This window comes from Emydura macquarii, unplaced genomic scaffold (genome assembly GCF_026122565.2).
Source record: "Emydura macquarii macquarii isolate MOO-44397 ecotype Brisbane River unplaced genomic scaffold, CSIRO-AGI_Emac_v2 contig_1119, whole genome shotgun sequence".
NCBI lineage: Eukaryota > Metazoa > Chordata > Testudines > Chelidae > Emydura > Emydura macquarii.
In genome coordinates this window covers 2,123,391-2,367,183 of record NW_027131256.1, presented here as the reverse complement: position 1 = coordinate 2,367,183, position 243,793 = coordinate 2,123,391, and the positions used below count along the sequence as shown (strand labels likewise).

The following is a 243,793-nucleotide window of genomic DNA, read 5'->3' as shown; positions in this document are numbered from 1 at the left end:
ACTGATGTTCTTCGAGATGTGTTGCTCATGTCCATTCCACTCCCCACCCCGTCCCCGCTGCCGGAGTTGACAGAAAGAAGGAACTGAGGGGGCATAGGGCCAGCAGTGCCTCATATACCGCGGCATGCACTCGGGACTCCAGGGGGCACCAGAGCTGGTCCTACGGGGTCTGCGAAGGGGAAAAACGTTTCGGGAACCGTGCACGGTGGTGTGCACTCACCTATAGTGGAACGGACATGAGCAACGCATCTCGAAGAACATCAGTTACTGGTAAGTAACCTTGGGTTTTTTGGTTTTTTTTATCCCAACGGGGTAAAAAGGAAACACTCATTATTAAGGAGGATGAAAGAAACAAAAACAACTACTACTTATGATAATGACACAGATAAGGAAGGGACAACTGCTCACTCTGTTTGAGGCCAAAGGTGGTCGAGAAGGAACTGAGGGGGGTTCGCCTGCACAGTGCTAGACAGCCTTGAGGTAGACCATGAGGGAGGGAGAGCGCATGTGTGGGCTAAACGGACACTACTACCAAAAACTCTGATTAGAGGTGCAGGGGCGCAGATTCACCTAGCATGGTGCGCCCATAGGGACACTGCTCAAAGAGCACTGTTTCAGTGATCTGATCTCTTCATTATTTTCCACTCCTCTAGGTGAGGTATGAGAAAGCTGATCACGAATGTGATAGGGGCCAGACAATTAAGTTACAGGCATGAGACAAATGAACTTAAACTGAGGAAGGTGAGAGGAACCCAATCATTTAATAATCAGCTTGCTGTAAATTGATTTGGTCAGTACATTTACTGGGATAACATTTAAAGAACAATGTTGGACTGAAATCCAGGTATTTCCATGCTGCTGGTTTTGATGTCACCCCTCTTGGATTGATCTGTAATGAAAGAGCAAAGAAAGCAAACAAGTAAAGAGAAACAACAAGAAATCGGCCTTTGCTGTAGTTCTGTTGCAAAAGAAAGTAAGTGTGCTCCAAGCACTGCAGCTGCTACTGCCATGTAGATACATGTTGATCCATCTCTCCCCCTGAAAAGCCGGGCTCCTACTTACTGAGTTCAACTCTTACCGGCTTAGAGGGAGCCACAGAAATTGCTACAATGACAAAAATGTGTTTTTTGTGTGTTGTCATCTTATGGCCTTCCAGGGCCACGCACACATGCTGTGTGTCCTGGTGGAAAGCAGGCTGGAAAAGCTCCAGTTTCTAGTCCCACAGGTTTGTGAGATACTGGACCTTAAACTCACCATGCTTGCAACATGGGCTATTGCCTGTCCTGGGGACTTGGGGAGTAACATTCTGTAGTTTTGGAAGGGAGGGGAAGAGAAGGAAGCGTTTCTGGGGGTTGCTTGGGGAGTAGGGAAGGAGTCGGTTTGGAGTATTGTAGGTAGTCCTAGCAGAGATGAGGCATGGTCTCCCTGTGAGGGTCATTGGAGGGGGGGAGTGATGAGACTCCTTTTCCTGTCAGGCCTGAGAGGGCTGGGCGTCAGTGCTCTGCATGAGGTGAGACTTAGGATGGCTACAGCAAAGGGAGCCGCTGGAGTTGCCGGGCAAGGAGATGAGGCCAGCTGAGGATTTCTGCAGCGGGCAAAGTGCAGCCTCTCAGCTGCACGACAAGTTCATAGCCACAGATGGTGCCACGGTTAGACAGGAGATAAATGAGGAGCCTAAACTGAGCAGGCCATTAGCTGCCATTGCTGATTGCACCCCAGCACAGCCAAAGGACAGAGCAGAGTCCGGGCGAGGGCAGCCGCCTACCCGTTCTCGGCATGGTTCAGTGAACAGAACACTGGGGTCCCCCCGGAAGAGAGAGCAGCTGTGCTGCGTTTCTCTGTGTGCACTGGCCAGGGGCAGTGTGGCAGGAGCTGCAGGGTGCATAGGGGAGCTCTAGCGTTAATCTGTGGAAATACATGTGCCTCTTAGGAGGTTTCCCCTCAGTGTCAACAGTTGACCAGTTGGACCTGGTTTTAGAACGTGAAGAGTACTAGAAAGGGGTTGATTTATAAAGGCTAAACTGCAGTAAATCCAATCTTCTGCTGCCAAGCTGTTTATGTGGAGAAAATAAGCAGAGACTTTGGGAGCCTCTGCTGTGAGTGACTCCTTTAGGGAGTGAGTAATTGGGAAAAGCAGCACATTGTTAGCTGCCAAGTCCTGCCACTACCACCCTCCACTGCTTCTCTTCAACACATCAGAGCACTCATCAGGCTCTGGCTCTTGCTGTGGGTGGTGCAGGGCTTGATGCTGGTGTGGATAAATACCCAAGAGGCGGCTCAGCTAATACTCTTCAATTAGAAGTGGAAATGATTCACCCGCGGCACTTACGTTATCCAGGAAGTTTGCGGGGTAATATGATCCTGAACCTGAGGGTGGGAGTTGTAGAAACCAGCCGTACCATGGCTGCCTTCCCACCCTGGGGGTAGCCCTGCGCTCTGCACTCATAGATGTTGCCTGTTAACACTAGTGAGAGAGATTTGTTAAGGGTGTAAACTGTTTTTTAAAAACAATTGAACATGCTCTGGAGATAAGAGGCCTTCACAAGGACCTGAGCCCAAACCATTGATCCAGCTCAAACACTAAAAGCCATTTCACAACTTCCTGCCAAAGTGAGCTGTCAGGAGGAGGGCAAAACGTTTTGGGGAAAAAAGAAAATGTGGGAAGAGGAGAAAGCATTTCTGAGGCTTGAGGTAAAGGGGACTAAGGCTTCTTCAAACTGCTATTCCCTTTCCCCATACCTCTACCCCACGTTAGACAAATTAAAAAACCCAACCAACAAAGCATGTAACGAAGAAAACTGGGCCACTTCATCTGCCTGTGCGTTTATAGCCCTGCACCTGATTCTGGGTCTGTTTGTGCCTTCATGCTGTGAGCCTGCCGAGGTAGGGCTTGCCTCCCATCTGCGTTCAGCATCCTGCCGCTGGGGCTAGCTTGTGACTGGGGCTTTTGGATGCCACCATCATCTCAACGTTTAATAAGGATTTTTAAACCCCCACGGGGGGGAGGTGCCCTCTTGTCCCTCTTTCCAATCATTCCCCAAAAGCCACTTCTTGGGGCTGCCTTCCTGGTCTCATTCCTCCTCTCCAGTGTGTCCATGCTTCCCGTCCTGTCTGACTCTGACATCACGTGTAGCTGGGGTCAGACTTTAAGCTCGCTGAGTCTGTGTTCTGAACAGCACCATGTACATTAACACTCAGTGAAGTTTCCAAATCAAATGTCAGTGCTGTCCATCATCTCAGCAGCGTGAATCAGAAAGGAGGCCTGAATACAGGTTTGGATGGTCCCCGGGCCTGAGGCTACAGGGACTGTCTATACAACAAGGCAACAAAGGATATTTGCCTCCACAGGCAGGAAGAGAGTCTCCGTCTCTGTTAAAATTTCAATACGGTGGGCAATTTTTCCAGAGCCTTCGGTACCTTCCACTCCAATGGCCATGGCGTAAATCTCGATCTCCAGTTCAGCCTGCAACCCTGCTGCCACCTAGAAGTGACACAACCACCAGCGGCAGTAACGTTAGAGGTATAAAACTGGACATGCACCGTACAAGTGACATGACAGAAATATACAAGAAGCTAAGGAAATGAAGGGACTTATGTCCACCAATGGCGAAACCCTTCCCACTGCTTCCAAACTTCTTGTCCCATCCTCTCACTCATCTCTGTTTGTGCTTCCTATGTCACAGATCTTTTGCAGCAAGATGATTGCTGTCTGTTGGCTCTAGTTCAGCCATGCCCAGCTGTTTATTCCTGGTGTGAAGGGCAGTTTAGTATGTCACTTTTCAGACTGGCGAGGTCTGCACAAAATGGCGCTAGTTTGGCTTTATAGCTGTCAGAACTTGAAGTGGATTTATCCTTTGGAAAATACATACAGACCGTGCCCCACGGAGTAGGTGCAGCAGGCACAGTCCGAGTTACCAGAAGGGCTGTAATTGGGATGCTGAGTACCGTTTGGTTTTAGACTGTCGGCCAGTCTTTTCTAGACTTTGTTGCTCCATTCAAACATGGAATGGAGCAAAGTGAATTTACTTTTGCCCTCTGTTGTAGTGACATCCTGGGCTTAGTGCGGATGGAGAGGGAAGTGTCCATTTGCCCCAGTCTCAATCCCAACATTCTGTACTCTTTCCCTCTCCCTGCCAGCCCAGCCCCCGACTGATGCTGCAGGGGTTTGCTGGGAAATTTCCTGGGAGCCTTAAGGGCCAGTCTGAAGTTGCCTGAAAACAAAGTACATTCTGTCCAACAATACACCTGCTCCACATGACTTACAGGTCCCGGTGTGTAAATCACTCTCAGTCCTGTGCTGGGTGGTGGCTGCTTCACCCGAAACCTGGCAGTGAAAAGATACAATCAGTCTACCACCTTAATCTACTTGTGTGCTAAGAATCTGCTGCTACATACTCTGTGCTACTGCCCGCATTCTCTTGACCAGCATTAATCATGATTTTATTATTTCTGTGATTGTGTTTTCTGAAGCCAGATGTTTTAGAATATCATTCCAATAAGGAGGATTCCAAATACAAATGCCACTTTGAGGCTGATTAGCCTAATGACACTAACAAAGAATGAATAGCTGAGAGGGGATCCACCTTTGGATTCCAGATGGAGTTAGGTGACGGTTTTAAAACAGGTTTAAAGACAGTTTGATCTAACCTTATGAAGTCCACTCCAACATTCTTCAGGATGACTGTACTTGCATAAGTATAGCCCTCCTTCAGCACCCCAAATATCACTTTAGATGGGATGAGCTGGAATCCACGAAGATGCTGGGCTGCTGTTGCAACAGACGATGTGTTGACTTTTCCCCCAACAGGATCTTCAATCTGCCAAAAAGTTCAGTGTATTACATGGACAATAGGGGAGGGAGTTAAAAAATAAACCAACACAGAAGACTGTAGGTGGCACTGAAGAACTTATCTCACAAGCTAATGGGAAGGCGCTTATCACCAAAAGGACAGGAAGGACAGCTCACTTCCTAAAGCAGTGCTGACTGCCAGGTATGATGGCTTATCTGCTACTGTCCAATGCTGACATGAGACAGCCATTTGCTTTTCCTTTCTTTTTCTCCCCTTTAAAACTATGAGAAACTAAATGCAAATGATTGGGCAGCTAAGATTGTTGTTGACTAAGGCCAACGTTTTCAAACTTGGGATCCTAAAGTAAAGTAGGGCACCTGTATCCATATTTAGGAATCTAGATAAAAGTGGCCTTATTTTCAGAGGTGTTGAGTCATTCCAGTCAGTGGGAATTGGGGACGCTCAGCACCTCTGAAAATTAGGGTATGTTTACTTAGGTGCCTAAATATGGATCTAGGTGCTTAACATTAGGCACCCAAGTTTGACCATTTTGGCCTAATGATGCAAGGAGAAGTTGTTTCTGGGACAGTCAACCTTAGATAAATGGCAGGTGCTACTCCTTCAGTAAAGAGGGATTCCAAACAGTGACCAGTGCTGCTGCAGAGTGAATTAACAACTGTGTGCAAAAGAGATGTGCAAAGGGAAAATCAACATTAGCCAAGAAGACTTTATTTTACCTTTTTATTGGGTACAGATTCCGGCTTGCACCCCTGGATTGATAATGGTAATTTCACATTCTCTTTTCTTGGCTGCCCCGCAGCATCCACCAGCAGGCTGCGGGTGTAAGACCGAAAGGGTATCCCAGATGTGCCCACAGCCATCTCCACTTCTATCCGGAAGCCAACATTTCAAAGAGCGTGTTAGTGATGTAGCGTAGAATTTAGACTTGTGTAAGTATTTAGGCCTGTGTATTTGTTTGAGAGAATTTTGGGCCTGCTGGCCCACTTGAAAGCTAAGCTCTTTGAGATGTATATGTAAACAAAGACCAAAGACACTGTGTGTTGCTTCTGCCTACCTACAGCCAGATGGGTTTTCTTTATTACTATGAGATGAGATAAGGGATGTAGTTAAAGTGCTGTGAGGTATAGTGGGGGATTGATATATGTATGTATAATTGAAGAACAGTTTTGACTCCTCTCCCAAAACAAACGCTAGAACAAGGTCAAGCAACCAGGCGGGAGGGGCATAAGAAAGAAATACTGAAAGGTGACTATGGCTGAAACATAACCTCACCTCCTACCCCTCCCATGGGGTACAAAAGAGGAGGGACCGAAACCCCAGACTTAAGACCCTCTAAAATGTATCATGAACATAAATTGTAAGGGGTGATATTGATGGTGGGCACTACAGGTATAATTAAGCCTCCCAAGAAGGAGGGTGTAGGAAGCTCTACTGGTGTGAAGAACTGTGGTTTTATGCTTGCTTGTTAATAAACATCTCATTGCCTTCATTTTGGACTCTGGCCTGCTGCTTTCTGTCTGAGAAACAAGAACCAGGGAAAGGGCTGGGGCAGCCCTAAGAGAATGACATTGAATTTTGCAAAAAGGGAGCCCAATCCTGCAGTTCTCGTGCAAACAGAACTCCTACTAAGTGCCATCGGAGGTTGTAGGATCAGGCTCAGTATTTTTATTTGACAGGGCAATGTAAGAGTGGAAAGGCCCTTTAAAAAAAAATCTACTAACACGAAACAAATATCCTGGGGCCACTGGAGAGAAAAAGGATTTTTTTCTCTTAGCTCTACTGAATTTTCTTTTTAGAAATATCAAGGAGAAAAAATTAGATAGCACTCTGGCTAGCACAGCAACTTGTGTTTGCGTTTATGACTTGTATGCTTTAAGAGTACGTTACTGTGGGTAAGAATCCCCTGTGCAAAACTTCTGTTCCTTGCTTAACATGTCCTGCGGCCCTCAAGAGGCGGAACTCTGGGGGAGTGTGCATAAGCAACTGGCAAATCATGGGAGGTCCAGCACTGGTTTCAGGGCCTCTTCCACATCAGAGGAGAGTGCCTTAACCATTTGTCTACAGAGTCATTCTCTCACTCGCTCTCTGGCCCAGTGACTGACTATTTATCTATACACAGCTATAGAGCTGTATCAGTGTAGGAAAGGTTTCAGAGGCACAGAACAAAACTTACTGCCCAGGGATAATGGGATCAAGGTGGATTTAACTCACCTTTGCATCTGGCTGATTCTGGTCTGTTGTGGGAGTCCCCATGGCACCCAGAACAACTCAGACAGCTCTGCCTAGAATCCTTGCCATGCTATGCACTGAGGTCTCACCCCTTCTGCCCTCAACACACCATTCCCACTCTTGACTCTGCCCCCAGCAAGTCCCCTAAGCCGGGCCTTGTAGGGCGCAGTGTAAGTTGCCTTGCGCAAAGGATGTGCTGGGGGCAGTTTTCCTTGACCAAATCGAGGACTGTAATGGCTTTTTTTGTGTTGCTGCAGCTGTCTACAAGGACCATAGCAGAGGAGAGAATCCCTCCCATGGTTTTTCCTGAAGTGTTAATGTATTACTGTCACAGCAGACTATTACAGCCGGTCCCTACTCTTCTCTCCTCAGTCCTCAACCTATTCCTGTATCTAGGTGGCATGCCAGAATGCTCCTTTACCTGCTCTGCAGTAGCTGCTGGAAGCTTCAGTCTGTGCTGCAGAACTGTGTCCCCGAGGATTCAGGGAGTGGGTGGAATCACTAGCTGGGGCAAATGGACCTGTAGACGCTACAAAAAGAATGATGGGTATATTGACAAACTGCTAGTTATATCAACACACTATATTTCTATACCTGAGGTATTAAGCATCCTAATTAGGTAGATCATAAAATACCCTCTGAATTACTGCCAGGGCCTAGTGATGAGTGCTGTGTGTCGCCATGTGAATACAGCCGTCTTGCTCCAGGGGGCAGCAGGGAGTGGAAATGCTGCACAGGGAGCATGGTAAGTCATTGCCAGGAGTGCCTTGTAACCCTTCACAGCAGAATGGCTGATTCAGAAGAGCTGAGAAGCTCTCACAAGCAAGCCTGTGCAGTCCTCCAGATAGCTGCAATATAGGAGACTTGACGGGAGTGCAAAATGGGAACTAGGGGAATAATCAGGGCTCTGACAGGGACCCATGGAAGATTGTTTTGATGATGTGGTCTTTGCTGTGTTGTGAACAGTACAGTATTATGTTTTTCCGCCTGATGTGTCAGTTCAATGCTTGCCAGGGCTGGTCTCCAAACAAAGATCAAAATATTCCTGTCAGGGCTCTAAACCTCTTAGCTAAGCTGTGTAAGATGCTTCGTTCACTGCCCACCCCTCCCACACTGCTCAGTTCTCCCTGTGTGTGTCCTCCAAGCTGTCTCCACCCAACACCACTCAAATTTCTACACTACCTACACCTTCTTCCACCTACGGTCTCCAAACTGCCACTCCACCATACCCCTTCCTCCCACTTCACTTCAAGATCATCCCTGTCTCCCACCTCCATCTCAACACTCACCCTATCCTTTCCCTTTGCCTCCTCATTGCCTACTTATCCATCCCTGCTCATTCTTGGCTCCAATTAAGTTTGCCCTGGTTGCTGTTCCACCTTCTCCCAGCCTCTAATACCATCTGACAACCCACTCGTCACTTTTGCAGCCAGACCCCACAGGTTTTTCCAGTTCATTTAGATCCGCAAAGGCCCCTTAAATGTATCCCACAAAGTGGTCTTATAATGTTCCCAAGCAGTTCAAGTGTCAAGCAGATCTTGGAGATGTGGCATTGAATGATAGGATTCAGAACTGAAAATCCTTTCAAATATTATCTGTGGTGTTCACATTGGTAACAATTATTTCATACGCATTGTTCAACTCATTCAGCTAGTTGGTATCAGAAGCTAGTGGAGACTTTTTTCAGTCTTTTGCAGAAACTGTAACTGCTCCAAGGCAATCTCTTGAATTTCAGTGCAATCGGAGTATAAGGCAACTCAACAAACCAATGGGGAATTTTGCTCCATATTGAAATGTTACCTGCATTGAGCTGAGAAGTGCTGCTAAATAATTCTGTGACTGCCTCCAAAGATGGCTCCCCTCTCTCTTTCTTTGGAAATGGAGGAAGTTCTTTAGAAAGTGAATCCACATCAGGGAACTTTTAAAGAAAAATGATTAGAAGTGGTCATGCCTCCTAACCAGATATATATATTGCCACTATGAAAAAGGGCATAAAGGAAACAAATAAGCAAAACTAAACCGGTAACAAATGAAATTGACAGTGTAGAATAAATACAGCTGTGATTCTAGAATACACTTCCTTCTATGTACACTATAAGCAAGCATTTCAGCCTGCTTATCAAGCAAGACTATAAAGATATGTTCTGCACTTGACACATGTACATAACATCCATTAATGCTAACTGTCCACTCACTCAGAAGTGCTTTCTACAAGATGATAACAAAGATAATAAAAACCAGTCTAAGTGCTTTGTAGGACTGAGACAGAGATTCCTTGCACTAACACCATTTCATTCAGCTTCCCTGAGCTCCATTACCTCTTTCAGGAGAAATTCCTTGCCGAGTTCAGATTCGAAATAGGGTGGAATTATTCTGTTTCTTATTCCTATTAGACACTTCCTTCCTTCATCCAGTTCCTGCCTAGATAATGAGGAAAAGAAAAAAGGTATTACAAGTGAGTTCACATTGTTTTTCAATAACGTTTTCAGGATTTCTAGCAATGTTAAGTAATAAGAACAACTTGCCCCTGACTTTTTTCTTGCTAACCAAATCTACTTATGTCATTATAATCCACTGACATTTTCTCAATGTTACCAAATTGCCAAGAAGCAGAGGGCCCAGCTACCGAGCCCTATGCTACATATCTGGTATCTAGATAGCAATCTGAAATTTGTATGCAGAGTGGCTGATCTGTTGCCTTCACATATTTCCAAAATCTCCTATTTACACAACTTCTAATGACTAACAGAAGACAATATGAATTTACTGTAAATATATTTTTGAAACCAGAGGAATCCTCTAGACTGGAGATTGATGAGTTAACCACATCCAGAAAGCATCAGAAGCAGCTCAGACTTTCATCTCTCCCTAGATGAATCCTGGAGCTGCATCACAGCCCCAGCTGAGATACTGCCGAAGCTTTAAACTGTAGAAAACTATATACATACAAGGGTGAAACAAATTCCAGCATAGACGATCTCTCTACTATGAGAAGGCATACCTGCAGCAAATGCAAATTGTGTATTCACATACACCAAGGGAATCCTCAAGTCTGGAGCTTGACTGATCAAAGGAAGCAAGGTAGTCCAACCAGAAAAAGAGACAGGAAAGAACAGAATGAAAGGAGGAGACTAAAAGACCTGACATCCAAAGACAGCATCTTCATCAGAAGCTGATTTTACTTGAAGAGTCTGATAAAAATATGTAGAGGTTGCCAGGGGTGGCTGCTCTGTAGATCTCAAAACATGCTGTAATTCTTTCTGCCCTAGAGATAGAGGCAGTTCTTGGTTAATATGCGCTAAGGTTTGAAGGTGTCTTTCCAGCTTTCAAAATCAACAGCTGACTCATCTGAAGATGACAAGGTGGGTGAGGTAATATCCTTTTATAGGACCTCATCCAGTGCACTGAATGCCCTAATAACAACTATGTGGGTGAAATCAGACAATCACTACGCTCTCGAATGAACGCACACAGGAAAATGATCAAAGACAAAAACCAAATCACCTATGGATGAACACTTTTCACAAAGTGATCACTCCGCATCTGACCCTTCAGTTCTCTTCCTCAAAGGAAACCTGCCCAACAGCTCCAAAAGACAAGCCCAGAAGCTTAAATTCATAACTTTGCTATGTAGGCCGAAAGCAGTAGTTCGATATCTGAGAGAACAGCTATCTGAGGCCTAAGACACTGAGATCTAACAAATGAGAGCAAAAGTGATAGCTTAACATCCTGGGATGCTATTACTGTCACTTAAACATCTTAGTGTCCTGGATTCTAGGGCTGTAATTGTGTTCATGAATGCATGGGAAACATCCTGCTTTAACATTCTGAACACCTTGGAGCATTGTTTGTCAGGACTTGTGTGTGTTTGTTTGGGAACATCCTGAGGCACTTTTACTATAAAATATAAGTGTCTGATGCCTATCAAGAATGTATTTGTTGTGTAAATCAAGGAACATCCCTTGTAAATAGGTCTCTGTTAATGAATGTCAGTAGAATCCGTATTGATGGTTAATTCTATCCTGGCATCTGTTTTCTTTCTAAGATGGTAGTTCTTTTAATTACTAGAATGTAGTATTTGGTAGGTATGTGGCCCCAATTAGTGAATTTGAGAATGTTTTGTCAGAAGTAAAAAGTTAGTTTGTGTGATTGAGGAGTGACTGCAGTTTGAGTTTGTAAAAGATAAGAAGATGGCGAGGCGGCAGCCCTAAATCTCCATGGCAGCAGGAGGGAGAGAAAAAGCTTTGTTTAAAGTACTTTTTACAACCCAGATGGCTGAAGAACGGGGACCAAAATAACCCTGGAAAACAGAGGAGTTAACACCCAAGGACAGGAACAAGACAAAGTGTAAAACAGGAACGAAAGGATAACAGAAAGGTGTCATGTCTGCAACATGAAGAGTGATTAATAATCACATCAAATGCAGAGGCAGATGACATGGCAAAATCCATAAACTTACATGAGAACTGGCTCCTATAAAAATGGAGCCAAGAAATGGAAACTTTTGGTTCTTTCTGCAAACATCCAGGAGCATCGGACTCATGACCGACAGAGCCTGGCTCTTCTCTCATGTTCAGTCAACCTGGCCAGTGGATTAGCTTGAGCAACTCAAAGACTGGTAAATATATTCCACCTGCAGAACTGTGTGTGTGTGTGCGCGCGTGCGCGCGCGCAATTGCTTTCTGAAATCTCTGTATTCACAATAAACGTGGCGTAGTGCCTTGACCACCTGAATAAAATCCTGCTGTTTATTTCATTTGTAAGTATAACAGCTAGATACTAAATTATGGACTGCACAGAGACACTGGATTTCTGCCTTATTACAACAATCTATATAACCCACTTAACCCCAACCGCATCTCCCTAAGCTTTTTCCTTTCACTCAGGTCTGGAAAGGTGTTAACAGGCCACTTCACCTTCAGTGATCCCTTGAAATACGTGTTAACTACATACGCTAAACAATTTATTCCACCTTGTACTTAGCTGTGACACTCCGCGTATATCTATACTGCAGTGAGATACCCACACCTGGCCTGAGCCAGCTGATTCCGGCTTGCAGGGCTTGGGCTATGGGGCTGTTAAATTGTGGTTTAGATGTTTGGGCTCGGGCTGAACTGTGAAAATTTTACTTGATAAATAAAAAAAATTGCTTAAACCCCATAGTTTTGTGTAACTGAGAAAATTTAAATAAAAAATTGAAAAAAGTTCTTAAAAATAAACATTGATATTATTTGTTGAAATTATAAAATACAAAAATTGAATTCTACCAAGCCTAATGTTGTTACTATTTACATGGGATGTGAAGTGAAATAAAGTGTACCATCAGGTGGTGCTAGGGAAATCCAACTTCAGTTTGGAATTAAAGCATTTTATGATTTCAAACAAGTCAGTTACAAAGGCGAGAGCATTAGCGTAGCTCTGATACCAAGCAGGAGATCCTGGCTCAATTACTATTCAGTCTTTCACAAAAACAGGTTAGGAAAAGCAGAAGTTTCGCACCACAAGACTATTTCACCCACACTGCACATTCTTCTGTACATCAAGACAAACACTGAACAGCTTAAATAGTAATCCTTAGTGTTACTTAATGTTCATTGTGGGTGCCTGCTTGTTTCTGTGAGAGAACCTTCACTTTTGTGTTTCCCATTCATATTTGAAGTTTTCACCCTTGACATTAATTTAATGTAGATTTTTTTCAACTCTTGATTTGGACAATCGGTTTATACAACACCATAAAATACAGCACTTTTGTCATATAACAAACTTCCTCCTGGAACAATTTCTGGAATTTTTTTTTAGAAATTGAACAGCAAGTGAAATAAGGGGGTTAGACTACTAAAAGCTGAGTTTCCGCCTTAATTATAGTTCTCTCTGCTGTTTAGCCCAGTGGTTCCCAAACTTTTCTCTGCTGTAGCACACCATGAAACCTTTAATTATTTTGAGACACACCATCATATAGTCTCCAAATGAACTCATGAATATTCATGAGCCAGTTCAGAACTCTTCAAGTAGTTTTTCAAACTATTCCGTGGCACAGCTGCTCAGGTCTGACAGCACACCAGTGTACCACAGATCACCGGTTGGGAAACACTGGGTTAGCCTAGAATACTTTCCTCTTCCATAGCACCTTTATTCTGAAGTTCTTAATGTGCTGATCGACATTAATTAAAGAGTCCTTACAACCTCTGTGTGAGGGAGATAAATATTTTACAAATAGGGAAACAGAGGATAGGGAGATTTAGGGTCAGAATGTTCAACTTGGTACCAAAGTGACCTGATTTGCATGGGGACTGAGCAGGTGCTTATCACCTCTGAAAACCAGGTCACCTCTGTTAAGTGTCTAACATGGGGATTAGCCTTGCTTTAAGAACCAGAATTTGAAAATGCTGACCGAAATTACTTTCCCAAGTGTTGCTGGAGCCAGGAATAGAACTTAGGTTTTCTGTCTCCTAGCCCCTGTTCTAAGTTGTCTGTGATCGACACTGCGCCTCCATTCCTATGCTTTAAACTGTCATTTACAAAACTATCAGAAGTGCAGTCAAACTATTCATTCAGCATTTCTACTCAAGATAATGCTCCAACAGCATTGTTTTGCTACTGTATCAGCATTAAGGGCCTGATCCAGAGTCCAATGAAAGCAGTAAGAATCTTTCAACTGACTTCAGTGGATCTTGGATCAGGCCCTAACTTTCTGTCCTAATAACACCATTACCTGGACTGCTCTAATTTTGTCTGCCAGTGAGATACCTGCGTTAATCTGTCCTTGCTGCATGAGGGGGAAAGGAGAAAAATAATGAAAATGAGATAAGTAGCACAGTATTTTCATAAGCATGAATGGTTTACAAAATAACTAATGAAAGAAAGTATTTCTCTTATTAAAGCATGTTATGTTAATGTGTCTAATGACTTCCGACCTGGACTGATTACCAGCACAGCTTGCAACACTGTTAATAATTACATTTTGCACTTTTATAGCATTGTTCATCTAAAAATCTTCATAGTACCTTTGTGAGAGAGGCAAGCGTTATTAGCCCCATTTTACAGAAGGGGAAACTGAGACAGAGAGGCAAAGTGGTCATAGGGAAAGTTAGACAGTGCTGTGAACTCCTCCTTTCCACTCCCATGTGCTAACCACTAATACACACAGTCTCTCATTTCTGCTTCTCACCATCCTTTGTATGATTTATGTTAAAAGCAAGTCTTACTGGATTGTCCTACCTGAAACTGTGCCAGTAGTCTTCAGTGTGCTTTGATACTGTCTTCCCTGGTGGACTTTGGAACTGAGAATTCACAGCCTGCTCATATAACTCAGCTACCTGAGCTGCAAGATAAGGGGAGGTAATTTAACTACTAATGTAAATTCAGTACTATCCACTGCAAAATGTTCATTAGTTAAGAATAGTTAAAAGCAGCACATATTTCTTTAATGCATCATGTCACCCAATTAAAAGATGCTGTTTAAACATATTTGGTTCCTGTGAGTCAGATCGCCTTACTTTTACTCACACAAACACAGTTTCTTCTGCATAGCCAATATAAGATTGAGCTGGATTCTTTTCTGCCTCAGGCATCATCAGCAAAACTGTCAGCCAGGCCTGAATACAGGATCTTTATCACTGGTTATCATGTAAGAAGCAGAAAGAGCTCAGATGGATTTCCTCATTTCAGGTTCAAGTTTAGAGTATCAGCAGTTAGGAAATTCATCTTTCTGGAGGTGGAGATTACAGTTACAGAATAAATGTATATTTCTACTGTGTATCACTTTAAATGCTTTTATGTTCCTTAAAGAAACTGTAAAGAAATCAAATATCTGTGAACAGCAAAGTTGATGACGTTCAGCTAGGGTCTGATTGCTTAGCAATACTCCAACTCCCAAGGGATCTTTAGTTTCCAAGCAAATTATATTTAATTGTTGCTATAAAACTGCCATAATCAAAATTCTTATGGAAGGAACTATTGTTTCCGTATGTATTTTGGAGAAAAACTAATCTTTCCAAAGTTAAGACTGTGCTCAGATTTTTGTTTTTTAGTGAAGTGTTGTTCTATAAATATACTATCTAGTTTAAGTTTTACATTTGCACTTTGGATCCAAAGGAAACTTTTTAATGTAAAATTCAGAGGATTTTTGACCATCTGTTTTGGAGATTAGAATTTTAAAGAAGTCATTGACCTGTTTGTTTTCCAAAGTCTCCAAGGGCTAGATTGACAAAGGGACAGGCCTTACAACACTAACTGCTAGGCACCCTACTGCCCAGTGACCACAGGCACCCCTGCATTTTATGGGGAGAATTGGACAGCTAAACAAGGAATTCTCAGAAGCCGGGAAGCTGAGCAGGGAGCCACCTAATCAAGTGAGGAGTGAAATGCCAAGGACAGGAGCAACGTTTATGCCCAGATTCACAAAGGCACTGAACTCCCACTGATCTAGGCCTTAGGTGCTTGACTGACAGGCTGGAGACAGGCACCTGTCTCTGCCTGGGATTGTCAGCTGTGAACCCTCTCCTGGCATTAGGTGCCTAAGTCAGGTCAGCTTTCTCATGGGGGGAAGAGTCAGAGGCCCCAGAATAGCCATTAGCCTGGTGCTTAGGGCCCCACTCTTACCTGAGGTGTAGGAGACTAAGGTTCAAGCCCCCTTCAAAAGCCCCCCGGAAGGTGGGAATTCAAATATGGATCTCCCACATCTCAGGTGAGTGCTCTAACCACTGGGCTATTAGGCATAATGGAACATAAAGGAACAATACCTTCCCCTCCCAAATTCCTGATCTGCTGCCTCCAGTTGCCCTTTGGGCAGGTTAGGTGTGCTCTGAGCACAACTATAGATTGGGCCCCACAGGAAAGACAGGCATTTCCCTGCCTCGTTTGAGAATCCCACCAGTGTTTAGGTGTGGATGAGGGCACTGAGCAGCTTGTTATTTGTGGGGTGTTGCCAGGACTTAGGTGGGTTTGTGCATACCCACTGGTGCAAATGTAAGCACCTATGGGGATTAGGCAGCAGCTGAGTGGCGGCTCTGTGAATATCAGTGGCACCTAAAATACTGGATTTAGGTACTTAAAGAGGATGAAACATAGGTGCTTTACATCCTCTTTAGGTCCCTAAATCCAGTATTTAGTTGAATCCAGGATTCTTTGAAATGTACAATGAAATAATTCCTAAGTCACATAGGGCTAGATTCAAACAAAGTTTGGTGTTTTTAGTTTTTTTCCTACATTTTTAAGTTTAACTCACTTTTCTGCTTTGTCAATATTTTTGAACTCCAGTTCTCTGTTACGTTATTTTTGCCTTGTATTAGTGATGCTTTTTTTATAAACTTAGTTCCATTTTTTGCCTAGAAATCATGCCGAATGGAAACCATTACTTGCTGCAGTCCCAGATTAAGCTTCAAAAATATGAAAGATCATGAAACGTATTGTCCAGTTAACAAGACTAACCTCTGCCATCTTGAACTGGCTGAATAATTAGCACTCTAAAAGCTGGCATCATCAAAGGAATAGCAAATCTCTCAGAGTTCAGTGCCCAGGGAGGTGCTGCTCTTTCCTTGTGAAGATAGGAGAAGACAGGTGTTCGGCTGCTTAAATCATGTTCGGGCCTGATCTTGTAGGAATGCTCCAAGGCTGCCGAACGCCAAACAACTGCAGGGGAAGGATGTCCTCCCTTATAACTTTTAGTGCAGGGGTTAGGCTATTCACCCAGGATGTGGGAGACCCCAGGTTCAGGTCCTCTCCTCTCCTGATGAGAGAAAGGATTTGAACAGGGCTCTGCCACCTCTCAGGTGAGTGCTCTCACCACGAGGCTATGGAATAGTCTGATGTGGGTCGCCCTCAATCGCTCCTATTGAAGTTGTTCCACTTTCATTAAATAATTGCATAATTAAATATTAATTGGATCACAACCATGGTTAGGGCACTCGTCTGACAAGTGGCCTGTCCAAATCTTCTCTCTTCATCAGGTGGAGGGGGTACTTGAGCTGGGGGTCTCTCATATCTCAGGTGAGTACCCTCGCCAGTAGGTTAAAGGAGTTCCTCCTTCTCTGGATAGTTTGTGGAATTAGGCAGCTGCTGAGCATGCTTACCAGATTGGGCCCTGCGTGCAGTTTAGGAGCTGAACCTCTATCTTCTCATGCTTTGTGAATTGCTTTGGGGCTTAGGTGGGAGTTAGACACCAGCCCCCTAAAGTGAGGCAGCTGTGCACATGTCCAAAGGCAGAAACACAGACGCCTACAACCGAACAGGTGTTTTGTGGATCACAGTGGTGCCTAAAAATGGGATTAGGAACCTAAGTACCCACAGTAACTCCCACTAAAGTTAATGAAGTTGCACCTTTGAAAATCAGACTTTTCTTTTAGGTGCGTAAATATGGAAGTACAAGCCTAATTTAGGCACCTATCTTTAAAAATCTTGGCGGGAATGTTCATATTTTTATAATACTAATTAAATAAGTCGGGTTGTGTCAGTTGGCAAATGTGTCAGGACTCCATAAATGAAGGCCAAAAAAGTTTATAAATGTAGGTGCCTAAATTTAGGCAACTAAATAGCTCAACTGATTTTTAGAGGTATTGAATTACTGAAGTTACCGGGAGTTGTAAGGGCTCATCACCTGTGAAAATCAGGCCACTTATTTAGATGCCTATGTATGGACTTCAGTGCCTAAATTTAGACATCCTGACTTGATCATTTTGGTTTAAGGTCCATTTTTTATAGACCTGTGGTGATTATCACTAAAACTATTTAGTACAATTCTTGAGTATATACAGTAAATCACTTGAGTGACAGTACATAGGAATGCTACTTTTGTTGCCACAATGGTTGCCAATTGTAGATCTCTGTAAGTTTTGCAAAATTAATTCTATAAAGTAAAGAAATAAAAAAAGGGCTAAAAAAACAGAAGAGACAGACCACTAAAAAGGATCACTTCACCAATGGGTTCCCTGTTTAAAAATCACTGGAGCATTTAAAATATAGAGCTTTAATTGCTCCTACCTCTTGTGTTGAGATCTTCGGATGATTTCTCCACATTAGGGAAAGACTGCAATGAAGATAGAATAATTATGGTTTTATAACAAACAAGTCCTTGCACAACAGCACCTATGATTTGAGAGCGTTATCCCCAAACAAGTGTTCTGTTGTCACCTGTCAAACTGAAGCTGAACATGGGGTGGGGGCCTTCAGGATGCCTGGAAATGTGACCCAGGAAACAAAATATCTCTCAAGTACAGAGCAATGGGAGCCAAAAAATGGGGGATATGTAGTAGGCATGGCCACATGAAAACAAGTATGGGACCTCTAGGGCCCTTGGCAATATGAGCAAGAGAGTACCAGATGAAATGTGTACACACCAGAGAGTCACTAATGGAGAATGAATTCATCTGATTTCATGTGTGATGAGTTAATTCCTCAGAATACTTTGCTTCAGAATTTGTAAATGAACTTGCAGTGTACAGAGAATTAGAAGTGCTAAGACTGCACTTGCGCTACGGGCTGTCTCCACTAGACAGGGCGGCTTTGCAGGGACAAAGGGGCACGTATGTGTTGGTTGCCCCATTTGACCTTTCAACGGCACCGCACATTCATACTGAAAACCAGGCAGTGGCACTCCCTTCATTTGCCGTGTACTGTGGGACCTTCCGAGGCACCTCCGCACGTTTTCCAGCACGACTCTCCAGCGTAGATTATTTAAAAAATAGAAAAGCATTGTAGGACTCTAATCACATTCTGCCATTTATGCATTAAATTACAGCACAAGTCCCTCCCACCCCACCCACCCATTATTCTACATTTGTATGTTCAGGTTGGGGCCAGATAAGGCTATTTTTGCCTGAGACACTCCACTTACGTTGGATTCTACTGGAAGTCTCAATTGTTTATTTCAGTAATTGTTTCTAATAAGAGGGCCAGTTCTGCTTGAGTAGCTGTGCACACGCACGTGCATATTGCAGCGCTCTGCCTTTACGCGCCTTTCGGTGGCAAGAGCACTCCTCTGCCGCTCCTTGAGGATCTCTGCTCCTGGCGTCCTGGATGCAGAACGATGATCATTACCACATCTGGACGGAGGTACGTCACGTCTTTATTACACTGACTAGTTCCAGGTTTTATTCTTTCAGGCGATGAGGGCCTGCTTTCATTTAGTGAAGTCCCATTGGCTGCGGCAAAAATGTGACGCCTTGAGCCCTAGTTTTGATCGGAACTAACAGGTCTTTTCCATCTCTTGTGCCTTTCCCCAGGGGCAGCATTTTAGAAAAACTGGACAGTGGGGGCACAATTGTGTCAGCATCTATTATTATGTGTCAGCATCTATTATTATTATATGATATCTTCCAAAGTCTTGGGGGGGAGGGGCAAACCAAGCTTGGGGGAAGCAACTAGCTCCTTTGCCCCATAATAAATAACACCCCCGCCTTTCTCCCAGGATTCTGAGATAAGCAGGCTCAGAGCAGAGTCTGGAGGGAGCAGTTACTCTGGAGTAGTCCCTCTGCGTCAACCAATTCCCTGTGTGCCCCACTGCCACATCTGCACCAGTTGAAGCCACAGTGCCTGCATATAATGTAAGCTCCTCCAGGGCAATGGGGGGAGACACGTGACTGGAGCACCACACTATGATACTTTCTGGGAGTTGAGATGTATTTGGCAGTGTGAGGAGTTTTACCTAGTTGTAATTGTATTCTGTGGCAGTTTGGGGATATGTCTGTGTCAATTCCATTTTGGTTTTGTGAATGCCTGTTGTAACGTCTACCTCTTTTATGAATGTAATCTTTAGTGTGGCTATTTCTGTAGCAGGAACTTGGCACCGAAAGCAGAGACTATGTTTGGGAAGCTGTGACAGAGCAGTCAAACTGACCTTAGCATGTGACAGTCTTGTAGCCAGTTACAGCAACATGTAGAGACATAGACCAGGTATAATCGAGGAAGCTAATTATATACAATATTTATGCCATATTCACATATCTAAGATTTCAATACGAGTAAAATCAAGTGTAGTGCAGAGGTTACCTTCTATTATTTGTGTCACATTTATTTATTACAATGTTGCCGCATTTCTAAATCACTTTGTGGTGACAGCCAAGCGGGGACATTTCTGGGGACAGGTTATTGCTGGGGACAGAGCACCTAAATCAGGGACTGTCCCTGGAAATCAGGGATGTCTGGTCAGTCTACTGTTGGGTCCAGAAATATAACAGGCACCATTACACAAACAGCAGCTATGCTGCTGTTTTGTTAATCTAGATCCAAATTTTTGTGTTCTGGCCAAAAGTATTCGGCGAATTCATGTCGAATTCACAAATAGTTTTGGCTCATCCAACACTCCATTTTTCATCTGAAAATTTTTGCCCAGCTCTTCTCAGGAATCCCTTGCTCAAATGACATCAAATGCGGACAACTAACACTATCCAGTACCCCTGTAAAGTTCAGAAAATTTCAAGAGAATCTGAATAAGCATGTGGATTTTAAGAGCACTTAGAAGAGTCAGCCTTTAAACAGAAAGCTCTGCTTAGTAGAGATGGTGTTCTGCTATATTACATCCTAACATTTTGTTTGTTATTTTGTAAATGGACATTACGTATTGGAGAGGCATGGCAGGCATCTGGCACGGTTGCTGACAGAAGTGACAATGCCATATTGTACCTGGTGTAAATAGACCCTGAGTTTCAATCATTGGTATTGAAAAGGAACAATTCAAAATGAAGTTCTCTCACCATAACCAGTTTGAGGAGGTCAGCAGCATTACCCTTCTCTTCCTCTGTTCTTGGTTCTTTAATGATCATCTCTTGCATCTCATCTTCCTGTTTCAGGATGTAGTCTATGTATTCCTAGTGAAACAGTGAATAATGGATGTGGGAGATGCAACTGTGTGTTTTACAGAAGTTAACATAATAGACGCTTATATGGAGGAGAGTTTACTTACCAGTATATGGAGTGTATATTGCCTCTGAAGATTTACACTATCAGGGTCAAGAAACTATATTGAAACTCTGTATGTCAGAGGAGTCTTTATGCTTACAAGTTCAGTTAGACGGAAAAGTGGGGACCATACATAGGACTATGCTCACATCCCTATCCAGATGGCAAGCTACATACAAGGATACATGAACAGGTATGGCCTGCAACCATTCCATTTCCTTTCCATTCTTCTATACCTCTTTGAATTCCAAAGAAATGGGAAGGAGAAGGGAAAGCCTATGCCCTCTCCTCTAGCTCTTGGCTGGGTTCTGACCAAGTGAGTCTGTAGCTTAAAAATTCTTCTATATCAAAATAACTTTTCTTCGAACATAAGTAGTTTTAATTTACCTTCTCATGACTGATGGTGGGGATCTACTGAGACAAATGTCTAAAGAGAAATATTGTCTTTGCACTTGTACTTAGGATCATGTTCTCTGCTCTACTCCACAAATGCAGTTCTGTTCTATCTGTGACGTCTCGCAAAGAATTAGTGGTAAAAAGTGCTTCTCATGGGGAGGAGGGGACGTTGTCACTTGTCAGTGGGAGAATTGTGTGATTCCTCCCTGAGACAGGTGATGGCTAGAGACCTGAGATGGAGAGGAGGTGCACTTGGAGAACCTAGGAGGTGTCAGAGGTACAGTTAGCCCAGTAACTGTGACACAACCGATGGAGACTAAAGGTGCAGGGTGGACCTCTCAGGTACATCTATAGATGGGCCACCCCTCACTCATAAGAATGGCTGATAACTTGCATTTCAGAACTCCATAGTCACCTTTGACCCTTGGTCTGCATTTCAGATAACCTTCGATTAACTGTTAAGGGCACCTATTACGTAAACTGCATGTGTTTATGGGACTGCAAACTATATTAGCTCAGTTCATAGTATATAGAGGTGTGATGATTTGGGGAATCAGTCTATGTAAAACTTATAAATTCTGGCTGATGTTATGAAATTGTTGAATCATGGAATGGCTCTGTGTGTTTGTGGAATCCGCCATTTACTGATGTCTGTGCCAGACCATGGACAACAGTCGTTAAACCTTAAATGGATGCCTGTTTAGGTTGAAACACCTTGGGACAGTAGGTTGGCTGAGGCTAGGAGAAGCTAGTCCCTCCAAGTCCTCTGAAAGGAGTGGAAGTGGAAAATCCATAGCAGGAGCGGAACAAAGGAACCAAATGATGGTAGGGGGACATATAAACTCAAGTTCCAGAGGGGTAGCCGTGTTAGTCTGTACAAAGCAAAAACAACGAGAGTCCTGTAGCACTTCAAAGACTAACACATTTAATTTCTGCAGCTATAAGCTTTTGTGGGCTGACGAAGTGGGTTGCAGCCCATGAAAGCTTATGCCTGCAGAAATGAAATATGTTAGTCTTTAAAGTGCTACAGGACTCTTGTTGTTTTTGATATAAACTCAAGAGTCTCACTGAGACAGTTGCAGGAAGCTTTGAGAGAGTGGAAGAGATGGAGAGTCTTTCTTAGCAGGGGGGTGCAATTCAACTGCAGGACCAGCCAAGGCCAAGGAAAGTTAGCTGACCTACAGAAGTTGCCATGATTCTGAAGAGAAACCACGAGCTGCAGAAGAATCCCAGATACCTCAGAAGACTCTACCCCAAACCCAGAGTAGTGAGGAGTTCTATGTATTTCTTGAGCTACTAAGTAAAGAATATGGTGTTTTAGAATCCTGTGCAAAGTCCATCTGTATGTCTGCTGACTTTCACTACTGCATGCCCCTGAAGAGGTAAACTGTAAAGCTGAAGTTTACGCCTTCCGTTGGACTTCCGCAGAACATGCAAAAACTGCTGCAGAAGGTTGGGGGGAAATAGCACCTAAGCCCTGAAACAAATGCTATCGGGCCCCCACTGCCAAGAGGCATCAGACACTGGAAAGGCTCAGAGTCAGGGACAGTGCCTAAACTGTGCTCAGCACCAGCAAACTGAGACCACTTGGGATTCAGTATTTTTTAATCGCCTCAAAGCAGTCTGGTGAGTGACCAGGGGGAAGCTCAACCAGATCTGTGACAAAAGATACTGTTATTTCATGTCTGAAATAAAAATTGATCACATGAAATGTAAACTTCTCTAAAGTTATTCAATTTATTCTGTGGGGTCTATCTCCCCACCAACAGGCACTCAAGAGTCTCATTAACAAAGAGGGGAGGTCAGCCCGTACATCTGGGGTAAGAAGAGAGCTGGTGTAGGATTTGTTTTATTTGTTAAAGGGGCTGCACTGTGTACATATCCTTGGTCCGAAATTTAACATTTATAAATGGAAAACAAATTAAAGAATAAAAAAACCCCAAATATGAATAGAATTTTTAAAAATTCCAATTAAAAACATTTGTCTTGGCATTCACGCATTCCTCTTTGATATTGTGAATAAAAATGACAACACTCTGTGCAGCTAGAAAGTCAGTATAAATGAAAGTGAAACAGGCCAGTCTAGTTCTGCTGCTGAAGCTGAGTGAAATGTGAAAAGTTATGAAATAGTCTAAACAACTATTTGATTTTCAGCATTGTTTCAATGACAATATATGTTGTTATTAATAATAGAGGGAAGATTTTTTAAAAAAAGAATTTTATGTGGTTTCCGTTAAGTGATTTTTTTCTAGTAGAAAGTATTGTCTGAATGACAGCTAGAAAGACTGGGGTCTTATGTTTATTCCCAGAAAAAGTACAGCACAGGCACAAAACTTTTCCCATAAAACAATTTGTGTCCATGTGGCTCAGCCCTGACACAGCTTTCTCTTCACTGCTAAAAAATTTGTTTTTACATTGGAGTGACTAATGAGTGAGCTAAACTGAGGAAAAGAAATAGTGAAAATAAGGCACTTTAGTTTTACTGTGAAATAAACTAGGCAAGTCAGCACCATACCCTGTCTGGGGTTAATATCTTTTATATTTATATGTATGTAAATTTATATATTTGTGCAGGGATTATAGGATTCCAGGTAACTGACAGCTGTTGTCTCAGGGGTGTGTGAGAAATACACACTACTTGATTTGCCAGCAAATTTCTGTTTACTGAGAGAATGAACTATGACTGCATTACCTTGAGGGACAGCTGCAGCTTGTGTCTCAGCTCATCACTGACTGGCTCGTACTGGATCAGTTGACGGATTTGTAGCACATTAGGGCATTTTAGTACAGGTGCTGGAGAGCCAGTCAGCTCTTTGGATCCTATGCACAGACCCTTCCAAATATGTGTGCCAAATGGTGGACCTGGAATCTTCCTCTGAACACAATCAACAACAAGCAAACAGAGCATGACATTATTTATTAGACTGACATGGAAGTTCTCAATAAGTCAGAAAGCAAGGTTGTAGATATACTTACATGATAATGCATCCTGCTCAAAAAGCAAGGATTGCAACTTGGCTAAATAAAGTCAGAGACTGAATTTCAGGCTAGGGTGTTTCTTAGCCCAGGATTTATAGTTATGACCAAGTTCACATGGCAGGCTCTCAAGTTGTTATGATTATGCTGAAATGTAGAAACATGACCCAAACCCCAAAGTTCGGATCCAAATACTGACCTCCCTCAAGGTCAGCGGTGTTTGGATTTCAAAGTTTTGGTTTACAAAGATGGGAGCAGGTGCAAAGTTTGAATCCAAATCTGATTTACCCTAATCTAATTATAACTGTAACCAGTGAAGTCAGTGGACAGTGAACTTCTGTGTGTTGCATGCTTATTACATTAACCCATCCTAATCTTATCAAATGTTAGCCTAATTTAATCTAATCTAATCAGTATTTTCTGATGAGGATGCCTTCTGGATTGTTTTAAAGAGACAGGATGGATGGCTAAAACATGGGATTGATGAGATCAGAGTTCTGTTTCTGGCTCTGGGCTGGACTCACTGGGTGACCTATATCAACTCACTAACTCCTTTATGGGTCAGTTTTCCATCTATCAATTGGGAATAATATATTTACCTACTGCATATAAATGTGAGGTTTAATTAACTCAAGTACATGAAGTGCTTGGAAATTGTCAAATAGAAGTACATAAAGTGAGTTCCTGTGTTATGCAAGAGGTTAGATCACATGATCACAATGGTCTCTTATGGCCTTATAAATATATGAACCCAATCTACAAGTGATATGTGCAAATAATAAATATAATAGTTAATAATAGAGAAATATCAATGCCTAATAGCAAAACAGGAAGAAAAAAGAATTTTGAAAGATTTGTACCTCAAGTGGAGGAAATGTATCCCAGTTCCGGGACTGGAGGTTTGGAGGAACAATATTGGATGATTCTCTCTTCATTATCCAGGGACAAGTTTCCGTCAATGGACGGAGAACAGTAATACTTAGAACACCTGGGTCAAAAACATTTCAATAAAAGTAATTATGCATCCAAAATGGATGAAGAATTTGATGGAGGGTTTTGAAATCTTCATATGAAAAGACTTACATAAATATAAAGCATATTATTACAGGGCTGTGAAAATGAATGCAAGAATGTGATACTGATGGACAATATTGACAAAAGAGACAATACTGGATCACAATGCGACTGCAATCTAGATAGATAATATTGGATTAGGATCACTCAAACTTTGCCAAGTCTAAAACTGCATTTGCAGCTTGCCAGGAGTCTCAGGGCTACATCTGATTTGCATATTATGGAGTGTAGTGTAAATGATCTCATTTTGAGTAAGGAGATGCAGACCATAAAAAAACTACAGAATCAGCATTGCACCATCTTGAGCTGCATACGGAACTCTTACTTCCTCAAGCTGCACTTCCATATTCAACGTAAGGATTGTTGTGAGCTGCATTTTATCCTATTTTACATTTCACTTTCAGACACAGTTTGGCTACCGTTAGAGAAGTCATTAATTACTTGTAATTGTTACTCTCTGATGAATTCTAGCTTTACAAAAAAACCCAAAAAACTTACAGGTGTCTTAATTATCACATCTTCAACAGTGATGCAGTTTTCAGATCATTCTTAAAGTTTTCCTCTCCTACCAGACCAAAAATCCACTTAGCCCTACATTTGCTGCCTCATACACTACATTAGAAATTTACATCACTCAGAAGTTTTGACACAATGATACAATCTTTCATAAGCATATAAGAACAGCAAAGTCCCACTGCCAATATAGCAAAAATAGCAAAGCTAGTGGTGGGAAGGCCCTAAGAGTTTGAAGTCTGAAGAAGCCTCCTAAAATCTGGATTCTTATCTGAACCTATAGAGGCCAGCATCAGGCTCCCCATAGCTAATGGTAGCCATCATTCTAGGTGGACGCCCAGGGGCTTGCTAACCGCAGAGAGAATGCTGAGGGTGACCAGCAGGCCGACTTCCTCATCTGGCAATTTCATGGAACATATCTTGTCTCCCCTCCTGAACTTCCCACTTCTACCCATCTGGTTCTTTTGATGTGTTCCCCTTTCTCTTTCCCTCTTCCTCTTTCCCATGCCAGTGGCAGTTTTATTGATGTTATTCAATTTAGCTACTGAGGAACTACTTATTTTTGGTGGAAGCAACACTTCAAATTGTGTAAAACCTGATAGGGTGAGTAGTGGGATGGCTGTTCCTCCCTAGATTAGCCATTGGGAGAACTGTACCGTTATTTTACTGCTTAAAGCAGTCATTTTGTCATTTTATTCTCCACATCAAGGGGGTACTATATATATTTCCCTATCTGGCTTGTTTATATGTTATTTCTTTAGTGAAGGTCTGCCCCCTTCAGACATTTCCCATAGCTTGTTCACTAGGACTGGCACTGTGTCCTGGTTATTCATTTCACAAAAGCCACTCTATAGCCTTCAGAAAATAGGCACTTTCAGTGACTACCTTGGACCTACAGGTAGAAGGCCCCATATGCTATTAATAATCCCTGTCCCAGTCATGTCATTCAATGTCCTTAACACCAAATGTATACAGGGGGTTCCTCATATAGCAAAGAGCAAATTTGCAACGGTCATTTTTCTCCACGCATAGATACAGTTGGATGATTAAACTAACAAGAGACAAATCTGGAGGATGAGCACAGTGGGGAACAGCACTTTCCATTTTCCTACATAAAAAAGAATTTTGAGTGTTCTGCCCTAACTATTTTAATTATTTCTAAATTGGGTTGGCAAAAAGAAAATGAAATATCCTTACCTGGACATTCTTGTACGGGCTCCTGCAAGACTGCAGTAGCTGGATCGCCATATGCCAAAGCAAGGTATTCTTCTATGTCACTGTTCCGAAGGAGTTCAGTCCCTGAACCATCAGCATACACAATGAAGAACCTATGCAACAGCCGCACAAGTCTGATTAGTTCCAGATTACATTAGAATCACACGTGATTGTTAAGGAAAGAACATTGTAATGGCATAAGGAGAAAGTGGAAATTCAAGATGGTGGCATCAAATAACTAAACAAGGACCACTAAATACAGAACACAGGAGTCTATAGATTCATAGACTCTAAGGCCAGAAGAGACCATTGTGATCATCAAGTATCATCCTGTGTAGTACAGGCCATAGAATGTCCCCAAAATAATTCCTAGAGCATAACATTTAGAACAACATTCAATCTTGATTTAACAATTTTCAGTGATGGAGCATCCACTATGACCTTTGGTAAGTTCTTTTGATTAATCCCTCTCACCATTAAAAATGTAATCCTTATTTCCTAGCTTTAGAATTTGTTTAGCATCAATTTCTAGACTTTGGTTATACTTTTCTCTGCTAGATTGAAGAGCCCATTATTAAATATTTGTTTCCCATGTAGGTACTTACAGACTGTAATAAAGTCACCCCTTAACCTTCCCTTTGTTAATAGATTGGGCTCCTTCAGTCTATCACTATAAGGCATGGTTTCTAATCCTTTAATCATTCTCATGGCTCTTCTCTGAACCCTCTCCAATTTATCAATATTCTTCTTGAATTCTGGATACCAGAACTGGACACAGTATTCCAGCAGGAGTTGCACCAGTGCCAAATACAAAGGTAAAATAATCTCTTTACTCCTACTCGAGATTCCTGTTTATGCATCCCATGATTGCATTAGCTCTTTTGGCCACAGCATCATGCTAGGAACACATGTTCAGCTGATTATCTACCACGAGTCCCAAAACTTTTTCAGAGTCACGGCTTCCCAGGATAGACTTCCCAATCTTGTAAATATGGCTTACATTCTTTGTTCCTAGATATGTTCATTTGCATATAATTGTATTAAACACATATTGTTGGCGTGTGCCTAGTTTACCAAATGATTTAGATCGCTCTGAATCAGTGGCCTGTCCTCTTCATAATTTACCACTCTCCAATTTTATGTCATCTGTAAACTTTACCAGTAATTATTTTATGTTTTCTTGCAGGTCATGGATAAAGATGTTAAATAGTGTAAGGCCAAGTACCAATCCCTGTGTGGTATGTTCAGTTTACCTGGGGGCATGTTCACCATATGTGACAGGTGTATGAACTTCTGTAGGTATAGTTGCTAAGCTCCCATCTTCCTCACCAGCAGAATCAATGCTGGGAATGAACACAGATGTGCTGCCATCAGCCATGACCTATGATGGGAAATACATACAATCATTTGGGCTATGTAATCTTTTAAAAACAGGAATATGCTACTAAGTCCAGATGTGAGCTAGCACAATTGTTTCATGCTGGGCAGCTAAATGTTCATGGTAATGGGAGTATGAGTGTCAGAGATAGACAAAATAAATGTTTTCGGCTAAGTGCTCCATTTCAGGAATCCTAACCCTAAGTGCCAATGCATAACTAATACTCAGGGATTTTAACATAGACATTTATGGCCCTATTTACAAAGAAAGGTGTTTAAGTTCCACCTTTACTGTATGCAGTTGCATGTACAAATGTGTACCTACATACAAGGTATACATTTGTGAGTCAAACCAGCTAGCTGCATACTTACACAGGTACTGATATACTCATGCAATTATTTATTTTCACTTTCATGGAAATATATAGTGAGAATAATTTAGGCATCTACTTTGCAAAATGTAGTTCCCGATAAGCCCATGATAATAATGATTAGAATTTCTTATTAAATTATTAAATAATTAAAATATACACGAGTGTCAGGTAATTAAGTAAGAAATATTGTCCAACATTTTAATTTCTATGTGCATATCAATATGATGCCACATAATAGAATTTCTGTTTTTTCAGTTTGTTTTTTTAAAAACATAGGAAATCAAACACACAAAACTACATTAAAAGTACATTATTAAGGTTGTAAAGTCATGCATTCCGAAGTCAGGAAACGCCAGAATTAAGGTTGCTAATGCAATCTTGATTTGCCCTTCGCTCCCTTTTGCATATACATTATGACACAGTCTTTAATTATATGACCGTATATTATATTTTCCACATGACCTCTGTCTCATTCAGTGCACAGAATGGACCTACTCTGGGGTGAATCAGGATTGTGCAGAATGAAGGAGGTTGTCACCTGTAGAAACGCTACATCATTTGTCGTAGAAATTTGAAGATATGTTGTGAATGAGGCAGCAGATTGCAAGAAGAGAGAAGGTCTCCTGGTTAAGGCAGTTGATGATGCTCTCAGAACTGGATTCTATACCTGTCTCTGCCTGTGTGAAGCTGGAGTAATTTAAACCACACCTGGGCTCCACTACCAACCCCTAAAGAGGGACAATGATGGGGAGCCTAGTTGGAGGGAGATCCTGAAATTATGAGGTTTGGACCACAAGACCCAGACCCAAGGGGAAAGTCCTGAATCCCTTGCTGAATTCTAAAGACTTCCCCATTATCAGACTCTTTATATGTACTTGAAAGTGTGATCTGACTGGAGGGCTGCACCACGGAAAGGACAGACCACTGCAGGGCAGAGCTGTAGTAATGAAATAGAATACCTGGGAGGAAGACAACCCACCACATCCCTGCCTGAGCCCTATGTGGCACTGGCAGTGAGTGTTCCCTTTCACAGGGCTGTGTTAAGCTAGCACAGGAAACCGGAAAAATAAAAGCTGGTTGCAAACCTAACTATAGATAAGATATTGCAAGAAAGAGGTCACATGTGGACACACACCACCACTTAGCACCACACTGGGAGCACTAAACCAAGTCAGAAAAAAAATACCTCCTGCTTAGTAGCCAACATGACTTCCTACCCCTTAGATGCTGCTGCATGGACTTGCATCCATGTACTAACCTAGCTCAAATCCACCTAGTCTGGAAGATCAGAAAGGATCACAACACAAAGCAGTATGACTCTAGAGATTGAATTACACCGTTTACATCTAGTTTTGCTTTACTGAGTTTAAGTTAAAATATTTTGGTGGGGTTTTGTAAGAAAATGCTCAGTATCCTTTCCCCTCTTCAGACCCCAACTCTTGTAGCTACTTCCTTTGCCTAGAATAGTGCAACAAGTCGCATTAATCAATGTGACTTTACAGATCTGATGCAGCTGCAGACCAAGGGTTCATAGGTGCTGGAACCAGGGGTGCTGCTGCACCCCCTGGCTTGAAGTAATTTCCATTGTATACAGGGTTTGCAGTTTGGTTCAATGGCTCTCAGGACCCCTACTATATACATTGTTCCAGCACCACTAAACGGTCTTATTCTATGTGACACTTCTTGCCCCAAAAGTCACTTCCAGACGGTAGTCCACTCTATTCTGAGGTACCATATGCAGTGCCCACCTACTGTGACAATTGGTTGTCCAAGCTGCCCATAGTATTAATACTATAGGGCTACAAGGCTCTCCATTTACAAAGTGGGTAAAACTACTCAAACACAAAACACAAACTTTCACTTCATACTTTATATTTTACCTTAAAAAGGTTTCCTTCAGGATCCAGCACCTCACAGATAACATTGGAGGTGTGTTTCAAAACGTATCTCCCTGCTTGTTTCTCCTCACGGTTGCAGAGAAGCTGACTTTTATTGAAAATCTCATGGGAATAAACTGCTGAACAATCATCATCAATGAAAAGGCAGCCGTTACCGGAGGGTAGTACCTGCAGTAACAAGAGGAGAGGAGGTTCAGCTGTCAATGGTTGATTGGCTGAGTTTAGAAGTAGTATGAAAATTAACAACCTTTGAATTCAGGAAGAAAAATCCAATCCAGACCTTTAATATTTAAGTATCCTGTTTGGAGGGAGTGGAGAGGGAAACGGAAAAACTAAGCCTATGATGTAGGCTGACGTTAGTCTGTGCAATATTTTAAACATTAATATTTTGGATATGAGAACAATTTTGAAATGGCATCCGAAGTAAATGGGAATCTACGGAGTTGTGAAGTTTGACTAGAGGTAGAGTGGCCACATTCTCCACAGTTGGAATTTGGATAGAATGTGGAAAGGCCATAGAGAAGGGAGTTATGATAGCTAGGGTAAGAGGAGACAAAGGCAGGGATGAGGAGGGAGTTCAGAACACATAAACACATACATTACACTGTTATAATCTTAGACAAATGCTCACCTGATATGTTCCCTGTGGCTTTGCTATAACAGATGTTCCATCTCCAAAGATAGTACAACAGGTGCTGTCTTCACAGTTTGTTATAATGGTAGCAAAGTCAGGATTCTCCACTCGTATACATTTTACTTTCCTTCTGATGGTTTGTGGGGATTCACCTAGGAATGAACACAGGTTAGCCACACCAGACAGGAGGACATGAACTGTAGGAAAATCTATGTCTCAGTTTCCTTATCTCTCACAGGGCTGGACCTTTAGCTCTTTCACGAGGCACCTTGATGAACTCTTCTCTATAAAAATTCCTTTAATTAAAGGCAACTGCTCTTATGTTCTCAACGCGATCTTCAGGCTTAGGATTCTTTTAGATTCTGCACTGTATTGGACATCCAAGTAGCTACAATGGCAAAAAACCTCACTACCATTTACGGCTTGCCAGAAGATTATGCATAGTCCTATCAAATGAAGACCTAGCCACAGTAATTCATGCATTTGCAACATTTAAGCTATACTATTGAAGTTCTTTATATCTGGGAAGGAAGCCCCATGCTGTAAGGAATATCTAGTTTGTTCAGAATGCATCAGCCTACCTGCTCAACAACACAGGTCACAGGAAACACATCATCCTGACATGCTGTTCTCTGGACTGGTTCCCTTTGAATATAGAATCCAGTTCAAGATCACTGTCCTGATTTTCAAAGTCCTACATAGTCTCGTCTACCTGAGTAACCATGTCTCCCTTTGTGACCAGAACCTCCCACTACATTCCACTAGAACAATGTTACTGTCAGCCAGTGGGGGTTGGCACTTGACCCTGAGAGCAAATGGAGCAAAAGGACACACAGCCAGAAGGAATATGAATAACCATTAGCCTCACTGCATTCAGAGACAAATGTAAACCCCATCTCTTTGCACCTAGGCTTTCCCACAATAGTACCCTCATTCTCACAGATTCAGTAATTTAAAAATCAAACATATTCAGTCTGCTTTTTGGTAACAGTGAAGAAAGAGAGGGATTTTTAAAAAAATAATGGGAGGTATGCGGCTACTACCACAGTGACGGATGTGGTACCTGGATGGATGGATGGATGGATGGAGGAAAGACCTGTTTGTTACCTCTCTTTTGCCACAATGAAGTCCATTATGACAAGTACTGAAGAAAGAAGGTCCAAAGAAGCCCATTCTAGACCAACTGAGGTATCAGATTCATTGTGTAGGCCATACATAGAAACCTTTGGTCAGAAAATCTATTGTTTATGTTGAAAGATTCCTGTTTTACAAGGTAAAGGAGAGGGAAATGCTCCATTTTTGATTTTACCTATTTCTTCATTATCCTCAGATACAAAAGGTTCCTCATAATCTTGATAAAATGTGGTGATTCTAGTACCATCAGCATGATCCACTATCTTGGTATCATCCATCTTCTGAACCATTACCACCTTGTCTTCTCGCATCATCATAACCTGGAAGGGTAAAAGAATACTGGTTTCCACTGGCTCTCTGCTACCACTGTGACAGCTGTATCAATAATATATTAGATAGATAAGATAAGATACTAAGATATTTCACATTTGACAAAGCTAAGCCAACACAATTTTGTACAGCTCAGTAGTCTGAAAGTTCACAGTTTTTCTGAATCTAATACCTGTGTATTTTTAACAGTATAATATTAGAGATCTAAGGAAACATATCCAAAGAACAAATCCTATGCCATGTGTAACATTTATGCTATCAGTCAGATCTTTAAACTCAATAGCATAGAACCATGATATTAGAATAGCAGTACCATTCCATTAACTGGGTCGGTTGCCTGATAAGTTAACAGTGGCTTCAGATCCATTCTGTTTACTCCTTTAGTGCCCACTTGAATGCCTGATGGAGTGGTTGTTATCCAGGTGCCTGACTGGTTGTCAGGTTGTAGCACAGTAGGCAGGGAGTCCTGAACAGCAGATTCAGACAACTCAGACTTGGCTGGTACAGTGCTTCCCTTGTGTCCACCCTTTCCTGTAAGAACAGAAACAAACACCTATTGGTCTAGGTTGGTGTAATATGTAGCACAGGGGTTCAAATGATGTGTCAGTAAATTATAAACTTTCCTGGAGTATCAAAACAGGACATTACAAAATAAAAACCACAGCTTGCTGAAACGTGTAAAGTGTGGCTGGAAGCCCAACTGAGGTCAAGAAATCCTGAAATGTGGTCTCACTTGCTTTCTCTGTCTCTGCAGGATGAAAACAAAGTTGATTTTCTACAGGCTTTTACTGCTGGTGACCTCTGTCAACAATTTCTATTCATGTACTCTCAGATAAGACCCTAGTAAAGTATAAGTTAATGTTATGATTATGGGTAATTATTTTGAGCTGTATTCGGAGGTCCTTACTCAGTTGTTACTAAGCCCTTACTTAGACAAACACCCGTTGACTTCAATAGGAGTGTCCCTGAATAAGAACAGAGTAAAAACTGAGTAAAAGGCAAATAAGGGCTCCAGGATTTGGTATTACCAAAGGTATGAAGATTTACTTTAATATACTTTGTATTGGGTCACTCTGCTACTGGTGAACTCATATATATGTTTTTATTTGTGTGTTTTCTTCCACATTAGGAGAAAAAGAAATGACTGGAGAGAAAGAGGAGAAAATGTTTATGAAGGTGACAAACTTGAGAATTATTATAACACTTAAGTGCAGGTAAAATAGCATATTCTTGACAATGACAGAACTTTCAGGCTGCAGAAAAACTTTCTCTGCTGGGTGTGATCTTGCTAAAATGCCATAATTCCAGCTGAAACACTTAGAGATTAACACTGAAAATGCTACCTTTTTTAGTGCTGATCTCAGGAGAAGCCTCTGCTTTTGGCAATGATTGGATCTGTAGGCTGCTCTCGACAATGGATGATGGTGTACTAACTGCAGGTGATGCTGGTAGAACAGGGCCAGAATCGGGACTCCTGATCACTGTGCCATCAGGAAATAGAATCTAGAGGAAAAGCAAAGCAGTTTCTTTGTGTTAAAATAATTTCAAATAACAGAAAGAACATAAAGCAAATAAAATGTTCAAATGAAAATAGTAGATAGTGGAGAAAAAGATGAAAGAAGCCCTCAGAGCGAGTGTAGGAGATAAAGATCACTAATCACAAAAAGATGGGCTCGATAATTGTAACAGCACAAGCTTATAATAAACAGTGGTTCTATTTAGTTACATGGTGATATCAAAATAAAAATTGACCATTCTACTGAAATTGTTGATGTTTGCTGAGTTTTTTTGTAAGCCATTTTTTCCAAACCTGCTAGCTCATTTGTATCATTGTACTTGGTCTTTGTTCAAGAACGGGTCGTTTCCAGCACTGGAGTATCTAATTTTTGCCATGATAGAAGCTCTTGGAGAAAGAAACAATTATGTACTCACAGTAAATGTGGTTCTTCTTGAGAGACTGTCCACATATCTTCCACTCGTGGTACATGTCACAGTGTGCTGGCCTCTTTCCAAAGAGATGGGCCCAGTCCCACTTAACTTGCCTCCCCAGGTGGAGAAAATAAAGATTGTCATGTGATAGGTGGGTCATGTGACTATATCAGGCCTCTGCAGTATAGATAAGAGAGGCTTCAGGAGCAGAACAGAGTCACAAGGCAATCAGAGGTCTGCCCAGAAGTGGAGGTCTTGGATCATCTCCGGGGAGAAAAGAAGGACTTCAGATAGCAAGGCTTGCAAGTTGCTGTTTGAGACGGAGCAGGGAAAGACTCCAGGTGGAAAAGCCCCGGGAATGGCTGCTTGATAAACAGCAGGGGAAAACTCAAGGAAGGTTGCTCAAGAAGCATCCCAAGAAGAGGACAGAAGCGAATCAAGAGACTGGGACTGAATAAGAGCCTGAGGAGTGGCACACAATACCAAAGTTCAGGATATTAACTTTGTCTTGTGGTGCTGGACATTATTTGGGACCCTGAGGGGCTGCTCAAAGGGAGTTTTGTTTTCATTTTCAACTTTCTGTTAATAAACCAGCCCCACTAAGAGATGTTATTAGACAGAGAAAGCTTCTGTGGGGTTATTGAGGAGGCCAAAAGGGGAAACTGGCAGCAGTGAGCGTGAGCACAGACTAGGTTGGGGTTGGTGATATGCTGACAATGCACACATGTTCCATGAGCTCCAGATTGGAATATTCTGCCCAGCAGTTTCTGTTGGGTTATACTTACGTCCTGAGTGTCCTTGTGCCCTATGCTGAAAGCAAAAAGAGCAGGGGAACCCCAACTGCCACTCAATTACTTTGCCAATACAGAATCCAGATGTTATAGGGACTTCATGGGGCAGGTCACAACATATCTATGGACAACACATGTCAAAGAATCATAGTTACTGTAAAGTAAGTAACTGTTTCTTCTTCTTCAAGTGCTTTCCCATAAATAATCCACTCTTGGTGACTCACAGGCAGTGACATCATATAAGGAAGTGGGTGTTCAGAGTCCACTGAAACAAAGATTGCAGAACAGAAGAAGCGTCAGATCTAGATGCTCCATTAGGGAATGTATGGACTGAAACCCAAATAGTTGCTTTGCATATCTCTGAGATGGGTATGTTTCTCAAGGAAGCTGCAGAAGCTGTCTGAGCCCTTGTGGAGTGGTTCGAATCTACGCTAAGAGATCTAAGCTAGTTAGATGGTAATAAGTCTTGATGCAGTCAGACACCCATTTGGAAAGACTCTGGGTCAAAATAACTTGGCCCTTGTAAAATGAATGAAATCTTGGGAAGACTCTAAATGGCTTGGTCCTATGCAGATAGATTGATAATGCTGTAAGGACATTCAGAGTGTGTAGCCTAAATTGTTGTTTCAGGAGGAAAACTGGTAAATGGATCATTTGGTTCAAATGAAAATTGGTGATTACCTTAGGCAGGAATGTGGGATGGGACCTAAGAGTCACCTATCCCTAGGGAATATTGTACAGGGAGGGCTTTCCATAAGCGCTTGTATTTCCGCAGTTATTCGGGCTGATGTAATTGCCACTAAAACACTTTTTACTCTTGAGGGAACTCTGTACCAAAAAATTAAAAATACTGCTCACAACATTTTAAAATTCTGCAAAATTCTGCCTATTTTATTTGTCAAAATAACACATTATAATCACACCATTTTCAATTATTTTGGTAATTTATTTCAAAAATACCTGTCAGTAAGTATGTCTGTACCATTACAGACAACAAAAAAGATTCAAGAAATGTTTTTTGACAAATAGATTCCTCACTAGGCATATTAGCAGATCTATATGGCTCCATAGCAATCGAGAGGGACAGAGTCTTGCACACACGCCCAGCCTTGCCTCTTGGATTCAGGTGTGGGGCAAGTGGGTCAGCCTGGCAGGAGCCAAGTATGGAGGGGCTTAGTGTGAGGGGGGATCCAGGTGTTGGGTGAAAGGGCTCTGTGTGGGGCAATCTGGGTGCAGGCAGCTTGGTGGGGGGTCTGGGTATTGGGGGGATTGGGATACACAGGGGCTCGTTGGGAGATTCCCAGGTGGATGGAACTCAGACACAGTAGAAAAACCATGAGGAGAAAAGCAACATGGGGAACTCTGACTCAGGCTGCAGGTGGTAAGAAGGAACTGAGAAGGGTTGGGGAGGTGCCAGCCTTATATAGTCTCAGGTGGGGTTACAAGGAGGTATAGAGCATGAGCACCACTCTTCACAGATACTGATGCAGAAAAAAATCTCTGGCTCTTGGTGTGCTAGGTGCCAACATACCCGAGTGGAATACCCATCTGCAACCACTCAAAGAGAGATTGTAGGTAGGCAGAATATATCAATTTATCTCAGGTACTTATACTGTAGTATCTGAAAACCTTGTCATCTTTAATGTATTTATCCTCACAACGCCACTGTGAGGTAGGGAAATACTATTATCCTAATTTTACAGATGGGAAATGGAGCCACAGGAAAACTAAGTGACTTGCCCAAGGTCACATAGGAAGTCAATGATGGACTAGAGAATTCAACCCAGGTTTCCCACCACTTAGGCTAGCCCTCTTGCCACTGGACAATTCAACATATAATCTGGACAGGAAAGAAACACTGTACTATTACAGAAATATCAAAAGCAGTATTCTTGAAATGACATTGTAAAGAATCTCTCTGGGGCACCTCCATAGCTGGACTGGGGCCCCTCACCATGCCCAGTTTTCACCATGGGGTTGGCCTACTACAGGCCACAGCCTCTTAATCCTAGTCATGGCTCCACCCTGTGGGCCTGCTTACTTTCTTTCCAGTTGAGTGAAATGCAAAAGTTCAGGTCAACACAAAAGAAGCCACTCATGGGGTCGACAAAAAGGGGGGGAGGGAAAATTCCAAGGCACAGCCTTATTTCAGGGGTGCCTGAGTAGTAGCATTGTTGGAGTCCTTATGGCTGGGCAGCTGAGTCAGTAACTTCCTCTCAGGGTTGCCCCTGGAGACTGCTGGACTCCTTGCAGAACTGGGGGCAGTTCTGGCATGAGGGTTCCTGCTGTTTCAGGAGCTATTCTAGTCAACCGGATCTCAGGACTTCCCCCCTTGTGTACTGCGCTTCCTCCTTTCAAATGATGGCAGGGCTGGTGGGGCAGGGCTACTTCAGCGCACACAGCCTCCCAAGCCCCTTCCCTGTCAGTGCAGTGTTTAGACACCCCATCACAGACATCTAGCCTCAGACAACGTAGGCTGGGCCGCTCTGTGCTATCATTCCCAAAGGACTATTCTTCTGACAGTGGTCTTTCCAGGAATTATGTAAAAACGTATCTTTTCCCAATAGTGCAGACTGTGTGTCAGGACTACCTGTTTTGCCCAGAAGCCATGTTCAATGGCTCTTTCAATCAAACTCTTTACTGTACCTGAGTAGATCCATCCATCATGTACTTTACAACAGTTCCTTGGCTGGTAATGACCCTAGAAACCTCCTGTTCTATTGGTTTCTTCACAGCTTTGTACAGATGGGAATGCTTCACCCTTAGGGGATAACTCTGCCTAACTAGGATTTCCAGAGTAGGTTGCTTGGCTTTTTCTGCTTTGGTTTCATCTGCCTTGGTTTCACTTTCGATGGCTTCATCAGCCTTGGCCTCAACTTTCAAATCTGAAAGTAAAGTCTATATTAATTAACAGTACCGCAGTAGCAGTTGTCATCTGAGCAATTCTAAGGAGCCCATCATTATTGTGTCTTAGCAACAATATTGGTGAAAATTATTATTTAGTGAGTGCCATTGCATTGCTTGATGCTTTACACACATAAAGATAGACACAGTCTCTATAAATAAACTCTTCAGGTCAATCTTAGACACAAACAGTTGAGTCATTGTAGTAATGAGTGTAGTGGACAACTGTGTAGACAGACTGCACACGTATAGGAAATCAGTACTGCCAACTGAAACTCCTGTACTGAATGCTATTTGTTCTGACATCTAATATTGAGTCTATTCTCTTAACTGTATCTAATGCCAAACTAATCTGACTGCACATACCTTGAACAGAGATATTTTGACATGGGAATGGGATGAAGCCTGAAGATAAAAGTAAAAGATGATTATTCTGGTAATTCAGGGTTATGTGTCCAGTAATTTAGGTTCTCCCAGAGTTGTCGGGTGGGTGGCTGGCTGAGGCAGTAGCAGATATAGGCTGGAGCAGGGGCTGGATAGTGTGGAAACAGGCACAGGCTAGTGCAGGAACAGAAGCAAGGGCCAGCTGGAGCAGGAGCAGAAAAAGGAACAAAGGCTGAGTAGGTGCTGTAGCAATGTGAGGAGCAGACTGGAGCAGGAGCAGGAGCAGGAGCAGAAGCAAGGGCAGTCTGTTGAAACTACTGGGAATGCTCCCGGCCAGGTAGCGACTTTGAGTAGACTGAAGAGACTGCTTTCCTTAGGAGCCTATAAGCCTACCTTGGGATCACCTAAGTGGGTCCATGCCTGTGGATTGGCTAAACTCTACTTGAATGGCATGGGGCCTATCACAAGACCTGCAGACAATTGCCTCTGATGACTCGTCATATTCTCTTGCTTAGCGATGACTCATCGGGTTTAAGCAGGCTCAGGCTCAGAGGTAACTCAGGTTTAGGCAGGCTCAGAGGTATCAGACTCTCTCCCATAATGATAAATCTTTGTGTTGAGACTCTGTGAACCCCTAATATCCATCTTCTAGCCCTTTATATACACTGCAGCTCATAATGAAGATGCAACAGCTCCAAATCAAATCTTATGATTACCAACAATCCAAGTATCACTGCAGTCCACAATGTGCAGTTCAACAGTTGTGCCCATGTCCAAAAATGGTGGGAAGTTGAATCACTGCTGTAGCCTAATAGGCCAGACAAAGAAAGTGGGTCACAAACTGCCCTGAGTCTTGCTCAGCTACACAGACATTTTCATCTTCAGGAAGACAAGCATACAGTTGTTTTCTATAGTAATGTTTAGGGAACTGTTTTCAATATTAGATGTCAGAACGTTCCTCTAGTTATGTTTAAATCCATCTCTGCAGCAAAAAAAAATATATATATATATATATATATATATATATATATATATATATATATATATATATTTTGTGATTTTAACTTTATCCGGAACACTCATGTCTCCATAGTGATTCACAAAACTAACCTATAGAACTTTGACCAAGGAAAGTTAACACCAGCCCATTGGGGCAGGAGACATTCAAAGTCTGGAAAGCATGGACATCTGGCTTCTCTTGTGCCTGAGATGCTGGTGATTCTATTTCCACCTAGAGAACAGAACACAGATTAGTTTTATGACACACTTCAAAAAGCATTTTATAAATATAAATAGTTTTGTTATATTCTCTGGTAGAGCCAGTATCTAAAAATCTGATTCTGCTACCTACCTTATTAATGTTGAGCTATATCTTAATCTGTAATCAGTCCCACAGATTTTGCAGCTGATGCATGTCTGTTTATTTTATCTATATTAAATTATTTTTAATTTATTGTTATATATACTGCCCCTTAAGGAAAAGTAATGTAACTATTTTCTTTTGGTGAGTTATTCCACCAGTTTACACATGGTGTCAGAGGTTGTGGGATTTCAGACCCTCATAAAAACTGAGTAAACCAATAATATGAAGCAGAACATGATGAATTGGTTGGTGGAGCACCAGCAACAATTCTAGCTGCAGCACTCCATATAGTAGCAGCAACACCAACAGTAGAAGGCATTGGTGAAGTGGCTACAGTAACAACAAGACCAACAGACGGTCATGGTGAGTAGATCATGAAGGGGATAGGACAGATAGCTCTGGTAGTCAAAGGCTGAGCTACTTATTCTGTCAGAAGATGACTCTGAGGCCAGACTTTGAGACATTGGAATATCTGGCAGGAACACAAGAGTGGTCCCAAGACCAGCTGGCTTTTTAACATCCCCTTGCCTTACAGGGGAACGTCAAGAAGCTTACCAGGCAACAGACCATACCTTTGCCAGCAATAATGATCTTAAAGCAGCAATTCTAGATTGGCTGGGGCTCCATGAAGATGGCTACTGCTGGCAGTACAGGGCAGAAAGTTTTGTCCCAGGTTCTTGACATCAGGCAGTGGCAAGGTGACTTCTGAATTTCTGTAGTGATGGTTAAAGCAAGAGTCTCACTCCCCTGGGGAAGTACTGGAGCTGATAATGTTAGAACAATACTTCTTGATTCTGCTGACTGGCAACAGGATATGTTGTCACCATAATGTCAGCCTAATGGACACAGTATGCCTGGTAGAGAATTTCCCAGTTATCAAATTGAACTGTGAGTTTGTGCCACTGGCTAGGAAAGCAGGGGTCCAAAATCTGACAGGCCTGTTTGTAAAGGGACCTTTGTTATGGGAGAGGGGACCCACAGATACCACTTAGACTTTCAATGGGCCAGGGATTTTGTTACTTAGAGGCACCATGCATCCTTGGGTTGGATAGTTCCTGGGATTTTGTTGAGGCACAAATCAAGAAGTGATTTAAGTTCTGCAGGTGAATTATGGGATGCAGCTTGTGTTCCCAGGAAAACAGGACAAGGGCTAGTACTATATCTAGGACAGGAAGCCCCTGATTTGTTTTTTAATATGGATAGGAAAGCACATCTATCAATGTTGTCCCTCCATTGAGGGTGGCTGTGTGGTAGCCTGGACTACTGGGGGACAGGCTCACATGCTGTATCAGAGGAATTTATGATTCTAGTCATTCAATGGAGGTAAAGTTCAGCAATTGGTAGATTCGGTTCTGGCCAGACATTTGTGCAGGAGCTGATGTGAGGTGAATGCATACTAGACTGACAGGTGTCCACCCTATCCAAGAGTTTATCGTTACAGCTGGTCAAAATGTTTCAACTTTCAAAATTTTGAAATCTGAAAAAAAATTGTGAACATTCCCCCCCATTTTTAACCAATTATAGAGCTGGTTGAAGATTTTTGAAATTTGAAAAAAGGGAGAAAATTTAGAATAATCTTTACTATATTTTTCCATTCCTGTGTTTTTAACCAGCTCTAATTATGGTGTCAATAAATGGCCAACCCTCTGAGATAATTGCAGACATTACAAAAAGTTCTCTTTCCCTGTGGTCTAAGATCACGACTGGGCTGAGCTCACATTTCCGAACAAGTTAATTAATTTCAGGTTGTTTTAAACACTGATGCTTGAAGAAGCGACCTTGCTGACTATACCTATTTGTGGTTTATGACTATACTAGGAGGTAAATTTAGTACTTACTGGGGAATATTCTCTCACCTTTTTCTCTTCTTGCTTTGGAGACTCTTCTGGTGGTGGAGTGATTACCCTGACATGGCTCCCTTTGGCAGACTGCAGAGATTTTGCTGATTTTTGTTTCAGTGACTTGTTGCTTTTTCCTGAAGAAGTGGAAGCAGCAACAGGAGTGGGAGCAACAGTTGGAATATGTACGGAGGGGACATTCAGAATTGTTGCTAAGTTAGAGTCCGTATCATCTGGGGAGGAAAGCAACATTTTTATGCAATAGATTGAAGTCACATATATGCATGTATCAGGTGTGACAGGGCCAGACCTGTCGGCTACAAGAGGGTGCTATTATTTGAGTCCAGGGTGCGCCCGACCACCGCTAAAGGCCCCTCCCCCAGCCTAAGGGGAGGAGCCACTGGATCCAGGACTCGACTGATTTCATGGGACAACAAATGAGAAAACAGGAAGGGGCGTGAGGGTCAAAGGGCCAAACGGAAGGAAAGGCATATATATCAGCCCAAGCTTAACAAATCCCTGTTCCCTGGGTAATACAGCCAGGGTTACTCCAGGTCAATTAGGTCACCTGAAGCCTATTAAGGAGCTTGCCACAGCAGGTAAACACCTCCATTTCAGGCAGACAGGGGAGCTGAAAGGGAGTTGGATAAAGGAGCAGAGCAGAGTGGAACAGAGGTGCTACAAAGCTTGGAGCTAGTGCTGTTGCTGCCACAGCACCAAGCCACGGGATTTAGGGAGAAGCCTGTCCAGGCAGGGCCGAGAGGCGCATGAGGACACTAACATTAGTATTGCGATCCTCCCACTTTATGTTGAGGATCTTCCAGAGAAAGTACTGGTGCTGGCATTCTGGGTTTTTGAGGTGTTTTCTGTAGGTCACCCAAGTCTCACAGACATAGAGGAGAGCTGGGATTACCACAGCTTTATAAACTGGAAGTCTAGTGTGTGTTCTGATGTTGTGGTTTTTGAAAACCTGGCAAGACAGTCTGCCGAAGGCAAGGCTGGCACAGGGTATTCTGTGCTGAATCTCAATATTTGTGTTAGCTCTCTGTGAGAGATGGCTGCCAAGGTAGGCAAAATAATCTACATTTTCCAATTCTTCTCTGTCAATATAAATCTTCCTTGCTGGGTCTGATGATTGACCGGGAGCAGGTTGGTAGAGAATTTTTTTTTGGCCGATGTTTAGGGTTTTTGTAAGTTTCCAAGAAGCAGTTAAGGACTGTTTGTAGATTCTCCTTTGGATCTACAAACTACAGCACAATCATCTGTGTACCCCAACAGGTGCCACTAAGGGAAAAATCTCCAACTCTGTTGCAAACAGCTAAAATGGAACAGCTGTGTGCAATCACTAGAAGAAGAATGTATGCCCTGATATCAGAGAAAAATAGCTATTAGAGAGACAAGGTGGATGAGGTAATATCTTTTATTAGACCAACTTCTGTTGGTGAAAGAGACAAGATTTTGAGCTCCATAAAGCTCTTCTTCAGGTCTGGGATAGGTGATCAGAGTGTCACAGCTAAATACAAAGTAGAACAGATTGTTTAGCATACATAATTAACATATATTGTAAGAGACCAGTCAAAGTGAAGTGGCCAGTTAACACCTCTGCAGTCACAGGAAAAAAAAATGGGGGGGAGGGGAGAGATAGTAGGTTACAGATTGTTATAACAAGCCATAAATCCAGTGTCTTTATTAAGTCCATTATTTTTAGTGTTTAGCAAAGTTATGAATTTAAGCTCCCAGGTTTGTCTTTTGAAAATGTTGTGTATGTTTCCTTTAATGATGAGGATTGAGAGGTTACATTCACTCATGGGTGATATTTTTGTCTCTTACCATTTTTATCATTTGATCATTTATGGGTGTTTTTGTCTTTTATCATTTTTCTGTGTGAATTCATTCAAGAGTGTAATTCTTATCTGGTTTCACTCACATAGTTATTGGGGCATTTAGTGCGCTGGATGTGCAGGATCCATGGATCTTGAAAGGTGTGTTGTGAGGGGTATTGATCATCGTAGCAGTGGAGATATGCCTGCAAGTTTTGCATCTGTTGTTCTGGCAGGGTCTGGTGCCGCTTTGAGTTAGTGTGTCTTAGTCTGTAGGGAACTTGATTCTGCTGATGAAGTGTTGGGGGGTGGGTGTTGTTTGAAGGCCAGAAAAGGGGGTTCGGGAAGACTCCTCCACTTTGAGAGAATTCACAGTTCCGAGTCATGTGTTAGAGAACCACCCCTTCCAACTTCACTTTTATTTTTTCTGCATCCCCAACCATACACTAATAAGGGCCTGATCCTGCTGCCATTGAGGTTAATTGTAAAACTCTTACTAATTTCAGTGGCAACATGATCAAGCAATAAAATAGTAGTTCTCAACCTTTGGAACAACTATACTAGTGTACCAGGTTAAAACACCAGATGAGCCAGACTAATGACCCCATGTGTTATCCAGTACCCTACCTCACATTACAATATTCCACTGCGCACACTTTATCCTGATATGGCTATAATTCAGTATGCTCTTGTGATTGTTAGACTTGGGACTTGGTCAGCACAAGATCCACTGATGAAAGATAGGCAGACAACAGTGGCATACTGAGACGCAGCATGGAGGCTTACAATTAAGGTAGAGTGGGGAACTTAAAGTATGTGTCACAGAAGCCTGAACACCAGAAATGGCATGCAAACCTGTAGCTGGGAATGGCTGCTATAAAGCAATCAGAATTACCATCATGTATCCAAAAGGACGTTCAATTGCTTAATAAGACACTTCTCTGGTTTTTAAAGCTTCAATGTGAGTCTTCACAATCCACTACAGTATGGATACTATTTTAGCACAAGATAAGTACTTTTTTTTTAGCAAATCATGGGAAAAATGTCACTGAAGAACTGAAACTGAATGTTTAGTCAGACAAATGATTTACCACAACCCACACACAGAAACATCTGATAAAACGTTTTCATAGTTTATGAAAAATGCTGAAATTATTTTCTGATCAGAGAAAGATTTCACTTTCAGGTATATGTTTTCAGTGACCTTTCAAATGTAGCAGAACCAAAAAGATTTTATTAGCTCTTGGTATTTTCTTTGTGGTTTATGAAGCAATTGCTTCCAGTAGGTGAATATGCTTATTGAACGTTTGAGAGAAATTCCTCATTATGTTTGCACAACTGTAACCTTAAGACCAGTGGCCTGACATAAGATGAGAATTTCCATAATCACCTATGTAAATTAACAAAAATATTATTTCTTGGAAAACCAAGAAGATTGCTTAGCAAATCACATTTTCTTTGGCTCAAACTAATTTTTTGGTTTTGCTAAGCTAGTTAATAAAAATACTTGGGATTTTCTCACTACACTGGTCTGTTTTCATGGAAGTAAAAAAGTGCAGAGAGCTCCTTCCATTTTGAAATTTGAATCATACGACATATTTGACAATGTAACCTCAGTTCAAGTCCTGGTAAAAACTGCCCACCATGTAGCTGTTGAAAAAGTCAGGGTTAGTTGCAACAGATTATTGAGCTAAAAGGCATAAAAAAGAAATAAGAACTCCCACTGTGGGCTCTCAGATAGCCTCTTCTGTCTGCTTGCTTTACCTGCTGCTTTTCCTGTAGCTCCATAGTAGCTCAAGGACAGCTGGATTCCATTTTCCAAGGTGGCTGAAAAAGATCCAAACTTGCTCACAGCTTTCTTTTGATTTATCAATTTTCCTAAAAACAAAAAAAATCAAGAAAAATGTAGATTTAGAGAGAAAAAAAATACATACAAGAATTGCTGAACTGTAATCTATTGGCTACTGTGTGCTCCACTACCTATTAGTGATTTGACTGCATAAAACCCCTACTCACAATGACAACCAGTCTCTGTGTTACTGGATCCAAAGGTCCTCAGGTTCCTTCTCCTACTCTGGATATGCAGCTTAGCTGACAGCCATGTTATTCGTACGTGAGCAGGGCTGGTTTTGTTACAGAGCCTACTTCATGAACGATGTAACATGCAGAGCACCTCAGTCATCAGCCTCACAAATTTTTCCAAATTCTTTATTAATTTGCTATACAGGATCCTTTTGCAGTTTAGGGCCAAATTTTACCCTTATATACATCAGGGTGAGTAAGGAGCCGCTCCACTGACTTCAATGAGTCTTTTGCCTGAGTAAATAAAAAGTAAGGACCTGCTGTCCTTAGTTGCACTACTGGATCAGACCATTGGTTCATCTACTCCATTATTTGAGCAGGGCTTATACTTAATTGTTTAAAGGAAGGAGAAACAAAATAAGATAAAAAATACTCCGAGCTAGATGTGAAATGCTGTATATTAATGGTAAAAATTCATTCCTGATCCCTGAAGCAACAAGCTGAAGTACTGAAGCATGAGATATGATCATACATCAGGAAGTATAATTATTATTCATCATAAAATTATCCAACACTTTTTAAAATGCAGCTGAAATATCTGACTATATGACCTCTTATTAAGATGAATTATATGATCTGTTCAATAGTATTTTTTTAAATGTTTTAAATTTGTTTTTAAATGTAAATACCATTAGCTTAATTGAATAATCCCCGTGCATTCATAAAATGGAATAGTTTAAAAAGACAGGAACAGTCAGCTTTTTCTGGTAATTATTTTGCTTAATAGTCTTCTATTATTTTAGTTATATATTTAGATTTTTTAAAAGTCCATATTCTAGCTTGTAGATGCATGTTGTCTAGTTTTATTACAAAAATTATAGACAGCTACAGTAACTGATTAAAAAATTCCACATCCATGCAAAACAGAAGGACTGAGTACTTTTCCCCATTTACACACTTCCAATCATCCTCTCCTCAAAATCCTGGAAAAACAGATAAGCAATCGCTGAAGGTCAACAGATGCAGGTTCTGTCAAACCAAGAGAGGAGAAAAACAGAATCAAGAATCCCGCCTTTCCAGCAACCTCCTTCTATTTAACCCATTAGGCTGCTAGCTCAAGTATCTCAATGGCTGTGTTCACATGGGAGAGAGGTAACTTTGAACTTTGAGCTATGACCCAAACAATATAGGGCCTTCTACGTCAAAAACCAGCACCTTATATTACAATCAGTAAAGAAAAGGAAACCAGAGATCATTATAGGAGGAGCTGGCAGTGCTGCAACTAATTAAGGTTGGCCAATACATCCCATTATAAGACCCTGTTTTCAGTTGAATGTAACTTTGTCAAACTTCAACTGTTTGGAATGAAGTTTTCCATTTTGGTGTCTGACTCAGGTTGAATAGCTTTGGAAAATTTCAGCCAAAACAGTTCAGCTGTTTTGGAGCATGAGGATAGGGAAAAATGCAGTCTTTCTGCCCAAGTTAAAAAATTCTGGTAACCTTTTCTCTGAGATGCTCTAACATTCCCATGCTCTGTAGCAGGGAATTGAAAACTGGCAGGTGTTGACTAATATATGCTGGCTAGCATATAAATATACTGTATCATATACATATATATTAGAGTATGCATTAAGCACCAATAACTTTAAGCACAAATATTATAACAGTGACACAGCCTAAACTGGCCTATACCATTTTCCTGTTTACTTATGAGCAGAGCAGAGGAGTCAAAGCTTGGGGGAATGGGCAGAGAGGCTGCTCCCACCTTGAATACACTCCCTTCCACAGCCTGGAATAGAACCCAAGATTCCTGAGTCTCACAATTCCTCTGCTGTCAGCAAATATCTGTGAAATCAACTTGCAAAGTGTTTAGTCCCCCTCTAATGCTGGTTCAGCTAGAGGATGACAAATTACTACTTGTATAAATTATTCTGTTAACTCAAGTGGGAGAGGTTTTTGTGGTGGATCTAAAGGTTCCAATCCTACTGATGACCCTTGTAGGTGTCAGTAAGTTGCCTCATGATGGGATTTCTGTTTTTTTAGATTTATTTTTTTTAAACATAGGAAATTATATTAAAAAACTATGATAAAAAAATTATTAAGATTGCAAAAGTTAAGCTTGCAAAAGTTAAGAAATGCCAGAATTAGGGCTGCCTTGCACCCCTATGTGCATATGCATTTATCACAAACTTTAATTACATGACCATATACTATTTTTTCCACAGGGTCCCTGCTTCATTCAGTACACAAAATAGTTCTCTGGGGATTAATCAAGGTTGTATAGTGAAGGAGATAGTTGTCTTAGGACCCAACTACTTTTTGGTGAAGTTGAAAGGTGTGTAGTGAATGAGGCAAGGTACAGAAAGGAGGATGTCATGGTTAAGGCAGCTGAATTCAGCTCTGGAGAATTGGATTCTATTCTTGCCCCTACTACAAAGTTCCTAAGTGATACTGGGCAAGTCACTTAAATCAAAGTTTTCAGAGTTGGTCACTGTTTGTTCATTTTCTGGGTAACTGATCTGAGACCCTGGGGTCTGATCTGCAGTAATTCTGAACCTTGCAAGCTCATAATTAGTTCATCAATTTATCAAATAAATTTATATGTATCAGCTCTGTCATTTTAAATGAAATCTCTACACACACGCAAACCACATGCACTGCTTTAGAAAAAAAAACAAATAAATATGTTTATTAAGTACAGAAAGTGATCATAAGTGATCATAAGCCAGAGGAATATAAATCAGATTTGATCAGGATGAAATAAAAGCAAATCGCATTCTAAACCGAGTTTAACACTTTCAGTAACCTTACGAAGTTAGATAATGCTCACCACAGTCTGGCTGATCTCCTTTAGCCAGGTATTCCCCCTGTGGACAGTCCTTCAGTTGCTTGATATTGTTTTGTAGATGGAAGTGGAAGAGAGAGAGAGCTAACAGCAAAAATGTCCCCCCCCCCCCTTTTCAACATGTCCCTTCGCCTCCCTCTGGGCCCCCCCCCTTTTCAGGATCAGGTGGCACACAATGTCCAGCATAGCTTCCTCCACTTGAGTCAGTGAGCATCCCCTTATCGATGCTTAGGCTAGTCCATTGCTCTTGGAACAGCTGGGTTGTTTTATGCGTGCCTTAGTGAGGTATGAACCACCTCTCTGTTTTTGGAGGGTTTTACATGGATCTGCCTCAAGCCATGAGACACATATTTAGGAATATTACATAGCAGAGCTTCATAACCATACAGATGACATTGAAACAAACATACTACATAACAATAATGCTCAGTATATGTTATGAGCATTCCAAAAAAATCGTACATGACTTACTTTGCATTAAGCAATACACAATTACACTATAAGGGTGAACATGAATGATACACAAATCACACTATAAGGGTGTACATGGGGTGCAGTGTGTCACATCTCCATGAATTTATCTAGTTCTTTTTTGAACCCTATTATAATCTTGGACTTCACAACATCCTCTGCCAAACAGTTCCCCAGGTTGATTGTGTGTTGTGTGAAGAAATACCTCCTTTTTTTGTTTTAAACCTGCTGCCTATTAATTTCATTTGGTGACCCCTAGTTCTTGTGTTATGAAGAGTAAATACTTCCTTATTTACTTGCTCCACACCAGTCATGATTTTATAGACCTCTATTATATCCCCCCTTACTTGTCTCCTCTCCAAGCTGAAAAGTCCCCGTCTTATTAATCTCTCCTCACATGGAAGCTGTTCCATACCCTGAATCATTTTTGTTGTCCTTTTCTGTACCTTTTCCAATTCTAATATCTTTTTTGAGATGGGGCGACCAGATCTGCATGTAGTATCCTTGAAATGAATCAAATTTTAAAAGCTGCTCATAAGAAAAGGATTAAATAAATTTGTAATATACCAGCGCCATCTACTGGTTACCAATGGAAGCAGCAAAGAAACTGAAAGCTAAAACTAAGCACTTGCTTTGCATGTGTCCAATAGGAATATGTGACTGGCTCCCTCATATGAGCGCTGAAACTAGGGTATATAAACTGAAGTCACCATGTTCTGAAGAGAACTGACTGAATCCAACACAAGAAAGTGCAGAATCCCAAGTGCGATTAACTGATGTCCAGCCCAGCCGCGTGGAAAAGAGTCTCCTCATCTCAATTTCAATTATTATATTTCCCTTTCTATTCTTTGACATAAAGAACCGTATTTGTTTTGCTGAGTCTACACTCTAGTGAGACTTCAAGTAACCATATTTTAGAGTCTAACTCCTTCATAAATCCAAGCAAATTGGCCTAAAAGAGATTAAAAACAATTACTTTAAGTGATTGCTTTTAATATTCTAAACTTGTCGCTTTTGGATCAATCCATTCAAACTTACTAACCACACTCTTCAAAGTGTTTTAAAGATATGTACACTCTTGGAAGTGGTGATAAATGTTCTGGGTATTAAAGAACTTAGAATTGATTATCATAAGTAAATGTAATAAGAAATCTTGATAATTTGCCTTGTTCTTTGATATAAGTGCTGAGCCTCAACATTAATCTGTGATAATCGCTTGCGAGAATGTATTGTGTGTGTAGTACACACAGTTGGTTTTGTCTAATTTGTGTGGTGAACTGTTTATTATATATTAATGTGGTTCTGGATGAATTAATAAATTGTTGGTTGGTTAAAAATAAGCAAGTGTCCTGATTTGAGAAATACTGTTCAAGTTAAAATTTGACCTGACAAGAACCCAGTGTTCAACTAGTAAGCTAATGCTCCCTGGACTCAATAAAAAGGGGTTATCCCATTTGATTTTATTATATATTGGTAAACCTAGCTGGTTAGAGTTCAGTTTTAAAATCTAACTGGCACTATGGCAAATTCATAAATTGACCCCTTTTCAGGCTTATAACTCTCAGCTAGACCTGAAGTCAATGGGAGCTGTATTTTGAAAATATAAAGTGCTATATAATGCTAAGTGCTCTGAAACACCAGATCCGGGATGTCTCTAATTGAGTACCACAAATTAGTGGGTATTTTTGACCTGGATCTCTCTGTGCCTCAGTCCCCCATCTGTAAAATGAGGCTAATACCACCCCCTCATCTAACAGTACTGTGAACATAAATTAATTAATTTTTGTGAAACACTCTGATACTATAATGATAAGTGTAATAGAAAATGCCATTAGGAAATTAATAATTGTGTTTTCAGAGCAGGGTTTGAACAGTAAATAGGTCCTGGGGCCACACAATGAACAATGAGTAGAAAACAATATTTTGAATAGCTGCTCATTAAGTGAACACTGTTCATCTTATACACTGAATGAAGCAGCAGCAACCTTAATTCTGGCATCTCCTAATTCTGGCATCTCCTAATTCTTAAGTGTTTAATAATGTTCTCAGTAATGTTCTTTTAATGTATTTGTGTGTGTGTAATAAATATAAAAAAATGAATGTTTACATATTGATATTGTCATTAACCAAATGCATGAACTGAAAGGTTAAAAGAATGCTTATCCAAAATACCTTAAATACTGCCTCATTCAGTGCATGAGATGGACAGTATTCACTTAATGAGCAGTTATTCAATATTTTGTTTTCTACTTATTGTTCAGTGTATGACCCCAGGCCTTATTTACTATTCAAACCCTGCTCTGAAAACAAAATTATTAATTTCCTAATGGCATTTAAATGGTTTTTCCCATGCTTTCTAGTGCTTAAGATTTTTTATGGGTTATATTTATATTATGGTATATGTATAATTCTAATAATCATTGGATCAATCTAATCTATAAAGTAATGGTGTTGTGTGGACTAGTTCCTTTGTTACATAGATGTGAGTTGAAATTTATGTAATTCATACCCACACAGGCATTGTTTACACTTGTGGCAGCATTTAGGATACATGTAGCCACATGCCACAGTGAAAAGCAGGCTGCAGGGATGTGTGAAAGGGAGGGTACGCAGGGGCATGCTCCTCCCACCCCCCCAATTGGCAGGGGCACAGAATTCCTCCAGGGACAGGGAGGGGAAAGCAAGGTCCTTCTGCCCCAGGCTGGAGCAGGTGATGAGAGCTCCACCAGCCCCAGAGCCACTGCAGGGGAAGTGGGGAGCCAGAAAGTGCCCTTCCAAAAGCGACCAAACTTTTATTCTTGTGCATGTCCCTGCAAGCTGCACCCACACTGCACAGTGTGGCATGCAGCAGTGAAAGGCTATGGCGGGGGGGAGCTGTTGGAGCCTTTCCTCATTGCCTCTCTCTTTCCAGAGCCTTCTCCCACTGCTGGAATCTTTCATTGTGGCTGGGAAAGGTTCCTGCAGTGGGAAACCACACTGATGGTGAGTCACGATGTGGGCATGTAGAGAGCTGTGTAGGGTATATACCCGAAGGTTCTGGCACATCTATACTTTACTCACCTAAACAGTGCTGCTATTTATACCCATGCTAGTTGGGTATGTAGTGTCTGTACTCTACACACCCCTGTAAGTTAGACATACCTTTAGAGTTGTGCTCGGTCTCCCTCTGGTGGAGGCTGGGCCACATATAGCGTTTATGAGCCTGCTATAGCCTGGCTAACAGACTAGGGAGTTTTAGTTCAAGCAGCAGAGACTTCGCTTTTCCTTCTTATAACTTACCCCTGTTGTTTCTTGGAAGAAAATGCTCTTTATCTACTGGTACTTGATTTCCTGTACTTATAAACTTTCCTAGAGGTCACAGGGATTGTCTATTAGTTCAAGCACCTGGCCACTAGGTGGAAGCACAGAGTGCAAAAAACCCAGGCCTACTGGTCCATGGGTGAGTCACCGAGCTCCCAACGAGGGTGGAATAAGTGGATCACCATTGGGGATCACAAGTGCCGCAGGAGGGGGCTACATTCGGATACTATTCCAGAGCTGTAGGCTTCTGTATGGTTTCATTTGCACAACTATGAGAGTAACACAGACCAAAGGGGAAATATAAAACTTCTCACACTCCACTGATCATGACACCTCTACTGGTATGTCCTCCTCAGACTCATTCCTTTCCCCCCCGGTGTCTTCTCCTCTGCCTGATATTCTTATTTTCCCTTCAACCCTCTCTTAGTGGCCAGTGTCCCTCCCCTTTAGTTCCTCTCTGTTGGTTGACATCACCTCTGTCCCTCTTCCCACTCTCTCGGTGTCTCATTTCCCCTCCACGCTGCAACAGAAACTTCAGTATGGGTAACAATTACTTCCCACAACACTTTCCCTGCCTCTGTTCACAGCAGAGTGGGCAGTAATCAAGCCAGCCAACTGGCCCTGTAGACAGTCATGCCTAGATCCTCAGGTGCACTAGAACTCTGATCTGCACACCTGAGGGGGTGAGGGTAAAGGTTGTTGCATGCCATCTTTTTCAAGGTTGCCAAGTGTACTTCAGCCCCTCACAAAACTTAGGGCTACTCTACTTTAGGCCAGTTTGTAATGGCCCCCTTACCCCAGTGAGGATCACTGAAGAGCACCTCTACAGCTTCTTTGGGCTCCAAATGGGATGCAGTGTAGGCATGCATCAGGCCAATGAAGTTTCAAGTAAAGTACTAGCCAGAATAATAAAAGCTACAACACAGTACATTCACTCTACTTATTCTGTTGCATTTGATGAGTGGCATTGGTAGCAAGTTAACTATTCAGCATCTTACAGAAAGTGAAGCTAGGCATTCACTCAGGCTTTGATTTCCTTCCAGGAGAGCACATCTATCTATTTTCAGCTAAACTGACTTTATTCACCTGGTATTGTAAATAGGAACTGAAATAATTCTTTCATTACTTGCTACTTGGTCTTGCCTTGCGTCCAATTACCGGACTCTCTTAGACTATTACTCTTTAGCAGTGATGGTGACCTGCTGACCTGGTTCACTGTGCTGTCCTTCCAAAGAGTTGCTCGTTTCTTGTGCTTCACCTTCTCTCAGGCTTTTCTTGGGGTCTGTGATGTGAACGAAGAAACTGTGGTGATCCTTTACCACCTTCACTTTTACCAAAGTTGTCCCTGAAAACAATGAAATACAACCATTTGTAAGCGGCTTTCTGTTGTGCTTGCAGTTACAGAGTGGTGATGCCAATAAGTCAAAAACAGAAATTAGTTAAGGTGGGCCAAATTGCTTAGTAGGAGTAATATTACAAAATTAAGAATAGATTGAATATCAGGAAAATCTTCCTGGTAGTGAGATCTATTAGGATGTGAAATAATCTTCCAAAGGAAGTTGTAGACGCCCCATTTCTTGGGACATTTAAATTCAGACTGGACAAATCACTGGGGCATGTAATGTAGTGCATTGGTTGCCAATGGGTGGATAAACAGGACCTAGTTAGTTTCCATTTTGAATTTTCAGATTCTCTCATTGTCTGCCAATTATAAAAAATATGCCAGCAAAATATCAACATTATGATAATACAGAAGAACAGTGCAATCAAAAACTATTCTTCAAGCTGCCTGAGAAATAATTAATTTAATACAGAGATGTGAAAAATAACTTTATTATAACTGAAAATAGTCTTAGAATTCTGATATTAAAGAGCAATGATCTAATCAGTTCTACAAACATAATACTTTACGAAGTTCTCAAGCAGTAGCCTTTAAACAGTGTCCTTTTTCACGAATATTGTTTGTGATTGCACAGCTGCCCCATCAAGAAATAATAAAATGGAATGAAATATAAAGACAGGAAGGCTCACCTTTTTCAAATTTTATCTTTTCTGCTTGGATCTGTCCTCCGTCACTAGGGAAAAGATATTGACTGGTCCCCGAAACTTGAATGAGATCCTCTCCCACATTGTAGCCAAGAAACTGGAAAAAGAAATTTCAGACTGTATGTGGATTGGAAAGGCAAAAGGCATGATGGAGGAATATGGAAGTCAAGCAAGATTGCTCTCTTCTGGTTATTTTTTTTGTTCAGTTATTCAATACTATTATACAGTGATTAATATGTAGAATTGTTAGATCTGGGCATAGGAAATAGTAGCTTACTTACACTGATACCACATTCAAATGTTCTGAACAAACTATGGGGAAAATTATTCTCTATTACACCCACACATAACTCTATTATTATTAATGGGGGTGTCTGGTTACAAGGAAAAGCAGAATTTGGCCCTACATATACATATAAAAATAATTTCTTCACTGATATGCAGTCATCCTTGGGGACAGAGAATGGTAGGTTGGTTGTTCGCTCATCAAGTAACAGGGAGGAAAGAGAAAATTTGGCCAAGTACACTGAGAAAAACTATTACTCTCATGAAAAGAGCCATATGATCTTCTTTAAGATCCAGATGAAACAGAGAGGACTTTGGTTTTCAAGTTCTTACACAAAATATCCATGAATACTAAAGAGAATGGAGCTTGACTTATCTGCAATGAAAGGCCTACATTGACTTAGCAGGGATTTAAGTCTATGGCTGTAGGAGCGCTAGACATTCAACATCTGATACTTAGTGTATGTCTACACAGCATAGTAAGCTTGGGTCTGTGTGACCTGCACCTGCAAACTCAAGCTTTCCAAGCCCACACTTCAGCATCCACACTGCACTGGAAACCCAGGCCTCATGAATGTACTGGCCTGTCTATGTTGCGACATGCAGACCAAAGTCAGAACTTCAGCTTCTTTGGGCATATGCCATCATATTGCAGGGTTCCTGGTACCCTTGCCAGCTCTAGGGGTTGGTTCATAGCTGCTTATGGGAGAACTTACCTGTTCATCCTGTGGGAGCTGACCGTAAGTGTTTTGGATAGTGTTAGCCTACAACCATGTCCAGCCAAGACATTTTGTGTCTGCATGCTCCCAGTAGATGCAGCTATCAATGTTTCTCCTCTTCAATCTGTCAGTCCTATTTCAGAAATCAGGCAGAGTATCTCCAAAACACTGGTGGATATTTAAACGGCAGTTTTTGACCGGCCAAAGGCACCTCTAAGAGGCATGTGACCAGCTGAAGTCACATGCCTGTTGCCTTAGCTGCACATTCCCCATGTGTAGTCTGGCACTTCCGGAGCAGGGCCACAAGCAGACTGGTGGGAACACATTGTCATACGAACCTGGGATGACCAGCACTGGCTCCACAACTTTTGTGTGATCACTTGCCCCAACCTTCCAGCATCATGACATTCACATTAGGGAAGCCATGCAGCCCCAGAAGTGTGTAAGAAATAGCCATCTGGAAGCTGGCTACCCCAGACAGCTACAGGTCTGTGGCTAACCAGTTTGGAGTTGGCAAATAAACAGCAGGGATTGTTGTGGCCGAGGTTTGTGAGGCCCTGAGGAATGCAATGTACCCCAGAGATGAGCATTACAAATGTTCCTGAAATCATTGCTGACTTTGAGAGAATGTGCTTCCCAAACTGATGTGACTCATGTGCCTAGAACAGTGGTTCTCAACCTATTTATCACTGTGTGCCGCATATGCAGCTTTCTATGCGTTAGGAGGGTGGCATCTACACAATATGTATCTACTGCCAATATGGCCATGAGGATGTCACATGGGCCACAGCTGTGTGCTGATCTGTCTGCAAGTGGCCTGCAGGCCGTGGGTTGAGAACCACTGGCCTATAGCTTGCCCTCCAGAAAGAGCGTGAGTACATAAACTGCAAAGGGGATTACTCCACCGTTATGCAAGTCCTGGTCAACTGCAGGGGCAGATTTATGGACACTGACAAGGTGCATGATGCCAGGGAGGTCTGGAGATCAGGATTTTACCTTCATGGAGAAGCTGGGACATTAGTCCCACTGAATGACATTGCTATAACTGGAGTCACTGTCCCTACTGTTATTCTAGGGGATGCTGCTTAACCCTCTGTTGCCCTGGCTTATGAAACCTTATCCTGATTTCAGAGGACCTGGCAAAAGACGGTTCAGCTACACACTCAGTAGCTGCAGGATGGGGGAGGAATATGCATTTGGCAGTTTTTGTTGTCGGTGCCTTCAAAATCGTTTGGATGCCAGTGTCTCAACTAAGTCCACATTATCGGGGCCTGCTGTGTTCTGCACAATGTCTGCAAGGACAAGGGGGAAACTTTTAGCCAGGAGTGGACACAAGACACTGAATTGGTACACACAGCCATATAGTGCACCCATCATGATTGGTGCTGGATCCAGACACATCACAGAAATCAGAAATGTTTTGTTTGCCTGCATAATAGGTTTGCACAGTCCCATGCATGAGGGGGAATGAAAAGGTATTTGAAATTGTGAAGACAGTTTTTACATTTTTTATTGCGACATTTATAGAGAATGAGCATGTGATGACATTATTACATTTTATGCACTTTTAACATTATGTGTAATAATACTTGCTACTGTAGCCTTGTGTGCAAATTCAACACTTTATTTTACACATTTATTTACATATCAATGTAAGAACCAGACAGGCAAGACCAGCTACAATCAAAACGTATCACACAATAACCAAACTCAATATCAAAACACTGAAAGGTGCCTGTTACCAAATGACATGGATAGTTATTTCTGGGTGTTCTCTGTTCCTTTATTCTCCTTAGCCTTTCTGGTGCATTTTACATGTGAGGGCTGCAACTGGACTGGAGTGGATGAATGTACAGGGTATATTGTCTGTTCCGTGTACTACCGTTTGTTGCCTGTGAGATGGTCCAGGCAACCACTGATTTGTCCCAAGGCTGAATAGTCTGCAGCACACAATACCATGGAGAGGACTCAGGATGTGTGGCTGGAGCAGGAGTTAGAGGTGGCAGTAAAGCCTGCAGTCTGGCAGTCATAAGCGCAAGTAATTGCTTGAACAGTTCCTTCTGCTGCTCCTGTCTTCCTCCCTCAGCCTGGGATCATGCTCCATGAATCTCTCCACTAATCTCTCCTCGTGCTGTGCAGCCTCTCTCTTACTTCCTTCTGAAACTCAGTCTGGTCCTTCTGGAAATCTACCTGCTGGTTTATTTTATTTAGAATCTGTCTCATCAATTCATCTCCGACTCTCTTTCTCTTTGCCCGCAGAAGGTGGGTTCACTACCCCAGGCCCTTGGTGCTATGTGTTTGTCCTGCGGGGCTGGAAGGGCCTTGAAAAGAAAATGGAAGAGCACATTATTGGCTGTTTTAATTCAAGGTAAAAATGATACTTTTTATCAATGGGCTTTATTTTATTCACACAAAAAACATTGGCCAGTTCAGATGACCTTTGCAGTAGCCCTGAAAGCCATCACACATCCGGGCATGATACACATACAAAATTCAGCAGAAATGATCTCCATATCCTCTTCAATTTTGTAGTGGTGTGTGTGGGAGGGATTTCTGAGGTGTCTAATTACTATGGTTTTTCAATCCGTTCAGACAGGGCAAGTTCTGGATACCATTGATGTTCAGGAGGTCTCTGAGTAGAAGCCTGAATGTCTGTCCCAGGCCAGCAGAAGACAGCCATCTCTCTATGCTAAGAAAATACTTAGGCATCTAGTGACTGACCAGCACATTTTGAAATGGATGGAGCTCGTGAATTGCAGAGGCAGCCCTAAAAAGTATGCCCTGCCCCAGAATATAATCAACCACTTTGAGCTCCTATTTAATGAGAAGTTCGCTTTCATCATCTGCCATCAATGGATGAAAATTTGTGGTAAAATCAGCAAGATATTATGATAAGTTGTTATGAAGGTGCCATCCCTGCTCAGCAGACTGTCTTGCACCATTGTAGCCTCAGTAATTGATACAGTTCCCGGAACCCATTTATATTCCCAGTAAAAGAGGCAGGAAGACAGGGAGTTCCAAGAGGTGCTGTTGGAATCTTTGACTTTGAGGTAGTCTTCAGCTGCTTGATTTGCTCTCTGCATTGTATAGCTGTGTGGTCAGTCCCCAACGCTGCCTGCCAGCCAGCTTTCTAGACATCTCTTGTGTTCTTGCTGAAGTTGAATATCTTGTGCGCCTTGGATCAGAGGTTAACCAGAATCTATCTGTGCTCCTCTGGCCAGCTAGAAGCACACTTGATGCAGGACTTCTTCTTAGTGCTGGCCATAGCTAATCCATGTGAGGGCTAACTGTATTTCCAGCTGAGCATTTTATGTGGAGATGAAGGGTTAAACGCTGAGCAGCTGTATTTGAACCAGGAGTTTGCTTTGTGTTCCTGGGAAGGGAGTGAGAAGTTTTGGGATGGAAGAGCTGGGAAGCACAGCCCTTGGAGATTTTGGAATAGCATTGGAGGATTCTCCAGAGCCGAGTCTGGTGACCTGGACTTGAACTGTGTCCATACTGCAAAATGCCTGGGCTTTGATCCACGTGACAGTGGGCTTTGACCCACCACCCTTGCAGAGATCAGGAGCCTGAGACCAGAGGGGTTCCTGGCCCAAATCAGACTGATTTCTATGTGGATGAAAGTGAGGCTTGGTTTTAAACCTAAGTCAGAGCCCGTGGTTAGTGCACTGTATAGACATACTCTTAACGTGCTAAGCCATTCCATTCAGATGCTCAGCCATAAATTGTGAAGAATTAGAATAGTGGTCTCAAGCAAATTCAGACTCAGTTATTATGTCCCTGAAGTACTATTTGTGGCTCTGCAGTTCCACTATTCATTTGGTGTCATAAATAGAATTGACACCCTCCAAGAATCGAGGTGGTCAAATTCTGCAGGCATAAGCAGTGCACAGGGGTTTTAAACTGTCTGGAATTAACTGTGGAGAATTCTCCATTTGCAAGACATCTCTCTGCCAGTGTAAGGAACAGGAGGACATGTGTAAGGAATTCTGAGGACAGGTCAGGGTTAAGAAAGGTAGGAAAACTCCTCTATGCCCTATCCTCCACTGAGGACTAACAGCTGTCAGTTAGGGCGACAGTCCAAACTTGGGACAGGTCCAGGCAGCCCTGAATCAGGGAGCTGCAAGGGGGTTTCTGCGGTCCCTTCTCACCACTTTGTCACATCAAGGCCTAGATATTTGAAGGGGGTATCCTTCCATGGCACATATGACTTGTGGGGACAAAAATCTAATGAACTTGTACTCATGTTCATTTCACATGTACACAAAAATCCAAGATGAAAAAAGAACAGTTCAGTTGTAAAAAGATGAGATGTCTAAACAGTACAAAGAACTCTGTCAGAAAAGGGTCAGCTGCTTAAATGATGGAGTTAAACAAAACTCACTAGGGTTAACTTGTCCATGACTCCAGTTTCACACTTGGACGATAGCTCTAATGGAGTCTGGACAGTTTAAACAGCTAAGCTTTTTCTAATATGATTATGTAATGTGACTTCTCACCTCATAAACTTTCTCAGAGGGTGGAGCTGGGGTACTAGGCTCCTCCAGTTCAGGGGTTTTTGCTGGCTCATCTTTAGACTTCTCCTTGGTAGATTTTGCTTTGGACCCCTTGCTATCTTCAGGTACTGGTATCTCCTTGCTCTGTCCTTTCTTTTTACCACCTGACTTTTCTTTCTTCTCTGCTTTCTTTTCTTCCCTTAGTCGTTCTTCCTCTAATAGTCGATCATTCTCTTCCTTCCAAGCCTATTATAAAAAGTTAAGAATTCAGGTAATTATGGTCCTGTTTTTAATCACAAGATGTTTACTGTCCTATAAAAAGCTCTCCCCATATGCAACTTTAATTCAGCCTCCTAAAATGGCTATGCATTTTGACACAGGGTAAAAATTCTAAGTAACTTGAAAGTCAATGGGATTATGCAGAATATTTAGCATTTTTATAGAATGTCATATGTTCAAAGCAAAGCTCTCAAACTCAGCTGCAGTTGTTAGTGCTCATAACTTCTGCAAATTAGGCATCAAGTAGCTCAAGTTGGGCACCCAGAAAATGAGTTAACTACTAAGGTTTGTACTTCATATGACACTGCATTGCTGGTTATCTTGCAGATAGTACATTACTTCAGGGAATTCAAAAGCATGTTGAAGAAGAAGAATGTCCAAGCGATCTTGTCTGAGATCCTTTGTGTCTCATGAGAAAAGGAAGACAGATGGCAAAAGATTCTGGAAGTGAAATGCTGGCTAGGTAAGTTGTGGAGGGTTTTGGTTTTGTGGAACATTGGTCAGCCTTCTGTGGGAAGAGGGATCTGTATATTTTGACCTGTATATAGTCTCCATCTCAGTAGAAGAGGGACCAATCTCCTCGTAGGACAGGCTGGCTAGAGTAGTCAGGAGAGCATTAAACTAACGACAAAAGGAGAAGGTAAAAAGAGGGAAGATACGAGTATTCAGTTAGCACAAAATCAGGATGTTGAGAACAAAATTAATCAGGAAACTGATGGAAATGAATAGAGGAATGTCTTTAATTGCCTATACATCAATGCTAGATGTCTGGGTCACAAATAAGAGGAATTGGAATTTCCCATTTATGAGCATAAATTTGATCTAGTTGGAATTAATGAAACCTGTCAGGATTTTTCCCATGATTGGAATGTTAAAATCTATGGTTATAACCTATTTAAGAAGGATCAAGTGTGGAAAAAGGGATAAGGAGCGGCACTGTGTCGAAAATAAGAGTCCGAGTCACTGATAACTCGGAAGAAAATGATTTTGAATGCTTATAGATCAACATCCTAACATATAAAGCACAAGATGAGGTATTACTTGTCGTCTGCTATAGACCACCAAATCACACTATGGAACAGGAAGACTTTAGCAAAGCTTTTGATACGGTCTCCCACAGTATTCTTATCAGCAAGTTAAAGGAGTATGGGTTGGATGAATGAACTCTAAGATGGATAGAAAACTGGCTAGATTATCGGGCTCAACAAGTAGTGATCAACAGCTCAATGTCTAGTTAGTAGTTGGTAAAAAGCAGAGTGTCCTAGGGGTTGGTGCTGGAGCCGGTTTTGTTCAACATCTTCATTAATGATCTGGAGTATGGAGTGGATTGCACCCTCAGCAAGTTTGCAGATGACACTAAGCTGGAGGGGAGTGATAGATACCCTGGAGGATAGGGATAGGATACAGAGTGACCCAGACAAATTGGAGGATTGGGCCAAAAGAAATCTGATGAGGTTCAACAAGGACAAGTGCAGAGTCCTGCACTTAGGACAGAAGAATCCCATGCACTGCTACAGACTGGGGACCGACTGGTTAGGCAGCAGTTCTGCAGAAAAAGACCTGGGGGTTACAGGGGACAAGAAGCTGGATATGAGTCAACAGTGTGCCCTTATTGCCAAGAAGGCTAACGGCATATTGGACTACATTAGTAGGAGCATTGCTGGAAGATCGAGGGAAGTGATTATTCCTCTCTATTCGGCACTGGTGAGGCCACATTTGGAGTATTGTGTCCAGTTTTGGGCCCCCCACTACAGAAAGGATATGGACAAATTGGAAAGAGTCCAGTGGAGGGCAACGAAAACGATTGGGGGGGGGGGTGGAGAAAATGACATGAGGAGAGGCTGAGGGAACTAGGCTTGTTTAGTCTGCAGAAGAGAAGAATGAGGGGGGATTTGATAGCAGCCTTTAAGTACCTGAAAGGGGGCTCCTGGGGGGATGGAACTAGGCTGTTCTCAGTGGTAGTAGATGATAGAACTAGGAGCAATGGACTCAAGTTGCAGTGGGGGCGGTCTAGGTTGGATATTAGGAAAAACTAGGTGGTGAAGCACTGGAATGGGTTACCTAGGGAGGTGGTGGAATCTCCATCCTTAGAGGTTTTTAAGGTGCAGCTTGACAAAGCTCTAGCTGGGATGATTTAGTTGGGATTGGTCTTGCTTTGAGCAGGGGGTTGGACTAGATGACCTCCCGAGGTCCCTTATAATCCTAATCTTCTATGATTCTATGAACAGGATGAAGGGCTCCTTACACTCATATCTATAATGTATAGGAAAAAATGCTGTATGATCTTGGAGGATTCAGTCTGAGTGACATATGCTGGAGGTCTCATCCTTGGAAAATATCCTTGGAATTTCTAAATATTATAGATGACAATTTTGTAACTTAAAAAGCATTACATTCAACACGGGAGAATTCTATATTAGACCTTGTCCTAACAGATAAAGAGGAACTGAGCACAGAATTAAAAATTAATGGTAATTGAGGTACAAGTTCTCATGACTTGATCACACTTACAATGTGCAAACAAAATAAAGTCCAGACCAATAATATATATACTTGGTGCTTTAATATGGCCAATTTCACAAAGCTGAAAACAATTATGAGCCAAATCAGCTGGGAGGAAGATTTTAATCAGAAAAATGTGAGTGATAAATGGGAACTGTTTAAGAACACTTTACTAGATGCCTAAAAAGCCACAATCCCACAATTGAGGAAGATGGATGTACTGGTTAAAAATATTGACCTGGTTTAGAGGGGAAACGAAGGCAGGTGTAAAAAAAATTAAAAATAACACAACAAATGGAAAAAAGGGGAAGCTGATAGTAATGAATATAAATCAGAACCTAGGAATTGTAGAAAATTGAGAAGGGAGGCAAAGAGACATAAGAAATCCATGGCTTGCAGAGATAAGGACTATATAAAGGAGTTTGTTAAGTACTTGAGGAACAAAAAAAAATCCTAAAAATGGTATTGGTCCATTACTAGATAGGTAAATTATCACCAATAATGCAAAAAAGGCAGAACTGTTCAATAAATATTTCTGTTTTGTATTAGGGGAAAAAAACAGTGATGTAGTCATATCATGTGATTACACTATTTTCATTCCACTAGGATCTCTGGAGGATGTCAAACAGCAGCTACCAAATTAAGATAAAATTTTAAATCAGCAGGTCCAGATAACTTACATCCAAGAATTTAAAAGATCTTTCTGAGGAGATTGTTGTACCATTAATGTTGATTTTCAATAAGTCTTGGAACATCAGGGAAGTTCCAGAAGACTGGAAGAAAGCCAATGTTGTGCCAATATTTTAAAAGGATGACTAGGGTAATAATAGGACTGCCAGTCTGACATTGATCTCAGGCAAGATAATGGAGTGGTTTATACCGGACTTGATTAACAAAGAATTAAAGGAGAATAATACATTTAATGCAAATCAACACAGGTTGATATCTTGTTTTGATTAGATTTCAAGTTTGGTTGATAAAGGTAAAAGTGTTGATGTAATATACTTAGACTTCTGTAAGGCATTTGATTGATTGATTTCATTTTGATGAAAAAACTAGAAAGATACAAAATTTACATGGCACACATTAGATGGATTAAAAGATGGCTAACTGATACGTCTCCAAATGTAACTGTAAATTGGGAGTCATCAACCAACAGGTGTGTTTTGAGTACGGTTCTGCACGGATCAATCCTTGGCCTTATGCTATTTAACATTGTTATTTATGATCTGGAAGAAAACATAAGATCATCAATGATAAAGTCAGCTAATAGCACAAAATTGTGGGAGTGGTAGATAATGAAAAGTACAGGTAACCGATGCAGACCAACATGAATCACTTGGTAAACCACGAGCAAATAATATATATTTTAATTGGCTGAATGTAAATGTATACATTTAAGAACAAAGAATGTAGGCCATATCTTGAGAAGCAGTGACTCTGAAAAAGATTTGGGAGTCATGATGGATAATCAGCTGAATATGAGCTCTCAGTGTGATACCGTGGCCAAATGGGCTAATGGAAACCTTAGATGCATAAACCAGGGAATCTTGAGTAGAAGTAGAGAAGTTATTTTGTCTCTATGTTTGACACTGGTGTGACCACTGCTGGAATACTGTGTCCGGTTCAGGTGCTCATAATTCAAGAAGGATGTTGATAAACTGGAGAGAAACTCCTCCAAAGAAGAGCCACAAAAATAATTGAAGGGTTAGAAACATGCTTTATACTGATAGATTGAGCTTTTTGAGTCTATTTAGCTTAACAAAGAGAAGGTTAAGGGTTGACTTGATTAGTCTATAGGTATCTACATGGGGAAAAATATTTAACAATAGACTTTTCAGCCTAGTAGAGAAAGGTATAACATGATCCAATGGCTGAAAGTTGAAGCTATACCAATTCAGACTCAAAATAGGCAACATTTAACAGTGAGAGTAATTAACCATTGGAACAACTTACCAAGGGTTGTAGTGGATTCTCCATCACTGACTATTTTTAAATCAAGATTTTATGTTTTTCTAAAAGCTATGCTCTATGAATTATTTTGGGGTAAGTTCTATGGCCTGTGTTATACAGGAGATCAGACTAGATGACTACAATGATCCCTTTTGGCCTTGGAATCTGTGACTATATGTACTCCAATATCTGTATTTGAAAAATACAAAGCACTAGACAACTGATAAATAAATAAATAATAATAATAGTTATATGCTGTAGAGGATATTTCAGCATTATCCCTTAGGGGAAGGACTAGATGTGGCATAAGACTATTGTGATGAATGCATTGTAAATAAGGCCCTGTGGAAAATCGCAAGTTTTTTAAAAATTTCACAGGATATGCATGGATGCTAAGTCTCCCCATCACCCTGAACTGCTACGATTTTTCCAAGAGCAAGGAGGCAGAAGTAGGTATCCCCATTTCCACCACCCCGCTGAGGCCTCAGCTGCTCAGGGTGGGGAATGTTAGCTGGCTGGTCCCCCCGCAGAGGAGGGCAGGGAGGAGATGGCCTGGCTATCCTGGAGAGTAGGAGGGACAATGGGATAGGGCCAGGGTGTCTCACTACATGTCACCAACCATCTGGCACAGCCTGGCCAGAGGCAGGGATTAGGGCTCACCTCACTCCTTGCTCAGCTCTGGCTGCCACTTTTTATTTGTTCAGTAGGAAAAGAGGGGCACAACATGTGGTGATTAGGAGCCACAGGCTGGACCCCCACAGCGGCCCCTGGCAGATTCAAAAGAGCCATCGCAGCACTAGCTGGTGGGGAGCTGAGATTGGGATCTGCCATTTGGAGTATGAGCAGGAGTGTGTGTGTTGTGGGGATACCTCTGTTTTGGTGGGGGGAGATCAAAAGGTGAAGGGGCCCTGCTCTGGAAGGAGGATTCGGGAAAGACCTGATTCCACAGCTCAGAGCATGAGCAGGTGTTTGTGGTGGAGTCTATCCCACCCCCCAACCAGGATAGGCCCCCTCCCACGCTCTAATCTTCCTGCCAGGGTAAGGCCCTGTCACACACTCTGATGCCCCCTGCCAGCCAGGCCAGGCCCCCCTCATACATTCCAATCCCCCAAATGGGGAAGGACTATTGGATTTTTGTTTTTCTTGTCTCACCTTGAGGGAGCCTTCTCTGATAAAAGGATTTTTTTCTGGAAGTTCTGGTGTGACCTCTGCTTTACTGTCTGGTCTTGATGAACTGCCTTTGAGAAATGAGAGGGGAATAATAAATATGTTGCCGAAATAAAATAAAATAAAATAAAATAAAATAAAATAAAATAAAATAAGGCTGGCTCTGTGCAAGTGTCAGGATGGAGTTCCTGTATAAAATCCTTGTTTCTCTGGCCGGAAGGTTAGAAGGGCAGATACAAATATTAAATAATAATAACTGTGAAAAACCAGTGTATTACAATTAAATGGCAAAACTCTATGTTAACTCAAAGTTAAGGTTATTTGGAGGTATGTTGTTCCCTTGCAGAATGGTGAGTTGAGTAAAACTCACATTTTTGAGGGTTGGGAATCAGTTTTCTGGGATAAAAATGGAAAGACACCAACTTTTTGTTTTCTTAAGAGATCCAGCTTTTTTGCTAGTCGAGGCAAAAGATGTATCTTCAGGAGGTCTCTCTGCCATGGTTTTAGCTAGTTTAAGGGCCTCCAGTTCCTTAGCCATTTTTTCTTCCTGGTATTTGGTTTCTTCCTTTGTGACCCAGTCTTCAATTGAGTTGGCCACCAGTTCCAGATAATTTCTGAAAAGAACCATATTCCTTCTATTAACAATGAAAATACTGTATTAATATGGTGTTGGATCAAACAAGATCTTTTTCATACTACCTTTCACTAGAGACAGTCTTGGTTCTTCAGCTGCTATTTGAAAACTTTATCATAATCTTTAAGAGTAGGGTAGAGATTACTAAGGTATTTTTTTTTTTGGTATGGGAATTTTTACCTTTGCCTTATTGATCTTTGCTCACTACATTTTATGTTTAACATTTTAGTTCTCTTTTCTGCAAAAGCATCATTTGCCAAATAAAAACCAGCTAGTCATAAATCATCGAGTCATTCATCTGTAACAAGAATCAGTAAGAGGAGTCAGAATCTTGATTCCCCCCTCTCACTAGTTTACAACCAGTGTAATTCCATTGATTTCCTATACCAGCCCTTAGAATTTATGTTCACTTAACCACATTCTGCAAATCTGAAGCACCAAATTCTAATCAAACTTATACAGACACATAAAAGATGGAACAGACCCTCTAAATTGCTGTAAGATAAGTGGAAAATTTAAACAACACAACTCATCCTGAGGATGGAAGCAGAATCTTGCAGACTGTGGGGTCATGTAAGGCAGGTTTGAAATAAGATCATTCATTATATAAAACTTCTCAAGGAACATGTCCAATCTTGCCCCTATACATTCTATCAATTTAGTAAGGGTGAGAATAGATTTGTCTCAACTGATCTTGAGGCCTAGTAATGAAAACAGCTGGACAACCATGTGAATATCTCTGGTGACCTGTTGTGATGTGTGCCCCCAAATCAATTCAGTTGAACTGCTACCATTGAGAGCCATTTGGTAAACACCCTTGGAGCTGTTAAGAGACTGAATGGTAGGACTCTGAATTGGTACTGAAGGCCATTGACCATGAAACATAGATATTTCCTGTGAGCTGAATAGATTGACACATGTAAGCATCCTGCAAATCACATGTTGTGAACCACTTCATGGGATATAGAGAAAGGATTATTGATGAAAGAGCCAAATTTGAAGTGATAAATGAACTTGTTGAGATGTCTGAGATCTAATATAGGATGCCAACCCACTTTCTTCTTCAGAATGAGGAAGCAGTGGAAATAGAACACCTTGTTGCAGAGCTCTGGAGGCACCATCTTTATTACACCCTGCTGAAGAAGAATCACTCCCATGAGAAGAATCCATGAAAAGGGAAAGGGTAGGGTGTGCGTAGTTGGCATGGGTTGCAATTATATTGACTATCCTCGCTGGATGTTCTAAGACACAATGGTCGGTAGTAATTGCAATCCAGGAATCTGCAGAAAAAGAAAGGAGATTGCCAAATGGAGGGGAGAAGAGGTACAGACCCCTGCAGATTGGTCCAAAAGTCTTGACTGCAGCATCAAACCTACAACCTTTGCCTGATGATGAACATGCAGTAACAGTAAATGAAGGAGGACCTCTTTTCTTCTGGAAATATGGTCCTTTCCTGTAAAATTCAATAGCCCTTTGTTGGCATGAATTCAAGGGTGATGGAGGCCCTTCCCTCAAGAAGGACTAAGTTCTATTTTGCTTCCTCTTCTGGAATGGGATAGGTAGAAGCTGAAGTGTTGCTCTTGAGTCTTTTAAAAGAGTAAAACATCTCATAAGCCTTTGAGAGTTAAAAAGAACATAGCCCTCAAAAGGAAGGTCCTCAGGTGTGGCCTGGATTTTTTCTGGAATGCCTGATGACTGTAGTCATGATGTTTTGCTCACTGGCATTCATCTAAACGCAATGTCAGAAACCTCCAAAAAGGCCTGTTATGGAATTTTCACCACCAACTGGCCCTCCAAAGCCAGTCCTGTCACTTAGTCTCTGGTGTCCTGATGAAGTTTGTCACCAAGTTATAGGATTTTAGCCCATTGGAGAAAGTCATATTAGCCTGATAATTGGCAATCTAGATCTACAGACTAGCTGAAGACTATACTTTCCTCCCTAGAATGTCCAGCTTTTTTGGCTCTTTATCCCTGGGTATAGATTTAGAAGGACAAGGCTGCTTAGATTTTTCATGAACTAAAGATCGAGATATGTGGTTGGTAAAAAAGTACTCAAATCCTGTAGGAGGAAATTGGTTATCTCCAATCTGCTCTTTTTGATGTGGCAGAAATGGATGCAGGGTTTGCCACAAATCCTTGACTGGCTCAAGGATACCCTCATTTATAGACATGGACACAAAACCCTGAGAGACCAGATATAGAATATCATATAACTTGTGTGAACTTTCCTGCATGACCTCTAAAGATATCTCCAGAGTATCCACCATTCTTTTAATAAGGTCCTAAAAGCCTTAAAGTCACCAACTGTGGAAGAAATAGATGGTGTCACAGCTTTATCTGGTGATGAAGAAGAAATAGCCAAAGGCATAGGTTGATCCCCATGCTCCTTCACAAGATCTTCTTTGTCAGTATGAGGTTCTTCTTCAAATTCCTGTACAGTAGAGGATGGTTGCAGAGAGATTTTCATTACTGATGCCTTTGGTTCTGGTACTGGAAGGGATTTGGATACCATAGACAGTGGAGAAATGTCCAAGAGAGGATATTCTGGTTCTGAAGTGCCCATTACATCTACAGGTATTGAAAAGGTAGCCTGAGTTGAAGTAAGAAGTGGTACAAAGGAAGATGGTATAGTATGGATGTCTCAGTAGATGTAATCTTCCTATCAGGACATTGTACTGAAGATCCTGTGGCAGATGGTACCAGCGCCTTCAGTACTGAGGTAGAGGCATCTGTCACACAGAATTGATAATGTGATATTGAAGCAGAAGAACAGAATTCCACAGTCCCTGAAGATTTATGGACAATCAGATTTTGAAGGAGCAGGTTTGGAGAAATCAGAAGAATAATGAGTATTAGATCCCTTCTTGGATTGTACAGGGGACAGTGACTGGTGCCAAGTGCCATCTGATGATCTCTGCTCCTTCCAATCGTTGGCTGCAGGATACACTGACTGACCTGAAGAGAAGGTACAGTATGTTTCTGAGAAGCACAAGATCTCTTAGAGACAGAAGACCTCTTAGCTCCAGGCAGAGTATCTCTGGTACCTGAAACACTGACAGAAACTGGTTTTGAAGGAGCAGTAGCAGACTGGCTTTGAAGAGGGAACTCACAGTCAGACACATTTCACTGATCTTTCCATTAAAAAAAATGTCTGATGGCATCACAAGCTTTCTGTATGCACTTAGAGAAAGATTTTCAAATTGAATATTTGCTTGGGATCTGTGATTCTACTTGACAAAAAAGGCATTTTACCAGTCCATTGTTTGCAGGCATAGCTGTCTTGCAGCCAGGATAGATTTTAAAGCCTGGAGACTACCATCTCAGCCATCACATCTATGACTAGGTACCAAGGGAAAACTCAAAACAAATCAAAAGTCTCTCTTTTTTTTTATGTGTTATCAATTTGCTTGAATGAAACTTATTAGTTATGAAGAATTACAACAACAAAAAAAGATCAGACTCATTACTAAACCTAATGTAATGGACTATGGGGAACCAGATGGACACTATAACTCTCCAACATGCTGTCACGAGTGGCAAGAAAGAAATGAGTAGTGGTTGGGGCTGCTACAGCCTTTATGTTTCAGGAGAGGGAGCCTGAAGTGTGTAGGGTGCATATGCAGCCTTAACAGACACTGCTGGCTAAAAGATTCTGAACTCATCCACATGTGGTGTACACACCTATAGTAGGATCTGTGCAGCAGAAATGTTTGAACAACACTCATTCCACTGGACAATTTGTTCCTGATTAACACATAGCAAGTTTTACTTGGTATAAAATAACAATACAACTTGTACAAACATTTTGTAATGATAAAAAAAACAAAAATTGTAACTGCTGAAATGAAAAATTGGGACATTTCAGCTATTCCAAAAGATGCTTCTAGGATCCTGAGATATATGAAAAACAGAGACTCTTCTTGAAAAAAACCAGGACAAATGGACATGTTTTATTTTATTTCAATAGCTTCTTCTTCTTCTTCTTCTTCTTTTTCTGCTTGTTTCCTTAAAGAAATACATGTTGTGTGGGGACAGAAAATTCACTCTTTTTCTGTATGAACACTGAGTACCTCCTGTCCCCCTTACAGTATGCTTATCCTTACAAAACTCCACAAACCCTTGCAAATCAAGCCACAGAGAATCTCACATTTTTCACTGACTACTCTGTTGTTTGGATTATCCCTAAACCACAGTACCAAAATCAGGTGTTGAGGAAACCGATAAGGACAAAGTACAAAATAGACTCTTTGTTTGTGTTTTCTATAATGTGGTGTTCCACGAAGAAATTGTTTAAGGTATTGTGAAATTAATTCTCTAAACCTTGTCCTGTTGTGACACTTGTATACTTGAAGGAACAGATTATTACAGTTTAATTAGACTTAGTTGGCTCTTTGATCTCCCTCAACATAGTGCTCCCAATTTTCCTGATGTGGAGACCAGTATATAACTCTATTAAGGTATTTGTATTCTTATGACTTGTGATTTGTAATCATTAACATTCTATGGGTAGCCCTATTCACTCAGAAACTTTATTTCAGTAGATTCAGTGGATTTTAGATATAGTGCTACTACTCCGCCCCCAATGACCTAGTAATATCTTCTTGAACAGTTTATTGCCAGGTATTACAATTAACCCATTGATTTTTTTCATGGCATCATATTTCAAAAGTGCTTGTTATATGAAGGTCCTTTTCCAATGCCAGGCTTTCAGCTAAAATGCCTGTTTGAAGATAGTATCTGAAAAAAATGTATTACCTGAATCCAACATCAGAGTGCAGTGCAATATCCCAGGACTCTTTGCACTGACGGTGTTGGTTCATTGGATTGTGAAGGACTATAAGGAGAGAGTTATCTTGGGTGTGGTAATAGGAATCAATACACCTATATTGTTGGGTTGCATTGTATAAAACCTGAAAATGAATAGAAATCAATTCTTAAGACTCATTCTCCATACAGACAAATTGCTTCCCCAACTCCTACAAGAGGGCTTGATTGTGAGTTGTAGGGATGGCCCATAGCAACGGATGGTGCAGAGTCTCCCTACACCAGAAGCACCAAAAGGCATTTTGCCTCCAGCAGACAGAAGATCTCTCTAGAATCCCCAGGAATGTAGAAGCTGTATTCCCATAACTACATGCATTTAAGAAGTACCACTTGCTACACCCATGCAGCTAGCCAACCCCACTTGCAAGTTCATAGGAGCCATAACTTGATCTTCTCTGCCCCCGCCCTCCATCCTCTTGGGGATGCAACTTGAATGCTGGAACTGTACAGAAAGAAGTATCATTCCCTTGCCTACATATATGCAGAAAGAAAATAAATTTACTTCTTTTATGGCTATATCACATTACAAATTCATACTATTATGCTATCACCCCAGGTGTCCTTCAGATTTACTGGTTTCCAGATTTTTCAATCCCATTCTCTTTCCCATCCTTTTCCAATGCATGTACTGGCTCTAGGCTGAATCTAATTTTATATCATTTTATATTCTATCATTTCTGCAGAATACTGGAGCTGAAATGGAACTGAAATTCATTTGAATATATCATGAATTATTGGGTTTAATCTATTTTATGAATAAATTCTAGTTAATCAAATATTCAATTTACAAAAGAAAACTAATTAACAACAATATGCAAATGGATATGTAAAAATGTGTCATAGATTATATTGCTTTCCATATGGAAAATGAAATGGTATATGCCAATTTTAATGAAGAAATTTAATTACTAGAGCTGATCTGAAAAAGAAAAAGTTTTTTTCCAGATTTTGTTTCCATTTTGTGTTGAAATTGTTTTCATGGACATTTTATAACCATCTCTATTAATTACTACCAGTGGTATAGATATTAAGGCCCACTGCATTAGTAGGAATTTCCCATGTACTGTAATTTAGGATCAGATTCTACCTGGACTTTACACATGTGGTCAGTGTGGTGGGAAGAGTACAAAAAGTTAATCAAAATTGCAGTCTCTGTAACTCAACGGAGCACAAGGTCTGCTCCATCTCTATTCCCCATGGAGTTCATTGGCAGAATGCCTCCTGATGCCCCCCTGGAGTAATAGAACTCTGGGATATTCCTACCAGGCACAGTACTAATGTACAGTGAGGAAAGAACAGACAACAATGTATTTGTCGTACTGCACTCTTGACTCATCTTTCATCTTTGTTTTTTCTTTCCTTTAAGATAAATATCAGTCATTACTTTATTTCTGTGCCTGGAACTCTCTCATTGATATCCAGGGGAGTATTGCACATGGAGAACTTGTAGAACTGGACCCTTTGTTCTAGTTGACAGTCATGAGGACTAAAGTCTTCTGTTTTTTCATAAAATGGATGCAGAGAAGCTTTCCTAAACCTTTCAGCCATTGTCCTTCATTCTTGCCATGGAAGAGCGAGCCCTAGGGATAAGAAGCAAGTCCCGCTCTGTCACATGTTCAGTCTGGGGCTCCAACACCAAAAAGACAATTGCAGTTCCATTTTTTGAGTCACGAACAAAACTAAGAAATAGATTAAAATGACAAACTCATTTCACAGAAGCCACCAAAAAGCAGATGAAGAATAATGGCTTTTGGTAACCATTTACCAGGGCCAAATCTGAATCAGTAATCTATCAGTAAAGTGCTCCATATCCTGTTGTTAGTCCTCTATGCACCACCTATTGTGCCTATGAGAATCACAGCTCAAATACCTGAAGAAGAAGACGTGGCTCATAATGTTCAGCAAAACTCCAGTCTGTCAAATGCCGCTGCTGAGTCTTTTGTATTTCCGCTAAATCAGTCTCTGGGCCACACCTCTCTGGTTTAACCTCAAAGTACATCAAAAGAACAACTAAATCAATATTTTAGTATTCAGTTGTTTTAAGCTGAATGTAATCCTATTGACTTAACTACGGTGAGGAACGTGAGGTGTATAGATTAGACAGTACTCAGTGCAGCATCAGAGTTAACTGCATAAAGCTGCACATGTGTAAATCTATGTGGCAATGTTTTAGTAAGAAAATTGCCAAAAAGTTTTTGCCTTTGACTTCTTTGTGGTCAGCATAATCTAAATATTTCTCTTGTTAGGTTATATGCCTCTGAATGCTGTAAGCAATTACAGACTTACAGACAGGTTTTCTGAAGTCACTGTAACATGGCTTTACTTATCTAGGGCGATATGGCAGACAGGTGTTTGTGAAGAGGCCAAGCCACACAGTCCTATTCGTGCGACTACAGTTTGGCAATCTCTCTTAAGATCTTATGCTAAAATTAATCTCTTGAACTCAATAAGTAGCACAACATTGCCAGGGGAAGGCACCGTCTATGCTCCTTCTTGGATAGTGCAGAATTGCAAGAGGCTAATTTTACAGTACTTTAAAGCTATTGGACTTTATGGTATTATCCCAAAACATAATAAAATCAACACCCACAGGGAGATTCACCAGGAGGAGGAATTAACTTTGTACAGTCCTTAATGTTCCTCCAAGTCACATGATAGAACATAATTTATTCTATTCACTAAGCTAATCATCTCTGACGTGAAGAAACTAATTTCTTACTTTGTTTACAAGAGGATCAGCCAGACCGTCTCCTCCACCTTTGTCATTCTTTTCTATATGCACTGGAAATTGAACACAAAAGAAACATTCTAGAGCTCAAGGTATTTTCAGAATTTGTTATTCTGTTATTTACTTTATTCCTCTTTGTTATTCACATTTTGTGGGCACACACACTATCTCACCCACCAGAAAGCTATGTACATCCCTTCAAGCTTTTGCCTTATCACTATGAATAGGGCCCTGCTTCAACGATGATAAAGCATCCAATCACATTCTCGACCCTACAGAAGATCATAAGAACATAGGACTTTCCACTGATTCATAAAGTCCAGAATCCCATCACCAGAAGAGATTACTACCTGATTCTTTAGAGAAAGGAGAAAAATACCTATACTGTACTTTACCAATTGTGTAATGCTGTAAAGGAAGAGAAGAATTAATGACTTCCCAAACCTGTAGTACTTAGTTTGCACCCAGAAGCATGAGGTTTGATTAGCCTTATTTCAGCAAATACACTGTAAGCAAAATTATTATTCTAGTATGATAATAAAATTATCCAAACCTTTAAAACAATTTTTAGTGAAATGAATGGTTGTGAAAGGTGCCAGATTGGCAGTTCTGTAGATATGACATCCTCTATTTGTACACAGAACAGGTAAAGCACAGGTAGAAGTGGAAGCTTCTCCACCCTGCTCTCCCAGTGTGCTCAGCCTCACCTCTAGAAGCGAGAGAGTATTCAGCTTCGTTGGCCCATTTGTTGCTCACCTTCTCTGATGAGATGGCTAGCAAAAGGGCCAGTTAGTGACAATTGTGATGATTGTTTCATGATTTGACACTTGTTCACTGAAGACTTGACTCAAGCTACCGTATTCGTTTCATATAGGCCACTAAGTAACAATCGGATGGCAACACCTTTTTGGACACTACAAGAAGCAACTAGAAATTGGAGGTTTCATAACTATGTTGTCATTAGATCACAGAAAGAGAAGTTATTTACCTCTACAGTCAATGGAGTTCTTTGAAATGTGTTGTCTACACGTATATTCCTCTCCTGGTAGTGTATTTTTTGGTAAATAGCTTCTGTTGGGGCTCAGCATGTGCCCTTATGTTCTTGTGCTCCGCACTAAGGGCATAAAGAATGGGAGTGGCCCAACTGCCACTCAGTTGCTTCTCTATCCCAGAATCCAAATGTCATAGGACTAGTGCTAGGTGAAATTTTTCAGACAAAACATTTTTCCTCAAAAAATCCCTGAAGATACTGTGTATGAACAAGTCCTTGACATCCCATCTATGTTTGGATGAAAAATGTTGCTTAGCCTGTCTGTCAAGATAGTCTACAGACTCGGAGATGAACCACGGTAAGGGATATCTGATAATGGACACATCAATTCCAGTTGAACTCCTCCTGACACAACAAAGATGCTTTTGCCCCTCCCTGCCTGTTTATCTAGAACATGGCAATCCTATTATCCATTATGATTTGCATTTGACTGCCTTTGAATACATGGAAGGAACAAGAGCAGGCCCTGTGAACTACTCTGAGCCGCAATACATATATATGCAGTTTGCCTTTGTTTGGAGTCCAAAGGCCTCGCACACTGAAAGTGCAGGTTGAGGTGCTCTAGCTAAGGAAGATTTCCCCCAAAGGTTATACAGAAGCATGATGTTATGGTCCACAGGGACCACAGAGATTCCAAAAGGGCCACGCTGGAATATTGTGCAGGGTAAAGGCCATGTGGATTGGGATGAATCCCTAGACTCTTTCTGATCATCACAGTCACAATAAGTTGATCTAGAGTCTAGGGGAACTCCTTTGTGGTTCAGATGAGGATGAGAAAGTGCACTCCACATCTAAAGATGGGGAAGGTTGAAGAAGTTGGAGTATTAAGCTCCATGAAAAGTCTATGTTCAATCAAACCTGGCGAAACCCCAGAAGATATTGAAAGACCTAGTATCCACAATATGATGTTCACTGCTGTAGGCAAGAGGAGACATTTAGCCTCCTACAAAACCTTTAAGTCTCCTGCTACTGTATATTTCATCAGTACCAAACAGTGCAGCACCACAAACATCCAAGCCATAGCAGAGAATAAAGGTGTTGAGGGCATCAACGTGCAAGGCACAAATTTACTTGGTACCAAAGAAGTTATGAAATTGCTGCCAGCACTGGCGTGATCAGCATGGAAACCACCAGTACCAATGATAGCAGAATCACTGTAGCAAGACTGAAATAATTGGTACCAAAGTATGAGTCAACTTAGTATGTTCATGCAATACTGAAGTCTTGATACCGAGATCCCTCAGAGCTCCTATGGTAGCCATATCAGGCCGTGGAATTTCCTCAGAACAGAAGTGGTGTGGGGAATTTAGTGGAGGTTTTCCTAGAAGCAGTGCTCCTTTTTCTCCAAGACCTTTTTGTCCACCCTACAAGAGACAGAAGCTGTAGCTATGGTTAATGGAACCCTGCAGCTGACTGGAGCACTCCTGGAAAAAGAAAGTTATCCAAGGGGGTCAGAAACATGAGGATCTGATGCTGGTCTTATGGAATGGTCAAACAGAAACATCTTGCAAGTGTGCCTCTCTGGCTTTTGGAGACCTTTTTGAGAAGGACTTGCAGATGGTACATTTGCTGAGAATATGGGACTCTCCTAAACAAAAGAGTTATCTTGCATGCCCATTGTTTACAGGTATTGTATTCTTGCAGGGAGGCAATATTTATACCCTGAAAATTTGTGATTATACATCTTCAAGTCCTGGTACCAGGAAGAAAAACCCAGTTAGAATTGTCATTGTGTTAACCCTATCAAATTAGGTCTGCTCTACGAATCCTGTCTTCCCAAAGTACTCTGTTCAATGTCATATCCTCTATCACACCACATGCTAACATGTCTTTTATTATGATATCCCACCACTTCTTATTGGGTTGGCCTCTCTGTCTTTTTCCTTCAATCTTGGTCTGATGGACTCTTACCCAAATAGCTGTCAGGACTGTGCTTTATGTGGCCAAACCATCTAAGCCTTCACTCCCTCATTTTTTTCATTTATGGGTGTTACTTTGAGCATATCTCTAACATATACATTCCTCACATGGTCTGTCTTGCTTACACCACTCATCCATCTCAACATTCGCATTTCTGTGGAACAGATTATCTGCCCAACACTAAACTAACACTTTGTTGCCCAGTTCTGTTGCCATATATTGGCAATTGGGTGGACCACCATTTTATAGACTTTCAGAGTGAAACAAGCAAACAAATGGTTACCTCCCAACTCCCTCCTTCCCATCACATGTTTCTGAATATCTATTCCATAGACAGCTGTCCTTCCTGCTATGTTATAACCATCAAGGGATGCCTATTTCACCTTATCTCTGGCCATGTCCTTATATAATATACTTATTAATATACACCTCATATAATACACCTTACTAATATACTTAGTTTCTAACTGGAGAGAAAATCCACACAAGAACAGGCTTGACTTTATATTTTTGCATAAAAGACAGATAGTTCCCACTGCAGACTGGTAAATCCTTCATCTACAGGATCTAGGCATTGCAAATCAATCTGTAGCATGATTTTAGACAGTCTTGTCACTTGCCACAGATATCCCCTTCATCATTTCCTAATGGATCTATTATTTTGTGGAATACTCTTCCAAGAGAAGTGGTAGGAGCTCCCTTGTTTAAGATATTTAATACTGGATTGGACAAAAATACTCGAGAATAATGCTGCACCAGATCCCAGGGAAGGGGAAATGGAGCAGTCTAAGATTCCATTACCTGAAAAGCAAGATTCTGATTGCCCTTTGCTGCTCTCTTCCTGTGTCAATGCCAAAAAATCTTCACTACAAAACTGCAGCTTCTCTTTCAGGTTAGGCTCTATGCAACAGAAAGCAGATTCATGAGATGCAGAATCCCCCAGAAAATGGATCAAATAGGTCTTTTCCATCGAATTTGATTTCTCTAAGACACTGCCAATCAAGATATAATTACAGTGCAGCTGGGAGTGAGCTTCCCAGCCCAGGTAGACAGACCTACGCCAGCAGTGCTAAAGCTAGCACTAGTAGGGCTTGAGCAAACATGCTAAAAATAGCAAGATAGACATTCTGGGTTGGGCTGGAGCACAGGCTCTCAAGCCTAGGAGGTCAGCTCAGGCTTCTGTCTGAGTTGGAATGTCTACATTGCTCTTTTTAATGCGTGAGTTTGTCTACCTGGACTGGGAGACTCGCTCCCACCTGCAGTGTGGAAATACCCTCAGTTCCAAGTCAGACTACAATAATGATAAAACTGCCAGAGAGGCTTGCTGAAGAAATGTTAATACCAGAGACAAGAAATGAAATAGAACTTATCCAGATACCAATTATAAAATCATGCTTAGATACTCAGTTAACTGTCTGAGAACAAGTTTTTAATGGACCCCCCAGACCAAATTCAGAGGTCAGTCTAAGTAAAACTAAAAAGGGACTCTAAACTGGCATAACTTCCACCTTCTTTCACCTTCCAATATATAAGTTGCACCAACTTAGTCTTTCTCATACTGCTGTAGTCTCACACCCACTTACCAATATCTAACATATGCTTCCCTTACACAATACCTCTGACTTTGGTCTGCTAAGTCTACTTGAGTGTCATGGAGTCTAAGCTGGTGTAATCCATGTGTTTAGGGGCAGAACTTCACTTTTAAAGAAATTTTAAAGAAAAGCAATGAACTGGAGGCTTTTAACAGGTGAAGAGCTTGGCTACCTGGGATGTTAGTGCACAATACATCAGGGCGTGAATCTACAGCGCACTAGCTTACCATGCAGTAACATCCTGTATGGACATTGCTACAGTGCACTAAAAATTCTGCTTTATGCACTACAGAACTTTTAGTGTGCTGTAGAAGTGTCCTGGTGGGACTTTAATGCATGGGAAGCTAGTTTACTGTAGATTCACAACTGGCCTACCACACACTAATGTCCAAGGTAGACAAGTCCTTAGTTAAAATAAATCATCTCCTACTTTCATTTATAACTGTTTATATCTTCTTCCAAATTTCTGATGTGTAAATTATGCCAGTTTCACTCCCTTAAACTCATACATTGGTAAATATAAGGAGGTCTAAGGGAGTCTGATCCCTGGACTACACTACGAAGTTAGATCGATGTACGCCACTTTGAGTCAACCTAGTTGTGCATGTGTCTACACTTATATTTGTCTCCCGCTGATCTAAGCACCATTACAGTGGTGCAATGGCACCACCTCCCCAAGCAGCATTGAGCCATGGTTGATGTACTGAGGTCGACGCAACGTGAGGGTAGACACTGCATTATCTATGTCGATCCTAACAGTTCACCAGCAGCTGTCCCACAATGCCCGACGTTGACTGGACTGCTCACAATTGTGAACTCCACTGCCCATGGGTCACGCAGACCAGAAGGTCCCCGCCATTTTAAAACCCCAAGAATTTTTTTAATGCTTTTCCTGATTGTCCAGCTTGGTGAACACATCTTGCAGCTCTCCATTGTTGTGCGCAACTGTCCTGCCAGCTATCCTGGCTACACACTGCAGATGTGCTCCGGCCTGAGGAGACAGGAGATATTGGATCTCCTGGCCATGTGGAGAGAAGAGAAAGTTACTCATCTTGTGCAGTAATGGAGGTTCTTCGAGATGTGTATCCCTTCTTCAAGTGATGTCCCTGTGGGCGCTCCACTTCAGGTGACTATAGAGCAGTATCCTGCTACTGGCAGGGGGAACTTCAGATCAGTCCCGGTAACTGATGTTAATACTGTGGACCTTAGTTGAGTGTCCAGATTAGCATTAGTCCTGATAGTGTTGTGATTTACAAATGTGTGTTCGGAAGCCTAAGTGGCCGCCCTACATATTTTGGATATGGGAACGTTGTTAAGGAAGGCAACGGAGGTCGCCATCACTCTAGTAGAGTGAGTTTTGATATGGACCGGGGTTTTGTCCTTGATTGTTCATAACATAGTTGTATACATCATGATATCCATATGGAAAGTCTTTGGGTGGATATTGTGGTGCCATTTGAGTGTTCTGTCATAGAGACAAATAGTCTCGGTGATTTGTGAAACACTTTAGTAGCGCTCTTTGCACATCTAATGTGTGCCATCTAGCCTCTAGTTGCTCCTTGTGGGGCTTGGGATAAAATGTCAGCAGGTATATGGCCTGGTTCACATGGAAAGAAGATGATATCTTTGATAAAAATTTCAGATGGGCTCATAGTGACACTGAATTTGTAAAAGGGGAATCTCTGAGTTGATAGTATTGCTCTTGTCCTGATTGAGTCGAGTTGTGCCCCTATAAACTCTAGGGTTTGAGTTGGTACCATGACTGATTTCTGATAATTTATCTGTAGGCCTAGTCCTCGGAAAATATCTATGGTACTCTGTGTATTGTATTCTGCCTCCGCACAGGTTGGGCTTTGGAGGAGACAGTCATCTAGGCAGGGAAAAATTATCACCCCTAGTCGTCATAGGTGTGCTGCGACCACCGAAAGTACTTTGGAAAAGACTTGCAGTGTGGTGGACAGGCCGAAGGCCATATTGGTAGCCCGGCCCCCACATGGGGGGAGGGAAGGTACACTTTACTGGGGCCCAGCAAGGCTGCAACCCCCACTGCCATGAGGAAAATTTTTTTCATGGCTCATGAGTTTGTACGTATGGGATGAGGGATTGTGATATGTGTGTGGGAGGGGGCCTGTGTTACAAGTTTGTACTGGGCCCAAAAAAATTATGCTTGGGCCCTGATTGGTAGTGTTACATACTGGCTATAAACTGAAGAAACCATCAATGAGATGGGTGTATGGTAATATGAAAGTAAGCATCTTTTATGTCGAGGGCTGAGAACCAATCTCCATGTTCTAATGCAGGAATTATCGTTGCTAAAGTAACCATTTTGAATTTTTTAACATGGATGAACTTGTTGAGTGCTCTGAGATCTAGAATTGGTCTCCACCCCCTGTTCTTCTTCTGTGTAAAAAAATATTGGGAGGAGAATCCTCTGCCCCTGTATCGAGGTGGGACCTTTTCTATTGCTCGCAATTGTAGTAGGTGGAGCACTTCCTGCTGTAGCAGGTGCTCGTGGGAGGGGTCCTTGAAGGAGGACAGGGAGGATGAGTGGGTGGGTGGTATGGATATGAAGGGAATGGAGTAGCTCATGTAGATGATTTCTAGGGCCCATCTGTCTGTGGTAATTGCCACCCACATGGTGAAAAAAGGGTGTAATCAGTGTCCAAAAATAGTTGGTGTTCCTGCCAGTAGGGTGTGTCCAGACCCTCGACCAAGCCCTCAAAACAACTGCATGGACTGAGCAGGTTGAGAGAAGGTGGACTGGTTCGATGGTTGTCTCTTTCTTTGTGACCTCTGCTTCTGCCTGTAACTATTATAAAGCTTTTGTTGGCGGTTGGAAAAGAAGTTTCTCCTGTGGTACAGTTGATACCTTCTACGTTTGAACGATGGAGTACATATATCCAAGGTTCTGAGGATCGTCCTGGAGTCTTTCATAGAATGTAAAGTCTCATCTGTTTTCTTAGAGAATAGCTTGTTTTTATCAAAAGAGTAAATCTTCCACCTTTGTTTGCAGATCCCTCAGAATGTCGAAAGATTGGAGGAGGCGTGGTGCATAGCAATGGCTGTTGCTGTTGTGCGAGCTGCCGTATCTGCTACATTGAGGGATGCCTGCAGAGCTGTTCGTGCGATTAATTGACCCTCGGTCTACTAGTAATTTCAGTTGTGTCTGCTTGTCTTCAGGTAAGTATTGTTTCAGTTAGTTAATTTTTCCATAATTGTCATGGTCATACTTGGCTAATAGGGCATTATAATTAGCCACTCTACATTGCAAAGTTGCTGAGGAGTACACCTTGCATCCAAACAGGTCTAGATGTTTATTATCTTTATCGCCTGGAGTGGATTTTAGTTGAGCCTGTTTATTCCTGTGATGTTCTGAATCAATCACCAGGGAATTAGGAGGGGGAGTGAATAGGAACTCCATACCCTTTGATGGAATGTAGTATTTCCTATCAGCCCCCTTACAGGTTGGTGGGATTGATGCCAGTGTTTGCCAGATGGTATCGGCAGGTTGCATCATTAATCGGCAGGACTATTTTTGTATTGGCTGATGTATGTAGTATTTGTAGTAGCTTGTGTTGGCTCTGTTCAACCTCCTGTAGAGGTATGTCCTGACTTATTGCTTCTTGTTTAAACAATTCTTGGAATTGTTTGAAATCATCGGCCTTGGTCGGTGGGGGAGGCATCACTGCCTCATCCGGAGATGAGGATGAGTTGTGGTTGGAGAGTTCTCATCTTGCATCCTGTCATCTAGATAGTGAAATGGGAATAGGTGAGATGGATGACTGTGATGCCTGCATGTAGGGTGAACTGTCGGTACTGTAGAGAGGGGAATGTAATGGAGGTGTATCTTCTTGTGTGCGGTGCTGTGAATGTGTTGCCGGTGCTGCTGGTGCCGAGGCTGTCTGTTCTTTCGGTATGGTGGTCGGTACTGCAGATTTGATCTTTTCCCTCACTGGTGCCGATGGTGGCGCCAAAGGCGGTGGCATACGTGTCAGTGTGGGTTTTGGCACCAGCTTAGCTGGTGTCGACCATGCTGTAGCCAACATTGATTTGTGGCCTTGTGACAATGCATTCTTGGTGCCCACGGTGCCAGAAGTGGTAGGCACTATACCTGAACTTTCCTGTGAGGTAGATGATATGGGAGGTAGAGACCTGGCTGGAGACCGCTTTAGTTTTGGAGAATCTCTAACAGGTGAGGTCATGGCTCTTTTTCTTTTTATGTTGGAGGTTTGAGCCATAGTGCTGCCTTTTTCTCCGGTATCAGACTCAGAAGTGGGCTGCAGGGACTCTTCCATAAGGATAAGTTTGAGGCGGAGATCTCTATCTTGCCTGGTTCTTGCTTTGAGTTTGGCTCAGTGTGTGCCCTTGGCAGGGATGTGCCCCTCTCCGAGACACCTGACACAGAAAGCGTGTCCGTCAGAGATCAGGATTGCTTTCCTGCAGGACTCGTATCTCTTAAATCCTGGTGATCCAGGCATTTCTAAGATTTAGGGAAGATGATACTCCCTTATGTCTAATTGAAAATAGCTAATAACATTTTATTTTTATTTTTTAACTATCTAACTTGACTAACTTATTCTATGACTAGAAACTATGACTAAACTATGCCTAAATTAACTATTTTTTTACTTTTATCTTAGAAGGAAAGGAGTGCTGCGGAGCTGCGTCTCAGGCCAAGGATGGTTGAAAAGGAACAGAAGGGGTTGGGCCGTGCGAGCGGTGCTTAGGACACCAACAACACCGCGAGACACCCTCCGTGCATGTGCGGCCCGTACAGGCACTGCTGCGAAAATCTCCAATCAATGGCACTGGGACACACCGACAGCTGAAGTAGAGCGCTCACAGGGACATCACTCAAAGAAGAACAGGCTGTGCAGGGACAGATATAGACCGGAGAAGGAACCTTGGGTAAGTGTGTAAATGTATTTCCCATCGCAATGATGTACTGATGGCGCCTCCCAATTTAACATGACACAGTTATTGACCTTTCTTTAATTTACTCATACTAGAAATGCTGAGTGCTTTGGATCGCCTCCAGAGGAATGTGAAGCTCTCCAGCCACTCTACACAGGAGATCCTGGAATTGGTGATAGTCATCAGATGATGGGTGGGGGATGTCAAAGCCACTGCTGCATCCAGAGAGGATGGTAGGAAACAATCCTGTTCTGGTGGTACCATCAAAGCCAGACTGAGCAGCTCATTTTCCATTACCGGTTCCAAGTGTCTACTCGAAGGTGCCTGAGACAGGGAAATAGGTGAAGCCTCTCTGACGGAACAGATGGGTTCTGAGGGAGGGTATTGAGGCCAGGATTCCCAATAGGACCAGCAGGACAGATCCAGAGGTCGCTGAGGAGGGCCCCATGGCACAGGAAACCAGTGGCTCTGTGGCGCCTAGAGTGGAGTATACTACCATGATGTAGAAGACCTCTGTTGGTACTCGTAGTGGCAGGAAGGGATGGGCGGTCCCTGATCTTTATCTGAGTCCTCTGAAGATGAAAACTTGGAGATTGGTTCCATTGGTGGTACTGGCAGTACCAGCGGAAGCGTGTACACCGCCGTGGTGGCGGGTGGGTGAGCAGTGCTTCAGATGTGGCACGTCTGGTGCCGGAGACAATTTCTCCCTGGAAGTAAAGGGCCCTAGGAGGAGTGGAGACCTTGGCTCTCCCAAGACAAACACTTTTTGTGGCTCTGTTGCTTTTCCTGACCTTCCCAGAATCAAAAGCATTTGATGGCTCTCTGGCTCTGAGGGATGGCTCTCTGGCTCTGAGGGATGGCTCTGAGGGCTCTCTGGCTCTGAGGGATGTCAAAGTTGACTATATATATGGGTCTGCACCTGGTACTGGTGAATCCATTGATTTATTTAGCTTCTTTTCATGTTTGTGCGCTTTAGGGCATGCTCTGTCCCCATGACTGGAACTCGTGGAAGGAGTCTCTCCCTTCTTAGGCTTAGAGGAAGACTTACTGACATGCTTATGTGCATGCTTTCTTACCTCCTGACTAGGCCCCGGTGAAGAGTCCATAGTGGTGTTACTATGCAGAGCTCTTTTACATAGATATTGCTTTTAAAGACTTGTTTAAATAAACTATTTAATTATGTCATACAAAATGCCCAGTTATGTCATTATCCAGTATTCCTACTTGGGTATCGGATGAAAGGAATATAGAGTACGTGATGACTGAATGGCTCCTAAAACATGAGAATCATCACATCCCAGTAATAACAAATAATACTGAATTAATGTAAATGAAAAAGACTAGTGAATAGCATGTTTAAATTCTTTAGAAATAATACTGATAGATAGGCTGTTACCTGAGCTATTGGGAGTTTTCTCATCAAACAGGTTTTCCACAGTTGATAGTTGTCTCAGATGTCTTGCAAACCTGGCTGGATTATCCCAGGGGATATAAGATACTTCATAATCACCTCCAAGCATTAACCCTGAGCCCTCCAGTAGGCCAGTTTTTTCCAACCCAGTCAGTCTCAGGCTTTCAAAAGTAAACACTTTGAAGGTTCTTTCTACTTCAGCCCAACTCAAGAGTTCTGAAAGAGAATTAAAACCATCCACAGAAATTGTCCTTACATTTCAGTGAAAGGTAAATGGAAGACTGACTAGATATATTGTCCTTGGCATTGCTGTTAAGCCTGTCAACAAGGGAGCTAATGGTGGTGGCAATTTCAGTAATGATTGATGGACCAATCAGATGGTGATGGATTGATCAGATGGTAGTCAGAGATATTACAAGTAAAAAAGGAATGAAAGGGGTTTGGATGCTTATTACTAAATGTACCCTTACACTGAACATTCAGTCTCACTAGAGGACACTCATTTAGCCTTTCTAACTGTTGCACAGTGTTCATCAACTAGGTACACACATTACAAGAATTAAGAACTGCAGAGACAATTCTTGATAGAAAAGTGAGCTTATCATGACAACAGAAAATGTGACTATCGTAGATACTACAGGACTGTTAACATGGGCAGTTCAAAGAGAACACAATGAGAAAGCCATGTTTTTTCCCCAAGTAATCCTTCCAGTCCAAGACAAGTCTTTTTCAATCAAAATTTTCTTTGTAAACAAGTACATTATATATCTCAGTGGTTCCCAGTATTTGCTCTGTGCACTAGAACCAGAACTAGTAATTTGAGTGACTGATATTCTTGTCTCAATTTAATTCAGAATTTGTGTTTGAGTGAGTCCTGACATGCTGCTAATGCTCAACTGTCAATCACGCAGTCTCTAACAAGAACTGAGGTTTGGTGTTAGGCCAAGCTCCATGGTAGGTTATGGTACACACAAGTGTATGAATGGTGATAGATACTGGCTGGTACTGTGAAGGTAAATTGAGACAGTGGCCCAAAACGTGGGTTCCAACTGTCTCATAAGAACCTGTCAACAAAAGATGAAATCATATTAATAAAAAAGAAAATCAAGTTACCACTGGTGCAATAATGCATGAGCTCATGAACTCTGGCCAAGCGTTTAGTGTTGTTCCCAGGTGGAGGAAGGGGGAATTGGAGAAGTTCCACCAGTGGCAACTTGTCCATCATATCCTGTTCAATCTTTTCTGGGTTTAAGCCCCCTTGGACCTGAAGCAAAGAGCAATAAGGACAAAAGCTAAGTAAGCTTTCACAACAAAAAGACGTTTCAAATTTATTTAAATAACTTGGATTCCAGTTCAGCACACAACTCCATCCCCCACCGCTCCAAAAACCCCACACATATGCTTTACTTTGAAGTCAATGGGAGTTAAGCATATGCTAAAAGTTAAGCATATGCTAAAAGTGCTTTACTGAATCAGTGCCTTTATGTGGAAGATGAAATCAGTTATTGTTTACTTTCTTCATTGTGGGGGAGTGAAAATATACCAGAAGGAAAAGAAAATAAATTAAGGCACAATTAACTGATATTTGCTAAAGATCACAAAATTATTTGCCATTTAGCCAGAATCTGAACTTTTTCTGGAATATAGAAAATATGTATTGATTTAGTCTGGTAAGACTACAAAAGATGCTTTTGTATTAGCCGTTCCCTTCCACATGTTCTTAGTTGGTCTATATTCTGTCCATAGTCATTATAATCACGAAATCATATAACTCATTGATGCTTCTTTGACAGCAGCATTACGATAGATTTAAAGAACTGTACTGGCTTGAGATTTCTCAACTTTGTTCAGTTTTGCTTTTGTTATTTTTACTATTATATCCCCTGTCTTCTGTGTTACTTTTAATACCTTTTTCCTCTATCATATCTCCCAAACCTGTTCCTTCCTCTTTCCATCCCTACTGTTAGGCCTGAAGCAGTTTTTAGCTAGACCGAAACCCACATAGCTAACAAGCAGACATAACAGAGCTCCAAGGACAATGGCATATATAAATACCTGATAACTCGGAAGGCCAGATGTCCACTCAGTGATTCTGCCTCACAATGAGAACAGCACATTCTTTACACCCCCTCTGGCATGTACGGTGTACCTCTCCAACCTGCCCCCCCCCCCCCCCCCCGCCCAAACATAGTCATAGATCCATTGATGTAATTAGAGTGTCTCTGCACGTATGTTCTGTATCTGTCATTATCACTCCTGTACTTTCTGGGTGGAACAATGTCTGTATTTGTAAGTGAATAGATAGAAGAAATGTAAATGGATTGTTTAAGTGATAAAAAAACCGTATATAAGTAACTTTTGTAAAACCATGAATTTAAAGCTGTTTAAGGCAGTCTTCCCGGTACCGTGAATAAACCTCTTCAGTATTATCTTGTGCTGCCTGATTCTTGGGGAAAGAATCCTTTTTGATTCATACTACTATCTACATTTTTCATGTCTTGGACATCTCCTGCACTGACTAGAGCAACTTCCGCCTCTCTAGCCTCCCAGAATCTAGGTTGCTGCCCAAAAGCATTTTCCTCACCTACCACTCGACCGTCACCCTTCTTCTACTTGAAACCCTTTATCGTCTTACAAGTTTCATCTGCATCAAATTTTACTCTAAACTTACTCTACACTTCTGCCCACATCATGTCTAGATAACTCTTGTTGCCCTGCAGGGGCGCTACACTCTGCCCATTTAGCTCATCTGGATGCACTCTGGTGTTCTTCCATAAACAGCTCTGTGTCTTTCCTTGAGCTGCCCCCCATCCTCTCTAATCTATTCCATTCTAGTTGCTACACCGCACTCATCATTGTAGTATCTCAGTGCCTGCAGAAACTCTAATTTCTTCAGAATAGTAATCCCCTAGCTCAGCGGTGGTCCAGAGTGAAGCCCACAGAGTTCTATAATGTATCCCATGCTATAAGTTATATGAAGATGCAGTCACAAAAGCTAAATGTCCACATCAGCACTGTGGCCAGGCCACTCAGATCAATATGGTACATTGCATGCTGGGATCTGTAGTCTCCATGGCTGGCTGCAATCTGCTCCATTTTAAGCAAATTAAGTACAGCCTTTGGATTCCTGGCAAGTGACTAAATGTGGCCATCAGGTGGGCAAAGTTTGTGTTCTCCTACTCTACCTTCTAAAAGAAAAACAGTGAGAGTCCTGGGGCACCTTAAAGACTAACACATTTACTTGGGCATAAGCTTTCGTGGGCAGAAATGCATCCAACGAAGTGGATTTCTGCCCACGAAAGCTTATGTCCAAATACATTTGTTAGTCTTTAAGGTGCCACAGGATTCTCCCTGTTTTACTAAAAACAGACTAACAAGGCTACCTCTCTGGAACTTCTAAAAGAAGTATTCTAAATTAATGCTCTTTCTGTAGACTTAAAGACTGTTGATATAAGACACAGTATTGTACCTTGAGCAGGTGTAGCCTCTGAGATAAAGTATCATGGTAGTTTAATAGAAGAGGCCATTTGGGGACCACAATTTTTTCTTCATTGTCATTAGGAAAAAAGGAGTTGTAGAGATTCTATTAAACAAGAAAAGGACACATGCATTAAAAATTAACACACAGATTTGTTTAGCTATCAAGGAAATCTGAAGGTAAAAGACAATATTAACCTTTTTTTCACTCTCAGAGAGGGCAAGAGAGGGAAGGATAGAGACTATATGTGCTGCAAGGCTATGATCCAGCCCATCTGCTCGTGGTTCTGGGACCACCCGACTTGGTGGTGTAAGACCTTCTTCAACTGCAACAACCTACCAGTCAGAAAACAAGTCAGATGTCATTATAGCATTGATTTGTAGTTCGTTTAAGTACAGATGCTACATAGATAGAGTTCCTAATTCCAACACTAATCTGGCTGACAAGGCAGGCAGAGACAGGGTGATGCTAGCAATTTTTGCTTAGAGGAATTGGGCTAGATTAAAAAAAAAAAAAAAAAAGACTTATTTTAGGCACCTAAATCTCAGGATCAGGCATGACTGGGATTCAAAAAAGCCCCTGTACACCTGTCACTAAAGCCCGTAGGCACCTCTCACTCAGACACTACATTTTTTCAGTAAAAGTTCTCTAGGTGGTGTGACAAAGCTCTTCCTCTACCTCAGTGGGTCCAGAGCTTCCTTCTAGCGGTAGGTCAGGGAATTGCTTCACCCCTCAGCGTTTCTTCCACCCTCTAGTGGTGGGTGAGGATATTGCAGCTGCTCTAAGATGGCTGCTCCCTGCTGGCTCCCAATCCTGCCTCTGGTTCTCTGAGGCCCTTGCCTCTTTAGTGGGGTTCTTGCCCCTCCAATAAATATTCAGTGGAGGATTCAGGGGGGAGAGGGGCCCTGTCCTACCCTTGACTCCAGGCCCCAACCCAGGGACCCTACAAGCAGCAGCCTCATGCTGTGGCTTCAGGAAAGCTGCTGGCTTCCCTGTGCCCCTTGACTTAATGTCCATACCCTGCTCAGACAGGGACACTTCCTGGCCTCCTTGTCAGGGAAGGTTCTTGATCTCTGACAGCCCCATGGGGATGGTAGTGCCCAAACCAAATGTCCAGTTCAATCCTTACCTTCTGGCAGGGTCTCTTCCCTTAGCCTCCAGGCCTGGGAAAGATCCTTTGCCCTCTTTGGGCAGGGCTTTTCCTTCCCCCAGTCTTTGTACTTGCAGTGTCCTTTCCAGCTATCATTCTGCTCCTTCTCCTAAACCCTCCTGGATCTTGACAGTGTCTTGCCTGCTCAAACACTCTCCAGTAGCTCACCTCACTCCCACAACTCCAACCACACCCTTTCTCTGGAAGGGAGGCTTTTTAACAAGTCCTAGGTGGGGCTTTGATTGGCTCCAAGTGTGTTAATTAACCTAGAGTAACCTCTGCTCAGCTACCAGGGGAAAAGGGACCCAGTCCAAAAGTTTAGCACATATCCAGCTAAATTAAAGCACAACTGCACCAGAAATTTAACTTTTAGGTTTTTGCATTAGTTTAGAAAAGTTTTTGATCCATCAGTTCAAAACTTCTGCAGCAAGGACTGTACACCTTGTTTGTTGTTGTAGAAGCAGAACAAAATTTGCAGTCTCTTTGCAGGGAAGACTATCGATAAGCCAATGATTGACAGGTCTGAGTTCTGATCTCAAAGCTACAGACTGAAGATCCACTGTAGACTGTCTGGAAACACTCCCTAAAAGCTAAACTGCCACAAACAGTTCTGGGACCCATGTGCAATGGTATGAGTGATCATTTTCATTTTGCACCTGTATTACATGCTTATTTTTGACAACTCTGAGACAAAACACTCGCCAGCAGTTATTGTAGGCTAGATTAACCCTTGACCTTACTTAACCAGGCAGGGGAGGAAGGAGGAGCAAGAACAGTCTTATTCCTCTGCTTCACTGAGCGACGGCTGTTCAGATTGCAGCTCTGACCACAGAGAGTGGTGAAAAAGGCAGGGACTTCTTACCCTAATACTCCTCTCTGTGAGAAAGTGGGTGGAGAGAAGGCATAGAGCAGTAGGAGCCTTGGAATAGGTAGCTGGGCACATAGTGGAAGTGATCTGCACCATGAAAAGGAATGAAAAAACCTAACTCCTGAACTCCATAAAGCAAGGCAAACAAAAGCATCTTTTCTGAGTCGCAATTCCTTCCTACTGATCCTCCTTGGGTAGTGTAGCTATGTACATTCTCTTATTTTGGGATGAACCTGACTGATTTGTCTCTCACTGATTATTCACTATCACAGTGCTCAGCCTGCATGATGGGTGTAAATTAATATGAAAACACACTCACCTGTTCCACCATGCAGTACATCATCAAAGGAACAGAAATGAATTCCTCAGGAATCTGACTTAGCAAATCATTGTAATACCTCATGTCCACATCAGGAGTCAGAAAAGAAACTTCTTCCTCTATTGTAGAAAGCAGAAATGACATACTGAGACAGCTGGTTTTCCTTTGACTTTGGTAGAAAGGGTTAGTAAGACATTCCTGATTTAACTCCTTGAATCTCTCCTTTATGTTCCTAAATTAGGGCTGTGGCACTGCTGTAAGAAAATATAAGGAAAGGACCTAATTGTTAAAGCCTCTACTGCTTCGTCTGCACAGTGGTGAACTTCAGCTCTTGACATATCTCCTTCCCATATATCCATTTATTTTTAATAAAATAAAAGTATTTTAATCATAAAAGAAGGATTATTATATTGCACGGTCTGAAGGACTCCAGGGACACACTTCGCTCCCTGGGCCTTTACATGCCCCAGTTTTCCAGGGGTCAATCATGGCCCCAGGCGCAGCAGCAACCAAGGCTGCAGCCCAGGCCGTTCCAACCCTATAGGCATAGGGATAGAAATAGGGGGTTTAGAAGAAGAAATCAGCCCCCTAGCTCGTCCTCAGCTCCACAGCAAGGGCCCCCCAGGAGGTCGGACAATCCTTCGCATCGGTCTGGTCTGAGAATAGGGCCGACCCATCAAAGAGGAGGTCCTGGATAGACTGTTGCACCTCCTGGGACAGGCCTGAGGATTGCAGCCACGAGCACCTTCGCATACAGATGGCGGAGGCTATGGCCTGCGCGCCAAGTCAGCAGCATCACAGGACGTTTGAAGCACTTCTCTAGCTACCACAGTTCCCTCCTCCACGATAGTATTAAAGTCTGCAGCCTGGTCCTGGGGCAAGGCCTTGGCGAACCGCCTGAGGGAGTTCCATGGGTTGAAATTATATCTGCCTAGGAGGGCCTGATGGTTGGCAATCCTAACTAAAGACTTGCCGTGGAATAAATCTTTCTCCCAAACAAGTCCAGCTTCTTATTGTCCTTGTTCTTGGGAGTCGACCCTGGCTGACCTTGCCTATCTCGCTGGTTAGCTGCGTCTACTACCAGGGTTCCCGGGGCAAGGTGTGTGAACAAATACTCAACCCTCTCGGCCAGGACGTAATATTTCTTCTTGGCCACCTTTGACGTAGGGGCGACTGAGGAAAGGGTTTGCCACAGGGCCTTCACAATCTTAAGGACCCCTTCGTGGACTGGGAGGGCCACTCGTGCTGGGGCAGCCACCACCAGCACATTAAAGAGGCTATGTGTGGCCTCTTTTAGCTCCTCCACCTCCAGTCCCAGGTTGCTCCTGGCGTGCCCTGAAATCCTCCTGTGGTGCAGAGTGATCCTGGGAGACGGCCTCGTCAGGTGAGGAGGAAGAGGATTGCAGAGGTGCAGCCGGCGGGCGTGCCCCCTCCTGGCGAAGGGTTGTACCTGCTGAGGTTCCCGCCAGGGGGTCCGACTTCTCGTCTGAGGAGTGGTGTTGATGGGCCTTCTCCTGTGCTGGAGGCACGGACTGTACCCCCGACAATTTAATGAATTGGGGCCCCAGCCCCACCTGGATACCCCATGGGGTCCAATAAGGCTATTGTTGCGGCTATTGTGCCTGGGTCCAACCCGGGGCTAACTACGCCACAGGCTCTGACGCTTTGTGGGGGTGTCGACTCGCCCAACGACTGTCCCCCCTGGGAGACCCCGGAGCATTGTCAGAGTCAGACCTGGACCAGCAGTGCCATGTTCATCCTTGGTCCTGGGCGCCCTTCTGTGCCGGGGACTGCCCTTTCAACGTCTCCAACCTGGAGGATGACGAGGACTACCTCCATCGCCACGAGCGATGCCGATGAGTGGGGGCACGCTTCGAAGAGCTAGAGGTACCAGAACGTTGTCTTGGCACTAATGATTTCTGCTGCCTCTTGCCCTGCAGCTCTGCAGACACCTTTGGTGACCGAGGTCGGCGTTGTCCCGAACTCCTCGGTACCGAACCAGACTCCGGCGACTGGGTTCCGCACCGCAAACTCTGTGGTGCCGGGTTTTCCTCTGATGACCGGGTTCCGCGCCGCCTTGGTGCAGGCAAACTCATCGGTGCCAGGTCCTCTGGCAGTGACTGGGTTCTGCGCCATCTGGGTAAGAGTGAACTCCTCGGTGCCGGGGATCTGGAACGGGAGCTGTCCGAGCGCCACCTGGCAGACCTCGACTGGTGCTGCCTCCTGGCATGCGCTGCCTCCGGTGCCAGGGAGCGACGTCAGTGCCGAGAGGGAGACTCCACGTTCTGTGCCGGGGGAGGTCGGCTCGACGACACCAACCTGGAGCGACTACTGGACTGACAGAGAATATTATATCACACCTTACAGCTGATTTGTATTAGTTACCAACCTGTCATGTTGTCCTAGGTTGCATGATCATGTCATGAAAGACTCTACCATTAGGACAATAGAAGAGGACAGAAGAACAGAGTTGATGTGGGAATTTTAATTTTCTTATCAATTTCCTTTACAGTACAATGAACAATGAAAGCTGCAACTGTCCACAGTTACTTTTTAATCTTTCTTGGAAACTTTCTTCTCTGAAGGGACTTGGTCACAGTTATCATGCCTTTGTTACTTTCAAACTGGACTGCTGTAATGTGCCCTACTTAAGGCTACTTTTGAAGACTGTTCAGAAGTTGCCACTAGTGCAGATTAGCCAACTCCTAACTCCTTTTAACTGCGACTCGTGGATAGTAATTCCTATGCTCCATACTTTGCACTGGTGCTCTATATACTTCCAGGTGTGATTCAAGGTGCTTGTTACTCTCTCAAAGGCCTTGAAAGGTCTAAAAATTGACCATCTCTGACTAGGTCCACACTTAGATTGTTCTTTAAGGGTAAGATTTTCCAAGAGGTAAGCATTGGCCTAACTCTGCTCCCACTAAAGTCAATGAAAGTTGATTCAAGTTCAATGGGAACAGAGTTAGGAAAACACTGATTGCTTTTGAAAACCTCACCCTAAATCTCCCACTATTGCTGCACTGCCGGTGTAACTTCATTATGTCTTTTCCATACACCAGTGTAGCATTTGTGTTCAACCAGAATCTCTTGCTGATATCCCCAGGATGGAACTCCACAAGTAGCAGAACATTGTCACTGAAGCACACAGGTTCTGAAATTTGCTATCCATTGTGTTCTGGAGCACAAACTAGTGATTTTTATGAAGTGGTGCAACACATATTTGTCATCACTGGCTTAGCTAAAGGACATTTATCCCCTCAATGGAAGTACATCAGTTTACATCAGCTAAGGGTCTGGTGAAAGGACTGTGTCAATGGTGTGCCTTGTGCATATTGTTGGCAATGGCTGTTCTTTTTAATGTTTGTAATGTACATAGACAACAAAATGATATAAATAAATACAATAAATTAAAACTACCAAGTGTAACCACTGTGCAGCCAAGCAATACAGAAGTTATATACATTTATTCACAGTAGCCATGGCTGTGAAGCAGAAACAATAAACCTAAGCTAATAAATAATTACATACAAAAAGGTATGTTGAAAGAACATAAAGTTTGCAAAATCAAGCACTCAAAAATAGGAAATGACAGAATTAAGGTTGCCCATGCAACCTTAATTCAGCCTCCATGTGTGTATGCATTATAATACCATCTTTAATTACGTGATCACATACTATTTTTCCACTGGGAGCTGTAATTGCAGGGAAAGTCCTACTGAGGGGCCCAGGGCTAGAGCACGCTCAATGACGATGGTGTCTTAGGGCTTGTGTTCACTGCAACCATTAGCTAGAGCTAGTATGCTTGAGTTACTGCACTTGAGCTAGCCTAGTTTGATGAAGAGTGACCACACTTCAAAAGAATACTGGAGTTACACAGGGTGATTTGACTGGTAATACAGAGTGCTTGGATTAGCAGCACAGAGTGACTGGATTAGCTGTTGTATCCTCACTGCATTACAAGATCAACTATCAGCATCACTCCAGCTTCAAACCATTCCCTCTCTTAGAGCATGTTTACATTGCACAGTAAATCTAGGTCTGTGGGACCCACACCTGCAGACCCATTGTTTCCAAGCTCACGCTTCTCCATCCACACTGCACTGCTACATGAGTCTCACGCCCATGCCAACATGTCCCTACTGCATTATGCAGACACGAGTCAGATATGGTTGGTTCTGGGGGTATATCCTAGGGTTCTGAGTGCCCTTGCTAGCTAGCATGGCAGGAATATTCAAACCAATAAAGCCATTCTATGAAGAATTCAATCACCACCACTGCAATTGCAATGTATTGCAACTTAGATAATTCATTTGCCCCAGGATGTATTTGTACAACATCTATTTCAATCCTTTAGTTTGCTGCACAATTAATGTTAAAACTGTGTAAACAGGAGCCTGGATGAGAAGAGAGAGTATTGCTAAAGGATTTAGATATTCATTCTAGTATTTTAATCCTTCACACATACCCTGCGGTGGAATTCCTGGTACTAGGATTTCTTCTGTTTGCACTTTCTTCTTTGAAGGGATAGTCTGAGAAACTGGCTGTGCCTAAAGGAACAAAAGTATTGATCAAACGAACACAGGAAGATGTAGCCAGGCTAGGATTGCGACTTGTGAACACTAAGGCCCAAGATCCATAAAGGGATTAATATTCAGAGTTGCAACGCTTAACTTTTAGGCACCAGAGAATCACTGGAAGAACACAAAGATCCACAAAGCCTAAGTCAGGTGCCTAGACTCCCTATACAATGAATTGGAAGACAGGCACCTTAGCATGAGATCCACAAAAGCCAGCACACTAGGTGAGAAGATGCCTAAACTAGCTAGTGAGAGATGATGATAACAGGAGTGTGTCCTAAGCCCTGTCCCTTGCACAAAGCTAGGTGTCTAAATCTGAGCTGGAGAGAGAAACTGAGAACGACTCTATAGTTCAGTGGTTAGCATCTAGTCCCCTGGCTTTGATGACTTTTTACTTACTTGCCCAAAGTGGAACAACTTTAACAGGAGAGATTGAAGGAACCACCCTCACAAGTCCACCCCCTCAAGTGTTTGGTCTTGTGCATTTTCCTCTCCTGGAATATAATAGCTTGCGTAACTCCTGTCGACTGCTGTGCTTCCCTTCTGTGTGCCGTCTTCACTGCACTGCGCTGAGGGGAACTGCGTTCCCGTCGACGCAGCGCTACGCCACTTGATGGGGTGGTTTTACTCCGTTGACTTCCTGATCGATTGAGTGGGCCTACACAGACCGCTCAATGGATCCAGAAAGATCAGTCTGGCAGCGGCGACTTTGCCGCCGTCAGTATAGACATACCCTAACAAAACAGCCTTTTAAAACCAAAGTATTGCTTACTTTAACAGTAGGAATAAAGCAGTTAGAGAAAAAGGATTTTGAAACAACAACCAGTCTACATGTATGGCTATCTTACTAAAGGTTTACCACCCTTTGATGATAACCAGACATATCAAACTTCTTCAGACACCCCAGTGGGTGTCTGGCTCCTCTGAACAACATCTTCTCTGTCATGAGAGAGAGAGACCCTTTTTAAACTGCCAGATTTCATGTTTTGTGTTCCTGGGCTTTGGCCCTTCTGGACAGAACTAGTTTGCAGGTTGGTTGGTCCTACTGCAAATCTCCATCTCTCCCCCTCCCCATACATAGAGTCGGACTCCTTCTGCCTTTGGCCCTCCATCTGGTTTTTGTCCCAGTCCCCTCCACACACACAACTCCCCTCTCTGCTCCACGTCCCAGTCCCAGTTCCCTCTTCATCATCTCCATGGCTCAGTTCTCCACCCCTAGCCTCGGCTCATCAGCCAGTCCCTCACAATCCCCTTGGGCTCATTGTCTCTGCCCTGCTATCCTGCACCCTATCACCAAAGCTCATCACTCCCCTGCATTCCAGTCAGCTTGCTTCTTCTGCCTTGTTTCCTGGGTGCCTGCAAGGGGAGCATTGAGAGCACAGGAGAGACACTATCCCAGATCTCAGCTCCTGGGCCTGGTACCAGAACAGTTCTTGGCTACAAGGAGGAGCAACTCCAAGTCGAAACATGCACAGTGTAGATGGACTCTGAAGAATTTAGTGACTTAATTCTAACAAGTCATGTGCAAACTGTGATCTTCAGAGGGTCATAACTTGGCCAAATTTGAGCTAATTTTCACAAGGATGGCAAAAAGCACATCCCTGACACTAGCACAACACTTTGCCAAATTACAAGACTGTACTCCAAAGCATGGAATGTTAGAGCTTCCCAACGAAATGACTGTAATTAAATAAAAGTTGTAACATGGGCAAAAAACAATGCAACGAATAGAACAATAGTTTTCTGACATCTCTGACTTAGCAGCCAAAGAACCGGTCATCTTCTGCTGCAGGGATCAACTACATGAGTTTGAAGAAATCTGGGCTCCATTTTTAGAAACATGACTAAGGAACACCTAAAGGCCCCATGGTTGATCTATACCTCTTTCCCATTCCCCCTTCTACGTCCCCACTGACTGTTTTCCCTCCCCTTCTTTTTCCCCCTGCTTTTACAATTCATCTCTCTGTCTTGAATGTGCTGTCTCCCTGTTAGCTGTAAATACTGATTTGTTTTTATGGTTTAATTTTAAGGGGTTGTTAAAATGGTTTTGGGTTTAAATGTTAACACTATTCTGTATGTTACAGATGGTAATAGACTTTATAATCTTCTTATTTTTTATACTGTAATGTTTGTAAAGTACAAAATAATAAAAACCTTAATTAAAAAAGAAAAGCCAAACAACATTTTAAAAACTCTATAGTTAAAGTTTGGCAAAGTCATAAGCAACCTAAAACAGGATCTTATAAAGGAGTATTGGGCAATGTTAATTAAAAGCATTGCTATGTGCCCAACCTCTAATTAGCAGACACTTCCTAAATTCATTTTCAGGTGCATATTGCTTTTTGGGTAAAAAAAACAGTATTGTGGGGCTTCTGGTTTTTTTTGCAGCCCAGAGGTGAATTATTTTTCTTTATGGACAAAGACATTTGCCAAAGACATTTGACAATTCTGACTTCTCCAAGCTGTGGGAGAAGAGGAGTGGGAATGGAGATAAGACAGTTTCATACTTTAAGATATTTTTTATCAGATTTTCCATACAACTCAAAATGACCATTTAAAAATATTAATTTTGGCACTTGTTCTGATTTGCTTGTGTTTGAAAAAAAAAATGAGTTGAGAAATAAGCAAATTACAAATGATTTAAATTAGGGTCCCTTTTCCTGACTAATTGAGGGAATTAGGGAAATCAAAGGGATGAAGGCTATCCAGAGACACATGGGCACAAACTACACTGTAGTTGGATATCATATCTGTCCATTGAAAAAATGCAACTCCCTTTATCTCAATGATGTTTGTGCACGTGTGTATATGTATATAATATATATATATATATATGAGAATATTTAAGCAGATGTATAATATCAAATCTAAATATACTGGATGTCTCTGAATTGAAGAAATAACCTAATTTTGTTATGTTACTTTAAATTTTTTTTAAAAAAAGTTTAATCTTTCACTTCAGAAAGCAAAGACTTTCAAATATGCAATAAAAACTTAGGCCAAAATTATCAGAGATTTTTGTTCCTCAATTTTTGAATGGCTAGCATCCAAAAAAGGATTTAGATCTTACTATATAAATCAACTGATCTGGCAAGTTACTTCATGCAGGATGACCCTTGGACATGCAGAATCCCACGGAACCCAATGGTATGTGTAAGTACAGGGGATGTTCACACAGAGTATTTTGTAGGATAGAGGCCTATATCTTCAGATAAATCTGGCTTTTCTGCTGGAACAGTCATTATAATATTCACATCTACTTATGACTTGAAAGAATGCAATGCAGTTTGTTTGGAAAATGTTGAAAGAGCATTTAAAATAATTTTTAAAATGTTTATATTTTAGAACCATTGTAAAGCTCCGTATGCTATATGCTAGATACAAGAAATGGCTTTTAATTAAGGCAGGATTTGTTACTCTTGGTTTTTCCACTTCTGGCTTTTTTTCTCCCAAATTTAGATTAAAGATCACAAGCAATATTCTTTTTTGATTATGATGACAGAAAGGTTTCTTGATGTCTCAAATTAAAAGCAAAGAGGATAGTTCAGCTCTGATATTTATCTAACTCATTCCTTATTAGAGTTCAGAGGTAGCTGATTAGAACCAAGGCCTTGATACCTCAGATTCTTGGGTGTGGGTAGACTGCTGCACTTGTGTGAGACCCCACTGAGTTCTGTGCGGGTGCAGAAGTCTGCCCAGGCACAAGAAGTTGTAGGATCTGAATTTCAGAGCCAATTTAATGTAGTTTCTTATGCCAACTGGAGAAATGTTTATTGTTATATTAGACTAATTTTATAGTGTGAGATTTTTAAAAGTTTTCTTTTTCTGATGCTCAAGTTGGTGGTTGTTTTTGTTTTGTTTTGGGTTTGTTTTAATTTCTGAGAATTTAACACTTAAGACAAAAGGCCCGATTTTCATTTACACTAGGTCATGTAGATAGTAAATGGCCTGGGTTTGATTTTTTGAGCACAGTAGTTAAAACATGCAGTTTCACTTAAATTAGTACCTAATTACTCTGCATAATCAGAGTCGCATCCTAAGTTACAGAGAGTTGTACCTGTTTGTTCTTGGTTATTACAGGGACATTAATAAACTTGGTGCTTTCCAAGTAGTGCTGATGTTGTCTTTTCCAGTCCAGGCAGTCGTACATCAAACAAGCAATGCTTTCAAATAGCACAGTTCCAAATGCAAGCTATGAGAAAAGAGAAACAGATATGAAGGATCAAGTTTATACACAAAACCACAGTGGAACTCAATCACCAACCAGCAACTCTCTAATCAATGGACCTACAATTCTGTTAAAATATTTCCCCCTATTAATTCAAAATGCTAATTTATAATGTTAATCTAAGAAAACAGGGCTTCATTTTGGAGGTGGGGGAGGTGAAGAAATGTTTTCAAGTTCTCCCAACTATCACATCACAGTCTGTAACATGCTGAAGACTGTATATGTGTAAAACTGCCCATAGTGCCTGGAGTTCTACAGAAGATTAAACTGGTACTATCCATGTCAGTTAAAGTCAATTCTTCTTTAGCATATATGGCATGTCTCTATGGGCTAAATGTGCAAAGGTATGAAGGCAATGCCTAATTCCTGGTCCTAGTTAGATTCCCAGGCTCTCCATATAATGCATGGGGAGAATCAGGCACCTGAGGAAGGATCCTCAGAAGCTAGCAAGCTAAATGGGGACCTAAGCCTAATAGCAGTGAATGTAGAGGAATGGTGCAGGACTTAGACCTAGATCCTCAGAGGTATTTAAGCACCTAACTGCCATTGATCTGGGCCTCTAGGCACCTAACTGACAGGGCAAAGTGAGGTGCCTATCTCTGTTCAGGATTGAGAGTTGTGAATCATCTCCTGGAGTTAGATGCCTAAGCAAGCTCAGACACTTAGGCAGCCCATGCCCTAGCAGATGAAAAACCAGAAAGAATGCCCCCAATAGCCAGAGTACTCACCTCGGATGTGGGAGACCTGGATTCAAGTCTTTTCTCAGGCTCTTTTTGGAGCAAGGATTTGAACAGATCCAGCAGGTCTCCAACATCCCATGTGAGGGCCCTCAACACTGGGCTATAGGCTTTCCTAGGCAAATCCCTTTTTCAGTCTTTCCTGTTGGAGCTGTTCCATTTTTGTTCTATGTTTGTACAGTGCTTAGCATTACATATTCTAGGCACTGCAGTAATACAAATAATAAATATTCATTAGAGCAGGCATTTGAAACTGGGTTGCCTACATCCCAGGTGAGTGCCCCAACCACTGGGCTATTGGGTATTCTGGATGCACATTCACACATGCACCCATCCACTGTGTGTGAGGCCACATCCTATAGGTGTGCTCTGAGGGTGCCTATGGGATTGGGTCCCAGGTGAGAGGCAGGGAGAACGCCCATTTTGACAATCCTGCTTCAAGAGCTTCAAGAAGCTCGTTAGCTGTGGGGAAATGTCAGGACTTAAGTGGCTTTACGCATGCCTACTGACAAAATTTAGGCACTTAGGGGACTTAGGCAGCAGCTGAGCTGTGAGAATGTCAGTGGAGCCTAAAGGTGGATTAAGGCGACAAAGGAGGAATTTAGGTATCTAAGTATCTTTTTAGATTTACACCCATGTTCTTTTTTTGGACCAGAAGGTACTGCATTCTCTCCCTTATATCAAATGTGCAGGTGACCAGTTGTATGCAGCTGTAAATATGCTACAAGTGACCACAATCCCTTCATCCAAGGAAGGCAAGACAAGCCTTCTTACAGAACTCAGTGTCACTCCACAGTATTCCTACTGTTTGCTGTCCTTGTTAAGAAAAAAAAAAAAAAGGGCTTAAGACTTGAACTCTTTTTCCACAGGTGGGTAAGCAATAGGAAAAGTATATTTGAATGAAGCTGTAAGTTGGAGGGAGAAAGCTTCTGATGTGTTTTGCTGTGGATTTTACTAACCCCCGAGTCATGTAGTGGGAAGAGTAAAAAACTGAGACAGGATTTGCCATCACCATGAGAGTTGGCATCACCTGAGGGCAGATACCCAATTCAAACCTGAGGCCATTTCAAACTTCACTTGCTATTAGCTGGCTTGGCCATATTCTTTGGTGTATGCTAGGCATCACAGAAATGATACAACTGATTTTTAGAACTGACTCCGCATTTAACGTTTTCCCAAGCAAAACAAAAAAAGTCTTATTTGGGATGAAATTTTGATAGTGTAGTCTGTCTTTAAGAGACTATGTGGAGTTTAATTTTTTTTTTCCCTTTGAGATGCAGTTCTCTTTTCTATACTGGGTTTCCCTGTTCTGAATGGTATTAAAGTATGAGGGTATGTCTACATTTCAGAGTGAATTTGATTTATTTTAAATAGACTTTTACCCGCCGAATTTTAGAAGTTGCAGGAGCGTGATCATACCACGCTCCTTGTGTCAGGCTCTTGCGTCCCCACTCACCACGCTTGGGTCGACATTCAAAGTGGTGCACCGTGAGTAGCTATCCCACAGTGCAACTAGCCGCAGAGGCCTTTGGGAAGCTTGTCATCTTCCCATGATGCAACATGCTCCCTCCACCTTCCTTCTTGTCCCAAACAAACTGCAAACGCTTTTTCATGCCGCTTTTCTATGCTACGCGCACGCCATTGCTGGAGAGGCATGGAGCCTGCTCATCTCTGCACTATTAGTGTCAACATCACAGATACCTCACAGCTTATCCTGCAGTATTTTCAAAGGCGAGACAGGAGCCGCAGCACGGAAAATAACAATGTTATTGAGGCTGCCCTGCTACAAGACATAGAGTGAAACAATTCCCGTTTGCTGCAGACTGTCATGCATCATCTTCAGCCCGTGGAATGCCGGTTCTGGTCCCAGGAAACAAGCACAGGCCACTGGGATTGCATCGTTATGAAGGTATGAGATGATGAGCAGTGGCTGCAGAACTTTCACATGCAAAAAGCCACTTTCTTTTAACTTTGCATGGAGCTGTCCCCAGCCCTGAAGCGCGTGAATACTCACAAGGGATGTTTCACCGAAATCGGTGTGGGGTGGTCTAGAAAGGTGCATGACGTGCGCATCTTTAGGAACTCAAGTCTGTTCAATAAGATGCAGGTGGGCACTTTCTTTCCTGACCAAAAAATTAACATTGGGGATGTTGAAATGCCAATAGTGATCCCAGGGGATCCTGCCTACCCCTTGGCTCCCTTGGCTAATGAAGCCCTACACCAGGCACCTGGGCAGCGAAAAGGAACATTTCAATAGCAGGCTCAGCAAGTGCAGAGTGGTGGTGGAATGTGCATTTGGGTGTTTAAAAGCCAGATGGAGATGTCTACTTACTAGGCTTGACATCAGTGAAAAGAACATCCCATTAGTTATATCTGCATTCTGTGTGCTCCATAATTTGTGTGAAACAAAGGGTGAAAAGTGCCCTCAGGGTTGGGCCGCAGAGGCTGACAGGCTGGCCACAAATTTTGAGCAGCCAGATTCCAGTGCTACGCTCACTGCCAACCACAGAGCGCTTCTCCTATGGGAAGCATTGAAAAACAGGTTTTGCAATGAACCACAGTAATGTATGTCTCTGCTGTGCCTTTCTTTACCATCCCCCACACATGAATCAGCGCCCCCCCCAGCTATGAATGAATAAAGACAGATGTTTTTTAAAGCAGCAAAGTTTTATTTTTGACCTATTTCAGTGAGGGGAAAGGAAGATAAGTTAACATTGTAAAGTGTCACTGTGCAAGCAACTGTGGTTGCGTGCAGTTCTTAAAGGGGCTGTCACGTCTTTCTGCTCGCCTCCACTGGTGTGGAGTGCAGCATGTACAGCACCCTGCTCAACGTCCTCCTACAGCGCTTGAGGGTGGGGGCTGATAAGAAAGTGATAAGTGGTTGAGCGCTTTGAAGGAGCTGCAGAAGGAGTCTGTCCTGCTACTGCTCTTCATGGAACTCTACCAGATGCCTCAGCATGTCGGACTGATCCCTCATAACATGCAACCACTCCTGTTGCGTATCATGCTCCTGCGATGATCTTCTGTGTTCCATATCCACGTCTAGTTTTTCAGACAAGGACATCCTCCAGGTTCCGAGCTCTGTGTCAGCAGCCGCGGAGGCGTTCATTAGTTCGCGGAACATGTCATCCCACAGTTTTTTTTTCACTTCCTAATCTGGGAAAGTCTTTCAGCAGGAGTTCTGCAAGGTGGGTTTAAGACCGAGGTGTTGATTGTAAGAAAAGAAAAGCACAAAGTTGCCATTGTTAGCTGACCCAAAATAGTAAAAGAAATGTTACAATGTAAAAAGAACTCCCCTTCATGTTCACAAGGCGAAGCCAGACCCGCATTCCAATCTGTACGTATCAGATGGTCAGAGTGGTGTTCCAGACATGGTAAGGAAAGGGCCCTTGCATCCATTATAGAGAGGTCTCATTAGCACTAAACTCCACAATCCACACCTGAGCAAGGAGAGGGATCACCGGGCTCCCCTGTAACATCCCAAGGACCAGTTTGGGAGGAGGTGGGCAAAACAGATTAAAGGATGCTGCGGGTGAATTGTAGTGTCAGAAAACATAAGGCAACCAGTGTCTCAACCCATAACACCCATAGCAACAATAACATGACTAGAAATTGTCTTGTGTAGGTGCCCAGCGACACCATCCACAGCAGAGGAATAACACGGAATGACTATATTGGTCGAGTATTTTAAAACTTGCACCATCTTCCCTAGGTGACCATGTGTGATATCAGTCTCCTGAGGGTAACTCAGGCAGAAAGGGAAGATTTGCTGCAAGCATCAGGGTACAGGCCTGGCCCTTATGCTGCTATGCTGTGTTCCGTGATGATGCCTGCTCATTTAATAGCAGAGTGGTGGGGTAAAGTCTCCTACCGTGGCAGAAGAAATAAGGCTGCCCTCCCCAGAAACCTTCTGCAAAGGATTACAGATTACCTACATGAAAGTTTGAGATATCCACAGAGGATTCTCAGAGCATACCTCTGCACATAAATAGTCTGTTCCAGGGGTAAGCCTCTGCTGAAGTTTGCCAATGCCCAGGAAGCCCAGCCCCCGAAAAACAAAAACTCCTTTTAAGAAGCTGGACTGGGGACATAACCACAAAAATGAGATTTTCCACACACACTCACCAGAGGTGCCTTCCCCAGCATCTCAATCAGTCCCGTTGTCCTGTGTGTAGCAGGGCTGCTGTGGGGTAACGAACAGGTCCTGGCTCTCAGGGAGAATGGATACCCCACTCTCCTGCACCCTACTCTCCTCATCCTCCTTGTCCACAGAGTCCTCCTCATTTGTCCTGGACTGGGATTCTTTGGAGGCATTGATGCTGCATGGTGGCACAGTGGTGGGGTCACCACCAAGAATCACATGCAGCTCCTCGTAAAAGTGGCATGTTTTGGGCGAGGAGCTGGAACAGCTGTTAGCTTCCCTAGTTTTCTGATAAGCCTGCCTCAGCCCTTTGATCTTAACGTGGCACTGCTGTGCGTCCCTCTTGTGCCCCTTCTCCAACATGCCGCGAGATATCTTCTCATAGATATCCAAATTTCTTTTGCTGGCTCGGAGCTGAGCCAGAACAGACTCTTTGCCCCACAGACCGATGAGATCCAAGACCTCTGGTCAACATCATGCTGGAGCTTGTTTGGCCTGTGTAGTCGCCATGAGTGGGTCAGCTACAAAGCTTTCTCCATGCTGACCAAACCAGAAATGGAAATCCAAAATTTCCCAGAGCTTGAGGAAAGGAGCTATTTCCTGTTTACGTGGCCACATTACAGCATAGCGCGAATGTCCAGAGCGGTCACAACAGAGCATTATGGGATATCACCCAGAGGCCAATGGCATCAATTTACATTGCACTCTGCCTACACTGACGCTAATTTGACCCAGGGAATTCAACTTCAGCGCTACGCCGCTTGCGGAGGTGGTTTTATTAGGTCAACTTTTACCACAATTTAGGTCGGCGGAACTTACATGCCAGTGGAGACACATACTTTAGGGGGTTGACATAAGTGGCGTTACATCGACCTCCATTGCCAGGGTAGACCAGCCCTGAGCGTATGCTATAGGAATACAGTATGAAAGGTAGCTCTTTCTTTTTCTCTCTTTCCCTCCCAGAAAACTAGGATTAGGAAAAATAGGCAAATGCATGCTCTGGGTATATAAAGCTAATCTGAGTGACTGCTGAGTTGCTAATGACTGGAACAGTTAGATTAGCTAAACCCTGCTGGAGTCATGATTGCAACAGGTTAGCAAATAGGAATCAGAACCACAGGAAACAGGATAAGAAAAATGAAATTTGAGGAGAAAGGGGGCTAGTCAGAGAAGCTCTGCTTCAGACCTGGCTAGTGAGTCTAATGTTATCTTTGGTTGAGAGCCTTATAAAGTTATTTATGGTAACGTCTGATGTGTTTTGTTGATTTTGGTTCTTTTCCCCATAGTGGAGAGAATGAATACATTCAGTTTTCTTTGACTAGTTTGGAGCACCCGTTTTGTATGTAAGCTGAGCCAGCCAGTTGGGTCAAAAAATTAAAAAAACAAAGAATAATTATAGTAATTATTATAGTGATTTTGGATGCCTGTTTTAGGTTTCCAAACTTGAGACGTCTTGAAGGAACCTGATTTTACATAAGTGCTAAGCAAACACTTTCTGAAACTTGGACTTCTTTAAGGTGTCTCAAGTTAGACACCCAAAATCACCAGTCACTTTTGAAATTCTTTGTCTTTATGACAGAGAAAAAATTTTTGATGAAAATTCAAGATTAGTCAGGCAAGTCATTTTTGAATAACAGGATTTTGAAAAGTTAGTGTTTTTTATTTTTATAAAAAAAGTCGTATTCTTTCTTCTTTTCTTTTCTTTTTTCCAACCCAAAGTATCTGTCAAAAATGAGTTGATCTAGTAACCTCCTCATGTTTCTTTCTATTATTCCTCAGTGGTTACCAAGGCACTGGTACATTTTAATTAAAGTTTGTTGGAATGTTTTGAACTTGCAAGTATTATAAACAAAATGAGAAATGTTACAGATGTTACAAACAACATGAACTGCCAATGTTCAACAAGACAAATAGCTAGGATACGATAATGAGAGTTTCTAAGATCAATTTCCTTCCATCCCTCCTCCCAGTACATACATATTTTGTCAAAAAATAAACCCCTCTTTTCTGCCTGAAACTTGCCACTTGTACTTTTTGGGCACAGGAGAGTGTTCGGGAAAGCACATTTTCAAAAATACAAGCCTGAATAAAGGTAATTTACCTTTCTTATATGTCAGTCTCTCTTTTTTCAGATTGCATGTCTGGAAGTCTTTTATTTGAGTCATCCCTTTGAATGTTCTGGAAGCAGTTCAGAGCTGTAGTAACCTCAGTAACAACTTCCCAGAGAAAATCCACCACAACAGACTTACTGCATCCATTTACTGTATACTATGATATGGTCCCAGGTCTTTCTGTGTCCCTTCTACGTATTTCCTTAAAGCCCTCCAACCCCCCCACTTCTTTAGAGTCTATATTGGTCTCTGAGAAACTGAGGAAAGTAAATTGATAATTTCAATCTATTCAGAGAACTATGTTATAGGTAAGTTTTCTTTCCCTTTTCAATATTGACAGTAAGGATACTTATTCTTGGGATAGTCATAAGCAATAACAGACCCCTAGAAGAGATGAGAATGAGAGGGTATTTAATTGAATGATTAAAGAACTGCTCTCCCAAAATGGACATCAAATCTCAAGGTCAGGAGAAGAAAGTAATGCCATGTGAGCTGAAGTTCAAGTAGCAGTTTGACGTGTTTCCACAAATGAGACATTTCCAAGGCATGCCTTAAAAGCTACTGTGGAATTAGCCAAATGCAGTCTGATCCTTTCAGGATTGGGAATATCTGCTAGCTCACTGATTATTTATATGCAGGATTTAATCCACTAAAATCAGCGTTGGGAGGAAACAGTCTGTCCTCTAACCCTATTACTATAAACCACAAATAAACTGGGAGAAATTATGGAATGTTTTTATTCTAGTAGTTTAGGATTTTCCCCTCATCTAATGTGAACAGGGAGACACTAGAACTCTTGCTATGGTAAAATATCTGGAATAGGAAGATCTAGCTCCTGCTTGGGCTTTCTCTGCTACTTCCTGATCTGTTCTTTGCCAAGAAGGAGTGGGGTACAGAACTATTTTTCAGCAGTGGGTTGCCCTTCCTTCGTTAGCACTGCAGCTGTGCTGAATCCTGCTGTATTTGAAGCATTACTGTGAGGAGGGAGATGCTCCATGTGGTACGAGGCTGAATGACCTTGCTGAACAGAACCAATAGTGCTCTGACAGAAAATGGAAGAGAAGAAAGAAGATCACATGGGAGGATGAGCTGAGGATACGGGGGGGAAAAACAAACCTAGAAAAGAAGAACAGAAAAAGAGAATTCACTCTGCACAGGAAAAAAACCAAGAAATTTTGGGGAAGAGTTCTGAGCTGGTGCTCCCGCTGCGGATGAAAGAAGTGCTGGAGAGCTTCTACTGCGTGATTAGTCCTTAAGGAAGAGGGTAGGTGGCTATAATTGTGAACGGCATTTGAAGCATGCTTTGGGGATGACCCACCAGAGGCAATTTTGGATGTGCATTAGATCATCGTATCTCAACGATGGCTTGCACAGAAGCTCCACTTTTGTTTTATTGTTCCTTTATTTTCATTTGTCCTCAATGAGCTCCAGGACACAGATCTATTGTTAAAGGCTGGCATTATAATTTTGGAATTATTCAACAGCAATGTTTGAACCTCTAATGAGGAGTGTGTGGAGGCTATGAATTTGTTTAATATTATACTTCCAGATTACAAACCCAGTAGCCATGACCCACAATTTAGACACTCACTGTCTGACATACTAGTTCAAAGAACACAGAAGCCCTGTCGATACACCCAGCAAGCTTATAAAGCCTGGAAAATGAATGGATTTCATACAATCTCCATAGGCATAGTTTGTATGCTCTGTAAGCCAATTAGTATTGGTTCAAAGTTTTACAGACACACACAACTCAAATTCCCACTGTACTTAAATCGGTGTTAAATGCTATAAAAACTAAGTGGGCAGCTCAATGTGAAAGAGGAAACCACTAACCATCATGTCACTGTTAGTCCAGTCTGGGGGAAAGGTATTTTCCTTTACTACGTGATGAAGTCTGGCAACATCAAAGAGAGTTGATCCATGTTTCCCAGTGTTCAGAATTGGCTCCAAGTATTTCCAGAATGTTTCCAGGTCTTTGATAGCTTTAGCTTTCTTCCTTTTTTCAGCTTCCACACCTACAAATGCATCCTTATTAGATAAGTTATAGCATATTTGTATTCCAATGTCTCCCTTTACATGGAAATAGTGAGTCTGAGAAATATTTCTGGAATATTTAGAAGGAAACATAAGTTGCAGGTTGGTCTACTCTACCATAATTGTTCAAAAAATTTCCATTCTTAAATAAATTCCCAGAAAAATATCTTAAGTCAAGCCCAAAATACACAACAAAAATTTAAAGAGGGGAAAACCCTTCATAGGATGTTGCAGTTGAAGAAACAACAAATAAATGCCTGAAATCCAAAATCGAAAGATACACTTAACAAAATTCCTTGAGCCTAAACTACTTACTGTTCTTTAAATGTGAGGTAGGTAAATGTTGTTATCTCCATTTTACAGATGTTGAAACTAAGACAAACAGAGATTAAAGTGCGTTTCATCTGTACAGTGATTGTAGAAATGGCATTGCAGGTTGCCATGTCTATTGTACTGTAATAATCAAATTTCAAATTTACCCAGATTATAAACAAAAAATGTTTTTTCTAAATGCCAGCCCTACAAATGCACTCTGGGATCATGGCCTGATTTTTGGAGTTGCTGAGAACCTGCAGCTCCAAATGCCTTGATTTCATTTGGAGTTGTGGATGCTCAACACCTCTTAAAATTAGGCCTGGGGCTAAATTTATCCCTGGTATAACTCCAGTGACCCATAGGTCTCTAAAGTTGATAACCCAAAAAAGTAAGGCAGTGGACTATTCTGAAACTTTTGGCCTATGTAACTTTCCCAAGGCCATACAAGGATTTTGTGGCAGTCATGAAGAGAACCAAGGAGTATCCTTCCTCAACTAAGGCATTTCCATCTGCTGATGTTACTCAAGGGTTATCATCAAAGGAATGTGAATTGGAAAATTATGTCTAATTGCGTATATGGTACAGATGTTTGTATGTTGAGTATGACAGTGCAGTGGGGGTATGTGGCTTGTACTGACAGGACTGGAGATGTTTGATACACATTAATACTGTGCTTCCATACTTTCCAATTTTTGGCTTGGGTGCAGAGAAGGCCTCTGATCAAGCAAAGTGGCAGTTTTATTATCAAGTCTTACAGAAAACTAACTTTAGACAATCCTTTATTACATCTATGGAAATGTTTTACAAAACCCCTAATGCACGTCTCTCACTGTCTCTTTATGTGAAAGCTTCTCTTTACAGTGTGAAACAACTGGGGCTCCGCTCTCTCCGTATTAGCTCTTTGCATTATTGGTTGAATCTTCAGTGGCACTGAAGCAATATGACTCTTCACATAAATTTAAGACAGTGAACACAATATTTTACTGTTTATGACAAAAAGTATTTAAGAAATAAAGATGAATGAAAATCTATTCCACAATTGAGCTACTTCTTTGACAGATACAAGATAGAGGGTCAATATCTCAGATCAGAAGTTCTATCCTTTGGTACTTGCCTCCATTCCAAGGCATGTTGTCCCTTAAGAGTTAATAATTCTCCTCATGTAAATCTGTTCTCTTACAACTTCATCCCATTGTTACAAATGTTAAGGTCAAGCATCTTTGATCGACAAAGATATCTGATTAAAATGAGCATACTTCTATAATTTTTATGCTCTTCCCAGATATTCTATAGTATGGTAGCCCCAAAGCTCTGTATTAAGCCTTTGACAACTTTTAAAGAAGGAGGAAAGCTGAATTTTCCAAACTGGACATACTACAACTGGAAAACAAACAGTTACAAGATGAATCTGGTTGTTTACACTATGAAAAAAATGGAAATCATTTGACTTGGCAGGATTTATACATTGAAATCCTGGCACCACTGAAGTCAATGGGAGTTTTGCCACTGACTGCACTGGAGTCAGGAATTCACCTAGAGTGTCTCTGTGTACATCACTGAAATTATTCAACACAATCTATTTTACACTTAGTCCTCTACTCTCACATAGAAAAAGAACTGATAATTAATGTAACTCGGGAATTGTGGAAAAAACTATCAGCTCTACTTTAAATAAAATGAAAATACACAAATTATGCCCCTTCCCCCTCTCTCTCTCTCCCTCTCTCATATGTTTCTAAGGAGACTTTCCTTTGTATCCAAATGTCAAACAACAGTATTAAAAAAAAGTATAAAGAGTTCAAAATGGTGTTTTCCTCTTTTTTCCCAGGGACAGTGTGAATTTTTTAAAAATATGTACTTATTTATTTAATGGGAGGTGTGCTTAGCAAAGGCTAAAAAGTTTTCTGGGATTCTACCATGTATGTGATAATCCCAGTTATAAAAAATGGGAATAAAAGGGCTTAAATCTAACAGAGAAACTTCATATATGGCAAAATAATACCTGATATGGCAGCAATTTAAATACTTTGAGTGACAGAGCCAGACAGGTACCCAGAAGTCACCTCTACAGGGCAGACCCAACAAAGAAAACAACAGAACATCGCTGGCCATCACCTACAGCCCCCAACTAAAATCTCTCCAACACATCATTAAGGATCTACAACCTACCCTAGCAGATGATCCCTCACTTGCTCAAGCTGTGGGAGGCAGACCTATCCTTGCTTACAGACAGCCCCCCAACCTGAAGCAAATATTCACCAGCAACCGTACACCACACAAGAAGAACACTAACCCAGGAACATACCCCTGCAACAAACCCCATTGCCAGCTCTGCCCTGTTATGCCAGGCACTGCTGCTCACAGCTGCCTGCAGGTTCTGGATACCAGGTGAGGAATAAAAACATGCCCACACCAGGTAGGTACACTTATCTTTAATCATGGCTTACGCTCCAAACAGCCACGGGAGACTCTAGTGTGAGCTGCGAAGCGGGCTGCAGGGGGATTTTGCCTTGCAATCCAAGTGGATTCATTGTGCAATTTGCATTTCAAGCTTTTATACAGCATTCTCTAGGGAACAGCAAGCGTTGGCTAATTTACAGCACCTGACCTTGCTTCCTCACTTTCCTCCTCTTTTGGCACCACAAACAAATTCACATGGCCTTGCACAGCCTGTTTACCAAGCCGAGCAGTGCCTCTTATCAAACCGGTTCTGACCAGGCCCGTCAAGCCCCTATCTCTGTCCAACGCGTCACAAATATTTTCCGCGGCCTACATGCCCCCACATCGATTCTAGTGACAACATCACAGGTCCTAACCACATCAGCCACACCATAAGGAGCTCATTCACCTGCACATCTACTAATGTAATATATGCCATCATGTGCCAGCAATGCCCCTCTGCCATGTACATTGGCCAAACCGGACTGTCACTATGCAAAACAATAAATAGACACAAATCAGACATAAAAAATGGTAACATCCATAAACCAGTCGGAGAGCACTTCAATCTCCCAGGACACTCTGTAGCTGACTTGAAAGTTGCCATACTTCTATAAAAAACTTCAAAAACAGACTTCAAAGAGAAACTGCAGAGCTGGAACTCATATGCAAACTTGACACAATTAAACTGGGTCTAAATAGGGACTTGGAATGGTTCTCTCATTACAAGAAGTAATTAACACTGTTCACACATTCTCACCTCCTAATCAATGGTTGTGAATAGGCATCAACTACGCTAACTGAATGGACTTTGCTTATACCTAACTTCCCCATTGTTGTTCCTTACCCTTAGATGTATATATATACCCCCTATCTGATTTCTATTCCTTACATCTGACGAAGTGGGTTACAGCCCACGAAAGCATATGCCTGCAGAAATTAAATGTGTTAGTCTTTAAAGTGCTACAGGACTCTCGTTGTTTTTGTTATATCATAGTACATCTCAAATGGATTGCAAGGCAAAGCAAGTACCAGCACAAGTGACACTAAGTATCAAAGCTCCTGACTGGCTGACTCCTAAGTGGTAGCATACAAATATTAAGCTCATTTCCTCCTGTAGTCCTAGATATTTAGAACTCTTTAAAAAGAGAGCACTGGCACTCAGTTAACACAGTGATAAGCATGGGTAAGAACCTAAATAAAATTTTAAAAATAGAATATTTAGGGTTTTATAAAGGATATTTATCCTATCACTAGCTTACCTTCAGGTGGAAGTAATGATTCTTCTTGCAGTTTAGCTGCTCCCAAGTATGTCTGCAATGGCTCGTAATTTTCAGAAGAAATCTTAATTACATTTGAGATACTGACCCCGAGCTCAGACAGCACAGACAGTAGCTGAGGGTTATGAAAACCCAAAACTATGAAGTAATACTGGGCACCATCGTCTGGTTCATCATCTGTTCAAAATATCAAAATCACCAGTCACATTACAAAAGGAAAGCAAATTAGAATAGAAAATATCAACTGCTATATAAAGTATATTACAGCTCAATTGCATAGCAACAGCCATAATTAAGGTTGCACAAGTGTTTCTATTGTAGCCCCTTTTGTTCAGATGCACACCATTTTCTGAACTTTCATCTTTTAGGCTGAAATGTTCCAAGCAGTTTCTATAGCAATCTGCATGGAACTTGTAGGGAAGAGCACAGCTTGCGGAAATGAAGCGTTTGGAGGAGGCACCAGGAAGCAAGTATGTCTGCACATAGCAGAAGGGCTAGCTGTAGATGTACCATCCCTGTAAATAGCTCTCTTAATAGAGAACCAGTTTAGTTTCAGAAACATGGAGTGCTATCATGTTCTTACCCAGCTATGGTACATGAAATGGTTACTGTCCAAGAGCGCATTTTGTAGGAAAATATGTACAAAAATATTTGAGCTGTTTTTGAGAGTGAGGGAAATGGAAAAGGAGCATTTTCCATAGCGTAAAAAAGCAGTGACTTTGATTTAGCACCTAAGTGCATATAGGTAAGAAGCTGACATGTGGCGGGATGAGTTCTGTGAGAGGATAGGAGCTTTTCAGTGTTCTGGTGAAAAATGGATTTTTGATTTGCTCAAGTTCTTTTGGTTTGAAAATTATCGTTTGAACAGGTGCAAGAGTGTTTTTTTACACAGCTATAATGCTTTTTAGTAACAATCTCCAAGCGCTCTAAATGAAAGAAGGCTGCACTGCTCATGCATGCATAGCTGAGTTAACTGCTCAGGGGAAAATGAAGTGAATATATGTCTTGAATGAGGTAAAGCTTTCTAGAAGCCATCTTCATTCACTGTCAAATAAACTGGAAACAGCATGCTGCAGGAAATACAGTGCAATACACAGGGAGCCTTGCCTCATACAGGGCTCAGTTCTGCACAGTGCTGAGCACTCTGGCCCAACCAATAAAGCACTTCAATACATGAAGTAATTAGATTTTCACATGTTTAAAGTTAAACATGTGCTTAAGTGCTTTGCTGGATTGGACTAGAGCACTCAGCAACTTGCAGGATCAAACCGTCCCTCTGCACCTTAATGTGTAATGCCGCACTTTACAGTTAATGAATAGCAATGATTAAAGGTCTAGAAAACATGACCTATGAGGGAAGATTGAAAAAACTGTATTTGTTTAGTTGGGAGAAGAGAAGACTGAGGGGGGACATGATAACAGTTTTCAAGTACATAAAAGGTTGTTACAAGGAAGAGGGAAAAACATTGTTCTCATTAATATCTGAGGATAGGACAAGTGGCCCTTCCAGTAAGGGGTGCAGAAGGAGAGGCAAGCAGGGGTATGGTCCCTCCCTCCCCCAATCAGCAGGAGCACAGCACTCCTCCCGGGCCAGGGCGAGGAGAGTGAACTGCTATGGCTGCAGGGGAAGAGCCAGCTTCACCTGCCCTGGGAAGAGAGCCAGGTGCCGTAGGAGCTGCCGGGGAAGAACGAGCTCCACTGGCCCTGTGACCACCGAAGGAGGTGGGGAGAGCCAGCTCTACCAGCTGCAGGGTGACTGTGGGGGTGGGAGAGCCTGCTCCACTTCCCCCGGGGCCACGGGGGTGAGGGGGAGGTGGAAGGACCCAGCTCCTCCAGCCGTGGGGGCACAGAAAGTGCCCCTTCAAAAGCGGCCACATTTTTATTCCTGTGCGCACCACTGTTTCCAGTGCTCGATTCTATGGCCCTTTGTGCATAATCTGACTTCATTCCCAAGTAACAGTACAGAGCTTTGTGACATTTTATAACACAGGAGAAGGTTGCCTCATGGATACTGAGATAAAAGTAATTATTTTCTTTCTTGACTAATAATCAGTTTCAATCTTTCTAAAGGGAAGACATCAGAGTCTTGAATCAGCAGTGAGGTTTCAAGACTTTTAAATGTTCTTTCAGTGAGTTGATCAGCAGCATATCTGCATGCCTTACATACCCAAATATTTGTCATCTTCCTCCTCTTCTCCCCGTCGCTTTAACATGGTGTCCTTTTTAACAGTAGTTACTGTTGGTGCTGCTTCAGCTTTCTTTCCCTTCCCTCCTTTTCCAGGAGACTTGGCACTGGGTGGCTTCTCCTTCTTGCCAGGAGGTTTAGCTTTCCCTTTGTCTTTTTCTTTCTCTTTTTCTCGCTCTTCTGCTGCCTGGTAAAATTAACAAACTAATCCCACATTTTAGCCTAAGCATGTACAGGACAAATGGTTGACTGCAGTAAAATATTAGTGTTTAACTATATTTATTTCAAGCTTTTCCCTCTGACCCTTTAGGATATTGTTTTGGTGCAGCTGTCTTGAGCGTCACCTTTGCTTCCTTCTCACGCTCTTCAGTTTATTATATTCTTATTAAATAGCAGTGCCAAGACCTCATGCTAAAAGAATAGAGAATATATGAGAAAACAACGATAAATTTAAAAAATGAGTGAAATTAGTGCTGGCAAAAGGTGGACTGATACAGCGCTGGAGACTGATGCTCTCTGATGCTTTAGTTTTGCAGCAGCAGAAGGGCAAGCTTCCCCGTGGAACCAAGAATGAACTGTGGCTGATCAAAGAGTTCAGACTCTAAAGCCCATTCAGTCCTTAGCTTCTCTATTGAGATGGCAAACTATGAATTCAATTGGTGCCAACTCTGTCTGCCTCTTCTTTGACATAAACACCTGTCCACTATGAACTGGGATTGAGAACACGAAACTCATTTTACACAGGACACTAAGGAATCATTAGATAATTCCCAAACAAAAACTATATTAAAATGGAGTTAAGGTGGACAGTCTATATCTGTAATATAAGATTAAAAAATTGCAGGGATGGTGTCACCTGTAGTAGTGACACCATGACATAACCATATGTTTATGACTAAGGCAATTTAGTGGTCCCAGATTAGATTAAATGGATTTTTTAAAAGGCACATTAGATTTTTTTCTCCCCCCCAGCCCCTCATGGTGTCATGTTAAAGGGTGTGCAAGCAGCAAGCAAAGGTCTCAGCACTCTGTATAGTTAGTATGATTTCCATACTCAGTTGTTTTGCAGGATACTGCAGAAGAAACAGCCTTTCTGGCTGTAGTTGTGTTTTAGTTCAGATTAGAAACCAGAGATTCTGCCATCTTTTGCCTTCTCCCTTCTCAGCCTGGTGCTAAACACCCTCATGTATGGCCCTTTTAAACCATTCAGACATGTCTCCAAGAGACTCCTAAAGCCGTCTATCTAGTGGATTGGCAGATTCCACTCAGTTTTCATTATCTCCTTTCAAATGTATTCCACTTCAGACTTTTGTAAACCCCAGCTTTTTGTGCTAGTTCTTTGGGTACCTAACTCAACGAACACATCAAATCAGATTATATAACTGTCAGTTCTATAATGTTCACAAAACTTTGCCTTATTTATTGTATCTGGTTCATTTCCTAGAACTAAGTCCCAAACACAAGAGACACTGAACTTGTCAAGTTTTAACAAAGAGCTCTAGATGTCTTCAACACCTCCAGAGTTATCAGCCCATCCTTTGCTATTATTTTTTTCCAGTTTAATATTTCTCTACATTCTGTAATCTCATTTGCTTATTCTTTAACCTTTTACATAGACTGCAGCATCTACCTGTCCTGCATTTGTATCCCATTTGTTTCTTCTGATGTCTTCCCCTATGATTCCTATCTTCTTTATAATTACTAAGCAGTTATTTCCTTCTCATTCCTCTTACAAGGACTTTTGTGTTAACTTTGCTCCCTTTTGTTTTTCTTTCTCCTGTCCCACCTTCTGCATCTCAGTACTCAAGAATAAATATTTAAGGGTTAACTATTTTAAAGACTTAATAAAAAGAATATTCTATTTGGTTTGTTTTTAGCTTCTCCTCAGTTATAAATACATTTATTGGATGATATTTTCTACTAGTAGGAGAGGCAGAAGTTAAATTAACTTTGGCAACACTTGACTGTGTGATCTGGAGGAAATGGAATTGCCTTCATTAATCTGGGTGGAACATCCTCCCTAAACCATACTACAGTACCTTCTTTTCAGCTGCTCTTCTCTGCAGGTCCTTCTGTTTGATACAAAGCAGCTGAAATTTCAATAGTTTTCCAATCAATGTTACAGGAAGCTGCTCTCCACTATCCAGAATTGCTTTGGCTGCTTCTATCACCTGCAAAGAGGTGAAGATAAAATTATTAATACAGTTTTAATATAAAATTTGGCGTACACTGTGTGGCTGACAAGGTGGAATGATATTTCACATTTTAATGTATGTGGCTCACAGTAATAAGGTCATACTTTCAAAAAATGACAACACCAGAGACCGTCTATCCCGACTTCTTCGCTCCCAGGTCCTTCTTGCTAATTAGCTGGAGTGCTACTCACTATCACACTAAACACAAACTGAGATTGGGGCAACATTCTACATTTCATTTTAGGAGTAGATAGATATCCAGTTCATGCTGTAAAAACATCCATTGTTAGGTTTTAAATAGAGAAGCAATATTAAACAGCAACTTAGAGAGTTATAAATTAAATAGCATTTAATAGATACCAAACTAACTGGGATAGTCTGGGCTACTGTTTACAAAATAGCTAGTGTCTGAGCTACTAACCCTGACTGAAAGATACAAACTGCCTGATGGCAATTTGAGAGGGGCTATACTGGTGCAAAGACACCTCTCTTTGTTTAATGCTGATTGGACTGGTACTATGTAGCCTAATTGAGGTGAAATAAGGCTATTGAGTTTTCTTCGGGTGACGACAGCAGCAGGAACATACAGCTGCACTGTCCAGATGTGCGACACTGACAGGCTGTTTTATGACTATGTTTTTTACAGCCTGTTTCCACTAAATTTCATACAACTTACTAACATCTGGGTAGTTTTCCTTGGAGCCTCATAACCACTTTATTTACTGCGAAAAAAATAAAATAGCACAAAAACACCATAAAGTTGTTACATGTTTCTTTTCACTTCTGTTTTCTCTCTAATAAAGTTCACCTATGTAGGAAGCATTGCTGAAGAGAAATCCAGCCATAATATTTTCCTACTCTTGTTTTTAAGCAAGCATCAGATTTATGTATAACCTTGGGCTGAATTAGGTGTTACTCAAATGTTTTGACGTTTCTTTTTTCCCCCCTTGGAGCAATTACACTTGGATAGAGATGGTGTCAATTTTGCTTGCTCAGATTCAGACAATGAAGGTGCATGCTGCATCTTACTGAACTGTGTCTTGGCTGAGACAGTCACACCATTTGCCTTGGGATTTCATGGTTTCTTGTTCAGTTTCTTAGGAGTTTCCTCCTACCAAGTGAAAGAGGGGAGAAAGTAAATTGAGCCTCTAACTATGAATGACTCTATGGATCAAAATGAGCCAAAATGTAACTAACTGATATGGATCAAATTACTGTTTCAGACCATAGGAGAAGGAACAAGGTAGAGCCTTGCAAGCCGATCAGAACCCGATGGGACACTGTCAAGTTGAGGTCAAGTCAGTTCTGAAAACAACCCAACCCTCTCGGGCTGAGGCTGGGTCATCTCCTATCACTTGCTCCTGTCTGTGGGATTGGCATGGCAATGGCTACATGCCCTGCTCCTGCCAGCCACTGCCACTTCACTGTGCTGTGTGCTGCAGAGTGAGTGTGCCAACAACTTGCGGTCTCTGCAGCACACACAGCACAGTGAGGTGGTGTCGTTCAGCAGAAACAGGGCATGCAGCCACCACTGCGCTGAGCCCACAGGCAGGAAGTGGCCAGAGATGGGTTACGGGTGTGGGGCGAGCAGGAAGCCCTCAGCAGACCAAACCCAGAGATGAGGTAGCAGCATTGACACAGGGTGAAGTGTTGGGTTTGGGTCAAGTTGGTTCTGAAAACTATTTGATGCTCTCAGGTCAGGTTTAGATCCAGGTTGGTCTTTAAAATTAGGCCCAAGCAGACCTCTGGAACATAATCCAGATTTTCTGGAACTCATAAGAGGGAGATAAAACAAGATAAACACTTGCTTACATAACAAACAAAAACTCAACACTAGTAAATCAGGCATTATGCTCACTACATGATTAGAAAAATATGCGACAGCTACCATCAATTTTGCTTTCCACTACATAATATACCTTTGCCAGAGTATCTCCTGACCACTGTCTGAGTTAGGGCCCAATCCAACTCTGATTAAAGTCAACTGGAAAGGCATCTGCTGGTTTCTGAGATCAAGTAGGACCTCAGTAAGTAACAGATTAGGGAAAGATTTAGAGATCTGCAGGTGGGACCTGTACCCTAAAATCTATCAGTCAATTGTAATGAAAAATATTAGCTGGAGCTAGCCCAAGCAGGAATGTCAGTTCAGAGAGAGAGAATTTGGCAGAAGCAGCGTTCTTATCCCCTTGATTAAGGGAGAGAGATCTTTGTGTTGCTCTTCACTGACCTCTTCTGACAAATGCAGAAGTGGTGTTAACAGTTTACAGGAGACACGTTCTGACTGCCTAACTAGAAAGTTAGGTCATGCAAAGCAGAGTCCTTGAAACACTGCACAGGGGGAATCCTGAAAGGCTTCCCAAAAACTACATACAGTAACTAGGCCTAGTGACAGTTGCTGATTTATTGTTCAAGGAGGTGTGCGGCAATTCTCCAAAAAGGACCACATTTTTGGAGTTTTAACATACACTCACATCATATATCATTTGAAAGCTTATTTTATGTATGTTTAGATGAGGTATGATGTGTTGTCAAGTGGTTCCATAAGCCTGTAGGCGAGGTGAAAAAACGATACTCAAAATGAGAAAATGCCAGTGTTTGCACAGTACCAGAAACACAGCAACATGACTATGACTATAATTTTTACTGTTTAAGGCCATGTCTATACTACAGAGTTAAGTCAACTTAAGTTACGTCGACGATCATAAGCCACTTTAATTACATTGGCTGTACATGTCCACACAACGCTCCTTGCGTCGGTGAAGTGCGTCCACAGTCGCGGCTCTCGCATCAATAGAGAGTGTTACATCTTGGGTAGCTCTCTCTCTGTGCAAGTTGCCATCCTGTCACCTTCTGCTGGAAGCTCTGGGAATGGATCATGGTGCATCTTAGGGGTATACTTGCTGTCCCGTGATGCAGTTCTTTCCATCCCATCATTCCAACTTTGTTTCATGTTGTTTTTCAACAGCTCTTGTAAACTGAGCTCCCGCTAATTCTGCCTGACAGCATGGATCCTGAACTGGTGATGAGTGTTATGAAAACAATGCGGCTGGTCCTGCAGTATTTCATGAGCTGTGAAACAGAGGGTGAATTGGTAATGCCTGCCCTGCTGTCTGCCATAGAAAGCAATAATTCAAGATTGATGGTGGTATTCATGGAACAGCTGCACATAGTGGACCGCCAGTTCTGGGCTCGGGAAACAAGCATTGAGTGGTGGGATTGCATTGTGATGCATGTATGGGATGATGAGCAGTGGCTGCAGAACTTTCGGATGCGCAAATCCACCTTTCTGGAACTGTGTGCAGAGCTTGCCCCAGCACTGCAGCGCAAGGACACCAGAATGAGAGCTGCCCTCACTGTGGAAAAGTGAGTGGCAATCACTTTGTGGAAGCTGGCAACTCCAGACTATTATTGGTCAGTCACAAATCAGTATGGAGTTGGCAGGTCCACCGTGGGGTTTGCGGTGATAAAAGTGTGCAGAGACATGAATTGCCTCCTGCTACGAATGACTGTGACTCTCGGTAATGTCCAGGAAATAATTGATGACTTTGAGGCAATGGGATTCCCTAACTGTGGTGGGGCGATAGATGGAACACATATCCCAAATTTGGCCCCAGACCATCTTGCAATGGAGGTACATCAACTGAAAGAGCTATTTCTTCATGGTCGTGCAGGTGCTGGTGGAGTTCCGGGGCTTTTTCACTGACATCAATGCGGGGCAGTCAGGGAAGGTGCATGATGCATGCATCTTTCAGACCACTGGACTGTATAAAAAGCTGGATGTTGGGACTTTCTTTCCAGACCAGATGATTCTAATGGGGGATGTGGAAATGCTCATAGTGATCCCTGGAGATCCAGCTTACCCCTTGCTCCTATGGCTCATGAAGTTTACACCAGGAACCTAGAGAAGAGCAAGGAGCACTTCAAAAACAGACTCAGCAGGTGCCAAATGACTGTTGAATGTGCCTTTCACTGATTAAAAGGTCGTTGGCACTGTCTTTTTGACTGCTTAGACTTCAATGTAGAAAATATTCCCATAGTCATTACAGCCTGCTGCACTCTCCATAATATTTGCGAATCGAAGGGGAAAAGTTTCCCCAGGGGAGGACCGCTGAGGCTGATCAGCTGGCTGCTGATTTTGAGCAGCTAGATATAAGGGCAATGAGAGGGGGCACAGCGAGAGGCTATTCAACTCAGGGAGGCTTGGAAAGAGCATTTTGACAGTGATTTCCAGTAACGTGTCTTTATGTGTCAATGTTCACTTGCCACCTTGAATTACCCCTGTAGTGCTTGCTTCCTGAACATTAATTGTACTAAGCAAATATTCCTGTCTATAGCCACTGTGTTTGAATGTTACCACTGACCAATGTATTCATTTTATTTCAAAGACTCAAGTTTAACAACAGGACAAAACAAAAATTTTTGGTCAAACGGGACATGGAAAAACGGAACAGTCTCTCGGTTACAGCTCTCACAGCTGTGTGTAACTCCAGCTTTCATTGTGAAACCAGTCCCTAGACATGGAATGCACAAGATAATGTGAGGAACCGGTGACACACAAGGAATGCGGAGGGGAAGTTTGTGGAGGGTATGGAACAAAGTTCTGTATTGGCTGCAGGGGGAGTTGTGCACGGATGTCTTCAGACTGCAGCATAATGAGGGACTTCAGCATCTCTGTCTGGCCTTCCACAAGTTTTATCATCCACTCTGCTCCTGCCCCTGTCTCTTTTCCAGGTTATCCAGCCTGAGTTTTTCATTAATTGTCTCCCTTTACACTCTTGTTTCGCTATGTGCTGTATCTGTTGACTGCAGCACTTTGTGAAACATCTCCTCCTTACTCCTCCTGGTTCGCTGCCTTATGTGACAGAGGTGCTCTGCCAGTGCAAAGGAATGGGTGTTTAAGGGCACATCTGCAGAAGCCAAAGAAAGAGTGAACAGAAACAGGATTGTGAGTGTGCTGACAGCCATGAATCACAAAAGTTACACTTACTGTCCCTTCATTAGCACACAGCTCAGCGGGTGTCCCAAATATGGTGAGTTTGCCGGGGCGGGGCAGGGGGGTTGGAAGGGGGAATGGGAAAGAATGGACAAAGAGTCTAGGTGGTTTGCGAAGGGGATTGCTACAAGTGGCTAGGGAGACTATTCTGAATATTGGTACCCTTTTCCACAGGCTAGGGTAATCAAACCCAATATCTCACTCCTAAGGGTAACCCAGGATTCAGTGGTGCATCTCTTGCATGCTTGTGGCTTCAGACCACCTCCATATGCTACTTGCCTGTGCACTACTCTGGTCCCTGCCGAAATAATTGCCAGGTGGCATGGCAAAGTTTCCTACAGTGGTGGGAGAAACAAGGCAGCGCTGCCAAGGAACCTTTGGCAGAGGATTGCAGAATACCTACAGCAAAGTTTCCTAGAGAACTCTATGGAGGATTCCCAGGACATTCCTGTGTACATTAACAAACTTTTCCATCATAGCCCCAATGCGTAGATGCACAGGCACTGTTGTTAAGGAGACTCTACCATATAACAAAATTAACGAGAACTTAGTCTCCTCTCACTGTGCAGAATCAAAGCAAATGGAGCACTTACCGGAGCTCCCCTCTTCTGCATCATTCATGCCAAAACCAGAGTGCTGGGACTGGCTAGACCACTCCAGAGTCAAAAAAAGGTCCTGACTCTCAGTACCACTGGAAGACCCTGTCGTGTGCTCCACATCGTCCTCCAGTTCCACTTCCTCATCCATCACTTCGTCACTGGGGCTGATCCGCTGGCCACTGCCCTCAATCCCCGTGAAGAATCCATGGGGCTCTTGGCAGTGGAGGTGGTTTCACCACTGAGGATGGTGTGCAGCTCCTTGTAGAAGCAGCATGTCTTTGGCACCACATCAGAGCGACGGTTGGCCTCCCTTGCCTTCTGGTGCACTTGCCTGAGTTCCTTGATCTTAGCATGGCACTGCTGCATGTCCCTTTTGTGCCCCTTCTCCTGCATGTCACTAGCAAGCAGCTCGTAGATATCAAAGTTCCTATGGCTGGAGCGAAGCTGCGACTGCACAGCCTCCTCTCCCCATGGGGAGTACATGATATCAGTACAATATCAGCAGATCCAACAGCTCCAGTGTACTCCATGCAGTAGAGCATCTGCTGCAGAAATCTGGCATGGTCAGCTAAGAGGATGTTGTGTGAACTGTGTTCCTTCAGGGCAACGGAGTTCGAACTGCTCACTGGAGTGGTCAGGAAGGACATTGTGGGACACCTCCTAGAGGCCAATTAGGACGACATAACCAAGCGCAGTGCTGTGTCACAAAAAGCTTTATGCTGCTCGTCGAGATGGTTTTATTATGTCAGCGTAGCAGGGGAGTTACGGTGGTGGGAGGAGCATTTCAGTGTGTACACCTCCACTGTTTTGTTGATGAAAGCTGCATTTTGTCGACAAAACTGTGTAGTGTAGACAAGGCCTAAGTTAATTTCAAAACCTAACGTAGTATTTATTGGTCAAAGCTAGCAAACAAAAATGTATTAGAAGATTTTTACTGGTTTTGCATGGGCAAGTATTTTTTCCCCCAGAAATCATTAAGCTGTTTAGCATGTGGCAAAAATGTCAAATATCAACTTTTGCAATATACTAATCTGAAATGTTTTCATATCACATATTCTTAATTGTCAAAATCTCACAAGTGATTATAATAGTTGTCTAGATTTTCATTTCAAATTTGCTGACCAGATTAGTGTCACACTGATGCTTATGCACTAGCAGCAATAGATAGCGTACCCATAGTTTGTACTGCATAGTGGATAGATATAAATGTACGTGAATTCCTAATATAATGCTTCTTCACTTGTAAACTTTTGTAGATATACTGTAGCATCTAGTCTGCCTGGTAGAAGGCTTTAATTTGTAATTGCCTGTATACTTGTACAAAATAAAAAGTGACAGTAATGCTAACAATATACTTTGGGAATTTTATCTCTACAGGTAAGCTAAGTATAGGAAGATATGGAGGCTACAAGCCTCTTAAAGCTTACATCAAAGAAAAAAAAGACTCTTCACAAACTTTGAAAAATGTGTTGTCAACAAAATCAAAGGAATATAAAACTGTCAAAAGCTATCAGAGCTGGGCAGAATTCTGTGATGCTAGCAGCAGAAGCCAGGAGAGATTAACTATAATGGTGGCTACCAAATGAGTTTTCTAGTTTAGATGATATGCCATCAATACTCTATAACAGGGGTTGCTTTCAGAAACACACAAGCCAGTCAAATTTGGCATATATCAGAGTTGTAGTGAAGCAGGAAAGAAAAACTCTAAATCTGATCAGAGAGCACCATGTTTACCTGCTTCTATAACCACCAGAGCAAGCATGTCATCCAGTGACTGGTCCTGTTGCATTGTTTGCTTGAGAAAAAGCCACAAGAAAGACAAGAAATTTCATAAAATAGACACATTTGAGAGAGCAACCAATCTATGGATATCTGTGGATCTGCTGCAGCTGGAACTGCTTCTTTTTCGTTGTCCATATATAGATTCTAAGCAACTTCAGCATTGCCCTAAAATCCTTAAGGCTATGGAGCCTATCATCTGTCTTGTGAAAAAAATGGGAGGCCTTGGATGGTCTGCTGGACCTCAGGAAGGAGGCTGGATGATTGCAGCCATGAACACTGTCTCATAGTTATGGCAGATGCCATGACTTGAACTGCTGAGTCATCTGCATGCAAGCTGGCCTGAAGGACCGTTGTGGCCATAAGCTTGCCTCCCTCCACATCGCAATGAATTCCTGTCTGCAGTTGTCTGGTAACCTGTTCTTGAACTTGAATATGTTATCCTACACGGTGAAGTCATATGGACCAAGAAGTACCTGTTGATTTGCAATCCTAAATTGCAGGTCCCTTGTAGAATAAAGTTTTCAATCAAAAAATTCTTTGAGTCCTTTTCTTTTGATGCCAATACCTGGTGTCTCTCCCTCTCCTGCTCATTAGCTGCAGCAGCTATTGAGGTGGGGGATATGTATATAGGTGCTCAAATCCCTTTCACTACGGCAGAGAGGGAAGACAGGGTCTTCCACAATACCTTGACTGGCTCCATAACACCTCACTGATCAGAAGAGGGGGGGTCCTGTTGAAGCCAAAATATCCACCAGCTTGTAGAATTTCTCACAGACCTCCTCTGCTTGGATATCCAGGACTGCAGTTACCTTTTTCAGCAAGTCCTGGTGAGCTCTATAGTCATCTGGTGGGGAAGAGTCACTCACTGCTTCCACCACTGCACCTGATAAAGAGGAAGAAGCAGCACATGGATGCTAAAACAGGGTTTATTCTATCTCCTCTGCTGGAGGAACGACCGAGGAGGCTTCCACTGGCACGTTACCAGTCCCAGTCCCAACGACAGGAAGATGTTGTGTCTGGTGCCGATGCTTCCAATGCATGCCTAAGGAGAGAGACTGATGTGGATGAGGGGATGACAGGGCAGTTGGGGAGAAACCCCATAGGGTCCAGAAAGGCCAATGACATGGTCCTGGGACCCATTCCTGATCAGGCCATTGCCTCTTGTCTGGTGGCCACTGCTGAGGCTGCTGTGGGAATCCTGGGACATAAGCCTCCAACTGAGGATGTATCTTCTGTCTCGGCTGGGATGCATAGGACCAAATCACTGAGTCTGAAGAAGATGAAGAATCTGAGACTTTTGATAATGGAGAAATGGAACTCATAGGTACTGGAAAGAGATAGCCAGAACACGGACATGGTAGTACCACAGAAATCATAACTGGCATTGGTATTGTCTTCCAAGAAGATGAAAGTGTATGTGGCATCAGCACCTCATACTTCAGAGGAGCAGGAGCAGGGTTCCTAGACATCAGTACTGGATGCACTGATGGGGAAACAAGTGTCAAGAGGATAAGTAGCTTGATAGCAGTTGCATATATTTCCAGTGTTGATGGTACCAGTAATGCCTTTTGGCTCTGAGGTACCAGGAGATTGCCTGAAGCAGTAGGAGTGGACACTTCAGTGGCTGGTCTTGACGGACCTGCCACAGGCTCCATAGTCAATGATCCCTTCTTATTTGAATAGTATTTTGGGCAGTAAGTTCTTTCAGCCTCCCTCTCAGAACTCTATAGGGTAACATGGGTCTTGTCATGTCAGGAAGTCTTTTGTACCTCTTAGGCCTGGTCTACACTGACTGCAAAATTCATCTGCAGTCGATGGGAGTTACGCAAACTATGCAGACTTTGTAACTTCCGTTTAGCATGCCATCTCCACAGTGCTGCACCGATGGGAAATGCGTCGACGCAGCGCTACACTTTTTGGGGAGGTGGTTTTATTAAATCAGTCAATCCGGATAAATCGATTTGACGGTGGTGAATTTGCTGCCATCAGTGTAGACATACGCTTACTCAGAACTGGTGACAGCAGTCAAGCTCTCAACCAAGATAAAGTTAAGCATGTGACTAGTCCCTCTGAAATCAACAGAACTAGTCATGTGCTTAAAATTAAGGATATATTTAAAGTGTTTGCAGGTTCTAGGCCTTAGACTGTAAGATCCCTGGAGTCAGGAACCTATCATTTTTGTTTTTGTCTATAAAGAGTTATGGAAGCTTATGGCCCTAAAAATACAAGTAAATAAATTAAAAGAATAAAATAAAATTGGACAGAGAAGAAGAATTTATCAGGGCTTCAAGGAAATACAAAGGCTACTTGCTATGATACAATCTAAAATATGATAAATTCTTTTTTAGGGTAGTACACATTCTGCACATCCAATGCGAATCTGTCAAAAAGCACGTATGTTACATTCCTTTATTTGCATTTCTCCTTGGAGTGAGAAAACATGTGTTTCCCCTCCAAAGCTTGTAATACATGCGTCTCCCCTCCAAATCCAATAAAACACTTTCTTCTGCTGACATGAATATAAAAGATCTATGGGCATAAAAGACTATTAACATGGCTTTTGTTTTCCTTGCCAAATTTGAGGTGAATCAGGAAAGGCATGATAAAGATAAGAGAGTTAGAAAGATGAGCAGTTTTTCACTTTTTAAGAAATCTTCTAACTTTTAAGAACATATCTCAAAAGTATCATGGCCTAGAAACTTCACATTTATTTTTTCCATCTTTCCTTGGTGACAATTATAGTATCTAAGTATTTTTAGAAGGTCTGCTGCTTTTAATTCATCATTTCATGAGCAACATGAAAATTGTCTATGGTCCAGGGTTTTGTGTTCTTCATAATCACTCTGCACTACTGAACTTGTCACTTACTGAGAACTCAAATTGAGTTTAAGGAGTTGTGTAAGTTATTAATTAAATTTGCCATGTTAAAGGATTGCTTATGGAGCTTATTAGCCTGAAAGGTCTCCTGTGGAACTTGTAAATTAAGCCATACCAATTAAAGGACCACTGTCAACTTGAAACCTAGACAGTTTTAATAAATGAATTAAAAGCAGTTGAGGTTACTATACTTTTTCCTGGGTCCTCCTGCCAACTTTAATAGTTTTACAAGTTATAGCTTTCTATTTTTTGAATGTTTTCCTCTCCCCTGTCCTACAAAAAACCCACAAAAAGAAGCCGTGAAATTGACTATCCATAAAGTACTATAAAATGTGTAAAAAAATTAAAGAGACAAGGTTGATGAAGTAGTATCTCTTATTAGACCAGCTTCTGTTGGTGAAAGAGACAAGCTTTTGAGCTTCCATAGATCTCTTCTTCAGATTTGGGAAAGATACTCAGTGCCACAGCTAAATACAAGGTAGAACGGCATAAGTAGTTAACGTATATTGTAACAGACCATTCAATGTGAAGCGGCTATTTAACACCTCTGCAGTCATAGGACAAAAAAAGGGGATTAGTGGCTATTTACTTGGTGTATGCAATCTGGTTAAGCCAAGCCACAGCATTCTTATCAATGATGTTCAAGGCATGAAGACCTCCAGGAAGTTGAGTCATTTTGCAGTCCTCAACAATGTGTGTTATCGTTTGTGGCTGCCCACAAAAAAAATCATTAACACTAACCGTTATTACTAGCTAACTATCCATTAAAGCAGGGGTAGTCAATTATTTTGTATCAAAGTCCAAATTTTTTAGTCAAGGTATAGTCAAGGCCCAGATTCCAGAGAAAACAATACAAAAATAATAATGATTATAATAATTAAACAAAAATATTTTGGGGACCATTCAAAAGCATTTGGAAGTGCGGATTTGGCCTGTGGTCCACCTATTGATAACCACTGCACAAAGGTACTTAGGAACACAACTGTGGGGTTTAGGTGCCTAAGTCTCAGCTTTAGGCTCCACTGCAATTCACAAAACTCTTGCTGAACACTGTAGATGCCTAAACTAACCTAGATTTTCAGGATAACAGTTTCCTAGGTACCTAAGTTTCGAACTCTGGGCACGTGCACTGCTGTCTTACTCTAAGCGTCCAGATGCCTATCTCCTAAGTTGCAGAGCAATTCACAAATCAGGGGAAGATAGCCAGGCGAACACCGATCTCAGAGGTTGCCTACCAGATTAGACTGCATTCAAAATTCAACTGGAGGAGGAGCCCAGTGGTTAGAGCACTGATCTGGGATGTGGAATACCCCAGGTTCAATTTTCCTCTCTGCCAGAGGAGAGAAAGGATTTAAACAGGGATTTCCCACCTCTCAAGTGAACCACTCTCTAACCACTGAACTATGGGGCACTGTGGTGTGATGCTTCCTCAATTTCCCCTGTTAAATTTATAAATAATTAGAGTTATTGAATCACCGGGACTGGACGCTGGGTCTCCCACCTCCCAGGTAGGTGCCATAACCACCAGGTCACAGAATCATTCTCACTTGCACTCTCTCTCTGACCAATGACTAAGTATTTATCCTCCTCCTTCCCCAGCTTTTTGTGTGGAGTTTAGTGCCTGCCGAGCTCATTCCCACAAAAAACACCTTAGGCGCTTAAACTGCCAGACTCCAGGAAAGAGGTTCCATTTTGTGGATTGCTAGCAGAGACAGGAGCCTCCCAGCAGCCAGGATTTAGATGCCAATCTCTGTGAGGTGGGTGGGGCTTAGGACACAATCCTGTGATCAGTATCTCCCACTGGCTATTTATGCTGCATCCCACCTAGTGTACTGGCTTTTGTGAATTAGATGCTAAGATGCCTATCTCTCCCCATTCATTGTATTCAGAGCCTAGGCACCTAACTCAGGTTTAGCATCACACCACCTAAATCTCTTTGTGAATCTAGCCCTAGGTACCTAATTATTTACAATTATTTAAATAACAAAGAATAGGACACACAGTGAGTGAAGACACTTCAAGTTCCAACTCAGGTCGTGAGAAGAAACTGAGGGGAAGTTGGGGGTGCCCACAAGGACAGATGGAGCACAGGCACAGCCCCAACAGAGACTGCTGGAACAAGTGGAATATTTATGGACAAGCACTCAAAGAACAAATATTTGTAGCCTGGAGCATATGTGTGGGCAGTATCGAGCCTAGCCTTTAGAAATGTATAATTTGAGGTAAAAAAATAATCTAGTGGGCACAAGCTCTAAGAAACAAGATGTTGACATCTGTGGTACTAAGGGGCAGGTGGCCCAGAAGATAATCTATGGGTTGCATGCAGGCCACCATGCTGATTTTGATTTTGCACAGTGTGGGGAGGGAATAAGAAGCCTGACCTTGAGCAGCTTTCATAAGGGCAGGGAGAATTGCAGCTCCGATGCTCAAATGAGTGCAGAGACTACTCCCTACTTACTCCCCCATGGATACACAGCACTGCAAAAGAAGCAGGGAGGCACAGATCAGGAGTGTAGCCATGGCTCCAACCTCTTCATGCTGGTCAGTGGATCTGGACAGCCACATGATGGTGTTGGTGGAGTATGATATGCCCCATAAATTGGTATCAGATTGATTTTGTGCTGCCTTGTGTACTAGGAACCTCTGGGAAACAATACTTCCTCATGCTATCCCAGGAATGGTCAGCTCTACACTTCCATTGAAATAAGTGGCCTGATTTTCAGAGGTGCAGCTCTGAAACATGTGCAGCTCTCAACGATTTTAATAATTTAACACTTAATATGGATTTAGTACCCAACTTTGGGCACCCAAGTTTGAAAATGTTGGCCTGTATGAAGTCTGAATATACATCAAAATGTATTTCCTTCCCATAACTTACTTTTAAATGTCTAGGTTATTTTTAACTGTAATATTCCTTACTATACAGACATAACAGCAACTTCAACTTAAGTTATCCATGTTAATATTGCATCTAAATTTTACAGTGAAAAATACAAAACAGCAAGAATAGAATTGGAAACTAATATCTGAGTGCAATATGGCCTGCTTATGAACTTCCTGATTTTTGTATGTATACATTTTCAATCTCAGTGTTATTTATTTAATAGCTTTTTCATTTAATTTCCTTCATTAAAGGGAAAAACATACCTCACTACCAAATCATTCTGAAACCCCTCCATTTAGTGATGGGTCCTCACCCCTGCCCCCTCCAGCTGTCAAACCTTTACAAGCCCCTCAATTTCCTTCATTGAAAATACCTGACCCCTTTGTGGTTACTAAATTCTCCTCATCTCTATGCAGTGACAGTGCCCAAGCCCTACTGGCTGTCAAGACCTGCCAAATCACAATCCACTGGTAGCACTACACCTCTCCCTCCTCATGGCTACCAAACCCTCCTGCCTACAGCTGGCTGGAGAACGACAATTCCGTTTCACAATAACTTTCCAGGTTTGGACACTTTGCTTTCATTCCGCACTGGAACAAAACCAAAACCTTTTGAACATTTTTGTAAAACAAAATTGTGTAAAAATACCCATTTTGGGGTTGAAAAGGTCAGGTTTTTGTTTCATCTCTCCCTCTCTCTCCCATTGATCTCCAGAACTCAGAAAACTTCCCTTCAAAAACTTTGTGGAAATCACTATGTTTCCACGAAACATTTCAGCTTAGACAAAACAGCATCTCCATAAAAATTATGTCAAAAATGTTTCAACCAGCTCTACTCCTGACCCTCATTCCCTCAACGACATACTTTCTTGACTGCTAAACACTGCCTCCTTTTCTCTCAGTGAGAGAACCCAGCTCCCTTCTGGATGCCAAACACTCTCAAACGCTCTCCCCTCCTTGAAAGCACTCAACCTCATCACCTGGTTTGAAAACACTCCCCACCTCAGAGGCTATATCTTCACTGTTAAAAGTGGGAGGCTTTTCCATTAAGATAGCTAACTTGAGATGGCTATCTTCATGTAAAATCCTAGTGGAGACAAGCCCCAGGTAGTTTTTACCTTGATATGGCTAGTCGAGGTCAACACTATACCCTTCACGGGGGGTTTACCTCCACTAGCTACATCAAGGTAAATCTACAGTGCCTTGTCCCCACTAGGATTTTATATAATGAGATAGATAACTCATTATAGCTATCTCGATGTAAAAAACACACTTTTTTTTTTTCCAATGAAGACATAGCAAGAGACAGAGAGGAAGCCAGCATTAGATGATCACCGAATTTATTGGGGAGAGGAGTAGAGAGAGACAAGGTGTTTAAGTCTGGCTAGAGAAAGACCATGAAAGATATTTAGAAGTAGAAGTATTTTTAACTGGTTTGTCAAGTGAAAGAGGGTGCCAGTGGGGTGTGTGAGGATTGGAGTGATGTAGCGGTACATACTTTCATATACATTCAGAGGACAATAACAGCATCTCCACTAGAAGTACATGCTCTGTTCCAATCTAAAACCAATGTCCTCTGACAAAAGTATCCTTTATACCACAGGCACTTCGAAAGGCTTATTAACCCTAGACAGAATCCCTAGGTTAGTAGCCCTAACCTATTAAATCTACTTTCAAGACACACCTAGCAAACTGCTAGTTCAAAGAAATGCTTAGTTTTCTAAAAGAAGACTACTTTAAACTCACTTATTTTCTGGCAAAGTTCATTGCATATTTTCCACTTGGTCTCTTTTATTGCTGTATTTTACTACTCTGTGGAAACCCCCAATATCTTAAATATTGTATTTTGCCTTGGAAGTGACAGCAGGGAAATCTGTTCTGTGTGTGTCTAGTAAACACAAAGATCCTGCTGCCCCTGCCAGAGCACGTTATTAGTGCTTGCAGAGAAATGTGCGTGACTTGCTTCAGAAAGCATGCAATTTGCCTAATGGTTTCTGAAAGCATGAGCCAGAAAAAACACACATCACCATAGCTAGAGTTACAAAACATATGGAAGTTTTTGTTTTTAAGACAATATATTCTCAGACTCAGAGTGAGCTAGATACACATAGGTAAAACATTAACTAGCCAGTGCATATATGCTGCTTTTCTTTAAGAATAAAAGACTGGAAGAGAAAATATTGTTAGGGAAAGACTAAAGTGAAACAGTCCTAAATAAAATATCAAGTATGCAGTGATATTTTATAGAACATAAAGAGGGTTGGTGTTAGCAGCCATAATACGACAACCCATTATCAGTCTGAAGAGTTGACAACTCTTCTGCTAAGTAACCTCAGCTGTTTAAAAAACACACAACAGTTGAGTGTCCTTATTTTGATTTTGTACTTGTTTCTATAGTGTCTGATACAAAATTACTCAAGATAATTAAGTCCAAAGTAAACTAGAGAATTACAAAGGGATCTCACAAAACTGGGTGACTGGGCAACAAAATGACAGATGAAATTCAATGCTGATAAATGCAAAGTAATGCACATGGAAAACATAATCCCAACTATACATATAAAATGATGGGTTCTAAATTAGCTGTTACCACTCAAAAATGAGATCTTGGCATCATTGTGTATAGTTCTCTGAAAATCCACTCAATGTGCAGCAGCAGTCAAAAAGCTAACAGAATGTTGGGAATCATTAGGAAAGGGATCGATAGTAAGACAGAAAATATCATATTGCCTCTGTATAAATCCATGGTAAGTCCACATCTTGAATATTGCATGCAGATCTGATCGCCTCATCTCAAAAAAGATTTATTGGAATTGGCAAAAGTACAGAAAAGGGCAACAAAAATTATTAGGGGTATGGAAAAGCTTCCATACGAGGAGAGATAAATAAGACTAGGACTTCAGCTTTGAAAAGAGATGACTAAGGGGGGATATGATAGAAGTCTATAAAATGATTGGTGTGGAGAAAGTAAATAAGGAAGTGTTATTTACTCCTTCTCATAACACATAAGAACTAGGGGTCACCAAATGAAATTAATAGGCAACAGGTTTAAAATGAACAAAAGGAAGTATTTCTTCACACAACACACAGTCAACCTGTGGAACTCCTTGCCAGAGGATGTTCTGAAGGCCAAGACTATAACAGGGTTAAAAAAATAACTAGATAAGTTCATGGAGGATAGGTCCATTGATGGCTATTAGCCAGGATAGGCAGGGATTGCTGTTTGCCAGAGGCTGGGAATGGCCAATGGGATCGATCACTTGATGATTACTTGTTCTATTCATTCCCTCTGAATACACTACACCAGTGTTTCTTAACCTGAGGTTTTAGAGGGGTCGCAAGTGCAGAGCTGGTATTGGGGGTGGCAAGAAAGGCAATTGCCTGGATCCACAGGGGCGCCATGAAACTAAGTTACATGCCTCAGCCCCGTGGGGGTGGGACTCAGGCTTCAGGGGTACAGTAGTTTGGAAAGGTTAAGAACCACTGCACTACACAGAACCTGAAACTTGGGCCAACCTCCAACTAGCCAGTCATCTAGGTAAGGGTAGACTTGTACTCCTAGCTTCCTCAGGAAAGCAGCTACCACTGTCAAACATGTTGTGAAAACTTGAAGAGCCACTGACAGGCCAAAAGGCAGCATTGTGAACCAGTGTTTCACTATAAATCTGAGATACTTTCTTTGACCATTATTAATTGCCAAACGAAAATCTTTTAAGTTGAGGGCAGTCTACCTGTCTCCAGGGAGGGCATAATGGAATCCGGAGTGACCATGTGAAACTTTATCATTTGAGATATCTGTTGAGTTGCTGCAGGTCTAAAATTGGTCTGAGATTTCTCTTTGCTTTCAGGATTATAAAATCACAGGAATAAAACCCCTTACCACTAAGCCACTGCGAAACTTCCTCCACGGCTCCTACCCAAAGGAGAGAATGAACCTTCTGGAGGAGGCGTGCCTCATGAGAGTGATTCCTAAAGAGGGACAAGGAGCAAGGATGGGAGAGGGAGAAACAAATCGGAGGGTGTATCCCACTTCCACAGTACTTAATACCCATCAGTCCAAAGTAATCCCAGACCAAGCACTGAGGAAGTGGGAAAGGCAGTTTGTGAAATATGGAGGAGGTGGAAACTGGCATCATGGAAACTGGCACGGCATCCTTGACCAACCCATTAAAACACCTCTTTAGTACCCCTTGGCTGTCTAGAAGGAGCAGGTACTGATGTAGAAAACAAAGGAGGAGGTGGTCTACATCTTTAACCCCTATTCTTTCTTCTTCCTGCAGTTCCTCAGAAGGAGCAGGGGCAAAGTAACAATGGGTCTGTTGCAGGAAAAAATGTTTCCTGGATGGTGCAGAAGTATACAACATGAAAGACTTTAAAGTTGCCCTAGAATCCTTCAAGCCATGGAGTTTAGAATCTATTTGCTCAAAAAAAAGTAAAGACCCTTCAAAGGGCAGGTCTTGTATTGTTTGCTGGTCTTCTTGTGGAAGTCCTGAGGACTGCATCCAAGAACTTCTGTGCATGGAAATCGCAGAAGCCATGGTCCTAGTAACTGAGTTCTCTCCATCTAGTCCAGCCTGCAGCAAATTTCTCGCTTCAGATTTCCTTTCATCAGCTAAACAGAACTCCTGTCTAATGCCCTCCAGCAACATGTCTCTAAACTTTAACAAGGATTCCCAAATACTAAAATCATGATATCCCAAAAGAGCATGTTGATTAGTAATTCTGAGTTAGAACCCTGCAGTAGAATAAACTTTTCTACCACATAAATCTAGTTTCTTAGCCTCCGTTGATTTGGGAGTTGCTACCTATTGGCCCTGTCATTCTCCTTCATTGGCCGCAGTCACCACCAAAGAACCTAGAGAGGGATGAGAGTATAGATATACAAACCCCTGGGAGGGAACATAATATTTACATTCAGCCCTTTTTGAGGTGGGAGGAAAGGATGAAGAGGTCTGCAAGAGTGACTTAATGGGGTCCAAAACTGTCTTATTAAAAGGCAAGGCCACCTGCGAAGGCCCTGTGGTAACCAAAGTATCCATAAGGCAATGAGAGGACTCCTTAACCTCCTCCACCTGGATTCACAAATTTGAATCCCTGTTCAATAGCTCTTGGTGAGCTGGTCATCGGGAACAGGTGAGAGGCCTTCTGAGGAAACTGCTTTGTCAGGAGAGGAGGATGGAGAAACCAGCATAGGCTGCTCCTCCTCCACTAGCTGTCCAACAGGGTCTTCCTGAACTGCCTTTTCCTGCTCAACACCAGAACCGGTACCAGGTGCATGAACAAGTGGTGCCTGGTGAGTAGATTTCCCACGCCTCTCCAAGGACACCGAACAGAAATTGGAGGAATCCCCACAAGTTCCAAAAGGGCCACTGGACTGGTGGTGGAACCCAATGACTACTTGGCCACATGACCAATCCTTTTCCACCCAGAGGATCTCAAGATTACCCAGGGTAGTAATACCTAGGTCAGGAGTAGCATGACTGGCTCTGAGGCTGGGAAACCAAGGAGCCAATCTCTGATTCAAAAGGAGAACGAATCATCTTCTGTCGACCAAGGGAGAGCTGCTCCCGACAGTGCCGGAGAATGGTGCTGAGTCATTGAAGAGTGTAACACAGCCAACATTGAAGGCTTTCCTTTTGACAATACTGAAGGAAGCGAAGTCTGAGGCAAGCAACAGGGGTTGGCACTGTACCAAATACTGCATTGATGATACTGTCACCCCTTTGTCAGCTGGTACCAGTCTCCTGCACAGCTGCGGATACCAGTACTGATAGGCTCAGCAGATCGTACCAATATGGTCTTGGGTTGCTACAGTACTGCAGCTGTAAAAGGAGCTCCTCTGGGCATGAGACTTGACAGTATGTGCCAGTAGTGCCAGTTTCAGCGCTACCACTGAAGAAGGGTGCTTAGGCTTTGGCTGCACTGTACTCTTATCTCTATGCTTAGAGGATTTTGGTGTCGGTGACCTTCCTCTCTTAGTAATCTTATGACTCTTCTAGGTACTGGAGAGGGCTAACAATGCTGTGTCTTGGACAACATAGGAGGCGCACTTCTAACTGATGCTGAAGCACTTGATGCTGAGTCACAACATATAGGGTCTGACAGAAATCTCAAGGCTGCCTCCATGAGCAAAAACTATAGCCTGGCTTCTTGGTCTTTCTTTGAATGTGGTTTAAAGTCTTCGCAAATTTGGCAGTGATCCGAAATATGAGCTTCCCCTAAATACTTTAAGCAGCTTGAGTGTGGGTCGCTCACAGGCATTGGCCTAGTGCAAGAGATGCAGGGTTTGAAGCCCTGTGACTGAGGCATCACTTTGTACTGAAAAACAGAAATCCCAAAACTGGGGACCGAAAACTAAACTAATCCCATCTATACCATTAACTAAGTACTAATCAACTACAACACTAAAATATTTACAACGAACACACTTACAGCACTTGCTAAGGCAAGCCAAGCAATTCCAACAATTGTCACAGGTGGGAAGAAGGAACTGAGAGGGCTCTGGAATGGCTGGGCCCTTTATCGTGGCATGCACTGGCGCATGATGTCAGAGGGCACTTATGCCGCCCTGACAGGTATCAATGATGGACAAGTTTCCAAGGACTGGGTGAGTGCTGTGTAAAAATCAAGAGTGAAATGCACATGTGCAATCAGTAGAAGAAGAATAGTACCCCTGGGCTGGATTTAAACTAGTTACTTAAAATTGAAAGGAACCATCTCTCACTACCAAAGCCATTCAGTCTGCTATCCTTTGTTTGCCAATGAGCTTTTCACTCCTCCTACATTAAGAATGCTAATTAAAACATCATTAGAAACTACACAACATGTAAAACTTGTCCAGCAAAAACCAGAGACATTAGCTAACACGGAGATATTGTTGAAGGAGCAAAAAAACAAATAAATGGGCCAATGGACATTTAGAGGAATAAAGAAAGGTTTAAACAGAAAACAGAAAGGTGGGAAGGGCAGAAACATAAACCACGTACAACAAGGAGCTAAGAGAAAAGAAGAAAGAAAATAACAGAAAAAGACTCAATTCAATTCAACAGTAGCAGAGAAAACGCAGATCAAAAGTAACAGACAAATATAATGGAATAAAACAAGATTAAACAAAAACCTAACAATAAAGGGAAAAAATAGAAAAAGTAACAAATGCAGCAAATGCTTGGGCTTCAGAAACATGCTGGCCATGCTCCTGCTACAGACCACAAAAGACCAAAGAGAATAAGAGAAAGCAAGCTTACGTCCTTAATTTTACAAATCTTTATTCTGTCCAAAAGGGAAGAACATCCTTTTTTCAACTTGTTATTCTGCCAAATGTTAAATTTATTATTGTATTTAAAAAGACATTACAATTTTTATCTGGCAGTGTTTATGGACAGTGATGATATATATAGTGATGGCTATATACATGCTTCCATAAAAACCACCATTTTCACTTGATCATAAGAACTTTCTCAAAAATTATCTTTGGGGTTGAAATGTTTCATATTGCATCTCAGCACAAGTTCAATTTTAAAGGAAGATAGGAACAAAATCCATTGCACTTCCTTTCAATTAGAAAAGGCTCATTTCCATTGTAAAAGTATTTTTTTTTCACATAGAATGCATATAAGCTGATATGATAAAAAGATGAACCTTTCCATATGTGATTAGTTATTTTGAGGAAAGGCCTGTTGGCGCAGTGCCTCCTGCAGTAAAACCCTACAGGAGGGAGGGAGATAAAGGCCCAGAAAAGTCCACAAATTCACTTTACAAAGTCTTTATCAAAAGCTCCCCTCAGGAGAAAGGGTCTGAGCTGCAGCAAAGAAAGCAGGCTGTGTAGCGAGGACTATCTATCATCAGTAAACAGAGCCATGAACTTTGTCCTGGGTCCAATACAACTAGGGTGCAAAATAGCATCATTAAGGAAGTTGACAACCTCCCAGTGTACAGGTTTGGGGCCCGGGATACACTCCACAGCTGCTTGATGAGTCCTCCTTAGACCACAAGGTGTTTCACAAGACCAAAAGTCCCTTGAAATTGATCAGCAAATATAGCAGAAGGCAAGGAAGCTGCAACTTAGACCATAACCAGAACCGTTGACACTCAAATACATTCCCTCAGTCATGCTATGGTGGATGATGTGGAGGTATCTGCTTTCTGCTAACAATGAAGATGGGGAGAAGAAAGATTAGGTACACAATGCAAAAGAAAGGAAACCTAAGGAAATGGGAGAGAATGATCCTAAGAAGACATTGAGAAGGAAGGGATGGGTGAAAAGGGAAGAAAGGGAGACAAAAGGAGAAACAGCTTTGTTTCAAAAAAAAGGAGAAAAGTTAATTGGAGGGAAAGCAGACACTGAAAAGGACATTAAGGAAAATAGACAATTAGACAGAGAAGTGGAAAAAGGGATATAAAAAGATAGGAAAAATGAAAAAAGAAGGAGAGCAGGATTGACTTTCCACGGCCTTGCCCCTTACATAGTTATTAATATCTATCAAAAGACGGTGTGAAATGCTATCACCAGAATGAATGGAGTATTCTGGAGCTTGGTCCTCAGCTGTGTTGGAGCAGCTGAGGAGGCAGAGAATAAACCATCATTCCATCCCAACCCCAGCTCCTTCAGGCTGGCTGGACCCCTGCACCCACCAACCCAGAATTGTTCAGTTCCACTTTAGAGAAACTAGGACTAAGATGATGTCTTCCCTCCTCCCCACAGTCACATGACCTTGGGGAAAGCTGCACAGAGATACTCTAGCTGGTAGGAGCAGCTGCAGAAGCAGCAAAACCAGGAACATTTGGACATCCAGAAAACTTTCTACACGTCTGACTGGATTTTCTCTGCCTCATGCTGATTGCCTGTTTACTTCCTCCCTTACAGTCTCTTCACCTCAGAGTCACTCCACACCTGCCCCTCTTATCCTCTTCTTTTGCCCTGTCCCCCCCCCCCACCGGTCTTCCCCCTTCAATGTTCGCTCTCTCTTCACTCTTCTTTCCATTTAGCTGATTCCCTCCTAATTAACCCTCCTCCCCTCCCCATCCCCCCCAAAAAACCCAAAAAAACAACCCACCCTGTGGAACTAACATGCAGTTTGCTGCCATAATGTAGTTCACTATAATTGTGTGTTATACCTCTCTCCTCATCTTGTATTTGTCTTGTCTATGTAGACTATAAGCTCTTCAGGGCAGGGTTTGTGTGCTACTGTGTGTGTGTACAGTGCAAAGTTCCAGCTTGGGCCAGGATGTGGCCCCTGATTTGGTGGCATTTTACAACCAGTCTGAACAGGTATAAATAAATACACAATGAGCGAGGCAGAGGAGAAACAGGAGAATTATATTTATTTTATTACACACCCAAAACTACTTTAAAATGTTAGGAAATGCCCATTTTTCCACAGGACCCCACCTCATTCAGTACATACGATGGAACTACTCTGGGAATTAATCAGGACTAAGTAGTTAGTGAGGCTGTTGTCTGTAGAATTCCTGCCTCATTTGTTATAGAAATCAGAAGGTGTGTAGTGAATGAGGCAGGGGCTCTGGGCTCCTCATCTAATATCAATTGCCACCCTCCCTGATCCTAGTGCCTGTCTCTCCCCTCTCTGGCTCCTTGTTTCTGTCCCAATCTCTTTATCCAGCCAGTCCCAATTCCCTCCCATTAGCCTGTTTCCATTCCTCACTCCCAGTCCCAGTCTCCCCAGCCAATCCCAGTCTCCCTGCCCCAGCTACCTCCTGTGCCAGTCTCCACCCTCTTCTTCAGGTTCCTTGTCTCAGTCTACTTGCCATGCTACCATCCCCCAAGGTCAGGCTTTTGTTCCTTCTGTGTTTGTGTCACGGCTTCCTTCTACATAATGCCTATGCACCAGTAGTGGGAATACTGCCAGCAAAGGAGAGAGTCTTCCCGCTCCCACTTTGGGTTCCTGGCCACACCATGGTCCACCACAGCCAGAAGCAGCAATTGCAGAGAAATTCCTTCTTCAGCCCTCACAGTACTGGGCTGGAGCATGCTCAGTGCAGATGGAATCTTGGAGAATTTAGCTGCAAAGCTCTAACAAGTCTCTACTGAGCATGTGCAAACAGAGATTTTTCAATGTGGCCTGATTCAGGCAGATTTTCACAAAGATGGCAAAAGGCCAACCCTGCCAAATTTCAAGTCCCCACTCCAAAGCTTGTGGGCTTATCAAAACCAAGGTCACCAGAATTTTTAACATGGGCATAACAACATATTTTTTCCCTAATCGCATTCTTAGAAACGTCTGAACCACTTTAGCTGGAGCTTTCCAAAAAAATTCAGCCTGAGGCAGACATGCAACATTGGTTTGACAAAGTTGTAAGTGTTTTATAATGGGAAGTGTGGGGTAACTTTAATTACATGTGGCATTACCAGCTATGCTATAACAGAAAGTTGCCAAAATATTACAATAAAATTGATATCTGAATAATAATGCAAAAATAATACATATACAACATACAAACATTTTGTATACTGTTTGGTGGGAAACATTACAGGACAGATTAATCTGACTTGTTATCACGTCTGTTGTAATTTTAAACCCATATAAAAGGAAAAAGTCATTCTTTTTCTATCATGTTTAGGAAGGACATGTTCTAAAGAGCATTTAATTAAGTGCTGGAATGAGCAAAGGACTAGAAGTCAGGCCTTCTGCTTTCTAATCCCAGCTCGTCTATTGATTCATTTTGTGACCCTGGACACATCACTTAGGACTAGATCCACACCTAACTATCTCTTTAAGTGCTTATGTCCACCATTTCGACACCACTGACATTCGCAAAAGTACCACTCAGCAGCTGCCTAAGCCCAGAGGCTCCTAAATTTCTGAAAGTGGGCATATGCAAAGCCACCTAAGCCCGACCTTGCCTTACAGCTAACAATTGCTCACAGCCCTTGCTGTAGCCAAATCTCCACAAGCCCCGAAGCAGGATTCTCAAACTAGTTGTTTCTCTGCCTATCTCACTGGCAGGGCCCATTCCCGTAGACGTTCTCAGAGCACACCTAGAGGATTGGGCTTCACACACAAAGTAGCTAAGTGTGTCCAAAATACCCAATAGCTGAGTGGTTAGGGCAGTAACCTGGGATGTGTGGATCCTTGTTCAAGTTCTTGCTCCAGAACATGGATTTTAACCCAAGTGTCTCACATCACATTCCAGATGAGTGCTTTAACTACCAGGCTTTTGGGTAGGTTTCTTTCTTTACTCTCTGTTTGCTAAGGCAAGGATTAGCTAAATGGCTGACCTGGTTTAGACACCTCACTCCAGGAGAGGATTCATGGTTGACAATTCCAAACAGAAATAGGTATCTCCCTCTGGCCTGACTGTCAAGTGCCAAAGGCCCAAAAAATCAGGAAGTAGGCATCTAAATACCTTTGTAGATCTGGCCCTTTCCTATGCCTTTCACTACTGGCTGACTTAGGTGGCTCCCCGTTCAGCTTGCTGGCTTCTGAGGATCTTTTTCTTAAGCAACTAATTCTCCCCATGCACTGTATGGGGGAAATAAGGCATTTAACTCAGGATTCCACTAGGTGGCAGGAAGTCTAGGAATAGGTATTGTAACAACTAAGTACTTTTCTAGATTTAGCCCTTGCATTCTTTGTGCCTCCGTCTTTCAATTTGTAAAATGAGGATAATATTTATATAATACAAGCACAAGAAGACATTTAATGAAACTGAAAGGCAGCAAATGTAAAACTGATCCAAGGAAACATTTTGTAAACACAACACATAATTACCTTCTGGAACTCATTGCCACAAGATATCATTGAGACCACAAGCTTAGCTTTAAAACAGGCACTGCAGACTGTTGCACTGAGGTGGAAGAAGGGAAATTCCATTCTACTGAAGCAGCTTTTATCCAGACAAGTACTATGGGTAGCAATTACAGTGACTGCATCAATACCTGTACAGTTTGCCTCAACGCGGCACTAAACTCTGGCACAGGTTCCATTACACTTTAGCTGTTCAAAAATCATTAGAGCTTTAGGAGTTCCCACCTGCAATCTCACTGGAAGCTGAGACACAAGTGTAGAAATCTTAGCATGATTGTTTCCTCCACTGAATAACATACTTCCTTCTGTAACAGCAAAATCTTCCTTTCAGATCAACAATGTACATCTCTGTTATGTGTTCTGCACTCATTCTGTACTTGTTTATCATTACTGTCAATGAGAATTTTGAATGCAGAATCTGCAGTAGAACACTCAGTGACTACTGTAGAGAAAAATTCTGTCCAGAGCGGGAAGAATTTATGCTTGTGGCAGCTTGATCAATCTTTTAATTTGCTGCAGCCAGACCGGAAAAGGGGTCCAGGCAAAAGGTCAGAACAGGCATTTTATATTCTCTGTTTAAAAAAAACCCCTGGCTTTGAGGAATAAAGTAAGTAGCTAATGAGACACAGCATTGACAGCTGAAATTCATAAGTATTCAGTCCATAAGGAAACTGCTCCTAGTAATTAAATACAGGTATCATGGAAAGATTCTGCTTAGGGCCAAATTTTAAAATCCTTCTATAAGAAGGACTGAGAGGTTTTACATCCCAAATAGTATAGAATAAGTTTGCCTGGGAGGCTAGTCCAAAACCAAGAGGGTTAATTCCATAAAATTCACAGTCATGTCAACTGTAAATAATTCCAATGGGACTTGTTCAGATAATACACCAGCATTACTGAAAAACAAACTGCAACTAAAAAGACCTGTTATAAAATCCACCAAAATCTGAGACATATAAAAAGTTTATTAGTCATCACTGAGCTAAAATGTAAACAAGTTCTTTTTAGAGGAATCCAAAAATCTTGAGGTCCAAGGTCTGCAGGGTCATAAAACTCTGCCTGAGAAAATGTTAAGCAATCTTCTAATTAATCACAAGATTTTATAGCCTCTCACAAACTGTAAGTTAAACTTTTACAAGGTAAAGTGAAAGGAAGTCCTCTTTGTACTAAGCATGGTTACTAACTCTTCAGATGTACCCCACTGGGTCAACCAACTTAGAACTTTACATCAAGCAGCTGTTACATAGGCTCTAGAAAGCATCAATACTGCATTCTAGAGTTCTTTTCTCTCATTGATGGAGGAAGGTTTAAGCATGTCAACAGCTGTAGGAGACCAGATCCCAGCTCTATAATGTCTCTATAATTCATGGAAACACCATTAAAATATACCCATGGATATATTACAAGCATCATAAAGAAATCCATGTGCCAGAAGGCACTTTGCTCTTCTGATATACTTTCTCTACAAATAGTTAATATGAACTGTTGATTAAGATGCAACAAAAAGGAAGAAGTTTTGGCATCTTGGCAACAGAACTGTTTTTAAAAGGTGTATCCAATGGACAGGAGTCATTTTTTACTCAAATATATAAAACATAACTAATTAGAGTTATTTAGCTCAATTATTTAAAAAAATTATAAAAATTTTGACTCTGCAATAAGTGCTTTAACGTACCTCATAATACATAGGCACTTCTTTAATCTTTTTTCCCTTTTGATTTCCAGTTTCCATGATCTATAAGAAAAGCAAAGTGCTGTAACTGTGAATAAAAGGTTTGGTTAAATAAATACTCTGTGCTTATTATCTTCATCAGTTTTTTCTTGATTACCCTCAGACTCCCTGACAGTGAGATATATTAGGCTATAGAATAATTTTCTAAAGGATGTGGTGAAAGCTCCATCACTTTGAACATTTAAAACTAATCTGGACAAAGCCCTGGACTATACTGCATTGACACAAGATGGCCTAGCATACATAACAGGGTTATTTTCTTATTTAAACTTATCTATTAATTTTAAGTTAACACAGCAGCACCTTTGTCTACGGAGAAAAAGGCTACCAAATCTTCAGAGGTTTTAATAATAAATCATTTTAAATACCTGTCCCACCATTCCTTCCCACGATACCACACTGAAGAGCTTCCGCTGTGGCACCTGCACAGCAAGAGACAAGGCTTGTGTGTGGACTTCATCCTCGATTTTGTTCCCAACAACAAAAGCAATGCTAGCCTTCCAATTATCCTGTTGATTTTCCAAAATCAAAAATAAATGCATTAAAAAAGTCTTATTTTTGAGTTTTAAGAAATAATCTTGCACAGATTACTTCTTTACCAATGGTAGCTGATGAAGTCCATAATGCATGCTGAGTATTGCCATGTATGCCACACTTTAGAATACATGATATAAAATTTAAATAAGCATAAACACGTTGTCTTAATTCTTTTCTACCATCAGGTGGCAGCATAGCGCTATATAAAACAAAACACTTTCATAACAGCACATAACAATTTCTTTACTGATGAATGCTTCTTTAGCACAATGTGAGGAATATTTCAGGATGACACTTGCAGACATGCCAGCCTTTAGAACTGGAAAAGAAGTGTATTTATTTATTTATTTTGCTGTTGAAAAAAATAAATGAAAAAGAGTTTGAAGTTCCTAGCCTGGAGAAGTACAAAATACCAAATGTAACTTCCTGAAATTTAGAGCGTTAAAATACTTCAAAACAAAACTTTTATGAACATAGAGGGATATTACCTAGTATTTACCTAGAATTCTGTATTAAAATATACATGACAATGGCAAGTTATGCTATATTAAAATACCAACAAATGAGCACCAAAACTACCAGGTTGCAAATGTGCTGACACATATCCTAGCAGAATGCACACAGAACTTATATGAAAAAAATTCAAACTCAACATGGCAGAAATATAAAACAAAAGCAAATTATAGCATAAGGTCATTCTTTGATGATATCTCCATATGAGAGTATCAAACTACATTGGAGAAGGTGGAAGGGAGACAATTACTCTCCCTGTCTTCTGAGCTGCTCTTCCTTGTACTTCTTCCTTGTGGGAAACCTGCCCCTCGCCAGAGCCCTTCAATGGTCCGGGCCCCTCTTCCACAGCAGTTCTATTCCCATCTCCCGCATAAGAACTAGCAGCAGTGGAATTGGAAGCATTTTGGTTGGGGTTCACACTCTGTCGAAATTTGAAAATCTCATCCTTTTTAATCATATATCCACATGCACAAAGTGCAAAGATAACAACAAGGATGCATAAGTAAGGTGTCTCAGTGATCAGCATAGTCCCAGGAGGCTAACCAGCTAGCCAATGCCTGAGAGCTGTCATTTGTAGGCATCATGGGAACAGCAGGTTTTAAGGAGAATTTTAAAAAGAATAAAGTGGTGGCTTTATGAATTTGGATGGCGAGTTCTTCCAATGCACAAGGTATGGTATGCAGAAATGTATTAATGTGTTTGTGGGAAAAGAGGGCAATCACGTAATCAAGCCCAGCATTGTTAGCAGAACAAAGGTGGGGGTCAACCTTGCATAAAGAAATTACATTTGATAGGTAGTGGAGGGCTTTCTCCTTTACCTTCCAATCTTACTCCTCATCTCCTCTCCATTTGTTCCTCCCAACTCCTTAAATTGTTTTAGGAGGAAAATAACTAAACATGTACATCTTGGCTAATTGATGACTGGGAATGAGAAAAAAATGTATGTAATATGTAATAGTCTACAAATATTTCATAGGTGTAAGAATTTAGGATGGATGGAGGGAAATTGTTCATTTTAGTTCAAGAATGAGTAATGGGCTGAAAGAATGAAAAAGAAAACTTAGACCTTGCCTACACTTGCAATGGTGTATAGGATACGTGTAGCTACACGCTGCAGTGAAAGGCCCTAGTGGGGGGGAGGGGGTAGCAGGGAAAGCTCTGGCAGTCCTTTCCTTTTCTCTGCTGCCTCCTCCCTCCCAGATCCCATCCTGGCTGCCAGAGCCTTTCACTGTAGTGAAAAATAGCAGTGTAAACATGGGAGGCACTGCATGGGCATGTTGAGAGCAGTGTAGGGTATATACTCTAGGGTTCAGGCATGTACGGTGCTCTACCCTACTCCACAAAACCATGCGTTGCTATCTACAGTGCTACTTATACCCATGTCAGTTTGGTATGCAACACGTGTACTTTACATGCCACTGCAAGTCTAAATGTACTTTTGGACTGAATATCAGGTAACACCTCTTAATGGTGAGACCTATTCGACTTTAAAATAATCTCCTTCAGGAAGTGGTGGAAGCCCCATATAAAGCCATTATACAAATCAATATTATGCCCTCACCGGGAATACTGTATTCAGTTTTGGTTATCTTATCTCAAAAATGATATAACAGTAATAGAGGGGATTAGAGAAAGATGATAAGAATGATTAGAAGCCTGGAAAAACTTTCACATGAAGACAGCTTGAAAAAACTATGACTGCTTACCTTAGAGAGGAGAAGAGTAGGCAGGGATAAGATAAAGAATTCAAGACTCTGGGGAACATTCAATGAAACTGAATGGGAGTAAACTTAAAACTGATAAAAATACTTTTTCACACAATTCACAATCAGCCTGTAGAATTCATTGACACTAGGTATCATAAAGGCCAAGAGCTTAGCAGAGTGGAAGTGCAGATAACTATGAACAACTTCACCGGATTTATTCAATATCAAGACTAGCACATTGCCCTACATTAGGAAGCAAATTCTAGTTTTCCAGATCTCATCAATTAAATACTGCCCTAAACCATACCACAATGATCAAGAGAAATAATGAGCCATAATGATGAGTAAATAAACAATTTAATGCAAAAGATGGAACAAAGATTTTGAATAATACAGAAAGGAAGAAACATGGTTATTATAGGGAGAATAGCTAGGATGGGCAGGGATGCACAAACCATGCTCTGAAGTGTCCCTGCCCTCTGTATGGCAGAATGGGCAACAGGGCATTTATCACTTGATGATTGCCTGTTCTGTTCATTCCTTTTGAAGCACCTAGCATTGACCATTGTCAGAAGACAGGATACTGGACTAGATGGACCATTGGTCTGATCCAGTATGGATCCATTCTTATGTTCTGTACCTCTATATCAAGGTTGAGAGGCAGTGTGGTTTAGTGGATCAGTCCCAGCTCTTTTCCTAGCTCTGCCATGGATTTGCTGTGTGTTAGCTTGGGCAATTCACTTCATTTCTCTGTGCCTCTGTTTCCACTCCTATCATTTTGTCTGTCTATTTAAAATTGAAGTCCTTGAGGCAGGGATTGTCTTACTGTGTGTCTGTACAGTGCCTAGCACAAACAGGCCTTGACCTTGGGTGGGCCCTTTTGGCCTATCACAGCACAAATAATAAATATACACACAAAAGCTACATTAAAAGAATGTTAATGTTGCAAAGTCAAGCACTTTAAAATTAGAAAACACCAGTATGAAGATTGTCCGTGCAACTTTAATTTCACCCCCTTGTGTGTATGCATTACACTAGTCGTTAATTACATGTTCACATTCTATTTTTTCCACAGGAGCCCTGCCTCAATCGGTGCACAGGATGGACAGTGGTAACTGAATGAGCAGCTATGCAATATTTCATGTTATCCCCATTGTTCAGTGTGTGACCTTTATGCACTTCACACTGTTTGAACACTGCTCTGAAAAGAGAATCATTAATTTCCTCAGGGGATTTTCTATGGTGCTCCTCGCTATAGCATCTGAATACTTCACAAACATTAATTAATTTATTTTTACACCACCTCTGTGAAGTGAAGGGACATTATTATCCTCATTGTAAAAGATGGGGAACTGAGGCACAAAGGGATTAAGGCAAAAAAAAAAGTGTCCACTGATTTTGGGTGCTCAATTTCGATGCTTGTAGTCTGACTTTCTTTATATAGGATTTAACATGTTCATAGCTCAGCTCCCATTGACTTCAGCTGAAGCTTTGAGTGTTCAATTCTTCAACAATTCAGACTCCAGAGTCTTAAATTGGGCACCCAGAAAAGGAGGAACACACGATTAGTGACATCCTGTGAAAAGTTTGGTTTAAGTGATTTGCCCAGCATCACAGAAATATTCTGTGGTTAAGAAACCAGTTCTCCAGGGCAGTATTCAACAGCCTAACCGAAGGGGTCATCCTGTCTCTTCCTGCAATCCTCTGCCTTATTCATTACACTCCTTCCAACTTCTGCAACAAATAAAGCAGAGGCCTTACAAACCATAGCTTCATTTACTACACAGTCCTGATTCATACCCAGAGCATGGTCCATCCCTGTGCACTGAATGAGGTAGGGGTCTTATGGAAAAAAATAGTATGGGATTATGTAATTAAAGAGTGTATAATAACAGGACACCCAGTATTAACAGAGCCTTCTGTCTCTGTTTCCCCCAAGCCTGACTCCTTCTGCCCTGAACACTCCAGGTTCTCAAAGTCCTGTCTCCTCCTTGAACCCCTCTTTGTGCCAGTCTTATCCCTGCCTGGTTCCTCTTTCAAGTCCCAGCCTCCATCCTTTCAGGCTCCTTGTCCTTGTCCTACTCTCCTCGCCCAACCAATTACAGTTCCATCCGACTCCCTGGCTTCTGTCTTATCTGTCTTTCCTCAACACTGGATTCCAGTCCTCCCTACCACAGATCCCCCACCCAGCTCTCAGAGTCAGTCTCCTTCCCCTGCCAGTCTCAGTTTTACCAACCATAACCCCTATCAGTTGCCAGTCCCTGTCTGCTCCATCACCAGGTTCCTTGTCCCAATATACTCCCTCCACTGCTTCCTCTCCCCTTCAAGTCCAGTTCTTTCCTCCTTTGCATTTGAGACAGGTGGCTTCCTGCTCTGGCACTAGCAAAGGGGTATTAAGAACACATGCACTCAAAAATAGTCTACCTGCTCTCAGTTGCAGTGCCTGTTGTCACAATGGCCTGGAGCAGCTGGGAGGAGCAGCTGCAGGGAAAGTCCTGCTTCACTCCTGCAGCCTTGGGCTAGAGCATGCTCAGTGTATATGGAATCGTCACAGAACATAGCTGACAAACTCTAATAAGACTGTAGTGAGCATACACAATCTGAGATTTTTCAAAAGTTTATAATATGGCCAAATTTGGACATTTTTTCATTGGCACAGCAGAAGGTGCATCCCTGATACCAGGGCAACTCTCCTGCTAGCTTTCAAGTACTTGCTTTAATGAAAGAAAATGCTACAGCATCTCAATGAAACAGTTGAACAATTGTAAGGATATTTTTTAAATTGTCAAAACAATATATTTTACAGTAATCTCATTTTCAGAAACAGATATTTCTGCTGAACCCATTTTTGATGGAAAAAAAAAAAGCCTGCAACAGAGACCTGATATGGAAAACTTCATCCCAGATGGATGAAGTTTGGCAAAATTATATGCAACTAAAACCAGGATCTTATAGTGGGAAGTTGTGACACTCTGTGTCTCAGAAACAGCACCCTGGAACTCCGTATACACCATTGTTATATAATTATGATATGTTCTGTACAAAGTATACCTTGTAAGATATTATTTTAAAATTATTGATCTGTTGAATACTAATATCTTGTTAGATTGTATGTGCTATCATTGTATGTGAAATTATGAAGTTTTGCTATGTATGTGCTACAGAAAGATGTTGTGAGGTAAGAAACACCCACAACCAGAAGAAGATTCACCTCCAAACTCAGTCCATAAGCCAGGAAGGCTTGTTGACTCTACAGTCCAGGAAGGGTCCATCTATTGAGACCAATCCCTGAAGGACTGGCGTGCCTTTAGGTACTGCTGACTGAGAAGCCCTTTCCACTGCCATCTACAGCAGAGGCTTTTGAGGCTGCCAGAGAGCTGATTAGCCTTCTGATGCTGGCTTCCCCTGCTGTTTAGTAGTCTGTTTAGTAGTGCATGCTCCTGCAGTCCCAACTCCAGCCCCAGAGCATCTTTGGGTCCAATGGCTTCTACAGTTGCAGCTCTTGACTCAGTCAGAGCAGAGGGAGCACGCCAAACCAATTCAGATGTGCTCAATACCCATTCTGAGCAGGAAGGTTCTAACGGTGGGCAAAGCGCAGACTCCATTAGGAAGTACTTGAGTCTGGCAGCCCTGTTTGTACAGTGTTCGAATCCCATTCTAAAACGTGACACGTGCCACTCACATGCACCTCTCCCAGATACTTAAGGCAGTTGGGGTGTGGATTGCTCACTGGCCTAGACCTGTTACATGAGCAACAGGCCCTGAAGCCAGGAGAAGGAGGCATTAGTCCAGTACCAAGCCCGGTACCCAACAACCAGTAACCCTACTCTAGAAAAATTATATTCTAAACTAATTCTTATATCTAACTACCTTGTCCTGCCAATTCTGCCCATGGCCCCGCCCACACTCCATCCCCACCCCAGGTCCACTCCCTCCCTCACGCTTCCCCCCCACCCATTGCAGGAGGCACGCAGTGAGTGACGGGAGGGGAGATTGAGGAGGGACACGGTGGGCAGTCTTGTGGGAGAGAGGAGTAGAGAAGAGCAGGAACGCAGCGAGCAGTGGGTGGGACATCTTGCAACAGGTGGAGGATCTCACGGGGGTGGGGCTGGAGGAGAGGCGGCAAATGGTGGGCAGGGCGAATGATGGGCAGAGGTCTTACAGGGGCAGAGAGGTTGAGGAGGGATGCGGCAGGAAGTCTCGCAGGGGGTGAGGGACGTGGTGAGCAGCAGGCAGGAAGTCTTGCACAGAAGTCTCGTGGGGGGGGGTGAGGGATGCAGTGGGTGGGAGGATCTTGTGGGTGAGGAGGGACACGGCAGGTGGGGGGGTCTCGCAGGGGAGGGGGTGAGGGATGTGGTGGTGGGGGGTCTCGCAGGAGAGGGTGGTGGAGGAGAAAAGTGACGCACATGGCAAGCAGTGAGGACCCATGGAGAGGAAGGGTGGACTGGAGGAGAGGAATACCCAGGCAGTGGCGGGCATTAGGGGCCTCGGAGAAGAGGTGGAGCAGGGATGGGAAGAGGCGGGGCTACCACAACCCTGACATCCATTGGCCGGTCAGCAGCAGATGCACCAGGTGAAGCTTAGCCTTCCTTAGACAATTATACCCACCGCCCATGGCTGAGGAAATATCTCCCACAACTGTACATGAGATGTGCACACGCCTACAGTGGATGGACATGTGCAATCATTCAAAGAACCAAACTTTTCACAGGTGGCTGTTCCTGAGGTCCATTTTTCAGAAACTCACAACAGCGATTGAAGTCGATAGGAACTGTGGATGCTCTGCACTTCTGGCAGTAAGATGGTGTGGTCCAGAGATTAAAGTCTTTTAAATGAAATTTGCGCCTTGTTTAACTAACTAAGGACCAGATTCTGCCACCTAAATGAGGCTACTTAAAGAGTAAAAACTGGGTGAAATTTTATGGACTGTATTATGCAGGAGATCAGACTAGATTATCATAATGGTCTCCTCTGGTCTTCAACTGTATGAATCTGTTGTTAATTATTATTTATATTGTAACAGCATCCAAGATCTGCTAGGCCAACAGTGCGGGACCCTCTTGGGAGGATGCCAAAGATTACAGGGGGTCCATGAGGCTTCAGTAATATTGAGGTCATTTAGCACCCCAGGCCCTGGGCCAGCTGGCACAGGAGCCTCAAGCCCCATGCCAGCCAGAGCAGAGGAGCAGCCCCGCCTCTGCCCCAGGGGAGCAGCAGCTCCAAGCTCCGCCCTGGCCGGAGTGAAAGAGCAGTCCCCTCCAGCCCCAAGCTGGCTGGGTGCCCGACTGGAGTGGAGCAGCCCTGCATCGGTGGGGGCCTGGAGCAGCCCCAGCTAGCCCACCAGCACCCGTGACATCCATTTCCCTCAGTCCATGAGGGATGGGAAGAGATGGGGCCACACGCGGCATGCGGTGGCGGCTGCGCTAGGGAAGGCTTAGTTTCTTACTCAGGTAAGAATAACTTATTAATTATTATTATTATTAATGGCAATTTAATGTTAGTATTATTATTGTTATATGTGTTTATGGCCAGGTCGGGGGGGTGAGGTGAGGGGGTGCTTGCTTTACCTAATGTTAACTAGTGGGGCTTTCGCTCAAAAAGGTTGGGAACCACTTGGCACTGTACACACACATAAGAAGAAATGGGCCCTCGTCCAAAGAGTTCACAATCTGTAAGTGCAACAGACAAATGATGGGGGAAAAGGATAAAACATATAATTAAAAATATTTTAACATAATCCCCCCATACAACTACTCTATTTAGCAGTTATTGGCTGGTTAATTTCTTATAGGCATTTGGTAGAAGTGAGTCCTGAGGAGGAATTTGATGGAGATGAGGTTAGTTAGCAGCACTGGGGCTAGTTCCATGCAGGGGTTTTAAGCATCAGAGGCAGCACAGAAAAAAGCACAAAGGTTGTTTTCTGGAGAAACAGACAAGTGGACTATTGAGACGGCCACTGTTGGTAGAGCAGAGACACTACTCAAAGTGATTGAGTGTGAAAGAATTGGACTTAATGAAGAGTAGACTGGATGACCCAGAGGTTATAGGACACTGGTTCAAAACTGACTCAAAAAACAGTTGCAGAAAGTTGATGCCATCTAAAGGATGTTCAATAGCCTATGTGAAATGAGTGGTCAGATTCCCATTGATGGTCAATGGAATATAAGCTCCTAAATGCCTAAATCTCTTTTGAAAATGATAGTTAGGCTCCTAAATTGGTTAGGTGAGTGCAGCCACTCCTAAATACATTTAAAAACCGGGACTTGGTTTTACTTCTAAAAGCTAAGGAGAATGTATAATACAGAGCACTTGTTTCTGGAGTTAGAGCTTTAATATGCTCAGAATTCACCTTCACTTAGCAAACATTTTCCTAGGAGGTAGCCAAGTATAGAAAGAACTTAAAAATCAGAGTAAATATCTATTTAATTTATATTTTCAACTGCAATTCTGCAGTGAACCTAACCATGTATTTCATCTTGGTGGACATCTGAAGGTCAGCATTCCTTCTAGCTTTATATTCATTCATATAATACATCAGAAATAAAAAATGTGAACTATGTGAGATTTTGAAAAATCCACATTCCCTTTTTATGTTTATGTTTTGGCTTTTACTAAAACAAACTTATGTAAATTTGTTATTATTTGGTTAACAAGATACCAATAAAACCATATTTCAGTTAGCATAACTAGTCAATGCTATTGGTGAAATGACTCCCTTTCGAACATTAAACTTGTTGTACAAAAAATATATTGCAAGTGGATCTTAAATACACATTAAAATGTGAAATCTCACTGCTTAGGCTAACCAGTACAATGTAAAACAAGTTCTTTATTGCTTCCAACATATTCTTCCATGACTGTCAAAAAAAAAAAAAAAGTTTTCCCCAGTTTGATAAAATTATAAGATATTTAAATCAATTATCAGTCAATTCTTAGAAAAGATTTTTATTTAATTGATAGCTTCTTTCATCTCAGTATTGTACACTATACAAATCTGTAACTATTTTGGAGAGCTAATTACAAGCGGCACAAGTAGCAACACCTGTAGTTAAGATTGCCTGACACTCATTATAAGATCCTGCTTTCTGTTGCTTATCACTTTGCCAAACTTTAACCTCTTGGTTGAAGTTTTCCATGCCTCAGGCTGAATTTTTTTAGAAAATTTCATCAAAAATATTTCAGCTGTTTTTCAGAATGTGGTTTGGGGGAAAATATGAGGTTATGCCAATGTTAAAAAATTCTTACCACCGTTTCACTGAGAAGTTCTAGCACCTCCAGGCTTTGAGGAAAGGAATCAAAATTTGGCAGAGGGTCATCCTGGTGCCTTTGTGTTCCCATGAAAAAAAAAAAAAGGCCTACGTTTGGCCAAGCTATAACCCTCTGAAAAATCTCAAGCTCAGTAGAGATTTGTTAATTTGGCAGCTAAATTCTCTGAAGATTACATCTGCACTGAGCATTCTCCAGCCCAAGGTAGCAGGGACTAAGCAGAACTTACCCTACAATTGCTTTTTGTGGCTGCTGTAGGCTGCTGTGACACCAAGCACTGGAACTGAGAGCTAAGGGATAGTTTCTCCTATGCTCTCAAGGTTCCCCCTGCTACTGCCCAGCTAGTGAGGAGGAAACAGCCTGACTGGAATGCAGAGGCATGAGCAGCCAAGACTTAGGGCTGGCAAGAGGGCAGACTGGGATTAGGAGCTGGGTGAGGAACTTGGACAAGGAGTAAGGTGCAGGGCAGAGGACTGGGATAGGGAGTCAAAAAGAGGCAAGGGATTGTGAGGAGGAGAAGGGCTAAGGGCCTGGGACATGGAGCCAGGGTGGATTTGATTGGGACAAGGAGCCAAAAGGGGTGCATGGGAACTGGGACTGGGGACAAAGACCCAAGGGGGTGGAGGAAGACTGGGACTCAGAAGAAGGCTCTGTAACCACTAGACCAGACTCCTCCCCCACAAAACTTGGAATATTACCCAGATTCCTGAGTGTCAACATACTTTTGCTATCAGCCAATATCTGTGAAACTTACTGGCAAAGTGTATCTCATATCCTCGAATGCTGGTCCATATTGAAGTCAACAAACTAATGTTGTTATAGTTATAGTCCATTAGTCCAAGTGGCAGAGATCTGAGCTGTAGATCTAAAGGTTCCAACCCTGCTGATGACCCATGTGGATGTTGTCACCATGATGACACATGATGGATTTTTTTCATCATTTTGCTTTTTTTTTAAACTGAGGAAGCTATATACAAAAAACTACATTAAAAGAACGTTAAATTTGCAAAGTGGAAGACTATCATAATGAACATACACAAGGGTGCCAATGTACAGGCAACCTTAATTCTAGAATTTCCTAACTTTTGAGTGCTTGACTTTTCAATTGTAATGTTGCTTAAATGTAGCTTTTGTATGTAATAAAACAGATACTACATTTGAGCAGGGGGTTGGATTAGTTGACCTCCTGAGGTCCCTTTCAATCCTAATATTCTATGATTCTATTAAATATAACAAGGATATTAGAAGGATTGGGAGATTAATAAAATTTGGAGCATATTATTATGGCCAGTTCAAATACAGAGACAGTCAGTAGTGACCAAAAGTTGTTGCCATGTGATGGCTGTTGGCCTCTTGTGAAACGTGGACAATGTCCACATCACAAAAGCCATCACCATAAGAAGAACTAATTGGCATTTCACTGCCTTGTTAGCAATCTCAGGCAATGGAGTGACCAGGCAATGGAGACTGTCTTCCCCTTTCACCCTTAAAAAATAAGGGTTGAGATTCATTAGTTGAGAGCAATATGGAGAAGTTACTGTTATCCATACTACATCTGTTCTAGGGTAAAATGGGGGATTTTAGTCTTTAGAGTTGTTGAGTTGCACTTACTTAAAAAAAAGCAATTATGTTTGATTGTGAATTAAACTCCTGATATCTGGCTATTATTGACCCAATACTAAAACAGTCTTTTGAGGTAAATATATAAAAGAGAATTTACCATCGATATATTTACTGGTAAGTTGTTCAAACAGTTTTTAAAATAACCTGCTTTATTTAAAAGTCCGTATATTTATCTGCTTAAATAGAGGTCACCCCAATTCCTGGAGGGGGCATAGCAATGACCCAATAAACAGAAAGGCCATGGAAGCCATTTGTCTCACTTGCAAAAGCAGTGCTAGAAAAACATATGCTATATAAATATTATTGTTTGCTAAACTGCTACACTATTTTGAAATCAAATTCTTTCTAGCAAGTTAAGATTTATTAGAATTACATTATTTACATAGGACTTGGAAACCTAAATATGCTTTTAGATCCTCACACACCATAAAAAAGGGCCTTTTAGCTACACACACGCTCAAGTAGGAAAATTATAGCTTCACATTTTCAACGCTACAGTTAATGCTGTGTCAGCACCTCCATCAAACCTAGCCGTTCAGCAGCGTATAAAAAAGTGCACTCTGAACTGAAACTTGGCATCCAGTCTCAAAAAGAAAAAGAGAGAATATCTGTTTGGCTGCTTTTCTTTTAGTGTGCAAAGTGCAGGGAGGAAGGTTATCTTTTTTAAGTCGTTCTTCTTCTACAGTACAACTTAAGGAGGGGTGACCTGCAGACCCCACCATATTACAAAAATATTTTAGCACCACTATTATCAATTCTTTAACTAGTTTACTCTCAACAGAAATAAGCCGACACAGTCATTTACTCAATGGAAAAATGTTACCTTCTGAGAACAAGAACAGAAGTACACTCTGAGGAGGGCCAAGCTTACTGAGAACACACAGTAGCTTCTAGTGGCTCCAACCATCCGGTCATTTTTTAAGGGAAAGGTCGACACATGGTAACACACCTATCCCCATCCGCAAAGGCAAACTGAGCGGGATGTTTGTTAATTACACACCTTCTGCCAACAAAAACACCAGGTCGTTTTCTTATCTCCACTGATGGGTTTTGTAATGAATTCTCTGCCAATGGAAACAAGAAGAGCTGTAGGGCTGTCTTTCCGTGCAGGAAGAGAAGGAGGTCATTACCACAAAAATACGTGTGCATAGTCATACGTGAGTTTTCTACGCTCTGTAACAGGGTATCTCGTTAGTACGCTGGTTTATACAGGTATGTGCGGGAGCACTGACACAGCAGGTATTACGGTATTATAAGGCGGGTTGCACGCTGCCCCCTCACTCTTTGCCCCCCACCCCGCCCCACTTGCTCTCCTCCCCCCACCCCGCCCCTCCGAGCCCCCTTAACACACACTGGCCCCTCCCCTCCGAGCCCCCTTTTCACCTCCTCCAGCCGGGCGGACACCAGCCCGGACTCCCAGCTCTTCGCAGCGGCCGCGCTCCCCCCGGGGGAGCCGCCTCCGCTCTTAGGCCGCTTCGGCCCCATCGAGGGGGGGCTCGGAGTCTCCCTCCCGCCTGCCTCAGCTCGCCGTCCGACCGCGGCCGTCTCCCCCACGCCGTCTCCATAGCAACCGAATTCCTCCCGCCCGCACGATGGGCGCCTGCCGGGCACGCCCACCACGCTGTCTCCATGGTAACCGAGCTCGACGGCGGCCGGGTGGGGGCAGCGGGCGCAGAGAACGCCGCCCCACCCAGCTGTGTCCATGCGCGCGCTCCCTCCCACCCCCAGCGCGGTGCGCACGTGATTCCCCCCTCCCTACATGGTCCCTATTCCCATCCCTGTCCGCGGGGAGCGCCGGCGCGGGGAGCCCTCTGGCGCCCCTAGCGAGAGGGAAGGGCGCTGTGCGGGGCGGGCCCGCCAGGCCCCTTGGGTCACGCCCCGCTCTCTGCTGAAGTGCCTGACCCCACTGGCCCCAGTCTCCAGCCCAGAGCTGACCCAGCCCCAGCGGTACCTAGCACCTGGTCTGGGGCCAGTGACTGCACTGGCCTCAGGCCCCTAGTGGGGATTTCCTCACACTGGGGCGGTGCAGAGGAGACCGGCGTTGCACCCCGCCATGTGCATGGGTGAGGGGCCAGATTAGCCCCCAGAGCAAGCGGCAGCAGCCTGCCAGTTAATTGTTACGTTTAACCTCACTCCTAAAGCGATTCCGACCGAAGCCGTGTTCCCACGCACCCCACTTAGTCTGTTCCGCATGCAGGGCCGTCTGTGGACCATGCAGGGCCCGCTGAAGAGTGTGGGGTTCGTCTGGGCTCTTGTGTTTGTTGGGGCTGGATGGAGGCAGTTCGTCCTCTCCATGCCCCTGCGGGCTAGAGACCACGTGGCCCATCTTGATCCCTCTGGGCTGCATAGCCCACCTGGGTACCCTGTGCACACACTGGGATGGGGGAAGAGGACGTGTTTCCCTATGAATGCCAAGGGCTAGAAGGAGATCGTGCTGCCCTTGCCACAGCAGGGAAGGTTTCTTCCTTTACTGGACTCAGGATGCAGGCAATCAGCTGCAGCTTTATTGTCTCCTCATCTTCAGTGCACTGAAATCTCTTTATAAACAGGGCTCCAGCATATAGGCATTGTTATATTTTTCACCTTTCCCATACTGTCATGGCCAGCTCAGAGGGAAAGAACAGGGGCAGTCTCCTATGTCAGGTACCCTCCTGTAAGAGGTACTTGGAGACTGTCAGCATTGGGTTTTTTCACCAGAGCCTCCTAAAAGAAATGCTGTGCTGGGGCTAAATTTGGAGGATGTAGCCCCTTCAGAGGGAAAGAATGAAAGGCGGTGCACTATAATGTGACTAACATGAAATTTCAAATCCAAAAGTCTGCGTGAAACCAGCATACTAGCAGCCCTGGCATGTCTGGGAAGGAGAGTAAGTGAGCTCACACAGTGGTGTTGGAGCATGACCTCAGTCTGGATGCTTGCTGCGTGGCGACTCAGTATAGGTGTGGGTAGCTAGGCCCACTCCCAGGCCTAAATCACACTCCAAATATTACCATATGTTCCTGCACTGGGACTAAAGGGGGAGAGGGAGACACAGCTGGGAGAAAGCAGGAGAGCTGCCAAGATAAAGAATTAATTGCAGAGAATCATGTTGTGATCTCACACTAGAGATGAGTGAAATATTTTGTGTGATTTAACATTCTGTGAAAATATCCCAAACCACATGCTACCCCTCCCACGCCCCCACTGTACCTATCTGAGTTGCTCAGAATGTGCAATCTTTATTTAAATTTCATAGAAGCCCTGAAACCCTGCTGTTCAGTACATTACTGATGTAATCTGAACTTCATTCTAGGAGGACACTAACCTATTGTGTGCTCTGTATGAAAGGCCTGTAACTAGGTGGGAACTCAGGCTTATGGGTTATGTGACAGACAGTGAGTCTTCTAGTATTCTACCTTCGCATTGTATAGCATCACCTCTCCCTGTGTCTGCAGATTGATGTAGTTTATAGCCCCTCTGGAAGCAGGGAGAGATGCCCACTATTTCTGCCAACACACATTAACATTTTCTTCACCCCTTTTCTTGGCAGGAGGCCACTTTTCTGTGGGTTTTTGTTTGGTGTCAGAGACAGAAAAGTCAGACATTAGTTGCTGGCAGAAATGTGGGGGTATGACATTCCCCTACCTTGACTACAATCCTGTATGTAGAGACTATGTTTGTACTTGGTGTATCAGGAGTGAGGTACATTGGCAGAATATTGGGGAAGAGAAGTAGAATTGGAATAACAAATGATGCAGCAGGACAGGACTAAAATGCCCAATATAATGTAGTTTTGCAGCTGTGCAAGTTGTCACATAATACCCCTATTTTGAACTGTGCTTCTGAATCTCGGCCTTTATTATGATTTTTAAAAAAATCTCTAGCCTTTATGATTATGAAGCAAACCTTCCCAAAGTCAAATGAATGTAACCGTTGTAGTGATGGCCTGAGCTTACAAACAGCTTGAAACAATATCTCTGAGAGGTGTAAACTGGCCCATTTATACCCTTGGCATGTGTGACGTTGCCCTGGTGCAATCTGGACTGGTGTATTGCTGCGTCATGGCAATCCCCCACTCCTGGAGCCCGTTTTACTCTGCTCTGCTCTGCTATGAGAACCCCCACTCGTGGGCTGTTCACACACAACCTCCAGCATGTAAGCCACTCCCAACTAAGTGAGTGAGTGGTTCTAGTCAGCCACTCTTTGGATTATGCAACAGGATGTTTCCAGTGAATACCCCAAGTCCCAGATGAAACCCTAGGAAACACCGTTTTACAATGTTCAGTTATGCCTACTGAACAATGTAGGCTCATATAAATTCATCAATTTAACAAAGAAATTTATATGCATCAGCCTTATTGTTCCAAATGGAGTCTCCAACACACTTCAAACCAAACACACTGCTTTAGGTAAAACAAACAAATGTATTAACTATAGAAGGATTTTACGTGATTATAAGTAAGTCAGATTTGATCGAGAAAAATGAAAACCAAACACATTCTAAACTAAGCTTAACGCTTTCAGACACCTTACAAACTTCAGTGATTCTCACCACAGGCTGGCTGGTTTCCCTTCAGCCAGGCTCTCCTCTTTGGTCAGCACTTCAGTTGCTTGGTGGTTTTTGTAGATGGAAGAGAGAGAGAACATGGCAAATGTCTCCCCTTTTTATAATGTTTCTTTTCCCCTCTGGGGCTTTGCCCACCCTACCCCAAGGTCAGGTGACCAACAATGGCCTTATGTGGACTCATTCAGGTCCTGAGTCAATGAGCATTACCTTCTCAGGGTTCCAAGCTGACCAAGGGAAGGGAGGTGACTCACTCGAGAGTCCAACTGATCCTTCATTGATGCCCAGGCCAGTCTTTTGTTCCTGGAAGGCTGAGCTGAGTTTGTCCTATACACACCTTGATGAGGTGTGAACTGCTCCTCTGCTCTTGGAGGGTTTTGCCTGGACACGTAGGACACATCTTTGGGAGGAAGAGAGGAGCTGTATCTAGTCCTGAGTGCTAGAAACCTCAGCTTCCTCTTGAATCCCAAAACGCCAGACAGTCTTCCATATCTCAGATACCAAAACTCCAATGGTCTCTTGGTCATTTGAAAAACCTTCCATCTTACCTCAGATAACTCTAATATGCAGTTTTTTAAAATTTAAAATGTGGAGGCAGCATAAAATTAATTGAATTTAATATCAAATAAATGAGAGTTACTGTACTGATTGGACTAACCTGGAATGGGGGAAGAGGAGAAATTAAGGGAGGGCAGCACTTGGGAGAGCCATGACACATAATTCAGGGGTATCAGCTGCTAATAATGAATACCCTCAACAAATTCCTATACCCTCTACTGTTATCATTGGCAGACATTAGGTACAGCAGACTGAATTTTCTTTTTTATAGGAATAAATGTAAATTTAAAAAAATGTCTGCACCTATTTTGTTTTACTGAAAAAAGTACACAACATTCCATTTAATTTCTGAAGCCTGCAGTTTGTAGTTCAGTACCTTGCACATACACACATACAAACATACACACACACATATATAGTGCTTTTTCCTCTATATTGCCAATGACATTAGATATCTGGCAAAACCCAAAATGCAATCCATTATCATCTGTCAGTAAATTGGCTTCTAAACTCCATCTGGATGCAGTGGAACTGTGGTCTGTTCAACTCAGTGAAGGAGAAAGGAAGCCTCCCTCTGGCATTTGGTATTGTATTCCTACTCCTGCCTCTAGCTCACTGGACTTTGGAAGCATTTCAGCTTCTCTAGAGCTGACAAGCTTTACTTCTGCCTACTTCAAAACAAAACAGAGGGCTTATCCTAGTCCTTTACAAAAAGAAATCAGAACAAAACACTGTTTTCCTTTGGAAAGTGTTTTTCACAGCCATAATAGTCTCCCTCTTTCCCATGCTTTCATGTGATGTTTCATGGCCTTTTTCCTAAGAAGGAATAAATTCCCCTTCAACAGTCATAAAGGCCACTCAGCCATCCACAGATATAGATGGATGAACTACCTGAAAGGACTTCTCAGAAACTCCTGCTTCTGTAGACTCCCATCTCCTACCATCCTGGGCAGCAAGAAATCATGAAAGACCATCTAAATAAAGCAAACTCTGACATTTAAATAGTATACTATTAGAACAAAAACAAAACTTCTACTGGGCTGCTTCTGGTTCATTAAAAACAAACATTACTACAGGATGGTGGGCTGGGCTAACGCCCACTCATGCCCATGCCTTTCAATAAAAAAATTATTGATAATAATAGGGGAAAAAAAGGGGTGGGAAATGAAAAAGTTATCCATTTTTTAAAATCAGTTCAGTCTAATCTGGGATCACAAACACTAAAATGCTTTAATCATAATTGGTTAGTGGATGGTATCACTATAGAACAAAGTGTAGGTTGTTTGGGTGCCATAATTGTGTATTTCCATACCTTAACGTGGTTGAATGTCTTTTAAATTTAACTGTGCATTTCTTGGTCTTATAATGCTTAGTTATTAGATAATTAAATCACTGCAGTGTTTTTTACTATTAAATTCCTTATGTGTACTCTCTCAGTTCTCTTAATTTCTACTCCCTCCTTTCCCCCACATTCCCCTGCACAAATACTCCCCAGTTTCCCTCTCCCTTTTCCCTCTCTATTGTGTAGACTTGGTGCAATGGGTACCTTCTGAAAATAAATATTTAGAATTAATAGCCATTTTCTCCAATTATTTTTCATAAATGAAAGTTTCTTTCTCAGCACAGGCTGGTGCCTAAAATCTTCTCCCTCAGAGAAGCTCACTAAGTGCTTGTCTACATGGGGTCACTTGGGAAAGTTAAGATGAATTAGCTAAATGTGTGCAGTTAAAGTACACAAGTTAAAGCGCATGAACCTCTTGGGTGGACGCTCTCATTCAGCAAAATGACCTTAGTTTGCTGTAGCTAGAGGATTAAGCTACAATGAACTAAGCCCCTTTACTTCTGAATGAGAGAGTCCACACAGAGGTTTAATGAATTTATGTGTTTTAACTTCACACCTTCAGTTAATTCATCTTAATTTTCCTGAATATACTGTGTAGACAAGCCCAAGGAATTGCTCTCTTTCAAAAAGGCCACTGCCTCCTGTTCCGAGTCAATGGAAGTTAGGTGCCTAAATCTGGACGTAAGTGCATACACTGCCCTCAGGGAAGATTATGGTTCCCAATGCTGGCAAGGGGGACAGAGGAACACTGTGAGGAGCAGGTAAATAGAGATAGTTCTAGCTTTACTAAGGTGGCAAGGGCAGTCTGAGAACAAACAATAGGCGATGGCAACTGTTATGAAAGATGGCAGTTCTTTTTCGAATTATCTGTAGTAGAACATTATTCTTCAGTTGCCGATGAGGAAAAATTCCATTTAGAATACCTGAAAAAATGACCATTTATTCTAACAAATGTTTTTACATTTACTCTATGGAAACTGAAAAGTTGGTGTTATTTCATTACTGAGATCAGGACAAAAACAAAGTTTGACACCAGCTGCTAAATTTCTTAAAGCACCCTGTGATCAGGGGGAGTTGCGTGAGGCTCCTGCCTAGTGGTCACGGCTCAATATGGCAGCTGTCATACATAGTGACAATAGTTTTCCACAGCAGCCCCACCTAGTGGCAATAGTTCACCAGCCCCACCTAGGTGGGAGCAGGGGAACCCAGGCCCACCCTACTCCACTGAGTTCTGACCTAGGGCCCTGTGAGGCCGACTTGTCTGCTCACCTGTCTCCATGTGGAGTTCAACATCCTATCGGCTTCCCTGGGACAATTCCTACTCCAATCTGCTTCCCATCTGGCCAATGCCTGACTCCTTGGAATGTCGCCTTCAGGCATCTGATCTGTGTCTCTACCATTGGATGCTGTAGCTCCCAGAGCACATCCTGCTTCTTGTCTTGCCAGCCTCCAACTGAGCTGCCTGGCTAGCATTTAAACCCCTCTTCCAGTCTGAGCATGCTTGGCCAGAGTGTAGGGCAGGCCCCTTTAGCACATAAGTGTTCCTTAATCCTGTGATTGGAGGGGGGTGGGGGGGGTGGAGGTTGCAGGGGGCTCCTGCCTAGTAAGGGGTTCATACACCCCATCACACACCCTTCCCCTGGGGTTCTGCAGTGGGGCACTCTTCAGCAATTCCTGCAGCCCTCCCCCTTCCCTGGAAAATAAATCCACATTCTTATCCTTCCCAGCCCAGTGAAGGATTGCAAAGCAATAGGGTTGTAAGGAAAGGTACCATCTCATGAGCCTGGGGTTGGTGTCCTTCATGGTGTTCAGCCAGCGTACTGAGGCATGATCTGTCACCAGTTTGATTTCCCCCACAGATAATACCTCAGCACATCCACTGCTCATTTCCCTGCAAGGGCTTCCTTCTTGATGACTGAGTAGGATGTCTTTCATGGGAACAGCTTTCTGCTGAAGAACACGGTAGGGTGCTCCTCACCATTGATGTTCTGGGACAGCACTGTGTCCAGGCCCGCCTCTGAGGCATCCATCTGGAGGGTGAATTCCTGGGTGAAATCAGAGTGGATGAGTATGGATTCTCAACTCAACCGTTCCTTCAGGTCCCAGAAGGCTTTTTCACAGACCTCTCACCACAGAAACTTCTTAGGGCTGTTGTTTCCCACCAGGTCAGGGGTACGATCATAGCAACAGCCGGGATAAAATGTTGATAGTAGCCCACAAAGCTGAGGTACCAGCACATTTGCTGCTGAATCATGGGGACTACATGTTTTCCCGGGGCCTGTACTTTGTCAATGAGTGGCCTTAGTTTTCCTCCTCCCACACACTAGCCCAAATACATCACCTTCTGCTGGTCCAGTCAGCATTTGGTTGGATTGGCCATCAGTCCCCCCTCTTGTAAAGTCTGCAGCATGGCAGTGACCTGTTTTAGGTGGTCTTCCCAATTCTGGATTTAAATGACAATGTCGTCGATGTATGCCGCGGCATATGTCCTATGCGGGTGTAGTATCTGGTGTACTAGGTATTGAAAGGTCATTGCGGCTCTGTGTAGGCCAAAGGACATCATTGTGAATTGGTACAACCCCCATGGGGTGGGGAAGTCATTCTTCTCTTGGGATTCGCTCATCAGGGATCTGCCAGTAGCCCTTGGTGAGATCTAGGGTCGAGAGGTACGTGGAAGCCCCCAGCCAATCAAGCATCTCATCAACCCAGGGCATTGGATACGCATTGAATTTCAAGATAGAATTTACCTTCCAGAAATCTATGCAGAACCAGACTGACCCGTCAGGTTTCAGCACCTATTCCAGGGGGCTCCACCACTCACTCCTGGACTCTTTTACTATCCTGACCTCTAACATCGTTTGTAGCTCCTGCCAAACCGTATCCCACAGCTTCCATAGTAGTGGATGTGGGTTCTCATGGGCCTTCCTCCCCGATTTGGTGTTGATCTGATGTTGGGTCACATGGGTGTGTCCAGGTTACCCTGAAAAGACCATGGGGAAGGATTTGGCCAGCCAATGTAGCTGGTGATCTTTACCAGGCAGGAGTCCCTCCCCTATGAGCACTGGCCCAGGACTGGGGTCAACGATCCTGTGGGGGCCAAACCCTGGTTCTGGTAGGTCTGGGGTTATCAGGAGGCCTTCCCATTCATGCCAGGCTTTGAGCAAGGTGATACGATATACCTGGGTTTCCTTCCTCTTCCTGGGCTGCTGGATCTCATAATTGACAGCCCCGACCTTTCATATGATTTTGAAGGGGCCCTCTTAGCATGCCATCAGCTTTGATTTGGCCTTCGGGAGTAGCAGTAACACCCTGTCTCTGGGCGCAAGCTCCTCTGTTATAGTCCCATTCTTGCGCCTGCTGGGCCTTATGCAGGTTTTCCCGGGTGAAAGCCCAGCTGCTCTAAGTCTTCCTGCAGCCAGATCAAGTACTGGACTACACTAGGCTTCAGCAGGGGTTGTTCTTCCCAGGTCTCGCAAAGGAGGTCCAGCACATCCCAGGCTGTTGCACATGGACGAGCTCAAATGGGGAGAACCCCATCGAGGCCAGTGGCACCTTGTAGATAGCAAATAGCTGAGGTGGGAGTAACTGGTCCCAATGTCATGGGTCTCCTGCAACAAATTTTCATAGCATCTCCTTCAGGGTCTTATTAAAGCACTCTACCAACCCATCAGTTACGGCTTTTATTTTCAATCGGGCTCAAAGCTCTTGCATCTATTTGGATGTCAGGTTGGTCGTTAGGTCCATCAATATTTCTTTAGGCACCCCCACCCTTGCAAACACCTTTAACAACTCTGGCACTATGTGAGCGGTGGTAGTTGACGGGGGGGTTATGGCTTCTGGGTACCGGGTGGCGTAGTCTAATATCACTAGAATATACTGGTAGTCTGTTATTGTCTTCTCTAGAAGCCCCACCAGGTTCATCCCAATTCTTTCTAATGGGGCCCCCATCAATGGCATGCAGACTAGAGGGGCCTTAGGTGGTTTCCGGGTTCCCACAAGCTGATATTCAGAGCAGGAGGCACAATAGCCCTTAACCTTTACATGCACACCCGGCCAGTAGAATTTGAGCATCACGCAGTCCAGGGTCTTTTCCCATCCAATGTTCCCCACATGATATCTCCTGAGCCAGTCACAATACCTGTTGCCAGAACGTCCCTTCAAACTTGGCATCCTTGCTCTTCAGACCCTTTGCTGGGATGGCGGCTCCTCGGGCACTTTCAGTAGCCAAGAGATCTTCTGTCAGGATGACTGTCTCAGCTAATGTGCTTCTAATCTCTTTCAAAGATAAGCAAGAATGCCTCCACGTCCTGACCCAGGCCCATCTTTGTTAAACTCACCGATGGAGTTCCCATAGCTGGGGGGGCCAGCCATTCCTGTCCCTGGCTGCCACTGGTCCTCTTTGGTTGAAGGATGGTGGCCATCTGTTGGACGAGCTGTTGCTGCTGGTCATGATGTTGCGTGGCTAACTCCTGGATGAGCTGCTGTTGCTGTTGGGTGGCCTGTTGCTGTTGGTGGGTGGCCATCTGCTGGAACAACTGCTGTTGTTGCAGCTGCTCTGGGTTGTCTGTTGTTGCTGGCTATCCGCCAGCCATTTCAGCAGTTTGTCCAGCTCTATGGTTCCTCCTTTTTTTTCTCTAGGTTGTGATTGGGGGTAGGGAAACTCACAGAGGGCTCCTACCGAGTGGCCCTGGCTCAATATGGCAGCTGTCCCGCCTAGTGGCAATAGTTCACAGCAGCGGTGGCCCCACTTAATTGCTGCCTCCCGGACAGGAGCAGGGGAACCCGGGCCCACACTACTTCACTGGGTTCCAACTCAGGGCTGGTGAGGCCAACTTGGCTGCTCACCTGTCTTCATGTGGGGTTCAGTGTCCCGTTGGCTTCCCTGGGTCACTTCCTACTCCAGTCTGCTTCTCATTTGACTGCTGCCCGACTCCATGGAACTTCTCTTTCGGCCATCTGGTCTGTGCCTCCATCATTGGATACTCTGTCTCCCTTCCTTCACCGGCTCAATGCTGGCTCTGCTCCGGCCCTCCCTGGGAGCTTCCAAGGCACATCCTGTGTCCTGGCTTGCCAGCCTCTGACTGAGCTGCCTGGCTGGCTTTTAAACCCCTTCTCCAGTCTGAACATACTCAGCAAGAGCGTGGGGGTAGGGTCCCTTTAGCCCCTAATTGTTCTTTAAACCAGTGATTGAGGGTGGTGGTGCAGGGGGCTCCTGCCTAGTGAGTGGTTCATACATCCCATCAACACCCATTTACACTGAAAATTTACATTTGAAAATTAACAGACCTATACATTCTCAGAACATTCATTCTTTACTAAAAGAGTAAATGCTGTAATTGTAAGGAGGACGCACCATTTTTTTAAATAACAAACAAGCTGAATCCCTAATTTCAGTGTAAAACTCAACTCAACCGTAAGTATGGAGCTGCAACTGGCAACTCTGTAATAATGATAACAATGAGAAGCAACAATCATTAATAAGTTATCTTAAATACAACCTAATTTCTTCAAGTGTAGCCTACACAAGATTTCAGTGAGTTTAACTATATGAAATGTCTGAAGGGTTTATGTTAGTTCCTTATTGAGAACAGGACTGAAAATGTCTGAGAATGGGAATTCCTTTCTTATTGGCTTTAATAGTTACTCCTGATGTAGACCAACTTGAGAGTAAAATCAGGCCCTTTGCATCTCAGCGTCCATCGTTACTTCTGCCAAAGCAATGCTTTTATTGTGCTTCTACATCACGTGTAGCCAGCTACACCTGTCTATGATGCTCAGACTCATCAATAGGAAAAGGCAGAATATTTAGCTCAATTATGTCATTGTTCTCACTCCAAAAAGAGGAATATGAAGACCTGAATTAAGGCATGGGTACTATAGCCTCATACATAGCATCACACCCCGCTCCTCAAGTCATTTGATTATGTCAAAATCTCCACTTTCATTTTTGATTTTTTTTAAAAGGAAGTCTCTGTCCTCATAGTTGCGAAGAAAAGTTTGAAAATGTTACTCAAGTGCACCAATGTATCAACATCTCTCTAAGTCTATAGACAGCCAGAAACGGTAGCCTTAAGAGGGATTGATTGCTCGAGGCCTCTCAATGGGGGCTTAACTCAAAGAGCCTCTGCTTCAGAGGCCCTGCCAACATTGTTCCAGCAGAGGACTCTGAATATGGCAGGAGAAGAAGAGGGTAGTGGGCCTGGCCCATCCATCCAAGCAGATACACCCCAGCTGCTGAAGTATTTGGGGACACCTGCTGCCACTCCTACCTCCTGGAATAGTGGGGGAGTTTCTGCCACTCTTGATGAGAAGGGGACCCCATGCTACTGCCCCTGCCTCTCTGGGAGGGGAGCTGGCCCTCCTGCCATTCCAAGTAGGAGGCATCTGGCGGAGCCACGGAGATCCTCTCTTGTGGTGTGCAAAGGACCCTGGAGATCCAAGGAAGTGGAAATCTCACTTAATTCAAAGATTTGCTAGTCTGTTGATCAGAGGTGCTCCATCCAGGGTCCATGCAGAATTTGATGGTGGTCTGTGGAGAGTTGGCTGGTCACATGGTGGTGGCGTTCCTCCTTGTCTGAGCTGCTAACTCCATTGAAGGATAACTATCAATACTTTCTTCATATTACTTTTGCATGTAAGCAATTATAGTTGCAGGTCATGAAAGAAAAGGGAGACTGTCCATGTAATCATTAATGTGAGTTGTGGTGTCCATTATACTGGGTCCCTGAGCTCACTCTCCCCTTGAAATCTGTAACTGGGGTGAAATGGGAGTGGATGGGGTCCCAAGTTTATCTCAATGGGCCCCAAGATTAGTCAGTCTGTTTATGAAACTTAACAGGATAGTGTCCAAATCAGAGGCTCAGAGATCTCTGCTGGTTGCCAGGATGGTGTCACTAGTGAAGAGTGCTATACAATTCCACGTTACTTAATAAATACATGGCAAAATAGTAGTAAAGCTTGTGGCAGCCTGACTCCAACTTCCTTATCTGAATCTTCATTGGTAAAGATTGCTATTGGTCAAATCAGACATTGTGAAAGTTCCAAAAGAATGTAGTTATACTGTTGCTATCATTGATTGTTTCAGCAAAGAAGAAGAAATAGCTTTCACTTTCCAGGCTACTTCCATGAGAATAAAGAAGCTCTTGCTAATAATTTAAGTCGTGAAGGGAATGTAACAGTGCTAGTGTGGAGAATATGGGAAAATTCTGTATTTTTATTTAAGTATGTATGACTCCGTTTCTCCACTCATTTTTTATTGTTACCCACTGGCTGTGAAGGGGTTAATTTCTTTCCTGGGAAAAAGGATAAGCCATAAGAGACTGGGGGTGTGAGTCATGAACTGTCTATCAAGGCGCATGGAACTACTTTGGAGCTATAATGCAAGACCATGGACTAGACATTAATTTTTAATGGCTGTTGACCAAGGGAGGCAGGACGGTGAAAATAGTGTGACTGGAGCATGGGACAAAGAACTGAGGTGTGAGCAGGCTGCAATAAGAACCCACTACTATGGCAGAGAATTGAATCCAGGACATTTGGGCAAGACAGACAAGCAATACTGCAAGCATGCCCATGCATGTAATCTTTGCTTTACCATTCTAATGTAATGTACCTAGATACTGTATTCCAGCTGACTAATAAATGATTTCTTGTTTTGAAAAAGGTTGTCTTGTGTTGCTGCAAACATCTCCTGGTTGTATGGCTTCCATGAGATGAGTTTCCAACAGGGGTCTCAGTTCTTTGGGACTTGTTGAAGGAGCCCTGATGAGAAACGGAGATCCTGAAGCCAGGGAACCCTTCTTGGAATAGTGGAGTCACGGCTTTTCCCCTTGTAAGAAGTGGAGGCTAGGGCCTAGCACTAAGAAGGGGACATTAGCAGAGAGTCTGTATAAGGTCAGAAGCATAGCACGCCCTGTGGATCCATAACAGATAGCACTGGACAACAACTTCCACTCATATATTTGGAATTTGAAGAATCTTTGAAGGAGAGAAATAGGCATAGAAATTCTTCTATTTACTATCTGCAGAACAATGGAGAAATAGAATGTTTAAATCAAGTTTTGAGAGACAGCAGACTTGACCTAGAAGGGAAGCTCTGGAAATAATTTGCAATAGATTTCTTAAAGAAATACTGATCAATCCCATATATAACAAGACACGTGTGTCCTGCAGAATTGCTTTCTAGGAAATTGATGCAGATCAGATTAAATCTTGATGTTTTCTAAAAGTCTAACTCTTACTCAAATTACATGACAATTCAACACAACAGCATTTACAAGACAATTTGAAGAAAGCAAGATAGAAGAGAGCAGTATAAAGATCGTGTTACATACCCATATTTTCAGTATGGTTCTTCTGTATGAATTAGTAAATCTGGTACTGTAGAAATCAAGTCAGTTAACTTTAGTGATCCAGTTCAGAATGTGAAACAGAAAGGCCTGTCTCCTCTACGTTAGCAAATGGGAAAATACACCTTGCAGCTATGAGAGCAGAGGATCCAGGTATTCAGACATTACAGTATTGGAGATCATATAAATACCTAGATACCATAGACAGATAGGCTCCTGATTCTCTCGTTTGAATGGACTATGATGCATTGTTTACTTGCCACGTACACTTATTCCCCAGTGAAGTCTTCTTCTTTTGTATGACTTGGGTAGATAGCAACGGTTACAAATTTGTATCTAAGTTTGATAGCCAGCACATTGCTGCAGCAGTGAGCTGGTGAATATCTTTCAGGTCCCTGGTGAAAGAACTCAGATAGGATGTGCTCTATCGTTTGTGACTGGTGACCACAGTCGCATATTGGTGTTTCCCTCCTTTTCCATTTGAAGAGGGTTTGTCCACATCTCCCATGAGATGTCCTGATGCGATTCAATCTGCACTGGTCTTTCCGACATAAAACCCGGTGGTTCCTCGGCAGAGTCAACGACAAGCTGTTTGTTTTCAGCAGTCAAAACACTCCATGTGGCTCTCCACTGAGCAAGATGACAACCTTCAGGGGGTACTCCTGTTAAGTGTTGGTGTTTCTCGTGATTCATGCTTTGTGCAAATTCACTTACATAACTAATACAAAAACAAGAGTCCTGTAGCACTTTAAGACTAACACATTTAATTTCTGCAGGCATAAGCTTTCCTGGGCTGCAACCCACTTCGTCAGATGTGAGGAATAGAAATCAGATAGGAGGTATATATATATCCATCCAAGGGTAAGGAACAACAATGGGGAGGGTAGGTGTTAGCAAAGTCCATTCAGTTAGAGTAGTTGAGGCCTATTCACAACCATTGATTAGGAGGTGAGAATGTGTGAACAGTGACAATTACTTCTTGTAATGAGATAACCATTCCAAGTCCCTATTCAGACCCAGTCTGATTGCGTCAAGTTTGCAGATGAGTTCCAGCTCTGCAGTTTCTCTTTGAAGTCTGCTTTTGAAGTTTTTTTGTAGAAGTATGGCAACTTTCAAGTCAGCTACAGAGTGTCCTGGGAGATTGAAGTGCTCTCTGAGTGGTTTATGGATGTTCCCATTTTTATGTCTGATTTGTGTCCATGTATTCTTTTGCGTAGTGACAGTCCGGTTTGGCCAATGTACATGGCAGAGGGGCATTGCTGGCACATGATGGCATATATTACATTAGTAGATGTGCAGGTGAATGAGCTCCTGATGGTGTGGCTGATGTGGTTAGGACCCCTCTGGAACTTTACATACTAATGTGATCAACTGGCCACAGGATGTTGCCTTACCGACCTCCCAGTGAAATTAGCAACCATTATAGTCCCTCAAATCGCCCTTTTCAGGATCTACTGAAGTAAAAGTTGACCATTAGAACGTGGTCATCCAATTGGACCAGAGATTATGAAATCAGAGTATAAAGTGTTGATTAACTTTGGATTTTAGTGTATTCATGTTGTTTCTGCTGTACTATGATTAAGGTTAAGGTTTTGGCATGGTTATTTTTAGTAACAGGCAGGGACCTGACACAAAATGGGGCTGACTGGGGGGATGACAGCCCAAGCCCCACTGGGGGTGGTGGTCCAGCACCTGCTGCTGCTGTGGCTGACAGCTTCAGGGCCACCCGCTACCCACAGTGGCTCAGAGCGATCCCCCCACTGCCCACAGTGGCTCAGGGCACTGGGTCCCTCCGCTGCCCATGGTGGCTCAGTGCTTAGGTCCTCCTGCCGCCCAGGGCAGCTGAGAACTCTGGGTTATGCCGTTTCTCAGGGTTGTGGGGAGCTCTGGGGACTGTGGCTTGGAGTTGCGGGGGCCCCTGTTGGCTGAGAGCCCCAGGGCTGATGCAGAAAATGTCACAGGACATCTGTGGAAGTCACGGAATCTGTGACCTAACCTTATCCTTAACTATGATGCTAAAATATTTAAAATGTTACTTTAGTTAACTCACATCTATGCTTACGACTTAGACCCCTGATAAAAATACCAGAGGTATTATGGAATTCTATTCGGTTTGGTAAAAGATGTGCATTTTAAAAGAGGGAACTATGTGATGGTGTGAGATACCCTGGGAATTGCCTAGGTGGCAGTAGTGCATACTCATGTAATGTTTCTCCTGTGAGTTTGAAATACAACCTTTGATTAGAGCCCTGGTGAAATTTTTCACATGCAACTTTTGTCCAGCTGAAAAAGGCAGATCTAGGTCAACCAAAACCTTTTGTGAATTCATTAAGCAAATTGTTTTTGTCTACGTAAAGAAATAATTTTTTTGGAAATGTCGGAACAAACCACTCTACCTATGATATTGGTTAGAAGTTCCTGATTTCAAGAAGCTGTTCAGCTCTGTAATGCTGCTGTTTTTCTCTCTCTTGATTTTAGTGTACAGCAACATCCACCTTTGTGACATTCAACTGAAAAAAAATTAAAGGAACACTGCCATATGTCTGTTTGTTTATTTCAAATTCAGATAAGACTATACCAAATACAGTAGTACTGGCTCTTTTTAAGATTAACATTACAATAGTTTTAAAAGGTAAAACGTTGCAAGTAAAAAGTAACACAACACTGACCTCCAACCACATGGGCAGTAATGTGTTTGAGTAACACAATTCAGCCTCAGTAATGGGACTATAGGGTACATGGCATGAACTGCATCATAGCACGCACATATTGAGGGGCCTTAGTGTTTGGATGCATGTCATGTTAAATTCATGCTAGAAGGAACACATGCTATTGGAACACAAAGCTTCTAGTGTAGACAAGGCCTATGATATACAACTGTTCATTTCCTTCTGACACAGGACTGGAAGGAACCTCCTGGGTTATCGAGTCCAGTTCCCTGCTATCTCAGGCAATCTTGTTACGTAAATTTATCACAAATTTATTTATTTATTTATAAATTTATCAGGATCCATTACAAAACTAGTTATATTGTTTGCCCCCACTACTCCAATTGGGAGACTGTTCCAGTATCTTACTCCTCTGATGGTTAGAAACCGCCTTCCAATTTCCAGCCTAAATTTATTCATGGCCAGTTTTACCCATTTGTTCTTTAGCGTAAATAGCTCTTCTCCCTCCATGGTGTTTACCCTCCTGAGCAGAGCTGGGTGACTAATCGATTTTTATTTCAGCGGCTGACCTGAAAAATCCAAAAATACTTTCATTTCCGGTCTACCCAAAATTGCAGTTTTTTGGTTTTTCTTGCCAACCCTCTCCTCTGTCCCCCAAGAAACTAATTTTGTTATTTCAATTGCATTTTTTTTCAGTTTTTTTCTTGTGTATGTGTGCGTGTGTAAAAATCTAGCTAAATTTCTAAATAAAATATTTAGACTTTTTTAGAAATTTTTGCCTCATTTTCTCTCATCCAAAACTATTTGCCAAATTCAACCTGAATTTGTGAACAGTTTTAGTTGACCCAAAATTGAATTTTTTGGTGAATAAGCCATTAGCTGAACGTTTTTTGCCTAGTTCTACCCCGATGTATTTATAGAGAGCAGTCATATTCCCCCTCAGCCGTCATTTGACTAAGCTAGGTAAGCCAAGCTCTTTTAGTCTCCGTTTGGAAGATAAGCTCTCCATTCTCCTGATTATCCTTGTAGCCCTTCTCTGCATCTGTTCCAGACTGAATTCATCTTCCTTCAATGTGAGTGACCAGAATTGTACACAGTATTCCAGAGGCAGTCTTACCAGTGTCTTGTATAATTGCATTAATACTTCCCTATCTATACTGGAAATACCTTGCTTGATACATTCTAGGATCAAATTTGCCTCTCTCATGACTGCATCACATTGGTGGCTCATGGTCATCCTCTGATCGACTAATACACCCAGTCCTATCTCCTCCACTGTTGTTTCCAACTGATAAGCCCCCAGCTTATAGCAGAAATTCTTATTAGTCCCTCACTGCATAATCTTGCACTTGGTAGTGTTAAACTGAATCCCATTTCTATTTATCCAGTCCTCAAGATCATCCAAATCTTCCTGTATAATATTCCAACCCTCTGTAGTGATGATGCTTCCTAACTTTGTCAGCATCAAATTTCATTAGCACACTCCCACTTTTGGTGCCAGGGTCATTAATGAAAATGTTAAATTAGATTGGTCCCAAGACCGATCCTTGAGGAACTTCACTAGTAACCTCCTTTCAGCCCAACTGTTCTCCTTGCAACACAACCCACTGTCATTTGCCTTTTATCCAGTTCCTTACACATCTTTCAGTTCTTGTACTAATCTCCATCTTCTCCAGTTTAACTAATGATTTTCCGTGTGGTACTGTATCAAATGCTTTACTGGAGTTCAGATAGATTAGATTTACTGCATTTCCCTTGGTTAAAAAATACCAGTTCTTTCTATTGAAACAGCCTGGCCATCACCAATATGTCCCAATGCCTGAAAGAGATCACTGGCTGGATGAAGAGCAGCGGGCTGAAGCTCACCCTGGAAAAATAGAAATGATGCTGGGAAAAAGGGAAAATATTTTGGAGAACTTGTCAATCCTCTAACTTCAGCAACAACTGAGTGCATCAGACCGGAGAACATCAAGATGCTTCAGAGTCCAGATGCTCCTGGACACACAGACTGAACACAGTGCAGAGGCAAAGGAATGATTTCTGTTCTCATCAGCTGGCCAGGAAACTGTACCTCCCTCCTCTCAGACGAGGACCTAGCGACAGTGATCCACGCTTTCTTCTTCTCCAGGCTAGACACTGCCACTCCCTCTACTTGGGGATGAGCCCAGCCTCTCCAGAAAGAAGGAAGTGACAACATGAAGCAGGTCATCTCATAAGCAAGAAAGGTCAAGATAAATACACCCCACTTCAGCTTTGTGAACTTCATTGGTTCCTCATTTACTTCAGAACATAATGGAAAACAATGGACTTGAGCTACAAAGCCGGATAGTTAAATGGTGAAATGTTGTGTCTAAGTGGGTGGAGATACAATAAGCAGAGAAAGGGCACGAACAGAGCCTTATGTGACCCTGAAAAGGAGTGATTTGGTGTCCAAGGTGTAATTACTGGAGAAGGCAAAAAGAGCATTCGGAGATAGGAATGGTCAGAGGTAAGGTGGGAGCCAAAAAACAACAGTGTAATGTTTGAGGCATTCAGGGAAGATCGTGCAATCAGTGGTGCTGAAGGCTATGTGCTAAGAAGGATTCAGAAGTGTGAGAGAGCTGTGATTTTCAGAACTGATCATGTAGGAGATTCGTTTCAATCAAACAGATTGTGGGTGCTGTGTGTCGTGATGTTGTTGGCGTGGTGAGAGAAAATTGAGCTATCACTTTATTTTTCTTAGGGTTATAAAGTGACAGCTGGCACGGTACCTGGAGATGACTTCCTCTCGTATTTTGCTGCGACAGGGTAAGCAGAGTGTGGAACTTCAAATGGAGAGATGAAACCTTGAGATTTCCATGCTCAGATTATGGTTGCAAGGTTTGAGGCTCCTGAGGCGCATGTGGGAAGCTCAAAGTGTGTGCCTTCGTGATCAGAGTTAGGATGAGAGAGTGCCTGAGGTCTCTGAGATCAGATTCCTGAGAAATGAAAGCCCGAGGCCGTTCATACTGGAGTCGGGAGTGGTGGTAGAGGGAAGAGATGTGTGAAAGCCTGAGACTTCTGGGATCAGGACAGAGGGAGTTTAAAAACCTCAGACGTTTGGGATTGTGGTAGGATGAAAGGCTGAGATTTCTAGGAGGTAGAAAGCAATAAGCCCAAGTCACCTAGGATCAGGATATGGAAGAATGAGAGCCTTTTGGGATGAAACGTGGTTTGTCTGGGATATGGGGAGTGAAGCCTGAGGATCAGGTTTGGGTCACGGAAGCCTGAGGACTGCAGGAGTTGATCACCCTACCCTCCTGTCTCCTTTTCTTTGATCCATTGTTCCCAACACTGTGTATAGACCCTCATGTAGTTGATGACCCTTCCCCCTCTTCCCTTAGCAGCAGCAGCAGCTGCCATTAGCCCACTGCAATGCCTTGCCACCTGTTGGTAGACGAACTCTCACACAGTCTCAAACCCAAAGAGATTAGACTCATTCATATCTGAAATGACTAAGGGGAAGGGGTAAAAGCAAAACCGTTAAAATGGCTCTAACCCCTCCACGCTGCTCCCCCCATGAACTCCGCAACCCTTCTGAGCAGCTGCCCCCTCCCCTCCCGAAGCCCCTCCATATCCCTTCTGAGCAGCTGCTGTTCATCTGGCTGCCCTAGCCTCCTTGTCAGCTGTTTGATGTCACATATCAATCTCCCATCTTTGCTACAAATCTCTGATGATCAAGTTTCACATTTCCAGGACTCTGGCCGTAAAGCCCCTTTCACTGATATAATTAGTAATTAGAGGAAAAATGTTAGCAAACTCCTCTTGGCATAAACAGACACTCAATCCCCATCTGTCACGTCAGGAAATTCACATTAGGGCGAAGGTCTGACACAGATTTTTCTATCTTGGGTGACTGAACGCACACGCTCTGCACTTCTTAATTAACCTGTCCTGATGAAAATGAGAGAGATCTATTTACAAGTGACCATTTTGCTTATAAAACTACAAGGACTGAGGAATTCTCAGTATTCTAAAGTGATCATTTGTCACTCTTTATAATAAGATCCCTATGGAATGTAATTGAAATTCGTCCCCACAACATTTCGTTCTTATGCTGTGTGCAGATGCATAGCTAAGTGGAGTAATGCACATGGTTGCTACTTGAGTGCACACTCTATTGCAATGCTATACCATCAGGACCATTCAAGTCAATATTTGCTCACTCAGACCATTTCAGGTAAGGGGTTCTTAGAATTAAGGCTCTTCAATCTAGGAAGCAAAGGTAAAACAAGACCCAGTGGTTGGAAGTTGAAGCTAGATTAATTCAGACTAGAAATAAGCCACACATTTTTAACAGTGAAGTTAATTAACCATTGGAACTAGCTAACCAGGGTTATATGATGGATTTTCCATCACTGGCAATTTTAAAATCAAGATTGGATGTTTTTCTAAAATAGAGACTCTAGTTCTGACAGTAGCTCATTCAAGGATGTCTTGCAGACTGCATTATGCAGGAGGTCAGACTAGATCAGCGTTTTCCATTGCAAGGCCCGGGAGCCAGTGGCAGCTCCCATCGACCCTAAGTGTGGCTCCCCGACTAATTGTTTATATTCCAATTTATTTTATTTTTAACATTAGAATATGTACCGAGCTATCAAAGTCCGCCTTCTTTACATGTCACATTGATCACATGGTACATTGTGCGCCAATAAGTACATCTAAAATAACCGTAATATTACCATAGCAACCATTTTAATTTAGTAGTTGATGTGGCTCTCACATTGAAGGTTTTTTGCCAAAGTGGCCCCCACTTGAAAAATAGTGAAGATGGACTAGATGGTCACAATGGCCCCTTCTGTCTTAAGATCTATGAATTATAGGATTTAGAGATGGAATCCACCATCTGCTGACAGGAGTGTGTCACGTATCTCTCCAACCAGGGGCACTGGAAGTTTGTTAAATCTCAATGGCTCACTCAAATGGGAGCACCTTGGGAGAATGGGATGGCCACATCCTAGGTGAAACCAGCGTTCTCCAACTTCTCTGCAGGAGGCTGGGTTTTGAAGAGTGGAAAATCCTCATACAGGAGAACAAAGAGGTCAGATGTTTGTGTTGGCCCTTAAAAGCCCACAGAGCCTGAGAGACTTGAGGGGGAACTCAGAGACAGAAAAAGTTTAGGTAGAAGAGAGGAACAGAAGGCATGCTTTTGTAGCAGATGGGTTCTTTCTAACTGCAGAACCAACTGAGGAAGAAGGAAACTGGCTGCAAAGGAGAAAGGGAAAGTCCATGGTTCAGAGGAGAAGCCTTCTCAAATTGAGAAGCTGGGGATATCCTGGATGCGTTAGAGGACTCTGACCTAAGCCCAAAGAATGCTCAAGAGCGATGAGGAAACTGAAGCTGGGAAATGGATTCAGGAGTTTTAGTGTTTTGTCTGGATCTGTGTGTTTCCTGAACTATCTAAAGTAAAGAATGATTGATTTTTGGAACCCTTTAAAGAGCCTGCGTGTTATGTGCTTCCACTATCACATGTCTCTGAAGAGGCGAACCGTAAACTAGGAGTGTCCATAAGGTTGGCACTACTGGGGTATCTTGGGATGGTCAGAACTGGTCCTGGGGTCCTATGATAGTGAGGGCACAAAGTCCCACTTCCATGGAAGGGTCACAGGCAGAACCTGGGCCAAGGAAGTATGCCAGAGAGGCCAAGAAAAAAGAAAGTGCTGGAGCCTACCCAGAACAAGGGAATCTTAAGAGTACTCAGGTCTAGCATGTTGGGACCCAAACACAGCAACCTGGCAAGTATTCAGCTGGGAGAATTTACCATAGCTGTAACAGAGGTATCTTTGGAAACAGATGACTTCTCCACTCTTCATGAAGTTACACGAGAGTGGGATACGGTGCTCAGGGCACTCTCTCTTTGCTGCAGCCATTCCCACTCAAGCTGTACACCCTGGCTTAGGGCCTGAAAAATCAAATTCACCCTTAAATCCAATAAACTTTGCAATCTTGTTGTTCCTTTAATGTACATGGTGTGTGTCATTTCCTAGGTTTTTAAAAAACCAACCGAAAGAAGAGAAATTCCTTCATATGTCATAATGACACCCACGTTGTTCAGTAGCAGGATTGGAAGCTTTAGATTCATCACACAAACCTCTGCCACTTGATGTAACGGAGTAACCCATAGCAGTAATTGGCTGTCATCTTCTTTGTGGACCAGCACTACAAAAGGATGAGACACACTTTGCCAGTGGATTTCACGAACGTTTGCTGAGAACAGAGGAATAATGAGACTTAGCAATTGTGGGTTCTAGTCCACATTCTGCAGGGGAGTGTACTTTAGTGGTTTCAGAGCCTCCTGCCTGTTCCACCCTTCTTCGCAAGCTTGACCCCATCTGCCACATCCCCTTCAATTTGTTCTCGTCACAGTACTGTCTAATCCCTGTGCCTGGCTGCTTTTCCCAGTATCCAATTCCCACTCTCCTTGCCAAGCCAGTCCCCTTCTGCACTCCCAGTCCCCCGCCCCATTCTCCTGACTCTTCATCCAATCTGTTTATCTCCACAAGCCCCATGCACCCCATTCTGTCTCCCCGTCTCCCTTCCTGGACTTCTCATCCAACCTCAGTCTCCAAACTCTCTCCCCTGCTCCTTGTCCCAGATTTCCTTAGCTAGTCCCAGTTGTCCCTCCACACCCCAGCTACTTGTCAGCTCTGTATCCCCTTGCCCCCGCCTCATTCTCCACCCCGCTCACTGTTAGCCAGTCCCAGTCTCCTTTCACCTCCTCATCCAGTCTCAGTCTTTCTTCACCTTCACTGGCTCCCAGCCCCCATACCCTTCCCATTTCCCCTGTGGCTCTCAGTCCTAGCCTCCCAACCCAGTCAATTCCAATCTCCCCCACTACCATTTCCTAGTCCAAGTCTCCTTGCCCAGCCTGTCCCAGTCGTTCCTTCCCCAACTCAGTTTATCTCCCCCTGCAACTCCCAATCTCCACACCAGTCTACTCCCACTGCTCTCCCCCATTTTGGTTCTTGTTCCTCTTCTCCTCCATGTTTCCTCCTCCATGTTTCCAGCTGAAAATCACTGAGAGCATAGGAGAGACAATCCCTCGCTCGCAGTTACAGTGAAACCCTGGCCTGCAGCAGACAGGAGCGTCAAGGAAAGTCCTGCTGGGCTCTGGAGCCTTGGGCTGGAGTGTGCTCAGTGCACATAGAATCTTCGGTGAAGGTAATCGTGAATCTCCAACACCTCTACTGAGCACATGCAAACTGAGATTTTAGAAAGGCATACAACTTTGCCAGATTTGGGTGAGTTTTCATTAGGACAGCAAAAGGCACATCCCTGGCACAAAGTCCACCTCCCTGCCAATTTTCAAGTCCCTTCTCCATAGCATGGGGGGCACTAGAACTTCTCAAAGAAAAGGTCACCAGAAATCTTTGTTTTTTTCAATATGATAAAACAACATCCTTTTCCCTAATCTTGTTCTTAGAAACAGCTGAACCATTTTAGCTGAAACTTTCCAAAAATTCAGCTGGAGCCAGAAGCAGACACCTGGTCTGGAAATTTTCAGTTGAAAACGATTAAGTTTTGGCAAAATTATAAGCAACTGAAAACAGTGTCTTATTATGGGCAGTGTTAGGCAACCTTAACAAAAGGCAGGGCTACCAGTTCCACCTGTAAGAAGGTTATGTCATTATAAGTTCTCTTTTCAGATGCTTAATATGCTTAGCATGTTGGGGCTAAGCATAAGCTTAATTATAAGCCCTGTTTTCAGATGCTCACAACTTTTTGAAAAATTATCCCTTGAGGCTGAAAACTACTTGGAGCTAGCCCAGAGGGAAAGCTTTTGGGGAAAGTTTGGTGAAAATCCCATGATCTAAGATGGCCTTGTGCTCTCGAGTGCTACTCGTGCGGGATGGCCAGCATTAGTAGATATATACACTGTGTTGTTTTAAAGGTGCAAGTATCACTTCTTAGTGCTCTCTCCCTAGCGTCCCTAAAGGCACGATCCCTCTGCCACAGATCTGGTCTCCACCTGCTGGCAGCCTACCAGATCGTTGTGGGGGAGTCCCAGCCTCTGGATCCTCAGGTGTTTTAAGCATCCAGAGTCTCAACAGACCCCCGGCACTGCCCCGGTTTTGGGGTCCATAAGCACATTCTCTGAATGCAGATCCTCTGTCTAACACTCTCTCCTGAAAGCAGCAATCACACGGCCTAGCCCCTGTAACCAGCACTGAATCCCCAGCTCCCCCCATAACTTAACACACCATCTCCCAGGATCCCACTGAAAGGGTGAGCCTTCTGGGTTATGGTTTAATTCTGCTGGGAGCACATGTAGCGTATAACATAAACTATGCACAGGGCTTGAACACAGCACTGCTTTTAAATAGCACAAAAATTACACAGATCTATATCAAAATAATAAACCCCACACACATTTTCCCTCTCCCTCTCACCCTTCCTTGGAGAATCCTTGGGGAGACCATCTGTGTTCAGACAGGTAGGCAGGCAGGGTTCCCTGCACCTCATCCAGGTCCTGCAGCAGCTTCCCTCACCTTAAACTGGTGAAAAATGGCAAAGAGAGAGACCAAACAGAGCAGCTTCTGCCCTTTAGCACCTGCTAGTCTCCTCAGTCAGGTGACTCCCTGGTCAGCCTCAGCAGGTGATCCCAGAGTCCTAGCAAGTGATTTGTTGCCAGGTAACCCCTCCCCTGATAAACCATTTCTCCTGGGTAGGAGCCAGCCTTTTGTCTAGAGTGCTTTCTTCTTGAATAGATGACCATCAAGATCTGTTGTCAAGACATTGCCAGGCACCTGACCTGTCGATTTCCAGTCCAATATGGAGGTGAAAGGACTACAGAGAAGGCAAAGATCTGCACATTCAAAATAGAATTTGCAGCTTATTAATGATAAACAATCATGTAGGTTCATGATCTCCCACAAAACTCACAAACTGTATAGACAGATTCCCCAAATTATCTCATGCTCCCTCTTCTCTGTGTAGGCATAATTGTGACTGGCAGTATTGCTTAGACACTGAGGGATGATGGAAGCACAGTGATGAGGAAGGGAAAGTGAGTGAAACTGAGTGTTACAGTGAGGATGAGGGCATGGAAACAGCGTTAATGGTAGAAGTGAAAGGGAGTGGTGGTGAGTGCGACAGTGAGGGGGGATGGAAGGAGAAGGAATGGGGGAGAGGAAGGTGAGTGGGGTGGGTGTGATAGGAGGGCATGGATGGAGCTGAGGGAGTTAGTTGATACAATTATCAGGAATGCACTTCATTCTAGTAACTTCTAAGCAACAATAGGGATCTTAGTCCATATATCGTAGTCTTCTGAGTATGACGCCATACCATCCAGGTAACTCCAATCAGCATATGTTCCTTCTTCCTGAAACAGAAATGTGTATGATCACATGTAGGCATTTGAAGACCATCAGTATATTGCTTGCAACAATGCTGCAGGAACCATCCAGTTTACCGTTCAACATCGGACTGCTCCTTAATTCTGTCAGGAATCTCTGCCAAATGATTTGTAGGGCTCTCCTTTGCCAGCACTTTGTAGACAAGTCTTTCAAAACTCAATGAAAACATGCTATTGCCCCCTCCCACTACACGGCTGTTTAGTCACCACCCACTTCATTCCCTCCCTCCCTCAGTCCCTCCTCCCCTCCATCTTTATACCTCAATTCCCTCCCTGCTGTATCTCTTTACAATGTGCTGCCACCTCACTCCCTTGACTCCTCCCTGCTCCTTCTTTTAATCCTCTCTTCATCCTCCTCCTGCTTCTCCTCATCATCCCCTGCCATCTTATTTTCCTTGTCCCCAACCTTTTCTACCTCCTCTTCAACGCAGTGATGGAATAAAAATGGTGAGAAAGAAAAATCACGTAACTCAGTGCCAGATTCCATATGTGCATATGTGTTTTTGAGCATATACCCGGTTGTTGCTCTAAAACCTGTGCCTGCGCATGACATATTTCTGACTCTTGCTTGTGCAGAATTTTCATACAGCAAACTCATTCCTGAATCACTCATCTCCTTACAGAGCCTCTTAAACCGCTTTATGCTTCTGGATCTGTCTGAAAAAGGGCATTAAAATAACAGTGGAGCAAATCTGATTGTCATGGGCTGGAATTTATTTTTAGTTTGACTCCACTTTTTCCATTTCAAAGTAGCTCAGGCCCTCACTCTGTCCCAGTCTGTTTCCCTCTCCCACTATCTCTTCTCTTCCATGCTTCATCTCTGTTCCACCACACTTCAACGCTCTTCGGTGTATACTCTGGAAAACGTCTGATTTGTCTGTGTTTGAAAGCCCAGGCCGTTTCGTAGTAACACCTGTTCAACAAGTCAAAAAGCCTGAGGATTTGGAGCTGATGGGGGCCTTGAGGGAAGGCAGAGGCAGCTTTCTCCATTCAACATGACACTGTGGGTTAATAGAAGGAAAATATTGACATTTTATTAAATTACTCCTATAGGTCGGATCATGTAACATGTCCAAGATCTAAACAATGATCCTGTTCTGGAGGAATGTGAGGTTGAGACTGATGAGATAAACCTTTAGCTGGAATATCTCTCCAAGTTCACCAAATTGCTTCCTTTATTTAATTACAAATTAATTGAAAACACTCCTAGTCTAACAGAACAATACTTAGAACCTGATTTGTTGATAATATCCTAATCCCCTTTAATATTACCACGGACTGTACCATGATTATGTCATCAGTTTTACACTTTTTGAGCCTTGACAGATCTGGCTATACAGGTCTCATTAACATGAATGAGAAAAATGTCTATGGCCGTGGGGTACACAAACCCTTATTGACCCAGCCAGGACAGTGCTGACAGAATAAAGAGGGGCACTGTAACTAGTGCAATGTTGGTAATATATGAGCTAACAGAGGAATAGAGGGTGTGTCTTTGTTGGCAAACAGGGAATAAAGTGAAGGGAGGGAAGGGAAATGTGAAATCTATGCAGAAAGAGGACTGATTATGGAATTGTGTAAATTAGATTAAAAAGATCTAGAAGGTCACATCTCATTGGCCTACCGCAGCTCAGTTCTTGCTCTACTCTCCAGTGCTGTATCCAGTCCTCCTCTTTTTCTGTGATTAATGTTTTATTAATTTTCAAAAAAAACCCAAACAATTAAATACAAAAAGGTAAATGACTTACAGCTTGAATATGTCACCAAATAGCTCACATTTCACAGGATACGCAATCAAATTATGCAATTATGCAACTTTACATCTTGTCAAAGCTGCAGGACCAGACAACACAAAATCTGACAATATTACACAGACAAAACATGTTAGGCTGGGGGTAATAATAATATAATAAAATAGGCACAAAAAAAAAAAAAAAGAAAAGAAAAGAGGAGATGAAGGGTGGAAAGAGGAAGGGAAAAAGCATACGGGTCAGGTGGAATGGAACTCTGACATTATTGGGCAAGCTCAGCATTCTTTATCCAAATGTATCAAGAAATAGGGTCCAAATTTCTTTGCATTCATATAATTGTTGTCTGTGTTAGTAAATTATACTTTCTTTTGCTGCTAACTCAGATAGGTCTGACTATCACTGCTGAATTTCAGGCATAAGACTATTCCTCCATTTTTGCAAAATCATGCGCTTGGTACTTACTGCAGCCCTCAAGAACCAAAGTCTTTGTAGCTGAGTTAAACCCAGTGTAGTAGGTACATAACCTAGGCTATAATTTTTAGCTGAAGGTTGGTTGCTGCAGTCAAGCACTATTTTCATTCTTGTGTCCACTTCTTTCCACAGCTGCCTGACTACTGAACAGTCCCATAGCAAATGGGCAGGGCTACTTATTCCTAATTACTGTAACTACGAACATCAGAGGACAAGGCCCCCATCTTGCACACCTCTGTGGCAGCCAATACATTTTGAACAGAATCTTTTTATAGTATTAGGCATAGCTTGAGATCTAGAGAAGCATTTTCAATATTCCATAATAGGTTCTGCCACTGGGGTTCTTTTAAAGGCTGTGAAAATTCCCCTTCCCACACTTTCACAATGAGCTCCAGATCAATGGAGTTCCTCTTCATTAGTAAAACATACGTAATTGACATGAGCCTAGGGCAGTTATGAAGAATCTCCAAGGTTCCCAGTAACTCTGGGCCCTCTGGCAATCCCAGGGCATCTGGACCAAACTGATATGTCAGCAAGTATTTTAGTTGTAAGTACTGCCACTCTGCTGAGCATGGAAGGTCATACAATTGCTTTAATGGTAGAAAAGAGACAAAGCCCTCATCCTTAACTAGTTGAGAAAGCCATATGATGCGCTTGCTCAGCCAGTTCTTCCAAATTATAGTCCCCCCAGTCTGTAACTTTGGGTTACCCCAGATATATGCTTTTGCATGGAGGCAAGGATGAAATTGGTATCTCTTATATAGGATAGCCCGGACCTTTCATGCAGCTACCACTGTAGGCATCTTATTTTTCTCCATTAGATGAAAAGAGGAACTGAGCAGACCCACACAAGGGCTAGGAAACATCAATACCATTTCAACTTCCACTCTACTTCTAAATGTTCCATGTGATGGAGAGACAGTTCCACAGCCTAATGCATCTCACTGTCAGGAAGTTTATCCTAAGATTCAGGGTTAACTTTTTCTTCGTTTTAATTTGATCCCATTGCTCACGTTATAGCACCTTAAATAACTTCTTTCTCTTATTGATATTTACTACCCTCAAATGGCATTTAAGACCTTTTAAACAGAATCTACACTGCCAGACAGATACAGAATCTGTCCTCACTCACTCTGATTTTCACTTAGATTTGGTATCAACTACCCCTGTTTAGTGATTGAGGTTTCAGTTAGTGTGATCCTCTTTTTAAATTAGGGCATATGAAGTACAGTTCTGCTGCCCTCTAGGCATACAATAAGGATAGGAACATTTACTTATTCTTGCATCCAAAACTCAAGTGAATTTTAATCCCAAACAGCCAAAATCGATCTCTTTGGCCAAGCAGGTATGTCTATTGATCATCTAGCCAAAGTAGATGTGTCTATGCAAGTATGATCTGTTCCTAAGGTCTTTTCCCCCAGTTCATCAATAGATAGAATGGGAGAGCTCATTAAGATCATTGGCTTATATATAAAATCTGGATAATGATGCTTATTTGTCTCTGTGAAATGCTTTGAAATCTGCAGATGAAAAGTGTTATGTACATGCTAAGTATCAGTACTATTTTCTACTTGTTAACTGTAAACCGCAATGCTACTTAATCTATAGGTAATGTATACAGTATTGTGCATCTATACCACCTTCATCTCTCTAGCAGCTAAATGCCTTAAAAATTATAAAAGTAAACTCTGTAAAATATCTCTGTATCTTTGTCTCCAGTATATTTTTACTAATTTAGATTTTAACAATAAAAATAGAAATGTAAAAATGCAAACAGAAGCTCAATAATTATGCTTACAAGAACAATAACCACCCAGCAGCATTAAATACTAATATACAAATATAGTAAATCCACTGGCCTGCAGCCTCACGTGTTCAAATGAGAAAACTATTTACATCAGTCAGCAAACAATTAAAAAGCCCATAAAAGCTCCTTCCATCCTCTCCAGGAACTTGCCCTCTTCAAATGGCTTTTGTCCAGTGCCTGGAAGGTCATCGGGTTCAGGCTATTTTGGGGAGAGCCCCCTCTCTTTTATAATGGGGGGGTTCAGTTTGAGCTGCAGCTGTAGCAGTATGGCACAGGGAGAGAGGTGATCCCTCAAGTAGACCCGACCCAAGCTATTATGGTCTTACAGGTCATGATCAACATCTTAAAATTCACCCAGAGACCAATGTGCAGTCAGGGCAAATCCTAGAGTTTAAGTGTCACGTGTGCCCAGCAAGATATTCCACTCAATGAGCAAGCCGTTGTGTTCTGCGCCAGCTTCAGTCTCCATGCGCTGCGATAGTCTACGCTTGATTTAGCAAAGCATGGATAACATTAGCAAGGCCTGCACCTGAAGGGAAAGGTCAAAGCTCCTGTCAAGACATAGATGGTAAAAAGCTGCCTGGGTTACTGCTGTAATCTGATTGTCAAACAGCAGCAGTAGGCATTTAGCTGTCACACAAAGGGATATGGCAGTGCACTAAATCAGGTCCCTCAGTTGCTGAGAAAGTTCTGTCTTCAGTGCACACATGACTAAAATCATGCAAAGTAAAGATCCTCAGGTAGTTTGGGCTTATCCCAGGAAGGGCTCAGAAAATGAGGTTATTCGACTGGTTGTCTGTAAAAAGAACTGGATACTGGGGTGACATGCTTTCAATGGCCTGTGTTGCTAAGTGAGTGAGCTGCTTCAGTTTGTATCAATTGGAGGTTTTTTTAGAGTTTGAAGTTTCCTTCCCAGGTACTAATATATTGTAATAACCAACCCCAGAAGTCATGAATGCATGGAACATCATGGTGATGACCAAGTCTAATAGGATGGGGCACAGTGTGATGGCCAACCAAAGGTAGAAGAGGGCATTTTTTCTCCAGCTGTAGCTATACAGTAGTAGTGGGGAGTTCAGGATTCCAAATTTTGATCCAATGTGATCTGAGGTGGATGCCCTAAATAACATGAAGGAGTTAGAGGCTACAGCAAGTGATCAAAAGACACCCTCAAAAGAATGAAAAAAGGATCTGAAAAACCAGCGAACAATGTCTGAAGGTACCTGCTGTTTTCCTCCTGCTCAGGATGGGACTTTCCCTTCCAGCAAGCTGGCAGTGTGCAGGCATCAGTGATGCATTTCACCAGAAAATGGTGTCTGTCATCTTCCCCTTTTGTAATAGCTACTGGTAGGCACTTACTTATTCCACATCTGAACTAATAGATATTATCAAGCATGCAGCTACAACATATTATTCTTTGCCTTTAATTCTACTTACCAGGGCAGCAAAATGATTCTTCTTCTATTATTACCAGGAGAGGTGGGGACATAAGAGAGTGAGGAACCCAAAAGTCATAAATTAGTCAGGGCAGAGAAGGAGGAAAATGTTCACAAACTGCTGACAAGATTAATATGCAGCTGATGGGAAGTGCTTTCACACCAGGGTGCCAACAAATAAACACAATTCAAAAATATCATCCCTGCTGTAGTGATAAGGGTGGATTCTCAGAGTCAGAGAGTGAGAGGTCTGTTTACCCGGTGAGGCTGTCACGCCCAGAATTCTGCAAGTGAAACCTGATGGGGTCCGGGGAGGGGCGGGGGGAGGGGGTGTTTGGGAGTGTTGGAGTTTTTCCACATAAAAAACAATGAAAGAAGGGCAGGGGAGGCCTGAGGATTGTGTGTGAAAACCTGAAGATCAAGGCTGTACACAGCTGCTCTGCGGCTGGGAGCTTCCCCCTGCCGGGAGTCTTAAGCTAGCTGCACAAACGCTGCAAGATTTCCAATGGCCAGAGATAAAGAAGAGAGCATAGGCCATCTCTCTGCACAATACGTGGTTCTGACTTTGTCTCAGATATAAACAACTCAAAGATTCTTTGCTAATGCAGGTTTCCTGGAGAGGTACAGCAAACAGCGGGAGGGGATAGAGGAACAGGGGTGAGAGTGCCCTCCACCACTGCAAAACATGCTGTCATCTGACCTGGGATAGTAAAATCTGTTTATGAAAAAAACAGTCTGATGCTTGTTCCTTCCCTTTCCCCGATCTTCTTTTCCACCTTTCATTTCTTCCTCCCGTTCCTCCTCTCTTCTCTCCTCCTCATTCCCACCCTCTACCGTTGCCATCACTCCAGTCACCCGGCTAGAAACACATCCCGTACAATTCTTCAGCAAAGCTTGGCTGAGAGCTGCCAGGCTCTGAGTGACACTGGATTCTAGGGCCCCATATATGATCAGAGAAAGGTTAGTGAAATGTATCACTATTGAAATCACAGCTTTGAGATTTCACTTCCCTTCAGAGAAAATGTGATGACAGGAGCCCATCCATTCATATTGTGCCAGAGAAGTTATTGATGTGACTGAATTGTACATACATGATCCTGGAGACCTGGGGTGAAATCCTGACTCCATTGAAGTCGATGGGAATTTTACCACTGGTTTCAGTGGGGCCAGGAATTTACTCATGGGGTTCAGCCTCTGTGCAGTTAAAAGTACAGATTCCTTAATTCTGGCCTGCTGCTCTCCATGCTACTGCAGGCAGCCTTGGGACGTCCATTCAGCTCTGCCCACTGCATCTCAGTCCTGACCCTCAGTACTCCCTGCCTTTCTATCAGTGCTGTGAACTGGGAATAAACCCTCAGATCCAACAGACTATGTGGCAGTTTTGTGGCATGCACAAATGGGACCTGGGAGGCAGAGACTACCAGGCTCATTCACAGATTTTGATTGTAAGGGAGGATTTAAATCTGTCTCCTGAAGGGAAAGACATTAACCTATTCTACCACTTGCACCATTCCCCACTTTGCCTGGTCCTGCCCCAACCTTTCTAATTTCTGTAGCTTCTGGATGGACTGTTCTTCTTCCTCAACAGATACAATTGGTCTTCCAGGCATTCTGTCCCCACGTCAGTGTGACAACTCTTTCTGTGTAACAGCTAATGCCTCTCAATTGACCTTCAGGATCAAGGACGTTGTGTTGATCTGGGGATGACAGTAATAGTTCTGTTGACAGATGCATTTCACCAGCTGTACAGCAATTCTGTGGAACGCACAGTTAACCCTTCTTGCACCGCTTGACATCCTTGGGACAAATGGGCCATGCATGAGGCAGACAGAGATAGCTTGTGCATGGCCCTTTCTCTTTAGAAATAGCATAAATCTCTCCAAAATAGAAATGCTCTGTCATCCAAACGTGGAAAGAATCATGTAACCTGTAAATTCCAGGCCCACCCTTCATTCCTGTCCTCTCATCTACACAGTCTCCCCCAGAAAGCCTTCCCCATCACACAGGCCCCACCTCTGCCAACTTCTCTGTTACCTGTCCTCCCCTTCTGCTCCCTCTTCAATCCCTGCTCAATATCTAAAACACTGTCTTTGATCCCATGGCCTCCTTTCTCTTCTGCTCCTTCCACCTCTCATTCTCACGGAAACCAGGCCCTTTGCTGATGCTAAGGCAAATGAAGCTCCAGTACTTCCTTCTCCTCAAACTCCCTCTATGTGGCATCAAGCTTCTCTTCTCAAATTCCTCCACTCTCCCACCCCTGCAAGATGCACTCTGTCTGATTTTTCTCCTTATGGACGTCTCTTATTTTCTGCATCCGCTATCTTCTCTCCCCTAAACTTTTATTCCTACTTCTTTTCCTTCCTCACACCTCAGTCCCTGACCCTCGTGCCAAATGGCTTCCGTGCTCACATCAATGACCCCTCTGGTTTCAGTGCCTACAATTTCATTTTGCTATCTTCCTCTTCCGATCTGGTCAGATGCCCCTATTCACCATATCGGTAGCTCTGGAAACATAAATTTTACCAAGCCCTGCTCTCTTTCTTATCTTTCTATCTCTGAGTTCTCTTTCTCTAATCACCCCTCGTTCTCCATTGACATTGATCATCTGTCACTTAGCTTTGTTATGATGTCCATAATTTCCTTTTGGTCTCTGATAACCTCTCTGACTTCTCTTCTGTTCTCACCCCTCTATTTCCCTTCCTTCTGTCTCTGGCATGGTCTCTGCCTTCTCCTCTATTCACTGTCTCTTTCGCTCCCCGTTCACACCATTCTGCCTTTGTAACCCCAAAATTGATTCTCTACTCTACATTCACTTCCTCCATTCATGTTCTGGTGCTGCAGAGCACCTCTGGGTAGGAGTGCTACCTTGTGGGGAAACATACTTGCCACAATGTGCATATTGTATGCAAATTAGCACATTTGCATATAACCAAATTGCAACATTAAAAATGCATAGATTTAGTCCTGCTGACGGTATCTTCTTGACAGCCCTGGAGAATGAAGTCCTCTCTTTCCCCACAGAGCAGCAGCAGGGCAAGCTTCCCACACACACTGCCTTGCCAGTATGCCTCTGTCCTGACGGGGGGAAACTTTTTTTAGGAGTAATTCAGTCTCTATGGCCCATGGAGTTCTTGGCTTTTCTGCTGAGGCTGCTCATTAGTGCAAATCCTGGGTGTCAGTCTATGATCATGTGGGAGCTGGAACTGAGACCTGAATGAGTCCCCTTCCAGCTCCTGTCACCTCACACTAGGGCCAGGTGGTTGGGCCAGGAAACACTTGTCCCAGCTCCTCTCCCATGCATGGGGCAGTGGCAGCTAATAACTTAGTTGCTACCCACTGAAAAACTGCCACCTGCTGCTTGGCGATCATGGAGAAGGTAGAGCTGCCCAGCTGACCCCCTTCTGGGCCTTCTCACTCCTCATCCTCTCAGCAGCCTCTTGAGACTGCTCTCAGCCTTGCTCCTAAGTTCAAACCTACCCCAAGTCCACCCCCAGCCCTGCACATGTGCAGACGGGCTGCTAAACCCCACTTAGAATTGGGATTCTACAGCCCTGCAGGATGCAGGACCATCCCTTCAATTTTAAGACTTTCTCATGAAAATCAGGATGGGTGGCTACGATACATCTGGGAAAAGTCTGGTGTTGGTGTTGCCTTCCTTCAGTTTAAGTTATTTTCTTGCTGCTTAGCTCTGCTCCCTTCTTTGCTAAGCAGCTTTACCGCTCCCTCATCCACTCCTACATTGCCAACACCCACCAACCCTTCCATAGCTTCAGTTTCTTCCTTAAACTCTTTTCCCAGCCCCATCTTTCTCTGCATCCTTCTCTCCACAGAATCTAGCCAACTTCTCAAAAAACAAAACTGACAACATCCAGCAAGACCTGCCAGCAATTCCACTCTCTTTTCCCTTGCATCTTTTTTTTGACTCTGAGGTGTCTTTTACTTTCTGTTTCTAATCCTTCATCTTGCTCACTTTACTTGTCCTTTCTTGTTTGGCTCTTGTTCCTGGACCCATTTCTCTTCCTCTCTCTCTCTCTTCCCCTGAAGGTTCAAAACTCCTATAGAACTAAAAACTCATGTGTCGACCTCAGTGAGACTTTGTGACCAGCTCCAGCATGACATGATGTAACAAGTGGGTAACAAATAATGGGAGAGAAGAGAGAGAAGACAAGGACAACATATATAGAATTATGCAGTTAAATAGTTTGGTCAAACCATGTTTTAATTTTTTGTAGATATATATTTTAATTGCTGCTTATTTCTAGTTTTTAAATTCGCTGTCTGTTTCTTTTTATTAGATTTCATTCTATACTGGCTATAACACTTATCCAATTGGGAAACCTAATTTGTTAGATTTTAGCTTTAAAATCTAATTGGCCCTTTTTCCTCCTTCATTTCCTGAAAGTCATTGGGCAGCAGGAAGGGGGAATGTGATCCAGTTCTCACTCCTGGCCAATAGGGTGAAGGGCTGAAACCTTTTAAAAGGTCTGGCTCAGGAATGAAGTTTGCTCTTTCAAGATCCAGTAGCAACAGGTGGTGATAGCTGCCTGGGAAGCTGGTGCGAAGATAATCCTACAAGGGACTGAGACACTGCTTGCAGACTTTTCAGCAGCATAACTGAACAGACCACAAAATCCAGAGAGCTGAATAGTAGGAGGCCTGAATGGGCTGTCAGGAGCTCATGAGCAGTTGCCCTTCGATGCTCTTATGAGGACAATAAGGGAGAAATAAACTGCCCCAGACAGGGGATTTGCCTTACTGAGAGTTCACCAGGTGCAAAAGTCCTGAGCTCCTTGTGGCTGAAATGACTTCTGCTCTTCTTTCTTAGATGTGGTACACCTGCCATGCTACTGCAAAGTATATCTGAAAAGGTTTGGTGTACTACAACACTCCATCAACCCTATAGGGTAGGGCTAATTACACTGACTGATTTCAGCCTGAATGTTACCAAGTGCCCACATTCAAGAATAATAGAAAGTTGGACCTGTCAGTTAGAACTTTTAGGCAGCCCACACAGTCTTGGCTGTACAAACTGGTTTGTTATTTTAGGGTCACTGGAAAGAACTGGGCTTAATATACTGGCTTGTTATGGTACGGTTGCTCAGGAGGGGCAGACTGTACACTGATTTGTAAGGCTGATTGTTTGTCAAGGCTAAATAAGTAAATGGGAAAAATACTTCAGTTAAAATGTGTGCCATGACTTTTTCTTTTAACAAGGTTGTCGGGAAATCATGGAAAAGTCAGATAGCATTTATTTACAATAAAATGTTTCGAACGGTTTCATTCTATTTAATTTAAAAACATATACTCCACTACATGAACAACTGGATAGTCAAATTTGTACAAAATAGTGGAGGACCCATGCTCGGTTGTGAGCTGGCTTGCATGACAGAGACCATGGGTAAGATCCTTATTTGGTGTAAATCAGCTTAGTGCCATTAACTTCTACAAGAACTATGATGAACAACATCACCACAGGGCCTGACTCTATCTGACCTTTTATGAAAAAACCCAAAACCAAACCAAACGGACAGCTCTGGCCTTGGCAAACACACTGCCTTACTGATTTATTATATTGTAGAGTTGTTCAGGTGAACTGGGCCATAACACAGTGATTTGTTATTTTTGAGTTCCTTGGGAAGGCTGAGACATAGACCCAGACTTGTTTATGCAGGGTTGCTCAGAAGGTTCTAGTGGGGAAAGTGAAGTGAGAAAAAAGAGAGAGAACTGAGGAAAGGAGAGGTATATTTGAATAGGTTTCTGGACCTGAGAGACTACAGCTGGGTGACTAATTTTAAAAAATGCTTGTTGAATATTTAGTATTAAACCTCCACAAAATCTGTCAAATAATTTATTTAATTGACATTATTTGACCATCTGTAGTGGGAGCCACACTGGAGTGTTTGTAATGAAGGTTTTGGAATCTGACCAGCATTAATGTGCCTGTGATAGCTGGATAATTCTATCCCATTATACTCATTTCCGTGGCTAGCTATAACTATGGTCTTGCTCGATTGCTGCGATGAAGTTAACTTTGAATTCTCTCTCTCCTTTGGCCTTTCCCCTTTGGCAGTTGCAGCGAAGCTGAGCCTTGATTAGAACTGCAGGATGTGATTTGATCTTCAGATGTCTATAAAAGGTTCCGAGCCTGTGAACTCTGTCTCACTTCTGTCCCCAATGGATGAGGCATACCTTACATTGCCATACACTTGGCACCACTTCAGCAAAACGAGCAATATTTCCTTCCAAAATTGCAACATAACACCAGATACAGCAGCAATTCCATTAAATGCCCCTTTACAGTGTCAAATACAGCGTAAGCTTTAAAGCAAAACAGACTTTATATTATTAAGGGAGAAGTACTGTTTCGCTGTTTGAAACTGTAGCTGGAGTTGTGATATGAAGTAAGAATTTTCCTTTATGACTTTTCCCCTTGTCACTGGTGCTGTAGGCTGCAGCCTCACTCCAGCTTTTAAAGAGAACTAATATTTTCCCTGTGAGTTTTGTTCTTTGCCCCTTCACAAACTATTTTTGTTATTTCTGTAGGTGAATAGGTGAATTTTAGCAAAGTCCAGATATTCAGAAGCATGGGGAAGTGTTTTTCCCATCAGATTATAACAATTTCAATATAGGAAAAAACTTAGACCTCATATAGATTTATAGAAATGTAGGACTGTAAGGGACCTCAAGAGGCCATCTAGTCCAGCTGCCTGTGTTGAGGCATGACCATGTATACCTAGACAATCCCTGACAAGTGTTTGTCTAACCTGTTTTTGTAAATCATCAATGATGAGGATTCCACAGCCACCCTTGGAAGTCTATTCCAGTGCTTAACTATCCTTATAGTTAGAAAGCTTTTCCTAATATCTAACCTAAATCTGCTTTGCTGCGGTTTAAGTTTATTACTTCTTGTCCTACATTCATTGCACATGGAGAACAACTGATTGCTGTCCTTTTGATAAAAGGACATATTTGAAGACTGTTATCAGGTCCTCCTACAGTCTCCTTTTCTCAAGACTAAACATGCACAGTTCTTTAACCTTTCCTCATAGGTCAGGTTTTCTAAACCTTTGATCATTTCTGTTGCTCTCGTCTGAAATCTCTCCAGTTTGTCCACATCTTTCTTAAAGCATAGACATAGTACTCCAGCTGAGGCCACATCAGTGCCGAGTAGAGCAGGCTTATTATCTCCTGTGTCTTACATAAGACACTCCTGTTAATACACCCTAGAATGATATTGGTCTTTCCACAACTGCATCATATTGTTGGCTCATATTCAATTTGTGATCCACTATAACCCCCAGATCCTTTTCAGCAGTACTACCACCAATCCAGTTATTCCGCATTTTGTAGTTGTGCACTTGATTTTTTTCTTCAGTTTAGGACTTTGCACTTTTCTTTACTGAATTTCATCTTGTTGTTTTCAGACCAATTCTCTACTTTGTCAAGGTTGTTTTGAATTCTAATTCTGCCCTCCAAAGTGTTAGGAACCCCTCCCAGCTTGGCGTCATCTGCAATTTTTATAAGCATACTCTTCACTCCATTATCCAAATCATTAATGAAAATATTGAATAATACTGGACACAGGACAGATCCTTGTGGGATCCCGCTAGATACACCTCAGTTGGACAGCCAACCATTGATAACTTTCTTTGAGTAGGGTCTTTCAACCAGTTGTGCACCCACATTATAGCAATTTCATATAAACCCCTGTTCAGCAAAGCACTCAAAGCGTATGCGTCACTATAATTATATGCTTAAGGCTCTCTCTTAAACATGGAGTTAACTTTTAGCACATTGTAGTGAGGGGGTGTGGCCTCCCTCTGAGACTGACAAGGAGGGACTGCCATTCAACTTCTGTTGGGCAGAGCCAGGGAAACCACATCCACTATACTGGAAGCAGAGGGGCGGAAAAGGAACGGGAAATATAAAGGGTGGGGCCTACAGCTCAGCGGAGAGACGGTTGCTGGAGGAGAAGGATGTCTCCTGTCTGTGGCTGGAGGGGAAACCCTGCTTTGAGGACTCGCCTGACTCGCCTGTCAACAGTTCGACAACCCAGCCAGTGAGGAGTTGCTTGGGCTGCCACTGGTGACATATCCCAAGGAGGCAGACGACAACCTTTGGCTGCAGGTACACGGGCCCAGGGTTGGAGGAAGTAGCCCAGGGATAGCCGACTTCGGTCTGGCTGTGCTCGTGCATGGGCACCTGTCGGCGTGTTTTGGGTGGAGCTCCGCTGATCCAGTGGCAGAACACCCTACCATTGTTAGGGCCCTGGGCTGGGATGCGGTGGAGTCTCTTCCCCCCTGGCAACCCCACCTCTGGGGTGGCAGCCTCACGCCTGCTGGTGAACCCTCGGTTGTTGCTCACCCCTTACCGTGAGCCCTAGACTATGTTGTTGCTCACCCACTGCCATGAGCCCTAGACTGTGTGGGCGCTCACCTCCGACCAGGGGCTACAGACTGCTTGCCTACCCCATCCTTCCTGAGGGCTGGGCCCAAGGACCATGTACCAGCCCTGTGCTGCCTGGTGCCAGTGACCACGGCACAGCTAAATTCTTGCCTAAAGCTTGCCTTCACAGGTGCGGCAGCAAGGCAGCATGGCCTCCCTCAAAGACTGACAAGGAGGGACAGGTACCCTCTTCTACACATGCTTAAGGCCCATTGACATCAACAGGACTTAAAGCACATATTTAAAGTAAAGCATGTGCTTAAGTGCTTTGCTGAATTGGGCATTGATGCCTGAACGAGAGCTGAGCTCTTTTAAACCTCTGGCTGCTGGGGTTTTTCTGTAGTGTGCCTCATGGTGGTATCTAAATTCTTCCCAGATATAATAAATTAGCTTGGTGAACTCTGTGGTGGACTTCAAGGAGTTTTCTGCCCATTTCCCTACCCTCAGAAAAGCATCTCTACTGAGGGATCAATATGGGATACCACCCGGAGACCAATGGGATGTGTTAAAAAAGACCCCAAAGTTTTGCATCATTTGGATGAGCAGAGATCGATGCTTGCAGTGGAGGAGAACAGAGATCCGGTTAGTGCTTCAAAGTGCTTCCCCATTGTGATCAAGAAAGGTGTGAGTAACACCTTTATTATGAATGGGGCCAGTATAAGTAACCTCATAAGTTTTGTCTCCACTTCGTCACTGAACCACAGCTATTGGAGGACAGTCTCGTAAAATACAAAGACAAAGTTGGGGTGGTGTTAAACGAAAATAGTAATTTTAAAGGAGAAATATTTAAAACAAAATTGGACAAAGCGCTTGAGAATCTAATGTAAGGAAAAATCCTATGCAGGCTGAGGTAAATGACTTATTCATGGATTTGGATTTTAAAATGCGCCTCTCCAGTGTTCAAAGTAGATGCACAACACAATTTAAAAACTATACACAAAGTACAAATTGACTCAGAGTCAACATACAAGACTTTTCTCAGGCCACAAAACCAAGCCCTTCCTTATTATTTCTTTTCAACCACACTCTTCCACCTCCTCAGAAAGTGTCTGGGAAAATAGATATTCCTTGGAATGTGCTTTGAAACTCAGCAAATCAAGCAAAGTCAGATCAGAGAGAAGTGAATTCTAAAACTGCGGGCCATCCTCTGAAATTGCCATGCTGCAGGTTCTCAGGTCAACATATCCAGAGAACCATCACTTTCCTATTCTAGTTTGTTTTCCATTTTTAACTTCTGTGACAGTTTTGATGTCCTCACTATCAATAGAAAATCTGTTTCATACAGTAGGTCTTACTAAAACTGTCTCCACCTCAGTTCACTTGAGGCATCATTTTACCAGTTTGCTCTCTCAAGAAAGGAGCTATCTTTAACCCACCAAGATATCTGCACATCAGATTTTCTCTTTCAAATAAACATGTCAGAGGATTTGATTTATTGCTGGGACACAGGCCTAATTTAGATCAGCACAAGTCAGGTTAACTTAGTTCTGGTGAGTCCCCTCAAAACTTATGCAACCTACTAGCGCAAGTGTGACCAGTTTAACCTGCATGTGAGTCATCTGCATTGGCTCCTCATGCCTTTAAGATGTGTGATGGAGATCCAATTACAGGCCAATTGAAAACTTAACTAACTTAAGCAGGGACAGTCAGAGCAACTTAATTAAGACTGAAATTAATTAATTAGTGAAGCATCCCAAGATTCTTTCAGGGAGCACACAAAAGTGCTCACTGAAGTATCAGGTTTCCACATGAACACACACACACACACACACTTACTAAAGTTGTACATATCAATCAGAAGGAAATAATAGTATTAATGTCTCAGTTGGTCTCCCAAGTCTGTTGGGGTGCTGATGATTCTGAAGTAATATAACTTTCTTCACAATGTTCCCTGACCAAATATGATCACAAAAACCCTTGGCTTTATATATATATATATTATAGGAATGTAATATAAATAGGGAGTATCATCTAATACGTAGAGTGGGGGAATTAGGAGTCAGGACACTTGACTTTTATTCACACCTCTGTTACTAAGTCACCATGTGGCCTTGGTGAAGTCACTTAACAGCTGTTTATCTGAATTTACTCATTTGTAATATGTGGATAAATAATACTTCCCTACTGTATGTTTTCCCATAAACAAAGAAAAGGGTGACAACAAAACAAGAAAGGACAAATGTAAAGCATCCAAGAAAGAGCACAGTATGTGTCTTCTCTATAAAATATTTAATCAGCTCTGACTCACAAAATGGCAGCAATTTCTGCAGGCAAGCTGATCAGAAATTTAAATAGTAGTACAAAGAAAAATTCCTGACAGTTGTAATAGCTACCTACAGCCCATGTCCTTCACAGGGATGCTGTGTGGTATGTAAGAAACATTTTATGTGCTTTGAGATCAAAAGAAAGACAATACAGGTATTATTAATAATTAGGCCTGGATGAATTAGATTTTTGTGAGTAAATGTCAGTTTCATTGTACTCAAACTGACAAAAATATTTCCATAGATGATGATTGAAATTTACAGATAGAGAAAGAAAAAGGTTATTTGAGAACTTAGAGTTTGACGTAAGGATATTGACTTTATGTATCTGGACATGTAATGCTGACAGTTTGTGTTTCAGTGGTTGTAACGCTTTAACATTTTGAATCTCAACATCTGTCATTAAATAAATATTGTCTGACACCCCTGCAATTGTGAACATTTAAGTTGATAAAAATGGAAAAAAAATGCTTAAAAACAAACTTTCATATTAACCTTCAAAATGATAAAAAAAAAAAATTAAAAATTTAATTCTGCCAGGCTTACTAATAATAATGATGGAATTAAACAATAGGATATTCCTACTTCTCCTTTACATTGGAACTGAATTAATCTTTCCCTTAGATCTTCTTGCACAACATCTCATAGGCTGACGACGGACGTAGCTGTACAGCTCAAAACAATAGCTCAAAGGGATGCCTGTTCAAATTGGATGTTACCCAGTTCCATATTTTGGAATTATCTTCCTGTCTTCTCACTGCTGGAGAAATGATAGGCCTGATGCCATTTCTCCATGTCATATTCTTTCAGTACTAGGCTAAGTGACATCTTCCTGAGTTGTCAGATTCAATCTCAACCTGCTCTCTTCGCTGTCATCAGCATCAAGTGCATGAGATTTTTTTTAACTCGTGTAGTCAAAAGAGGGCTGTCCTTTCAAATAGATGTCACAGAGAGGTTCTGATCCCACTTGTATCAGTGTAATATGGCCCTCACCGCAGTAGCATCTGACTATCTAATTTGAATTCAGTTTATGGTGTTATGAAATCAGAATTGGTTCTGATATGTAATCTGCTTTTGAATTATGAAAGGAAGGGAATCTTTTCTACCCCCATGCAAATGAGCTGAGGAGGTTGGGTTTGGATTTGATAAAACTAACTCCCAAACCAGACAGGCTTAGGTCTGAATTCTATTTTATCTGAGCTACCGGCATTCAAGTGGAACCCAGGTGAATGGCCTTTGGTGTTTGCTCAAGTTTACATCTGTGCATTCACTTACCCATTGTTAACACCTACATGCACAGGTGATAGATGCTAACTCCTGTGCAAATAATTGCTTGAATCTGCACATGCAAACCCACCTGGATAATGGGAGACTGACTTGACTATATACAACCAGTATCTGCTTCTGTGAGTTTAACTAAACCTAAACTGAACAGAGGAATATGGGTAAGATTTGCCTTCTAACTTCACATGATTTGTGTGTGATTAAGGCTTGATATTGAATTTCTGAAGTGACAGCATGGGCTCAGGAACATTAGAAATACACAAGGAAGAGAAGAACAGAACCCTGAAGAAATGCTGACAGTCAATACCGAAACTCATTTCACTTGCTCTCTTGGTATAAAGTGGAAGTTTTTTTGGCCATCAGTGATGCTTCAAAAGTTTCTTGAAGTGCTTCCTTACAGAAACATCTGGAGAGAACGTAGCGATTTCATCAACAGTACTCCAGCAATGTTTGTAAAGCTGGTTATCTCCATGGCTCCAGCGTGAGTCATGTAAAAAAGCTCTCGGCATGTCCTGCCTGAGAGCCTTCCCTGATCCCTGTCTGCTAGCTCACACACCAGACTCTATTTCATGGCTTTTCCTCATCTTTCATGGTTTAGCCACATCACAATATCCCTTTACTTGCATGGCAGAAATAACATCTGCAGGAGCTTTCCAATGTCCTGTGACTGAAAGTGAGATACAGCAGGGATTCTGTGTGGGTCTAGCATGCATGTGAGGGTAGCACAAATGACTGCCTTCTCACAGCTTTCACAGCAGGTTATTTTGATTGACATATTTGTAGAGGCTACAGGGTGGATTGTAGATTCAGCTGGTATGTCAAACCAGATGGGAAAATTCCATTGGGTGCACAATGAAGAGAAGAGCGCTGTTGTACTGCTTTCTGTTTTTTTAACGGATGGGAAAGCAAAATATTTCTCCTTACTCTCCCTTTCTTTCTGAGGGTCACCTCCATTTCCCAGGGTGCCCAGGACTGAGAGTCACCTTGTTACTGTCCTGCCTCTTGCGAGAGGGAGAATGGCTTGTGCTTATCTCGTTGTCAGCTCTCTGACACCATCAATCTGTTAGCCTCTGAAACAAACCCCTCTAGGCTATGCCATCCCTTAGTTTGACTTACAGGTTAACAATGGGTGTACCCGAATACCAAGCCCCTTTGAAGCGTTCCCTGTAGCATTCAGTCCCTTATCTATTGAACACTCACAGAATTACCAGATAACCTGCCCCAAAGGAATAGTATACACACCAACATGTTTGATTCAACTCCGAATCAGCTCCTATATAATCATTACAGCGCTGAGATATATTTATAGTGAAAATAATTATATGTTTATTGTAAAAGATTTAAGAGATAGTAGGGATAATGGAAACAGGTTACATATAGAACAAAATTGTAGCACATTTTCTAGAACTTAAACTTAACTAAACCGACCTTCTGTCTAAGGAAGTCTGTCTCACTCCGTTAAAATGTTTCTAGCTAGAGCAGATTGGGATCCTGTTTTCATGAATAGAATTGCACTGCCTGATTTCTTCCTCAGATGCAGGATAAAAGGGTGTCTCTTTGCCTTCCCCTTACATCCCCAAAGTTAATTGTCTGCCCTTAGAGACAGGACAACCCCCTGTGGTTCAGTTCAGTTTCCAGTGTCTTGCCTCCCTGTTGACTTCCCACCCCTTGTTGACTTCATATGTAAATGAAGCTTCCATTGTGTTGAGTTACAATGCTTAATTTATATGTGAACCGAGATAGACAGGTGAATGAACATTGTTTGTCTGGCAGAAACGTGTTGGTCAGCCCTGCCTTGAGTTAGACTTTAGGAACGTATATTTTCATTATACAGCTAACTTTTTACATAGTATCTATACACACATTTCACAAAAATATTAACGAGCCGTGTGATTCTGACTTTTATTTAAGACATCACATGCCATCATTTAGGGACAAATACCATGAACGTAGTGTGCTAGCAGTAGTGAGTTTGTCAGGCCTGTTAGGAGTTGGTGTTACAGGACGGTAAACCCTTTGTCAGCTGGTACCAATGAGCCTCTGTGTCACAGATGGGAAAGCAAAATATTTCTCCTGAATTTCCCTTTCTCTATGAGGGTTGCTTCCATTCCTCCCATCTTCTGATTTTTTTCTTTTTCTTTTCCTTCTGTGTGTGTATTACTTCAATCTTACCCATTCTGTCTCTTCTTACTAACCACCTCTTCTCACAGGCCTGGTCTACACTGGCTATGGAGGTCGACAGAACGCCACTTACGTCGACCCCCTAAAGTATGTGTCTCCACTGGCACATAAGTTCTGCTGATCTAAATCGCAGTAAACGTCAACCTAATAAAACCACTTCCGCAAGCAGCATAGTGCTGAAGTCGAATTCCATGGGTCACATTTGTGTCAGTGTAGGCAGATCGCAATGTAAATCGATGCCATTGGCCTCCGGGAGGTATCCCATAATGTTCTGTTGTGACCGCTCTGGACATCCACACTCTGCTGTAACGTGGCCACATAAACAGGGAATAGCGCCTCCCCTCAAACCCTGGGAAATTTTGAATTCCCATTTACGGTTTGCACAGTGTGGAGGGAGCTTTGTAGCTGAACTGCTCATGGCAACTGCACGGCCCAAATGCGCTCCAGCATGATGTTGACCAGAGGTCTTGGATCTCATTGGTCTGTGGGGCAAAGAGTCTGTTCTGGCTCAGCTCCGAACCAGCAAAAGAAATTTGGATATCTATGAGAAGATATCTCACGGCATGTTGGAGAAGGGGCACAAGAGGGACGCACAGCAGTGCCGCATTAAGATCAAAGGGCTGAGGCAGGCTTATCAGAAAACTAAGGAAGCTAACAGCCGTTCTGGCTCTCAGCCCAAAACATGCCACTTTTACGAGGACCTGCATGCGATTCTTGGTGGTGACCCCACCACTGTGCCACCACGCAATATCGATGCCTCCGCAGAATCCCAGTCCAGAACGAATGCGGAGGACTCTGTGGACAAGGAGGAGGGGGATGAGAAGAACAGGGTGGAGGAGGGCGGGGTATCCATTCTCCCTGAGAGCCAGGACCTGTTCGTTACCCTAGAACAGCCCTGCTACACACAGGACAACGGGACTGATTGAGATGCTGGGGAAGGCACATCTGGTGAGTGTGTGTGGAAAATCTCATTTTTGCGATTATGTTCCCAGTCCAGCTTCATAAAAGGAGTTTGTGTTTTTGAGGGGATGGGCTTCCTGGATGTTGGCAAATTTCAGTGGAGGGTTACTCCCGGAACAGACTATTTATGTGCAGAGGTATGCTCTGAGAATCCTCTGTGGATATCTCAAGGAAACTTTCATGCAGGTAATCTGTAACCCTTTGCAGAAGGTTTCTGGGGAGGGCAGCCTTATTTCTTCCGCCACAATAGGAGACTTTACCCCACCACTCTGCTACATAATGAGCAGGCATCATTGTGGAACACAGCATAGAAGCATAAGGGCCAGACCTGTACCCCGATGCTTGCAGCAAATCTTCCCTTTCTGCCTGTGTTACCCTCAGGAGACTGATATCACACATGGTCACCTAGGGAAGATGGCGCAAGTTTAAAATACCAAACAATACAGTCATTCCGTATTATTTCTCTGCTGTTGCCAGTGTCCCTGGGCGCCTCCCCAAGACAATTCCTAGTACTGGTATTGTTGCTATGGGTGTTATGGGTCAGGATACTGGTTGCCCTATGTTTTCTGCTGCTACACTTCACCCGCAGCATCCTTTAATCTGTTTTGTCCACCTCCTCCCAAACTGGTCTTTGGGATGTTACAGGGGAGCCTGGTGATCCCTCTCCTTGCTCAAGTGTGGATTGTGGATTTTAGTGCTAATGAAAATTCTCCATAATTGATGCAAGGGCCCCTTGCTTACCATGTCTGGAACGCCGACCCATTCGCTATGTACAGAGTGAAATGAGGGTCTGGATTTGTCTTGTGAACATGAAGGGGAGTTCTTTTTACATTGTAACATTTCTTTTACTACTTTGGGTCAGCTAACAATGGCAAACTTGTGCTTTGCTTGTCTTACAGTTAACACTTTCGCCTTCAGCCCCCCTTGCAGAACTCCTGCTGAAAGACTTTCCCAGATTAGGAAGCGGAAAAAAACCCATGGGATGACATATTCAGAGAACTAATGAACGCCTCCGCAGATGCTGACAGAACTCAGAGCCTGGAGGATGCCCTTGTCTGAAAAACTAGACATGGACATGGAATACAGAAGATGAGCACAGAAGCAGGAGCGTGATACGCAGCAGGAGATGTTGCGTATTATGAGGGATCAGTCCGACATGCTGAAGTGTCTGGTAGAGCTCCAGGAAGAGCAGCAGCAGGACAGACTCCTTCTGCAGCCCCTCCAAAATGCTCCACTGCCTACCACTTTATCAGCCCCCACTCCCAAGTGCTCTAGGAGGAGGCTGAGCAGGGTGCAGTACATGTTGCACTCCATACCAGTGGAGGCGAGCAGAAAGATGCAGTGGTCCTTTTAAGAACTGCACACAACCACAGTTGCTTGCACAGTGACACTTTACAATGTTAACTTATCTTATCTTCCTTTCCCCCCCACTGAAATGGGTAACAAATAAAAATTTGTAGCTTAAAAAAATCTGTCTTTATTTATTCATAGTTTGGGCGGGGAAAGAAGGGGAGGGAGCTGCTGGTGTGAGTGTGGGGGATGGGAAAGAAAGGCACCACAGAGACACATTACTGTGGTTCATTGCAGAACTGTTTTTTCAATGCTTTCCATAGGCGAAGCAGTGCGCGGTTGGCTCTGAGCATAGTGCTGGAATCTGGCTGATCAAAATTTGTGGCCAGCCTATCAGCCTCTATGGCCCAACCTCAGGGGAACTCTTCATCCTTTGTTTCATACAAATTATGGAGCACGCAGCATGCAGATATAACTGATGGGATGTTCTTTTCACTGATGTCAAGCCTAGTGAGTAGACATCTCCATCTGGCCTTTAAACACCCAAATGCATATTCCACCACTTTTCTGCACTTGCTGAGCCGGTTATTGAAATGCTCCTTCTCGCTGTCCAGGTGCCCGGTGTAGGGCTTCACTGGCTAAGGGAGAAAGAGGTAGGCAGGATCCCCCAGGATCACTACTGGCATTTCAACATCCCCAATATTTATTTTTTGGTCAGGAAATAAAGTGCCCACCTACATCTTATTGAACAGACCCGAGTTCCTAAAGATGCACGCGTCATGTACCTTTCCAGACCATCCCCCACTGATGTTGGTGAAACGTCCCTTGTGATCCACAAGGGCCTGCAACACCATTGAGAAGTATCCCTTATGGGTTATGCACTCTGTGACAAGGTGGTCAGGTACTAGGATAGGGATGTGTGCGCCATCTATTGCCCTCCTATAGTTTGGGAACTCCATTGCAGCAAACCTGTCCACTACATCCTGCATGTTTCCCAAAGTCACTACCCTTCGTAGCAGAAGTCTATTAATGGCCCCGCACACTTGCATCACAGCAGTTCTAACAGTGGATTTACTGACTCCGAATTGATTCCCAACTGACTGGTAGCAGTCTGGGGTTGCCAGCTTCCACAGAGCGATGGCCACTCGCTTCTCCACTGTCAGAGCTGGTCTCAAGCAAGCATTCACGTGCTTCAGGGCTGGGGACAGCTCCGCGCAAAGTTAAAAGAAAGTGACCTTTCACATACAAAAGTTCTGCAGCCACTGCTCATTATCCCACACCTTCATAACAATGCAATCCCACCAGCCTGTGCTTGTTTCCTGGACCAGAAACGGCGCTCCACGGACTGAAGATGATGTGTGACAACCTGCAGCAAATGGGAATTGTTTTGCTCTATGGCTTTTAGCAGCGTGGCCTCAGTAACATCGCTATTTTCCGTGCTGCGGCTCCTATCTTGCCTTTGAAAATACTGCAGGATAAGCTGTGAGGTATTTGTGATGTTGACACTAATAGTGCAGAGCTGAACGGGCTCCATGCCGCTCCCGCAACGGCGTGTGCGCGGCATAGAAAAATGGCGCAAAAAAGTATTTGCAGTTTGTTTGGAACAAGAAGGAAGGGGGAGGGAGCACGTTGCATCATGGGAGGACGACAAGCTTAGTCTCTGCAGCTAGTTGCACTGTGGGATAGTTACCCACAGTGCACTGCTTTGACTGTCGACCCAAGTGTGGCGAGTGGGATGCAAGAGCCCGACGCAAGGAGCGTGGTGTGATCACGCTCCTGCAACTTCTACAGTTCGGTGGGTGAAAGTTGATTTAAAGTAAATTGACTTCACTCTGCAGTGTGGACATACCCACTGTCTCCTTCACTCTTCCTGTCCTTTCTTTCTCTTCTCTGTCAGGTTCACCTTCAGTGCTGTCATTTTCTTATGACAACAAGAGTTTCAAGTACAGAAACAGTATAGAGACAAATTTGCTTCCATGTTGTGGAGTGGAAAATACTAGATCAAATTAAGAATGAGTAAACCTTCTGGGTTAGAGGTTTGGCAAAGTTCTCAAGCTATTTTGGGAACTTATAAAACTAGTTGAAGTTCACAAACTTTTTTTCTTGTAATTTTAACCCATGTTTTTCCCCCCCAGTGATTCAATTAAGAAACCCAAACAAACATTTTTCAGCTAAAAGGAAGCCTGTGTTGAGTATTAGAGACAAAAGAACCTCCCAAAAGTACAAGTAGTCGCCTTATATTATGGCTTTCAAAACAGCTAAACCTATTATTAAAGTTATGTCTGGACTTGTATTATATTCTCCTGTTCCTGTGCTTGGTCTCAGTCCCAGAGGTAAAATTTTTTAGGAAGTTTGACCACAATCTTTTTGGTTGTTTTTTAGTTATATGAAAGTGAAAAAAAAAATAACCTTTCCCATTGTAATAACTGTTAAGATTCTTTTTGCTCAAGTAATACTAAAAAATGGCTGAACTCTGGAAATTAAAGCTAATGTAAAATCAGACAAAAGCCCTTCTTAAAAAAATAATTATTTAAATACTCGGTTTCATACCAGCTTGGTAGTATTGTTGGAAGCTGTAACAACAACTATAATACTAATGGCTATATTGTCCGTACAGTGGGTACACTTAAAAGTTATTCCATTTCTGTGTCATTTTGATCTCAATTTTAACTTTATAGCACTATTTATCTAAAGAAAGAAATGCTAGAAATGCTCTTCTCCCTCATTTCCATGGCTACTCCACTTTTCTGCACCAAGCAGCAGTATTATTGCCATTTCATGCCTATACATGCCTGTCTATTAGCACATTCAGGGCACCTTACTTTTCAAAAGCAAATGCCACATAGACTGTGGCACTAGTCCCTTGAGCAGAGCTTCAAAGTCAGATCTGGCAACTAATGACAGAGAGAGAGACAGACTGTGTATAAATCATGGGGGAGAACACAACACCCATGATCTGCTTGGACACAGTAATACCAAAAAGGAGAGTGGTTAAAATATTGTGCGTCGGGGAAGGGATTGGTCAAAATATATGCAGCTTTTTTTGGCCACAGACTAAATAGAAAGACTTTGTTTATATTGCTTTTGGCAAGAGGATGGGGGAAGTACACAATATGCGGAGGTCTGTCAACCCATAATAAAGATTCCAAGGCCAGAAGGGACCGTTGTGGTCATCTAGTCCAGTGATTCTCAAATTTTTTAAATGGAGCCCTCCCGTGGACTTTGAACTGGACTAACAATCGCGCTCCCTCCTTCTCCCGAGTTGCGTCCCCTCCTTTCCCCCTTCTGAAAGGGGGGGCCCTTTCAGAAAAAAACAGGGGGGGGCGCTTTCCATGCTGTAGGCCCTGTTTTTTTCCTGAAAGGGGGGAGGTTCAGGGAAGAGGGGCTGATTGTTAGGGGGTACTTCCCATGCTGTAGGTCCTAACAATCATGCCCCCTCTTTCCCTGAGCCCCCTCCTTTCAGGAAAAAAACAGGGCCTACAGTGCAGGAAGCAGGAAGCACGGCAGCGGCAATGCGGGGAGCAGCGAGCACTGGCAGCAGTGGAGGAAGCGGCGGCAGCAGCTGCAGCAGCGCAAAGACAGCAGCGCCAAGACCGTCTCCACCAAGACCATCTCTGGGGAGCGTGGAGCTGGACCGGTTCTGTCCCCTGCTTCGCACCCCCCCATGATCCATCTCACGCCTCCCCAAGGGGGCCCGCCCCCCGCTTTGATCTAGTCTAACCTCCTGGTTACAGGGCCGTCCAATCCGGCCCGGTCGCTGCGATCCTTCCTCAGGTCTAGACTCCGGGGAAGGCCACAGCGCCTTCCTAAATGGGGGAATAGCGTCTGCGGACAAGTCGTAGTCCAGCCCTCAGGCAGGGCAGGCGAGCAAGCAGTGGATCCGCTCTCTGGAGTGGTAGGGAGGAAGAGGCTCTCCCGGGGTGGCTAGGGAAGGTGGGGGAGGGGGACGCAGGCCCACCCGTCTCCACTGCGTCCCAGCCCAGGGCCCTAGTAGTGGCAAAGAAGTTGCCACTCAGTCGGTGGGGCTCCTGCCGCAACACGCCGACGGGGCTTGCCCCTGTCCCAGCCACTGACTATGGCTGTCCCTGGGCCACTTCCTCCCCATATCCCCAGGTACCTGGTTCGTCTGGGTCCTCGGGGTTGCTGAGGTGCTTGGTCTGGGGTAGGCCCGCCAGTCCCTCCTCGTCCACAGGGGGCAAGGCGGGGAGCTCCTTGGTGAGGGACAGCTCCTCTAGGTCACAGGGCGTGGGGAATGGCTTGGCCTCAGGCAGCTCTTCCAGGTCCTGTCCTGTCTCTGGGGCTCAGCGTCAGGCAGCTCCTCCAGGTCCCGTCCGGCCTCAGGGGGTATATCTCATCCGGGTTGCTCAGGGGTCGCGGTACAGTCCCAGGGATCGGATGGCTCAGGCCACTCACTGGGGCCAGGTGGCCTGGTCCAGCTACGAGAAGGCCCTACCCAGTCTCTCGGTCCGGTCTGGTCCGGTCCGGGGATGGTCAGAGTCTCTGCTCTGGGAGGCAAGCTTCTCTTGTATCGGCCTGGCTCCACTCTGGCCTAGGACTCAGCTGGCGGGGCAGTACATCTGCCTCCGGCAGCAGTCTCTCCCAGACTGAGCTCTGGGGCCTGTCTCTTATACTGCCCCTTCCTGTAGGGGACCCGCCCCGCTGTCGCTGATTGGGCTGGCCGGGCGGTCCTATCACTGCCCGGCCTTTTGGTTGCCAGGCATACTGGCCTGCCTGCCCTATCACAGCCCGGCCTCTCTGTTTCCAGGCAGACTTGTCTGCTGGGCCTGCTTCGGTCCAGCTAGGCCGCTGCGGCCCTTCCTCGGGTCCAGACTCCGGGGAAGGCGCTGGCCTTCCTACACTCCTGTATAACATAGGTCATAGAATTTCCACAAAATAATTCCTAGGGCATATCTTTTAAAAACAGATCCAACCTTGATTTTAAAATTGTCAGTACTGGAGACTCCACCAAGACCCAGAGTAAATTGTTCCAATGGTTAATTACCCTTACTGACAAAAATTTATGCCTTATTTCCAGTCTGAATTTTTCTAGTTTCAACTTCAAGCTACTGGATTGTGTTATAAATTTTTTCTGCTAGATTGAAGAGCACATTATTAAATATTTGTTCCTCAAGTAGATACTTAGAAACTGTAATCAAGTAATCTCTTAACCATCTCTTTGTTAAGCTAAATAGAGTGTGCTCTTTGAGTCTATCACTATAAGGCATGTTTTCCAATCCTTTAATCATTCTTGTGACTCTTCTAGGAATCATCTTCCATTTATCAATCTCCTTGAATTGTGGGCACAAGATCTGGACACAGTATTCCAGCAGCGGTCGTACTATGGCCAAATACAGAAGTAAAATAACTTCTCTATTCCTATTCAAGATTCCCCTGTTTATGCATCCCAGGATCGAATTAGCTCTTTTGGTCACAGCATCACATTTGGGATCTCATGTTCAGCTGATTATCCATCATGACCCCCAAATCTTTTTCAGAGTCACTGCTTCCCAGGATAAAGTCCTCTCTTCTGGCAATATGGGCTATGTGCTTTGTTCCTAGACAAATACATTTAGCCATATTAAAATGAATATTTTTTGCTTTGGCCCAGTTTACCAAGCGATCCAGGTTGCTTTGAAGCAGTGACATGTTTTCTTCATTATTTACTACTCCCCCAATCTGTGTGTCACCTGCAAATTTATCAGTGATGGTTTTATGTTTTCTTCCAGGTCATTGATAAAAAATGTTCAATAGCATAGGTCCAAGAACCCTGTTCCTGTGGGGCCCCACTGGAAACAATTGCCTATTTACAATTACATTTTGAGTCCTATCAATTTGTCAGTTTTTAATCCATTTAATATGTGCCATGTTAATTTTACATCAGTCTGGTTTTTATAATCAAACTGTTGCATGGTACCAAATCAAATGCCTTTCAGAAGTCTAAGTACATTACATCAACACTACTACCTTTATCAAACAAACTTATAATCTCATCAAATAAAACATCAAGTTAGTTTGACAGGATCTATTTTTCATAAACCTATCTTGATTTGCAATAATTAGATTACCCTCCTTTAATTTTTTATTAATTGATTCCCATATCAGCTGATCTTTTATCTTGCCCGGGATTGTTGTCAGTCTGACAGGCCCGTTATTAGCCAGGTCATCCCATTCACCCTTTTAAAAATTGGCACAATATTATCATTCTTCCAGTCTTCTGGAGTCCCCCAGTGCTCCAAGACTTATTAAAAATTAACAGTCCAGTGAACTCCTCAGCCAGTTCTTTTAAATCTCTTGGATGCAAATGATCTGGACCTGCTGATTTAAAAATGTCTAACTTTAGTAGCTTCTGTTTCACATCTCCCAGAGATACTAGTAGAATGAGAAGAATGTAATCACCATATGAGATGCTAACGTTTATTTTCCCCCCAAATACGGAACAGAAATATTTACTGAATACGTCTGCCTTTTCTGCATTATTATTGATAATTCTACCATTTCCATCTAGTAATGGATCATAGCTCCGACCTCCTTGACCACAGCTAAGCCAAAAGGGCTGTGTTTAAATCATTAAAGAGTTCATGAGACTGACTGCATTTGCCCCGAGCACTCTATTCACTCAAGGACTTCCTCCCCAGAACAAGCCCTCTTTACCTCTTTCCATCTTCTCCCATTCCCTTAGGTTGATTCTTGGCTACTCCAACTACATCCCCTCAAACTCACATTCAACTCTTGCTCCCTTTCAAATTGCCTACTAACCAGTGGTGAGTGGGGACAACATTCAAAGACTCCTTTGAAAAGTAGGATCCTCAGGCAGACTGAGTTCAAACATTGTCTGAATTGTACTTCATGTGCAGAACACTTTGTATAACAATTTGGGATTCAATGTTATTTACTGTATTGGTTATATTTTCCCATTATGCTGCAGTGCAAGTAGTGCTTTGCATTTTGCTATTTCAGCATAGCTTTTACTAGGCACGGGCATAGGGGGGTAGAATGAGGGGGTAAAATGAGGGGGTAAAATGGGGGGTAGAATGAGAAGTGCCTCTATCTTTTGTATCAAAAAACAGATGTATGTCTTCATCTGATGATCATTCTTTAAGTGTCTTGCCCACAGGATTGTTGTTATCACAGCCCCACATTGTTTGGTGACTATTGAAACCACCAATGTATATAGCTGGGTGATTGGACAATGGGGGAGAAGGTGGTGGAATTTTGTGGTTTATACACATTATCTATTATCTTGCCGATTCTTATCAATATGGTGAAGATTCCAGAGTTACTCCAGCATGTCATAATCCTTAATGTCATTCTTTATGTATGTTGCAAGTCTGTTTCAGGTGACAGAGAGAGGTGACGAGATCGTAGCTGGCAATATGACAGTCTGATTTTTGGGTGTCATATTTGATATGAGATTTTTGCAGGACAATGACCATCTCCTTTTCCTCACCAAAGACTAGCTCAAAATGCCTTCAGGACAATTCTTGGAAATTTTCCACATAGCCATCATCAAATGGTGATAATCCACATTGGAACTGAACTCCTAGTGTTTTATGTCTTTGCCTAAATTGCGGTGGAATTTTTGAAAGGCAAATTGTCCAAGATTCACAAAGACAATTAAGGCTACCATCAATGTGGTTTCACCAAAGCTCAAAAATATCTATCCGTTCACCAGACTCAGATGAATAGCTGCAAGAAAAAAAACATCCTTCATGATCCATGCTGGAAACCAGAAACAAAAAGCTGCTGAAGCGGTACCAAATGTCTGGTGACCTGAACACTGCAACCTCCCTAGCAGAATCACTGAGTTTAGTATGCCATCAAAGATGGATTGAGACAGTTGAAGAGAGAGACTTTACTCACTCCAGACATGAAGCTTGGCTTTAGTGAGCCAGCTTGGGGATGAAAACCCAATGAAACATTGAAACCCTGAAGTTTCAGCTGATGCAATCTCAAGACTGCTTCTTATGACCTCAGAAGCACCAGGGGACACGTTTATTAAGTGCAAAATCTGCAGAAAGCTCCAACAATAGTCAGCTCCTTACCTGCCTCCTCTTCCCTATCACCGTCCTTCATGGTCAAGAAGTTAAATAAGGCTCCTTCATTCACAAAATCTGGGAAAGCTACAGGACCTGACAGTGTCTTTCCAGAATTTCTTAAAAACCAGGGAGCTAAGGAATGGAAATGGCTGGCAGCCTCTGTTCTCCAAAAACTGTTCCTCAGGATTCTTCTTGAGCATCTTGCGTGAGGTAATTACCACTGCCAAACCCAGGAAGCCAAGCAGAAATCCTTTATTGTACTAGCCTATATCACTCCTTTGCATGCCAGACAAGCTTATGGAAAGAATATTACAGGCGAGGATCATGCTGCTTGTGGAAACAACGTTATTGAACGAACAAGTAGGGCTTCTGACTGGGTTGCAGCTGCACCAACCAAGCATTGACCTGAACTGGGGTGGGATTCCAGCAAAAATGCAAGACTGTGGCAGCTTTCTCACCTGTATCTGCCAGCTGTGACATCATTTTTGGAGAGAGGGCTGCTCCTTCTGAAAGCCAGCAACATTATCCCATGCAAGGCAATGATAAAGTTCTTCTGGGAATTTCTGACCAGTTGTAGATTTTGTGTTTTCCTTGGTGACCAGGTCAGCAGGCCCACATTCTCTATTATGGCCTACCACGGGCACCTGTCCTAGCACCCATCCTGTTTAATATTTACACCAGCAACCTTCCTCAGACATCATTATGGAATTTTGTTTATACCGATGATGTTGCTTCAAGCACAGCATTTACCTACCATAGAACAACTCTTAATCCCAGTGCAACATCAGATTGAAGCCTCACATAACATAGCATTAAAACATTTACCCCCACACTCCCACCCCAGAAGGAGTAAGGTGCCCTTTACTCTCTTGTGTCAGTTACTCATAATGCAGGCTGTAGCACAGGTAAGAAAGCAGTTTCCACAGAGCCACTATATAATGTCTCCCTGTGCAGGTGGGTGGGATGGGGAGGGGAGGGAATGGAACCAAGGCTCTATCTCCCTATCAGCTAGCTAGTGTAATTGTGCCAGGGGAAGTAGGTTACACCAGATATTAGCCTGATGGAGGGTCTGTTCCCTCTCAGACCAGGTGGAAGACCAATCACAATGTGACGGCTGAACTGTTCCAGGGGAATTACAATAATGCACTGATCCTTGCTAACGGCTTTTGGTTAAAAACAAGATTCAGCCCCCAAAAATCAACACTTGAAAAATGAGAATGTAGATTGAGATTTTCAAAGGATCCCAATGCAATTAGGCACCTAAATCCTATTAGTAGGGGTTGGGCCATAACTCCTTCAGTCTTTTGAAAATCCCAGCTATGATGTTGCAAATAAACTGTTTATTTAATATCACAGCAAGGGTCTATCTAGGAAGTTTCCAATATAAAGAACTTCCTCTGTTTTCAAAATTTTCAAAAGATTTCAAAATAGAACTAGATTCTCTCTGTGTCTTTCTGTTTCTGCAGCTTTTACAAGCTCCACAGGAGGGCGTCTTTACCTATATTTAAATACCACACCTATGCATCTAAGCAATATTAATTAAGTGCCAATTTTGCCTTGTTTGCAAAAGGATGGAGGCTTAAACTGGGTTCAAGATACCTCAGTTAAAGTGGCTCAGGTTTAGAATCCTCTCTTGTGGCAGGCTGGCTTTGGAAACAACAGTCAGGCATATACAGTAGCGCCATGAGTCTGCATGGCATTTTATAAAGATGTAAGAAGATAAATTCCATGCCCCTGAAATTTACAATCTAGACTGAGAAATTACAAAGGATGTTGGGGGAAGAAAGAGATGCAACATGAAAGCAAAGTTATAAAGCTATGTGTGGTGCCTATCTAGGTACTTGTAAGGTTGTAGTTTAGATCATTTTTTTTTAATTTATACATTTTGTTTAACTCTTATCATGAGCTAATTTAAAGATAACAATAAAAGATCATGAGTTGAGATATAAGAGCAGGGGTTGATGGGTACTGGTAGAAGGCCAGCTGAGATAAGTTAGTTCTGGGTCATAACTTGAAGAAGGAAAGCGAAGTGGCTAACTGCACTGGATCAGCTTTCTGAGCTACAAGTAGGAAAGTAGTGAAAGTTGCAGGAAGAGACTGGTGCACATGGCAGCTCATAAGGCATGACTCCTCAAACAGAGAGACGAGATGTAATTAAGGGAAGAGCTGTGTAGAGCTTTAGAAGTCAGAATGATGTGCTCAAAAAAGAGACATGAAACTAGTTGAGGGATCCAAGAATGTGGGATTTGGTTGGAGTGAGGGAAACAAGGACAATAACTTTAACTACTGTAGTCTACTGAATAGACTGGAAAGGGAAGAGATGATAGATGGGAAGGCCTGCTAAGACCTTAAAGCATGAAATGGAGACTGATTGAGAATCTCAGGGGTGGAGCTTGCTAGAGAATGGAGTTAGGGAAAATGGGAATCTGATGAAACAATTGCATCTGTTCTGTTTAAAAGATGACATTCCTAAGGGAGAAGGCTTGAAGAATGTACAACTCCTTTCCAGTAGATCTATGGATGGAGATAAATCTGACTGCCTTTGGGATGAAATCCATGACCCACCTCTTTACCAAAGTTTCCCCATAACATTACTAATGCTTACGTTGTTATTGTTGTTTGTTATTATTCATAATAATAATAGAAAGTAGAAAAATCCACTAATCTACTAATAATCCACTAAACCAAGCATGTGCTTGGAATGGTGTAGAAAAGGATAAGAAGGTTAGATGGATCACATAAAAGACTAGACTCAACAAAAGTTTTCAAAATGGGGTCATTTAAAAATTCTCCTAAATCAAACTAAGAAGTGTAAACTTTACGTGTAAAGGCTCAGAAAATTCATTCTATCTTTGAAGAATAAGTTCTGTAAATTGTGGGAGGATGCATTATATAATCCATAAAGAACAAAGATGTTCATTCCCTGTTCTCAGTGCACATATCAATGTAACCTTAACTTCAGAGCAGGTGTGGTAGCTCTGTAAGACTGAACAGCTTTCTCAAACTCCATCTAGGCTGGAGTAAAACTCAGAGAGCCCAGTTGTATGGCTGATTCCAACAACCAAGCGTAGCTTCTGTTTTATCATCCTGCTCTGGCTGCCAAGAAGTTCCTTCTTCAGAGTGTTCTTTTGTACGCTCTGATAAGTAACCAGAACAGAAATGGTATTTCTTTCCCTAAAAGGCCTCTCCTCTATCCTTTCTCATTTCCCCACCTGCAGCCATTTTTCTGATAGGCAATTCTCCTTTAGCTGTTTTCTGTCAGATCAGGTTTTGCTGGATGCCCCTGAGACTAGCATAACCCCTGCCCCATGCTGATGGATTGAATAAAGCCACTAATCGTTAAGTGAAAGTTATACCAGACAATGTTGGGAGTGAAAGGCAGGAGAGGGAAGACAATTTTCTGACTCTAGAACTTGGCAGATTTCACAACAAAACAGCTGGCGGCGAGACATGGGTGCTGATGGAATACATTAATTACTGTCGTCAAGGTTTTAGACACACTTGCAAATTGCTGGTAATACCGGCACGCTGGATTATCAGAAATATTGTCTGGAAAAAAAACATTAGAAAGAAGTGTCTGAATCAGGCCCATACATAAGCTATAGAGGCAACCCCAGCTGCTGTGGTCTGTGCATTCCTCGGCCTCTCTGTTAGTCCACAGTCTCCACACAACACACATACACTTGTTCTGACCATACTGAGTCCGCTTGGGGCCCCTTTCAGTCTCTATTATTGTAATTACGTAGCAACAAAGTATACTAGATGCCTCACAGGCACATAAAATACCCTGAATTGCTTACAACCCAAAGGTAGACATGGTGCAGTTAGTAAAAGCAACAAACAATGGGAGGGTAGCAATGGGTTGGGAAGACAAGGGTTATTATCATTAGATCATATGGTTTCTTAGGTTTGTTATGGGCCCTTCTTGCTCACTGTGATCTAGCTGTCCACACACACTGTACAGGTTTTTACGAAACCAATAAACTACATCGTCAATATGTGTATTCCGTATGTTTCCTCCAATCCAGTAATGCCTTCATTGTCACTTGGGCCTGATTCCATTTCAATGGGACTTTAGGTGCTTTTGAAAATCCCACTAGGCACCTAGCTGCTTCTTTAGGTGCCTAAATACCTTTAAAAATCTGGCGCTAAGGGCTAGATTCACAAAGTGAGTTAGGTGCCTAGAATGGCAGGTAGGCACCTAAATCCCAGAATCAGGACCCATTGGGATTCATATACCCATACTCGGCTGCCGCTAAACCCTGTAGGCACCTAGAATTGCTTGGCTCTTAAATTTTTGCAGTAGAAGTTCTCTGCACAGTGGCAGTTCACTCTAGGCATCCAGATGCCTAAGACCCAGAGAAATGCATGAACCAGGGAGAGATAGGCATTTCTCTACCTAATTTTCCAGCTGGCTCAATCTGGTACGCATGCTCAGAGTTCACCTACCAGATCAGACCCCCTACAAAATACCTCTCTCCTTACTTTTAGCCTAGTAGTTAGGGTACTTACCTGGGAGGTGAGACCCCTGGTTCAAGTCCCCACTCTCCCTGAGGGGCAAAAGGGCCCTTCCACTTCTCAGGTGATGCCCCAGCCACTGGGCTAGGGGGTATTCTGATGCGGGGCTCCTCCAGGCTCTGCTGTTGCATGTGTTCTATTGGAGGAAGTGGGATAGGAGTCCTGAGTCCCATACTTGTCTGCCTATCTTTAAGTGCAGGGGAGAGTGACATACATCATTCTTTCCCAGACAGTAGATAGGAACTTGCTGAGGGTGGGGGCAGTTCATAGGTTTAAAGTGCAGGACTAGCATGCCTCCACCAGCCCAGGGACTGGCTTTCTCCTGAGATAAGCCATTCCTTTCCTACCTGCACCTGCCACTTGACGTGGGCTGGGAATTGAGACATAGATCAGCCCATAGCTCTCAAACCAGTCATTAAGAGAAAAAGCAATTGACCTTTTTTGCTTGCATTAACTTTGCCCAGTTGAGCTCCACTGGTGAAGTGTTTATTTAGAAAGCGATTCTGTCACAGCGACCAGACCAAAGAGACAAAATAATGTCATTAATATTCTTTGTTTTGGTTGGAGGAAAAGTACTCTGAACCTATAACAAATACCTCCTTGTTAGCAAATAGAAAGGTATAATTAAGACAGCCTTTCCAGTTGTTTTAACAAGATTTTGGCTTCCTCCACCCGCCTCTCCCCCCATTTTTAATGAGATACCAATTTCCTCCCTTCTTGTTCGCAGATGCCTTTCCAATAAAAGAGACATCTTTGATTTTCATTTTAACATGAATTCTCAATCTTAATTTATTTGTCTGCAGTCCACCCACCACACTCTTTATGTGCTAAACGGCTGTTAATTGCTGAAAAATTAACAAGGTGTTTAATGCCAAAAAAAAAAAGGGGGGGGGCAGGTTTAAAATAATCTTTTTCTTGATAGGTGGAGAGACTCATATTTTTCTCACTTTCCCAAAGCGCAGCTATTTCTAGGCAGGCATAGCAACAAAGGGAACCTTTCTGCAATCTCACCTATGTCCCCTCCTCCCCTCCAATAAATCAGAAAGAAACCCTGCACTCTCCTTTTGTAAAATTGAGTCTAGGCCAGTTTATTTTAATTGCAGAAACGCTGTCAGTTTGTGAGCAGCCAAGCAGGCCTTGAAAGATTTGTAGGTGTTGAAGGCATGAAGAGAGGGACCTTTCTCAGTGCAGCTGATTCTGTACAGCCAGTCCCTCCTTTGGGGCTTGGAGAGATGCCGCCTTGGCAGGTTTGGGCAGTAAAGGATTTATGAAAAGTTATTTTTATTTCATTTAAATAGCTTTTTAAGACGTGCAAAAATCCTGGAGCTTAGCACTGAGGTAAGATCACCCCGGGGCAAAGAATCGGCACCTTATTTATTATTTTGCATCTCTGCTAGGCACGCCGGATTTTCTGTAGGTTTGGCTTTTCAGTTCCTGCTATTATCTGAGAGATGCCATCTTGGACTGTGATCTCACTAGCTCTTATCTAAGCAAAGCTGGGCTTGGGTCAGGATTTGGATGGTTGACTCATTGCCAAGAGAACGGTGCTGCAGGAAGTGGGATAGTGATTGGGTAAGATGGGCTGTGTGGCAGCACTGATTCCAATGCCCTTGGAGAATGCTGTGCTGTAGGAAGTGGTGTGTGTGATTTGGGAGGGGGCACTCTCCACCCTGTGAGGTTGGTAAATAAACATCATTACCCCTATTTTACAGAGGGGAAGACTGAGGTACAAAGAAGGAAGTGACTTGCACCCACTGGATCAGCTAATCTCAGACACTGGAAAAGACAATTTTACCCCATATGCTTCCACGAAAGTCATTTGCTAAGTGAGCCCTTTCTCCTTTGATATGCTTCAGTTATCACAAGTTATTAGGCTCAGTACATGAGTAAATGGGTGAAATTCTATGTCCTGTGTTATGCAAATCAGGCTAGATCATCTAATGTGTCCCTCTCGCCTTAAAAATCTAGGCTCAGTACATGAGTAAATGGGTGAAATTCTATGTCCTGTGTTATGCAAATCAGGCTAGATCATCTAATGTGTCCCTCTCGCCTTAAAAATCTTTGCAGTTCCATCAACCTCCCAACAGGTTTCTCTTTAAAACTAAGTTTGATTCAAATTTAGAGATGGGCTGGATACAAAAGCCCAGATCAAAACAATCCCTAACCTTGGAGATATTTGGAACCCGAACTCTTTAATAAAGTGTCAAAAATGCCAGATCTGAACAACCCCAAATCATGACCGTTACAAAAATGCATCCAGATCTGATGTTGTGGGTGTGTCTGGTTGGGTTGTGTGTAAGGCTACCACAATGTCAGGTGGGTGGACTTGGGACACTGGCTCCTAGAATTGCTTTTCTGGGTCATAGCCCTCCCCGTCGATAAGGTTCCAGCGAGAGCCACGGTTGATTTTTGGGTCCAGTATCTCATGGACCTCGTACTCATCATGTCCTTGGATTCACACCAGAGGGGGTGGTGGTTGGTCCTGGTGAACGAAGAGTTTGTCAACATAAGGTTTTAGCCAGGATGTGTGGAACACTGGGTGGATTTTGAAGAATCTGAGTAATTGGAGTCCCATGCTCACCGAGCTGATTACCTAGCTGATGAAATATGGCCTGAGGTATCGCTAACCCAGTTTGAACATGGCTGGGTGGTTGCGGAGGTGTTGGGCTGACAGTCACACTTTCTGCACAGTGGTGAATGCTGGGCCTTCTTGGTGTCAGCAGTCAGCATACCACTTGTAATCTTCCTTGGCCTTGTCCAGATGTGCTTTGAGTTCTTCTTGGACCTCATGGATCTAGCACACCCAATCAGTGACTGCAGGATTGGTGGAGGTGACAGGTACAGCTGGGTGGAGATAGGGGTGGAAGCACAGAAAAAACTCTGGCCAGGGGAAACATAATTGGCATTGTTGTAAGCAAATTGTGTTTGGGGTAGGAGGCTTGACCAGTTTTCCTGGTGGAAATTCATGAAGCTGCTCAAGTATTGTTCTAATGGTTGGTTTGGTCATTTGGACTGGCTGTCAGTGTGTGGATAACAGGTGGTGGATGTGTGAGCATGGACCTCGAGTAATCAGCGGGTTTTGCACCAAAGCCACAACACAAACCGTGCCCGCCCACATCAGTTGTGACTTGCTCCAGGAGTCCATGGAGATGGATGACATGAATCACCAGGAGCTGGGCCATTTCTTCTGCGGAGGCCAGTTGCGCAATGGGGAGGAAGTGAGCCATTTTTGTCAATTGGTTGACCAAGGCGATGACTACAGTGTGCCCATTAGATACAGGGTGCTCAACTATGAAGTCCAGTGTAATGGCTGCTCAGGGTCTGCATGGGATCTCAGAAGGCATTAGGGTACCAAAGGGCTATAAGCGTGGCATCTTGGGGTGGGCTCATGTCTCACATGAGTGGATTGTTGTGTGCATGTGTGGCCACCAGAGGAGTGGGTGGCCAAATGGAGAGTCTTGAGGTGACTTTGATGGCCTGTTAATGGTGAGTCATGACAGAACCATTGTACCTCTAACTGAGGGGGTCCTGGCAGAACATACAAGTGGCCCTGATGTACAGCAAGACATCCTGGACCTGGTGTTGCCCCTGGCTTATTGCCTCAAGTTCCTTGGGAGGTGGCGGCTTCCCTGAGCAGATCAGTGATATGTGGTCCTGGGGAACAGTGGGGTCCAGGAAGTTCTGGGGCTTGAGAATGCCTAGGGGCTTAGTGGCAGGGAGGCATTTGGCTGGCAAGATATTCCCCTTTTCTGGACAAGACATCAGAGGTCTTGTTCTGAGCTCCCTGGTGGTATGTAATGGAGAAATTGAAGTGTCTGAGGAACAAGGCCCAGTAAAGCTGCCTCTTGTTCAGCATGTTGGCTTGATCCGGATACTGTAAGCTTTTACAATCCATGTAAACCTGCACAGGGTATGAAGCACCCTCCAGATAGTAGTGCCACTCTTCGAAGGCTGCTTGGACACTGGTGATTACATTCTGCCTTTCTAAATTCCCTCTGTATGTTCAGCTGGATATAGTATTCTTCACTCCCTGCCCTAAAATGCTGCATATAGTTGCTTTGTACTGTCAAATAGTTTCCATGTTTGCCCTTGCAGTGAATGTGCTTTGTTTACGGATGGAGCTGTGACAATTTGCGAATCTGTATAGTTTATAAATTCTGTATAATTTATTAATTCTATGTGAGATTATGAATTCTCTGTATGTATCTTCACCCAGCTACGGACTCCATTTTGAAGATACAGTCTTTTGTCTTCTGTTGTCCGTTCACCTCCATGCTGGACAGAAACTCTAACAGGGGTAGTGGCAAAGACCTAAAATAAAGGTAATTAAATCTTGGTGGTCCTTTGTTCAAGAAGGAAGTACTCTAGACAAAGGGCTATCCACTGCCTGGTGGAACTGGTTTGTCAAGGGAGAGGTCACCTGGCAATGACGTCACTTGCTAGGACTCTGTGGTCACCTGCTGATAAAGGGCAGAAGCTCCTCTATTTGGTCTCTCTCTTCAGCTATTTTTCATTAGCTTAAGAAGAGGCAAGCTGCTCCAGGATCCTGACGAGGCAAGTCGAGGGGGGAACACTGCCTACCTATCTATCTCAACACAGACGGTCCCCCATGGACTCCACAGGGAAGGGCCATCTCATCAGAGAGGCTAAAGGATGATTGGCCATGGAGACTGAATTCTCTTCTGACACACAGAGGAGGGATCTATCATGGTCACTGCATAAGTACATGGGCAGGACAGTGTTTGGGAAGCTTTGAGGCCTTCAGTCTCAATGACTTTTCAGCACCTCCACTAACATGTCAACAAAACAATAGGCATTTTCATACGGCAAAATGCAAAGTCATACATATAGGAACAGTCAGTGCATGTTATGCAGGATAGAGGACTGTATGCTGGAGAGCAATGACTCTGAAAAAAGGTTTAGGACAAACAACAGGAGTTGCTAGTGTGATGCTGTGGCTAAGAGTATCCTTGGAAGTATAAATAGGGGATACTGAATGGCAATACTGAAATATTGTGTCCAATTCTGGTGTCTACACTTCAAAAAGGATACTGAAAAATTGGGAAAGGCTCAGAAAAGAGCTACCAGAATGACTGGAAGTCTGGAAAACCTGTTTTAGCGTGAGCAGCTGAAAAATCTCACTATTTTGAATTTATCTAAGAGAGAGCTAAGAAGTTGCTTGAAAATATCTGGGAGTAGGGTTCTTTAATCTAGCAGAGAAAGGCGCAACAAGATTCAATGGCTGGGAGTTCAAGTCAGCAAAAATCAAACTGCAAAATGTTAACCGTGATGGGTAATTAACCTTTGGAACAGATTACCATGGGCTGTGGTAAATTCTTCATCACTTAGAGGCTTTAAATCAAGATTCCATGTATTTCTAGAAGACTTGCTTTAGTTCAGCCACAAGTTGATCATAAATGTTCCCTGCTGGGCTCTATAAATCTATACGAGCCATCTACAAGTACTTGAAGGATGTAAACACCAAAAAGGGAGAAGTATTATAGTATGAATAATGAGATAAATATGAGGAAAGGAAAATTTATGTGGGCTATCAAGAAAAAAAACAAACCCCAAACCTCCTGACAGTGACATCCACTGGCTATGGAGCAGTCTCCCAGGACAAAGCCAATTCTTGAGTAATTTAAAACATTGCTGGATAAGGTACTGTTAATATGCAAAAGGGAAAATTCCTGCACTGGTCCCAATGGAGTGTGGGAATGATGGACTTTTCAACTTCTAATTTCTATGATTTTATTACCATGTGCAGGATCTGGAAAATACCAGAGAAGAGCTAGCTCAGAGGGAACTTTCCTGCTGACGTGTGAACACCACCAGGTTGGGTGCATGTTCTTGTTAACCCTTCTAAATAGCCCGGGAGTTAGTACCTCCTATTCCCCCAGTACATCTCTGAATGCTACGGATCACAGACTGCTAAAGCAGTGTGAGAGGCTGATTAGCTGATCACTCTCTCAGCCTATCAGTACCCGAGACTACAAGGCACAGTTGGGAAGCTGACATATCCAGCTACTCTTGAGTATCCAACCCAAGTTCTCAGGGCTGTCGCTAAAGATGACAATATAAAGGGCTTCAGAGTGTAGGCCCATACAGCCTTTAAATAACATATGCTTCTACATTTAACCATATGTATTACATGGAACAGGTACTGGACAGATCAAAATAACCTAGTAGCATGGCCAGTACAGTGATTGGGATGGGCTGTACCCAAAGGGTGAATGGGCGGGGGCTTAGCATCCACTAAGATTTATGGCTAAAGCCTGATATTTCCCAAGAGTTTTGGAAGAGGAAGACACACATAAAGTATACAGAATTGAAACATCATCTCTGTAAAGGGGCTCTAGCCACCCGTGTCTCTGGGCTGTTTCCCAGCAGGTTGTATTACTTTGTTGTGCTTCTCTGGAAGCATTGCGAAAGATCAGGCTCTTCATTAACAGTTAATTAAAGCGTCGTGGCCCTTCCTTCCCATCAGGGGTCACCTTCATTGCTGATTTAGTTAAAGGGATTCTCTCAAGTCGTTTAGGTCTGTAATGTGACTAATCTTTACAGCTGCGTCTTCTAACAGGAAATGCCCAGAACTGACCCCCAGGGCTCTGTCTGTCTCTATCGACTACACCGAATCCTTCGAACCTGGAACGACTGTTTTAAAAACCATACTCGTAGTCCCTGGAACTGTGCATGGGTGTGGTGAATGCAGACAGGGTGCACGCTTGTGTTCTGAGGGCAGACAGGGCTAGCATGTTCTCTAAGTAGGCTAAGTTTAGGTTTGGTTTACTTCTAGCTACGCCTAGCTCAAGTGGGATGATTTGTAAAACAATCCTACTAATGGAAGCAAGAGGAATTTTTTAGTCTGAGAGCAAGTGGTACTTAAGCCTGGACTGTGGTATGTATGTAGCCGCAGCCCCACATTGGGGTGGTGATGCAGGAGATGCACTGCCCCGGCAAGAGTTCCAGAGAGCACAACTGCAGCGCTCCCCATCTACCCGGTGCAACATCGGTGCCTGGCTCCCCGGCAGGTCTGTGTGCGTGTGAGTGTGTGGTGGAACGGCTGTGGCTTCTCCCCCTTTGCAGAAGTTTGTGCTTGTTATGTCTTCTTATCCCCAGTTACATCATGCCCCCCACCCCCATATTAAAAGAATGCTAAGGCTGCGAAGTCAAACACTCAACATCTACACAATACCAGAATGAAGGCTGCCCATGCAACCTGAATTTGCTTCCTTTCTGCGTATGCATTACGGTACAGTCTTTAATAACATGATCACATGCTATTTGTGGGATGGGGGAGGGGTTGCAGGAAGGGAAAGGAGGGTGTCGTGATTAAAGCAGTTGAATGCCATGTGAGCATGGAAAGTTGGTGGTGGGGCAGGCAAGGCTGATGAAGCAGACTGGCAGCAGGATGAGGAGACTGATTCAAGACTTGTGCAGATGTTTGTGTCAGTGCACGGCTAACAGATCCATGGTTTCTGGTGCATATCTTCTGCTTTCATTGTTATGCTGGTATTATTATTGTTGCTGTGTATTATTTGTATTACTGTGGCACCACATAGGAGTCCTAGTCATGGACCAGGAATTGTGCTAGGTGCTGTACAAAGACAGAACAAAAGGATGGCCCCCGTCCCAAGAGGCTGACAATCTAGATATAGTCTCAATATATACATGCTCCCTCCCCACTGCTTCCACCTTACAATGTGTCTAGCACAGAAAATTCTTTTCTCTAGCTGTGGACTGAATTCATCCAGTGGCTGGACAATAATTAGCCATGTTAACACTGTAATGCTTCTCAACCCCCTCTCCTAAGGCTGACTGAATTACAAAACTGAATATGGAGTATCTGTGGTTCTCTCTGCTTGTCATGGGAGAAGCAGCACCTGGTAAGGGCAGAAGTTCAGTGACATGTCCTTCAGCACCGATAGCTGATTGGTTCCATTTCCTTAGAATGGTGAACATAAGAGACATAATCAAAAAACGTAAAAAACAGGGAAATCATTATATAGTCAATCAATTAATATAAGTAATGGGGCCCGGCTACCAACATGATATCCAATTACTGCTACATAACCCTTCCCCCGCCTTTTGGATCTTGTCAGTCTAGCTGACTTTATCTTAACTTGTATTTATCGGAGATTGTTGAGAACTTTTCTGAGAGGCACAATTCTAGTTTATGAACCACAAAGTTTCTCTGCTGATCCCACTTATGATACTCAGCCCCTGCAACACGTCTGCTGTCATCATAACCCTGAGAAGTCCAACAGCATGGCAGTCTGTTTTCCTGGCTCTTTGATAGTAGATTAACTCATGGGGGTCCAGAGGAATATTCTGTAATGTTACACTAGCCAACAGGCACCCGTAGGTACCGCTGCTTTTAGTCTCTAAACCAATCCAACAATTTATTGGCCCATCCCTGGACCTAATATTATTGTAAAATCAAAGGTGGCATATAAATATGGGAAAAGTTTAACGATTTATCATTGTCCTGTGCGAAGTAATGGTTGTTAATCAGGGTATGAGTAGCTGATTTCAGTGGAACAGAACTGGACGCAAGGGAGTGACTAGCTTTCTAAAGCGCAGTGTACTAAAATTAAACTGATATTAAAAAAACAAAGCCAAGATTGGAGACCTGAAGGAAACAAGGACTCAGAGAAGTGTCTTCATGTTACTGAGATAACGTTCTCCTGATGCAATACGTCTTTCCAATATGTCTTTGATTTTGCTCATAGAAAGACACTCTGAAGAGCCTCCTGCTGATGGTTCCCTGCCAGGCACATCCTAGTTGTGGTGACTGAGAGGTGATTTTAAAGGCCCTGGCGAACCTGGCACGGAAGAGGGAAAAGAACGAGGTAAAATCACCCTGAGTAGTTGCAGGCATTGATTGTCAAAGAGTGACGATGACCACATTTTAGTGGTTTTGGACCAGCGGGAGGCCATCGTGAACTATCACAAAACGCATTCCTGTGGGTGAGAGGAGGACACTGCCCAAAACGTAAATCCCCAGTGAGCCAAGTACCGCAAACACGTAGCATAATTACATTTCAGTGCATCTTTCTGATCCAATTTGCACAAATGTTCTGCATTTTTTTCTATTGTAACAAAAGTCATGTTCAGTGGTAACATCCATAGGAACATCGGTCCAGGCAGAAACTGACCTGTTATCACTTTTTTATTACATACAGTAATGACGGCCTGACATAAACTCAAGCCATTTCGAAGAATGCAAATGACTACACGGCATATGACATAAGCACATGAATATAGAGATTTCAACTTTTTCCCTTCATCCCTGCCTCGAGTTTCTGGTTGAGTGAAATACGGGGAAGCCTGACCAGCCATAGAAGTCACAGGGCTCCCAATGGGCTCCCCCTGAGGAGAGAGCAGTGTCATGTGGATGTAATGCTCTCTCTTCTGCTCATAGGTGTGATGGAACAGGTAGCAAATGGCAGTAGGTGCAGGGAGGCACGTCAGTGTCATTTCATTTCAGTTGGCAACCCTGTCTCCCCTTCAGACTCACCTCTCTCACTTTTCTCTCAGTCTGTCCTGGCACAACTGAGGCAGTTGCTGAATTGCTGTTTGCTAAAGTTCTCAGAGTCTGGGTCCAGCGCCCATGTTCTGCCCCAGAGCTGATTCCCCCCTCCCTCAGCCCACTGTCCCACACGCTCAAGTGGCATTTTAGGTTGAGGAGCAGCAGCCACTAGCTGGCAGGGGAGGAGGAGAAGACCCGTCTCTGACAGCTCTGGGGTCCCTGCTGCTTTCTGCCTCCCCCATCCTCTCCAAGGAGAGGAAAGAAACCTCTATGGGAGGGAGCCCAGCAGCCAAAGGGTTTTTTGGGTAGGGGAGGCGTGAAGAGGGAGCCAGGAGGAGGAGAAGGAGGAGGTGGCTATCTTATTCACAGCAGGGAAGAGGGAGCAAGGCCCTGAGCTACAGGGCTATTCAGAGCTGGGAGGCTCCAGCCCCTGTCTCCTCTCCCCCTCTAAAAAATATAACAGCCCAGTCTAGTTCCTGCGACTTTTCCCTCCTATGTTGGAAAACAACCATTGGCTCCAGGGCTGCTGGGCTTCCTTTTTCTGTGCCTTCGAGGGGAAGGGAGACAGGAGCAGAGGCCCAGAGCTACAAAGACTCCTTGGGCAACAGAGGCAATGTTCAACAAATAAATAATGTGTCATGAATTATTTGCCCAGCTTTATCGAAAGCCAAGATTTACAAAAATGGGGGCCCTTGGTGCTGTTACACAGGCTGGGGATTGCTGAAATCCAGCACACTCTTCTCATGCCACCTTCTGCACCCACCTGACCCTGCACCTGGGGAGTCGGGAGGGGTGACATAGGGGTGGCTGCAGGAGCTATATGCCAGTTGGGTTTTCCTCCATGCTAGGTGACTCCTCAGTTGTTTTATAAAGGTGTGAAGGGCTTGAAGTATGGACTATGGCCCATTGCAACATAGCAGCCGTATAGCAGGTACTGATTCAGAGTGATCTGGATCGCTTGGTAAACTTGGAGCGAGCAAACAATATGCTTTTTAATACAGCTAAATGTAAATGTATCCATCTAGGGACAAAAAATGTAGGCCATATTTACAGTGTGGGGGACACTATCCTGGGTCGTGCTGGATAATCAGCTGAATATGAGCTCCCATTGTGATGCTGTGGCCAAAACAGCTAATGCAATTCTGGGATGCATAAACAGGAAAATCTCGAGTAGGAATAGAGAGGTTATTTTGCCTCTGTGTTTGGCACTGGTGCCACTGCTGCTGGAATACTGTGCCCAGTTCTGGTGCCTGCAATTCAAGATGGAGGTTGATAAATTGGAGGGGGTTCCAAGAAGAGCCACGAGAATGATTAAAGGATTATAAAGGTGCCTGCTAACGACAGACTCAAAGAGCTCAATCTATTTAGCGTATCAAAGGGAAGGTAAAAGAGTGACTTGACTTAACACGATCCAAAGGCTGGAATTTGAAGCTAGGCAAATTCAGACTGGAAATTAAGTGTACATTTTTAACAGTGAAGGTAATGAATCAGTGGAACAATTTCCCAAGAGTTGTGGTGGATTCTCCATCACTGACAATTTTTAAATTTCTAAAAGATATGCTCAAGAATTATTTTGTGCAACTTCTCTGGCTTGTGTTATGCGGGAGGTGAGCACAATGGTCCCTTCTGGCCTTGGAATCTATGGAATGTATGAATCTAAAGAGCAATCTCTCAGTTCTCTATGGACATTAATTAACTAAACCTCACACCATGTAAGGAAGGGAAATATTATTGATCTCCTTTTTACAAATAGGGAAATGGAGACAGAGAGATATAAAGTGACCTGCCCAAAGTCACGTAGTGAGTCAGTGGCACTAGGCTCCACCTTTATTTAATTTCATGGATTCTCCCTAGAGCTGATGATACTGCTAGCATATCATCACGGCCTATGACTCTAATGCATGATTCCTAGAATAACTGTACAGCTAAACACAATCCAATTATTGGCACTACAGTGGACACAAGAATTCCTGTTGTGTGTATGTCCTGAAATGTACAGACATTAGAAGTCATATGATAGCAACAAAAATTTACAACCGGCTTGTGCCTACGATTCTATCTTTACCAGTGTGAATATATTTAACAGAAACATCTCTGGAGATCGCAACCCTTTAAAGTTAAGAAACCTGGTGACATCTTGCGATTTGCATGGGACATGATATTAGCAGCTCAGGAGGTCACATGGGAGCAGAACTAATCCTTAACATCAGGACTCAAGAGCTGACAAAAATCAATTGGATTTTGGCTTGGCTTGCAATTGGTAGCTCTGCACTATGCATGTCTTCAATCATCCTTCCCCTCAACAAGCCTTCCTCACCCTCAGAGGATGAATTTCTGCAGCAGATTAGCCAGAGCTGATCCTTCATTTTTAATTTTTCCTCTAATGTCAACTGAAGCAGAAATGGCTTTGTGCTTTCCATATGGAAATCCCACCCTGTCGGCCCAACATTCCACACTTGTGCTGTTTGTGGGTCATAGTTTCCTTTAGCAGGCCACTGCTAACTGCCAAACTGCTCAGCTTCCAAAATAGGGCTGGTCCATTGTTCGCTAGATGCATATTATTCTGGAATGAAACCCTCTCCGAGGTGACGCTGTGATCTATTCTTAGTGAAAAGGATCACTGGAACTAATTAAGGCTTCCTTTAGAGTAGATATTATTTCTCTCGTAACTCCCCTTTCCTTGGCCTGCTCAAAAGCCCACTTTCAGTGGGTTTAAAATTCCTGATGGTCTTATCAGCATTAGGAAAACTGTGTGGAATACCGTGTGACTGACTGGTAAAAGAGCAAAGGACATCTCCATCTCAGATCCTGTAGTTGGGGTCATTCTTGTTGGACTGTTGGAGGCTACTGAATAAATCCTATCTGAGGGTAATTCAAGCAGTTGTCTACCTGGATGGCTTCAGTTTAACAGACATAACAAAAAGACAACGGATCATCTAACACTGGGGCCAAATTCTCTGATGACTTCACTCTCTTCTTTGAGGTCAATAGAAATGCACCAATTAACACTAGCAAACAGTTAATTAAAAATGTGTGTGTGCAAAGTGGCTTGACAGAAGTGTGTGTTCTTCAGGGTCACAAGAGAGCAGTCCTTTGATACAGGACTATACTCTCCTGTGTGTGTGGTGGTGTTGTTATCGGCTCATTTCAAACTTCTTTACTGGAGTAAATGACACAGTAGGTTAGATCTGGTGGAAAGAATGAGTCCTCCTTCTTTCAGTCTATATTGTTTTCAAATGGTTGTTCTTTAAAAATAAAAAAGGTTACTCTGAAAACACCCATTTCTCTAATTAACTAAGACATTTTTTTTGTCACATTTCTCCACAAAAGCTTCCCCAAAACTTCTTTTGTCTCCAGAAATGCATCACTTTTGGCAACAGGTACAGCTTTTAGTGAGTCCAAAAAAAGGATTATATACACTTTTTTTTTTGAGTCTGTGAGTGAACAGATATCCTTGTCAAACCATGACTATTACAAATAAGGACTCTGTAGCCCATCTGGAGAGAGCTGCTGTGTGAATCTGACTGTAAAGGGATCTTTTAGTCCCCAGGCAAAAGAGATAATGCATTCTGAAGTGAAAAGATTGTTCCTGCTCAGTGTTTTCTTACTACCTATTTATTGTGAAAAAGTGATTAGTTCAAAGGTGTTTGAGTGTGTATGCATGTTTGAGTTTTTGTGTGTCAGTGTGTATATCGTATGTGTTTGTGTGAGACTATGTAATTATGTGTAAATTTGTGTTTGAGAGTATGTGTTTGTGTACACTTGTATTGCATGTGCGTGATTCCACAATCATCTCTGCACATATTTCTTATTTACAAATCAGGTTATTCACAGCTTTACCAAACAATTCCTTTTTTTTTTACTCTAAGCCAGGAGTTCTCAAACTATTTTTGCTGACCCTCCCCCCCTGAAAATATTTCAGGCTGTCATGATGCCCCTCTCCCTAAAGTGATAGCAAATTACTGTACATACTCGTAGGGGCACTAAATGAAGCATGTAATCATTATCCCTGCAGTCAAAAGTGCTGAAGCCTTTCAAAAAGTGTAAAGCAACAGTTTTCAGGAATAAATATGTACCCATTTAGGAAACACATTTTCTGGAAAAAAGAAAAATAGACAACAGGATACAGTTTGGGGAGCTCGAAACCTTTGCCAGTGATTATGGCAATAATTATAACATTGTCCAATTTGTGGTAATAGTCATAACATTGTCCAAGGACTGAGGCTTCATACACAACAGTACATAAAAAAGTTTCCGGACACTTAATGTGAGGGGTGCTGCTGTTTTGAAGAACACAATTTTTTCAATTGTGGCTCCAGGGAACTGAGGCAGACCCTTAAATTGTCCTCCACATTCAGTTTTCCCAGGTGTTTACTCTTTAAGTACCTCAAAGTTGAGAAACCAGATTCGCATAAGTAAGTGGTTGCAAATGGGAGAAGCACTTGACTTGTTGCAGTTGAGATTGGGGATAGTCTGCTTCCAGGGAAACCCAGAAATCAACCAAAGGATTAGAATTCAGAATGGAGTCACACAAGATGTCAATCAATTCCTCTTGAGCTTTCAAAGGCAGATTGGAATTTGGAGATAACTGGTAGTTGAATGGGTTTCTTATCCAGTCACAATCATCAAAATATTTTAAAAACTGGGCTTGGAGTGTAGACAGGTGTTCAGCTACATGCTCTTTTACATCCCCAATGGTGACATCATTGAATGAGATATCCACATATCGTTCAGTGTTGAAAACATTTGAAAATTTTTGTTGTCGACTTGTGACTTCCACAGATCCAGTTTTTTAGTAATTTTGTTGTAGAGTTTGCGAATGTTTGTTTTCACTTTTCCTTGTAGTCACTCATTCAATGAATCAAAAATATCTGCTAGATATGCGAGTACTGCCAACCATTTGATGTCACTTAAATGCTACTTCAGGGTAAAATCACTTCAGTGAGAAACAAACACACCTCATCTCTCAGTTCAAACAGACAGGTTAAAACTCTTCCCTGTGACAGCCAGCAAACCTCTGTCTGCAGGAAGAAGAGCTGATGCTCTGATCCCATTTCTCCCGAGACTTGTAAAGAGTTGGAAATTCAGCAGCTTTGCTTTAATAACATTGACGATTGCTATACCTTGACTCAGAATTGATTTACATTAAGGGATCCATGTTCCTACCCAGGGATCCAGGCAAAAGCCTCCCTGTGAATCATGCAGTGTACCCACTGGGCTCCTGGGGCCACTTCTTTAAGGCTATGGCAGCACTAGAGAGCTTACATTGGTGGCGCAATTGCAGCTGTAGTGCTGCTAGTGCAGATGCTGTAAGCCAGTGGCTCTCAATCTATTTACCGTTGTTGGCTGCACATGCAGCTCTCTCTGAGTTATGAGGGCCGCATCCACACAATATATATAATACCTGTGTGGCCCTGAGGATGTCACATGGGCTGCAGCTGTGTGCTGATTGGGCCGCAAACGAGTTAAGAACCACTGCTCTAAGCAGATCGGCGAAAACTCTCTTGTTGACTTAATTACTCCAGCCCCCTTGAGCGGTGGTAGCTATGCTGGTGGGAGAAGCTCTCCTGCTGATATAATGCTGTCCACTCCGGTACTTTGGTCAATACGCTCGAGAGGGTGGCTTATTCACACCCTATAACGACATAACCTAAGTCTGCCGACAAGCCCATTCTTGGTATGGGACATAGCCTTTGCGGCATCAGTGCAGATTTCTACACAGCTGGTCCAGTTCATGTATTCCCCTGTTATAAAGGCATCAAAGAACTTAAATATTTCCTCTCCCATAGTATATGTTAGCAGTGCCTTGCAAAAGAGAAAGTCTTCTTTTATTGTGTTTTCCCCAATGTACCAAATATAGACCCATAACTGTGCTGCCCCTGAAACACCAGTGGATTCATCAGTCTGTAAGGAAAAGAACTTGCTCTTTTTTTTCCTTTCCACCACTTGCTCTCATATGTCATTGGACATATTGTCAATATGATGACTCATTGAATCATCTGATAGTGGAATAGAGGTCAGCTGAGTGGCAGCATCTTTGCCAATCATAATCTCACACATTTGTTTAGCTGGGGGAGAAATAAGAGATTTGGCGATAGTGTGAGGCTTCTTTCCCCTGGCAATTAAAAGTGAAACAGCATAAGATTCCTCCAGAGTTTTGGCTGTCACAGTTGCTGATTTACATATAAATGTTGCAGGAGTTTATTTGGTTTTAGGCAGTTACCGGCCAAAACTTCAGTGCACAAAACACACTGAGGACTTGTATTGTCTTCTGAGCCAATGTAAGTAAATCCAAATGCCAAATAAGAACTGCAGTATTTTCTGGTTTTTGGATTTTTTTTTATTGCATTTATGACTCCTGATTTCTGTTCTCCACCATCTACGATGTCTTCAGCTCCCCTCTTCGTGTCACGTACAACAAAACGATCCATTGATTTTACAAAATACATTAGTTTATTTCAGAAATTACACTACTGTATATTTTTTATTTTTGCTACCTATTCTTTTCTGCTGGTAGAGTGAGGGCAGACTGTCTTCTACAAAAGTGGGACATCATGTTCCATAACAAACAAGACATTTTTGTTCCTAATATACTTAAAAAACTGCGTCTGATTGTCCTTTGCCCTACTAGACATTGATTTCTTTTTGTGTCACTTTGCTTCCCTTATCAATTTGCTATAGTTCCTAGCTTCTGCTTTATATGCATTATTATCAACTTCCCATTTCTTCTATTTGTTATATGTGATTTTTTTTACCACTGCCTTCACTTCCCCCCTAAACCAGCTCAGTTTTTTAACCAGTATGGCCTTCCTGTGTCTTTTGGGGCATCTGGTAGAACTTTTTAAACAATTCCCAATTGCCACTCACATTTTTTCTGGTTAAATTCTTCCTCACAGTTGATTTCGGTCATAACTGGTTTCAGTTTAGTGAAACTGGCTCTTTAAAGCACTAACTATATATATATTACATGTCTGGACTTTATTCTGTTTGCACATTATAAATGAGAGCAAATCATGATCACTTGTACCGAAGCTGCCATTAATTTTTAGCTATGTGATCAGTTCTTGTGTATCTGGTAGGACAAGTTCTAATATAGAATTTCCCCCATGTTGGATGGAACATTTTTGGAGTTAGGAAATTGCCATCTATATTTAGAAATTCCAAGGATATTTTAGTACTGGCACCATATGTCACTTAAATTGAAGTCCCCTAGGATAACACAACTGTTTTTCCTACTCATTATAGATAGGTGCGTAAGGAGCCAATGATCCTGTTTCCAAGTGTTATTTGATGTTCAGTAGCAGACACCAACTAATACCCAATCTTCTGCTTTATCTGTGAGGACACTGATCCATAAGCATTCACAATAATGTTCTTCTGATAGATGAGGCAGACAAGAGGTGGAGGCAGGAAACAGAGGTGAAGTGACTTGCATGAAAGGTCAATAACACAGCTGTGAACATGACCCAGATCTCCTGAGGCCCAGCCCGCTGGAACACATTGCCTCAGAAGTTATACAATTAATGCCAATCAACATAATTTCATGGAAAATAGGGCTTGCCAAGAAAACTTGACCTCATCTTTGACAAGGTTACATGTCTGTTTGATAAAGCTAGCTGTGCCTGTATAATATTCATAGACTTCTGTAAGGCACTGCCAGTTGTAGTAATTCTGGGGCTATCGGCACCAAGGTAGATGTGTATCTTAACATCAAGCATGCACAGGGCTACTGTTAAAGTATGTGGGAGCACATCTCCATTCAAGCATGGCTTGCCATATATTTTCTTTGCTTCTTTAAAGAGTCTTAGTGATTTTAACTGCCAATTCATCTTTGCCATTTGAATGGCTGCTATATGTTGATGTGATAGGAATGAATTTCCATTCCTGGGCAAATTGCATAAACTCACTGCAAGTAAACCAGGGTTCATTGTTGAAACTACACTGTTTGGGATAGGATGCCTGGTGAAATGCTTCCTCGCTTTGTCACTGCAGTATTGTCTGACAGTTTGTGTAGTTTCCAGAAGTCTGAATAGTAGTCTACCATAATGAGGTAGTGTGCGATTTGGGATGAGAAGGTCCATCCCTACTTTGCTCTGAGTTCTCTGGTGGGAATGCTGTGTATTTCCATTGTCTCTTTTTGCTGCTTGGCCTCACAGCTGCTCTCTAGGTCTCTGCTCACCGTGATCTTGTTTGGCCAATATACAGAGTCTCTGGCTTTCCAGAGGCATTCTTCTAGTCCAGAAGGCTCTGAGGTATTCTTGAGTGGGATTCTGTTCTCAGTGATCTGCATATTATGATTTGACAGGTTTTATATATGATGCTATCTTGGATACTCATTTCATTTTGATAGTTCCAGTATTCTTGAGAGACAGGTGGACTTCTCCCCTTCCCCCTTCATACTGTAAGGATGCTGTAGATAAGAAGTCAGTTATGTACATCTCATCCCCTTTTTGTAGTGTACTGTTTCAGTAGCATGAATTTAGGGTGGTTCGGGGCAGCTAGCAGTGGCTATTTAGAAATGTCTCTTGTGATTTATATCACTTTCTACTCAAATGGTTTCCTTTCCTTGAATATTATACAATGCAGTGTTCCTCAACCTTTTTGATACCAGGGACCGGCTTCCTATACTGTGTCAGGGAGATCTCAGGCTTCCTATACTGTGTCAGGGAGATCTCAGGGACCGGTGCCGGTCCATGGACCGGTCGTTGAGAAACATTCACACATGAAACTATATTGCAAGACATTCATTTTTGCTTTGGATTAATCTTATTTCCATTGGCGACCTTGGTGCAAAAGTTACCAGACATCCTTTTTGTAGAAGTGATGTCCTATGCCCCATCTCACTGGCATCACATTGTACGACTGCTCTTTGTTCACTTCGTAGCACTTCAGGATGCGATACTTGTTCATCAGCTCCTTGATGTGTGATGTCCATCATGTTAAGGTAATCATACCCATACAGCATCTTTGTCCAGTAATCACCTCAGGGGCTTCCACACATCTGAGAGGCTTTGGAAGAAATTTTATCAGATAGTTTACAAATCCTAATAGTCTCTGAACTGATTTAATGTCTTTAGATGTGGGCATCTGCTGTATTGATTTTACCTTTTCAGGGTCAGGTCCAGGGCTGGCCCTAGACCAAATGGCGTCCCAGGTGAGGATCATCTTTGGCAGTCTCCCCCTCCATTTGTTAAACCTTTGAATACCTTATTTCTATTGCATTTGTAGCCCATTTCATGACTTTGATGCACAATTTGCATGCATGATTTATCACGGTCATATAAGAAGATACATTTGTACTGACTGGTGACGCCTCACCCCTTATATACCCAAGAAGGCATGGCTGACAACATTCTAGGAGGTTTGAGGGAAATGTAGTTGTCAGAAATTCTGGAAGGTTCCATAAGATTCTGAAAAGGTCCAGAACATTCTAGGAGGTTAGTGGAAAAATGAATCCACATACAGAATACCTGAAACATTTTACTTCAGACATGCTATTTTCCCTTTTGTCACTAACAACAAAAACAGCACCCTGAGACCGGCGCCCGCGAAGACTGGCACCTCAGGCAGTCACCTGGATTGCCTGCCCCTAAATCCAGCCCTGGTCAGGTCACAGCAAATGTCCCATGTATGGTATTGCAGTCAATCACAATTTCATTTTGTTTTTATTTAATTTTAGATTTACTTCCATGGCTCTTTCTAGCATACAGATGAGGCTGTGGTTGTGATCTGCCACAGCTTCTGCCATGCTATCTCCATGTTCGCAGACCAGAATGTCTTCAGCCTTGATGCTGATCCCTGTGAGACCTGTTATAATGTCTTGCTGGTGGCATTGATATTCTTCCTCTGCAGATTTGATCCCACGTGGCATCTCAACAACCTGTATTTACTTGCTGGTGTTTAAAATGTAGTGAGGTAGCTGCTTTCCTTATCCAGTAGCACTTGCCAATATCTGCCTTTGGCATCAAGTACTGAGAATATTTTTGCTTTGCCAAGTCATGTCATATTTCTTCAGTTGTAGGCATTTGGTAGTGAGCTCTTTTTAGTACTTTAAGTTGCTTGGATCTATGCAAATGCATAGCTTGCCTGGCCTCTACCATGAGGCTTATACAATTTGTAGGGCTCTGTGGCTTTAACATGATGCCTTCTTTTTTCCATTTGCATTATTGCTTTAGAAAAGAATGGTCATACTGGGTCAGACTAATGGTCCAACTAGCCCAGTATCCTGTCTTCTGACAGTGGCCAATGCCAGATAGATGCTTCTGTGCGAATGAACAGAACAGAGCAGTTATTGAGTGATCCATCCCTGTTGTCCAGTTCCAGCTTTTGACAGTCAGAGGTTTAGGGACACCCAGAGCATGGGGTTGCATCCCTGATCATCTTGGCTAATAGGCATTGATGGACCTGTCTTCCAAGAAGAATCCACTGTAGATGGCAAGGATTGAATCCACAGGCACTTACATGCAAAGCACATGCTCTACCACTGAGCTATATCCCAGGCACAAAACACATATTTTGCTGTTTGCACTGCATTAATGCCATTCATGCACTTGCTTCCTCTATATGGTTCTTTTTTTCCCCGTGCTTTTCTTGTCTGCCATCTTTGGCACAATGATTTTTCTTGCCACAATTATTGCATATGCCCCCATACTCAGGGAATTTCCATGATCATCTTTTTCTCCACAGTATTCATGTCTTCCTTTGCATTTTGTGTGACTCCTCTGCTTTCTGTTTCTGCATTTGCTTTTGAATGGATTTTGGCATATTTTCCTTGTATTTACACGCTTTCCCTGTGCTACTTGACGAATTATCTCCGTGTCTGCTTTGCTAATGCTCTGTATTTGGATGTGAGCTTATTCACTAGCTTTACACATGACTATAACCCTTGGTAGAGTTAGTGTGGGCTTTCTGACATTCTTATGTGAGCTACCTGCATCTTTCTTCCTTATTGCTAATCTATCACTGAACATGAGCTCCACTGTGATGCTGTAGCTAAAAGAGCTAATGTGATCCTAGGATGTATAAACCAAGGCATCTGAAGTAGGAGTAGAGAGGTTATTTTACCTCTGTATTTGGCAGTGGTGCACCTGCTGCTGGAATACTCTATCTACTTCTGGTGCCAACAATTGAAGAAGGATGTTGATAAATTGGAGAGGGTTCAGAGAAGAGTCATGAGAATGATTAAAGAATTGGAAAACCTGCCTGACAGTGATTGTACTATTTGAATCTATCTATTTAGCTTAACAAAGCGATGGTTAAGGGGTGACTTGATTAGCCTATAAGTATCTACATGAGGAACAAATATTTAATAATGGGCTCTTCAATCTGGCAGAGAAAGGTCTGCTTGCATCTCATCAGTTGTCTTTAAGGAATGCTCTGTCCACAGGGATGTATGAAGGGTTACAATAATAAGAGTGTAGGTTAGATTGTGATTAGACCTGCACAGATATACAGGGAGTGAGAGACAACAGAACAAAAGCAGTTCCCTATCTCTCCTCTGCGTGGGGCAAAAATAAACAAAAGATTTATTTAATAGAAAAACCACAGCTCCCCAGATGAGTTAGGAATGGAGAACAAATGTATAAGTTACACAGAAAATAAACATAAAGGCCTTACACTTTGATACAAGATAAATCCCTTTTCTAATACATGTTACCTATTGCCTTTGAACAGGTTCCCAGCATACCCCGTAGTTACAGGAAGGATCCAGTGTTTCACAGACTACACCTGCCAAGTGGCTGTCCCTCAGTTTCTGGATAAAAAAATCCTCAGAAACAAGCCTGCATTTAAAAGGCTTCTCTCTTGTTTTCCCTCTATCAGTCCATGGTGACTCATATTCAGATTCTAGAACTCCCCTCTTAACTTGAGAGCTGGGATGCCTCAATGTCTTTCCATTCATTCTAATGGTCCACCATTGTCTCCTCCTGGCTGGAGAATGGGCCATTTCTCGGAGCCCCGGTTTCATGGAAACACATGGCTTGGGAGACACCCCTCCCTGCTGTGAAGAGTAAGTGAAATTGTAGTACAGGTCACGGGCACAGTTTTCTATATACATAAATGCATAGATTCATAACCACAGTCTGAATACATATGTCATAATGACCATCTTGTTCAGAACATTGCCCGCTTTCATAAAAGAATGTACTCGATACACTTTTGCAGTTCAATTATACATGTGCAATCAGTTGATTCAACTGCTCATTTGTGGGGTTTACACCTTCTGTTCTCCCCTCAGGGTGTCTGGACCCTGAGAGTAAGGGGTGGGCAGAGGGGAAAGTGCCCTAAATCCTTTTATCAGGGTTTAACAGATGCGATTCCTGGGCACACTACCCTAGTGTCGCAGGAGACATTGACCTTCCCTCAGGCACAATGCCTCTAGGAAAAACTGCTGTTGTGCAGCTTCTCCTCATCTCCCAGTGTGAGCAGTGGCTTATAGCCACACCATACCCAGTAATTAGTGCACCCAAGTGCTTTCAAAGAACTGACCAAGGAGTTCTCCGACCCACTGATGTGGATCTTTAATCAATCTTGGAATACTGGGGATGCTCCAGAGGACTGGAAAACAAGGAATATTCTGCCAATATTTCCAATCCCAGGCACAGTCATCAAATGGCTGATATGGGATTTAATCAGCAGAGAATGAATGGCTGATATAATAACTAAAGCCAGTAAGCATGGTTTTACAGAAAATAGAGCTTGTCAAATTGTTGTTTTTCTATGAAATTGCCAGTTTGGTAATGAGATTGCAAGCAAAGGTAACTATGTTGATGTAATACACTTGGACTTCTTAGATGTTTGTTTTAGTGGCACACACCATTCTGGTTTTAAAAACAGCACTGTGCAAAATCAGTGTAGCACACATTAAATGGATTAAAAACTGGCTAACTGCCATCTCAACCTGTAACGGGTCACCCTCGTTGAGTAGGTGTGTTTCTAGGCAGGTCCCACAGGATCTGTTCATGGCCCCGAGCTATTCAATATCTTTATCATGAACTGGAAGAAAATAAATGCAGCTCAGGCTAGCTGATCATAATGGTCCCTTCTGGTCTTCCTAGGTATGAATCCTGCTGTGATGCACCCAGCGTCACAGGTTTGCTCCAGAAGGCTGAGGTCACTTGTCTCCTTCAGACTGTGAGCACCAGGCTGATGCCTACAGGTTGGTGACTTTGTCTAAAGGCTTCATGTCACATCCCCTTTATGGGGGGGAATAACACTAGCCTCTATGTACAGTCCAGATACAACAGCCTCCCCCACTCCCCACCCCACAATGGGATAGAGACTCCATTCTACCATGTCTATCACCCCTACTTCCCTGAGGCTGTCCTGTTCATTTCCCAGCATGGGGCAAAAACTTCAGCCTGCAGTTATAGGCCCAAAACCCCCTTTACTCCATCTAGTCTGCACACGTGGACGAGCTGCCCCAGAGTACCTCAGACACACTAGCAGCCAGGCCTTCTGCCTCTGTCCCTGTGGACATAGGGAGGGGCTTTGCCCATCACGGATAATAGTGTGGCTGCTTTAATTTCATTTTCTTTGTATCCAAATCTGTTGCAATTTTGTAGTTTTCCCAGTGTGACCTAAGGATCGCTAAATACGTCCCCATTCATTTCCATATGCTTGGGGACAGGAATCTAGAATCCTGCCATGATTATTGTTTTCTCTCATTAAAAAAAAAAAAAAAAAAATGATCCTAGTTTCTGATTTCATGTACCTTCAGGATCCAACTCACTGCTGACACTATGTTCTGTGTGCAAGCATAAACAGACAGTGCAACAGTCAACTTTTATTCCTTCTTCCACCTCTACTGTTCTCCCTCATCAAAGACTTCCTGAAGATAGAGTTCTCTCAATTCCTGTACATAAACACATTATAGCGCCTCCTATTGAGAAGCTACTCATCATTACACCCTCCAGCTCTTCTTCCTTCTCTTAGAGAGATTGTATCCAGCAATACCGACTCTTCGTGTTTCAGATGTAAGCATTATTACCACCATCTCCACAACTCTCAGCTCCATTTATTCCCACTAGTTCTTAATCTCCAACCCTTGGTAATACTTTTAGCTCCTCTTGTTTATTTCCCATCTGCCTTGTTTTTGTGTGTAGACAAATACTTTAATACTCTCATTTTTAAGTGTCAGGGAATTGTATTGTGTTTAATAAACTGATATTGATTTTACATACAATAAGCAACTACATTATATCTAAACTAATTGCCTGGTTAGGGCACTTAACTGACACTGGAAAATGTGGGGCTTTTATAAAGTTTTCTACCACCTCTGTTTATGTGTAAATATCATTAGATGAAAAGTCTGCTATGTCAGATCAATGTTGCCTCAGTTCCTTGCAAATACCCTCCAGATGTCAGAGTAACATCCTGCTTAATAAAACTAATAAGAACATACAACTAACCATATCCCACTGCATAGTCTCCAACTGTTGCTTGTTGTGTTTTAAGGGTTGGTCCCTTCCCCTGACTGCATCCCTGGTGCATTGCCTGGCACAGGTAACAAATGCTTCAGCAATGACCCAAAATGGCGTGAAGGCCCCTGGCTTCAATTAAAAGGAGCAAGAGGCAGTAAATAAACCACATGGAGCAGAGCATTAAATCACTTAGGTGCAGAGAAGAATCAGACACCAAAGACTTTTGGCTCAGATGTGGATTGTGTGCACTTGCATGCACACTACAATTTAATATTCTTGCTGCAAGTTAATAACAACTGCAGCCAGGCAGGTTGTTATACGCCGCCCCCTCCAACTCCTGTTTTTTTACATTCCCATTGCTCTCCCCTATAAATTAAAACCTTTCTCCCTCCTTTTCCTATTTTGTTTTACTGCTTCACACTGTTTTCCTTTATTTCAAGGAGTCAGTTTGAAGGACTCTTGATGCATTAGCTGGTTTGGTTTACAACAAGGGATGGAATGAAACAAGGGGCATGGAAGGTGTGAACTATTTTTATAGTGTATTTGTTCTTTCACACTGGCACTAAACATTAGAATTACCGGCAGCAGAACCGGAGCCAGGGGACCTCAGCTCACTTGATCTAAAATTGGCTTTCTTGCTTGTGTTTCTTAACAGAGACTACGAGTGAGTGTCTGTTGCCTGCAGAAGGGTGTGGTGTTTGTGCACATATATAATGCATATATCTATACAAACATAGTGTTCATGTGTGTAGTGTCCATGGCGTGTATTTGTAATGAGTGCAGATGTGTAGTGGCCAGAGGTGTAATAAGTAATGTGCCATGCCGGTGTAACTGAGCTGTTTGGAAAACGAACATTTTTTCTATGAGAAATTTTAAGCAAAAAATCTTTGTTCAAAATTTCAGTCAAAAATTTTGAGTTTTGCTGGGGGAAATCTCAAACTCATTTGAAACATTGTGTTTTGTTTTGTATCTATCGTTTTGAAATACAATGAACATTTTTGTTTTCTTTTGTTTCAGTTCAAAATAAAACAATGTAAGTTGAAACAAAATGAAAAGGTCATTTCAAATAGATATTTTGAGGTAAAAAATAAATGTAATTTTAAATCAAATTGAAATGACATTTTAAGTTGAATCAAAGCAAAATTTTTCATTTAGTTTTGAAATGTCAACTCAAAGTGAAAAGTTTGGCTTTGACATTTCCTGCAGAAAAATAAAAAGCTTTCCTCAGAACTGACATCTTCCTGATAATGTCTGTATATTTGTGATGCATGTGTGTGCACATTTGTGGATATGTTGTGCAGGCTGTGTGTTCAGTATTTTCAGGTATTATGTGTATATGCTATATAGTGCACAACTGCATTTGTACAGCATGTGCACATGTTTGGTAGTGTATGCAATGTGTGCACATATGTACAGTGAGTAAATGTAGGTAATATCTGTATGTATTTAAGTGCCTATATATTCACGTAGGGTGTATTTTTAGTATGTGTACATGATTGTTACAGTATTGCCAACTCTAAGTTTTCAAAAATCATGAGTCAGGACCCAAGAAATCATGTGATTGGCAAAAAATAATACATTCTGATTTCCTTTATTTGCCTTTTGGTTTTTGAGCCTTTAAAGTTCCCGTTTTCAAACTTTTCTCTGCATCTATGATGACTCGAGAGTTCGAAGCTTACTTTTTAAAATGAACACTGAGATTCTCAAGTAGTCACGAGTCCAGGACCAGGGTCTTTGAGAAAACCCCCCAAATATTATAAGACTTGCAATAAATTCCTGAGAGTTGGCAACTGTGTTTTGTCTGTGTGCGCATGTAGTGTCTGACCTTGTGTTTATATATACTGTAGAACATACTTATAATTTGTGTTTGTAGACATTCGTAGTGTAGATATATGTAATGTATGTGCATTTTGTGTGTGCATGCACATGCGTGTGTGTGCATTGAGTGTGTGGGTTGTGTGTATGCCTATAGTCTTTGTGTGCATAGGCAGTGTGTCACTGTCCAATGTTTGTAGTGTCCATTGTTTGTTTCCATCCAGTGTGGATTGTGTGATTGCATATAATCAGTGTGTATGCACATAGTACATGCTCACATATATATCTGTGTGCATACCTGGAGATTGTAGGTGCTTATGAAATCTGTATAAATAGCATACATGTATTTGCAGTAGAGAGGGTCCAAAGTTTTCTGACAGAAAATAGAAATGAAATATTAAATTTTGTGCTAGTTTGACCCAAATCAGAATGTTTTATTTAATGGACCCAAAATGTTTTGAATCTCTTCAATAATACATTAAATTGCATTTCATTATCAGTGCATTGCCTTATGGGAGTTGTAGTTTCAGTTCCTGTTCTCTCCTATGGGCTGAGCTCCCTAATAGACTACTTTCCCCACTATCCAATGCAATTTTCATCTGACCAAGCTGTGCCTGTTGCATCATGTGAGATGTACTCTGCTCAGGGACCTTGGCCCATAGGGGAGAATGGGGGCAGCAGACTCCCAAACTACAGCTCTCATGAAGCAATGTGCCACAACTTAGAAAATACAGTTTAATGTTGAAATTACTTGCAGTGAAGTGTTTGGGTCATTTCAATAAATGTAATTAAACATTTGGGAATGTCAAAATGTTTTGTTTTCCATTCCATAAAAAAAATAAATAAATGAAAATGAAATTTCAACTGTCCCTCTCAATTTAGGAAAAAAACACATGTTGACATGTCAAAATTTCCATACAACGGAAATTCAAAATTTTACAGCGCTCTGGTGTACAGGTACATGTAGTTTGGGTGTTTGTGCACATATATGGTGTGTATGTGTATGCACGTATTAGTGTGTGCATATAGTGAATACATAAGTGTGAATGGATTGTGTATGTGTGTTCTGTACAAGCATGAATATATTGTGTATGTGGTTTGTGTTTGCACATTCAGTTCCAAAGCTGGTATAAAATGGCATATCTCCACTGACTTTTTTTTGGTTCCATTGACTTTTGCCAGAATGGTCTGTGGTCTGGAAAACGTGTTTACAATGAGAAACTAAAGAAACTTAATCTGTTTATCTTATTGATTATGGTCTATAATTGCCTACATAGGGGTTCTTTAATCTAGCAGACAAAGGCATAACAAAATGCAATAGCTTGTAGTTACAGTCAGCACAATTCAAACTGGAAATAAGGTGCAAGTGTT

The 243,793-nt window shown here is 42.7% G+C and overlaps 1 protein-coding gene across 1 annotated transcript; it reads right to left on the bottom strand.

Annotated features, from left to right (window-relative positions):
* Positions 1 to 750: 750 nt before the first annotated feature.
* Positions 751 to 156,881, bottom strand: SPAG17 (sperm associated antigen 17). Its single transcript, XM_067545964.1, has 48 exons — positions 156,765 to 156,881; positions 144,105 to 144,245; positions 143,680 to 143,739; positions 116,950 to 117,081; positions 114,893 to 115,097; positions 112,708 to 112,902; positions 108,491 to 108,672; positions 99,495 to 99,629; positions 95,326 to 95,407; positions 90,858 to 90,976; positions 88,718 to 88,855; positions 88,512 to 88,625; positions 86,156 to 86,306; positions 85,028 to 85,258; positions 74,146 to 74,207; positions 73,297 to 73,413; positions 71,358 to 71,512; positions 66,392 to 66,582; positions 65,954 to 66,039; positions 60,071 to 60,313; positions 54,553 to 54,664; positions 53,729 to 53,866; positions 45,648 to 45,761; positions 42,082 to 42,296; positions 39,973 to 40,093; positions 38,221 to 38,459; positions 34,198 to 34,357; positions 33,168 to 33,385; positions 32,700 to 32,844; positions 31,388 to 31,542; positions 30,739 to 30,924; positions 28,361 to 28,488; positions 27,090 to 27,220; positions 25,166 to 25,293; positions 24,022 to 24,204; positions 20,729 to 20,842; positions 18,018 to 18,063; positions 14,259 to 14,361; positions 13,753 to 13,806; positions 9,359 to 9,461; positions 8,841 to 8,958; positions 7,462 to 7,569; positions 5,528 to 5,679; positions 4,648 to 4,817; positions 4,264 to 4,324; positions 3,337 to 3,481; positions 2,330 to 2,467; positions 751 to 889 (listed from the first exon to the last, which is right to left on the bottom strand). Exons 1-47 carry the CDS (start codon positions 156,864 to 156,866, stop codon positions 2,331 to 2,333), a joined length of 6,525 nt encoding a protein of 2,174 aa, XP_067402065.1. The 5' UTR covers positions 156,867 to 156,881; the 3' UTR covers positions 751 to 889; position 2,330.
* Positions 156,882 to 243,793: the final 86,912 nt, after the last annotated feature.

Coding starts and splice junctions, on each gene's coding strand:
- SPAG17 (XM_067545964.1), bottom strand. CDS start 156,866: ATGGGGCCGAAGCGGCCTAAGAGCGGAGGCGGCTCCCCCGGGGGGAGC. Junction 88,626..88,717: donor TCTCTGAGAGTGAAAAAAAG/GTTAATATTGTC, acceptor CTTGTTTAATAG/AATCTCTACAACTCCTTTTT. Junction 28,489..30,738: donor CTGAAGGAAACCTTTTTAAG/GTAAAATATAAA, acceptor TTCCCATCATAG/GTCATGGCTGATGGCAGCAC.